We start from the raw sequence: 288,358 nt of genomic DNA, 5'->3' as shown, positions 1-288,358 counted from the left end.
AATTGCAATGAAAGGCTCCGTTTTTACGAGCAGAAATTCTTTTATTAATAGAACAACATAAATCATTCATACAGGTGAGTTCTTCGTAGGGTAATTCAATATATGGATAATTCATTAAATTGATCTTTTGAATTTGTTCTTCATCACCTGGGCGTGGTGGCTAATCATATGGTATAATTTTTATATCATATTTGTGATCTTTTCTCAGGATATCGTATGTATTTTTGAGAATACAGTCTACAATAGCCACTTCATACGCGCCGTCAAATTTTATAGTGGGGGATAGTGTCGTCCAAAAACCACTTTTTTTATTCCAATACTTGTAGAGAGGATCGGAAACATTGGACATGAACGTCAAATAGACATTATTGGAAATTTTCAATGTTTTCAAATGCAACTCAAGAATCAAAATCAGAGTTGTGTCCTAGCCAAAGAACAAGCAACTGTCTCTTGCCCCTGCAAGTACGGCTCTTTAATATCTTTTCAATTTGATAAATTTCACTAGTGTTTCTAACTTTTTGTAGTTCGTATTCATAAAAAACGCCGAGAATCTCATCATCTTTGGTGTCTCGCAGTCGATATGTCGTGGGTCCAGTGTCTAGGATTTTGGACACTTCAAAAAGTTCAGTGCTCCATAAATAGTTCCCCTTTTTCAAAAATATTCGTGGTTCTATTAATTTGAACAGTATCGCCAACATTGAATTTCTTCTACACAATTTTTTTTTCACTGGAATATTGCTTTAGAAAAGCATCAAATGTATTTTCACTGCAATTAACTTCCTGTGGGCTAACATTGTACAGGGATCAATGTGGACGTTGGTTATATATTTGCATGATTTTATTTAAATCATGAATAAAAGCAGTACTATTTTTCAGCGTGCAATATTTTGAAATTAATAGACGAATCGTTCTTATCATTCGTTCAGCCAATGCAGTCTTTATCGGGCTGTGATTATAATAGAGCTTTGTATTATATTTCTATAGAACCTTTTGCACATGAGGATTAGCAAATTCACTACCGCGATCCGATTGAATTTTTCTATAGCAATCCCGTTCAAACTCCTTTCTTGACGCAGCTTGCCCAGCGTACTGTTCGGTGGTACGGCCACCTCCTTCGCATGCCACGCGACGCCCCAGCACGGGTCGAATTTGACTTCGACCCCACCCTACACGGATGGAAACGACCCAGAGGACGCCCACCCACTAGGTGGAAAGACAAAGCCAATGAATTCCTCACCCAAGCCCACATCCCGGTGGAAGAAGCTGCGATCCTGGCAAGCGATAGGTCAACCTGGAGGCACCTAGTCTCATCGTTCTCTACGCCGAACCCTAGGCAGGAGCCTTAAGTCAAGTAAGTTAAGTCAATCCTGTTCAAGAATACTTTCTAAAGCATGAGCAACTTCAAATCCTCTCTTTGATTGTAATGGAATGGCATAGGCATAGAGACTAAAAACACTGATTGCCACTAGAATATAATTGTAGGGTGTATCGTGACGCCGTAGAATCGCGTCTAAAGTTAAAAGATCAGTTTGTATTATATGCAGAGGGAAAAAGGCTTTAATTTGTCGATATTGTTTGCGACGAAACCTGCGATCCCGATGCAGTGTGTAAATCGGTTCATTTTCTAGATACGCTTTTGCATTTTTTTCATGTGCTACCATCTGTGTCAGAGGCAACTTTAGAAAGCGTTGTTGGGGAACTTAGACTTCCCGCTTCGCCAATATTTTCATAGACATGTTTTAAAACTTCATCCATTTTGAACGCAAACACGTAGTGTCATTTCCTCTCCCCTTTTGCACACTGGAGGGTGAATCAATACGTCTTCGCTTTTGTCTAGCAGCCACCGTTGTTGGTGTTATAAAATCATTGCTGCCGCTGCTGCTGCTGCTAGTATTTTCCAAGATTGAATTAAAATCTTCTTCTTTTTTAAATGGTGTTGTTAGAGGACTATATTCTCTTAGTTTCTTTAGAATTTGCTTATTGCCAATAAGACTTTAGGGGAAGTTTGATGCATTTAGAGAGGGGTATAGATTATTGTCAAATGATAAAAGTCCTTTACGATTCGTCACCATATCAAAAATTAAATCAACTAGAATATAACTTTTTCCCTGTATTATAATTCGTTTCCCTGTGCTATCGACTTTAACTTGATGACCACCACTTTCCAACATGAGATATGTTAATACTCTTTTACTCTGTTCTCGATAGGTCACTGGCAATAGGTTTCCAATTGATATCACTATGGAATTCAATTCCTTCTTCTTTGATTGTGCAGAATCTTTAGGAGGTGCTTCCTGTTTAGCGGGATCTGTGACGGCGACGGGTCTCTCACGATAAGGTCTAAGTTTGTCCACATGACGCAATGCATCTTGAAGTAAAACTAGCTTTTTATCATCGGCAATATTTTCGTCATTAACGAATTTGCTTCGATCAAAATGTCTTCAAAATGTTCCACGGGTGAGAGGACAAGTTCGATTAGAGTCAATTTATAGGGTTTAGTCATCTAGAGAAAACTATTTACTATTCCAGCTAGTATCAGCAGTAAGAGTGTGAAAAAGCCACAACCTACCTGAATGAGTCATTTACTTATAAAAAATTTTCCTTTGTTTTGGCAGGCCAAGGCACGTATAGTGGAGCGATGTTGTTTTGTCTGTTTTCTAACACCTTCTAGCAAGTGTATATTGCCCTCAGTAAAATTTAAACAAAGTTCCGATATTAGATTAATGAAATCATTGTCAACACAATGTTTGAGTATGGCCTTCCTGAGTTGGGGTTTTGAAGTGCCTAGAACGGAAAATAAATGCCGTTGTTCGTGTAGTTTCTTCAGTGTCATGATGGCAACTAATAGCTTTTTCTACTTTTCACTGGAAGATATACAGTAATTTCTTTGTCGAAAATATCTGTGACTACAGGTAGATCATCGGGTGTATTCTGATTAAGATCCAGCAAGATATGCCCATAGGGCCTATTTGTCGCCTGACTGCACGCTGACAGCAGAAATTTGGGAGCGCCTGGATATATTTGCTTATTGAGAGTTATTAGCGAGCAAGAATCACGAACATCTCGGTAGATAATATAGATGGTGCAATTCAAAGCAAGGGTTCTCATACATTTGCTCTGATAAAACAGATTTTGTAGAAATAGGGTTATGGAAATGCGTTCATGATGAGAGCGAACAGTAAACAGTTGTAGCATTTCCTGTGAGAACTGTTCAATTGATTCAAATCATCAATAATCAGCCATGAGTTTGGTTCAATACTATTGAGAACATCAAGTCCCCGTATGAATTGTATTGGCATGGACATGGGAATAGCTTTTATTTGATCGAAGGACTCCTGCTAAATACTAAAGTAATAATAAATTTTCTCTGGTTTTTCCAAAAACATTTTATTACAATTTTGAATTATTTTAGCTAAACGTGTCGTTTTCTCTGACATTAACGGTCCACAGAGAAACGACCTCAATGGTGTTTTAAATTGATATATACTGCTGCTGCTGTTGACAACAGTCGGACTACAACTAACTGTAAACAATACTTGTTTAATGAATATATAATAATTTTCTCATAGATCTATCTATTCAAGAACAACAAAAACAATATTTCTTTCATTTATTAACATCAACACTTTTGAAATACAGCACGAATAGCACACAGTATTTGTTCAAGAACAATAGCAACAACAACATTTTTTATTTATTAACAACAACATTTTTGTACAACAACATGAACAACAGCATTTTTCATTTATTTTCAAAACTTAAAATAGCACACACTATCTAGTAAGTTAACATCAACAATATTTTTCATTTATTGACATCAACAACTTAAAATACAACAACAATAGTACACACTATTAGTTCAACAACAATAGCATTTTTCATTTATTAACAACAACACTTTTTGTACAATAGCAACAACAACAATAATATTTTTCATTTATTGTCATAAAAAAAACAACTTAAAATACAACACGAACAATAGCACAGTTGAACAAGTTTTCAGACAGTTGACAACATTTAAAAAAAGAGAATCCCCCCAAAGGACCCCCCCTACCTCCAGGGGCCACGGGCTGAAGGCTGGCCCCGGGCAGGACAGCCCCCCCCCCACGGGGGTCGCTGTGGAAAACCTGTATACAATAGCCACTGCTGCTGCTGCAGTTAAATGATGGTACTATTTAAATTTAAGCTAATTTATCCAGACCGAGTTGGTTGCGATAGTCTACACATTCAAATCGGTCTGAAATTCGATATTGGCCGTGGGGGAGTACGTTTACACCATTCTCGAGCACAAAAATATTGTCAGATATACATGACATGGATTTTTTTCCAACTCTAAGAGTATAGTTTCTATACTGAAGAGAGCGAATTGCAAGCACTTTTGCTCTTGGCACTAGACAACTATCTACACAGTTTCTGTAGACACTCATGTCGAAATTATTTTTTTTAAAGTGTGTAGGCACCCCTGTGCACACTTGCTTTACATCCTTGTCGTGTGTTTCTACACAATAAACTTTAGGACGGGGGAACACCCCATTTGATATTAAATCGCTCCCCGTCTCTGATTTCAACATTAATAGCTGATTGGGGGCTTGACTTTTCACCAACTCGGAGTAGAGGGACGTATTCCAGTAAGTGAAATCCATCCACGAGCTGATGTACACCCCATTTTCCAAATCATTTAATAAATCCTCGGTTTTAACTTTTAACAGCAGAGAATATGTGTCCCCATAATAAACTTGAACCTCCCCCTCCCTTGGCCATTGTACCTTGCACACATTGTAAAATAACGACAACACGAGTTTTTTGGAAATTTCCAGTACAAAACTGCCCCCCGCTATATTCTTGCTTAAAACTACGTTTCTTTTCTTTCTATGTAAAAGAACCATGTTCGGCTCTATGCTCGTGAATATTGCAAAATTGGGAGCGGCAATAATTCGTGCACATTCTTGGGGGTATGTTATGACGTCACAACGAGATCTGTTTCGTACGCTTTCACACATTTCGCCAAAAGCTGAATTTAAAATAAGCTTGTACATTACTTTTTAAACTTTACTTTTTGCCATTGAGCGTTTACTGAAAAAGGTGTCAGTAAACGTTTTCAAGTATGGTTTCTGATTGAATTGCAGGGCCCTGTGTGTTTTTGTGATCTTGAAACAATTGTTCACCCTCCATCGCAAAAGCACACGGCGAACAACAATATTATGTTTCGGATCGAGATCTGTAATCAGTTTCTGCTTGGAGGGGGTCCAGAGCACACCCATATCATCAACCAAAGACCGATTGTATGGGCTCAATCACTCCTTGGTCACTGGTCTATTGACACATGGAAATACAAAATCTTTGACAGAATCGTGAAGTTCCAATGGTATGTGACCGTCAATTTCAAAGAACCATCCTTGTGGTCCATTGCCCTCGACGGTGTGAATGTCGGGGACTCACAAGGATTCTAGAGCCATTTATAATTTCCACACGGCAAAGAGTAGTGAGACATTGCCGAGGGGTACAATGAGTTCATGTCACGAAAAACTGCATTAGACTTTACACCGGTGTCCTGTCCTATTGGATCCATTGTAAGGACGCTATCCCCAGGGAAAAAATACCCACCCCTCATTGCTAGTTATACAAATACGTGTTGATCAACTTCATTGATTAACCCTATTTCCTCCCTACTAATTTTTAGAATCAAGTCCATCACCAAATGAGGTGTGGAAAAATAGTAGCCAATATCAAGTCCAAACTCAGAATAAATTTGATCTGTGTTTTTACAGACAATATCTAATAGAGTGAGGTACGTCACTTGCCAAGTACATTCTGCAATAATCCCATCCATTTTAACAATTACCCTTATCCCAAACCATCTTAGCAAATTGATATTCTTCGGCAGTGCATTCACTATTGGTTAGTGAATTATATAAAGCTTCAATTGGAGGTAGTTTCTCCTCGCTTAACCTTGCGCCAGAGCAGTAATAGTCATTCGCATATATGCCTTTACATATCAGTAGGTCATACATTTCGCTGTCTGGAAAGCGCTGTTTAAGCAGAGGAAAACTGTCAATATTGTCGCTTTTCTGCACTTGAATCAATTGAATCAAAGCCTTGGGGAAGAAACTATATGAATCTAAGAACCGGATTTTATTCCAGCACGTATGCCCATTATTCACTACCTGCCATTTCAACTGTAAAAGCACCATCTTCTCAGCAGATTTGGGGATAATATTGTAGGAAAATGAGTTGTTTACCCATGGACTATCTACTCCCCCTCCCTCCCTGTGCGTACGTGGCAAAGCCGGTAAAATAAATTTTAATTCGTATTTTGAATTGTGAATGAAAACCAGAATAAAAAACTGCTGGCTTACATTCACATTGCACGATTGATGTGCTACACCCCGAAAATTACTACCACCTGACGATATTTCCTGCCACAAGTGATTATGATCCCTGACTTTCCCCTTCCCCCCTCTTTTCCCCCTAGTCCCTTTCCCCTTAGTCCCCTCTTCAAATACCCCTTACAAACCCAGCATATTTTTTGACTTTTAACCACCAGACGATTCTCTGCGGACAATAACATCGGGTAGTGAGTATTTCTCAAACGAGAAATAGCTCCGCTTGCAGTGATAATTAGTTTAATTTATGCCTTGATCATGCACTCATTCTCATCCAATGTTTCGAGTATCTCTAACAATTACATTGTGTTAGAGCTGTCTATTTGTGCGTTGGCATAGGAAACCGCAATAGCTTGATGTTCTTTAATTCGATTCGGAAATTGGGGGCCGTTCACATCCACTAGCTTAGCTTCACAATCCAAACTTATTTTATTGCTTTGCAGGAGCGTATTCTGAAAATTTTTAAATCTTAAAATGGCCCTGTCACCTGAAATAGTTTCCACCGATTGATAGCCGTGACGCCTGCAATGCTTCGTATGATTTTGTAGCTTTAAATCACTACAAAATTGGAACAGGCATATTGGACAATAGAAACATACCCCTAGATCTTTACCCCCTCCCAGAACTCTACTGATATCCGTAATTGGATTGAAATGGCCAATTGAATTGGGTTCACTGTGTGGTGTATACAACAACCAAACCCAGTGTCTTCACCAATTCAATTGACGGGGCTCTTACTGGGAATATTACCCCCTTTTTATTAGAACTTGCTCCATCCTCAAATTCTTTTTCACATTGGAGTACAGTAACGCCGATATTTAAATGGACATTGGCCCATTCGAAAATATCAATCGACCTGAGTGTTACTGGAAATTTTCCCTCTAAATAAGAGAAATCTACAGGGAGAAAATCAGATCCCTCTTTCCCTTGTACAGCCCAGTATTCCAAATTTTTCTTTGAAGCGTCACATGTTAAAGGTTTGAAAGCCGATATGAGGAAAGCGTACATGAAACATTTTTGGCCTGTTTTGAAACAGATTCGTTGAACGCCCTTGCATCCTTCTAAATCGGGATTATATTTTAAAACTATAGGTTCTCTCTCCGCCCCCACCTCTTAAAATAAAATCTTTTTTAAATTTACTTATATTTACACTTAAATTTTCATTAAATAAAACTACGGAACCACTCCCGTTCTCATTATAATTCTTGAGATGAGTGATAATAGTGTCGATACATTGCATAAAAACTGTTTCATAATTCTCCAAATGAGGATAGACAACCAACATCTCGGTGTGTACATAATGGTCGCACATCTAGCTTTTCCCTCATTCAGATAAAATAATTGTACAACAATTGAAGCATTAATAGAGTCCCTACCCCCCCCCCCCAACTGAATCTGTTTTTTTAAAGTGCAAGAATTTTTTCTACATATTCATGAACGATATCTATAGAGTCGATTATAAATCCCCCCCATAAGTGAATTAAACGGATCCCCAAAGGTTGCAGTATAAACGACTATTGTATTCAATATCGAATTTGTTGGTTGAAATTCTGGTAATTTTGTAAATAGTATATCATTACCCTCCCCCTCTTGTATATTATCACCCCCTCCCCCACTTTGTTCAATAATAGGGTTGTGATAATCCATCGAAGTCAGTTCATTTTCAATAAAATGTGATTGAATGGGAACTATATTCATTAAATCAGTGGGGGGAGGGTTCTCAGTTAATTCATTGGTAAAATCATCTTAAAGTTGTAATGGATTCGGACTTAGCCGTGGTAAGTCGCCCTCTGAACTAACTGTAATGCCTTGCTCAACTGTGCTATTATCTACACTGAAATAATTACTTAATAAATTGTCAATATCAGAGGGTATTGCATCAAAGTTAACATTACCTCGCCATTCATTATCATCGATAGCTGATGTTTCAATGTCCTGAATGTCACGAAATTCCATAGGCGCGTCAATGAGTTCATATAGTTCGTGACGTGTTTCTTCAGTTGGTGAGGGGGTCAGAGCATATGGAACCAATGCAATACATAAAGGAAAATACCTTATTTTCTAAGTGTCTAAAACACCCTATTTTTAAAATTGGATTATTATTTACCCATTTGCTTAAAAACACGCTTAGTAGTAGTCGTAATAGTAACAGAAGCAGTATGCACATAGTACCATTTGGTTAATTCACTGTTACCCGCTCTATATATCCTGAAAGTTCCAATTTCCAACTTAATAGTTATATAACATATTTACAATCTAAACAAGACATAGTAGGTTTTGATTTTGTTCAAACAACACCCTCCTCCCCAAAAAAATTCACATTAATACTCTTGATCTGCTTTGGAAAAAAACGGGGTCTAAATCATTCATGTTGTCTCCTAAAAATAGCCTATTTTCAATGTGTAGTCTGTTATTTTCAAGATTTTCCAGAGCAAATGATAAAATGGAAACCGTTAAGTCTCTTATCGAAGCCTTTATTACGCAAATTAGAGTCTGGAATTATGTCTAACGGTACAATTCTCAGTCCTTCAAATTGACTTGAGAAAAAGAATCATTAGCGAGAAATAAAATTTAAACTTACATTTAGATTTGCAGCTTGCATGTTGAGGGCTGAAGGGGCTAAATTCTTGCCTTGTATGGAGGGCGTTGGTCTTAAAAACCCACCATTCTTACCATAAACGATGATTGTTGCTCTTGAAGGGCCGGCGACTTCACCGTCTTGCGTGTGGAACATAGATTGGTCAGCATTTCTCCTTTGGGGTTTTGTGGGCATGGATGAACCAGCCAACTCCAACCACTGCATGGGAGTAGCGTCATTAACCCTAGCCCTCTTTGATGGATGGGAGTATTGCTCATAATTATCCTTAAAAAGAAGAGAAAATTTAGTATAAAATGACGATTCCCCTTTTACAGAAGAAAAATTAGTACCCCCTTCTACAGAGGAAAAACTGAAAATATTTTAAGGCATAATTTTGTTTAGAAAGCATCTGCCATTGCCCAAAGAAGCCCCCCCCCCTTTTTTTCAGCAAAGCAAAAAGTAAAATTTACGAGAAATACACCGCGAGAGTCAGTAGTTCTATTGTAGAAATGCTCCTATTTTTACCATTTAGAAACATTTTTTTAAATACACTCCATGCAGGGAATAAACCCGTCAAATAGTAGTCATATATTAGAAATAACTGTTCCTATTTTTACCATTTAGAAAAATTTAAATACATGCCTAGAGATGCAACACATTTAAAGCAAAATGAGCTCTATTTTAAAGCTTAAAACTATCATTATTCCTCTAGGGTCAAAAGATGTATCAATTTAGATCATTTAAAAGGACCCGTGCTTCAATAAACCTTCTCATGGTAGGTATGTATCTTTTTCGTAGCCCCCCCCCTCATATAAACACTGAGTATTCAAAATGGAAAACAAATACCATATGAAACTATTTATCATAAGTAACATCTACCAACTCGTGCAATTCATAAGATTTACTGTCGCTAATTTGACCGGAAAAAAACATCTTTTTAGTGAAGCCATTACTATCCTAATTCACGAGAATTTAGCAGGCCGGATCTGCATTTGACGGGATGCAATAATTAAGGTTTTAACCTGTTTATCGAACTGATAAAGTCAGGTTGACATATTAGCGGGTTAATGTCATAGGGGATCGGCATATTAATACCTAAGAGTTGACGGATGTTAGTTTACCCTTTTAGCTAGAATATAGAAAATATAAAAATTGCATATATTTGTCGAAAAGGGAATTATTTTCAATGAAAGAATTAAAATCGTTAGCGGTGATGGGTTTACACGGTAAAAAAGAGCGTATTTTGCGCTTTCCAGCGACTATAAACATCGCATAGTGGAGATTTTTTTTTGGGGGGGGGGGGTATACTCTCAATTTGAATATGTTGGAGGGGGACTACAAAAACTGATTTTTTTTGGAAAAACCTAAGAAAATTTACTAGACAGAACTCACATTATTAATCTGTGTAGCTAAAGCTTCCAAGTCAACAATATTTGATGTTTTCTCCATGATGTTTTGAGACGGTATGATACTTTAACCTTAATGTATGTCCATTATAAACAAAATCTCAAGGCTGAATTGCTATGTAAGAGAAACCTTACGTAAGTCCATTGACCTAGGAAGAGACACGTGATCCTGTCCCGTTAGACTCGATTATCCAGCAATTGTTGTTGAACTTATGTCTACATCCAAGAAACAACAAACAAATTAACCAACACTCATAACCTAATTCCCCTCATGTTACATTCCCCGTCGAGTATGCAATCAGTTTCTCGGAAATCTAGTCTGATCTTGTCCCCTTCGTAGATCAATAACATTGACCCGTTAGTATTCAGTGCGCATGTGCATTTTCACCACAGTATTTCCAAGTTCCATGATTGACCTTGAAAAAGGTACTTTTAAAGTACCAAATTGTACCTTTCTTATCTGGCAATGTTGTAAACTTTGTACAGCGTCAACAAACAGAACCATGAATAAATTATGTAAAATCAGCGCTGGTACTGTCCTCCCTACTACTTTCGTTGTGAGAAATGTGAGGTTGTGCTCTGTCTAAAACAAGACAGGAATTTATTCAAGATGTACCATGTTCACTGGGTTTGAAACTTGACTTTGTGCATATGTTTTGTGCCTTTTTTTTATATTTTTCGTATAAACGAAGCTGTCTTGCTGGTATACCCTTCTAGTCCCATTACTGTCATTTTACACGGATCGATATTTCTAAGAATATATGCCCCGACGGTTTTCTAAAACGACCATAAATTTTCTAAGGTCGAAATGAGTCCTATGCTAGAAAAGCAGAATGTTCCTGTGCAGGAAAAACATTCAGGGCTGAAAGGGATAAATTAGTTTGCTGTTGTGAGGCTACGTATTATTATTGACTCCTAAATTAATATTCTTATTGTTTATGCTTGGCTTTTGCGTTTTCAGTTATTCGCTAGTTTTCTGTAATCCTACAAACATAGGGAAATATCCCCAGTTTACTTATTTGCACTAGTTTTATTGATATATATTAGATTAATTAAAAAAGAGTTTTCCAAGGGATGTAAAGAGCGAAGTTGAAACTTAAAACAGACAAAAATTATTACTTCACAGCCTATCTAAAATAAATAAATAAAATTGATACAGATAAACAAAATAATTATGTTTTCCTATGTTTCTAGGAAAATAGAAAACTAGCGCTTTACTGAAAACACAAAAGTCAAGTATAAGAAACAGGAATATTTGTTTTGAAGTCAAAAGTGAGTATGTAGCCTGACAAAAATAAACTAATCCGTTAAGCTTTCCATAGTCTTACACCAATTGTGACATCAGTAACTTTCAGTATACAATTAAAATCGTCTTAAAAACATCATTGTAAAATTAAATATTTTTTTAATAACCGAAAAGTAACTGAACAGCATACAGAAACATTGGATTGATTTATCAGGTTGAATGATGGTCGCGACAGCTATAATACGAACAGTAAGTAATATACAAGTAGAGATGACCCTAAAGGTCGTGACAGTACACCAAATATGGGCATAGAATACTGACAGTACACCAAATATGGGCATAGAGTCATTAGGGAGAACACGTGGTTAATGGGGTCAATGACCTAAATTTCCAAGTGTCAACGCGGCGGAGGGAATATGAGGAAAGGACTTTTGCTATAGTTTTATTAGTCTGTGAATAGAATTCAAAGGAGTGAGAAGAAGAACAGTTTGACTTTACTCATTTGGATATATATTAATGTTGATGACGATAAGTGGAATGTTTACCCTATTAGAAGTTGATAGTGGAGTTGATGATAATAATACAAGAGCACCAAACATTGCAGTGGAAATCACGAAAGGATCACGGCTTTGTCTGGAATGGGATGCAGTATATGCAAGATATGTGATATCCTTGAGCAAATTTAAAATGGTGGATCAATTATGTTTCGCCGCAAAAGTTGATATAGCACATGTGAATAGCCTTCAATGTGCTTTAAGTGCATTAGTGAAACATATCGAAGACAATAAACTCTATCGCTAATTGTATATGCATAGTATTATTGATGTTGTAGTTGTAATTATTCAATAAAATTGTTTCGAAATCGAAAATGTTCCCTTTCTTTTCTGGTTAGGTTAGGTTAACGAATTAGAGTCAGTCTAGAGTGCATCCAAATGATTTACCAACACTAGTGGTTCACGTCAGATGCCTATACACAGAAGAAGAATAAATCTAAAGTGAAGATTAAAGACACTGTTGTATACATTTTTTTTTATTAATAGACAAATTCACAGACATTTTTTAAAGCACTTTACTCATAGGACACTAAAATCATTTTGATTTATTTTCAAAGACAGCACTTATCACAACGGTTCATTATTCATGTCAACTATGATAGGGGTTTTACATCTTCTACACTTAAGACGGAATACATTCGCACATGTGCTTATAGTCAACAATTCGAACATTGTAGACCTGCATTTACGATAAAATGGGCTATTCCAAGCCTGAGGGGTATATTCAATAGGAAATTTCAAAGATTTATCCTGAAAGAAGATAAAACATAATTAAAAACTATAGGTTCACACAAAGGGTGAAATAGTTTGAGACATTTTAGAGGATGATTTGGGGTGAAACTCTGTGGTCGTTATAATTGATTTTGAAATAAGAAATTTTTAAAAACATGAAATTTTTTGCAATTAAAAACGAACAAAAATTAATTAAAAAACTTTCCAAAAAATAAGTTTTTCAAAGAAAAGTAAAGGTCATTTTAAACTTAAGCTCAGAATATAAAAATACCTTTTAAAATTTAAAGTCAAAACGACCAGAAATTACTATTAGAGAATAAATGAAACCAAAACGAACAGAAATTAAATAAGCAATCATAGCAAAAAACAAACAACAAATAATAATATAAATGAATAAATAGATCTCAAAGCGAGTAATACTTAGATTGAATATGAATATCAAGCTTAAAATGAAAAAATATTTTCCTATTGAACTATAAATGAAACTTAAAACGAACAGAAATAAAATAAAAAATAAATGCAAACAAACATACTATGGATATTAATGTAAATTAATAAATAAATCTTAAAACGAGTGAAACTTAAATTGAATATACAAATCAAGCTTAAAATGAACAAAAATCCCCTCAAACAAGTAAACTTGAACATCCCCCTCCCGTGGCCATAGAAGATAGAAAAGTTCAAGTTCTATTCTGAATTTTACCAAGGAACATAATTCAATTCTAATTTCTCCAGAGAAAATAAAAAGCTTCCACTTCAGGTTACAGATATCTATTTACAGATCTGGATATCTCGTAATGTCTAAGGACTGCTAAAAATATTTATTTTTCTAGCAAAAAATATAGTTTATTCTAAACAATTGATACCCACAAATGGATGCGGGATCGGGGGGTATGAGTCCCACATCTCTGATCGATCTAGACTGACGGTGTACGTAGAGAGAGAGAGAGAGAGAGAGAGAGAGACAAGGGAACCGCAATTAAGATAGAGCGATGAAGAGGGGGGGGGATGATTTTTGAAATTACATAAATGTAATTTTAATTCTAACATAATTTTACGAGAAATTGTAAATTTTGGTCGAGTGTTACAAGTGTGTTTAAATTTTAGTTCCATAAAGCTAAATCCATTTAACACTTCCTTGGATTTAAAATCGAAAGCTAGAAACGTAAAGTGGGATTTTTGAAAATGCACAAATGTAATTTTTATTTTCTACGACAAATTAGGAATTCTGATTGAATCTTATGATTATGCTTATACTTTAGTTCCATGAAGATAAAGCAAGTTGGCAATTCCTTAGAGACGACATGTAAACCTAGACATAAAGTAGGATTTTCAAAAAATTACAAAATATAATTTTTATTTTTGACTTAATTTTTTAAGAAAAGTCCTAAATTTTCATCGAAAGCTACGACTGAGTTTATATTTTAGTTTCAAGAAGCTAAGGCAGGTGACACTTCCCTGGATTTGACTTGTAAAGCTCGATACGTAAAGTGGGATTTTTGAAAATGCACAAATGTAATTTTTATTTTCTACGACAAATTAGGAATTCTGATTGAATCTTACGATTATGCTTATACTTTAGTTCCATGAAGGTAAAGCAAGTTGACAATTCATTAGAGACGACATGTAAACCTAGACATAAAGTAGGATCTTCAAAAAATACAAAATATAATTTTTATTTTTGACTTAATTTTTTAAGAAAAGTGCTAAATTTTCATCGAAAGCTATGACTGAGTTTATATTTTAGTTTCAAGAAGCTAAAGTAGTTAACACTTACCTGGAAGATCGAAACGTAAAGTGAGATTTTGGAAAATGCAGAAATTTAATTTTTATTTTATACGACAAATTCAGAATTCTGATCGAATCTTACGATTATGCTTATACTTTAACTCCATGAAGGTAAAGCAAGTTGAAATTTCCTTTAGAGTCGACATGTAAACCTAGACATAAAGCAGGATTTTGAAAAAATCACCAATGTAATTTTTATTTTTGACACAATTTTTTAAGAAAAGTCCTAAATTTTGGTCGAAAGCTCTGACTGAGTTTATATTTTAGTTTCAAGAAGCAAAAGTAGTTAATACTTCCCTGGATTTGACTTATAAAGCTGGAAACGTAAAGTGAGATTTTTGAAAATGCACAAATGTAATTTTTATTTTCTACGACAAATTCGGAATTCTGATCGAACCTTACGATTATGCTTATACTTTAGTTCCATGAAGAAAAAGCAAGTTGACATTTTCTTAGAATCAACATGTAAACCTAGACAAAAAGCAGGATTTTGAAAAAATCACAAATGTAATTTTAATTTTTGACACAATTTTTGAAGAAAAGTCCTAAATTTTGGTCGAAAGCTATGACTGAGTTTATATTTTAGTTTCAAGAAGCAAAATTAGTTAATACTTCCCTCGATTTGACTTATAAAGCTGGAAACGTAAAGTGAGATTTTTGAAAATGCACAAATGTAATTTTTATTTTCTACGACAAATACGGAATTATGCTCGAATCTTACGATTATTCTTATACTTTAGTTCCATGAAGAAAAAGCAAGTTGACATTTTCTTAGACTCGACATGTAAACCTAGACATAAAGCAGGATTTTGAAAAAATCACAAATGTAATTTTAATTTTTGACACAATTTTTGAAGAAAAGTCCTTAAGTTACATTTGCGTTTATATTTTAGTTCCAAGAAACTATAGCCATTTAACACTTGCTTAAAGTGAACAAGTAAACCTAGAAGTTAAGTAAGATGTTTGAAAATGTACAAATATGATCTTTATTTTTGAAGAGACATTCTGAATTCTATTCGAGTCATGCGATTGTGTTCAAAGAGTTCGTGTTAACGAATTGTAAGTAAGGAGTGACCCGGCTCAATGATAACCGAAACTCTAGAAAATGGGTTTTTGATACCAATAGATACATCAAAAGAATCAGATTTCAATGCTGATTTTAAATATATAGTTTAGTCCTACCCATCAAAAGTTACGTGCCTGAGAAAATTTGGCTGATTTTCGGAAAAATGGGGGAAATACCCCCTAAAAGTTATGAAACCTTAATGAAAATCACACCATCATATTCAGCGTATCACAGAACCCTACTATAGAGGTTTCAAGCTCCTATCTACAAAAATGTGGAATTTTGCTTTTTTTACCAGAAGAAAGATCACGGATGCGTGTTTATTTTTATTTATTTATTTTTTGTTCCAGGGGTTTTTGTATCGACCCAGTGGTCCTATAATATCGTTGGAGGACTTATTGAAACGGAAATTAAGAGTTCTAGTTCCCTTTTTAAGTGACCAACAAATTGAGGGCAACTAGGCCCCCTCCCACGCTCATTTTTTTTCCAAAAGTCACCTGATCAAAATTTTGAGATATCCATTTTGTTCAGCAGGGTTGAAACTATGATAACTATGTCCTTTAGGAAGACTTAATTCCCCCACAGCTCTCGGGGGAAGGGCTGCAAGTTATAAACTTTGCCCATTGTTTACATATATGGGCCATTCTGTTGCGAAAAAACACAAAAGTTAGAAAAAAATACAAAATATTCCTTTATTACCTCTGAAAAACGGCTAAAAATGAAGAATTAATACACATTTTCAACTAGCTAAGGGTAATTGTTTTAAATATGAGCCATTCTGTTGCGAAAACACACAAAAGTTAGAAAAAATACAAAATATCCCTTTATTACCTCTGCAATACGGCTAAAAATGAAGAATTCATACACATTTTCAACTAGCTAAGGTTAAGTGTTTTAAATATGAGCCATTCTGTTGCGAAAACACACAAAAGTTAGAAAAAATACAAAATATCCCCTTTATTACCTCTGCAATACGGCTAAAAATGAAGAATTCATACACATTTTCAACTAGCTAAGGTTAAGTGTTTTAAATATGAGCCATTCTGTTGCTAAAACACACAAAAGTTATAAAAAATGCAAATATTCCTTTATTACCTCTGCAATATGGGTAAAAATGAAGAATTCATACACATTTTTAACTAGCTGACGGTTAAATGTTTTAAATATGAGCCATTCTATCGCGAAAACACACAAAAGTTAGAAAAAATGCAAAATGTTCCTATATTACCTCTACAATACGGTTAAAAATGAAGAATTAATACACATTTTCAACTAGCTAAGGTTAAGTGTTTTAAATATGAGACATTCTATTGCGAAAACACACACTATTTATAAAAAATACTAAATGTTCCAATATTACCTCTGCAATACGGCTAAAAATGAAGAATTCATACACATTTTCAACTAGCTAAGAGTAAGTGTTTTAAATATGAGCCATTCTGTTGCGAAAACACACAAAAGTTAGAAAAAATACAACCTGACCCCCTAATTGAAGGATATGAATTAGAACCATGGGAAAGTAATTTCATCGTATTTTGCATTTCCCACAATAGGACAGTTTTCGAGTAAAAGTAAAGAGCTACCAGACTAAACCAAAGATATGATGAAATAATAACGAATAATTGTTCAAACTTAAATTTTCTGTATTACGGGAATAGTTTATTTTCGAACCATTATATCTACCAAAGGTTCAATACCTGAGTTAAACTAAGAGGTTTCAATTTCAGGAAAAAATTATATTTTGACAACATATGACAATTTACCAAATTTAAAGTTTTGTTTAGTTTCAAAATGTTTTCTGTCACTCATCTTCTTTTAACCATTCACAAACAATACTAAAGAAAACCACTTCCCACGGTTTATTGATTTTAAATTATTAAGAAGGCTATTATTTCATTGAAATATACATTTTAAATTTTTAATTTTCATGCTTTAGATAAGTATCTTGTCCTTTTGGTGTAAATTGCAGCTGAAGGCTTATTTCATCATATTTTGCTTATTTTCGTTGGAAAACACACTGAAAAGACATATTATTGAACTCACATCAAACATTGCCGGGCTTGCATTTGAAGAACCTTCCATTATTTTCTATCTTGTCCTCTATTTTCAGCATATACTGACTTTTAAAGCTTTTCAGCACTCTTAAATATACTAACCTAACGGTTATTTATTTACGAAATTGTGCAAACTGTTGATTTAGAACAATAATTACCTTTCTATATATCAATTAACACTCACTAGAATTGGCACTTTTCACTCGCGGAGAATGGTTTCAAAACAATACTTCTTACATCGCATAGACTATTTGTGTCAAACGAGACATCTTCAATGCAGATTAATTAATTGTTACGTTCGATTTTGTTTTGGACACAGGAGAGCATCAATGGGAAGTGAGAATTTCTGTAAAACTATCAAAGATTGATTAGGTGTATGGTGACTAGCTTAGCCTACGTACGAGAAAGAAAAGTTCTTAGGTGTGGAGCTCCCACCACACCTAACATAATAAGTTACCTAACATTTCTAGGTTAACTTACATCAGGTTAAGTGGCGGGCCACTTAACCTGATGTAAGTTAACCTAGAAATGTTAGGTAACTTAACCTAATCTAACCTAACCTGACCTTGGTGGTGAGGGTCCTACCCGTGTCAGGCTTTCGGCCCCGTGGCCCCGGGGTTGGGGGGGGGGGGTGGTCACCTTGAAATGTTAGGTAACCTAACCTTGGTGGTGGGGGTCCCACCCGTGGTAGGCTTTCAGTCCCCGTGGCCCCCGGGGGGCGGGGGAGCTAGTCTAACCTAAATTAACCTAACCTAACATAATATAACCTAACCTAACCATACACCTAACTTTTTGTTGAGGGGGGCGGGAGCCCCCCCCCCCCCAAAAAAAAAAACTTAACAAAAGAGGCGGCCGTTAATTAACCAAACCAAACATAATCTAACCTAACCAAACCATCCACCTAAATTTTTGTCTGTCTCTAACCTAAGTCACGGGATTTCAAGCGCGTTGGTTGTGGCGGTGGGGGTGGGGGGGGGCTACGTAGGCTAAGCTAGTCGAACCTAAATTAACCTAACCTAACATAATCTAACCTAACCTAACCATACACCTAACTTTTTGTCTGTCTCTAACCTAATTCAAGGGATTTCAAGAGCGATGGTTGAGGCAGTGGGGGAGCTCCACACCTAGGAACTTTTCTTTCTCGTACGTAGGCTAAGCTAGTCACCATACACCTAATCAATCTTTGATAGTTTTACAGAAATTCTCACTTCCCATTGATGCTCTCCTGTGTCCAAAACAAAATCGAACGTAACAATTAATTAATCTGCATTGAAGATGTCTCGTTTGACACAAATAGTCTATGCGATGTAAGAAGTATTGTTTTGAAACCATTCTCCGCGAGTGAAAAGTGCCAATTCTAGTGAGTGTTAATTGATATATAGAAAGGTAACTATTGTTCTAAATCAACAGTTTGCACAATTTCGTAAATAAATAACCGTTAGGATAGTATATTTAAGAGTGTTGAAAAGCTTTAAAAGTCAGTATATGCTGAAATAGAGGACAAGATAGAAAATAATGGAAGGTTCTTCAAATGCAAGCCCAGCAATGTTTGATGTGAGTTCAATAATATGTCTTTTCAATGTGTTTTCCAACGAAAATAAGCAAAATATGAGGAAATAAGCCTTCAGCTGCAATTTAAACCAAAAGGACAAGATACTTATCTAAAGCATGAAAATTAAAAATGTAAAATGTATATTTCAATGAAATAATAGCCTTCTTAATAATTTAAAATCAATAAACCGTGGGAAGTGGTTTTCTATAGTATTGTTTGTGAATGATTAAAAGAAGATGAGTGACAGAAAACATTTTGAAACTAAACAAAACTTTAAATTTGGTAAATTGTCATATGTTGTCAAAATGTAATTTTTTCCTGAAATTGAAACCTCTTAGTTTAACTCAGGTATTGAACCTTTGGTAGATATAATGGTTCGAAAATAAACTATTCCCGTAATACAGAAAATTTAAGTTTGAACAATTATTCGTTATTATTTCATCAGATCTGTGGTTTAGTCTGGTAGCTCTTTACTTTTACTCGAAAAGTGTCCTCTTGTGGGAAATGCAAAATACGATGAAATTACTTTCCCATGGTTCTAATTCATATCCTTCAATTAGGGGGTCAGGTTGTATTTTTTCTAACTTTTGTGTGTTTTCGCAACAGAATGGCTCATATTTAAAACACTTACCCTTAGCTAGTTGAAAATGTGTATGAATTCTTCATTTTTAGCCGTATTGCAGACGTAATAAAGGAACATTTTGTATTTTTTCTAACTTTTGTGTGTTTTTGCAATAGAATGGCTCATATTTAAAACACTTAACCTTATCTAGTTTTAAATGGTTATTTATTATTATTTATTATCCGTATTGGAGAGTTTATATTTTTACATTTTGCATTTTTTCTAACTTTTGTGTGTTTACGCAATAGAATGGCTCATATTTAAAACATTTACCCTTTAGCTAGTTGAAAATGTGTATGAATTCTTCATTTGTACCCGTATTGCAGAGGTAATAAAGGAATATTTTGTATTTTTTCTAACTTTTGTGTGTTTTCGCAACAGAATGACTCATATTTAAAACACTTAACCTTAGCTAGTTGAAAATGTGTATGAATTCTTCATTTTTAGCCGTATTGTAGAGGTAATATAGGAACATATTGCATTTTTTCTAACTTTGGCGTGTTTACGAAATATTTTTTCATATAAATAACTCTTTTTCCCTAAGATAGTAGAAATTGTGTAATACATCTTAATTTTTAGCAGTAATTCATCTTTAATAAATGGTCATATATCATTTTTTCGAAATTGTTTGTGTTTACTCAATAGAATGTCTAATATTTAAAACATTTAACCTTTAGCTAGTTTAAATTTTTTATGAATTATACATTTTTATCGGTATTGCAGAGTTAATAAAGGAATATTTTGTATTTTTTTCTAACTTTTGTGTGTTTTCGCAACAGAATGGCCCATATATGTAAACAATGGGCAAAGTTTATAACTTGCAACCCTTCCCCCGAGAGCTGTGAGGGAATTAAGTCTTCCTAATGGACATAGTTATCATAATTTCAACCCTGCTGAACAAAATGGATATCTCAAAATTTTGATCAGGTGACTTTTGGAAAAAAATGAGCGTGGGAGGGGGGCCTAGTTGCCCTCCATTTTTCGGTCACTTAAAAAGGGAACTAGAACTTTTAATTTCCGTTTCAATAAGTCCTCCAACGATATTATAGGACCACTGGGTCGATACGAAAACCCCTGGAACAAAAAAAAATAAATAAATAAAAAAATCCGTGATCTTTCTTCTGGTAAAAAAAGCAAAATTCCACATTTTTGTAGATAGGAGCTTGAAACCTCTATAGTAGGGTTCTGTGATACGCTGAATATGATGGTGTGATTTTCATTAAGGTTTTATAACTTTTAGGGGGTATTTCCCCCATTTTTCTGAAAATCAGCCAAATTTTCTCAGGCACGTAACTTTTGATGGGTAGGACTAAACTATATATTTAAAATCAGCATTGAAATCTGATTCTTTTGATGTATCTATTGGTATCAAAAACCCGTTTTCTAGAGTTTCGGTTATCATTGAGCCGGGTCACTCCTTACTTACAATTCGTTAACACGAACTCTTTGAACACAATCGCATGAATCGAATAGAATTCAGAATGTCTCTTCAAAAATAAAGATCATATTTGTACATTTTCAAACATCTTACTTAAATTCTAGGTTTACCTGTTCACTTTAAGCAAGTGTTAAATGGCTATAGCTTCTTGGAACTAAAATATAAACGCAAATGTAACTTAAGGACTTTTCTTCAAAAATTGTGTCAAAAATTAAAATTATATTTGTGATTTTTTCAAAATCCTGCTTTATGTATAGGTTTACATGTCGACTCTAAGAAAATGTCAACTTGCTTTTTCTTCATGGAACTAAAGTATAAGAGTAATCGTAAGATTCGAGCATAATTCCATATTAGTCGTAGAAAATAAAAATTACATTTGTGCATTTTCAAAAATCTCACTTTACGTTTCCAGCTTTATAAGTCAAATCCAGGGAAGTATTAACTACTTTTGCTTCTTGGAACTAAAATATAAACTCAGTCATAGCTTTCGACCAAAATTTAGGACTTTTCTTCAAAAATTGTGTCAAAAATTAAAATTACATTTGTGATTTTTTCAAAATCCTGCTTTATGTCTAGGTTTACATGTCGATTCTAAGATAATGTCAACTTGCTTTTTCTTCATGGAACTAAAGTATAAGCATAATCGTAAGGTTCGATCAGAATTCCGAATTTGTCGTAGAAAATAAAAATTACATTTGTGCATCTTCAAAAATCTCACTTTACGTTTCCACCTTTATAAGTCAAATCCAGGGAAGTATTAACTACTTTTGCTTCTTGAAACTAAAATATAAACTCAGTCATAGCTTTCGACCAAAATTTAGGACTTTTCTTCAAAAATTGTGTCAAAAATTAAAATTACATTTGTGATTTTTTCAAAATCCTGCTTTATGTCTAGGTTTACATGTCGACTCTAAAGGAAATGTCAACTTGCTTTACCTTCATGGAGCTAAAGTATAAGCATAATCGTAAGGTTCGATCAGAATTCCAAATTTGTCGTATACAATAAAAATTAAATTTCTGCATTTTCCAAAATCTCACTTTACGTTTCGAACTTCCAGGCAAGTGTTAACTGCTTTAGCTTCTTGAAACTAAAATATAAACTCAGTCATAGCTTTCGATGAAAATTTAGCACTTTTCTTAAAAAATTAAGTAAAAAATATAAATTATATTTTGGATTTTTTGAAGATCCTACTTTATGTCTAGGTTTACATGTCGTCTCTAATGAATTGTCAACTTGCTTTACCTTCATGGAACTAAAGTATAAGCATAATCGTAAGATTCAATCAGAATTCCTAATTTGTCGTAGAAAATAAAAATTACATTTGTGCATTTTCAAAAATCCCACTTTACGTTTCGAGCTTTATAAGTCAAATCCAGGGAAGTGTCACCTGCATTAGCTTCTTGAAACTAAAATATAAACTCAGTCGTAGCTTTCGATGAAAATTTAGGAATTTTCTTAAAAAATTAAGTCAAAAATAAAAATTATATTTTGTAATTTTTTGAAAATCCTACTTTATGTCTAGGTTTACATGTCGTCTCTAAGGAATTGCCAACTTGCTTTATCTTCATGGAACTAAAGTATAAGCATAATCATAAGATTCAATCAGAATTCCTAATTTGTCGTAGAAAATAAAAATTACATTTGTGCATTTTCAAAAATCCCACTTTACGTTTCTAGCTTTTTATTTCAAATCCAAGAAAGTGTTAAATGGATTTAGCTTCATGGAACTAAAATTTAAACACACTTGTAACACTCGACCAAAATTTACAATTTCTCGTAAAATTATGTTAGAATTAAAATTACATTTATGTCATTTCAAAAATCATCCCCCCCCCACCCCCCTCTTCATCGCTCTATCTTAATTGTGGTTCCCTTGTCTCTCTCTCTCTCTCTCTCTCTCTCTCTAATTACACCGTAAGTCTAGGTCGATCAGAGATGTGGGACCCATACCCCCCGAGCCCGCATCCATGTGTGGGTATCATTTGTTTAGAATAAACTATATTTTTTGCTATAAAAATAAATATTTTTAGCAGTCCTTAGACATTACGAGATATCCAGATCTGTAAATAGATATCTGTAACCTGAAGCGGAAGCTTTTTATTTTCTCTGGAGAAATTAGAATTGAATTATGTTCTTTGGTAAAATTCAGAATAGAACTTGAACTTTTCTATCTTCTATGGCCACGGGAGGGGGATGTTCAAGTTTACTTATTTGAGGGGGTTTTTGTTCATTTCAAGCTTGATTTGTATATTCAATTTAAGTTTCACTCGTTTTAAGATTTATTTATTAATTTACATTATTATCCATAGTATGTTTGTTTGCATTTATTTTTTATTTTATTTCTGTTCGTTTTAAGTTTCATTTATAGTTCAATAGGAAAATATTTTTTCATTTTAAGCTTGATATTCATATTCAATCTAAGCATTACTCGCTTTGAGATCTATTTATTCATTTATATTATTATTTGTTGTTTGTTTTTGCTATGATTGCTCATTTAATTTCTGTTCGTTTTGGTTTCATTTATTCTTTAATAGTAATTTCTGGTCGTTTCGAGTTTAAATTTTAAAAGGTATTTGTATCTGCTGATCTTAATTTTAAAATGACATTTACTTTTATTTTAAAAAATTTTTTTATTAAATTTTTTTAATTAATTTTTGTTATTTTTTAATTGAAAAAAATTTAATTTTTTTAAAAATTTCTTATTTCAAAATCAATTATAACGACCACAGAGTTTCACCCCAAATCATCCTCTAAAATGTCTCAAACTATTTCACCCTTTGTGTGAACCTATAGTTTTTAATTATGTTTTATCTTCTTTCAGGATAAATCTTTGAAATTTCCTATTGAATATACCCCTCAGGCTTGGAATAGCCCATTTTGTCGTAAATGCAGGTCTACAATGTTCGAATTGTTGACCATAAGCACATGTGCGAATGTATTCCGTCTTAAGTGTAGAAAATGTAAAACCCCTATCATAGTTGACATGAATAATGAACCGTTGTGATAAGTGCTGTCTTTGAAAATAAATCAAAATGATTTTAGTGTCCTATGAGTAAAGTGCTTTAAAAAATGTATGTGAATTTGTCTATTAATAAAAAAAAATGTATACAACAGTGTCTTTATTCTACACTTTAGATTTCTTCTTCTTCGGTGTATAGGCATCTGACGTGAACCACTAGTGCTGGTAAATCATTTGGATTCACTCTAGACTGACCCTGATTCGTTAGCCTAACCAGACCAGAAAAGAAAGGGAACATTTTCGATTTCGAAACAATTTTATTGAATAATTACAACAACAACATCAATAATACTATGCATATACAATTAGCGATAGAGTTTATTGTCTTCGATATGTTTCACTAATGCACTTAAAGCACATTGAAGTCTATTCACATGTGCTATATCAACTTTTGCGGCGACACATAATTGATACTCCATTTTAAATTTGCTCATGGATATCACATATCTTGCATATACTTCATCCCATTCCAGACAAAGCCGTGATCCTTTCGTGATTTCCACTGCAATGTTTGGTGCTCTTGTATTATTATCATCAACTCCACTATCAACTTCTAATAGGGTAAACATTCCACTTATCGTCATCAACATTAATATATATCCAAATGAGTAAAGTCAAACTGTTCTTCTTCTCACTCCTTTGAATTCTATTCACAGACTAATAAAACTATAGCAAAAATCCTTTCCTCATATTCCCTCCGCCGCGTTGACACTTGGAAATTTAGGTCATTGACCCCATTAACCACGTGTTCTCCCTAATGACTCTATGCCCATATTTGGTGTACTGTCAGTATTCTATGCCCATATTTGGTGTACTGTCACGACCTTTAGGGTCATCTCTACTTATACAATCCTAAATTGTAATAAATAGGCTTTTGTATTACTTGAAATGAGGATCAAATAAGCCATAATATGAACTCTGGAAATCCGGTTATTTCTCTCTATTCAACAGTGAATTTCAAGCTATTATACAAATTCTAAAGCTAGTCTAATATTTTTTTTTTGTTTCTACCTTGCGCTTTACTTCCCTCGAAAAAAATTTGTTTTTTTAAATTAGTCTTTGTTCGTTTTTGATTAAAATGGCCTTTACTATAGGCAACGCTATAGCGTTGCCTCTGATTTTATGTAGAAGCAACGCTGCCATGATCTTTTTTTATTTATACGGAGAAATGTATGTTCGTTTTAAGTTTAAATGTCACTCCTTAGTTTCAGTTGAAAACTTATTTTTAATATAATTTCTAATTTACCGATCTAGGGAAGATAAGACACCTCGAGAAAACACTGTAGAGAACTTTGACTGTTACGAAAAACTTTTTATCTATAACATAAAGTTCATTATCCATACTTCACCAAACAATACATTTTTTTTTCAGAAAAGTTTGTTTTTCGATGAACAAAAATCTGCTTTTATTCGGCCGATTTTGCCTGAAAAAGCCATGATGAAGACAGGGCTTTATAAATTGCCTACTCGCTAGCAGAAACTAAAAGGTTGTTGTAACAAAAGAAAGCTGTTTAAGGGTTCATTTAAAAGCTTATATTTATAGCTAATCACTTTTTATAAATTTGACTTAATAGCACATTCCAAAAAGTGCACTTTCGGTTGTTTTCTCCATGTTTTTAAAATGGAAAACATGCCTTTTCAAATGAAATGATCAAAAAAATGTGTTTTTCAAAAATTTGGCAGGAACAAAAAACTACGGGGCAAGGACGTCCTTTCCCCTTCAATTACCGCCATTAGAACTAGCACACAGGCTTCATTGCAGAGTGTAGTTTGAAGGTTCCATTCAAAACTGTTGATCTTTCGAGCTAAATTTTTGGTTGATTTCTAGTTGAAAAGTTTTTAGTTTTAGTTAATTTGTTTTCGAAATTATCTTTTACTTTTAAGATGATTAGGCGATTTATGAAGCTTATAAGAGGGTTTGGATTGGGAGTTCATGTTAGGGTTCTTATAATCCTCCGGTTAAGGGCTTTAGACCAAAATTATTGCAATGGTACCGTTTTTTGCTTCCAAAATCCTCCACTTAAAAATTGGAACCAAAAGTGAAAATTTTTAGTGCTATATGGCACTTATGAATGATAATTTTGACAAAAAGCACGTAGATCTGAGTAATAGGTATAAAATAAGCCTTCCCGGGATATGCTTTAAAAAAATATGCAAAAATAGTGGATTATCTGGAAAGTAATCAAAAGAAGGAACAAACCATGGTTGAAAAAAAAAAAACAAGCTGGAATCGAACGCTTGATAATCTAATTTGAAGTCCAAGGCTGTACTAACAGATCCACGCCTCTAATAATGTAATTTAATATATTAGTGTTTGTAGGACTCTAATCGCGTAGCTTATTAAGGGCGCTTGGAGGAGGAACATGCGGGAGATGTTCTTGCAAACCTCTAGTTAACGGCTTTGGACCATAATTATTACAATGATACCTGACCATGGTCTTTTACAGTTCTTTTCTTAGTTTAATTTAATTGCTAGCGTTTGTTGAGTTCTTTTTTGTTTTTCTTTTTTATTATTATGTTTATACTCCACTTGTACTACTTGTTGCCCTGTAGTTGTGAGTAATAAATGATTGATTGATTGATTTTATACTTCATGATTTTCCACTTAAGAAGTGGCACCAAAAGTGTTGTTGTCAGTGCTCACTTACGAATGATAGAATTGATAAAAAGCACTTAGATATGAGCAAAAGTTTTCAAATGAGCCATTAAACATCACTCTAAAGAGTTCTGGTAGCCCACTAGCCCCAGCTTTTCCACTTGAGACAAGTGCTATTTTAGTGCCAATTGAAACTTGCAGATGGTGGAATTTATAGGAAGAACGTAAATATGAGCAATATTTTTTATATGAGCTATCACAAATCTATCTATGATGTTCTGGTAGCCCGCTAGCCCCACCCCTAAGAAACGGCATAAAAAGTGCCTTTTTTCGTGCCATATGGCACATGCAGATGGCAAAAATTATATAAACCAATTATATATGAGAAATAGCTTTTCAATGAGCTTTTAAGCATCTCTGTATGACGTTCTAGTAACCCGCTAGGCCTAAAAAAAAATGTTTAATGTTTTTTAACTTTTAGTTACAATGGGCCGTGGTTCGCTCTTTCCTAGGTTACAGCTAATACTTCAACTATGACAAAGAGTTCATTGTAAATTCTCCACAGATACTAGTTGACATTGAAATCTGTGAAATCTAATAGATGGTAGAATTTGTGAAAACCTAGTAAATATAAGCAATAGCTTTTAATTGAGCCATTAAATATCTATATACGAATGTGTGGTAGCCTGCTAATGTTTCAGTAGCTTACTGATGAGCAGAAGATTTATAAAATTTATTAGGGGTGCTGGGAGAGGGAGTGTACGGGAGGGGTTCTTGTAAGCCACAGGTTAAGGGTTCTGGAACATTACTATTACAGTAGTGCCTCTTTTGTACTTCAGAGCCTTTCCACTTAAGAAGTGGCACCAAAAGTGCTGTTTTCAGTGCTATATCACAATTACGAATGGTAGAATTGATGGGTTCAAATAAGCCATTAAACATAACTCTTATAAGTTCTGCTAGCCCAATAACCCCAGCTTTTCCACTTGAGACATTACACCAAAAGTGCTATTTTTAGTGCCATTTGGAACTTCCAGATGGTGGATTTCCTGGGAAGAACGTAGATATGAGCAATATCTTTTATATGAACAATAAAAACCTGTCTATGATGTTTTGGTAGCCCGCTAGTTCTGGTCCCTTGAAAAATGGCACAAAAATTGCCATTTTAGTGCCATTTGGTATTTGCAGATGGCGGAATTCATAAAAAGCACGTAGATATTAGAAATAGATTTCGAATGAGACATTAATAATCTCTCTATTATGTTCTAGTAACCCGCTAGGCCTGGAGAACAAAAAGAAAAGAAAGGGAGACAGATTAGTACTACTCATGCAAAAAAAGTGGTTTTCCTTGTTTTTCAAGTAGGGGGACTGTAATTTCTCTACACAAGGTTTTCAACCATGCTGATTCCAATGATGCGCTATTCATTTTGATCTGACGTAATTTTGAGGGGTTCCGGGCATTTTTTGGAAGTCACCGTAAATTTCTTTTCGCAATAAACTTTTACTTTTAAGACGAATCAAAATAACAGTTACCATTACTGAATCAGTATTACATGGAATTTTTTTTCACAAGGCAGTTTTTTTCAAAACGTTTTTTAACTTTTGGTTACCATGGGCTGCTGTTCGCTCTTTACTAGGTCCCAGATGCCGCTGCAACCATGATACCATGACCACCCATGTCTTTAAGTTATAAAATTTGCCCATTGTTAATGCATAGTATATTTTATTAGGGAATGTGGATACATTTTCGGGTGGGGGATGAACTTCCTGCTGGGGGGTTTGCCATGGGGAGAATTTTCCACGGGAAGGGAAGTTGCCAGGGGTTGAACTTTTCGCGGGACATTTTACACTTTTGGAATTTATCAGAATTCCTATACGGAACTCTTCATTTGTCTTGCTTTCTCTTTGCCGACTCAATTTTACGTGTCGAGATGTTAAGGGCAATTGTCCGGGGTAAATTTTCATCAGGATTGAATTGCCTAGAGAATATATCCATGGGGAGGAGGGATTTTTCAACGGAGGTGGAGCCAGATTTCCTGGTATTATTAAGAAAAACAATCGGAAATTAAAAAAAAGTTTTTTCAACTCAAAAGTAAGAAGCGCATTAAAACTTATAACGAACATAAATTATTATGTATATGAGGGGGGTTGCTCCTCCCTAACACCTTACTCTTTACTCTAAAGTTAAACTCTGTCCCAATTCTTTAAGAACGATTCCAGAAACACAAGGTTCGTTTATTTAGAACAATAAGAAAGCTTTTTTCAAATGTATTAAAAAACTTTTGCGTAAAGAGCAAGGTTTTGAGGAGTAGCAATCCCCCTCTTATGCGGAATAATTTCTGTTTGTTTTAAGTTTTAATGTTGCTCGTTTTTTTCGGTTAAAAAAACTTTTTTTATATTTAATTCTGGATTAAGGCTGAATATTCTTTGCAATTAATAATTTAATCAGTTTTTATTTAAGAAGTATTTTCAATCAAATTGCAGTCTACACATATTGGCTGCAGTTTAGCTTTTGAAAATCTTAGCAGACTCATTAGGGTAGTTCGAGATAAGCAGGTAAGCATATCTGGGGTTCATAGCTGGGTTTATTCTGCTAGGACATAGATACATTTTTAACTCTCTTAAATTTTAGATTGCGTGAAGAAAATGTAGACAGCAGTTTAGAGTGTGCTAAAAACGAAAAAAAAATCCTAATATCTAAATAGTGGCGACATGTTTCCTTCTTTCTTTAATTTTTTTTTTAGTTTTTTTCTATCTTTTCTATTTTTTCTTTCCGGCACCAGTGCTAGTTTCCACCTTACAATTTTTCCTGTCCTTCGGTGTAGAATTGAATAGCTATGCTTGGCTAAAAAGTCTCAGGTTATCATTCCAATAAAATGAATGTGTACACAAAGAAACTCAACAAAATACATAAAAAATTTTCAAAACTTTATTTTTTAAGAAGGCAATATTTTAAAGGGACTTTAAAAAAACAAAAAATGCATAGAATCTACACAAGTGTTCACTTGGAATCAACCATGGAAACAAGAACGCAACCTCGCATGTCAACATATGGGTAATACCATAAGTATAATATACATATAAACATATATAGTATAATATACATATAAACATATATATATATATATATATATATATATATATATATATATATATATATATATATATATATATATATATATATATATATATATATATATATATATATATATATATATATATATATATATATATATATATATATATATATATATATATATATATATATATATATATATATATATCATATATATATATATATATATATATATATATATATATATATATATATATATATATATATATATATATATATATATATATATATGTATATATATATACATATATAAATTTTTATATTTATATACCAAATTTAGGACATACATATTCACATGCTATTAGAGTCTGTGATGATATTATTGAAGTGATAAAAAGTGTATGAATATTTCTTAAATAATATTGTTAAAGAAACTCTGTTTGTGCATTTCGCACTTTTCTATCATGACTAGCCATGACTTATGACCAATCATAACGAAAATTTCATATAATTTTAATCTAAAATACTAAAGAGGTGTCATTAAAAATCATTGATGAGACGGGGAGGGGGTACAAAATTCCAGAGGGATGGGGTTAAGACTGCCCCTCTGTGCTTTAGAATATGTGTTTTAATCTTTGACATAGGGAGAAAAATTATTAATTTTACTTTCGCTTTACGTTAATTTAGGTTATCCATGATAAAATTCTAATCAAAATTCGACAAAATTTAATCAAGTTTATTGTTAGAACAAAAAAAAAGAAAAAACAAAGAAAATTCAGTATCTTACATTAATGGGAATTATATAGAAGACAATAGATTATTCAAAATTTAAGTTTAGATAGTTTTAACACTCAATTTAATTTTGAATAATTTGTTGCTGTAATCACTCCAATGATGCAGACACAAAGGTTTTATTTTCTATAAAAAAAAATTGCGTTTATCGGTGTACATGATGGATAACAAAAGAGATATCAACTGCATCTGGAAACTTGAAAGTATACTACTAAGTGGTTTAGATATATCTATTAGCTATGTGTAGTTCCGTAGATTAGGTGGGTTAGGCTTTATTAGCTAGCAAGCCATATGGAGATTCTTTGGTTCCTTTCTGATTGAGTCTTTGTGTCTTAAATATTATTTTTTTTTTTAACAATTGAGGATTCCCAAACACAATTCTAAAAATTCAGATACTTTAAATCGAAGACAAAAAGAGAGACTACTTTCTTACCCTTCCGTGTTAAAAGAATTGTGCTTTAGTATTATTGGTTTATTTTTGGGAAGTATTTATGCAAACTAATCCTTCTTTAGTCCTTGTTTTTGTGAGAGAAAGATCACACTGTGTTTTGAAACGGGGCAACAGCTTCGAGTCGAATAGCATTGAGCCATAAATCCAGACTGTTAATGAATTGTAATTCCTGATATGAAATATATACCAATCTTTCTAAACCTGATCACTTATTTTGTCAGAAATATGAAAACCACTAGAAGGAACGGAAAGAAGGAACAAAGAGTAAACTCTCTTTTTTCTATTTTTAAACTTTTAATCTCAAATTAAACTTCGAGATTAGACTTTTAATCTCCGAAAAAATTAACATCGGCGTAAGCACCATTTCTTAACGATGTTTCCATACAACTACAACAGCAACAAAAAGTCGCAACAATCGAAACATTCACATCACGAGCTAAGAACAATGCTTCATAACTTATTAAAATATAACTTATAAACATAAATAACTTACATAAAATATATTAGATATACAAAACAAACGTGCCTAGAATACTGGGATGAAGAAAAAAAAACAAAGAAAAAACAAATTTAACAACACTTAAGGGGATCTAAGAAGAGGTACCAATAATAGAAAATTCGTTTAACGAACTTCTGAAATCCTAAATCAGATGCTAAAAGGGAGGGAAAAAACAAATTTTTTTTTTAAACCGCAAAACTAGTTGCACATACACAATATTTATTTAGGAGGTAGTCTTACAGAAATCAGAGTGAAAGAAAATCCCCAAAGAGCAATGTCTGCCCATTAAACTTCCTTATTTTTTGGGTACCGTTTTGGTTTTGCAAAGCCGGGTTTAACACTTTTCTCTTTTTCATGCTCTAGTTGTTTCTCTTCTCGTTTTTTTCTTTTTTTCTTCCTAGTCGTTTATTTGGTCTTTATTGAATGATGAATTTTTTTAACTAATGACAGCCTTCATTCCGAATTTTGCTCTCTGTTAGCTCTCCTACACATTTATACCTCTCTGTTTTGTGTGTGATAAATGTTTACAAAGCCATATTTGAAAGTTCAGCCCTCCCCCGACCTTGGTTGATGTTGGTATATGTTTATATTATTACGTTACTCTGGGTAAGGGTCAAGACTTGAGGACGGACATAATTCTCCTAAGGAGAAAGGAGGCAGACTCACCCCCACTCTGCCCTCAGGAATATTCTTTGTAAATTAGAACTGTCGATAGATTTTTTTCCCTTTTATTTTAAGAAATTTGCTCCCACGAATGTTTTGCAAATAATTCAGAAGAGGAAGAACTTTCTACTCCGTGGAAGGTACCTTTCTTTGTATTCCTACCAGGTTTTATTTAAAGAAGTTTCAATCTTATCTTTATTCCCAATAGATAATTAGAATAGTACTAAAAAAGTGTCCTATTAAATTAACAAACTGGAGTAAAAGTTTCGAACAAAGGCAAGTTGTATGAAAAATAAAAGGAAATATGAAGAAAGTCTTTAAGAAAAAATAAGATTTCAAGAGTAAGAATATTCTTTGAAGTTCTACCACTGCACATTCACTTTGGCAAGAATGTAATAACAGTGAAGTTTTACAAAAGTGAGAACAAGAAAAAAACATGAAGGGTTCAGGGGATAGGATAAAAAAAAAATTTATACCTCCGCCCCCCCCCTTCTGGACATATTACAAAAATAACTAAAAAAAAGTAAAAAAAATTAGTCTAGAATTGAAATTTTACATACTTCTGATGCTCCAAAATCAGACAAAAATACGCTAGCAGCAGGTGTATGTCAAGGAATTTTATTATTTTTTTGGGGGGGGGGGGGTAATCGTTAACAAGTTACGTACTTAAAAAGTTCTATCAGAAAGAAAAAAGCGAAAAAAACCTTCCAAATGAAGAATATGGTAAAACATGGAAAATTTTTTAAGTCAACAAAAAAAGAAATCTTAATCTTAGGAAATAAAAAAAAAAAAAAAAAAAAAAAAATCACAGGTCAAGCAGAGGAAAAAAGAACCTTGGAAACCTTGTCACCATGAAATCACTGTCATGATTGTTTCTGATGGCTAATGACCGTTTACTAACATATATTTATATAACACCAGAGCGCAAAATTATGTCTTTTAGGCATGTGTGCTTACTCAGTTTTATATTATATATACTTATTTTGGCGAATAAATCACCCGAATTTGCTTTTTCATATTTACAGGGGATTAAAAAAAAATAACAATGACGCATTTATTTTTGAATATGACATGAGATATCGACGTCTAAACTAAAAATAAAATGGCACCCTTTGAAGAAGGGGGAGGGGAGGAAAGGGGGTTAACCTCGACAAAATTTGGAGAAAAAATTATTATATAGCGCATGCCCCTTGACTCTATGGATTTGGAACCCTCTCCCCCCCCCCAATAAAAATGCTGAACCTACGCTCCAGGTCATAAGACTTTATACTTATTGAGCATACTTGGTTCTCTCCTAAATAACGACCAGCTAAATGAAAGGGGAAAAGCCAGTATATTTTTTTTTTCTCTGGGTGTGTGGTAGAACCAGTTAATTAAGTCTTTCAAAATTTTCACTTCTCAAATGAGTCGTATGTTAAAATTAGACTTTTCTTTATCATAAAATACATGTATCCAAAGCCAGAGATTTTTTTGAGAAATTCATATTGGCAACATCAATGAGAACGGTTCAAGATTTTGTGTCGTGAAACGACATGGTTTGAACAACGTGGTGAACAACGTCTAGTTTCTGAAGCAAGAGTTAAAAATTACCCAAACTCAATTTAAAGAAGAAATAAGAAAATGATTGATTTTATCAATTTCTTCTCTGAGTTTAAGAGTGTTTGTGGCTCGCAAAATAGCAGAGCATTTGAACAGATGTACTCAAACTTCAAAAAAACATTAACTGTGTGACCGTATTAAGGGGGCATGGAACAGGAAAACACGAGGCTATGTCTTCCAATTAAATATTTTTAGTTTGTGAGACAACAAACTTGTAAGGGCATCAAGGCCGTACCCAGAGGGGGGGGGGGGGGGTTGGGGGGTTGGACCCCCCCCCTCTCGCCGAAATGTTTGTTTGAATCGTAAAAACATAACTAAAATGGATACAAACAAATTTTGTATGCTTTTTTTAGGTTTTCTTTGTTACCCCTCCCCCCTCCCCGAAAAAATCTTTGAGCAAAACCCCTTCCGAAAAAATACTGGGTATGGCCTTGAAGGGCATTGACCTCGGTTTTTATTTACTGCGGAGATCAGGTACTCAAACTTGAGCTTACTTCCTTTCTTTCTTTTTTTTTATTTTTTTTACTTGGATTCCTTAGTTAAGCTTTTTCGAGTATGTTTTATTTCAATTTGTATAAGAAAATGGTGCATACAAGTTTAATTATAATACCATGAAATTGCACAATGATTGGAAACGAATAATATGACTTTTAAGTAGCTCGTTAGTATTATTATTTTTTAAAATCAGCTCCAAAACAACCTTGTCATGAATCTTTTTTGTTACTTCAATTCGTTGCCATCAATTGGGCATTGGAAACTCCAGAGCGGTCAAATACGTAGCTCCATTAGGCAGGGCATAAATATGGCTGTAATAGTCCTCGAAGTATTAGAATGCCAGTGTTTCAACTTGATTTAGGTGACACTTCAAGCGAATGTTTCAATATTTTATGCAAATAGGAGCAAAAGGTCAAAGTAGGTTTTGGTCAAAAATTTGAAAAACGTACAAGAAACCCAATAAAAATGGACTGGCTCCAAATAATGCGCAAAACAGTTCGTGAAATATGGCAAAGAGACGCAATTTAAGAGGACTTGGCTTGGTTCTGTGAAGAAGGACAGGGACAAATAAAAAAAACACAAGAAGTATGGCAGGCTAAGGCTTCCAAAATATTTACTCGACGTGAATAAAGTACATTTTCAGGAAGAGACTATGGAAGAACCACCGAGACTGAAAGTATTAATCACTGGTCGCAATACAGCGTCGGATGAAAAAAAATCGCTGGATGATTAATATGCAATTTTTTCTGAAGAAATATGAAGATTTAGTAATTTATAGTTTTCGTGTTAATTTCCTAGTAATAGTTAAGACCCAATTTCTCATACTATTCTATGGATATTGTACAGATGAACTTGACCACAGGAACAGGAGGGAAGGGCACTAACAAAATTTTTATTTTAATTTTAGCGCATAGTTTCCTCTTTCCTTTTCCTCTTTCCTTTTCTTTCAATTAACACTTCGACGCCTTATCTATCATCAATGATTCAGAAGTATTTTAATTTTTATTTATTTTTTACTCTTTCCTTCATTCAATTTACCTGTTAATCTTTGAAACAAACAAGAACAAACATGAACCGAGGATAGATAAAAGTAATAATAATAAAATAACAATAATAATAACGCTAATAACAATCGTGGCTGCAGCTGTAGCTGCAACCTAGTAGCAGACAAACCTGGGCCAACGGTATCCCAAAATTAAATATTTTGCAACCAAACAGGATCGAAATAAAAAGTAAATCATTGGAAATTCCATGGCCGAAAACCCTGTACAGGAAACTTACAGTCCCCTGGTTTGAATAACAAGGAAGATTAATTTTTCTGGGTGGTAAAATAATAAAAAGGGATGTTTTGTGTCATAGAAAACCGACGGGTTAAAAAGTAAAAGCACACTGAAATTGCCTTATATAAAGAGGCTTGCGACTCTCGTCCCATTAATCTTTATTCTAGCCCTTATTAGAAGAGAGCTTGAAAATGTGTAGTAAGGCTAAAAAGTAAAAATCAATTTTATTGCAAGGATTGAGGTAGGGGATGGTAGCCCTTTAGCGAACAATGTAATTTTGTGTATGGAGGTATTTTATTTTGTACCACATATAAAGAAAAATAGAAAAATTTACCCCACGTAATGGTTGTTGCATGTGTTATATTCGGGGTCTGGCATATACCCCCTCAAAAACTCCCCCACTGTGAAAAATTCCCCCGGACAATTCCCCCCTAGAAAGTTCCAGCCATATATAAAAAATTGAGCAACCGAATGGAAAATAGCACAATTCAACAGAAGTGAAGAGAAGAAGGGATCCTTGAATTTAAATTCCAAAGTACAAGCGGAATATATGGAATCAAACAGTTCGTGGTAACGAACTGTAAGTAAGAAGTGCCTTGGGCCTTTTGTAGCCAAAACTCTAGAACAAGGGATTTTCAAAATAATAATTCTTCATAAAATTTGTATTTTATTCTGATTCAAGGTATATAAAGTTCCTTAATTTTTATGTTAGACATCAACGCTACGAGCCTGAGAAAGTTTGCTTGATTTTGAAAAAGCAGGAAAACGCTCTTAAAAACGCTAACCATCTCATTGAAGATCACATCATTAGATTCAGCAAACTAGAGAGCCCTACAGTGGAAGTTTCAAATTCATATATGCAAAAATATGGAATTTTGCATTCCCCCCCACAAACTAAAAGATCACAAATGTGTTTTTTTTCATTTTTTTCCTTTTTTCCCAGAGGTGACCGTATCGATCTGATAGTCCTACAAGATTCAAATATGGCTCACTCAAAAGACAAGAAAATGCTTTAGAATCCTTTTAATGTCATCAAAAAGATTGTGGCGCGGGAATATCGCGTTACCTGAGTTTTTGGGCCCCAAACCACGATTCTACTCCATGGACGACCAAGTTGCTATCGATTAAAAAACTCTGAGCTTCCCAGTTGCAGATTGCCACACGATTGAGCGCTCGTTCCTGAAAAGTCACGTAGTCCGTACAAGGGTTATGGTTGATACGGACATTTATTTTAATGAAGTCTATTGAAATCTTAAATTGAAATCTATTTCCTCTTGATTCCCGGGAATATTACTGATCTGTTTATTTATTGGCGCTGAGGGGATGGGCAACAGTGCCAATCCCATTGCGATAATGTAAAATGAAATATTGTATTCACATGCCTACCGGCAGAAAGGTGGAAATGGGGAGGCCTTGACAAGAGATCTCTTGGGGAGGTGGCAAGTGCTGTGAGGAGCATTGTTTTAGCGATTCAAAAAAAAAACCTTATGGGATATTTCAGACGGGAACAGAATTTGATGACGGCGAACAAAACTTGATGACCTCCCAAAACACAAGAAAATAATTTAAGAAACAAAAATGTAAAAATACAATCAATAGGATATTCTACATGATATATCCTGCATATAATTTTGGAATATTCGGAAATTACTTCTTTTCTTACTTACTTTAATTTGTGATAATTGCCCTATGGCGGTTAAATTTTTTAGATGGAGGGAATTTTACTCGGGAAAATTGTCGGCGGGGGGAATAATCACGGGGTAGATATTCTGGAGAGTGGAGGGGGGTATTCTAGAATTCTTTATGAGAAACGGGAAGAAAGTGGAGAGTATAAAACATTTCTCGATAGTCAGAAAATAAATGAAATTTACAATTTTTCCAGAGAAGCCACGTTTCAATGATCTGATTAGATAGTTTAACACAGCTTCCGGAATTTTTTTTTGCCTGGAGACTACACACAGAGAAAATTTTGTTGACAGGTGTCCGGAAAGATCGTAAGACTGAAAAACTTAAAAAATTCTAGCGATATTTTGATTAGGCAAATATATGTAGCTTTGGACACCCTCATCAGACGGATTCGCTGATCGCAAATAGTACAAGGTACAAGAGAACTGGTACACATTTTATGAGTATCGTGGCTAGGCATTTGGGCGAAAAGAAAAAAACAATGATCAGCAAAAGCGAACGCTATAATGCCCATAATACAGCGGCATCAATGGGTTGTGTAAAGGGGTAATTGGGTGGCCAAGAAAGTTTTGGGAAAAGTATGTTATCTACCCCAACCTGTCAATTAAACAAACTAACACATAAGAGGATTATGGCTACCTTAAGCAAAAAAATGTGCAGCACCAGAAGAAAACAATTTATTAGCTCTTCAAGAAGGATTGCTAGACGAGAGGAATAAAATCTTAGCTACCAACGTAAATGTCTCGTGTCTTGACACAGAAACTTTGGAACACGCAGAAATGACTGTTTTGCAGCGCTTACAGTGCCCTAGATTTGCCAGGATGATGCAAACACAAACCTGCAGGGACTCAACATGGACAATATTTGACGGTTCCAGAGAAGAAATAGAATAGCTCCAGCCTTTTCATCCTAAACGATGCAGAAGGAGCAATGGAAAACAACCATATGCATAAGCAGAGGACGAATTTGTCTTCTGAACAAAGTTGACTGTGAAATTAATCCCGCTAGATTATATGTTCACAAAGATTTTCATCTTTGGCAACTATTCCTCGGGGTATAATACAGTTTCTGTCTTGTGAATCAGCCATATAGGTAAAATGTTGTATATTGACGAATAATATCTATGTGACTGAGTGGATGGAACTCAAAAAGTCAATTTGTTTCAAAAAGCCTGCCAGAATTAAAATAAATTAAAGAGAAATCACAATTAACTCGACTAGATTCAGCTGCAGCTTGAGTGGTTGGACATCAAAACTGTATATTCAATGTATTGCAATTTAGTAAAGGTACAATAAAAATTGAGTGACTAGTCCATGAAAAGGGATTTTAACAGTCCATGAAAAGTCCATGAAAAGGACTTCAGATACAAATGGTTGATGGTAGGGTTCGGAGAAGCATGGACATTCGGGAGCCATTTCTTTCAAGCAATAAGTTATTTTCATTATGGAAAAGTTATTTTCATTGAGTTTCTGAAATTTCAAAAAATGTGGGAAAATTGGCTTATTTCTTGAAAAAGAATTTTTTTATTTAAGGAGATGAATTTTAAAAGAGAATAAAAAAGACCAGAATATTTTTATCAGGATAATAGAAGCTAAGAAGCTAATCGTTAAAGAAGCTAATCTGAAATCATCACTGAGAACTGATGCTCCCGTAACTTCGAAAATTTTGTTAATTTTTTGCCCTGATGAATTTTAACAGATTTTTATTTGGGGACCAACAACTGTATGTTTTTTTGTTTTGTTTTGTTCTTTTTTTGCTTTTTGTCTAGTCAAGCAAATTGATAGCTGAGTCTTCTAAGAGACTATAGTAAGATTAATCTTAAAATTTCATTAGGAAAATGAAGTTTCAAAAATTATCTGAAACCCTGAACGCTTTTGGTGCTGAATCTGTTGAAAAAATTCAGAATAATACTCTTTTTCTCTACGAAAAAACTATGGTTCTTGCATTATTTTTTTGACACGATCCATTATTTACTTGTTTTTTTCCCCAAAACTGGCTATAGGCTATTTCACACGGTCTGAAGTCTTCCTTGACAATTGAGAGCTTGAATTTAGGACAAGCTAAATTATCTAGAAAAAATTAAATAAAAATTAACTAAAAGTGCATGATTTAATTTAACTAATTTAATGAAATATCAAACAGTTAATAATTAAGTAATTCAGCCTTTTGACAACTTAAGGAATTGAAAAAAACTAAGTCAAGATTAAATAAAATAAATAATAATGTAAATAACACAATTTCATTAAATACTAAAAAATTAAAAATTAATTAAATTCGGGACAGATTAAATGTTTGATGCAAGAACTATTGTATTCTACCTTTTCAAAATTCTACTCTCCGACAGAAGAAGAGAGAATTCCGAAGTATTGACAAGTTCCATACTGACAAGTTCAATGTCTAAGAAACATATAATTTCGATATTTCCGGAATAAAGTTGCAATATATGCGATGCTCATTATATCAACATCAGCCATTCGCGAAACAGTACAAAAAAAAGATACACTATCACAATTGGTACATATCGGAACATTATCTCATTAGAAGTTTTTTTGATTTTTACGACTGTCATTCCACTCTTCGTTAATCTTATAAGGTCACTATATGCCTACTCTCGTTGTAAAAAAAATTACCTTTTCAAGAAAAACAAGCGACTTCTATGATGACAAGAAAATCGATACGTGATGAATTTAAAAACAGTTTCCTCGTGTAGAGACTGTTTTTAGAAATACAAAAATGTACGTCTTCTTGCTCAATTTTAATGACATTAAATGTTTAATAACAGAATGACATTAAGTGTCGATAAAAAAGATAAAACTTTAGTTTTGAACTCAGGATTAACTATATTATTTCCAACAAATTAAAAAAAAAATTGAAATTTGGCTTGGATTTTCGAAGAAACGACACGAAGAATAATAGGCATTACAGTTATTTGATTTTAAAAATTTTTAGCTTCGAAGCTAGGACATTTTACTTAGATAAAATGCAGGGGATTTGAAGAATCAAAACTTCAAAATAAAAAAAGTTAAAGAAGGAATTTATTTTTGAAAAACTAATGTAAACTCCCTTTTTTTCAAGCTCTAAATTGTCTATCTGAGCTGAAATAATCTTTTTATTTTGATTGAAAAAAAATCTTACTTCGATGATTTCAAAAAATTGATGCGTCATGACAACTCTGGAAATTATTTCTAAGTTAGCTCAAAAATGCCATTTAAATGAAATTTCATGTCACCTTGCGTTTTCTTCATGGTGCTGCGCGATTAGAATACAAGAGGCATCAAATTAAAATTTCAAAAAAAGAACCATCTGAATTTGGCCTTCGAATCAACTTTTCCAGAATTATTACCGAGGAACATAGAAGATTAGTTATATAAAAGAAATATAAGAAGAAATATAAAATTTTGTTCCCCACTTCACAGAAAGACAATTTAATTTTCAGCAAGAATAAGACAAAAACTGTTCTGAAAAGGTTTGTTTTCCAGCTAAGATAGTTTCGCTTGACACTGTGCACAACATGAGAAAAAAATGGCTTTATCTTTTTTCTTCTGGAATACAACTGGAAATTTAAAAAAATTCATAGAAGCTTTTCTACCCTGAATCATGATCCCCATAACCAAGAAACTGTTACCACTTCGGAGCTCCCGAATGCAGAAAGTGATAAGAAGAAAAACCATCAGCGAAAGCAAGCATTTTGCTCCCCAACGCAACTAGACCTTTCGTACCAAGGCCCTGTGGAGCGTTTCAGCAGCTGCGTCCTGTAGGTCGCAGCTGCGTAGCCATGCATGCAACTATTCCTTGTGTTGAATAAATGTTTATTTATCCGCATTACACTTGTGTTATGATTATTGTAAGTTACTATTTTTAAAATCAACGGGTAATTAAAGAATTTATATAATAACTTCCATGTTTACGAAGCAGTCATCAAACGTTGTATCGTTATTGCATTAGCTTTCACCTGTTTTAAGGAGGACCTACATGGTCAATCATTTTGATCAAAAACTTCCGTCAATCGATTGACTCAAGCATGATTGACCATCTAGGAACCTGTTTGCCGCTTGAGTCAAGCGTTGACGGTGATTGATAGAAAGTTTGAATGACTCAATAATTTTGATCAAAAGCAGTGTCTAGATTAGCTTTGGTCAGGATTGAAGGGTCGATTAAGAGTGATTAAAGCACACGTCAATCGATTGACGGAAACTTTTGTTAAAAATGATTGACCGTCTAGGGCATCCTTTAAGTCATTGTGTTGTTTACTACGGATAATGAACGTTCAACAAACGGTTCATTGTGTACATTTTAGTTATTTAGTATACAGTTAACATTTTGATATTGAAGTGCAAGTCTATTTGCTTTCTAGTCATGACATTAAACGTCTGAAATATAATAGACAATGTCAGGGAAAATATGAACTTCTGTTTCAAGATCAGGATTGCCGTTATTACTCCCCAAAAATTTATGGGAAACACTTAAATTTTACTTAGGTTGTCAAATAGATAATATGACATTCTATTAGTAATGAAAGTTGTATGTTCTCTAAAATTTGAGCTTGAATCCAGGGCATTAAACACAAACAGAATGTAGGAAAGTTGCAGAATTTAAATTTCAAAATAGAAAAAATCGCAGAAGGAATTTTATTTCGGGAAGACCAATGAAAGCTCCAGGTCTTAGAAGATCAAGCCCGAGAAGATCCGAGTTTTGGAAGGAAACCGGATGCATTAACAAGATTTTCACATTTAGATTTATAATTGAGAAGCGCCAAATTCAAAGACCTCTTTAGTCCTCATTTTAATAGAATTTAAACGAGCTTTGGATTCTACTGACAGTACACCTTTATTGAATGTTCTATCATTAAATGAGTGCCCGTCTGGTCTCCCGGCAAGCATTTCCCTCTCACAGACAATTACCTCCCGGATTCCCCCCACATATAAAATTGAGCAATCAAAAGGAAAGTAAGGAAAATAAAAAGCATAAAGAAAAGAAGGGATTGGGAATATTTTACCAGCATTCGAAAATACGGAGGGAATATATGGTGTAGAATATCCCTTAGTATTTATTTTCATTCCTCTTTTTTTTTATTTTAGTGTTTTTGGCGTTGCGTTATCACTGTAGGGTAAGATTAAGTTAAAAGAAAATAATTTGCTTGCTTATTTGAAATAAAGATTTCTGTAAATTTAAAATTTGCTTGGTTCTGACTCGAAGTTTCACTTTATGTTATATAGATTAAATAATAGTAGTAAATTATTATTAAATAATAATAATAAAATTAAATAATAATAATATTAGATTAAACATATAAGATTAAATTATAATATAATATTAATATATAATTAAATTTAAGATTAACATAAGATTTCTTAAGTATTAAATAATAATATAATACTAAATAATAATAATAATAAAAATAAACGTCCCTTAAAGGTACTTCAGAGGGGAAAACCATCTGAGTTACTCTAGTTCTTGTTAAAAAAGCGTGAACTGGTATCACATAATACAGGTGTATTACTTTGCCTGTATTACTTTTCCCAGCCTGTATTACTTTGAAGACCCGCCACAAAGCAATGTTTCCACTTTTGCCACGAATTAAAAATTTCCAAATTAATTCCGTTATCCTTTTTCTTATCCATCTTTGATGATACAACCGCAAAAAAAAAAAAACAGAGAAAGAATCAAAAGAATAAAAAGAATATTATAGCAAGATAAACATTTTGTTTGTATACATTGTTTTGAAAAAAAAATACAATGAACAATAAAGCTGAAAACAAAATAACTTGGACAAAAGTTGTGCGTGAGAGCACGAAGAAAAATGTCGTGGATTTTTGAAGTGCCAACAGAAGACCTTGTGTATGCTAAGAGAAGCCTGATTTTGGTTACAGAAGCAGATTTTAAAAAACAAAGGATTCATCCAAGAGTTTTGTTGAATTATTGTTTGCAAGCAGAGGACGCAGTTTCTGTTCAACTTCGAGTTTGAAGTTAGCCATCGGAAAAATGTTTGAAGTACTTCGCTTCATCGGAAAAAGAGCCATCGGAAAAAGAGTTTGAAGTACTATCGGAAAAAATGTTTGAAGTACTTGGCTTCATCGGAAAAAGAGCCATCGGGAAAAGAGTTTGAAGTACTATCGGAAAAAAATTTTTGTATTCATCTATCGTTTTACTGTTCACAAGTTTTTTTCGCTTTTTTCCAGTTGACAAATTTTCTAATTATCTAGTTATGCACTAGCATTCAATTTTTTTTTATATAAAATTAATATATACATGGAACAAAATTCAGCCAGGAACAAGAGCAGACAGTGAGTGCTACAAAAATTCTTAACATTTGAATCTTAATAACCTGGTACGCAAACGAAAGTTTATTTTAACGTGGGGACTTCAGAAGGATGTAACAGTTCAAAAATATTAGGGGAACTATATGAAAAATTAAAAAAGTTAAAACAAATCGAAGAGGAAAGAGGTCAAAGACTGTTTTTCCATTATAGGCTATTTCTTTGTAGAACAGGAGCATTGCCTGTATTAAACCGTGAAATTTTATTTACATTTGATCAAGTGAAAAAATGACTAACTTATTTGTAATCAGTTATTTTCTGAATGTTGGATGGGACAGTCTCCTGATGAACCCTCCTCAGGGCTTCCCATCCTGGTTTGGTAAATTACAGGCACTATATTAAAGCAGGCTTTACACGAGGACAAGAAAACTTTTTCATTCAATTGGGTAACCACAAAAGGAATTGTCCATTCTTCTTCTTCTTCAATCCAAACTTCTATCCATCCAAAATACAATAGAATTGTTTTTTTTCAATCACAATCTCTATTTTCCAAAAAATATTGAAAGTGAAAAAGGGGGATTCACAGACATGTTTTTTTTTTGCCATTTGTGATATTTGCTTTTTCCAAGATTCTCTTCAAGATTGGCCTAAGTATTATTCCCCTTGCACCAAGGCCGTATCCACGGCCTCGGGGGAGATTTTGAAATTCCCTACCCCAAAAAAAAATTTGCCCGACTCGTAAAAATGTAACAAAATGCTTACAAACAAATTTTTGATGTAGGTTTTTAAGGTTTTATGTAAGGCCCCATCCTGAAAAAAATCCTTTTGTAGACCTCCCTCCCCCCCTCCCCGCCAAAAAAAAAATCCTGAATAAGACCATGCTTTACACTCTTTATAATTTGTCAAATTTTTATAAATCTGCCAAATTCGTCGAAGTATATACTTTTCCCGCTCATATCTCACACTTTATCCATAATTTTAACGATTTCCAAATGTTGTGAATATATCTGCGCCTATTCTCATAATTTATAGAAAATTTATTGTTTTTCGAAAAATGCTCAAAGAGAATTCTCATCACTTTTACACTGTGAGGAGAGCGACCATGCTAAATTTTTTTCTGCGAGAAGGAGATAATACAAATTTTAAAAAAAATGACAATTCAACTGGAAGCTATTCAAACTAATCTATAAAAATCGGAAAATATCAAACATTTCAGGGATTGAACGTTGGACTAATAGGATATTAAAATAAGCAGTGTAAATGAAAACGCAAAGTGATAACAAACTACGTAACAAAGTGAGAAAAAACTCAAAGATAAAACTTACAAAACCCGAAGCCTTTTTGAAGAGCCTTAACTAGAACTACAAAAATAAACATATAAGCAATAACAATCTGAATTATAGACAAAACAAAACAATAATAATATATACATGTTTGAAAACTACATTATTTCTAGCCACTGAAGAAAGTCTGGCGTCAAAAAGGAACGAAAAAACGTCATTTGCAAACTGTCTCTGGCTCATACTGCACTGTCACTCAATTACTCAAAAGGTTCGAGGAATCACAAGAACATTACCTACTGGAAGGGGTTGCGAGGGAAACATTGACTCCTGGAAGGGATAACGAATTATCCTATAATAGCCTTAATCCCTTTTAATAAATCCACTCAAATAGCACTTTTTAAAATATTAAACTCAAACGCAAGAATATATTTTTATCGCAGACTTCAAAACATGACTTTAACAATCAAAACTCTAAAAAGTTAGAAGCAAAACAAATCTAGCTTAAACATACCTTAATAAGAAACTTAATTATTTTAATTGAGGATCATTGCTTTTTTATTTTGTGCGATTCGGTTAAATATCAAGAAAACTGCTTTCAGCCCTCCAGAATCAAAAAGTGATGTTCACAATTTTCCTAGTTAGAACTAGTTAATATGCAATAGCTTTTCCGATGGCCTTTTGAACAAATACAGGGAGAGATCTTTATTTTTCACTTTACTTCCCCTAAAGTAGCATCGGGTCTGGATGCTAAAAATGCAAATTTAGGATACTACATCCACCTTCATACAACATTTGTTTGAAATCCAACCATCCTATCTCGGCGATGTGAATTAAGCCTCCTTCCTCCCCTGACAATGTATCAAGTTACGATTACGAAATTTAGGGACGTAGTTACAGCCATGGCCACAGTCATGGCCACAGCCAGGGCACATTTTTATAAAGGACCGAGAAAGCCACATGTCTGCATTGTTTAAAACTTGGTGAAGGGTTACCAACCGGATACATTTTATGAAGAAAAGACATATTTCCATTGGTGGGGACACGATGGCATACAAAGGCAAAGAAGTGACACATTTTAGAAATTTGGGACATAGAAGGGACATATTTTGTAAATATATCACAAAAAACAAAACGGTTTCGAATTGGATATATATTTTGGTAAAAAAAATGTTACTCTTTACCAAAATAGTGCTTTTTTGAGCACCCAAGGATTTTATCCAAAGTACGGGATTTACATGTTTGCAGGACTTTCGTGCTCTGACACTAAATCATTCTATATGGATGTTTTATATTTTTTCTCCTTTTCATTTTTTTTTCGTTTTCTCGTTTTCATTAAATTATATTTTTCTAGTTTTCATTACATTTGATGTCAAATGGCCGCTTTGAAAGGGGTTTACAAAGCGGCTTTTGGTTAATAATACAAGTGGTAAAAAAAAAACAACGTCAGGATTTTGAGATTTCAAGATGTATACACTTTAGCTAAAGATGACACATTTTTGGATATTTAGGGGACGCATTCATAGGCCAACACCTTGGCAACCCTGTTGGTACGCTAGCATAAATGCTGTTAGAAATATCTTCTATACAAGAAGCTACTGATTTTTTCGAAGTTTACATTTATAATTAATTTTGCGGAATTGCTAAGGGAGTGGGGAAAGGAGTTTATTCTAGAGATTTTCATATCTATGCCACTGCAATCTTCGATACACCCATGTCTGTTGGTTTTAAAACTACAGTCATTTGCATAATATACCCAATATTGCTGAACCAGAAAAAAATGATTTATGTTGACGTAATATATATATATATATATATATATATATATATATATATATATATATATATATATATATATATATATATATATATATATATATATATATATATATATATATATATATATATATATATATATATATATATATATATATATATATATATATATATATATATATATATAGCCTATATGTAGTATTTTTTAAAATTAGTATTTTTTTCGATATTTTTAACTTTATATCCTGTTTTCGTAAAATTTTCTTTTCTATTTGTTACATTTTTAGAAACAAATATTGTGAATCATCAATTATAACTATGGAAGGCCGAGTCCAGCTGATTAGTTTCTCCTTCAAACGTTTAGTCAAAACGTCTCATTTAGTAGTATTTCAAAGACAATATAAATTTAAATTTTAAATGTCAGTAAAACATCAGAAGTCAACATCAAAGAGAAAAAGAGATATTGCTGTCCTATATTTTTGAGTAAACAAGTGATATTTATTTTCATTGGTGAGTTTTTTCGACGTATTTTAGCGAGCCAATCACGATTTTTCTTTTTCCTCGATCAGCCCCACCTCTTAAAAGCATTTTTACAAATAATTTTCTTTAACAAATGTTGAGCATGACAGACAATAAAATTAAATTTCTTAAGAGACAAATTTTAAGCAAGCAAAATAATTTGAAGTTGTGAGTCAATACATTTTTTCAAGCAAACTCTCTGTTTCTCTTTAGTCACAGCGAAATAATTACAATTTGTGCAAACAGGATTCTTTTATGGGCTCCCTATTATTAATAGACTACTATAAGGTAATAATGTGTAACCCAATACATAAGACAAACTTTAGAAAACACTACCCTTAGGGGAAGAATCAAAATCTGGGAAGACTGTAGAATTTCATAGCTAAGTAGAAATTATGAAAGCATAATTAATTGTCATAAATTTTATTAAATTTCAACATGGCATAATTTCAACTGTTCATAAAAATTTATCAAAGAGAATGTAATGTCTATTTTTTGTTGGGAGTTTCAACCAAAAATGCAAATCCAAAGAAAAATGAACACCGCGCAAATGTTTTTACAACAGGAATGAACAAAAGCTTTAGTTTACGAAAAGCACTGCACTTTTGCTAAAAAAAAAAAAAAAAAAAAAAAATTATGAGTAAGGTCTCAAGGAAGAATCCATGATTTTTAATCTCCAGCAGACTGTTTTGAGGAGAAAATGTGTAAGACTTCCCCTAGTTTTGAATCTAAAATTAAGGTAAATATAAATATAGTTTTCATAAAAACAATTTATGAAAATCGTCTCCAAAAGCACTGTATTTACGATTTAAAACTTTTTAAGTTCAGGGGGGAAATGGACAAAACCTTTTTCTAGTTTTAAATATAATAACGCAAACATTTACATCACTTCTATATTTTTTTTTCTGTAGAAAGTCTCAAGAAAGGATTTTTCAGCCAGGATTTTGCTTTATGAGCTTCTACTGGTTGTTTGGATGAAAAAGGGTAAAAACTTCCCCCGTTTTTGAGCAAAAAAAACTTAAAAGAAGTCAATTTGTGGCACTTATTTTTTTTTGAATAAATTGCAAGAAACAACCGTATCTAGAGTTTTCAAATCTCCACTGGGATTTCTTGGGAAAAAAAATATGCAAACCTTCCTCCTGGTTCTAAAGCTTAAGAAAAAATAAAATAGATTAAAAATTTACGCCATTTTTATGATGTTTATTTTTACTGGGGAGGGTCTCAAGAAAGGATTCAGAGTTTTAACTTAACCAGTTCTGGGTTAAACGGGTAAAAAACTTCTTTCTTTTGAAGCCTTATCGGGGAAAGGCTTTAGATTGAGTTTTGTCAGATACATGAAAGCGGCTTCGGTTTCTGTCAGCTACAAAGTAGAAATTACCCTCTAAGAGGTTGTATTAAAATGCGCAAATTGTGGCAACCCTAATTGCACAATCGGAGCTCTGATGGTTCGCTATATTCCATCTAAATTTTATAATTCAATATTTTGCGTTAAGATGCAATTTTTTCAATGGAGATGCCATTTATGACTGTAAGCTGTACGCCATTTATGTAAGGTTTACGCTTGGTCAGGCAGGTACATGATTTTTCGTCGGAGTGGGGGGTGTACCTAATAGATAAAAATTGATAATTTCAATTAGAATTGCTCAGAAATTTGAGATACTGCGTTCTAAGTCCTCAAAATCACCCCACCTCTGGACACGTCTATGTACTAGGGCATTGCTAGTTTATCTACAGACTAGGATAAAGAATAAAAAGGAAGAAATATAGATGAAAATAAAAATAAAATTAGACTTTAGGTTACTTCTCGCTCCTCCAGGTTTTGGTGAAGATTGGCTTAATTCACTTTCCTATTGGTTATTTTAGATTCAAGATAACTATAGATTCAAGATAGCTGGCTATTTTTTTTTTTCAAACATGCGTTATACATTCTTTTTTGTAAATTATAAAATCCCTGAAAAATGCAGAAGAAGTTGGAATTTTAAGGTTATTATATCAAAATTGCGTTCATCATATCTGGTAGACTAGATAAACACCGTCAATGGAAAAAGAAAAACCAGAATATTTTTTTTTGCTTGAAAAACCTTGAATGTGTAACATACAGCCATTTGATTCACTGCTGCCGTGATTCTTATAAAATCTAAAAACTAAATTAAAAAATAAAAGGGCAGCTTAAAATTTGGTTTCCCCAGTTATGGCCAGATATCTATTTTATCTCTGATGTTCTTTAAAGAAGCCTTTGATCTTTCCCAAAAGTTCTAGAAACTTTTGATATATTTTTTAATTTTCAATTATACCTGAAATGCCTTGGGTATTCACTGTATTTTAAGGGTTTGTATCAAGGAGGAATAAAGGAGGGGAAAACAGCTGAATAGACTGGTCTTGACCAACAAAAGACATTTAAAAAAAGAGATATTGCAATTAATTTTACAATCACTTCACACAGTATTTTTCTTTCTAGAAGGAAATTACTTAAAGTGATTATCCCCTCCCAACTATATAGGATATTTTTCCAAAGACTGACCCTAATGAGACCCTTCTTTCAGAAAATGAAAATGTATTGCCTAGAAACTAAATTTTTTCGCGTTTTTAATACCCCTCCTCAATAAATCTTGAAGCCCCCTCCCCTTATCTAACGCTTCAAGCTTTGCGCAACATAGATGACTGTCACATTGCAAAATATTACTTGCTCCTTTAAACAAAATACTCAGTTTAATATTAATAATAAATAAAACAGTTGCGTGGAGGGGAAGAGGTCAAAATAAGAAACAACAGGACTATGAAAATTCTCGTAAAAATACTAATAATGCAAGTATAATTACAGGGCATGTCTCTGTGAAAACTTTTATTGAACTAACTTGAAATTAGGCCATATTTTTACCTCCTAAATCAAAGTGCAAAATACTTAGATATTAAAAATAATATATTTATTCAAGTACTAAACATTTTTAAGTACTTAGGGTTAAAAAAAGGGTGATTTAAAAATATTTAAAATGTATAAAGATTTAAATATCTGAATATTTCAACACACATAATTAATTATTTATTATATTTAAGTACTTAAATATTATTTAAATACGATTAGATGTCACAAATGACAGGAAGATAATATTTTACACTTCAATTTGGAAACTAGAAAAAAGTGCAGAATTGTAGTCGTCTGTTGGCTCTAAGTGTTTCTATTTTTAATTTTTATCTCCATGGGAAGTAGAAAAATCGTATTGGCTGGTAAGACTTTAAAATACCAATAAGGCAACAATCCAAGATATGTAGTCTTATGCTTCCATGAAGTCTTTCCCAGTGTGTCCAAGTTTCTTCCCCAGCTCATGCATTACTTCTTTAAATATAATTGAATCAACGTTTTGTCCCAGCATGTAAAGCAAAAACCAATCACCCATTTTGGACTTTCTCACTATAGTGTTAATAACTTCGCGATTAATTAATCTAAACCGAACGTAGAGAAGGTAAGCCCGCATCCGTGGAGAAATAATGATAATAATGCGGAAAAGTAGTACTAAAAAAGATAGTCCTCCAAGTATGAGAAACCAAAACCACAGAAAAATGTATATCTTTTCATTGACAATGTTTAAAGGAAGAATACATAAGGCGTCGTGTTTTTCGACCTCTCCGGACGTTCCATACTTGTGGAAGGTGCACTTTGTCATACGGGGGAAAATGTAGATCATGGGATCAATTCTTTCTTCCTGGTCCTCTTCGGCAAAGGCAATTACATCCAGACCAAATGTCAAAAAAGATCCATCGAAAAAGCGATCCATCAAAAACATTTGCCCTGAAAAATATGAACTTTTTATATTAATAACTTATTATATTTATATATAATAATTATAAATAGTTATATATAATATTTATAGTATTTAATATTTTATATTGTAATAATATTTATAATATTATTATAAAAATATATTATAAAATATAATATTATTATAATTATAAAAATAAAAATCTCATAAGCTTTTTATATTAATAACTTATTTTTTACTTAATACAAAAAATTAAATAAAATCAAAACTAACAATCGAGTAGCAAACAGGGAAAATTTGTTGAAAAATAGGAGTAAGTCCTTGTTTCAGGCTTTATTTATGCATCCACAGTAATGAAAACTATTTGCAGGTTTATAACTATTCATTCAATTTTTGTTCGTGATATACACTTTCTCTCCTTAGTTCTAACGACTGGTTCAACTCTCTAGTTTCAATCCTTATTTATGATAGCTCAGAAATTTCTTTAACTATGATCAAATCACTTGGTAATGTTACAAGATGCCACGTAGCAAAAAAAAAAGAAAAAAAATAGAAATATCAGAACCTCGTTCGTTTTCTTTACTAATTAACTAATAAGTAAATTTTGCAGTTTTTTTTTAAATTCTTAGTTAATTTTGAACTTTTTTTTACGAACGTATTCTTAGTCAACCACGTGACGACAAAACTACTATTAAAAATTCTTCGGTGTTAAATATTTACAAAGAATTTTCTGTCAGAAAATTCAAACTCGGAAGCTCATACTTGCCTCTATGGTAGAAGTTTTGGCAATTTCAAAATATGATAATTCATTTGGAGTTTCCCAGATTGAATAATGCAGCTATTTATTTAAAGCACTTACTCAGAGGCTGCATTTTTAATTCTGGAGTTTAATTTTTTGTTCTTATAGAAGGAAACAAAAGGTGTAAAATTTTCTCAAAAGGATTGCTCTCGGCCTTCTTCATTGTTTTGACTATTACAGGCCTCACGTTACTGAACCTGATGGTCTGTTCCTAATTTTTTGTATTGCTCAGGCTATATCAACTACGAAATTTCTGCTAAATTTTCCGTTCTATTTGCAGAACCCTGGTAAACTTTTTTAGTTCATTTTCTGGCAAATAAAATGCTAAAAGCAAAATAAAATAATAAAAAGCGAAATAAAAGCGAAAAATAGAAACTGACATAGACATCAAGACATAAGGGCTGAGTTCATTATTTTTTTTTCCTTTTCAAATAAATAATTATAAATTAACACAAAAACAATTAAAAAGAAATTGAAATTAAGAGCATTTATGGTTTGAAATGCGGATTGAAATTTAAGTTATGGTTTCTAAAGAGATAATCGAAGTTTGGCATGTTCACAGGAGTAACCTTTTTTACACTATATTTGGCAGTTTGCGAGCATCATGAGAACACAAAAAAAAGAACTCCTTGTAGTTGTACTGTTTTAATCATTAGAAATTTAATCATAAAAATTCATTAAAAGTCAATTATTATTGCGCTGTAAAAGCTTAGATAAAGTGGACTGATTTATCCCAGGCAATACGGACTTAAGGCTCTGGTCCCAGACACGGGGGGCCAAGACACGAGCAATAGTAGAAAATTTGCCTGGGGGAGGGCAAGTACCACCTTGAGCTTTGTTCTTGTCAGGATTTAGGCAAGAACATGTCTCATTTTTCATATTCTATGAACTTTTTAATGGCTTAATTATTCCCAGGGCGATAAGAAAAATAAATCCCCCCCCTTCGCCTCCATGGCATCCAAGCAAAATGACTAGTTTCTATAATATAAATAGTGGCAGTGAGTAGATGACTGCAAAGTCCATGGGTTTGCATATTCCTCTGATTGTTCCATGCAAATATAGCATAGATGAGATAATGGCTTGGTAGGCCAAGCTGATTTCTTCCGAAATTTCCATTTTTTGCAAATTTTCACCAAGCTTATACGCTCCTTAAGATTGCTAGCCAACATATTTAGTAGCTAAAAGTTTTGTTTTTACGTTCACACAGAAAAAAGTAATTAAGAATTAGCAGTTAATAGAAGATCATTACCCATGGGTGAATCTCTTAAAAAACTTGAAAAACTGCCAGTTCCGAGACTTTAAGTAACTTAAATGCTATAAGCACAAATTTAAGCACGATGATATTGTTGTTTTGTTTTTCCTCTACCTGGAGCTGCCGTCTCGTGGCAGGGTCTGCAGATGTAGGAAATGAGCACATTAAGTGCTATAGAGACAAATTCAAGTAAGCAACTGTGGCAGTATAAACCCACAAAATTTTATTTTTAGTTGTTTTTTTCTAATTTCCTACAACTCAAGCTGAGCCATTTCACCAGACTTTGAAAGCCAGAATTGAGTAGATTAAACGCATTAAGTACTAGTTAAAGATCGGGAATTTTGCAGAATCAATACAAAATGTTTTTCTCGATGTACGATAAGCCAAAGCTGTAGTCATATAGCAGAGTAAGCATCAGCAAAAATTTAGTCTATAGTCTATTAAGCGGTCTAAGCTCAAATTTAAGCAAGAGAATTCTATACTATCAAAACAATTTTTCTTTTTTAGCTACCTCTAACCAAAGCTGAAATCTAACCAAAGCTTAATATATTGCATATTGGAAATTCAAATAAAGAATTGAATATACACTATTAACGAATCACTTTAGCTCCAAACCACCTGAAGCCAACACAGCTCAACGAGCTCCCCTTCCACCCCCAATTTATTAAAGCTTCAGAATTTAATTTATCCCTTGAAGCATCAATCTCTTTTAAATCGCGTACTCTAAACCTAATTAAAAAAATTATTTTTCACATGCTGACCAAAGGTCTGGGTTGCGCAGGCACCGATCTCCTGATTCATTACCTTCGGCCGAGAGTGCAATACGTGGTTGGGACTTCCTTACGGACTCCCTTACGAAATCTTAAAATCAAATTACGGGGAATGCTCGCTTATTTTTGGCCCAAGATCGATGGTCAAAGAGCAAAATCTTTTGTACCCTGTCAACTTTCATCTGTAAAATATGTCCAAGTGGTTTTATATCAAGTGAAAGAAATTCTATTAGAATCGAGAATATAGCACATATAGATCATTTTTTATAATCCATTTGCACATTTATTTTGCACAGTTATCTCAGCCTTTCCTTTGTTGTGAACCTAGAAAGTGGGGTCGAACTACGTTTTGTTTATACTTTGTTGGTTCTTTTTTTACATACAGTCAGTTAAAAGGATACTTGAACTGTCCTTGGTCAATTCCTCAGAAAAATATTTCGTCTTCGGTCTTCCGAAATTCGTCTTCCGAAAAATTTTTTCGGAATTGATTTACATACAATCAGTTAAAAGGATACTTGAACTGTCCTTGGTCAATTCCTCAGAAAAATATTTCGTCTTACGTCTTCCGAAATTCGTCTTCTGAAAAATTCCTTCGTTTTCTGAAGCCCTCATATTTCTATAGTGAATTGAATATATTCAGCAGTTTAAGTTAATATTTATGTACGGGACTATTGCATTAGGTATGAAACACTGAATTTTGGTTTTTGATTTCCTCTAACGGATCTTGCAGTCTCATAGCCAACTATGCAAATACAAGAAATAAGTGCATCTAGTGCTTTAAGTACAAATTTAAGTAAGGAACAGAGGGAGCATCAATGCACAATTTTTTTTTCATCCTCTTTTAGTTTCCCCTAGCCAAATTCACATTTTTTTTCTCCGTTTAGTTTCATTCAATCGAAAGTGGAGTCATGTACCAGATTCTGCACATAAAAGAACTCAACACGTTAATACGCAAGGCCCTTCTCCATCCCAATTTTCTTTTAGTTTTCCCCAACCAAAGATGAAGTTTTATACCAGGCTCTGCACATACACGAATTGAATGTAATTTGTGCTATAAGTGCAGGACTTTAGTAGTATCAACGTAAAATTTCTGCCTGCTTCTTTTAGTTTCCCCTAATCGTAGCTGCAGTGTGGTGCTAGACATTACAGATACAAAGATCGATTGCATTAATCACTTCATGTAAAAATGTAGGAATGTGACTTCTATAGTATTCATACACAAAATTTTACGAACTATTTGGTTGCATCCAACCAAAGCTAAAGTCTTGTGGCAGACTCTACACAAACAATAATAGATTCACTAAGCGCTTTAAATGCAAATTTAAGTAGAAAATTTGTAGCACCAATGCCCTTTTTTGCCGCTTTTACTTTCCTTCAATCAAAGCTGAAGTTTTGCACCATACTCTGCACATAAAAGTATCGAGTTCATTAAGTGTTTTAGGTACGAATTTAACTATGGAACTATAGCAGTAATAATACAAAATTTTTACCTTCCTCTTTCAGTTTTCCTCAATAACATCTAGTCTTTAATCCGATTCTGCAGATACAAGAATTAAGTGCATGAAGTGCTTTAAGCAAAATTTAAAGCAAGAAACTGTAATTGCACCAATATACAATTTTTTGCTTCGTATTTTAGTTTTACCAAAACAAAGCTGCAGTCGTGTCCGAGACTCGGCTTATGTAAAAAACGAATATACGTTTACAGCTACTACTGCAACTAACATATCATTGCGCCTTAAACCATCTAAGGTCAACTCAGCCACAAAGGATCCTTCTCCATCCCAATCTTTTTTCTTATACTTTTTAGTTTCCATCAACCAAGGCTGAAAGTCTTGTATCAAACTGTGTAGACAATGTAATTGAATATGTTTCAAACTTTAAGCAAAAAATTATTAACGGCACTCTCCCAGTGCCAGTACAAAATTTTGTCCTTGCTCTTTTAGTTTCTACCTATTGAAGCGTCAGCCTTGTGCTATATCAGAAGAAAATGGTGTTTTTGAAGCGTTTTAAGAACAAACTCAAGCACGGAACTGCTGTAGCATCAATAAAATTATTTTTCGTTTATCCATCCTGAAGCTGCAATCCCTTGCCAGATTCTGCAGAGAAAAGAACTGAGCAAATTAGCGAATTTTTAAGTACAGAACTATTGTAGTATGAAGACGCTATTTTCCCTACTTGTTTAGTTCACTCCAACCGAATCTGAAACGTTTTACAAGGTTCTCCACATAACAGATACAATTACATCGAACACTTTAAGCGCAGGACTGTAGAGTTACTAGTACACATTCTTTCTCTACCTCTCTCATTTTCCTTTAACTGAAGCTGCATTGTTTAGCCACACCATGCTAATATAATAATTAAGAGCATTAAGTGTTTAAAGTACAAGTTTAAGCACGTGACATCAACGGGGAAAACATTTTTTTTCTTTTAGTAAAATTTTACGCTTCTGAGATGATTGCCAAGAACTTGCCACGCTATTTCTAAGGGAGGGTGTTTAATTCTATGCAGATCAAGATGGTTAAAGTGTGATTAAACATTCGTTGCTCTTCTGATCCTTTAGAAACAGCTCATCAAATGGCTTTCACCTACTGTTTCAGAAGTAGGAAAATGTCAGACACGGCTTCAAGAAGTGAAAAAGACAAAGTTACTGCAGGACCAAACCGCTTGAGCCCAACACAGCTGCGCAAGGTCCCCCTTCATTCAATTTTTTTTTACCTTTCAAATTTTCTTCGACCAAAGCTAAAGTATTGTACTAAACTTGGCAGATAAAAAAATTGAATGCGCTAAGGTCCTTAAGAATAAATTTAAATAATATACAGATGTAGAAACAACACGTATTTTTTGTACCTCTTTTTAGTTTTTTGCAACCGAAAATGGAGTGTCGAACCAGACTTTGCAGCAGGGGGTGGATCCAGGATTTTTTTTAGGGGGGGGGGGACAAAATAGGTTGATCCGATAAACTTGCGTTAGGAGCAAGTTTAATTAACGCAATTTTGCGTTAATTAAGTAAATTACACTACTTTAGACTACCATAGGGGGGGCACCCCCATTGTCCCCTGGATCCACCACTGCTTTGTAGATACATGAATTGAACAGCTTTAGCGCAAATTTAGGCACGATAACGTAGTAGTACCAATGAATTTCTTTTAACTCCCCCTGCCGAGGTCACAGCTTTGTGCCAGACTCTGCAGACACAAAAATAGAGTGCAGTAACCAACTGAGGCAAAAATTTAATATTGAGATAATTCTTGTTTCACTAAACAATTTTTTTCTTACTCTTAAATTCAAATGCATTTCAATTAGAAGAATTGCACTGCTGCATTAAATGCAAAAGTATTTCAGTCGGAAGAATTGCACTGCCGCATAGGGGGCACAATGGCAGAGCCAAGGAAAAGTTCCGGACCTCAGTAGTCCCTAAGTTCTCTAGGGATTGTGAGAGCTTCCATCAGTGTGTATAATTTATATACTACTTATTAGCATCCCAAAACTTTCCGAGTCTGATTGTAAAGGTCTTTGGGGAAACGCTCACATTTGTTACTCGCTGCATGAAGCTTTTAGACTACTAATTGGTTAGATGATATGATAAATACCAATACCATAAGGTAAGATGCATCTTAAAAAAACAAATACTCTAAAAATATAATATGAAACTAATTTCTAAATGATTTTTGAACGCGTCCACTTCGCTGAGCGTATACTCAGTTGAACTTGAATGAACTAAATAAGCTTAAACATATTACGAATAATCAAACACATATAAGAAGAACATAGTATATTTCCAGTGGATTATTTTTAGCTCTTTGGGTCGTATTATGCCCCCGCTTGAAAGAAAATAAAACATACAGAAATCGGATTATTACTGTCTTCAACTTCTGTGTTAAAAATTATGCTCTAAATCATTGATTTATAATTTGGAAGCATATTTTTGCAAAACAATCTCGTTACTCCTCAAACTTATGTCAGATAGAGAGGCCAAATAATCTTAATATTTACCCGCTCTTGCTTTGTCAAATTCTGACCTAGTGTGGTCTAAAAGACCATACTACCTGACTGGTTCTTTTGCATGTCATTTTAAGCATGTATGGTCTAAAAGACTAGTGTGGTCAAAAAAGACGACACTACCGACTGGTTCTTTTGCATGTAATTAAATAAAAAAAATCAAGTTTTTTAAACTGAAAGGAAGGAGCGACATTAAAACTTAAAACGAACAGAAATTATTCTGTATATGAAAGGGGCTGTCCCCTCCTCAACGCCTCGCTCTTTACGCTAAAGTTCTTTAATGTTTAAAAAAATTAAGTTGTGAGACAGAGTCAAACTTTAGTGTAATGAGTGAGGCGTTGAGGAGGGGACAGCCCCTTTCATATACGGAATAATTTCTGTTTGTTTTAAGTTTTAATGTCGCTCCTTCCTTTCAGTTTAAAAAACTTGTTTTTTTTTTATTTAATTTCTGATCGTTTTTTAGTTAATGCAGCTTTTATTTTGGCTCGCCGTCATTGAATAAGTGAACAAAATTTGCATAAAAATTTTACTTTTCTTTTGCTAAATGGCTGTCTCTAAATTTGGTTCTGACGTAATTTACAGATTAAATTACGTAACGAACTTCTATATTCGTATATTTTTCTTCTGGCAAAAAATCAAAGTTTTTGCAGATATGAGCTCGAAACCTATGTTATAGGGTTTTCTGATACGCTGAATCTGACGGTGTGATTTTCATTAAAATTCTTTCACTTGTAGGGGATGTTTCCCCCTCTTTAAAAAATCGGGTAAATTTTCTCAGGCTCGTAGCCTTTGATGAGTAATACTAAACTTAATAAAATTTATATATTTAGAATCAGCATTATAAGCCCATTCTTTTGATACACTTATTGACATCAAAATTTTGTTTTTAAAAGTTTTGATTACTATTGAGTCGTATCGCTTGTTTTTTTTATTGTTTTTTTATTACGTATATGTTATTACGTGTATGAGGGGGTTCTCCCCCTAGTCAATACCACGCTCTTTACGTTAAAAGTTGAAAAAAATTAATTCACAAACCTCTGAATCACAAAGGCCGTTCAATTAGAATAGATAGCTCTTTTGAAAGCACTAAAAAAACCTGTAGCGTAAAGAGCGAGGCATTGACTTGGGGGAGAACCCCCTCATAAACATAATAATTTCTGTTCGTTTTAAGTTCTAATGTTGCTTCTTACTTTCAGTTAAAAAAACTTGTTTTTTTAATTTAATTTCTGATCGTTTTTTAAATAATGTTTGAAAATCCGGCGCCCTCTTTATAGAAATGCCCCTTACCTCAAAGAAACATCCTCCACGGAAAGACTCTCCCGAGTAACCCCCTCCTACAGCCCCCCCCCACCAGAAAAAAATCCTTCGTGAAAATGTTTGTATACTTCCCAATAACCAATACAATATGTAAAGCAATGGGTAAAGTTCATAACCTGCAGCCCTTCTCCTGGGAACTATGGGGGATTAAGTCATCCTAAAAGACACATCTATTAGATTTTCGACTATGCTGAACAAAATGATAAAATTTTAATTGGGTGACTTTGAGAAAAGAATTAGCGTGGGAAGGGGCCTAGTTACCCTCCATTTCTTTTGGTCACTTAAAAAGGGCACTAGAACTTTTAGTTTCCGTTCCGATGAGCCCTCTTACGATATTCTAGGATCACTGGGACAATACGATTACCGCTGGGGAAAAGAAAAAAAAAACAAATAAACACGCACCCGTGACCTTTCTTGTGGCAAAAAATGGAAAATTCCACATTTTTGTAGAAAGGAGCTTGACACCTCTACATAAGGGTTCTCTGATACGTTAAATATGATGGTGTGATTTTCATTAAGGTTGTATGACTTTTAGGGGATGTTTCCCCCTTTTTTCGAAAATCAGGCAAATCTTCTGAGGTGCGTAAAATGTGAAGGATAAGATTAAACTTGAAAAAACATATATTTGAAGTTAGAACTAAAATTTAATTCCTTTTACATAGCTCCTGGTATCAAAATTCTTATTTTTAAAGTTTCAATCACTATTGTCTCGGGTCACTCCTTACTTGCACTTTGTTACTACGAACTGTTTGACTATAAGCCAGTAAAAACAACAAAATCCTTTTTAGTCACATTTTTTGCAGGTAAACTATCCGTGAGTATACTAACTTACGCAGGGACTTATAGGAAAGAAGTAGTGCTGGTCCTTTACAGTTGTCATCATATGATAGATACTTTTGGTAAAAATGTGAACCTTTTATTTACATTAGGTCCATTATTCAGTACAATATATTCCCTGGAAAAGCTTTTACTTGTCGAACACGCTAAGAGAAGCCATACATAGTAGCCAACACAACAGGGAATACAAAAGCTCTATCGTTACAAAGAAAAAACAAAACACGTGCTTGTGGCTCCTAGGGAAAATGGATATAAGATACCTAAATATACACATGTGGGTTGAATATGGCTCATCAAAACTTATAGTATGGTTCTCAATAATTTTTTAATATTGTAACAATGTTACATTTTGATTCTGTAAACAATGTTATACTATTTTGTTTGTGTTATTATAATATGCTGAATAATGACTACTTCACTCTAAAAGATGTGTATTATTAAATATTACTAATTAAACATTTCTCAGGTCATCTTGAGGAGTTTTATAAACAAATTAAACATTATTAGGTGTGTTCAGATTTTCAAAAGGGTGTATGATGTTAAAAATTGCTGAAAGATTTTCTCCAACATACAACCGAACAGTGTACACTTATAGAAAACAAAAAGAGTTAAAATATTCTTTTCTTTTTCCTGAAAAAAAAACAACAGAAATTAATTAAAAAATATTTTTGTACAAAGTAGGTTTCTTGACCTATTAACCACAGCGATGTTATTCTCGTAAATAGCACTAACCACTTTAATGCATTTATCTGGTATGCTGGTATCTGTATACTACTACTGGTATCTGGTATACTACACAACAAAAGGACCTTCGCTAAAGTAAAAGTAAAGAGTTACACGAAATCAAAATGAGCCAAAATAAAGTCAAATAATTTTCAAATCGTAAAATTATCACAAATGACCATCAATAAATAAATGAAACCTAAAACCAATAGATTCATAATTTTTGATTTATTGCGCTTGGAATATTTTTTGAATATATTTCAGCTCATTTTTGTTTTAATGTAGTTCTTTAATTTTCTTCGAAAAACTTATTCTGTGGAATATTTTGTTTTAAACTAATCCATGTCAGCGGCAACACTCTAGCGTTGCCATAAAGCTCCAATGTATTACTATTGTTTTCCCAGTGCCACTTCATATGATAGGGGTGGCTACACAGCCACCAAATATTTTCTTATATTCTCTTACAAATATTCCCTTTTGTACTTATAAGAACATTGAAAATAAAATAAAATTGCAGTGGAATAAAATTTTGAGCTGATGAATCTTCAGCAGTTTATATTATTATATATATATCAAATATTTATTTTAATTTTATTAGTTCTTGCCAAGACTGTTCAAGACACATATAGTTTGTTTTGAAATTTATTCTGGAATAACAAATTATTTTCGAAACTGGCATTTTGAAAAGCTTGAAAGTTTGGCAATTAAAAACAAACAGAAACTAGTTTAAAAGATCTTTCCGAAAAACAGCTTTTCAAAGAAAAGAAAGTCCATATTTTACATAAGATCAGAAGAAGTAAAAACCTAGAATGACTCAAACTCAAAATGATTAGAAATTACTAATAAAGAATAAATGAAATTCAAAACGAACAGAAATTAAATAAGTTTCATGGCAAAAAAACATACAACATATACTAATATAAATGAATAAATAAATCTTAAAACGACTAAAGCTTAAATTGGATATGTAAATCAAGCTTAAAACGAAAAAAACTCTTTTGCTATTGAAGCATAAATGAATACCAAAACCAAAATGAATTAAATCAACAATTATAGCAAAAAAACATACAACAGGTACTCATATAACTTAAAAAAAATAAATCTTAAAACGAGTAATGCTTAAAATGAATATACAAATCAAACTTAAAACGAACAAAAATCACTACGAACAAGAGTTTGGAATCTGCCTCTCTTCATAACTGTAAAAGTCTAAGACGTACTGCGTCATTGGCGGTTTACTGAAAACGAATTATATTACAAATATTTTCCTTTGTACTTATTGCAAAATTGAAAAAACAGAAACATTACAGTAAAATTAAATTTTGAACTGATGAGTTTTCAGCAATTGTTATTATCATATATTAAATATCAATTTAATTTCATTAGTTCTTTCGAAGACTGTTCAAGACAAATATAGTTTCACTACAAAGAAGAGTTTGGATACTACCCCTTTTCTAACTGTGAAAGTCTAAAGCCTAGTGCGTCATTGGTGCTTCACTGAAAACGAATTATATTAAAAATATTTTTTTCCCAATTATTACAACATTGAAAATGAAAATAAAATTACAGCTAATTAGAATCTTAAACTGGTGAACTTTCAACAATTAATATCACTATATATCAAATATCTAGTTTCACTTTATTAGTTATTTCCAGGCCCTTTCAAGACACATATGGTTTTCAGAAAAGCGCCAATGGCGCAGTAGGTTTTAGACTTTTACAGTTAGGGAAGGAAGCAGTACCCAATCTCTTGTTTGTAATTATTTCTGTTTGTTTTAAGCTTGATTTGCATATTCAGTTTAAGCTTTGTTTGTTTTAAGATTTATTTATTTATTTATATTAGTACCTACTGTATGTTTTTTTGCCATAATTATTTATTTAGTTTCTGTTCGTTTTGGGTTTCATTTATTCTTCAATAGCAGTTTCTGGTCGTTTGAGTTTGAGTTATTGTTGTTTTTTTCTGATCTGAAGTTAAATTACAGTTAAAATATAATCTTAAATTGATAAGCTTTCAACTAGTACTTTTCTTTAAAAAAATTCTTTTTCGGAAGGTTTTTTAAATTAATTTTTGAAAAAAGGGAAGTACCTAGCCCTTTTAGAAAAACACTAATCAAATTTCTCCATAAGAAGAATGATAAGCATGAATGCGGTAACCATAGCAATAAACTTGTTTTCGTGGGAAGCAAATTGCTTAGCATGATGATACTTTTTAAACTTAGCGATGCAGTAGATAAAGTTTTAAGAGAAGAGCAGTGTGGTCTGAGAAAGGATAGAGGATGCGTCGATCAAATGTTCACTCTTAGATTAGTAATAGAGGAGTGCCTGAGTCATCAAACTTCTTCAGTCCTCAGTTTTATAGATTATAAGTAACCTTTCGATTCAGGTGATAAAATAGTTTAGCGAAGGTCTTTTTGTTGTGTAGTATACGAGATAAATGCATTAAAGTGGTTAGTGCTATTAACGAGAATAACATTGTTGTGATAAACAAATAAGTAGAACAACAGAGAAATTTTTATACAAGACAGTGGAACGCAACTTTAAATGAATATTTCGACCCTATATCCAAGGGCCGTCCTCCGCAAAATAGACGAAGTGAATAAAAAACACTATAAAAGAAACTTACATTAAAATTCAATCATTAAAACTGTTTAAAGAAGTTTTAAAACAGCCCTAATATCATTACTTCAAGGAAGTTCAACCAGGACTCAAGGAAGTTCCTGGTTGAACTTCCTTGAAGTAATGATATTAGGGCTGTTTTAAAACTTTTTTAAACAGTTTTAATGATTGAATTTTAATGTAAGTATCTTTCATAGTGTTTTTATTCTCTTCGTCTGTTTTGCTAAGAACGGCCCTTGGATATAGAGTCGAAATATTCATTTAAATTTGCGTTCCACTGTCTTGTATTTAAATTTCCCTGTTGTTCTACTTATTTGTTTATGATGGAAAGGCAGTGTGGTCTTCATCGCTATTAACATTGTTGTGGTTAAGGCAGAAAATGAGGTTAGCAGCTGGTTTCATATTAAATCAGGAGTTACGCAGGGTTGCGTTCTATCTTCATTAATGTGATCGTTCTGTTCGACTTTGTCCTAAGGAGCACACCAAAGGCAATGGGAGAACACAGACTGAAATGGAGAAGAAAAGCTCCCCTAGACTTAGAATATGCTGATGATTAATGTATCCTAGATGAATATGTTGGCAAAATGAATGAACTTTTAGAGATTTTGCGAGTCCAGGGTACAAGAATAAGTTTCAAAATTAATGTCAAGAAGACTATGTTGCAAAGACTGGAAATATGTGACGATGAAGAGGTGATGTCGTGTAACGAAAAGAATCGATCAAATACACAGCTAAACTGAACTAGGTAGTATTATTAGTAAAGGCGGTGAGTGCAGCGATGATGTTAAAAGTAGAATAGCCTAGGCCCAGGGTATTTTCAACAATTGAAAATTGTTGGGGAGAATTTTTCAGAATTAAATTTTTTTTGAGGATAATCTTAGTCTGCAAACCAAGATTAGAATAATAATAATAATAATAATAATTTATTTATGCCCGCTCATGAACAAAAAATGACAAGCGGAGTACAAAAGAGAGAAAAAGGAAATAAGCAAAGAAACTACAACAATCCAAATCATACACCCTATAATACCACACTAACTAAACAGCACAGTCATAAAGGGTGTGCACCGGCAATAACTCGCATAATTTTTCAAATGATCTTTTTCTAGCCTGATTTTCCAGATCTGGCAGTACTTCGGTCGGGTCACGCAAATTATACGAGCTCAGGAGACAAGTGTTACGTTCGTATAACGGTAGACGCAGCAAAAATTCAGATACTTGTAATAAACTGATCGAAGTTTCATTTTTTCTGATTCAGTTAATTAATCCCATAACGGTGAGACATATAGAAGATGTGGCAATGCAAGATATATAGAAGATGTGGCTTAGCATAACTAAATCGAATCGCAGTAGATACATTTTCGATAAGCAGGGACCTAGAACTGATGATGCTTAGAGCCATGCGTAACACCAAGGTACTTAAGTTGATGCACCAAAAAGATTTTCGTTCCATTAATGATGAGCATAAGGCTCAATTCTAGATACTAAACTACGCGAGGGCGGCCGCGGATAAATAACCATGAACTTTGTCTTTTGGGCATTTACTTTGAGACCTAAGCCATTGTACCCACCAATCAGCTGGTCGAAGTTACCCTGAAGGCTTGCAAGGCTACTACTTATCATAAGCACATCATCAGCGGAACATAGTTAAACTAAAATCACAAAGTCCTAGGAAGATCCCTCCATACATATGCTTTGTTACTGACAAAGTAAGAACACTGAACATCACCAGACTAAGAATTGATCCCTGTCGAAGCCCTCTAAAAAGCCTTATAGGACTAGATGATTCTTGACTCAGTTTAACCCGGAAGCTACAATGATGACAGTGGTCAAAGTATGGCTCTGAAGCTTGGGTGCTCCGAAAAATGGAGAAGGAGTTCCTAGAAATTTTACAGAGAAATTGCCTACGGATTGTATTGGGTGCCCGACTGACTGACCGTATCAGTGTGGTTCAATCCCGCTTACTAGGGCTATATAAAGAGAAAGGTTCAGATGACTAGGGCACGATCTGTAGATAAAGAATGACAGACTACCAAAGATTGTCCTTGTCAGCCAACCGTCTAAGATTGTCCTTGTCCAAACGAAAAGCGGGTCGTCCCCCGATTGAGATAGGAGGGGCTGTAAGAAAAGATTTGGGTAAAATGGGAGCGTCTTGGGAAGGTGTAAAGAGGAAGACTTTGAGTAAATTGGGATGGAGGAGGAGCGTGCGTACATGTGTTGGCCTCAAGCGGCTTGGTGCTGCAGTTAGTTGTTAGTAATAGCTATGGGATCAAACATGTCCCTCCCTATTCCTAATTACAAAACCTATATGTTGACAATGGGTCACTTTCTCAGCTTTCAGGCATTGCCCATGGGATTCCGTGATGTCATGCGTACCCTAGAGACATAGTCATTGGCCCTTTCGACTTTTTTGACCAAAAGGTTATCTCAAAATTTGTATCGAGGTTGAAGGTTAACAGTAATAAAAATTGTGTGAAGGGCGGGTGGCTGCCATCCAGTCTATTTTGACTCTTAAAAAATAAAACCAAAAGTTTCATTATTCCAATCAAACGTCCTTCTAAAACAATCTAGGACAACTCTTTGCACATTAAGTGGCGTGGTGGGTAAATACTTAATAATACATTAGTGTTATGTCGCTCTTTTGCCAAGGCAGCAACAATGCGCTGGCAATGATTCCATCTTTCACTTTCACGCCCACTTGCTGGCTTATTATATTTTTTGACAACACACAAATAGCTAGGCCTACTGTCAAAGTTAGTATATCTATCAAATTCTATGATTTCATTATATCTGAAGCCTGTGTAAAACCCAAGAACTTGACAAGAAAAGTAAGAAAATGTTTATTTATTTCCAGAAAAAAAATTAGAATTTCAAACTACGTTTTGGTCATATTTGATGAGGCTTATTGTCTAGTTTCTAAATTATATGGCTCAGGGGCTATATTTTGGTTATATTTAGTCCATAATAGATACTTATATTTTAAATTTTTATATAATCATAATACTTTTGAGCTATGTTTGTCATCCTGAACTTAGCTTAGGAGAAAACACCCTGAATTTTTTGAAGCGTAGGAATATGTTTTGTCTTAAATTGAAATTTAAATAAAAGAAATTTGCAAATTATTCACAAATAATATACAAAAGTCAAATTCAGAAAATTGATAATTAAGTATACATTGAAATTTATCAGCTTCCACAGTATGTGAATTTAAATAAAGCCGTTAATAAACTCGTCTTGCTTTATTGATCTAAAGTGACGTGGAGAGTGACGTCTTAGTTTCAGGGATTCCTTTTCGAAAGGGATATATTGATCCATTTTAGCCAAGTTTCTTCAGAGCACCTCGTCTTTTTTGCTGAAATGTTGAATTAGTAATGCTAAATAAAATCAGATCATAAACTATTGATAATGGAAAGTGTACTTGCTATGTTATAACCCTGTATTTTGTGTTCGGTTTTCTTCATTTATTGCTTCTTTGCAATTATTGGGTGTATTTGAGGCTGGCCTGGGAAACTTTATAAATACCCTATCGATATTTTTCATATTTTCTTCACGGCATCGTTTTGACTTGACGAGCCAAAATCCTAGAATGCAGTACTTCTCTCTGGAAATTCATTCCCTGCCCTTAAGTTTCCATCAAGGTCCCTGCCCTTTTTGGGGGAATTTAATTTATATTTTGAAATTATATGAAGAGCTTTGAAATTTATAAAAGAAGGGAGCTATTTAATCCCAATAATATCGTGCTTTCCGAACCCTCTTATCTTGAGTTTAAGTTTCTACTCACGAGGTTCACTCTTCACTTTTGTTAGTACGAACTTCTTGATCCTAAGCTCTTTTAAATGTAAGAAGGGCTACTAAGTCCTCCTCCGGGCTCTTTTTTATATTCAAGTTTAAATTTCGCTTAGCAATGCTTCGAAAGTGATTATCATCCCTGAAAAAGTGCATACTTCCAGTACTAATCAGGACTGAACGGTGTCTGAAATTTTTAGAAATTACCTATAGGGTTGTTATTTCGATTGTTGTCAAGGCAATTCCTTCTTGAATATCTATTTAAATCTGATGTTCCCGGGAACATCGGCAGGAAAGGGGATGCTCATTTACGATTATGGGTCTGAACAGAGGCGTAATTTCGTCTCTATCCGGGGGGGGGGTGGGCACAGTTGGAGCCAATTTTCCCAAATCAAGTGAAAAGGACAGTGGAAATGGAAAAATCAACCATATAGTAAAAAAAAAGGTAAAGATATACCAAAAAAATTGACCCATTTCTGTGGAAACTTAAAATATGCAGGTTTATCTTAGTTTTGAAAATATTTTTGGAGAAAACTAAATTTCAGCTGGGGAGCAAACTGGGGTCTAACGGGGAGCAAACTGAGGTGTGGAAGGGGCAGCTGTACCCTCTGCTCCACAGCAAATTATGTCCCTGGGTCTGAATGTACACTTTGGCACAAGGAACTGTGTTTTAGATGTTTTATTATTAAAGGAACTGTGTTTTAGATGTTTTATTATTAATTAAACCTGACTGAACCTTGAAATATTAAGAATGTATGTAAATAAGACAGGACCTAATTAAATATCGGTGCAAACCTTCTCATTTTTGCTGCTAAGTATACGAACGTGCTTATATTCCTCTTATGAATGTAACCTTTTATGTTGAAATTTATTTTTGCAAAAAGAAGGGAGCTATGATTCCACAAAGCTCATATTACATAGTTAGTCTGAAATTATTCCTGGGAATGGAGGCAGATTAGACCTTGTTGTATAGCCCCTTTCTCCAAAACCATTCTCTATGATTACACGAAGGCTCACGGAGAGTTATAAACTTGGACACAAAAACACATTTTTTGAGGCTCTCAGCCACCTACAAAATCTACTGGCCCTCTCCACATCGAATGACGCACAATTAGGCATTCTTTTACCTATTTTTGTGAACATTTTTATTAAAGAACTAATAAACTTAAATTAAAGGTTCAGAAGCAGCGGTTTTTCAGTTGATGAGGTGACTTACCTTGTGAAGTATTAAAGCTCAACGAGAAATAATTATATATATAGTGTTTAATGTGCAATTTAAATGAAAGTGACATATCAAGGTGAACACTAAGAAATCCGGTTAGTCGTTTATTAAATGAACCTGTCATTAAGAGAAAGTAAAAATGCCGACTTTAAAAACGCTATGAGAAATATAAATTTTCTTTTACTTATGCACAAACTGGAAAAAGCAGACTAACATTTTGGTGTGGAAGGTTCAAATCAGGTACCCTTCCCCCCTCTGGATAATGCCATGCTTATACCTAAAGGAAACTTTCAGTAAGATAAGCACACGATATAACGAAAAAAATTTCTGGAAGCAACTAATGATACATTCAGAAGGTTTGGTGTCACGGAAGAGCTTTAGGGTGGCTTTAGCTGAACAAACATAAGATTATATCTTGTGTTCGCACTGAACCCCAAAATGCGTCCTAAAAACTTATTCGGCTATTTTAGTAGGATCGGAGGCTTTGAGTAGAATGGGATGGAGAAGGAGCGTGCGTTGTTGTGTTAACCTCAGGCGGCTTGGTGCTGCGGTGAGTTGTCAGCAGTAGCAGTAGTGTCTTCACAAAATCTAAGTATATGGAGTGGTGAAGTGTTTTGATACCCTTTTCGTAACGTATATGGATTTTTGAAAAGTTTTGATACCTATTCCTAGCGTAATTCTTGATGACAATAATCAATGTTATTCTGACGTGCAGCTACGTTTTTGCTCACAAGAGGACTTAGAATTAAGCGCGGTATTAAGATTGAATAGTGCCTTTTTCAAGTTTCTAAGCCCTTATAAAAAACACAAACAATAATTCAAGTGCACAGCTTGACCGTGGTCTTAACGTGGTTCAATACCACGGTCTTAACTGCACAAATCATTTGAAGTGCAAATATATGCAGGTGAATATAGTAACAGCCGTGGTTGTTACTTGTCCTGAGCTAAGTATCAAGTGCGAACACTGCTTTAATAGCAATATGAGCTCCAGCCTTCAATGCAAAGAGCTAAAAAAACGAGCATTGGGGGGTCAAAATGATACACCATTACAGGCGAGGCGCTAATAGGTGAAGCTTTTGTTTGGACTAATATTTCTTGCCTGAATATTAATGAAAATATAGCAACGTATAATATTTATGAATGTGTATATATGCATATATTTACATTCATATCTTTATGTATATACATAAATTTTGTTTCTGCCTGGCTTTGTTTCAGTATTTCCAAGCTGGGGTAGGTGCTGTGCTTGTTCAATTTATCTTGATGGCAAGTATTCAGAACTTTTCTAAATCTGGTTCTTGGGATTTCTGCTACATGGACGGGCATCTTCTTGAGCTTCAAAATAATCCTTAGGGTGTTTTTAGTATTGTGAATAATTATGTTTAAGGTCCAAGAAATACTTCAAATTTTTTTCTTCGGTAAATAGCCAATATTTTTCTGATTTAAAGGGGAATGCTGCACGTAATGACAATATATCTCGTCTTCAGTTTAATATTCAAAGTATCGATATATCAGTTAATGCTAATAGTTGGTGATGGACTGCCTAACATTATTGAGCCATGTGAAATCTTTCTGGATAATAGCCGTTGGGGTTCCACCCCTTGTTCTTTTTCCTTTCAGATAAATGACCTGTTTTCTTTGCTGTAATTAGATTTGCCTATAGGATAATTTTCAATCATAAGTTTCACTCTCGTTGCTAAGCTAGATTCTTTTGCAATAAGTAAGATTTGAAGTTAAAATTCTATTTGTGTCTTCCGGGTCTGGGTCATTGAAAGATAATCCGAAAGATAATCGAAAAAAACCGGGGATTTGAACTTTTATTTAGCGAATTGGTTGGGACAAATCTAAGGTCCACCCCCTACGCAAAGTGCTCTTGTATAGAAGTCATGTTCTGTATTGAGAGTCTGCGTTTGAGACCAAGCTTAGGGAGTCTGTATTTAGAAGTGGATATATGTTTTTTGTGCCCTTTTGGAAGAATACAAGTAAGCTATTTTCTATAGCCGTGTAGACTATTTTGTCCAGGAACCCAGACAGGGCAGAAAAAGAGCTTGCGAGACATACCGTCATTTATTATATCGACAGGGGGGTCCATTTACCCTCCACGGGGATAGCTAGAGAGATTAGTAGTGACACAGGGTGGGTGCACCCGTGGCCTAGAGTTTGGCCGTTTGACCGTTCGATCTCGTTATCATACCCTGGAGCAGGATATACTCTAATAGTGTATTAACATACTGTATATTTACGGTACAGTAGTGGGGACCGCGAGCCATTCCAATGCAATATTTGGTGCCGTTGCTGGTGACACTACAAGATTTGGTGGCTGACGGCTTACCACACTAATGTTTGGTGGCAGCAACAAAGGTCCTATAAGTAACACTGATAGTAAAAGGATCCGCGTTTTCCGAAAAGAAGACTTAATTTAGCCTACAAAGTAGCATATTGTGATTACATATAAAAAATCATGGGAAAAAATACGGAATCAATTAACAATATTGCGAAGATCTGAATGGGCATTGCCTAGTTAGACTATAATAAAAAAAAAATTATGAATCAATACATCACGCGACTAATTAGCTTGTGAAATAATCGGTAAATTGAGACGTAACAATTTTTCACGAGAAGACCCGATGTTTGACATTCGAGAAATTATTTTCATGCAGATGGATGAAATATTTTGATTTTGGCTCAATTTAGAAAAAAAAATCGGTCAGAGATAATACAGATATGAAACGAACGGATTCAGAAAATGAATTGGGAGGACATGATGGCACAAGGAATCAAAGTAGACCGAATATAAGGAGCAGTGTGGAACCAAAATTCAGCGAGGGCTCACGAAAATGTAGTAGATATGACAAAATTTATATTTTGTCGTATCCCAGGCTTGTCCTCAATTATCTGAAATTCATATATCCAAAGGCTTTATTAGTAGACCAAAGGATGGCCATGTCCATTTTCTAGGTATCCTCCTAGATGAAAATCTATCTTTTAAACACCATATTGATTTGAGTAAAATGAAGGTATGCAGAAACCTCAGTATTCTAAGAAAACTAAAACATATCTTTCCAAGACCAATTCTAAGAATCCTATTTCATAGCTTAATTCATTCTTATGTTTCCTATTGTTAATTCATATGGAAGTCTACTGTCCCTTCTTTTCTCCAACCGCTTTCAAATACTTATGATAAAGCTATAAATCTTATCCAGAATGTAAATCGTTCGGCAACTAAACCGTTACTTGATACTAAAAAACTTTATATTCTTTCCTGTGCGTCTTTCGCTTTTCTTCAGCTCCATGGTGATATTCCTAGGTCCCTTAGGTTTACGTCTTCTTTTGTATCTGATCGGTCAAATTATCAACTCCGTAGTTCTTTAAATATCCAAATTCCCCATACACCAACAATAAGATCCAATTTTAATCCTCTTGTTGCCTGTCATTTGACATGGAACACCCTTCCCGATTCGGCTCGAGAATGCCACTCGTTTGGCGCCTTCAAAAGACTAGTAAAAAAATATTTGTTTTCATGTGATTAATTTTCTTTACTTTTGCCTGCTGCCAATAGTTTTTTTTTCATTTGATTGTTTTTTTTTTATTTTAGATGTTGTGATTTACTGTAGCTTTATAAAGCTTATTTAGTGAACTCTTTTTTTTTTTTTTTATGAAGCAAAGGCTTCACATGTTAAAAGTTTAAAAGCTTATATTTATATGTTTAAATATTAATGTTATGTTTATATTGTTAAAATCTTAAGCGTTTAAATGTTTAATGTTTATTTGATCTTTTCATAATCCCCCTCCTACAGGCCATGGAGCCTTTGTGGGGATTTGTAGATTGTTATGTAATAATTTTACTGGTATTGGAAAATAAATCTATCTATCTATCTATATTAAATTACATGAAAGAAAGAAGAAAGAGAGAATAGCGAAAGAAACAAAAGAGGAGGAAGATAGAAAAGAAAGAGAAAAAGATAGAATAGCCAGAGAAGAAGTAGACGAAAGAAATCACCGAGAATATATGGAAAAAATACAGGGCGAAATAGATGAAATTAAAAGAGATCGAGAGTAGTTAGAAAGGACTAATGAAACCCTTAGAAAGGCTATTATGGAGGCCTCTGAGAGAGATCGCCAAGAAGAAAAACCAAAAAAGGTCTAAAAGAAGCACGCTGGGGAATTTCGGAGCGTAATATTTTACTACCAGTAACTTATAGGCCGTCGGATTGCCAGCTAAATATCTCTAAGGATCGATTGCGAGAAAATGAGAATTATCAGACATTAAATCCTAAGACAGAAACACATGCTACTTCGTTGACTATGCGGGGAGGCGGACCTGCCCATAAAACAAAATGGGAGAATTTTTTTCTGAAAATTTTTCAGAAAATCAAAAGCTTCAGAACACTTATATCGCAAATGAAACGCTGGCAAGTACGTATCAAGGTAAAACTAGAGAAAAATAAGAAAAAATTGATTGTGCACGCTTTTCCTCGTAAAGCCCGAGAATTTTTAGTACAACATAAAAAACCAAATGTTGGAATTCAATTCCCATTTAATGAAGAATTATTCGTTTCTGCAGTAAAAGTAAAGAAAACAAAAAGAGAGAAAAAAGATGCAAAGCGAAACTATTATTTAAGAATTCAATTTTCATTTAGCGAAGAATTAATTACTGATACTATGACAAAAGTAAAGAAAGCTAAAAGGGAGAAAGAAAAATTAAACGGAAATACAGTGAAGAAATGCAGTCGAAGATGGTGGACACTGGAGTCCAATTCAAATTTAATGATGATTTATTTTGCGCGATTGACAAAGTAGAGAAAAGTAGAAATGAAAAGATAAATATAAATAAGAGACAGGATTTGTGGACTCAGCCTACAATGGCGAAAAATAAAAATTAGATGGGCTAAAATAAATAAAATAAATAATAGGGGGGACAGAGAGGTCCAAGACCCACCGGGAAATTTACAAAACTACAGTGAGAGTACAGTCGGGGCCATTGAAAGATAATTTTATTCAAAAGAAGCCAGGGGTTTGAAACTTTATTTAGCTGATTGGTTGGGAAAAATCAAGGTCCACCCCTACGCAAAGTGCTCTTGTATAGAAGTCAAGTTTTAGTTGCTAGTCTATATTAAGAGTCTGTATTTGAGACCCCGATTAGGGAGTCTGTATTGAGAAGTGGATATATGTGTTTTGTGTCCTTTTGGAAGAATACAAGTAAGCTATTTTCTACAGCCGTGTAGACTGTTTTTCCAGGAACCCAGACAGGGCAGGAAAAGAGCTTGCGAGACATACCGTCATTTATTATATGGACGGGGGTGTCCGTTTACCCTCGAAGGAGACAACTAGAGAGATTAGTAGTGTCCCGGATTGGGTGCACCCGTTGCCTAGAGTTTGGCCGTTTGACCATTCGATCACATTATTATACCCTGGAGTAGGGTATATCATAATAGTGTATTAACATACCCTATATTCACGGTACACTAGTGGGGACCGCGAGCCATTCCAATAAAATCTTTGGAACCATCGTTGGTGCCAATACAATATTTCGGGGCAGACGGCTTAAAACACTAATAATAGCAATGAGAGGTTGCTTGATGCACAGTTGCCACGTTTTCTGCAGAACCCATATCCCAAACCGGCACAAATCACAAACCCAAAAAAGCCAAAACTAGCCCCAAAGTAGCGAACGCTTTTACAGCCCTTTCATAGCGTTGTTATTGGTATTCGAAGCTTTCCTAGTAGACGCTTCATGACCTAGACGAACAATACTTGAAAAATTACGATGATAAGCGGTGATTCATTATTTCACACGACTATTTTTTTTCTTTCATTAGACTGCTATTGTAGGGTAATGGCTTTTATTTATGGCATTTAAGAGTTCACTAAGATAATGCACGGTTCTTACTGAGGGCATGTAGCATGACAGGCCAAAGACAACTAATTTTCTTAACTGTCTCTCTGAAAATACTGAAATCTCCGCCCAGTGTGATTCACCTGGTTTCCTGAAAAGTCTGTACTTATTTCATTTCTTGTCTCACTGTCCAAGAGTACACAGTTATGTCATTTCGCTTTTAATCAATGCTTATGTGTAGATTACCTGATATACCGATTGTATTTCTTTCATGTTTTGCCAATATAAGTCAAGCATTAAATATTTGAATTAACAAGTTTAATTATTTTTCCTAAAAAGGGCTAAATACTGGACGACTATGTCGTTCGCTATTTTTGGGTTAACGATTGCGCCGGTTTTGGGCTATATGTTTCGCCAAAAACTTGGCAACTTTAAGTAAGATTACTTTTGTAATTAAAATTATGAGGAATATAATAAAAACTGTAAAAACTGTACTTTGTATTGAATTAAAGGTATCATCACAAATAAATTAAGAGTTTACTTGTCATTCAAAGCTACTTATTGTTTTTACTGGCTTAAAATATCATACAGAAGCCGATCAGATTTTGAAAGTTGGGCTGTTATTGGCTTTCTTCTTTTAACTATACACATAAAAAAAATTATTTGATTGGTTGAAAAAAATCTATTACAGACATGCTTAAAAGAAATGAAGTACACCAATCTCTCAAATATTTCGCAAATTACTAGATAACAACCTTCTCAATGTTAATACTTCGTGTTTCGGCTTTCATTTTTCTTCTTATCATACTTTCATTTGAAAATTACTTTAGTTTTAAATCATTTTTCAAATCATGACAGAAATTCTCCCTTCCGTGGAAAATTTTCGCGGAACTCTCCCCCTAATGGGAAGTTGAAAATTCCCCCAGTTGGAAATTGCCCCCATGGAGAATTTTTGCCGCAGAAAACTACACCAAGTTAAATTTCTCCTGTGGAAAATCCCCCCCCCCCTATGGAAAAATCCAGCTCCGTTGAAAGTTTCCCACGGATAATTCCTCAGGAACATCTTCACATACGAAATCAATTCGGCAAAGAGACAGTGAGATAAATAAAAAGAATTATCTATAGAAATTTTGTGAAATTTCCCCATTGTAAAATTTCTCCTGGAAAGTTTAAACTCCCACGAAAAATTCTCCCTATGAAAAATCATCTTCAGCAGGAAATTCATCCCTTCCCCCTCAAAAATGTCTATACTATATGTAAATAATTGACAACTTTCATAGCTTCCATTCCTTTCCCCAGGGAATTTCAGGGCCAAATCACCCTCAAAGGCATAGTTATTGAAACTTTCAACTTTGCTGAACGAAATGGCTATCTCAAAGCTTTGATCGGACGACTTCGGGGAAAAAGAGGTGTGGGAGGATGGCTAGTTGTCCTCTAGTTTATTTGGTCACTTAAAAATTCCACTAGGACATTTAGTTTTCGTTCGCATGCACCCTTTTCCGATCTTTTAGGACCTTTGGTTCAATATGATAACTCCTTGAAAAAAAATTAAATAAACACACATCCACAATCTTTCTTCTGGCAAAAGGTACAGAATTCCTCATTTTTACTGATAGGAGATTGAAACCTGTATAGGAAGGTTCTCTGATACGCTGAACCCCAGTGGCCTGGGTGCCTCCCCAAGGCCACTCAGCGCGTCCCAAGGTGGCGATAGGGGGATGCCCTACGGATATGCAGGGTACCTGCATAGGAGGTACGGACCAAGGGGTGACCTTGTCCCTGGGGGTCCATAAAAGAAACTGGGTTACCCCTGCCCGGGGGAGTAAATACAGATGGAGGAGGAAGAAGGCCCCTCAAATGTACGCTCAACGAGGCCCACGCGTCCCTTAAGTTACAAACCTTTTCCCAGTAATGGGTTAAATTGCATGATCCTTCTCCCATACCATCGTGGGAGAATCCTCTATAGGAGGACAACTGCAGAAGGGCGTAAGATCCATATCTATGGGGAAAAGCCTCTGCAAAGGGCTGCCTCGACCCTTACGGGGTACCTGCAAGACTGGAGACCTTGCGTTCAACTTTATTCCCACTTGAGGAGTGGCGCCCGTCGAGGAAACTATAACCTAGTAAACGACACAGCATTCGCGCGGGATTCCGGTTATTGGATAATTCTTCTGGGTTTGGTCTGTTTTGACGGGTGTTTTTGGGCTGAAAAACCTGTTCCTAGTTAATTTATCTACTATGGGTTGCCTCCCCGTAGTAGCATAATATTTGAAGGCATGAATATATAATAAATCAGAAGTAATAGAATTCAGACTGCCTGTGCAGGATTTAAACTCTTGCTGATAGAAGAACACCGCCAAGTGCTGAAAACCATGTTGTGACCAAGATGGGCTCAGAATTGCATAAGCCTTGATTCATGCTGGAGGTCCAAGGTACTTCTAGCTGTCCGGTTCTAAGCCGGCTTAAGCTCTTCGGTGTAGACTTGAAAAAATATGTTGATCCTCGTCCTGCAAGAGCGGATCCAGGATTTTTGTTCGGGGTGGGGTTACTAATTTTCAACTCGATTTTCGACTAATTTTACTAATTTTTACCAAGGTTTTACTAATTTTCGACTAATTTTCGACTCGGTCAAAAATTTCGGGGGGGGGGGGGTTCAAACCGGGTAAACCCCCCCCCTTGGATAAGTCCTTGCCGTCCTGTACTGGTATCCGGGATCATTGCTTTTCTTGAGGCCAAAATAATTCCAATGATTAAAGAACATGAAAATTGGAACTTGGAAGTTGGAATGTTACGACGTTAAAAAATGGCTATCGTATCGAAATTTCGACTGACGAAATCAGACCATTCAAACTAGACTTATTAGGAGTTTCAAAAACTCATATCCCAGGGGAAGTTTGTTTACTCAGGCAGGAAGGATGGGGTACACAGACAGGGAGTAGGGCTCATGATGAATAAGGAGGCTGCTAAGTCTTTTTTAGGCTGGGAAGTTAGTTATAATAGAAAACTAATTGCTCATTTTATGACAAAAAGTTCAGGGCATCAGTTATAGTAGTATATGCCCCTGTAGAACCAACTGACGGAGATACTAGGGACTCAGATGAATTTTAGTTACAGTTACAGGAGCAAATAGACAGGGCTCCAGGTAGAATATGGTGTTTTTACTAGATTCTAACGCCCAGGTCAGTTGAAATAGGGATATATGGTATCCTAGCCTAGGTAAATTTGGTGTAGGAAAAGAAAAAAGCAAAGGCTACAAACCTTTGCAGATTTGTAGGTATAACATTCTATTTATAACCAATACGGTGTTTTGTCATAAAATGACCCATAAGTTAACATGGTATTAACGTAATGGTAAGATAGCAAACCTTATCGATTATTTTATAGTAAACCGATGACTGGCAGGATCTACACAAGATAAGAGTACTGCTATTGATGTTAAAAGTAAAGGTCACCATCTAGAAGCATCTGGAGTTAATTTAGAGCTGAAATTTCGGAGGGTAACTACCTCCCGGGAAGTTATGATGTTGGTAGACTCCAGGATAAAATTTTCAGAGAAACTTTCCAGGAACAGTTGAATACTTAACTTGAGAATTTAAAATTTGATAATGTGGAAGATGGTTGGAATAATTTTAGAAAAATAATTTGTGAAGTTGCTGAAGAGTGTCTTAGGGAAGAAAGCTAGGACTGCAGCTAAGAATATTAGTGAAAAGCTTTATGTTTAATAGAAAGGAGAAAGGACTTGTACAAGAATTATCTGAGTGATGGATCATACGAAAACAAAAGGAAAGTGGAGAAAGCATTAAAATATGAACTAAGGAGGTGTGAAGTGGAGGCCATGGATAAAATTGCCGAGGATCTGGAAGATGCAGCTAGACGGCACAATAGTAAAATATTGTACTGGCATTTTAATAAACTGAGACGGAGTAGTCAATAGGTCGATACGATCACCCCTGGGAAAAAAAACAACAAACAAACAAACAAATAAACACGCATCCGTGATCTTTCTTCTGGCAAAAAATGCAAAATTCCACATTTTGGTAGATAGAAGCTTGAAACCTCCGCAGTAGGGTTCTCTGATACGCTGAATATGATGAAGTGATTTTCATTAAGGTTATATAGCTTTTATGGGGTCTTTCCCCCTTTTGTGAAAACCAGCCAAATTTTTACAGGCGCGTAACTTTTGATGGGTAGGACTAAACTTGATGAAACTTATATATTTCAAATCAGTATTAATCTCTTATTATTTTGATGTATCTATTGGTATCAAAATCCCGTTTGCTAGAGTTTCGGTTACTATTGAGCCGGGTCGCTCCTTACTTACAGTTCGTTAACACGAAGTGTTTGATACCTTTTATTCAATACAAAATATCTTTACTTTATTGATCCCTATTTTACTATAATCCTTATAATATTAATTAGAAATGTAATCTTACTTAGAGTTGCTTAGTTTTTGGCAGAACGCATAGACCAAACCGACGCAATCCCTAGCCCATAAATAGCGAACGCCATTGTGGTGCAAAATTTAGCCCCTTTTTCGGTAAAATTATTAAATTTATTAATTCAAATATTTATTGTTTGGATCTTATTGAATGTCACGGCGAATATATTATCTATTGTTTCAACTATTATGCAAGGTTTCTGAAACACCACAGCCATTTTGTTTCTACCAGATTTCTACTTCTCTTGATGAATGACGAAGAAGACCAGCGTCCAGCCAGCGACTTGCGAAGTTTTTAACTCATGAATAGGCCCGAATCTGTTGTAAATTCAAGCTGGGATTTGAAAAAGACTGATGAAAACATTAATGTTTGCGGTCAACATTGATCGTGCCGGTGGCACAAAAAATCATTGACGACGCGCCGGTAGCGTGCCACCGCAACTATTTTCTGGCCCTGCCGTCACCGGCCTTCTTTTATCGGCGCAGCACCGGTATCTATTTAAAAGACTATAGAAACATCTACAATTTTTTTATTCGAAAGGCTAAACACCTTTATTTTTTTTCCGGAATTTTCAAATTGCGGAAAGAATATTCGAAAAAATTGAAAAGTGATTAATTCTGTCCTCAATCCTTTACATCTGCCTTCTTGTTTTTCTCCAAGCTTGATGGTTGATGGCTTGGTTGTTTGGGTGAACATAATGTTGAATGGGCATTTATCTCCTATTTTGCAAATGTGGGAAAACAGTTGCTTCTTTTGTAAGCTCGTGTCTTTCTAAGCCTGATTTCTTATATTGATCAAACTTGCTTGAAATCGATGGCTCAGGAGTCTGTTTCTTAGGTTCACATAAGTAGACTTGCCAATGGGTTAAAAGGTTATCATCTTCTTTTCCTGACTGTATACCCACTAAGGTGGTTAAATTAATTCTTTCTTCAATAATCTCTCCCTTGACAATAATCTCTCCCTTCTTCAATAATCTCTCCCTTGACAAGACTTGTAAATATAGCTTTTGTGAATAGAATCATGATTGTCACTTAAGTTTTGTAGCAAAACACCTAACTGAGTATGCTTGTGCTTCTTTTTTAAATTTCTTACATTCGGCTCACGATTCACGCCTGGTTCTCACTGCCATCTTTTTTGATGTTCGAAAAGCTTCGGATATACTGACCCATCAAATTCTACTCTTGAAATCCCGTCATTACGGTATAAAAGGAAATGCTAGCGCTTGGTTTTGTATCTTTTTTGCATGGAAGGGTAAATTCTGTGGATCCTCTTTTCACTCACCTTGTGAGGTTGAGTTTAGGGTCCCACGAGGTACAATTCTAGGGAAAATTCTGTCCTTAATTTATGTTAGTGATCTTATGTTTATGGTCATGAACCAAAAACAAGCAGTTTGTTGTCATCTATATCATCCTGAATATTTCCATGCCCACGAACGTACTGTAGATCTCCATCAAGTGGTGAATTACACACCAGTAGCGTTCACTGACAACAATGACCATGGCACTGCAGTCGGCACAGAGTCGGCAATTTGTACTAAAATTTTTACGACATATTATCTTCGTAATTATGATATTACTCGGATTTAATTCAGTCCATAACTCAGACCGGATTTCAACTCCCCTTAGTGCTTTTCAGTCTTCCTGGCCCAACTTAATCCGAGTTGACTATAAAGTGGCATTCGTTTGGGGCCTTTCAAATCGATGAAAACACATTCTTGATCTCTAGTTCATTTATATGAGTAGTAAGCTTGTATAAGATTCTAAAAACACATGTAAAAATACATTGAATTGCGCAAGAAAAACCCATGGTCAAAAGTGTATACAATATGAACGGTACATTGGAATTGCGCAAGAAAAAGCCGTGCTTGAGACACTGTATTTACACGTGAACATTGCAAAAAAAAACGAGATATTTATTATAAACTGGAACAATATCAATCTTTGGAAATGGTTAACGATAACAAACATGTTTTCAACCAGATGGGTTTTTGAAAGCACATTCAGCATGGCGTGTGTTATTATTTTTTTTTTGGCAATTGACGTTTTTTCTGATAACAAGTACCATTCATTGTGATCGTGTAGGTTTTTGTTTTCTGAAATCTGTGATTTGGGATGCTATTTGGACTTTTCAGAGCAAGGATTCTTAGTCTCTCATAGGTGTGTGTTGTCTGAAACCTACAATTTGGGGTGGGTAGTTTGCTATTTCTAGCTTTTATGAGCTAGGTTTCATAGCCTTTTGTAGGTGTGTGTTGTCTGAAACCTATAGTTTGGGATGCTATTTGGGCTTTTCAGAGCTAGGCTTCTTAGTCTCTCATAGGTGTGTGTTGTCTGAAACCTACAATTTGAGGTGGGTAGTTTGCTATTTCTAGCTTTTATGAGCTAGGTTTCATAGCCTTTTGTAGGTGTGTGTTGTCTGAAACCTATAGTTTGGGATGCTATTTGGGCTTTTCAGAGCTAGGTTTCTTAGTCTATCATAGGTGTGTGTTGTCTGAAACCTACAATTTGGGGTGTGTAGTTTGCTATTTCAAGCTTTTATGAGCTAAGATTCATAGCATTGTGTAGGTGTTTGTTGTCTTAAACCTAAAGTTTGGGCTGCTATTTGTGCTTTTCAGAGCTAGGTTTCTTAGTCTCTCATAGGTGTGTGTTGTCTGAAACCTACAATTTGGGGTGGGTAGTTTGCTATTTCCGGCTTTTATGAGCTAGGTTTCATAGCCTTTTGTAGGTGTGTATTGTCTGAAACCTATAGTTTGGGGTGCTATTTGGGATTTTCAGAGCTAGGTTTCTTAGTCTCTCATAGGTGTGTGTTGTCTGAAACCTACAATTTGGGGTGGGTAGTTTGCTATTTCGAGCTTTTCAGAGCTAGGTTTCTTAGTCTCTCATAGGTTTGTGTTGTATAAAAGCTACAATTTGGGGTGGGTAGTTTGCTATTTCAGGCTTTTATGCGCTAGGTTTCATAGCCTTTTATATGTGTGTGTTGTCTGAAACCTACAATTTGGGGTGGGTAGTTTGCTATTTTTAGCTTTTATGATCTAGGTTTCATAGCCTTTTGCAGGTGTGTGTTGTCTGAAACCTATAGTTTGGGATGCTATTTGGGCTTTTCAGAGCTAGGTTTCTTAGTCTCTAATAGGTGTGTGTTGTCTGAAACCTACAATTTGGGGTGGGTAGTTTGCAATTTCTAGCTTTTATGAGCTAGGTTTCATAGCCTTTTGTAGGTGTGTGTTGTCTGAAACCTATAGTTTGGGCTGCTATTTGGGATTTCAGAGCTAGGCTTCTTAGTCTCTCATAGGTGTGTGTTGTCTGAAACCTACAATTTGGAGTGGGTAGTTTGCTATTTCCGGCTTTTATGAGCTAGGTTTCATAGCCTTTTGTAGGTGTGTATTGTCTGAAACCTATAGTTTGGGATGCTATTTGGGCTTTTCAGAGCTAGGTTTCTTAGTCTCTCATAGGTGTGTGTTGTCTGAAACCTACAATTTGGGGTGGGTGGTTTGCTATTTCTGGCTTTTCAGAACTAGGATTCTTAGTCTCTCATAGGTGTTTGTTGTTTGAAACCTATACTTTGGGGTGGATAGTTTGCTATTTCCGGCTTTTATGAGCTAGGTTTCATAGCCCTTTGTATGTGTGTGTTTTCTGAAACCTATAGTTTGGGATGCTATTTGGGCTTTTCAGAGCTAGGATTCTTAGTCTCTATGTGTGTTTGTTGTCTGAAACCTATACTTTGGGGTGGGTAGTTTGCTATTTCCGGCTTTTATGAGCTAGGTTTCATAGCTCTTTGTATGTTTGTGTTGTCTGAAACCTATAGTTTGGGATGCTATTTGGGCTTTTCAGAGCTAGGTTTCTTAGTCTATCCTAGGTGTGGGTTGTTTGAAACCTACAATTTGGGGTGGGTAGTTTGCTATTTCTGGCGTTTCAGAGCTACGATTCTTAGTCTCTCATAGGTGTTGGTTGTATGAAACCTTTAATTTGGGCTGGGCAGTTTGCTATTTCCGGCTTTTCTGAGCTAGGTTTCATAGCCCTTTGTATGCGTGTGTTTTCTGAAACCTATAGTTTGGGATGCTATTTGGGCTTTCCAGAGCTAGGATTCTTAGTCTCTCATATGTGTTTGTTGTCAGAAACCTATACTTTGGGGTGGTCAGTTTTCTATTTCCGGCTTTTATGAGCTAGTTTTCATAGCCCTTTGAATGTGTGTGTTGTCTGAAACCTATAGTTTGGGGTGCTATTTGGGATTTTCAGAGCTAGGATTCTCAGTCTCTCGTAGGTGTTTGTTGTCTGAAACCTACAATTTGGGGTGGGCAGTTTGCTATTTCTGGCTTTTCAGAGCTAGGTTTCTTAGTCTCTTATAGGTGTGTGTTGTCTGAAACCTACAATTTGAGGTGGGTAGTTTGCTATTTCTGGCTTTTATGAGCTAGGTAATAAACTATTTCTGTAAAATCTGAGCTAATGAGGGTTTTTGGCCGTAAACTCTAGTTTTTTGCAAGAAAATTATTGAACATACAATTCTCTGGTTCAAATCTGAAACTTTAGTCTATTTTTGGATTGGAAAATAAAACTATTTCTATAAAATCTGAGCTAATAAAGGTTTTGACCGTAAACTCTAGTTTTTGTAAGAAAATTATGGAAAATACAATTCTCTGGTTCAAATCTGAAACTTAATTCTATTAACTATTTCTGTAAAATCTGAGCTAATAAGGATTTTTGGCTATAAACTCTAGTTTCTTGTAAGAAAATTATGGAAAATACAATTCGTTGGCTCATAGGTGAAAATTAAGTCCAGTTATGGATCGAAAAATAAATTATTTCTATAAAATCTGAGCTAATAAGGGTTTTTTGCCGTAAACTCTAGATTTGTAAGAAAATTATGGAAAATACAATTTTCTGGTTCGAATCTGAAACTTTAGTCAATTTTTAGATCGAAAAATAAAACTATTTCTATAAAATCTGAGCTAAAAAAGGGCTTTTGACCGTAAACTCTAGTTTTTTTGTAAGAAAATTTTGGAAAATATAATTCGTTGGCTCATAGGTCAAAATTAAGTCCAGTTATGGATCGAAAAATAAACTATCTCTATAAAATCTGAGCTAATAAGGTTTTTTTGCAGTAAACTCTAGTTTTTTGAACGAAAATTATGGAAAATACAATTCTCTGGTGCAAATCTGAAATTTAAGTCTATTTTTGGAACGAAAAATAAACTATTTCTGTAAAATCTGAGCTAATAAGGGTTTTTGGCAGTAAACTCTAGTTTTTTGTAAGAAAATTAAGGAAAATACAATTTCCTGGTTCAAATCTGAAACTTTAGTCGTTTTTTGGATCGAAAAATAAAACTATTTCTATAAAATCTGAGCTAAAAAAGGGTTTTTGACCGTAAACTCTAGTTTTTTCTTGTAAGAAAATTATGGAAAATACAATTCGTTGGCTCATAGGTGAAAATTAAGTCCAGTTATGGATCGAAAAATAAACAATCTCTATAAAATCTGAGCTAATAAGGGTTTTTGCCCGTAAACTCTAGTTTTTTGTGAGAAAATTATGGAAAATACAATTCTCTAACTCAAATCTGAAACTTAATTCTATTTTTGGATCGAAAAATAAACTATTTCTGTAAAATCTGAGCTAATAAGGGTTTTTGACCGTAAACTCTAGTTTTTTGTAAAAAAATTAAGGAAAATACAATTGTCTGGTTGAAATCTGAAACTCTAGTCTATTTTTGGATCGAAAAATAAAACTAACTCTATAAAATCCGAGCTAAAAAGGGTTTTTTTTCAATATTTTTTCCATAAAAACAGACTATTTTTTTTTAAACTTCGAAATTATTCAACTTTATTTATTTTTTATCTTTTTTTGTACGTATCTTAAAATGTCAAAATATGCCTATGGCTCTAACAATTGTACTCTATTATTGGTCAGAGATACGATGTGGCTTTCCCATTGGTATTCTATGATCCGGTTATTGACACTACCTAGTCTATTGCATGTATTAAATCAGTATTTTTTACGCAGTGGAACGATAAACACATAAGTCATATCATTAAAAAAAAGTGAAGATGGAGCATTTTAATAAAGTGTGTTCACATAACAAGGTTATTGCAGCATTGAATGCCGACAAGGAGAAGTATTTAAACTATGAAACAAGTACAAGTGGTAGCACTATTGGAAATGTATGCATGCATTATCATGATAGTAAGGAATTAAATTTCTTTGGAACAGCGAAATAATTCAACTCTTATGTTAATGGTTATGCGAGATTGAGATCTCCAGAAATGATTGTACTCAAAAAGAATGCCAATATAAAAATAATCGTTGATGATAGAGGACAACTCCTTGCTACTGTTGCAGGTAACACGTTACCTACTGATACATCCAACCGTCAGCTTTCGGGTATTAGCATTCAACGGAAGGTCAATAAAAGAAAGGCCTATTCTTCTACTAATATCGTAAACCATATCTTGTCTACGTGCCGAAACTGTTACCTATGTAAAAATAATGTGATGATAGACAGCGAAATTGCCAGAAAAATAAAAAGGGCATTGTCAGAAAATATCACTATGGAATATAAAGATGAATCGAGGAAAAACAAAGCACCAGCAAACGTTACTGCCATTGATCAAACAGTCAATGTACCAAATAACACCGAAGACGAAAAGCATATTGAGCCTGTTGATGAAACACCAGTAAAAATTGTGTATGACTCAAAATGGAATAGCGATTATTCTACTGATTACGAACTAAGATAAGACAATAGCTACAATATCAAGAGAGAACATGGTGAACTATTTTATGGATCAGATTCAAAATGTCCAAACTTAATCATTGATATTAATAATGTATCATAATATATTTTTGTGTTAATATTCTACATAGCGTTATTTCATTAAAAATATATTATGCATTACATTATCATGTTTTAATTATTATTAGAGTAAGCTATTATATCAAACGTTTAGAATGTCTATTAAAACATCGGAGATGTAAAAAAAGGAATTTGCATACATCTATTGTCAGACACATGGAGTAACATTGACAAAATCGAGGTATCAGAATGAATAAATTCTTTATCAACACCCGTTGTTGGATATGCTATTATGTCATTATGAAAAATTTTTAAGTAAGTAGGTAAGTAAGTAATTAAGTAGGCAAGTAAGTAACAAACTCTTTCTTGAATTCACCTCATGGATACACAATACAGAAATTTAATTCAAGAAATTATGAAAAAAAAATTGAACAAATTCTTTATTAACATTCTTTATCGATTGAAGTCGCTTCCTAGACAGTCTAGACAGTCGATATATTTTATTAAGACAGTCTTCCTAATAAAATATGCAAAGTCAACATAGCTTTATTTCATTTTTTAAGGTTAATTTAGGCGAGGTTACGTGCGCGCACGTAATCTCGTCTAAATTAACCTTAAAAAAATGAAATAAAGCTATGTCGACTTTGCATATTTTATTCAACATATCCAACAAAGGATGCTGAAAAAGCATGTATTCACTCTGATATTTAGATTTTGTTATTTATAATTGTTGTAACTGATAAAAGACGTTGATAAAAAATAAATTATTCACTCTGACACTTAGATTCTGTCAATTTTATTCGATGTATCTGACAAAAGATGTTGATATATAAAATTTATTTACTCTAACACTTAGATTTTGTCAATTTCATCCCCATGTATCCGACAAATGGATGTTGATATAGAATTTAATCAATCTGATACTTAGATTTTGTGAAATTGTTGCATTGACTGTCTAGGAAGCGACTTCAATCTATAAAGAATCTTAATAAGGAATTTTTTCAATTTTTTTTTTACTAATTTACTGAATTAAATTTTTGTATGGTGCATCAAAGAGGTGACTTCAAGAAAGAGTTTGTTACTTACTTACCTACTTAATTACTTACTTACCGACTTAATTAAAATTTGTTCTTAATGACATAATAAAATATCCAACAACGGATGTTGATAAAGAATTTATTCATTCTGATAGCTAGATTTTGTCAATGTTATCCCATGTGTCTGACAATAGATGTATGCAAATTCCTTTTCTTACATCTCCGATGTTTTAATAGACATTCTAAACGTTTGATATGCTAGCTTACTCCAAAAATAATGAACACATAACAAGGTAATGCATAATGTATTTTTAATGAGATAATGCTATGTAGAATAATAATACAAAAATATATTATGATGCATTATTAATATCAATGATTAACTTTGGACATTTTGAATCTGTTCCATAAAATAGTTCACCATGTTCTCTCTTGATATTGTAGCTATTGTCTTCTCTTAGTTCGTAATCAGTAGAATAATAATTTAGAGTCATACACAATTTTTACTGGTGTCTCATCAACAGGCTCAATATGCTTTTCGTCTTTGGTATTATTTGGTTCATTGACTGTTTGATCAATGGCAGTAACGTTTGCTGGTGCTTTGTTTTTCATCGATTCATCTTTATATTCCATAGTGATATTTTCTGACCATGCCCTTTTTTTCTGGCAATTTCACTGTCTATTATCACATTATTTTTACATAGGTAACAGTTTCAGCACGTAGACAAGATATGGTTTACGATATTAGTAGAAGAGTAGGCCTTTCTTTTATTGACCTTCCGTTGAATGCTAATACCGGAAAGCTGACGATTGGAAGTATCAGTAGGTAGTGTGTTACCTACAACAGTAGCAAGGAGTTGTCCTCTATCATCAACAATTATTTTTATGTTGGCATTCTCTTTGAGTGCAATTATCTCTGGAAATCTCAATCTCGCATAACCACCAACATAAGAGTTGAATTTTTTCGGTATTCCAAAGAAATTTAATTCCTTACTGTCATGACAATGCATGCATACATTTCCAATAGTGCTGCCACTTGTACTTGTTTCATAGTTTAAATACTTCTCCTTGTCGGCATTCAATGCTACAATAACCTTGTTATGTGAACACACTTTATTAAAATGCTCCGTCTTCACTTTTTTTTAAAGATATGACTTATGTGTTTATTGTTCCACTGCGTAAAAAATACTGATTTAATACATGCAATAGACTAGGTAGTGTCAATAACCGGATCATAGAATACCAATGGGAAAGCCACATCGTATCTCTGACCAATCATATAGTACAATTTTTAGAGCCGTAGGTATATTTTGTCTTTTTAAGATACGTAGAAAAAAAAGATAAAAAATTAATAAAGTTGAATAGTTTCGAAGTTTTTAAAAAAAAAGTCTGTTTTTCTGGAAAAAGTTTTGAATTATAATCATCAGTCCTCATCCTTATGAGTATCCAAAACTGGACTTAAGTTTCACATTTGAACTAGAGAATTGTATTTTCCATAATTTTCTTACAGGAAACTAGATTTTACGGTCAAAAACCCTTATTAGCTCAGATTTTACAGAAATAGTTTTATTTTTCAATCCAAAAATAGACTTAAGTTGCATATTTGAACCAGGGAATTGTATTTTCCATAATTTTCTTATAAAAAACTAGAGTTTACGGCCAAAAACCCTTATTAGCTCAGATTTTACAGAAATACTTTATTTTTCGATCCATAACTGGACTTGATTTTCACCTATGAGCCAATGAATTGTATTTTCGATAATTTTCTTACAAAAAACTAGAGTTTATGGTCTAAAACCCTTTTAACTCAGATTTTATAGAAATGGTTTTATTTTTCGATCCAAAAATAGACGTCAGTTTCAGATTAGAACCAGAGAATTGTATTTTCCATAATTTTCTTACAAAAACTGAGTTTACGGTCAAAAACCCTTTTTAGCTCAGATTTTACGGATATGGATAAATTTTTCGACCCAAAAATTGACTTAAGTCTCAGATATGTACCTATTAATTGTACTTTTCATAACTGACTTACACAAATATCGAGTTTAAGGTCAAAAAACAATTTCTGGATTAGGTTTTGTGGAAATAGCTTAATTTTTCGTTACAAAACTGTACTAAAGCTTCAGATTTCGACAAGACAATTGTATTTTCCATAAAATTCTTACAAAAAACTAGAGTTTACGGTCAAAAACCCTTATTAGCTCAGATTTTACAGAAATAGTTTATTTTTCGATCCAAAAATAGAATTAAATTTCAGATTTGAGCCAGAGAATTGTATTTTCCATAATTTGATCACAAAAAAATAGAGTTTACGGGCAAAAACCCTTATTAGCTCAGATTTTACAGAAATAGTTTATTTTTCGATCCATAACTGGACTTAATTTTCACCTATGAGCCAACAAATTGTATTTTCCATAATTTTCTTACAAAAAAAACTAGAGTTTACGGTAAAAAACCCCTATTAGCTCAGATTTTACAGAAATAGTTTATTTTTCGATCCAAAAATAGACTAAAGTTTCAGATTTGCACCAGAGAATTGTATTTTCCATAATTTTCGTACAAAAAACTAGAGTTTACTGCAAAAAACCCTTATTAGCTCAGATTTTATAGAGATTGTTTATTTTTCGATCCATAACTGGACTTAATTTTCACCTATGAGCCAACAAATTGTATTTTCTATAATTTTCTTACAAAAAAACTAGAGTTTACGGCCAAAAACCCTTTTTTAGCTCAGATTTTATAGAAATAGTTTTATTTTTCGATCCAAAAAACGACTAAAGTTTCAGATTTGAACCAGAAAATTGCATTTTCCTTAATTTTCTTACGAAAAACTAGAGTTTACGGCCAAAAAACCCTTATTAGCTCAGATTTTACAGAAATAGTTTTTTTTTCGATCCAAAAATAGTCTTAAATTTCAGATTTGCACCAGTGAATTGTATTTTCCATAATTTTCGTACAAAAAACTAGAGTTTACTGCAAAAAAACCTTATTAGCTCAGATTTTATAGAGATAGTTTATTTTTCGATCCATAACTGGACTTAATTTTCACCTATGAGCCAACGAATTGTATTTTCCAAAATTTTCTTACAAAAAAAACTAGAGTTTACGGTCAAAAACCCTTTTTTAGCTCAGATTTTATAGAAATAGTTTTATTTTTCGATCCAAAAATTGACTAAAGTTTCAGATTCGAACCAGAAAATTGTATTTTCCATAATTTTCTTACAAAAACTAGAGTTTACGGCAAAAAACCCTTATTAGCTCAGATTTTATAGAAATAATTTATTTTTCGATCAATAACTGGACTTAATTTTCACCTATGTGCCAACGAATTGTATTTTACATATTTTTCTTACAAAAAACTAGAGTTTACGGATTTCAGATTTGAACCAGAGAATTGTATTTTCCATAATTTTCTTACAAAAACTAGAGTTTACGGTCAAAACCCTTATTAGCTCAGGTTTTATAGAAATAGTTATATTGTTCGATCCAAAAATAGACTAAAGTTTCAGATTTGAACCAGAGAATTGTATTTTCCATAATTTTCGTACAAAAAACTAGAGTTTACGGCCAAAAACCCTCATTAGCTCAGATTTTACAGAAATAGCTTATTACCTAGCTCATAAAAGCCAGAAATAGCAAACTACCCACCCCAAAATGTAGGTTTCAGACAACACACACCTATGAGAGACTAAGAAACCTAGCTCTAAAAAGCCAGAAATAGCAAACTACCCACCTCAACTTTTATGTTTTAGACTGCACACACCTACGAGAGAATAAGAATCTTAGCTCTGAAAGGCCCAAATAGCATCACAAACTATAGGTTTCCGACAGCACACAAATTCAAAGAGCTATGAAACCTAGCTCATAAAAGCCGGATATAGCAAACTACCCACCCCAAAGTATAGGTTTCAGACAACAAACACATATAAGAGACTAAGAATCCTAGCTCTGAAAAGCCAAAATAGCATCCCAAACTATAGGTTTCAGAAAACACACGCATACAAAGGGCTATGAAACCTAGCTCAGAAAAGCCGGAAATAGCAAACTACCCACCCCAAAGTATAGGTTTCAGACAACAAACACCTATGAGAGACTAAGAATCCTAGCTCTGAAAAGCCAGAAATAGCAAACTACCCACCCCAAATTGTAGGTTTCAGACAACACACACATATAAAAGGCTATGAAACCTAGCTCTGAAAAGCCCAAATAGCATCCCAAACTATAGGTTTCAGACAACACACACATACAAAGAGCTATGAAACCTAGCTCATAAAAGCCGGAAATAGTAAACTACCCACCCCAAAGTATAGGTTTCTGACAACAAACACCCATGAGAGACTAAGAATCCTAGCTCTGAAAAGCCCAAATAGCATCCCAAACTATAGGTTTCAGACAACACACACATACAAAGGGCTATGAAACCTAGCTCATAAAAGCCGGAAATAGAAAACTACCCACCCCAAATTATAGGTTTCAGACAACAAACACCTATGAGAGACTAAGAATCGTAGCTCTGAAACGCCAGAAATAGCAAACTACCCACCCCAAATTGTATGTTTCAAACAACACACACCTATGAGAGACTAAGAAACCTAGCTCTGAAAAGCCCAAATAGCATCTCAAACTATAGGTTTCGGACAACACACACCTACAAAAGGCTATGAAACCTAGCTCATAAAAGCCGAAAATAGAAAAATACCCACCCCAAATTGTAGGTTTCAGACAACCCACACCTATGAGAGACTAAGAAACCTAGCTCTGAAAAGCCCAAATAGCTTCCCAAACTAAAGGTTTCAGACAACACACACCTACAAAAGGCTATGAAACCTAGCTCATAAAAGCTAGAAATAGCAAACTACCCACCCCAAATTGTAGGTTTCAGACAACACACACCTATGAGAGACTAAGAAACCTAGCTCTGAAAAGCCCAAATAGCATCCCAAACTATAGGTTTCAGACAAAACACACCTACAAAAGGCTATGAAACATAGCTCATAAAAGCTTGAAATAGCAAACTACCCAACCCAAATTGTAGGTTTCAGACAACACACACACATATAAAAGGCTATGAAACCTAGCGCATAAAAGCCTGAAATAGCAAACTACCCACCCCAAATTGTAGCTTTTATACAACACACATCTATGAAAGACTAAGAAACCTAGCTCTGAAAAGCCAGAAATAGCAAACAACCCACCCCAAAGTGTAGGTTTCAGACAACACACACCTATGAGAGAATGAGAAACCTAGCTCTGAAAAGCCCAAATAGCACCCAAAAATATAGGTTTCAGACAATACACACATACAAAAGGCTATGAAACCTAGCTCATAAGAGCCGGAAATAGCTAACTGCCCACCCCAAATTGTAGGTTTCAGACAACACACACCTATGAGAGACTAAGAAACCTAGCTCTGAAAAGCCCAAATAGCATCCCAAACTATAGGTTTCAGACAACACACACTTACAAAAGGCTATGAAACCTAGCTCATAAAAGCTAGAAATAGCAAACTACCCATCCCAAATTGTAGGTTTCAGACAACACACACCTATGAGAGACTAAGAAACATAGATCTGAAAAGCCAAAAACTCATCAAAAACTATAGGTTTCAGACAACACACCTACAAAAGGCTATGATACCTAGCTAATAAAAGCTAGAAATAGCAAACTACCCACCCCAAATTGTAGGTTTCAGACAACACACACCTATGAGAGACTAAGAAACCTAGCTCTGAAAAGCCCAAATATCATCCCAAACTATAGGTTTCAGACAACACACCTACAAAAGGCTATGAAACCTAGCTAATAAAAGCTAGAAATAGCAAACTACCCACCCCAAATTGTAGGTTTCAGACAACACACACCTATGAGAGACTAAGAATCCTAGCTCTGAAAAGTCCAAATAGCATCCCAAATCATAGGTTTCAGATAACAAACACCTACACGATCGCAATGAATGGTACTTGTTATCAGACAAAACCTCAATTGCCAAAAAAAAATAATAATAACACACGCCATGCTGAATGTGCTTTCAAAAACCCATCTGGTTGAAATCATGTTTGTTATCGTTAACCATTTCCAAAGATTGATATTGTTCCAATTTATAATAAATATCTCGCTTTTTTTTGCAATGTTTACGTGTAAATACAGTGTCTCAAGCATGGGTTTTTCTTGCGCAATTCCAATGTACCGTTCATATAGTATACACTTTTGACCATGGGTTTTTCTTGCGCAATTCAATGTATTTTTACATGTATTTTTAGAATCTTATACAAGCTTACTACTTATATGATTTTTTTATATATTTTCTTTTTTTATTTAACCAAGCACGCGGTTGATATGTCTGGTCCAAGTTATAATTATGCGTTGTTCTGTTTAATTGCCATGATATTTAGCTCCGGTTTGGTTTTCGGACATAGTCGGTGTTGAGCGGCTAATAGATATTTATATTTAATTAATATTCGTATTTAGTTTTGGTGTGTCCATTTTAATTTATCTCCTTTTTTTACTTTTGTCTTTTTTTGTTCTTCCTCCCTGCGTTCCTGTCCATGGAGCCTTGTGAGGGAGGGGGGTATTTGTTGTCTAGTGTTGTTGTTATTATTTTCATGTATGCATATATGTATATGTGGTTAATGGGCTCCATTATCTGAAGCCTCCCATGTTCCATTTTTTTGTCAACTCCTAATTTATCAATTCCTTTGCAGTTTTTGCCAATTTTTAGTTCTTTTTTGCAATGGGATATACTTTAGGTGGACCCTATTGAGACCAATCGCGGCTCCCCTAACAAGTGTTTCAAGACAGTTGACAGATACGAAAAGCTAGAGTCATCAGTGAACTGAACTTGGTAGGCATGGTCATTGGTGGCTGGTATAAAATAATCTATGCATAAAATAAACAGAAGAAGCTCAAGCACTAAGCTTTGAGAGATTCCACAGTTAAATGGCAGTTTAACCGATTAAGCTAGATCGAGACAGACAGATTGTTGTCTCCCTGCAAGATTCGACTAAAACTATTGATGAGGGTTTCAATAAATTCCATAATAGAGAAATTTACTGAGGAGAATGTTGTGACTGACCATATCGATTCGGTACTGGAGAAACTGGACTGGAGAAAATTATAAAAAGAGGCTGTAGACCATACGATTGAGTACCTTTAAGATGGCTGCGAGGATTGGGACAGGCTGGTAATCATGGTAGAAACAATTTTTGCAACCTAGTAGGCGAATTACGAACCGCGGACAATAGTAACCAATACTTAGAAAAATCGCGTTAAAAAAAAATCCATTTACTGCTGATTTAAAAATGGTAACTATTATCTCTATTAGTCTTAATAGTAAAATGTCTTAGCCTGAAACCTCTGGAAACCTTTGGAGACCGAAACAAAAACCATATCTTCGTCATTGCCGAAAATTCTTTACAAAAAAAATGACAGCCCAATGGCAGGAACAACAAAAAAAAATTATTTGCTTGGGTAACAATAATGTGTCCTCTTTTTGCTACTTCACCACTAGAGGGGCAGTAGAACAGTAGAGAGAGCTGTTTAAGAGTTCATTTGAAAGGAAGTTAAAATATCTACATTTCTCTTATGTAATGAAACATAATATTCAAAATCTGGGAATATGATATTATGTTTGAGTGCTTTCACTGCCTGACTCCATTTGGTTTATTCTTTACTAAAATAATTAAAACTACTTTACTAAAAATATATACTTTACTAAAGTATATATTTGCACATTGGGGGGGGGGGGGTGGGTGGTAAAGCAGAGCATATATTAAATACGTAACCTAGCATAACCTAGGTACCCCCCCCTCTAAACCCCAAACAATAACAGTTTAAATATTGTAAATTAAATGAGAAACCACATTTTGCGATCAATTTAGATAGCAAATACCCGTTTTACGGGTCTCCATATCTGCATTCCTTGGACAGTCTATAACGCTGTGTTAGTTATAATTCACCTGTACCAAAAGTTTAAAACACAACAGGGAACGAGTGTAAGATTGTCTAGATTTTAATGTGGATCAAAGGCCAAGATCCTTTTCGGCTTACTTTCTCGGTTCCCCGAGAGTGGGGTAGTGGGGTAGATATCTTCAAAGATAATGTTTGGTACAAAGGCCTTGAACGGCAGATGTAATTATGCTAGGCTAGATTATACTTTAGTCTATTCCCCTTGTTAAGAAAGTCTATTCATGTAATCTTGGAAGCGAATTAGTGAAGTATACCAAACTTGCTATACATGACGTTTAGCATATCTACCTAAAGGGCAAGGTTTTTCTTGCTATTTTTTATCAGCCCATGGCAAAAAAAAAATTCCAAGTGGATGAAAAAGTACTAGAAGAGAGAGATAAATAGAAATTATGAATTAAAATAGAACATTTTCATTAAAACACGAGCATGTAAAAGCTTGACAGAGAGGACACACTCCATGGGGCATACTTCGGTCTTGCAAAAAGTATACGAAGGAAGACTAACATGTCTAACATAAAACAATACGCTCACAGAAAGAAAAACAACACCAGAAACTGCCCTTTTACAGAATGAACTTCCGAGTGATTTCCTAACAACCTCTTAAACAGTCGATGGTTACAATAATCAAGCATTAGAGCTAGAATGCAGCTCAAGATCTTTTTGTCCAGTAAAAGTATTGCTGGAATACAATGTCAATGTCTGACAAACCTCCCTTGGATAATCTGGTATATGAGTCGTCGGACAATTACCATAATGAGAACTAAATGGGAAAATCGCAGAAAATATCAAGACTATGCAACATCTGAATAATCATGGCAAACAATAGAAATAAAAATTAATTAAAAGTAGGTCTAACTGAAGATCAATAACCAATTTAGAATTATCCTCATTGATTGCTTTTGAGGTATTTGAAGAGATTTTATAAAAAATGAAAAGATAGAAGCTCTAACAAGAATTAAGTGAAGAACGTGGGATAAATGAAGGACAAGAGTTTTTCATAATATTTATAGTTTTTCATCAGCTTTTCAATTTGTGTACGGATTTTTATGCATCAGTTTTTCCATTTTTAATTTGAATTTCATTAAAATACAATTGTTCTTTATTTTAGATTGCTCCCCCCCCCAACCCGTATTTACTCTCAATCTTATAAGTAAAGTATATATCTCACACAAAAAGGACCTTTCATCTTTTCTTAATTGGAATAGAATAGTTCGATTTAAAGAACTGTAAATAAGGCACGGAACGAGCCAGTAGTAACCAAAACTGTAAGAAAAGGAGTTGTGATAACAATGTTTACGGTAAAAAGATTGGCTTTTATGCCCATTCTAAATATATAAAACTTGATGTTGCTCGTCAAAAGCTACGAGTCTGAGAAAAATTTACCTGATTTTCAAAAAAGGAGATAAACATCCGTAAAAAAATCAGATGATCTGAATTATAATCACGCCATCAGATTCAGCCTATCAGAGAACTCTACTGCACAGGTTTCAACCTCCTATCAGCAAAAATGCGAAATTATTTATTTTTGCCCAAGGAAACATCAGAGGTATTTATGGTATTATCAGATGTATTTATTTGTTAATTTTTTCCCTGGAGTAATCATATCGAACCGATAGTCCTAGAAGATCGGAAGAGCACCCATTCCTATGAAAATTTAAAGTTCTGCCCTTTTTAGGTGACCAAAAAGATTGAAGGGAAACCTGTCCCCCCCCCCCCATCTCATGTCCCTTTTCCTCAAGTGATATCAAAATTTGAGATAGCCATTCAATTCGGTATAGTTGAAAAGTCCAAAAACATGGTCCCTGGATTATCTGGACTATGTTTTCCTAAACCTGTAGAATATATGGCAGCCTATAGAATATCGAAAGGATTTATTATTATATCCTTATTTCTTTTAATTCTAATTTTTGTATTTTGGGGGGCTGGGAATTGAGCTATCATTAAAAAGGAAGGTAAATGCTAAAGAAAATAATTTGCTTGCATATTCGAAATAAGGAATCCTGACCTTCTTAAATTTCCTCGGTTCTAACTTGGAGTTTCACTCCGTATTTTTGAAAATAAACAGAAAAAAGAAGAAGAATAAAACCATAAAAGTACTTCAGGCAGGTTAAAACTTTTGAAGTAAATCTAACTGACGCGTCCTCAATCGCAAGGGGTAAACTGGTATCTTGTACTATAGATATCGGTACCAGACCCAATTCAAGGGAAATAATTGCTCGTTTTTATTGGGTTGTGAAGTCGAATATAAGTTATAACCGACTCCAACTCTAGACATTTTCAATGTACCGGCTCCAACTCTGACTTCATTCTTCAAAAATTTACGAAATTTCTCACTCCTACTCCATGACTCTGACACCACTGCCCTGATCTAAAGATTCAATTAACTAGATTTTTTGATATGATAACCGACTCCGACTCCAGAAATTTTCAATATACCGACTCCAATTCCGACTTCATTCAGGAAAAATTTACGAAATTTCTGACTCATACTCCAAGATTCCGATTCCACAGCCCTGTTTTAAAGCTTTATTTAACTAGACTTTATAAGTGATAACTGACTCTGTCTCTGACTCCAGATATTTTCAATGCACCGAATCCAACTCCGATTTCATTCAGCAAAAAACTACGAAATTTCTGATTCCTACTCCACGACTTTGATTCCACAGCTCTGTTTTAAATCTTCATTTAACTACATTTTATGAGTGATAACAGACTCCAACTCTGACCCCATATATTTTCAATGTATCAACTCCAACTCCGACTTCATTCAGGGAAATATTACGAAATGTCTGACTCCTACTCCACGACACTGACTCCACAGCCCTGTTTTAAAGCTTCATTTAACTAGATTTTATAAGTGAAAACCGACTCCGACTCTGACTCAGATATTTTCAATACACCGACTCCAACTCCGACTTTATTCAGCAAATATTTACGAAATTTCTGGCTCCTACTCCACTAATCCGACTCCACAGCCCTGTTTTAAAGCTTCATTTAACTAGATTTTATAAGTGATAACCGACTCCAGACAGTTTCAATATACCGACTTTAATTCCGACTTCATTCAGCAAAAATTTACGAAATTTCCGACTCCTACTCCACTACTCCGACATCACAGCCCTGTTCTAAAGCTTCATTCAACTAGATTTTATAAGTGATAACCGACTCCGACTCTGGCTCTGGCTCCAGATATTTTCAATATACCGACTGCAACTCCGACTTCATTCAGCAAAAATTTACAAAATTTCTTACTCCTACTCAACTACTCCAAAACCACAGACCTGTTTAAAAGCTTCATTTAACTAGATTTTATAAGTGATAACCGATTCCAACTCCAGACATTTTCAATATACCGACTTCAACTCCGACTTCATTCAGCAAGTGTACGAAATTTCTTACTCCTACTCCACGACTCCGACTCCACGGCCCTGTTTAAAGCTTCATTTAACTAGATTTTATAAGTGATAACTGACTCCGACTCTGACTCCAGATATTTTCTCTTTACATTACTGCAACTCCGACTTCATTCAGCAAAAATTTACGAAATTTCTGACTCCTACTCCACAACTCCAACTCCACGGCCCTGTCTTAGGCTTCATTTAACTAGATTCTATAAGTGATAGCCGACTCTGACTCAGTTAAAAGTTTTTTTTAACTGAAAGTAAGGAGCGACATTAAAACTTAAAACGAACAGAAATTATTCTGTATATGAAAGGGGTTGTCCCCTCCTCAACGCCTCACTCTTTACGCTAAAGTTTTGCATTATTTTAAAAAAAATAAAATTGTGAGACAGAGTCAAACTTTAGCGTAAAGAGCGAGGCGTTAAGGAGGGGACACTCTTTTCATATACAGAATAATTTCTGTTCGTTTTAAGTTTTAAGGTCGCTCCTTACTTTCAATTAAAAAAAACTTTTTTTTTAGTTAATTTCTGAACGTTTTTGAATTAATGCAGCTTTGAAATTTGGCTCACCGTAAATGAATAATTAAAACGAAATTCACATATTAATTTTCCTTTTTTGACTAATTGGCTTTCTCGAAATTTTGTTCTGACGTAACTTACGAATTAACTTATGTAATGAATTTCTATATTTCTTTTTTTTTATAACATATACTTGGGAGTTTACCTCTTACTCAACATTTTGTTCTTGACGCTTAATTTTGAATTTTAGTTAAATCACACGCCCCTGACCCACACAGGCTGTGTAAATGGAGTAGATATCTGCTTTTAAAGTGCTAAAAAACCTTTAGCGTGAAGGGAAAGGAATTGACTAGGGGAAGAACCCTCTCATATACGTAATAATTTCTGTTCGTTTTAAGTTTTAGTGCTGCTCCTTATTTTCAGTTGAAAAAAACTTGTTTTTTATTTTATTTCTGATCGTTTTTTTAAATAACACTGGGAAATCTGGCGCCCCCTTCATGGAAATGTTCCTTCCCCCAAGGAAATATCCTCCATGGAAAGATCCTCCCCCGTAACCCCTACTCCGACCCCCACCCCCAACTAGAAAAAATTACTCCTGAAAACACCTGTATACTTCAAAATAACCAATACTATATGTAAACAATGGGCAAAGTTTATAACTTGCAGCCCTTCCCCCGGATACTGTGGGAGATCAAGTCATCCTCAAAGACATATTAATTAGATTTTCGACAATGCTGAACAAAATGGCTATCTCAAAATTTTGATTGGGTGACTTTGGGAAAAAAATGAGCGTCGGAGGGGGCCAAATTGCCCTCCAATTTTCTTGGTTACTTAAAAAGGGCACTATAACTTTTAATTTTCGTTCAAATAAGCCCTTTCACGATGTTCTGGGATTACCGGATCGATACGATCACCCCTGGTAAAATAAAATAAAATAAAAAACAAACAAACAAATAAACACGCATCCGTGATCTTTCTTCTGGCAAAAATACAAAATTCCACATTTTTGCAGATAGGAGCTTGAAACCTGTATAGTAGGGTTCTCTGATACACTGAATCTGATGGTGTGATTTTCATTAAAGTTCTATGACTTTTAGGGGTTGTTTCCCCCTTTTTTCGAAAATAAGGCAAATTTTCTCAGGCGCGTAACTTTTGATGGGCGAGACTAAACTTGATGAAACTTATATATTTGAAATCAGCATAAAAATTTGATTCTTCTGATGCATCTATTGGTATCAAAATTCCGTTTTTTAGAGTTTCGGTTACTATTGAGCCGGGTCGCTCCTTACTTACAGTTCGTTAGCACAAACTGTTTGATATTTTCAATATGCTTACTCCAACTCCGACTTCCTTTAGCAAAAATATACGAAATTTCTTACTCCTACTCCACGACTCTGACTCCACAGTTTTGTTTTAAAGCTTCATTTAATTAGATTTTATAAGTTAATACTGACTCCAACTCCAGATATTTCAATATACCGACTCCATCTTCCGACTTCATTCAACAGAAATTTACGAAGTTTCTGACTCCTTCTCCATGACTCCGACTCCACGGCTGTGTTTTAAAGCTTCATTTAACTAGGTTTTATAAGTTATTAGCGACTCGAAGTCGAGACTCTTTCAATATACCGACTCAAACTCCGACTTCATTCAGCAAAATTTTACGAAATTTCCGATTCTTACTCCACGAGATCGACTCCACAACTTTGTTTTAAAGTTTCATTTAAATATATTTTATAAGTGATAACCGACCCTGACTCCAGACATTTTATAAGTGACTAAGTAGACTTTAAGTAGACTTTATAAGTGATAACTGACTCTGTCTCTGACTCCAGATATTTTCAATGCACCGAATCCAACTCCGACTTCATTCAGCAAAAATTTACGAAATTCTTTACTCCTACTCCACGACTCCGGCTCCACAGCCCTGTTTTAAAGCTCCATTTAACTAGATTTTATAAGTGATAACCGATTCCGAATTCAGAAATTTTTAATATACCGACTCCAACTCCGACTTAATAAAATATTTTAAAATATGATATTTTTCAATACTTAAAATAATGATAAAATATTTTCGTATATTCTGGAATATACATATATAATATTCCAAAATGCCATCTTTTCTTCATTCTTATTTGTTATAGTTACCCTTTTCCAGTTCAATTTTAAATCTGAGGGGAATCAACCTTCAGGGGGGATTGTTCACGGGGGGATGTCTAAGGGAATCACACACGAGGGCAGTTTTGTGGAGGGGGGCGAGAATAGAATCTGTAGAAGATCCTTTTGGGTAGTGTCAAGATACCAACAATTATTTTTTCCGTCTCGAGACCCCCGTTCTCCAGCTTCAGACCGGATTTGACAGGCAACATGGGAGTAGAAAATCACCCGCGCCTTTCCAGGCATGGGGAGTGGCAGTTGATACAAAAACCAGTGTTAACAAGAAAAGTTCTTGTCTCCAGACTCGGATTGCTGCTTAAGGGTATTTTGTTGTGCCCAGTCAGCACTTTAAATTTCAAGGGGAATTGACCCTCAGCCACAATTTTGGCAGCCTTTGGAATTGAGGAGGGACATGCGTACCTGTATTGACCACAGGTGGTTCGGAGTTGCTGTTTGTTGTTAGTAGTAGTAGTATTAACTTCAATATATCCAATCACAGTAGCATATACCACAAAGCCCTCTGCCTCAAGGTCAGACACTAGCCAGGACGGCCAGTGGCTGGGCGGCATCTGAAATTGGCAGTAGTAGGCAAGCCTTCAACTGCCCCCCTACTCTCAAGGACACCACAAGATGGTTGTTACCTCAACCCCTACTCTCACCACGTTCCTTATTTACAATTCGTTATCACCAGGTTTTTTGTCATATAATTACTTTGAACAATTATTAGATACCTAACAAAGCTGCTAAAATAGATACAAATCTCTTTTTGAACGAGTAAATAGGGACATAGATGCGTTAAAGATTTTAATTTGAGAAAAAAATTAGATAAGGATCCACGACAAGGACTGGATCTAGAACTGTCTCTGTTTTATTGAATAGATCTATAAAAAAACAATATTGTGGAATTGCTAAGAGGACGGCAGTTATGTTAAATATTTTTTTTGTTATTTTTTTGCAAGATTTTTGGTTTTTGAACAACAAAAGTTTGATGCGTCATATGTAATTATGCATACTTAATGACAGTAATAATATAAACATAATACTAAAACCCATTATTACTAATAAATATATAGCTAGTAGGCTACTATTACCAATTCTAGAGATTCCCGTTTCTCTCCGATACCACTTGGAATCCCTCAGCAAGTAGCACTCAGGTTATGAAAGGTCCCCTTTGCTAAGCTATCGTGTCTTTATGCTGTTTCAAAATAGATTCCACAGACAAAAGAAGAAAAACATTAAATGTTAATCAATTTTGAAATAAAAAAACGATAAAATTAGTTTACTTACCAACTATATTTCCCGCCGACAGAGCTTCGCAGAAGAAATATCTATAAGCCCACCAGTTATGGTGTTTAAGGTTATCAACGAGGTAATCTAACAACAATTTTTTCTTCTGCTTTTTTTCTACTTCAGAACAAATACCCACATCCAAGTCCATCATAAGAGCATGAATTTTTCCAGCTTCCCAATTTTTCCACAGCCATCGGGGAACATAAAATAATATCGCCTATAAATATCAACAAGCTTAAAGAATAATAAATTTTGCAAGTCTGACTAAGATTATTGAGTATGACATTGAGTATGTCATTCAATATGTATATTTCATTTTAAAAAGTAAAAATATATGAAACAATGTTAAAACAGTAAACTACAACAATAAAAAGGACTAAGAAAATAACCTAAAATCTGGATTTTTTTGGGTGTACTTGTTTTCACAATACCTGAAAAGGAAAACATTATACCTTACAGAATATTTCTTGTAGGTGTGATAAAAGGCGACCAAAACTCTTTGAATAAGTTCCTTTGTTTTGTATCAGCATATACTATTCTTTTGTGAAGATAGTGGAAATATTACTTTGCTCCCCCTCCCACATATGAAAAATCTCAAGTCATTTCTTCCCAATATAAGTATCCCTGGAGGTTTCAACTTTAATAACCTAGTTGCAAGGCAAAATAGAACACATTTGCCAAAACTATAACTTTGGGTATCCTCATTTATAATGGCCAAAGATTTTTCTCCCCTTTAATTCAATTCTTTATCGATATGCATTTGTAAGATAGTGTAATATCAATATCTCCTCCAAAAATGCAAATTTACTCATATTTGAGCAGACTCTAGAGCCTTATGTTGAGTTCAAGCCCACAAACCAAAGATTGTGGGCACAAATTCTGCTCCTAGCCATTTGCAGGGATATTTCGTTAAATACATGTAGTATCCCTTCAATGAATCTGAAAGCACACATAGGCACTACTCTTTTCTTCCTTAGTAATTTAAGATAGCAAAGTACGTTTAACGGTGGATCCCCCAATGCTGAAGTCTACCTAACTAATGTCATAAATGACGATGTTTTTACTATAGTTATTGATGATTACGTGTTTTCTTTTCCAACAACCCATTTTTTGCCTCTAAGCAGTTTTCCCATTGAATTTATGAAATTTTTGTCTGGTGTAGAAATCAAACTTGAGAACGTATATCTTCCATTGAAAAGTAGAAAAGGTAGTTAGTTGCCATCATAGCACTGAAGAAACTACATGAAAACAGACATTTATTCTCCGTCATAAGTAACTCAAAACCGTCGCTTAGGAAGGCCGTACTCAAACGTGGTGTTGACAAGGAATTAGTTAATCTCATATCAGAGATTTGTTTAAATATAACTGAGAGAAACGTTCAAACACCAGAAAAATAAGTAACACACAAAGCAACACCGTTCACTTGAACGTGCCCTAGCAGCAGCAGGCAAAAACAAGGAAAACGATTTCAAAAGAAAACATCTTCTTCAAGCGGGTGGTAGCTTCTTTACAATTTTACTGTCGATAATTGCAGGAATTGTAAACAGTTTTATCTTGAAAAAAGGACCAAACCCTACTGATTGACACTAATAGAACTCACTCTTTCACCAAAGGAGTACTTTGAGGACAATCGTAGTAAATTTATTAAGAAATGAGACAATGGCCGATGATGAAACTTACCTTTGTTTCAAAATGCACTGTTTCAAGTGGACAGGCATAAATCCTACAATGAGACACCACTCAATGTTACTGTAATTAATCACAAAAAGGTAGTGACTAAAAATTATATAACTTCAACACCACCAGCAAAAGAAGAAAATTCATCATTGTCTAAAGTTTTGACCGGTTCTGCAGACCTAATGTCTCACTCTTACCGAGAGCAATATAATAGACTCTTGACTTATCTTGCCGAATGTGAACATGTTCAAATTGATGGTACTAAAAATCAGATTATAATCTACGGCAACACCAACAATCTACTTGATATGATGTCAGATTTGACAACAAATCAAAAGACTTGTATCATATGTTTTGTAAAAAACAGTAAAAGATTTGTATCTTTTGTCAGTCATTTGCATAAATTTTTAATCTCATCAAACTTCCCGAAAAGTCTTTTATTGTCAATAAGGACACTTTAAAACGATTAATATAATATAGTCGAATATCAGAAGATGATTTTAAATCTTCTTTGGAGAATACTAGGACACAAAGTGGCAATGATAATTTAATGACGAGCGTGGAGGAACGCAAGTGAAAGCGTCCTAATATCACTGCATCATTCTCATCTTTTAGTATGAAAAAGGGCAGTGGACACTTCTCTACGTGTTTAAATTCAAAATGGTTGAAGTTTTTAGACATGTTTATGGGAATATTGATATGGGTATGTTTAAGTCCCCCCCCCCCAAACTTGCTCAAGTCACTAGACTTGAAAAAAGCTAGTGACGGAATATCCATAGAATGAATCAAGTTACACTCTAAATCCTAATCATATACTTCGTGCTTGTCAGTATCGAAAAACTAAAGCCTTTTCCTATAGCAAATATTAAAACCAGATCTTTTGAATCCAGACGAGATTCAACAGCGTCACAATGGTCCATACAAATATATTCTATTTGCAATCAGTGTTTTTATTTGCTATGCATATGCCGTTACGTTGTGGTCAAAGAGATGTGATAAAGTTGGTAAAGCTCTTGAATCTAAAGCTTCTTGACTTTTAATTTCCAGATATTCAGGGGTTGTAAGGAGTTGTTACCCTGGGGTTGTAAGGAGTTGTTACTCCAGGGGTTGTTACCCTGGAGCAGCATTGAAAAATGCTGCTCCTTTTATTCACGATTTGGATAAAATCATGTTGATTTATAATCAACGTCCTCGTCGGTCCCTGTCCAACTCTACACCTCTGGAAGTTCGTCTAAGAGATTGCAATACAGTTGACATTTCTCTAAAACAATATTACAATGAAAGGAGGGAAGTGAAAAAGAAAAAAAATTCACTGTTGGGGATACAGTTCAAACCAATCGAACTACTGATGTTTTTGAAAAGGGGAACTTTTCTGGTCCATTGAACTTTTTAAAGCGTACAGAGTCGTAGGCACTAAACCCGTAACGTATCCTCTATGTAACGTGAAAGATTAAGAGATTACTGGTGGTTTTTATGATTATGAATTACAAGACTGAAAAACCAAAAGAATATATCAGATTGTAAAGATATTAAAGAGTCGCACTCATAGGAGCAAGAGGCTAGAATACAACTCTGATTTTGATTATTGGATAGCCGCTGAAAACGTACACAATACCCAATGATTTAAATGTGACGTTTCTGTCCAATGTCTCCCCTCTACGATGATTTGAATAAATTAGGCGATGTTCGAACAAAACTCACTCCGCCATCAAATTCAATGAGGGAAAGTATGAAGTTACTCTTGTTGATTGTATTCTCAAAAATTAATATCCAGGTAAAAGACCGTACACAAAAATTAGACAACTCAATTGGTCACTCCTTGTCGACTATGAATGGATAAAGAAGTTAAAACTAGTGAATACCCCTATGTCACTCTAAAATACAAATAATTTGGTAGTATGACTGATTTGTGTCGTGAAATCAATAGAAGAATGTCTGCTCGCACGAATGGTTCATTCAAGTTAAATTATTCAATGGAACATGAAAAAATTTTTATTAGCTCTCCCAGTGACAACGAAACGATTCACCTCAACGATAACCGGTAGATGTTCTTTGTCTTAAACAGAATATAATCAATGGCAAAAGTGCTAGAACTGTCAGTTGGATAGATCGTGTTATTATTGCAGAGTATCCACTCTCGAACAGTTTCTTCTCGGACAGTTGTATATTTCTTTATGCAGCCTTTGTTGAGACATCGAGAGTTGGCAAAAGCCAACTCTCGCTCCTCCTATGGGCTATTGAACGGAAAACCACCTATGATCATATTCATTACTGCAATACAAAAAATCTTCAGTATGTTCCTGTAAACATTTTGTATTTGGAACTCTGTCAGTTAACATTAAGAAGTGAATTAGATGATCCTTTAGCTACCACGAAAAGTAAGTCATGAAATGGACTATTACTAAAAAGTTCGTTCGTCAATTTTAGGCTATAGTCTTGGCAATTGGTTTGCTAAGTTGTTTTGCCCTGGCTAAAAAATATATTACTCCGGTTGCCGCGGAGTTTTGCGCCCTCTATACTACACGATCGAGGGCTGGCAAAGTATTTAAAGAAAGTGTTACACAACATCTCAGGTCCAGCGCACGATCCTTTGGCGAGCTATTGAAATCAAGATAAGGTGGAAATGGTTTAAAAGTGTCAAGAAACACCCCATCAGTGTCTACTTAGTTCAGAAACAAAACACATCACTCGTGTCAAGAAAGAAAAAACAAAAGAAGCAAAGAAAAAAAAATTTTAGGACTAAAAAGATTTCTTTTCCTACAAAGAAATGACGCATCTAAAGCACAAGAAATCCCATTGCATAGTCACCTCATATCTAAATCATGTTCATGCTGAAAGTGAATGCAATATAAAACATGGCTACTGTGAACAATTATACCCACATTAACCACTCTCTGAAAACATACATTTCAATTTATTTTAATGGAGACTGTTTCATATATTTATCATCCACATTTGTTGATTTAAGAGTTGTGTTGAGGAAAAAGTCTGACTATCAAACCCCCACCACTACTGATGGATTATCTTAAGAAAATTATGTATTACACGATTTGTTTAGACAAATAAGTGTCTATGTAAATGGAACATTGGTGAGCACTAGCAACAATTTATCAAACTAATCAAGCTACATACAATTTATGTTGATGACTCCAATGACATATAAAAACTTGAGAGTTCAGGCGATGGGCTATCAATACAAATGGAATGTTGATACTGAAGGTGAATTCACATGGAGGTGAGCAAGGAGTCATTTAGTTGGTAAATTAAATCGTGAAATAATTCATATACCTCAATGGATCCCTCCCAGTTTTAAGACTGACGTAAATTTACAATTCGCTCCGTTTACTTTCATTTTGAGAAAAACATTTGATGCAGCACCCGATGCAAATTTCAATCTCACCTCGGCAGTCTCAACTCAAAACGGGTAGAAATTAACATAAGTTGGGCCCAAAACCCCTATACCTTCCCAAGGCCAGAACAACATTTCGCACTTTACTGAAAAAATACAAATGAATGTGCATTGTCAGTTTAATCTACATATACTGATATCTAGTAATCAAAATGTTAATATTATTTGATTTATTAAAATTATAAAAGTAAAAACATTTATATTTTTTTCAGTAAAGTGCAAATTTTGTTCTGGTCTTGGGAAGGCATAGGGGTTTTGAGCCCTACTCAGGTTAATTTCTTCTCGTTTTGAGTTTGAATCGGTTATGTACTGTAATTTCTGTTCGTTTTGGGTTTCATTTATTTATTTATGCTGTTTTGTGGTAGTTTTACGCTTGGTAGATTATTTGATTTTATTTTTGCTCATTTTTTGTTTAATGGAGCTCTTTACTTTTCTTTGAAAATCGTATTTTATGGAAAAAGTTTTTTTTAGTTAATCAGAAATAAACATTTGACTTTGAACTTCAAATATCCGCCGTATGCCATAACTTTTCTCAAAGGTGATCTGCTGGGAGTTGGACTTAGCGAAATAATGGCACTATTCAGTTAGAATATGCAGGCAGAGAAGGTAGAAAAAACGGTGAAAAATGGGTTATTCAAATCCCAGATCACCATTAAATTGTGGCAAAAAAAGGCAGTGTTTTCCGATTTGCCTCGTTTCCCTCCCCTAAAAATCCTTCCAATTCGTCACTCCAAAGCGACTTGATCAAATTTCTAACGGAAAATCAAGGACTTCATCAATTCAAGTGTTTCATTGACAATAGACGGGTGTGCCGCAAATAATAAAATATAGAGTTATTTACGGTTGTTTTCCTGTTTAACAACCACTAAAAAAAGTAAAGAAAATATCATTAAACAAAAAACTCATTTTTTCAACTAAAAGTAGTATGAGGGTGGTTATCTCCTCCTCAGCACCTCGCCGTTTACGCTAAAGTTTTTTTTTAATTTAAAAAAACATTTTATACTACTTAAGTGGCCCTTGTGTTTCATGAGTCTTTGGAAAAAAAAGTCAAACACTTGCGTAAAGAGCGAGGTATTAAAGAGGCGACAACCCCCCTAGCATACGTAATAGTTTTTCGTTTTGTTTTAGGTTTCTCCTTACTTTCGTTGCTCCTTACTTTCAGTTTTAAAAATTCTCTTTTTCATTTAACATCTGATCTTTTTTTAGTAAAGCTGGAATACCCGGCTCTCCCTCCACGGGAAAATCCTACATTCAGTTCAATTCAATCATTCAATTCAATCCTACGCAATTCAATCACTATGAAAATTTCCTTCGGATAATTACCATTAACATCTTCATATGTAAAATTGCGTCAACAAAGAGAAAGTAAGACAAATAAAAAAAACCTCGCACAGGATTTCTGGCAAATTCTCCCAATGTAAAATCTCATCTGAAAAGTTTACACCCCAGAAACTTCTCTCCCCAAGGCAAATTCTTCCTGTGGAAAATCCCCCCAAAAGAAATTTAGTTATAACACAGAGTTGCTATAGCAAGCGCAGGTACATAAACGCAGTATATAAATGTAAATACTTAAGTGTTTAATAACAAATAACATTAACACCAAACACAATTTTTATAAGATTCAATTGTTTTTGCACTCAAATAGGAAAACAGTTATAGGTGAATACCTGAAGAAAGAGAAAGTTGATTCAGGGGCTTCACTTAGGCGGGAGGAGGGGCATATCTCTCCTCCCACACAGAATTTGAAAAACACTTTATGAGGGCTGTGTTTATTGAAACTTGAATTTTTTTGATCTTCATAGGGAATAGGAAAAAACACAAAATGATTACCCCCCCCCCCAGATTTTAAACAATATATTTTGGCAAACCCCCCCTCCATTTTTCTGAATTGGCGCCACTGACTTGATTGATATTTTAATTTAGCCGTCTTCTAATTAGTTTTGTATGATTTTCATTCCCGCAAATTTGGGAAAGTAGGGGTCCTTGACTGAAATCTTGATACTTGCTTCTGCGGCCAAGGTTTTTTGGAAAAAAATCTAAATGAAAATCTGCTCAAAATGTGTAAACTAGAAATTTAAAAAAAAAAGAAAATAAGAATTTTTAAGACACATTTGGAATATCAAAGCCGTTTCTGGGCCTACAAAATTGCTTAAAATAGTCTGATCTATCCAAAGGATATGGTATAAATTTAAACTAGTTTTGTCTATGTTTCTACAGCAGCTTTTAATTTTCTTTTTTAATTCGTTGGCAAGTTTAATCTATCAACAATGAGATTATCACTTTCTTACAAAAAACTCTCCGCATCTATCCAAAAGGGATAACTAGCCTATCTTTTGTTTTATTCCAATAGATCTTGTCTTCTCCAAGTTGATTACTTTCCCTTTTATTTGTTGCTTAGTTCCCATCTTAAGGGAAGAAGAGCATCACTTGACCTTTTTTTCCCCTTTATCCTGTCATTTTGCCCAAATTATGGGTGTTCGCATCAAGGCGGGATACAATCGAATAGACATATTCACTCTCTTTTGCAATATCTTGAGTTAGCTAAAAATCACATTCGACCTTCATTGGAATTTTTAGCTTTATGACCTTATCCGCTCCTAAGGTATTGCAGATATGCCCACTTAAAAGCTAAATGCAAATACTGTCGTTTGACTTATTTCAGTATTCTCTTAGTGTCTTAGCTTAATAAAGATAGTATTCCCTGATATATTGGAGATATAGCCTTTTGACAACATGGATGATCGTAGTGTTATTTGTATTAGTTCACCATACCCTGAACATTTCCACTTATAGCCCTTAGCTGATTCTGCGATATTGCAGGTACTTAATTGTGAAAATGTGATCACATATAGTGTCTCATGGTGTAGTTCAATACCCCCACAATATGCACTGAAAGTGCAACTTAGCCTTGGCCATCCTTATATATTGCAGATACAAATGTGTAGTCTTTAGGTTTAATTCTAAGTCCCCGTCAAGTTTCAACCTAAAAGATTCAACCTAACAAGCTCAGCCGTTTCTAAGACATTGCAGATACACTCTTTGACAAGACTGATGAACATATTTGAACACATTTTTTCAGTGTTCAAGATCCTTTTCTAGATTCTCTGAAAGTTTCATTTCAATACTCTTGGCCTTTTAAGAGACCAAGGACCCAACAAGCCCTCCTTTTCCCATAATATAACCTATATGTATCCTAAACAATAAGGAACTTCCATAACCTATATCCGTCCCCATGTTGAACGTTGGATGTCTTTTAATCAAATTGGGGGGGGGGGTGTTGTCCATTAACATCTTTTCACTATTAAAAAGAGAACTAGAACTTTCAATTTTCAGTCTAATAAGCCTCTTCTGGAGTTTCTATGACAACAGTTTCCATACAAAGTGGCCCGGTAAAACAAATACATTAAAGCCATATCGCTCCTTATTTAGGCACCCCTACTGTGTAGGAAAATGGCTCTGTCATGGTGGCAAACTCGGTTTCCTAGCCTATTTTACAAACCTGTTTTCCCTGCATTGCTTTTTTAAGCTGTCTGCCTCAAACTTGAACCAACTCTTCCAAATTTGAGACCATCTGTTTCAAAATTCAACCAACAACAGAATAAACTTGTGATTATACTTGTGAGTGAGTGGTTTTCATAGGCTATCAGTGATGCTTTGGATAAAGGCAGAACTCTTTCACAAAAAAACCATTCATCCCTACTGTTCCTTCCAGTTTGGGACATATTGTATAATTTTTTATACACGCCTTACAACGCATTGACAGCACGCAAGCTATCCAGCCAAAAAAATTTAACTGGTGGATAATATATTTAAAATTATCTTGATGTGTACAGTCCGCGTTCATGAACCTGTCCCTACTCAACCAAGATAGATCAAGAGCTGAAGTTTCAATATTTATTGTCTCGCCATCTCATCGCTTTTGACAGAAGAATGTGTCAAAAGGAACCCACTTATCATAGAATACGAGGTCTTGGCTTAAGATTCTGTTGAGAATGAAAAGCCACACACTAACATATCTCAATAGAGAACCCATTGAAAGGTTATAAGAGTTCAAACATCTGGGGTCATCCGTAGAGTTTAAGGGAATGGCTTCTAGTAAAATTCAGTACAGGAATTGCAATAATTGGTCTGTCTTTGGCCAGTACCATCAACCATGATCAACTAGAAGGGAAATTGACCTTGAGAAAAAATTCAGGGTTCATTGTTCATACGTTTTTCAATTTTGTTAAATGATTGTGAGACCTATCCCCTTAAGAGTGAAAATGAGGGTTAGCTTGACAATAAGAAAAAGAGAGAGGAAACGGGTCTTAAGCAACATAAAAATATCTTAAAAGATCAGCAACCAATGACTGATGAAAATATGCGGAAAAAAATGAACGTTTCCACTGTTATCAAGAAAAGATGCCATAGTAGGCCACGCAATGAGGCAGCCGAAAGAATCACTAACGCACCAAGTACTAATAGCAGCCTTTCAATCTTCTTGGAAGAAAAAAACCGGGTGGTCCAATGAAACATTTGAGCAACCTTATCAAAAAGTCTCTCGAAACACTTGGGGGTTTCTGGAAGTTTGGTCATAAATAGGACAACACATGGAATTTATTTGACCGTGTAGAGAGGACAGAAGCCAATGGAAGTATCCCACACAGCAGTGTTTTGATGCCAAAGTGGGCTGAACAGCGTGTTTGTCTTCTTATAGTTTATCAAAAACATGGTTTGACCTAAATAAAATTGCTCTAGGCCTACAAATGATTCTTTCATTGCCCAGCTTAAAAAAATAGCGCCGAATTCGAATATAAGAAGTTTATTGCTCTGGCCATTTCATTTTTTAAGCTGAGGGTGAAATTCTTAGCACAGGGAATGCCGTCCTGAAAGGACAATTCTAAATTCAGAAAGCGGTTTAAAAGTTTGATGGAACACCCACACATACATCAGAATATTGCACAAGCTTGCGTGAGTTTGGTGAGGTTAAGGTAGTCCCTGAGGCAAATTTAAGGTACGTAAATACCAAGCTTTTTCAAAAATCTTCACCATCCATAATTTTCGAAAGAATTCGTTGTCCAAAAATCTTACGATCTAGCTAATGATAGGAGAGGTTTTGCCAGAAACAAATTTCTGTTTGAGGCGAAAATTTTACCTAAGCCTGTGATTACCTACCTAAGAAATTGTGATTGTTTAGTATGTATTTTTGTTTGTAAGAATAATTTTTTGTTTTGTGAGAAGTATTTTTGGTTTTGTAATAAGGATTTGTAATTTCTTAGGATGTATTTTTGTTCTATAAAAATTATTTTCTTTGCAGGATGTATTTTATAAGAAAAATTTGTGATCTTGTAAGATATGTTTTTGTTTTGTTAGAAACATTTTTTTGATTTGTAAGAAGTATTTTTGTTTTGTAACAAATTTTTTTTGGTTTTGTACTAAGAATTTGTAATTTCTTAGGATGTATTTTTGTTTTTTAAGAATTATTTTTTTTGTAAGATGTATTTTGTAAGAAGAATTTGTGATTTTTTAAGATATTTTTTTGTTTTGATAGAAACATTTTTTTGTTTTTAAGAAGTATTTTTTGTTCTGTAACTAGTATTTTGTTTTTTTTAAGAACAGTTTGTGATTATTTAGGATGTATTTTCGTTTTGTAAGAATTATTTTTTGTTTCCTAAGAAGTACTTTGCATTTTGTAATAAGAATTTGTGATTTCTTAGGATGTTTTTTTTTGCTTTGTAAGAATTATTTTTTGCTTTGTAAGAAGTATTTTGTACTTTTTAAGAAAAATCTGCAATTTTTTAGGATGTATTTTTGTTTTGTAAGAATTAGTTTTTGTTTTGTAAGAAGTATTTTCTTTTGTAACAGGAATTTTTTAAAAACAGTTTTTGATTGTTTAGGATGTATTTTCGTTTTGTAATAATTATTTTTTGTGTCGCAATAAGTATTTTATATTTTTTAACAAGAATTTGTGATTTCTTATGATATAACAAATGATATCCTAAGAAACCATTAGAGATATATGGTAAGAAATCACAAATTATTATTACAAGATACAAAATACTTCTTCCGAAACAAAAATAATTCTTACAAGACGAAAATACATCCTGAACAATCACAAACTGTTTTTACAAAATACAAAATACTTGTTACAAAACAAAACATACTTCTCACAGCAAAAAAATATTTTTACAAAACCGAAATTCATCCTAAAAGATGACAAATTCTTCATACAAAATACTTTTTTTATATGAAGTTTTGTTTTGTATACAAAATACAAAAAAAACTTCTTACAAAACAAAAAATGATTCTTACAAAACAAAAATACATCCTAAAAATTCAGGAATTTTTCTTACAAAATACTTCTTACAAAACAAAAATATTTCTTATAAAACAAAAATACTCATTTTTTGGTTTTGTAAGAATTATTTTTTGATTTGTAAGAAGAAGTTTGTATTTTGTAAGAACAATCTCTGATTTTTTGGGGATTAATTTTTGTTTCGTGAGAATTATTTTTTGTTTTTTAAGAAGTATTTTGTATTTTGTGAGAAGAATTTGTGATTGTTTAGTATGTAATCTGTTTTGTAAAAATTATTTTTTGTTTTGTAAGAACTATTTTATATTTTTTAAGAAGAATTTGTTATTGTTTAGGATGTATTTTTGTTTTGCAAGAATTTTTTTGTAAGAAGTGTTTTGTATTTTGTAAGAATAATTTGTGATTGCTTAGGATGTATTTTCGTTTTGTAAGAATTATTTTTTGTTTCGTAAGAAGCAATTTGTATCTTGTAATAAGAATTTGTGATTTCTAGGATGTATTTTTGATTTGTAAGAATTATTCTTTGCTTTGTAAGAAATATATTTTGTTTTGCAAGAATTATTTTTTGTTTTGTACGCAGTATTTTTTGTTTTGTCTAGGAAGAATATGTAACCTCTTAGGATTGTATTTTTATATTTTAAGAAGTACTTTTTTTGTAAAAAGTATTTTGTACTTTGTAATAAGATATGTCATTTTTTAGAATATATTTTTTTGTAAGAATTATTTTTTGTTTTGTAATAAGAATTTGTGATTTCTTTGGATGTATTTTCGTCTTGTAAAAATTAGTTTTTGTTTTGCAATAGTTCTTTTGTGTTTTGTCGTAAGAATTTGTGGTCTATTAGAATACATTTTTGTTTTGTAAGAAGCGGGTTTTTGCTTTGTTAGAAGTATTTTTTGTTTTGTAAAGAACTATTTTATTTTGTAAGATTAATCTCTGATTTTGTAGGATGTTTTTTTTGTTTTGTAAGAATTATGTTTTGTTTTTTAAAAAGTTTTTTTTGTAAAACTATTTTGTATTTTGAAAGAACATTTTGTGATTGTTAAGGGTGTATATTCGTTTTCTAAAAATAATTATTTGTTTCGTAATAAGAATTTTGTATTTTGTAACCAGAATTTGTGATTTCTTAAGATATATTTTTGTTTTGTAAGAATAATTTTTTGCTTTGTAGGAAGTATTTTTTATTTTATAAGTACAATCTTTTTTGTTTCGTAAGAAGTATTTTGTCTGTTGTAAACAGAATATGTAATATCTTAAGATGTATTTTTGTTTTGCAAGAAATATTTTTTGCTTTATAAGAAGTATTTTTATTTTGTAAGCAATTTCTCATTTCTTAACAATTTCTCATTTCTTAATATGTGTTTTTGTTTTCTAAGAATTATTTTTTTGTTTTGTAAGAAGTATCTGAGGTATGTTCTATTTTGCAAGAAGAATTTTTGTTTCGTAAGAATTTTTGTTTTGCTTTGTAAGAAGTATTTTTTGTTTTGTAAGAAGCATTTTGCATTTTTCAAGAAAAAACTCTGATTTCTTAGGATGTATTTTTGTTTTGTAAGAATAATTTTCAGTTTTATAAGAAGTTTTTTATTTTGTAAGAAGAATTTGTGATTGTTTAGGATGTATTTTTGTTTTTTAAGATTTATTTTTTGTCTTGTAAGAAGTATTTTCTTTTTTCTAAGAAGAATTTGTGATATTTTAGGATATACTTTTGTTTTTTCAGAATTATTTTTTGTTTTGTAAGAAGTATTTCGTAAGAAGAAATTGTGATGTTTTAGGACATATTTTTGTTTTGTATGGATTTTTTTTGTTTTATAAGAACTATTTGTTATTTTCTAAGAAGAATTTTTGATTGTTTAGGATGTATTTTTGTTTTGTATGAATTACTTTATTTTTGGAAGAAATATTTTTTGTTTAATAGGGATTTGTGATTCCTAGGGTGTTTTTGTGAGAACAGTTTGTGATTGCTTAGGATGTATTTTCGTTTTGTATGATTTTTTTTTGTTTCGTAAGAAGTATTTTGTATCTTGTAACAAGAATTTGTGATTTCTTAGGATGTAGTTTTGTATGTAAGAATTATTTTTGCTTTTTAAAAAGTATTTTTTTTCTTTGCAAGGTTTTTTACTGTTTTATAAGAAGTATTTTTGGTTTTGTAATAAGAATTTGTGATTTCTTAGGACGTAATTTTTGTTTTGTAAGAATTATTATTAGTCTGTAACAAGTATTTTGTATTTTGTAAGAAGATATTTGATTGTTAAGAATGTATATCTCTTGTAAGAAATGTTTTTTATTTGTAAGAAGTATTTTTTGTTTTGTAATAAGAGTTTGTGATTTCTTAGGATATATTTTTTTGCAAGAACAATTTTTTGCTTCCTAAGAAGTATTTTGTATTTTGTAAGAAGAATTTATTATTGTTAAGGATGTATTTTTTTTGTAAGAATGATTTTTTGCTTTGTAAGCAGTATTTTCTGTTTTCTAAGAAGTGTTTTTTGTTTTGTAAGAAGTATTTTTTATTTTGTAAGCAGAAGTTATGATTTTTTTAGGATGTATTTTTATAGGACTTATTATTTCTTTTGTAAGAAGTATTTTTTGTTTTGTAATAAGAATTTGTGATTTCTTAGGATGTATTTTTGTTTTGTAAGAATTATGTTATTTTTGTAAGAGTTATTTCTTGTTTTGCAATAAGATTTTGTGATTTATTAGGGTGCATCTTTGTTTAGTAAGAATTTTTTGTTTTTTAAGAAGTACTTTTTGTTTTGTAACAAGTATTTTGTAAGAACAGTTTGTGATTCCTTCGAATGTAGCTTTGTTTTGTAAGAATTATTTTTTGCTTTGTAAGAATTATTTTGTATTTTGTAAGAAAAATCCTTTTTTCTGTTTTGTAAGAGGTATTCTGTATTTTGTACAAAAAATTTAGAATGTAATTTTTTGTAAGAAGTATTTTTTGTTTTGTAAGAAATAATCTTTAATAAGAATTTGTGATTCCTTAAGATGTATTGTTATTTAACAAGAATTATTTTTTGTTTTGTAAAAATTATTTTTTGATTTGTTAGAATTTTTTGTATTTTGTAAGAACAATCTCCGATTTCTTAGGATGAATTTTCGTTTTAAAAATTAGTTTTTGTTTTGTAAAAAGTATTTTCACTTTGTAATAAGAATTTGCGATTTCTTAGTATGTACTTTTTCTTGTAAGAATTATTTTGTGTTTTATAAGAAATATTTTGTATTATGTAAGAAGAATTTGTGATTGTTTGGGATTTATTTTTTGTTTTGTAACAATTAATTTTTGTATGAAGTATTTTTGTATTTGAATGAACAATCTATGATTGTTTAGAATGCATTTTTGTTTTGTTAGAATTATTTTTCGTAGAAGTATTTTTTGTTATGTAGTAAGAGTTTGTAATTTTTTAGGATGTATTTTTGTTTTGTAGGAATTGTTCTTTGTTTTGTAAGAAGTATTTTGAACTTTGTAAGATGAATTTGTGGATCCACCATTACATTTGAATTCATATAAACCTGTTAATTAAAGTGGTGATTCCTCTTATTCAGTGAAGGTTGAATATACGTTAATCATGTCCAGACAGCTATTACTAAAGTGGTCATTCCTCTTATTCAGTGAAGGTTAAATATATGTCAATCGTGTACTGACAGAAATATGTAGGTCATTCACCGGATCTAGTTGCTAGGTCAACCGGTTACGCAAATTTTGTCATAATACTTTTTTGCAAATGAGGTACGCGTAGGAGTACCAATGACGATACTACTTCACTCAACCTAGAGCTACTGAAATCATGTTCATGTAAGGCTCACTAGTAATGCTCTTCATCCGCAAGAAAGCCACAACTTAGTTGATACTCCCAGCTCTATGGCCTTCTGTTCACCCTACTGCCTTTCCTGCTTATTTGACCGAAAGCCTTCGGCGTCTACAAAGAACGAAATACATGGGGTGCAAGACGCCCTCTGCGTCACTTACAGTTCCTGGCAGGGAACTATTGTTTACTCCTAGTAAACAAAACTCTATGAAAATAAATTTTGGTAACAAATACATGGAAAAATTGGCTGATTCTGAATATGTAAAATCTATTAAGTATGATGTTATGTATCAAAAGCTAAGAACCTTCGAATATTTGTCTGATTTTCGAAAAATTAGAAAACATCCCCGAAAAAACAAGTGATGTAAATAAAATCACACCAACAGATTTCTCATATCAGAGGACTGTACTGTAGAGGTCTAAGCTCTATGAAAATATAGAGCTTAGTTAATGAAAGTCATCAAGGTGTTACAAACCTCTTTTTTAATTGTATTCGGTACTCTTATAGATAAAAAAAACAAGTTTTTTTAACTGAAAGTAATGAGCGATATTAGAATTTAAAACGAACAGAAATTATTCCGTATATGAAAGGGACTGTCCGCTCCTCAACGCCTCGCTCTTTACACTAAAGATTTTTATGGTCTAAAAAAATAGAGTTATGAGAAAAAGTCACACTTTAGCGTAAAGAACGAGGCATTGAGGGGGGGAAAGTCCCTTTCATATAAGGAATAATTTCTTTTCGTTTTAAGTTTTAATGTCGCTCCTTACTTTCAGTTTAAAAAACTTGTTTTTTTTATTTAATTTTTGAAATTTTTTGAATAAATGCAGGTTTTGATCTTGGCTCACCGGGCATGAATAATTAAGTCAAAATTGTTATATTAATTTACATTTATTTAGTTAAATGGCTTTCTCGAAACTTGTTTAATTTTATTTGAGAACGTTTTTATTAGTAATAAATATACGTAACTTACGAATTAACTTAGGTAACGAACTTATATATTAATGTATCTTTAATACGTTTATTAGGGGGTTCGGCCCCTAGTCAATACCTTGCTCTGTAAGCGAAATTTCGAATTTTGTTCCAATTCTTTAAAAATGACCGCTTAATCACAAAGGCCGTTAATTAGGATAAATAGCTCTTATGAAAGTACTAAAAAATCTTTGGCTTAAAGAGTGAGGCATTGACTACGGGGCGAACCCAATCACATATGTAATATTTTCTGTTCGTTTAAAGTTTCGATGTTGCTGCTGTTGCAGTTGAAATACTTGTTTTTTTATATTAAATTTCTGATCTTTTTTTAAAATAATGCTGGGAAGTCCGGCGTCCCCTTCATAGGAATGTCCCTTCCCCCATGAAAACTTCCTTCATAGAAAGATCCTCCCACATAGCCCCCGACCCCCCTTCCCCCGACTACGAGGAAAAATCTCCCCTGAAAACGTCTTAATACTTCCAAATAACCAAGACTATATGTTAACATTGGGTAAAGTTCATAACTTTCAGCCCTCCCCCCGAGAACTTTGGGGGATTAAGTCATCCTAAAAGACATACTTATAATATTTTAGAACATGCTGAACAAAATGGCTATCTCAAAATTTTGATCAGGTGACTTTGGGGAAAAATGAGCATGGGAGGGGGCCTAGTTGCCCTCCATTTTTTTGGTCACTTAAAAAGGGTACTAGAACTTTTAATTTCCATTCCAATGAGCCCTCCCACGATATTCTAGGACAACTGGGTCGATACGATCACCCCTGGGAAAAAAAAACAAATAAACACGCATCCTTGATCGTTCTTCTGGCAAAAAAAATGCTAACTCCACATTGTTGCAGATGGGAGCTTGAAACCTCTACAGTAGAGTTCTCTGATACACTATATCTGATGGTGATATTTTCATTGAGATTCTACAACTTTTAGGTTGTCCCCTTTTTTCGAAAATCAGCCAAATTTTTTCAGGCGCGTAACTTTTGATGGTTTAAAGGATTGAACTTGATGAAACTTATATATTTGAAATCACCATTAAAATCTGATTCTTTTGATGTATCTATTTGTATCAAAATACCGTTTTCTAGAGTTTCGGTTACCATTGAGCCGGGTCGCTCCTTACTTACAGTTCGTTACCACTAACTGTTTGATAGATGAAAAATAACATGTAGATGATATGAGGGATGTGCCTGAATACAGCTATTTAAATATGCAAGGCTGTTAGGGTAAAATTTATTAGGTCTAAATGTAGAAAAAAATGACTAACATGATTATGCTCCCAAATAATGGTAAATTTGAATTATTTTTTTTAATTGTTTATTCATTTTTTTAATGGATGTCCGAAATCAGGCGTTGTCCAATTGCTGAGGTATTACCCCGGGCGCAAGATTACCAAAGGGATAAACTAGACATTTAATTGAAATGAAACTCTAGATGAAGGGGTATTACCTTTTTTAAGCCCAGGAAAATCCGAATCATTAAAAAATTTCGTTTAAAGCTGTAAGTGATATTTAAAAAGAAATGCTCAAGTGGTCTTATAGCTACAGGGCAACGCTAAAACACCGATTTTACCCTGTATTTCCTAGGGAGTACTCATTTTACTTTATTTTACCAATTTTACCTTATTTCACCAACTTTACCGTTTTTATTTTATGGTAATTTTACAACACTAAATGAGAATTCATATATAGAAGCCTGCCGCGTGTCAAGTGCCGGGGCCTGTCGGCGAAGCTGCTGAGCTCCCGGTGCTACATGTATGTACAATGTTTCAATATAGTTATAAATACGTATGCAATGTATTCAAAAATCAGAGAACTGTATATTGTAGATATTTGAAGTTCTCATCTACAAAATTATGGAATTTTACTTTTTTTGAGAAGCAGAATTACGTATTCATTTTCATTTGTGTTTGTTCTCTTTTTTTGGCTTTTGATGTTTTCCACGGGGGTGAATGTATAGAATCAAAATCCCAAGAAAATAGGGAGACGGCTCTTTTTATAAGCAACCGAAAAGATAGCACCGCAGCAAAGTGGCATTTTCTGCCACTTTTAAGCGACATACTGCAATTCTGGCCCAAAGATTGCGAAGTTGCGTTCGATTGAAATTTTTGAGAAAGACAATCAATTTAAGATTATTGCCAAACCACGTGCTTAGAACAGTAAACCCATATAAGCAGTGGTGGAATATTTATTCTCAACGAATTACATATTTCACACACAAAAAATGTTTAATATAGCCACTTAAACAGAAATTTTCAAACAATAGCTTTAAACAGCAATTAGATTCAAACTTAAAACAAACGGTTATGGAAATTACAACGAAAGGAATTTATGGTAATCTTCTGTCTAATCGCAAAACAGTAATTGTGAACCCATTTCGTGTTCTGACCAACCAGGATAATGAAAAAGTTACCTCAATTCTCGTTATACTCTCCAGCAAAAAAAAAAAAAAATAAAAAAATCACACTTGCTGTTACAAAGCAAAGCTAAACTCGCTAAATCTGATTGGCTTGTTACTGAAGTGTTGAAAAAGCGCCATAGAGATTGACTAAATAAATCAGGAGCCAAAGTCGGCGTGAAAAATATGTGGATCGCTCCTGGGCCAGTGCTGAAAAAAAAACTGGTTCTAGGCGTTTACCCTTCTCCCCCTCCTGAAAAATACCTCACCCCCTCCCCAGAAAACACCCCCGTGAAAAATAACGCTTTCCCACTTTGAGAATTTTATTTGAGTTTTTTTTTTTATTTCCGTAGGGGGAAGATATTTTGGTAGTTGTGTATTATGCGCCACTCACTCAAGTTTACGCTGTTTAAAACTCGAGATCAAACTGGTTTCTTCGTTAGTTTTTTTTTCAGCTTAGCGCGAGACAAGACAAAGATAAGTGACAGAATATGTGGGAAATAAATAATTTGGGCTATATATTTGCACATAATTGGGGGGGGGGGGGTAAAGTACTTGGAATGTTTGAAGCCTGAAAACAATTCTTTCTTCGTAACATGCAGAATAATTGTACCTAACACATTTTGTAATTAGACCCGCTATACTTGACCCCCTCCCCCTAATGGGCAAATCTATAGCCCATATTTATTTCTAAAGCAACGAAAAAACTAACGAAAAAACCGGCGTGTTCTCGAGTTTTGCACGGCGTAAACTTGAGTGAGTGGCGCATAATACACAAGTACCGTACCAAAATTCCTTCTCCCTACGGAAATAAAAAAAAAAAATCTAAAAAAAAATTTCTCAAATTTGGAAAGCCTTATTTTCCACGCGGGGGGGGATGGTTTTTTCCAGGGGATATTTTTCGGTGGGTATTTTCTGGAGGGAGTAGTTTTCACGGGGAGGAGGTATTTCTTGGGGGTACGGTATTTTCTAGGGGGATAATCGCCAGGGAGGTCAAACACCAGCCACGAAAAAACTGCCCTAGGATCATTTGGTTCAATGAATAGCTCCAACTTGTTTTTAAGTTTTGGTGATAGGCTAAAGATGTTTGAAAATCATATATATATATATATATATATATATATATATATATATATATATATATATATATATATATATATATATATATATATATATATATATATATATATATATATATATATATATATATATATATATATATATATATATATATATATATATATATATATATATATATATACGGTTCAATATTGAACAGATCTCTGAAAAGTGTCATTCTGAAGTGAATAAATCACACCATCAGATTCAGCGCAAGAGAACCCTACTGTAGAGGTTTCAAGCTCCTATATCCAAAAATGTGGAATTTGTATTTTGTCAGAAGAAACATCACAGATAGCTACGTTTTTTTTTCCTCAGGGGTAATCTTATCAAACCAATGGTCCCGGAACATCGGGAGACGACTCATTTGAACGGAAATTAAAAGTTCTAGTGATACGTTTAAGTTACTAAGACTTTTGAGGGCAGTTAGCCCCCCTCCCACGCCCCTTTTCCCCAAAACTCTTCCGATCAAAATTTTTAGAGGGCCCTTTTGTTTAGCATAGTTGAAAAGTTCAAAAAATTACACCTTTGGAGATAACATGATCCCCCCAGCCCCTCGGGATTGGTATTTAAGTTGTCGATTTTTTACGTAGAGTATTTGTTATTGGGAAGTATGCAGACATTTTTCCGGGGAGGAGGGATTTTGTGCTTGGGGTTTGTTTCCATGGGGATAATTTTTCTTGCGGAGAAAGTCGTCGGGGGTGAACTTTCCAGAGGAAATTTTGCATTGGGGAGATTTGACAAAATTCTTAAAAGAAATTCTTTTTATTTGTCTTATTTTGTCTCTGACTATTCACTTTTGCATGTGGAGATGTCCTAAGGAAATTATCCGAGGGAAATTTTCTGTATGTTTGGATTTCCAGGAAATAATTTTCACGGAAGGGGGAGACTTCTGGAGTGATCAGAAAAACGATTAGAGCTTAATGCCTTTTTCAAAGGAAAGTATGCTAAGGAGAATTTCCCAGGCTGAATCTTCTGCAAAAAGTTTTACGGAGGGGGAGGGGAGAGAATTTTCATCGGGGACGGAATTGTTCGGAAGAAATTTTACGGGGAGGGGGTATTTTCTGGGGAAGGAACTTTCCAAGGAGGAGTTTCCCGTGAGGAGAAGGAAATTCTCATTGAGGATCAGCCAGATTTACCGGCATTTCTTAAAAGCGATCAGAAATTAAATAAGAAACAAACAATTTTTTCAACTGAAAGCAAGGAGCAACATTAAAACCCAAAAGGAACATAAATTTTTCCGTATATTGAGGGGTATCCCCCTCCTCAATACCTTGCTCTAATGTTCTTTACGCTAGAGTTGGACTGTTTGTTCCAAAAATTTAAGACCGACTCTTGAAACACAAGGGCCGTTTATTAGAAAAGGGTTCTTTTCTAAAAGTGCTAAGAACTTTACCGTGAAGAGTTATAGGTATTGAGGAGGGGACAACACTTTCCCATACGGAATAATTTCTGATCTTTTTTAGTTCTAATGTCGCTCCTTATTTAATTGTAATGACTATATTTATATATATATATATATATATATATATATATATATATATATATATATATATATATATATATATATATATATATATATATATATATATATATATATATATATATATATATATATATATATATATATATATATATATATATATATATATATATTCAGGAGCAAGAGCTTCGTTCAGGCCCTGGCACTCAGCACATGGCAGGTTTGTATATTTTCTATTCTTAAAATACTCAAGAGCATAGTTATCGGGATATTCTATAGTTTTAAGTCATGAGGTGGTAAATCGGCAGTTTCAATTGACTTGAGGAATTTTTAGCGTGGATTTATTTCCAGCTTTCAATTTATTCTTCGCAGAATCGCATGTTTTATAGGATTTGTATTCTCCTGGGAAATTCATGTCATTATTATTCAATTTTTCAAGAAGCGATCAAGTCATTTATGAATTGATGGAGAGTTTTGAATTGTGGCCTGCTAGTTCTGACAGTCAGCAGACAATTTGTGAAACTTATTAAGGGAGCTAGGACGGGAGTGTACAAGAAGGGGGATTACAAAGGCTTGGGGTTTTGACTGTGAAGACTTCGAAGATGCGTGTTTCACGCTTCCCAGTCGTTCTAATCTAAGAATGACATCTAAAGTACCTTTTTTGGTACCATATGGTACTTTATGATGGAATTATTGAGTCAAGTTTGTTAAACAGGCCATAGATAAATAAATAATATTCCAGACAAATTCCAGAAATTGCTCTCCATGATACTCATGGTCCATGCTAGATGCAAAAAAAGGACACCTTTCAAAGCAGCTTTCCAAGAGCCTTTCCTTGCTGCTTTCCAAGCAGCAAGTGGCTTTCCTTGTTTTCTAAAGTGGTAGGGTTTAATTTTCCTCCGTAAGGTTTACCGCAATGTTGACTCCATTGGTTTAATTTTAATTTCGATCCGAAGTCATTTCAAGGGTTTCCGGGGTCATTTTTGGAATTCCTGAAAATTATTTTTTGCTATAAACTTTTACTATTAAGACTATTACCATAGACTAACAAATGGAAAAATTCTCTCACAAGCCAGTTTTTATAAAAATGAGTTTTTAAACTGTTGGTTACTTTGGGCCGTTGGTCACTCGTTACTAGGCTGCAGGTATTGCTGCAACCAGCATTATTAGTTGTACCAGAATCTTTGCCAACAGGCGTTTTCACAATATACTAATTAAAGTATGGTTGTTGTTGCTAAAATAGTCGTAAAAAGACTTTGTTATGGTATGGTCTCTTTAGTAACTGAGTAATCTCTTTGAGTAATCACTCGATATACAATTTTTACTTCGTTGAGTCTCTTCCAATTTCCTTCGACAACTGACTGATACAATCACCCCTGGGGACAAAACTAACAAATAAAAAGAAAGAAATTAACAAACACACATCCGCACTCACTCTTCTCGGACAGAAATAAAAATTATGATTTTCTTAAGATAAATAGCATATATCTAAGTTATTATACAAAAAGAATTCGGTTATTGAGTTTCCATGTAATGGCACACGTTCTAGGAGATCGTCCTCTTCGCTTTTCTAAAATTTAAAATTTATCCTTTTCTAAAATACTAAAAACTATTTATAGGTAACTGCAAAGTTAGTAAGTTTGACATTCGACAAGTCCAACATAAAAAGTAAGAAAACTTGGTACTTGTTAAGAATCCGGCAAGTACGCGATAATTGTATTGCGAAGATACCCGGTATTTCATATGAGAGAATATAAAAACAAAGGGTTTCTCACTCCGGGAACTATATTTAAACTTTAGTTTTTTGGGGTTTAGGGGGAATAAAAAGTACCTAGGTTGGGTTAGGTTAGGTTGCGCATTTAATATATGCTATGCTTTACCCCCATCCCCCTAATATGCAAATATATAGCCCAATTTTGTTCATAAACTATAATATTTTCATCCTAATTTTTTCATTAGCATTAACCATACTTCACTTTTCGCGTATTTACCGGATCCTTAACAAGTACCAAAAATTTTATGTTGGTTTCTTGTTTCTTAGAAATTGTTTTACTTTGCGTTTCTCAAACATCGTCTCCAATATGTTATCACGGTCTAAACTTTTGGAACTATAATAAGCTAGAGAACAAAATGGGTATAGGTTCAATTTTCAAAGAGGCAAGTGGCTGAAATGAACAGCTTTAGAAAATCTTGCCGAGAAGAATGTTTGATATTCCTTGTTGGAAATATCCTTGAAAGAATAAAAAGACTATCCTTTACATCATTTCTAAAATTTTAAACAAGCTCCAAAGAATAAAGAGTCATACTATTGATCTGTCAACTTTGACTGATGTTTTGGAAATTAAAAAGTGGTTTGATGCCTGGATGGTCAGTTTCAATCCATCACAAAAACAAAAGAGCTGATAATATCCCGATCAAAAGTACCACACATACATCCAGGGGCGTCTCGAGACTCATTTCATTGGGGGGGGGACGATCTTTGTAAATTTTACCGAATTGCTACCTGATTTATACCAAATTTTCTACAGAAATCAAGAATTTTGCTAAATTTTGGGCAATTTTGCAAAATTTTCGCCTTCGGGAAAAATTTTACCGAATGCCAAAACAATTGGAGGGGTGGCACGCCCCTACCCCCCCTCTTGGGATGCCTCTGCATACATCCCCGCTTCATCTTCTTTGAAGAAGTTATAAAGAACGTCGAGGAGCTTCGTGTCTCTCTTGAAACCACCATCTTGATTGGGTGAGAACCTTTTGCGCAAGAAAGCTGGGAATAACCCTTTGCTACAAAAACCTTCTACCGCTCAGCTCGATCATCCCACTTTACAAGTCTTGTATCAGACCCATTCCCGAGTATGCATGCCCACTGTATGCTGGTGCTCCGTAAACGCTGCTGGCACCACCCCAAAAGATTCAAAATCCGACCAGTAGGGTAGATTTAGTCGACTCCATGACTCTCTCCTATCTGTAAGTGAGAGATTAGATGTACCGCCGATGGCTGTTTTTTACAAGTACTTAATTTCTATAGAGCTATCTCGTATTGTGCCTCCAAATGCCTAATCAAAAAAACAGACATGAAGGCACACGGCTCGTTCAATTATCTAGAGGCAGACAAGCCAAGAACAGAGTACTTGAAGAACAGCTTTATCCAACGTTGTACTTTGATCTGGAATAATCTTCCTGAGGAATTTATCCCTAAAAGTTTCCCTTTGAGTCTTTCAAAAGAAGATTCAATAGTCATATAAGAACCTTGATAAACTAGCTGCAATCAGAAACTTAATTATATCTAATGCAAAAAATTTAGAAATTAAAAAAAAACTACCTATATATTTTCGTCAATTTCTTTCTATAAGCTCATTAGATGTCTCTGTTAATAAGCAATTTCTTAGGCAAATATAAACATTTAAACAAATTAGTTGGTACAATTGCGCTTAATGGTACACAGCGCTATAGACTGTCAAAGCAATGCAGTGATGAAGACCCGTAAAGCGGGTAATTGCAATCTAAATTGATCGAAGAGCGTGGTTTCTCATTGAATTTACAATATTTAAACTGTTGTTTTCGGGGGGTTTATGGGGGGGAAAGGTACCCAGGTTAGGTTAGGTGGCGTATTTAATATATGCTATGCTTTACCCACCACCACCACCACCCCCTAATGTGCAAATATATAGCCTAACTTTGTTTCTTGACTATTATATTTTCATCCTATTTTATTTTTCTTTTATTAACATTAACCAAACTTGACTTCTTTCTTGTGTACCATTAAACCCAACAGTACCAATTAGTTTATATAGTAGCTCAAACCTAGAAGAGCAAAAATTTGCGAAGCGCAAACCAAATTTACCCTGTTTTTTACGGGGAAGGGGATTACTTAACACATATTTGTGGTAAAAATGTGTTGACATCAAACGCTTTTTGAAATTAATTTACTTATTTAAAGGCGCTTTTACTTTACTTTATAATTATTTAAATACTCCCCTGTTTTTGCCACTGTCTTCTTTCATCGAAACCTATTCCTTTCAAAAGTATAGGAAAATCAATTCCGAATCCCGTCTTTTAGCACGTTATAACTCTCAATTAAGGAAAACTCGAGAAAATATAAATCACGTTTTAAAACCGCATTAAGAGCAGATGTTTTGAAAATTACATGGCATCACCAGTGTCACTCCACTAAGATATAAAACTGCTACTTCACTCAACCATTTAAATTCAAAAGACTTTTAAAAGCTTTAAAAGCTCCACTTCATTTAATTAGTTATTCTGTGTTAAATAGTCATAAATTGTTTCATACTTAAGCACGAGCAAAGCCAAAATAAAAGAAGAACAAATAATAAAAAAATTCATCCGTCAATAAAAATAAAAAAGAACAGAAAAGTCAAACAAAGCAGCGGAAATAACTTCAGTGCTTTAAAGAATATAAAAATTGGAACTTGGAATGCTACAACGTTAAAAAATAACTATCATATCGAAATTTTGACTAACGAATTCAGACGATTCAAAATGGATTTAATAGGAGTTTCAGAAACTCGTATCCTAGGGGTAGGAAGCATAAAATTAGGTGATATAGAATTTATTTACTCAGGCAGGAAGGACAGGGTACATAGACAGGGAGTAGGGATCATGATGAATAAGGAAGCTGCCAAGTCTTGTTTAGGTTGGGAAGGTATTAATAACAGGATACTAATCGCTCATTTTATGACTAAAAAGTTCAGGGTATCAGTTATAGTAGTAAATGCCCCTGTAGAACCGACTGACAGAGATACCTGTAACTCAGATGAATTTTACTTACAGTTACAGGAGCAACTAGACAGGGTGCCAGGTAGAAATATGGTGTTATTAATAGGATATTTTAACACCCAAGTTGGTAGAAATAGGGATAGATGTTATCCTAGCCTAGGAAAACTTGGTGTAGGAAAAGAAAACAGCAATGGCTACAGACCGTTGTAATTAGGTTTAACAGTCTAGTTATAACCAATACGATATTTGGTCATGAAATGGCTCATACGGATTAACATGGTACTCACGTGATGGTAAGCCAGGAAATCTTATTGATTATGTTATAGTAGACCGAAGATTTGCAGGATCAAACAGTTCGTGGTAACGAACTGTAAGTAAGAAGCGATACCAATAGATACATCAAAAGAATCAGATTTTAATTCTGATTTCAAATATATAAGTTTCATCAAGTTTAATCTTACCTATCAAAAGTTACGCGCCTGAGAAAATTTGGCTGATTTTCGGAAAAAGAGGAAAAGACCCCTTAAAAATTATAGAACCTTAATGAAAATCACGCCATCATATTCAGCGTATCCGAGAACCCTACAGTAGAGGTTTCAAGCTCCTATCGACAAAAATGTGGAATTTTGCATTTTCTGCCAGAAGAACGATCACGGATGCGTGTTTATTTGTTTTTTTTTTTGTTTTTCTTTTCCCCAGGGGTGATCGTATCGACCTAGTGGTCCAAGAATATCGTGGGAGGACTCATTGGAACGAAAATTAAAAGTTCTAATGCCCCTTTTAAGTGACCAAAAAAATGGAGGGCAACTAGGCCCCCTCCCACGCTCATTTTTTCCCAGAGTCAACCGATCAAAATTTTGAGATAACCATTTTGTTCAGCATGGTCGAAAATTTCATAACTATGTCTTTTAGGATGACTTAATACCTCGAAGCCCCCGAGGGGAGGGCTGAAAGTTATGAACTTTACCCAATGTTAACATATAGTATTGGTCATTGGGACCCGGCTCAATGGTAACCGAAACTCTAGAAAACGGTATTTTGATACAAATAGATAATCAAAAGAATTGGATTTTGATGCTGATTTCAAATATATAAGTTTCATCAAGTTTAATCCTACCCATGAAAAGTTAAGCGCCTGAGAAAATTTGGCTGATTTTCGAAAAAAGGGTGAAAGACCCCCTAAAAATGATAGAACCTTAATGAAAATCACAACATCATATTCCGTGTATCAGAGAACCCCACTGTAGAAGTTTCAAGCTCCTATCTACAAAAATGTGGAATTTTGCATTTTTTGCCAGAAGAAAGATTACGGGTGCGTGTTTATTTGTTTTTTTTTTCCAGGGGTGATCGTATCGACCCAGAGGTCCTAGAATATCGTGAGAGGGCTCATTGGAATGGAAATTAAAAGTTCTAGTGCCCTTTTTAAGTGACCAAAAAAATGGAGGGCAACTAGGCCCCCTCCCACGCTCATTTTTTCCCCAAAGTCACCTGATCAAAATTTTGAGATAGCCATTTTGTTCAGCATGTTCGAAAATATTATAAGTATGTCTTTTAGGATGACTTAATCCCCCGAATCTCCTGGGAGGAGGGCTGAAAGTTATGAACTTTACCCAATGTTAACATATAGTATTGGTTATTGGGAAGTATACTGTACAGACGTTTTCGGGGGAGATTCTTTCTGGTAGTGGGGGGGGGTCAGGGGTTATATGGGAGGATCTTTCCATGAAGGAAATTTTCACAGGGGAAGGGACATTGCTATGAAGGGGACGCCGGACTTCCCAGCATTATTTAAAAAAAAGATCAGAAATTAAATATAAAAAAAACAAGTTTTTCAACTGCAACAGCAGCAACATAAAAACTTTAAACGAACAAAAAATATTAAATTTACGATTGGGTTCACCTCCTAGTCAATAACTCAATCTTTCATCCAGAGATTTTTTAGTACTTTCATAAGAGCTATTTATTCTAATTAACGGCCTTTGTGATTAAGCGGTCATTTTTAAAGAACTGGAACAAAATTCGAACTTTCGCTTAAAGAGCAAGGTGTTGACTAGGGGGCGAACCCCCTAATATACATATTAAAAATATATGAATATAGAAGTTCGTTACGTAAGTTAATTCGTAAGTTACGTATATTTATTACTAATAAAAACGTTCGTAAATAAAATGAAACAAGTTTTGAGAAAGTCATTTAACCAAATAAAAGTAAATTAATATGAAAATTTTGTTTTAATTATTCATGTACTGTGAGCCAAGATCAAAACCTGCATTTATTCAAAAACTTTCAAAAATTAAATAATAAAAAAACAAGTTTTTTTTAACTGAAAGTAAGGGGCGACATTAAAACTTAAAACGAACATAAATTATCCCGTGTATGAAAGGGCCTGTCCCCTCCTCCACGCCTTGCTCTTTACGCTAAAATTTGACTTTCTCACAACTCTTTTTTTTAAACAATAAAAAACTTTAGCGTAAAGAGCGAGGCGTTGAGGAGGGGACAGCCCCTTTCATGTACGGAATAAATTCTGTTCGTTTTAAGTTTTAATGTCGCTCCTTACTTTCAGTTAAAAAAACTTGTTTTTTTATTTAATCAATACAAAAAGCTAGGGTATATAGGAGTGTTTTTATTGATGTTAAAGATAAAGATTGCGATCTGGCAGTGTCTAGGGTTAATTTAAAGTTCGTTCGGAAGAGTAAATACCTCCCGGGAAGTTATGATGTTAGCAGACTCCAGGATGAGAATTTGAGAGAAAGTTTCCAGGAACAGTTAAATACTAAAGTGGAGAGCTTAAAATTTTACAATGTGGAGAATAGATGAAATAATTTTAGGGAAAACAATTTGCAAAGTTTCTGATGGTGTCTTAGGGAAGAAAGTTAGGACTGCAGCTAGGAATATTAGTGAAAAATTTTTATGTTTGTTAGAGAGTAGAAGGGACTTATACAAGAAATATCTGAGTGACAGATAATATGGAAACAATAGAAATGTAAAAAAAAAAGTGGAAAAAGCATTAAAATATGAACTAAGGAGGTGTGAAGTGGAGGCCATAGATAAAATTGTCGAGGATCTAGAAGATGCAGCTAAACGACATAATAGTAAAATATTATTCTGGCATGTTAATAAATTGAGAGGGAGCAGTCAATCTGGACTTGTCTTAGTTAAAGATAGGAGCGGGGCCACAATTAGTGATAAGGAAAGAGTTAAAGAAAGGTGGGCAAAACAGTTTCAGAATGTTCTAAACCTTGATAGAGTTGCAGGAAAAGATATAGATGTAAATGAAACAACTTGTGATACCTTTTATGTGAAGGAAGATTTGTAGTGCGAGGAAGAATTACCAACAGTACTAAAAGGATTAAAAAATAATAAGGCTTAGAGTGCTGATAGTGAGGTAAATGCGTTTCTTAAATATGACGGCTCCTAGGTGAGAAATAAGTTACTGAATATTGTGAAAATGATTTTTGAAAAAGGGAAAGTACTTAGCCATTTTAGGAAAACCTTAATTAAACCACTGTATAAGAATGGTGATAAGAGTGAGTGTGGTAATTATTGAGGCGTTAGTCTGGCCTCTGTGTGTAGCAAATTACTTAATAATATGATAATTTTTACATTGAGTGATGTTGTATATGATCTGGCATATGATATGAGTGGAGCTGGCATATGATCGTGACAAAAGGGAATCAACAATAGCCTACAGTCTTCTGGATGCCAGGTGAGGCGTCCGCGTCTGGTCCCGTATCAAGTAAATAAGTACAAGAAAATAATCTGTGCCAGTATCTGTTATATTTAAGTTTGATTTAATCATTTATTTCAATTTATGTTCGTTTTAGGTTTCAATTATTTTTTCACGATAATTTATGTGGTTATAGTCTGAATTATCATAGGACTAAATTTTTACTGGTCTTAAGTTTTAACAAGGCTCCTCCCTTTTCCTTGAAAAAAAACTCTTCTTTGGATAGTGTTTTTCTTTTAAATTAAAATAATGTAAACAAAAGGTAGCTTGAATAATTTTTGTCATATTATGGTTGCAGCGGTAGCTGAGACCTAGTAAAGAGCGAACCACAGCTCATAGTAACCAAACGTTAAAAATCGCGTTAAGAACAAAGCTACCCAGTGAAAAAAAATTGCCCCCTAACATTGACTCAGTGGCTCGATGGCTATTATTTCGGTTTGTCTTAAAAGAAAAAGTTTATTGCGAATAGAAATTGATGGTGATTTAAATAAAAGCCTGAAGCCCCTCGAAAATGGCGTCAGATCAAAATGAAAAGTTTACCATTGGAATCGACATGGTTGAAAACCTTCTACAGGAAAATTAAAGCCCCCCTTCTTGAACAGCAAAGAAAATCGCTTTTTGCATCGGTAGCACTGATCTGTCTCCCTTTTGTTATCCTTTTTTATCTAGCAGGACTAGGGGGTGGCCAGAGCATCATAGAGAGATGTGTAATAGCTCATTCGAAAGGGAATCAAATTTTTCAGCCTATCTAACATATATCAATAAAACTAGTGCAAATAAATTAACTGGCGATATTTCGATATGATTGTAGGATTACAGAAAACTAGCGCTTTACTGAAAACACAAAACAATGTAATAGTTTTGGTACGGTAAAAATAAACATTTAAGGGCACTTTTAACAGTATAAAATTAAAGCATTTTTAGATTGTTGCTTTATTTATTTTTTTTTTTCGTTTAATTTGGCATCGCTTCTGCACAATGAGCTCAGTTCAATGATTGACTGTCATTTTGGATCTGAAAAAGACATTTCATGATTATTTTGTAGACAAGTTCGAAGTGAAGGAATCTTATTAGTATTAAGACTACAGACTCACTTTAAAAGTTGTATCTTAACTTGAAATTCTCCATTTTACAAAGAGAAACAACTGGATCTCCAGAGTCCATATTATGGTTGATATGCTCTTCATTTTGAATAATACTAGGTGAACATTTTAGTTATACAACTAAAATTTAAGATAATTTTAGTTGCATACTGAAAGTTACTGATATCAAAGCTCCGGTAAGACTACGAAAAGCGTTATAGATTAGTTTGTTGCTATGAGGCTACGTTTTTACTTTTGACTCCTAAATCAATATTCTTGTTTTTTATACTTGTCTCTTGTGTTTTCAATAAAGTGCTAATTTTATCCTACAAACATAGGGAAATATCACCAGTTGATTTATTTACACTAGTTTTATTGATATATGTTAGATAGGCTGTGAAGTAATAAGTTTTGTTCGTTTTAAGTTTCAACTTGGCTCTTTACTTCTCTCGGAAAAGAATTATTTTTTTTAAATTAATCGTCCCAGGAGGCACATCTACTTGATCTTTTGACTGTTTTGAACAAAATGAGTTCTCAAAATGTTGATCGATTTCCCATAGGGGTTAAGGGTGGGGAGCAGATAGCTAAAATGGCACGGGATTTACAGGTCTGACTGCCATCCAATCACTTTGGATGCCTAAAAGAGAACAAGAACTTTCTAATAGAATGAGCCCCTTGAAAAGTTTCTACGGCGCTCCTTCCATGCAAAGTAGCATGGTAAAAAAAACTAATAAAATTGAAAAAAAACACGCTGAAGTCTTATCAGTCTTTACCTAAAATTTCGAAACTGAATATCGAATTTATGCTATATTACTACAATACTATGATATCATAATATTTGCTTCCAGACACGAGTATAGCTATAAATTATTCCAAAGTGGGTAGGCCTACTCGTGTAGAATCCGGTAAGTACAAGAGAACAACCACCATAGAATTTCAAACATCCAATGAAAAAAAGATTTCCGCAAGGTTTTCGCTGGCTTGTGAGGTATTGCTTACTCCGCGAACTATGTTTAAACTTTAGTTTATGGTGGTTTTAGGGGGAATGAAGGGCACGTAGGTTAGGTAACGTATTTAATATATGCTATGCTTTACACCCCCCCCCCCTAATGTGCAAATATATAGCCCATTTTGTTCGTAAGCTATTATATTTTCATCCAATTTTGTTTTATTTCATTAGCATTAACGAAACTTCACATCTCTTGTACTTACTGAATTCTACACAAGTGCCCCAAAGAGTAAACGTCTGATTTGTACTAATTTGAGCCAGCCCTGTTAAATGAAGAATAAAAATCCATGAAAATAAAATATGCCTACAGTGTAGTATTTTTTGTTTGAGAAAAGATAATATTGAAATTCTGACACCAGATAAGACGAATAAATTTAAATATTCGGCGGTTGAATTAGGGGACGTAATTCCGAAATTAATTATTAACATTTTACTAATACAGCGCATCCTTTTCCTTAATCGAAAATTTATTGCCAAGAACTTAAAAGCTTTTTAGAATTTTAAAGGCTTATCTAGTCAGTGCTAAAATTGACCTCTTTTCGGATTTTGGCTTCAGTGTACAGAATTAATTTGAATTATGATACAGTCTGGAAAATTAATATTTATAGGATTTTACGCACACGGCCTGTTTTATAGTTTACTGATAAGCCCATGACTTAATTTACGATTACTTCAAGATTTTAAAAAGTGATAATATTGTTATAACAAATGCAGCTTGAATAACAGAGAAACAAGAAGACTGTTGGTAAAAAATTTGTATCAATGTTGGCATTCGTTGTATTGTTATAACAAATGCAGCTTGAATAACAGAGAAACAAGAAGACTGTTGGTAAAAAATCTTTTATCAATGTTGGCATTTGTTATATTGTTATAACAAATGCAGCTTGTATAACAGAGAAACAAGAAGACTGTTGGTAAAAATCTTGTATCAATGTTGGTATGAAAAAAATGCTGGTATGAATCGTAATTTTTCATTCTCTTTACTGGCTTGAATTTTACTCAAGTGAACTGATTTCTCAAGAAAACAAAATACCTTGAAACGCAGATGTCTCTTTCTTCATTCTTTGAATTTCACCAGCACTAGTGTGGCCTGTGTTAATCTTAGAAAGCTATATAAAAGCTCTTTTGAATATTAATACTTTCATATACATGCTTATTTTTTTTCCCAGCACCAGCGCAAGAGGGCATATGGCACCAAAACCGGGACTTTTTGTATAGTATACCATTGAAACTTCGATGCGAAAAATGATTAATCAGATTTTTAAAATCTCCCTTTTGAATGCCGCCCCTCTACAGTACCCTTTACAAGTAAGAATGAAAAGAACTCGTTTCAAAAAAAAATGTTTTTCAGCGAAAAGGAATCTTCACTCAAGTTAAAAACTTATTCAGAGTAACTATATATAATAATATGTTTATCCTAACAGTAACAGTAAAGTACTAAAAAAAACATTTTTGGGTGTACTAAAACCCTTTTAGGTTCTAGTAGCACCGTGTAAGTACTAACACCTTAATAAGTCTTGCGTTTCTTTTCTTTTTCTCGAACACTAGCTCGGCACTCGGACATCGTAGGAGAGCTGAATTTCAAACAAGAAGTAGCACAAAAAAGTGTGGTTCTATCCTATTATCTACGGCTATACTGAGAGAGAAATTGATATGGGTTGGACATGTTCTGTGGATGAAACATGACATATTGCCAAAAACTATTCGTTAGGGTCATCCACCTGAGGTAAAAAACAAAAATCAGGTCGTCCCCTATTGGGTGGAAAGAGGTCATAAGGAAACATTAAAAGGAAATTAGAACTATTTGGAAAGGGTTAATTGGGAGATTTTGAGTTAACTAGGGTGAAAGATAAGCATCCGCAGAGCTGTGTCGAGCTAATGCGGTTTGGTGATGAAGTAAATTTAGTAGCAGTAGGAGTATTATGCAAGAATTGCTATAAATATAGCACGAATTTCCTTAGATTATATAAACTACATAGCCTACCGTAAATGTTTTTAACATCCTTAAGTATTCTAAAATCTGTCTATCAAACAGTTGGTGGTAAGAAACTGTAATTAAGGAGTGACTCAGGCCAATAGTTACTAGAACTCTAAAAAAGAAACTTAGACCACAATTAATACAGCAAAGGAACTGAATCTTTCTGCTATTTCCAAATATATAAAGTTCATTAAGTTTAATGTTACACTTCAAAAGCTATGAGCCTGATAAAACTTACCTAACTAATCCAAAAAAGAGGGGGGGGATAATCTTAATGAAAGTCACAACGTTGATTCAGTATATCAGAAAACCATGTTTTTGAGGTTTCAAGCTCCTATCTACAAAAATGTAGAATTTCGCTTCTTTTTTTTCCAGAAGGAAGATCAAAGGGTAAGTGTTCATTTGTAGTTTTTTTTTTCAAAGGTGATCATATCACACTGATGACGCTAAAAGATCGGAAGAGAGTTTATTTGAGCGGAAATTAAATCTTCTAGTGTTCTTTTTAAGCGACCAAAAAAATAGTACTATGGGTTAAGTGGCGTTTACTGTCATTTTGTGGCACCAAACTACAACAACGACACTTTTTACAGTATAAAAATATAGCAAATTAGGATTGCTACTTTTTTTTGTTTAATTTGATGTCAATCCTGCATAATAAGCTCAGTCTAATGAATAGCTCTCGCCTTGGTTCTGAAAAGGACATTTCATTATTATTTTGTAGACAAGTCCGAAGTGAAGCCATCTGGATAGCATTAGGACAATAGACTAGCCTTAGACTTTGTATCATAACTTGAAATCATCTGTTGTATAGAGAGAAATAATTGAATTTCCAGAGTTCATGCTATAGTTTGTTTCTTCTTCATTTCAAGTAATACTAAAACGCGTTTTTATAATATAAAGTTGTATATTACTCACTATTGGTATTATAGCCGGTGAGACCAATATGTTACCTGATACATCAATCTATTATTTTTGTAAGCTGTTCAATGCCTTTGCGGTTATTAAAATAATATTAATTTTTATGCTTAAATTTTAAGGTAATTTTAATTGTGCACTGAAAGATATTGATATCAAAGCTATTTTAAGACTATTAAGCGTTTTATGTTATTTTGCTATTGTCAGGCTGCGTGCTCACTTTTGACAACTAAATTAATGCACTTTTTTGTTATATTTGGATTTTGTGTTTTCAGTAAAGCACTAGTTTTCTATAATCCTAAAAACATAGTAAAATATCATCATTTGGTTTACTTCTACAAGTTTTATCGATATATGTTAGATAAGCTTTGGTGCAATAATTGTTGTTCGTTTTAAGTTTCAATTTTACTGTTTACTCCCCTCAAAAATAAGATTCTTTTCAATTTATCTTTGCCGGTTTTGAATTTTTATTAAATAAAAAAAAACAGTTTTTTTCAACTGAAAGTAAGGAGCGACAACATAACTTAAAACAAACAGAAATTATTCCGTATATGAAAGGGGCTATCCCATCCTCAACGCCCCGCTCTTTACGCTAAAGTTTTTATTTCTTTAAAAAGTAGAGTTACGACAAAGAGGTATGCCTTGGCGCAAAGAATGATGCATTGAGGATGGGACAGTCCAATTTCATATACGGAATAATTTCTGTTCGTTTTAAGTTTTAACGTCGCTCTTTACTTTCAGTTGAAAACAACTTATTTTTTTTATTTAATTTCTGAATGTTTTTCAGGTAATGGCGGAAACACGCCTAATTAGAGATTTTTTTGCACCCCCTCCCCCTCCCTCCCAAATGGAAAGTTTCTCCCGTGCAAAATTACCCCATGGAGAATGTCTCACGGTGAAATTCCCCCATTGAACACATACCCCGGTGATAATTCCCCTAAGGAGAATTTCTTTCGTGAATAACCCCCCCCCCTTCAAGGAAAAATCTCCCAGAGATTTCCAACCTCGCTGGAAATTTCCCCTTCACAAGTGCACTAGGACATCTCTACGCATAAAAAGGAGTCACCGAAAAGAAAGTAAGGTGATAAAAACAAACTTCTTATATGAATTCTGGTCAACTCCATCCCTGTAAAACTTCCTCTGGAAATTTCACCCCAAAGACCTTCCATTCCGACGATCATTCTCCCAGTAAGAAAATAACTTTCCCCCATGGAAGATCACTCCCCTCGAAAAATGTTTGTATACTCCCCAATAACCAGTACTATATGTAAACAATGGACCAAGTTCGCTGCTTATAGCCCTCCAATAGCTGCCCTTCAATATTTTTGGTCGTTTAATAAGGGCACTAGAACTTTTGATTTCCTATCAAATGAGCCATCTCCTGATTTTCTATGATCCCTCTTAAAAAAAAAAAAAAAAAAAAAAAAAAAAAAAAAAACACAGCCGTGATCATTCTTCTGGCAAAAAAAGCGAACATCCACATTTTTATAGATGTCAGCTTGAAACCTCTACAGTAGGACTCTCGGATTTTCTGAATCTGATGCTGTGATTTTCATTAAGATTCCTCGGCTTTATGGGTTCTTTGTCCCCCTTTTCGAGAATGAGGTAAATGTTCTCAGGCTCGTAGCTTTTGATGGGTTACACTAAACCACACTATATCAAACACTATATCAACATTATACATTACACTATATTAAAAAAATCGGATTATTATGCTGATTTCAAATAAATAAGTTTCATTAGGTTTGGTCTTACCCATCAAAGGCTACGAGCCTGATAAAATTTGGCTAATTTTCGAAAAAGGGAGAAACAACCCCGAAGAGTCGTAGAAACTAAATGGAAATCACACAATCAGATTCAGCGTAACAGAGAACTCTGTTGTAGAGGTTTCAAGCTCCTATCTACAAAAATGCAGAATTTTGTATTTTTTGCCAGAAGAAACCTCACGGATGCGTGTTTATTTGTTTGTTCGTTTTTTTTTTGTTTTTTTTTTCCATGGGTGATTGTACGACTCATTGGTTTTTTAATATCTTGAGAGAGCTCATTCGAACGGATATTAAAAGTTCTAGTTGCCCCTTTTAAGTGACTATAAAGATTGGAGGGCAAGTAGGGCCCCTCCCCCACCCTCATAGTTGAAAGGCCTAATACCTTTGCTTCTGGATATAACGTGACCTCCACAGCCCTAGGGGAAAGGTCTTTAAGTTACAAAATTTTCCCATGGCTTACGCATAGTATTTGTTATTGGGAAGTATTCCAGGGGGTTAACTTGTCAGGGAAAATTATACACTGGGAAATTTGACAAAATTCCTATACAAAATTCTTTTTATATATCTTGCTTTCTGTTTTCCCTCTCGATTTTACGTGTGGAGTTGTTAGGGGTAATTGTCCGGGGTAGATTTTCACCGGGATTAATTTTTCTAGAGGCTACTTCCATTGGGAAGGGGATTTCTCCGTCAAGGTTGGGACAGATTTCCCGGCATTATTTAAAAAAATAATCAGAAATTAAAATAAAAAAAAACAAGTTTTTTTAACTGAAAGTAAGGAGCAACATTAAAAATTAAAACGAAGAAAAATTATTACGTATATGAAGGGGAGGTATTAAAAAATTTGCGTAAAGAGTGGGTTGTTGAGGAGGGGGGCAACCCCCTTCATATACATAATAATTTCTGTTCGTTTTATGCCTTATTTTTGTTCCTTACTTTTAATTGAAAAAACACAATTCTTTTGATATATGAGACTTTAAAAAAACATTTTTTTCAACTGTAAGTAAAGAGAAAAATAAAACTTAAGAATGACATAAATTGTTACGTATATGAAGGGGATTTACCCCTCCTCAACACTTCGCTCTTTATGCTAGAGTTTTTAACTTTAAATTAAACGACCCTTGTGTTTCAGGTTCGTTCTTAAAGAATCGGGATAAACTTCAAACTTTAGCGTAAAGAGCGAGGCGTTGAGGAGGGAGAAATACCCTTCTTATGCGTAATAATTTCTGTTCGTTTTAAATTTTAAAATTACTCATTACTTTCAGTTGAAAAAAACTGTTTTTTATTTAACGTCTTATCGTTTTCTAAATTATGCCAGGAAATCTGGTCTCACCTCTACGGAGAAATCCCCTTTCCCACGGAAATATCCTCTAGAAAATTCAATCCTGGTGAAAATTTACCCCGGTCAATTACCCTTAACAACCTCACGCTTAAAATTGAGACGGAAAAGAGAAAGCAAGACATAAAAAGAATTTTGTATAGGAATTCTAGCAAATTCTCCCAGTGTAGCCTATAATTTCCCCCGACTAGTTCCCCCCCTGGAAACTTCCCTCCCCAAAGAAAATTCAATCGTCTACAAAACCACAGTAGAAAATTCCCCCCTCCCTTTTGAAAATGTATACCTGCTTCCCACTCTTTTTCGTCTCTTAAAAACGGCACAGGAACTTTTAATGAACCCTCTAAAAAAAAAACAAAAAAACTGTAGCCTACTGTAGAGGACCTTTCTTCTAGCAAAAAATCCGTATTTTTGTAGATAAGAGCTTGAACTTCTACAGTAGAGTTTTCTTATACGCTGAATCTGATGATGTGAGTTTCATTAAGATTTTATGACTTTTATGGGGTGTTTATCCCTTTTTTGAAAGAACAGACAATTTTTTTCAGGCTCATAGCCTTTAATGGGTAGACTGAACTTAATAAAACTTATATATTTGAAATCAGCATATTAAGTCGATTCCTTTGTTATAACTATTGGTATCAAAATTCCGTTTTTCAGACTTTCGGCTACTATTGGACTGGATTGCTCCTTACTTAAAGTTCGTAACCACGAACTTTTTGATCTATTGATATCAAAATTCCATTTATTAGAGTTAAGGCCACTATGGAGCAGCATCGCTCCTTACTTACAGTTCGTTACCACAAACTGTTTAAATCTATTGATATCAAAATTCCATTTATTAGAGTTAAGGCCACTATGGAGCAGCATCGCTCCTTACTTACAGTTCGTTACCACAAACTGTTTAAAAAGACGATACGTGATAAAAAGTGTTTGTGTAACTTAAGTGATGATTGGCTCTTCACCATGAGGCTTGCTTATCTGAGAAGATTATTTTGCCAACGGATGAAAACGATGACTTGCAAAGGATAATTATTACGTATACGAAGGGGAAGTATTAAAAAAATTGCGTAAAGAGTGGGGTGTTGAGGAGGGGCACAACCCCCTTCATATACATAATATACATAATATTTTGTAGAACTTTTAAAAGAGCTTATTATTCTAATTAAACGGCGTTTGTGATTCAGGAGTCATTCTTAAATAATTATAACAGAAAGTCAAACTTTAGCGTAAAGAGCGAGGTATTGAGGGGGAGGGGTATTCCCCTCAAATACGTAATAATTTCAGTTCCTTTTAAGTTTTAATGTTGCCCCTTACTTTCAGTTGAAAAAAATTGTTATTTTTTATTTAATCACAGTTAAGTATATTCTCAAGAAGAATATTGTCAGTACGCAGGGCTTTTAAAAAATTTGATTCCTCGAAATCACTCTGAAAATTGAGATCAGCTCAAATTAACAATATGTATTTCGCGTTTAAGTCTGTGCATTTTAAAACGTTAATCTTTGGAAAGATTCTGAAGAAATACGTTTTCATTCAAGAAAATTCGGTCATAGTAATAGCACTGCTTGTGGAATATAATCCAAAGAATATAAACAAAAAAGTCATCATACAAGTAGTAACCGTACAATTCGTTTAAAGTATACATTCAGATATACGCCTGAAGGCATAGATATGTGTGTGTATTTTAAACGAATTGGGGTTACCAGGGTCATTTGCAAATAGGTGCCATTTCTATAGATGGTATAGTAATTTGAAATATCATATGGAATTTGCTTGAAGGTATATACTTTGCGTACGTGCCCATACCAAACATGTTGGTTATAATATATTCTGGTTCAAGTTTTTTCTGACACAATTAACTGAATTTCTATTTCATGATATACTAGTTTGTTTTTTTTTGGTTGTATCCATGTTGGACAAACCGGTGTATCTTTTTAGATGTCAATTATTTTTTTTATATATTCAAGTTTCAAATAGATTCTTCAACAGTTTATTGAACATAACACAACTGACATTTTTTGTAAGCATTTACATAGAAAATGGATAATTCAAAGCAATTTCTGGTGAGTAAAAATTTTCTCATTATTATAATAAAATTTTTTGGCGAAGAGGTATTAGCGTAAAGGTATTGCGATGGTTAAGAATGTCTCAAGGGTAATTAAAGAATGGGGTGCTTACATCAGATACTTAATAGATTTGACGCTTACAAGAGACATTGCTAGACAGCAGGAGCTTAGGACAAAGCTGCGACAATTGAGAGATAGAGATTAATTGCCCCCTAGTTTTTGAAAAACTCCTTTTTTGTGGTATTTTACTTTTTAAAAGTTCAATATTCGAAGCTAGCTTCAGCAGGAGCTTAGGATAGTAGCGGTGACAATTGAGAGATAACGAGCAATTGCCCCCTATTTTTGAAAAACTACATTTTTTTTAATTTTTAAATAGTAAAAATAAAAATTTAAATATTAGAATATAGCTTCAGAAGGAGCTTAGGATTGTAGTGGTGACAATTGAGATATAAGTAGCAATTGCCCCCTATTTTTTAAAAATACATTTTTGTGGCATTTATACTTTTAAAAAATACAAAGTTAAATACTCGAAGCTAGGTTCAGCAGGAGCTTAGGATAGTAGTGGTGACAATTGAGATATAAGGAGCAATTGCCCCCTATATTTGAAAAAATACATTTTTGTGGAATTTATACTTTAAAAAAATACAAAGTTCAATACTCGAAGCTAGCTTCAGCAGGAGCTTAGGATAGTAGTGGTTACAATTGAGATATAAGAAGCAACTGCCCCCTATATTTGAAAAAATACATTTTTGTGGCATTTATACTTTTAAAAAATACAAAGTTCAATATTCGAAGCTAGGTTCAGCAGGAGCTTAGGAGAGTAGTGGTGACACTTGAGATATAAGGAGCAAGTGACCCCTATTTTTGAAAAAATACCTTTTTGTGGAATTTATACTTTAAAAAAATACAAAGTTCAATACTCGAAGCTAGCTTCAGCAGGAGCTTAGGATAGTAGTGGTGACAATTGAGATATAAGGAGCAATTGCCCCCTATATTTGAAAAAATACCTTTTTGTGGCATTTATACTTTTAAAAAATACAAAGTTCAATATTCGAAGCTAGGTTCAGCAGGAGCTTAGGATAGTAGTGGTGACAATTGAGATATAAGGAGCAATTGCCCCCTATTTTTGAAAAAATACCTTTTTGTGGCATTTATACTTTTAAAAAATACAAAGTTCAATACTCGAAGCTAGCTTCAGCAGGAGCTTAGGATAGTAGTGGTGACAATTGAGATATAAGGAGCAATTGCCCACTATTTTTGAAAAAATAACATTTTGTTGGATTTATAATTTTAGAAAATTAAAAATTTCAATATTAGAATCTAGCTTCAGCAGGAGCTTAGGATAGTAGTGGTGACAATTGAGATATAAGGAGCAATTGCCCCCTATTTTTTAAAAATACCATTTTTTGGCCTTTATACTTTTAAAAAATACAAAGTTCACTAATCGAAGCTAGGTTCAGCAGGAGCTTAGGATAGTAGTGGTGACAATTGAGATATAAGGAGCAATTGCCCCCTATTTTTGAAAAAATACCTTTTTGTGGCATTTATACTTTTAAAAAATACAAAGTTCAATACTCGAAGCTAGCTTCAGCAGGAGCTTAGGATAGTAGTGGTGACAATTGAGATATAAGGAGCAATTGCCCCCTATTTTTGAAAAATACCTTTTTGTGTAATTTATACTTTTAAAAAATACAAAGTTCAATAGTCGAAGCTAGGTTCAGCAGGAGCTTAGGATAGTAGTGGTGACAATTGAGATATAAGGAGCAATTGTCCCCTATTTTTGAAAAAATACCTATTTGTGGCATTTATACTTTTAAAAAATACAAAGTTCAATACTCGAATATAGCTTCAGCAGGATCTTAGTATAGTAGTGGGGACAATTGAGATATAAGGAGCAATTGACCACTATTTTTGAAAAAATACCTTTTTGTTGGATTTATACATTTAAAAAAATACAAAGTTCAATATTCGAAGCTAGCTTCAGCAGGAGCTTAGGATAGTAGTGGGGACAATTGAGATATAAGGAGCAATTGTCCCCTATTTTTGAAAAAAAAATACATTTTTGTGACATTTATACTTTTAAAAAAATACAAAGTTCAATATTCGAAGCTAAATTCAGCAGGAGCTTAGGATAGTAGTGGTTACAATTGAGATGTAAGGAGCAATTGCCCCCTATTTTTGAAAAAATACCTTTTTGTGATATTTATACTTTTAAAAAATACAAAGTTCAATATTCGAAGCTATCTTCAGCAGGGGCTTAGGACAAAAGCGGCGATAATTGAGAGATAGAGATTATTTGCACCCTATTTTTTGAAAAACACCTTTTTGTGGTATTTTACTTTTAAAAAGTTCAATATTCGAAGCTAGCTTCAGCAGGAGCTTAGGTTAGTAGTGGTGACAATTGAGATATAAGGAGCAATTGACCCCTATTTTTGAAAAAATACCTTTTCGTTTGATTTATACTTTTAAAAATTCAATATTCGAATATAGCTTCAGCATGTGCTTAGGAGAGTAGTGGTGAAACGTTAGATATAAGGAGAAATTGTACCCTATTTTTTAAAATATACATTTTTTGTGTAAATTATTATGTTAAAGAAATAAAAATATCAATATTCGACTATAGAGTCAGCTGGAGCTTTGGAGAGTAGTGGTGACAATTTAGATATACGTAGCAATTGTCCCCCATTTTTGAAAAAATACCTTTTTGTGGCATTTATACTTTTAAAAAATACAAAGTTCAATATTCGAACCTATTTTCAGCAGGAGCTTAGGATAGTCGTGGGGACAATTGAGATATAAGGAGCAATTGCCCCCTATTTTTGAAAAAAAATACCTTTTTGTGGCATTTATACTTTTAAAAAATACAAAGTTCAATATTCGAAGCTATCCTCAGCAGGAGCTTAGGATAGTAGTGGTGACAATTGAGATATAAGGAGCAATTGTCCCCTATTTTTGAAAAAATACATTTCTTTAGCCTTTTTAATTTTAAAAAATTAAATATTCGAATATATCTCCAGCAGTAGCTTAGGATAGTAGTGGTGAAAATTGAGATATATGGATCAACTGATCCCTATTTTTGAAAAATAACTTCTTTTTGCACTTATACTAATAAAAAATACAAAGTTCATTCTTTGAAGCTATCTTCAGCAGGAGCTTAGGATAGTAGTTGTTACAATTGAGATATAATGAGCAATTGCCCCCTATTTTTGAAAAAATACCTTTTTGTGTCATTTATACTTTTAAAAAATACAAAGTTCAATATTCGAACCTATCTTCAGCAGGAGCTTAGGATAGTAGTGGTGACAATTGAGATATAAGGAGCAATTGCCCCCTATTTTTGAAAAAAATACCTATATGAGGGGGTTCGCCCCTTCGTCAATACCTCACTCTTTAGGCTAAAGTTTGTTTACTGCTTTCAAAAGAGCTATTTATTCTAATTAAGCGACCTTTTTGATTCAGGGGTAATTTTTAAAGAATTGGAACAAAATTTGAACTTAGCGTGAAAGGCGAGGTGTTGAAGAGGAGGGAACCCCCCTAAGATACGTAATAATTTCGGTTCATTTTAAGTTTTAGTGTTTCTCCTTACTTTCAGTTGAAATTTTTTTTTGAATATTTATAATGCACTATAACATATAGCGCTACAAACATCAGAATCAACTTTAGAGGGACAATTTATCTGTAAAAGAGGGTTTAATATTTCATTACTAAATTTTTTTTATTTTTTTTTTTTTTAAGGAGGAATTGGATTAATGCAATTACTCTCCCCTGAAAAACGACCGAGATGGAACGATACCACAACGATGCAAGCTACCAAAATACACGGTGAAAATATCCCTTTACACATTGACAACGATTCCAGTGAAACAAGAAAACAGTTAAGGACACTTGTAAAAACACATATAAAGGACAAACATAGCCTTCTGTATAATGGTAGAGATGTGAGACGCTTTAGTATATTAAATCACGCAATGAAATACCCTGTGATATCGTTATACCACGTTATATCGTTATGCTAATCATTCCAAAACACGAAAATGGTTCAGCGAGCAAAGAGATTTTTTTTTTTTTTTTTTAATGTTTATGTACATTGTGATTTATAAATTAAAGTCTATTAAATTTTTAAAAAGTTAAAAACGTTTAATAGACTAATCTAATTTCACTTTAATAAATTGTAAGAATAGTATATTTTCAACATATGATAAATCTTCCATCAAATGATGAGTAGAAAATACACTTTCAGATCCAGCATGCCAGGAAACAAACTTTCATATTCAGCATGTAGGAGAACCCTAAATGGTCACCCCCTAAAAAGGTAAGTTAACCCTAAATGGTTATTGGTTAGTGAACTGTAATCTGTTTGAGTATGATAAAAACTTGTGGAGTACTACATTACGTTATATAAATAGACTGGGATTCTATGATAGAGTGATTACACCACTTAATAATACTGCTCAGGAACTGAGAAATGTCAAGGAGGAAGTCAGTGGAATTTGCAGCTTTTTCGGAGTTGAAGCACTTTACGTAAAGGGCAATGTACCTACAGATAAAGTTTTAATTCAAAAGTGTGACCCTAGGATTCCACTTTTCAATCTAGAAGAGTTTAAGTGTCCCAAATTTGAGGGGGTTATCACCATCCTGAAGACGAGGTTAGGTTCTTCGCACAGTGGATACCTAAGAACATACCTGATCGTGATAAATCCATAAGACATTTTAAAAACTATTCTATATCATGGGACCATCTTTTGTTGATTTTGAAGAGTTAACTATATTGAATTTTTTTATTTAAACATTTGTTGTTGTTTTTTTTTTCTTTCTCAAAAAAAAAAAAATATTTTTTAACACATAGAAAATTTTAAACTTTATAAATTATATACTTTTTTTTAATTAATGTATATTTCAAAATAAGATTAAATTTATAAAAATTGCAAGATGTCAGAGCGCAATTGTTGTCGTGTCAGAGCCATGATGTGACTTCTCCACCGGTCTTCTATGACCGGTGATTGACACTACCTAATCTATTACATGTATTAAATCAGTATTTTTTATGCAGTGGAACGATAAACAAATAAGTCATATCTTAAAAAAAAAAATTGAAGATGGAGCATTTTAATAAATTGTGTTTACATAACAAGGTTATTGTAGCATTGAATGCTTACAAAGAGATGAATTTAAAGTTTTAAACAAGTAAAGGTGGTAGCACTATTGGAAATGTATGCATGCATTGTCAAGACAGTAAGGAATTAAATTTCTTTGGAATACCGAAAAAATTCAACTCTTATGTTGGTGGTTATGCGAGATTGAGATCTCCAGAGATGATTGCACCCAAAGAGAATGCCAACATAAAAATAATCATTGATGATAGAGGACAACTCCTTGTTACTGTTGCAGGTAACACATTACCTACTGATACATCCAATCGTCACCTTCCGGGTATTAGCATTCAACGGAAGATCAATAAAAGAAAGGCCTACTCTTCTACTAATATCGTAAACCATATCTTGTCTACGTGTCGAAACTGTTTCCTGCGAAAAAATAATGTGATAATAGACAGTGAAATTGCCAGAAAAATAAAAAGGGCATTGTCAGAAAATATCACGATGGAATATAAAGATGAATCGGTGAAAAACAAAGCACCAGCAAACGTTACTGCCATTGATCAAACAGTCATTGATCCAAATAATACCAAAGACGAAACGCATATTGAGCCTGTTGATGAGACACCAGTAAAAATTGTGTATGACTCAAAATGGAATAATGATTGTTCTACTGATTACGAACTAAGTGAAGACAATAGCTATAATATCAAGAGAGAACATGGTGAACTATTTTATGGAACAGATTCAAAATGTCCAAAGTTAATCATTGATATTAATAGTGTATCATAATATATTTTTTGTATTAATATTCTACATTGCATTATTTAATCAAAAATATATTATGCATTACATTGTTATGTGTTCATTATTTTTAGAGTAAGCTATCATATTAAACGTTTAGAATGTCTAATAAAACGTCGGAGATGTAAGAAAAGGAATTTGCATACATCTATTGTCAGACACATGGGAACAAATTCTTTCTTGAATTCGCCTCCTGGATAAATAAAAAGACATTTCATTCAAGAAATTATGACGAAACTCTAAGTAAGCAACAAACTCTTTCTTGAAGTTACATCATGGATACACAATGCAGAAATTTCATTTAAGAAATTATCAAAAATTGTAAGTAAGTAGCAAATTCTTTCAAAAATGTATTAAAACGTTTAAGAGATAAATATCTTTAAGCTTAACCCGTCTTTATTCTTTAGAATAGTTTTATGCATTTCATTAAATTATGAAGAAATTGTAAGTAAGTAACAATAGCTTTCTTGAATTCGCTTCCTGGATACAATACAGATATTTAATTCAAGAAATCATAATAAAATCGCAAGTAAGTAATAAAGTCCTTATTGTTTTCACCTATTGGACGCGCAATACTGAAATTTCATTCATGAAATTATGAAGGAATTGTAAATATTTAACACACTCATTTTATCTCATGGATACACAATGCAGAAATTTCATTTAAGAAATTATCAAAAATTTTAAGTAAGTAGCAAATTCTTTCTTGAATTCGCCTCCTGGGTAAATAAAAAGGACAGTTCATTAAAGAAATTATGAAAAAATTGTAAGTAAGTAGCAAATTCTTTCTTGAATTCACCTGCTGGATAAACAAAAAGACATTTCGTTCGAGAAATTATGACAAAATTCCAAGTAAGTAACAAACTCTTTATTGTTTTCATGACTTAGATACACGGTGTAGAAATTTAATTCAAGAAATTATGAAAAAATTCTCAGTAAGTAACAATTTCTTTCTTGAAATCAACTCTTTTATACACCCTAAGGAAAATTCTTTTAGGGAATTATGAAAAAAAAACAAAATGTATCTTGAAATTAACTCTTGGATACACAATACAGAAATTTCATTCGATAAATTATTAAAACATTTGTAAGTAAGTAACAAACTCTTTTCGTTTTACACTATTGGCTACAAAGTACAGATAATTCATTCAAGAAATTATTAAAAACCCGCAAGTAAGTAACTTTTTTTCTCTTTATCAAAAACAATTTTCACTTAGCTACACGATGTAGATATTTAATACAAGAAATTAGGAAAAAATTCTCAGTAAGTAACAATTTCTTTCTTGAAGTCAACTCATGGATACACAATATGGAAATTTCATTAAAGAATTTTATGAATTAGATACACGATGTAGAAATTTGATTCAAGAAATTATGAAAGAATTCTCAGTAAGTAACAATTTCTTTCTTGAAGTCATCTCTTGGATACACAATACGGAAATTTCATTCAAGAAATTATGAAAATATTTGTAAGTAAGTAACAAACTCTTTATTGATTTCACCTCTTAGATACACGATGTAGAAATTAAATTCAAGAAATTATGAAAAAAAAATCGCAAGTAAGTAGCTTTTTTTTTCTCTTTATCACAAACAATTTTCACTTAGCTACGCGATGTAGAAATTTAATTCAAGAAATTATGAAAAAATTCTCAGTAAGTAACAATTTCTTTCTTGAAGTCAACTCTTGGATACAAACAATACGGAAATTTCATTCAAGAAATTATAAAAAATATTTGTAAGTAAGTAACAAGCTCTTTATTGATTTCACCTCTTGAATATACAGTACAGATACTTCATTCAAGAAACGTGATTAAACACGTTTTGAAACTACATGCTATTTGCAAGCCTTTCCTTGGCACCTTTCCACACGAGCGGGGACTCCCCACTGGGTCCTACATGTCGTAAAAAAGGGAGCAGCACGAAACCTCCACTATTTGAACCAGACGGTTTTTTTAGGGGTCACTCGGTAGATAGATGTCCCGTCGACAGCGCTTTATTTCATTTTTTTACGCGACCTATACCTCCGGTTACGCGCGTGCCCGTACCCTCGTCTAAATAACCCTTAAAAAAATGAAATAAAGCTATCTTGATATTATAGCTATGGTATTCTCTTTGTTCGTAATCAGTAGAATAATCATTATTCCATTTTGAGTCATACATAATTTTTACTGGTGTCTCATCAACAAGCTCAATATGCGTTTCGTCTTTGGTATTATTTGGTTCAATGAATGTTTGATCAATGGCAGTAATGTTTGCTGGTGCTTTGTTTTTCACCGATTCATCTTTATATTCCATCGTGATATTTTCTGACAATGCCCTTTTTATTTTTCTGGCAATTTCACTGTCTATTAACACATTATTCTTACACAGGTAACAGTTTTAGAACGTAGACAAGATATGGTTTACGATATTAGTAGAAGAGTAGGCCTTTCTTTTATTGATCTTCCGTTGAATGCTAATACCCGGAAGGTGACGATTGGATGTATCAGAAGGTAATGTGTTACCTGCAACAGTAACAAGGAGTTGTCCTCTATCATCAATGATTATTTTTATGTTGGCATTCTCTTTGAGTGCAATCATCTCTGGAGATCTCAATCTCGCATAACCACCAACATAAGAGTGGAATTTTTTCGGTATTCCAAAGAAATTTAATTCCTTACTGTCATGACAATGCATGCATACATTTCCAATAGTGCTACCACCTTTACTTGTTTCAAATTTTAAATACTTCTCTTTGTCAGCATTCAATGCTACAATAACCTTGTTATGTAAACACACTTTATTAAAATGCTCCATCTTCACTTTTTTTTTTTAAGATATGACTTATGTGTTTATCATTCAACTGCGTAAAAAATACTGATTTAATGCATGCAATAGATTAGGTAGTGTCAATAACCGGTCATAGAATACCGGTGGGGAAGTCACATCGTGTCTCTGACCAATCACAGAGCGCATTTGTTAGAACTGTAAGCATATTTTGACATTTTAAGTTATGTACAAAAAGAATAAAATAAATAAAGTTGAAAAATTTCGAAGTTTTAAAAAAGATTTTTTTTTTTTAGAAAGAAAAAAAAAACAAAAAAAAATTTTTAAATAAAAATAGTAATTATAGTTAAATCTTAAACATACACAAACGATGGTCCCATGATATAGAATAGTTTTTAACATGTCTTATGGATTTATCACGATCAGGTATGTTCTTAGGTATCCACTGTGCGAAGAACCTAACCTCGTCTTCAGGACGATGATAACTCCCCTCAAATTTGGGGCACTTAAGTTCTTCTAGATTGAAAAGTAGAATCCTAGGGTCACATTTTTGAATTAAAACTTTATCTGTAGGTACATTGCCCTGTACGTAGAGTGCTTCAAGTCCGAAAAAGCTGCAAATTCCACTGACTTCCTCCTGGACATTTCTCAGTTCCCGAGCAGTATGATTAAGTGGTGTAACCACTCTATCATAGAATCCCAGTTTATTTATATAACGTAATGTAGTACTCCACAAGCTTTTATCATACTCAAACAGATTACAGTTCCCTTACCAATAACCATTTAGGGTTAACTTACCTTTTTAGGGGGTGACCATTTAGGGTTCTCCTACATGCTGAATATGAAAGTGTGTTCCCTGGCATGCTGGATCTGAAAGTGTATTTTCTACTCATGATTTGATGGAAGATTTATCATCTTTTTAAAATCTAATATTTTTAAAATTGCTTAAATTGAAATTAGTTTCGTATTTTAACCTTTTTGAAATTTTGAAACATTTAATTTCAATTATTTTCAAAAAAAAAATTTAAAGAAAAATTAAAAAAAAAAAAAAAAAAAAAAATATCTTTGGTCGCTTAACAATTTTTTTTTTTTGTAATGCTTTGAAAAAATAAAAAAGGGGGTATAAAGAAATAAAAGGTTATTACATTGCTTGTTTTAATAGACTAAAGCGTCTCACATCCCTACCATTATACAGAAGGCTATATTTGTCCTTTTTCTGTGTTTTTACAAGTGTCCTTAACTGTTTTCTTGTTTCACTCGAATCGTTGTCAATGTGTAAAGGGATATTTTCACCGTGTATTTTGGTAGCTTGCATCGATGTGGTATCGTTCCATCTCGGTCGTTTTTCAGGGGGAGAGTAATTGCATGAATACAATTCCTCCTCCTTAGACAGAAAGAATAAGAAAAATTTAGTAAGGAAATAATAACCCCTCTTTTACAGATACATTGTACCTCTAAAGTTGATTCTGATGTTTGTATCGCTCTATGTTTTAGTGAATTAGAAATATTCAAAAAAAATTTCAACTGAAATTAAGGTGAAACACTAAAACTTAAAATGAACCAAAATTATTACGTATCTTAGGGGGGTTCCCTCCTCCTCAACACCTCGCCTTTCACGCTCAGTTCAAATTTTGTTCCAATTCTTTAAAAATGACCCCTGAATCAAAAAGCTCGCTTAATTAGAATAAATATCTCTTTTGAAAGCAATAAACACACTTTAGCCTAAAGAGTGAGGTATTGACGAAGGGGCGAACCCCCTCATATAGGTATTTTTTTTCAAAAATAGGGGGCAATTGCTCCTTATATCTCAATTGTCACCACTACTATCCTAAGCTCCTGCTGAAGAAAGCTTTGTATATTGAACTTTGTATTTTTTAAAAGTCTAAATGCCACAAAATGGTATTTTTTTCAAAGATAGGGGGCAATTGCTCCTTATAGCTCAATTGTCACCACTACTATCCTAAGCTCCTGCTGAAGATAGCTTCGAATAATGAACTTTGTATTTTTTAAAAGTATAAATGCCACAAAAAGGTATTTTTCAAAAATAGGGGGCAATTGCTCCTTATATCTCAATTGTCACCACTACTATCCTAAGCTCCTGCTGGAGCTAGCTTCGAATATTGAATTTTTTAAAAGTATAAATGCCACAGAAAGGTATTTTTTCAAAAATAGGGGGCAATTGCTCCTTATATCTAAATTGTCACCACTACTATCCTACGCTACGGCTTTAGAGTTAAAATAAGATTTAATTTATTAATATATATAAGCCCGAAGATTGGTATTTTTCAAACATAGGGGACTCGTGCTAATTCTATAGTATTTTTCCAAAAAAAAATCATAAGCTACTGCTGGCTCTCGCTTTACCGCATGACGTTTTTTAATGTATAAATGCCACAAAAAGGTTTTTTTTCAAAAATAGGGGGCAATTGCTCCTCATATCTCAATTGTCACCACTACTATCCTAATTTCCTGCTGGAGCTATCTTCGAATATTGAACTTTGTATTTTTTAAAATTATAAATGCAACAAAAAGGTATTTTTTCAAAGATAGTGGGCAATAGCTGATTATATCCCAATTTTCCACACAACTATCATAAGTTCCTGCTGGAGCTAGCTTCGAATATTGAACTTTTTAAAAGTAAAATACCACAAACAGGTGTTTTTCAAAATCTAGTGTGCAAATAATCTCTATCTCTCAATTGTCGCTGCTTTTGTCCTAAGCTCCTGCTGAAGATAGCTTCGAATATTGAACTTTGTATTTTTTAAAAGTATAAATATCACAAAAAGGAATTTTTTCAAAAATAGGGGACAATTGCTCCTTATATCTCAATTGTCACCACTACTATCCTAAGCTCCTGCTGAAGCTAGCTTCGAATATTGAACTTTGTATTTTTTTAAATTTATAAATGCCAAAAAAAGATATTTTTTCAAAAATGGGGGACAATTGCTCCTTATATCTCAATTGTCACCACTACTATCCTAAGCTCCTGCTGAACCTAGCTTCGAGTATTGAACTTTGTATTTTTTAAAAGTATAAATGCCACAAAAAGGTATTTTTTCAAATATAGGGGACAATTGCTCCTTATATCTCAATTGTCACCACTACTATCCTAAGCTCCTGCTGAACCTAGCTTCGAGTATTGAACTTTGTATTTTTTAAAAGTATAAATGCCACAAAAAGGTATTTTTCAAAAATAGGGGGCAATTGCTCCTTATATCTCAATTGTCACCACTACTATCCTAAGCTCCTGCTGAAGCTAGCTTCGAGTATTGAACTTTGTATTTTTTAAAAGTATAAATGCCACAAAAAGGTATTTTTTCAAAAATAGGGGACAATTGCTCCTTATATCTCAATTGTCACCACTACTATCCTACGCTCCTGCTGAACCTAGCTTCGAGTATTGAACTTTGTATTTTTTAATAGTATAAATTCCAAAAAAATGTATTTTTTCAAAAATAGGGGGCAATTGCTCCTTATATCTCAATTGTCACCACTACTATCCTAAGCTCCTGCTGAAGATAGCTTCAAATAATGAACTTTGTATTTTTTAAAAGTATAAGTGCCACAAAAAGGTATTTTTCAAAAATAGGGGGCAATTGCTCCTTATATCTCAATTGTCACCACTACTATCCTAAGCTCCTTCTGAAGATAGCTTCGAATATTGAAATTTGTATTTTTTTAAATTATAAATGCAACAAAAAGGTAATTTTTCAAAAATAGGGGGGCAATTGCTCCTTATATCTAATTTGTCACCACTACTATCCTAAGCTCCTGCTGAAGATAGGTTCGAATATTGAAGTTTTTAATTTTTAAAAGTATAATTGCCAAAAGAAGCTGTTTTTCAAAAATAGGGGGCAATTGCTCCTCATCTATCAATTGTCACCGCTACTATCCTAAGCTCCTGCTGAAGCTAGCTTCAAATATTGAAATTTTAAAAATTAAAATACCGCAAAAAGGTGTTTTTCAAAAACTAGGGTGCAAATAATCTCTATCTCTCAATTGTCGCAGCTTTTGTCCTAAGCTCCTGCTGTCTAGCAATGTCTCTTGTAAGCGTCAAATCTATTAAGTATCTGATGTAAGCACCCCATTCTTTAATTACCCGTGAGACATTCTTAACCATCGCAATACCTTTACGCTAATACCTCTTCGCAAAAAATTTTTATTATAATAATGAGAAAATTTTTACTCACCAGAAATTGCTTTGAATTATCCATTTTCTATGTAAATGCTTACAAAAAATGTCAGTTGTGTTATGTTCAATAAACTGTTGAAGAATCTAATTGAAACTTGAATATATACAAAAAATAATTGGCATCTGAAAAAGATACACCGGTTTTTCCAACACGGATATAACCTAAAAAAAACTAGTATATCATGAAATAGAAATTCAGTTAATTGTGTCAGAAAAAACTTGAACCAGAACAAATTATAACCAACCTGTTTGGTACGGGCACGTACGCAAAATATATACCTTCAAGCAAATTCCATATGATATTTCAAATTACTATACCATCTATAGAAATGGCACCTCTTTGCAAATGACCCTGGTAACCCCAATTCGTTTAAAATACACACACATATCTATGCCTTCAGGCGTATATCTGAATGTATACTTTAAACGAATTGTACGGTTACTACTAATACATACTAAATTTTTATTGTAAAATTGAATAAACAAAACAAAAGAAAACGACACACGATAAATTAAAAGACTAGAAGACTAGATTTCCTCTCAAAATGGATATCTCAAATTTCGATCGGGCGACTTTGGGGAAAAATGAGCGTGAAAAGGGGGCTAGCTTCCCCTCAATATTTTCGGTCACATAAAAAGGGCAATAGAACTTTTGATTTCCGATCAAATAAGCCCTCTCCCGATCTTCTAGGATCACTGGTTCAATACGATCATCCCTGGAAAAAAGTAAATAAACACGCATCCGTGATCTATCTTCTTGCAAAAAAATACAAAATTCCGCATTTTTGCACATAGGAGCTTGAAACCTCTACAGTAGGGTTCTCTGGTATGCTTTTCTTTGGAAAACTTGTTTTGTGGAAAATGTTTTTTTTAAATCAATTGTTGTTCGTTTTTTTACTATTGATTTTCGTGAAAAAAAGTAATATTTTTCATCTTTTCTGGGTTTTTTTATAAGAATCCATAGTTTGGCTTGCTATTTGTGTGTTGGGAGAAACTTTTTCGACAATTTTTAATCCTGATACAAATAGTATTTTTCAATTTTATTTTATACCTCCTCAAGTTGACCTGAAAAAAAAATTGATACCATTCCCTAAAGTTTTTACCTATGCTCTATGACATCTTCGATAAACTTTAACGCTATTGGTATGTTCAAATTGTAAGAGAAGAAGTGGTAACAATAGAGCCCCCAAAGGCTTGAACTTAATACCCCCAGTCCTTCTCAATATATTTCTAAGTTGTGTTATTGGCAACCCCAAACACAATGCCTTTTGATTTAGTTTTAAAGTAGCATTTAGTCATATAGCAAAATGGGGGTTGACATGCCCAACATCCCTAAAGACATAGTTGCTGGACCATTCTACTATGCTGAACAAAATAGTTGTCTCAAAATTTTTACTTGATTTGTTTGGGAAATAAATCGGCTTGAGACACGGGTTGATTGCCCTCCAATCTCTTTTTTCTCTTAGAAAGGACACTAGAACTTTTAATTTTGAATCGAATTAGCTTCTTTAAATATTTCAATGATAATAGCTATTATACAGTGGTGCTTCCATGATATTGCTTATATACCTTTTTGAAAACCTGCATGTATACAGTTTTTTCGCTCAATTGGAACTCCCCCTTCCTAAATGTTTCACCTTAATATTCTTAGTGTCATTAGTTACAGCAACTGTACCGGTAGAATTAAAAGTATACACATAGTGCCTTCTGGCTAGCTTCAAACCCCCCACGACTTACTCTTAAAGGTCTAACTTAATAATAGAAGATTTTCTTGAGATATTGCTTTGTCACCTATTTGAAAATCCACATGCTCATAGTTTGTTTTGATTTAGTTCAATGTCCGCCTAAATATTTCTTATACTTGATTACTGAAGACATTTTTATATTCTCTTCGGACTATTGGTTACAAAATGGCTATCTCACAATTTCAATCGAGTGTTTGGGGAAAAGAGGATATCCGGAAGGGGGGGGGCTATTTTCTCTCCATCACGCTTGACTTTTAAAATGGAACTAGCACTACATTTCCAATCAAATGAGCCTCCTCTTAAGTTCACAAGACCACCCCTTTACAAAAACCTTACATGCTCCCGAGGCATAACTTACAAGCCTTATCCCCATACTCTGGGGGATTTTGTCAAACCCAAAGGCCGTGTTATGAGAAATTTGAAATATTTTTGAACAAATGGCTATCTCAAAATTTTTATCGGGTGCATTTAAGGAAAATATGACGTGGGGAGGGGGCTATAGCTGCCCTCCCATAAATTTGACTCTTAAAAATGGCATTTAAACTTCCGATTTTTAATCCCACGAGCCCTGTCCGAAGTTTATGTGACCACTGTTTCCATAAGACCTTATATACCCTCGGGGCATAACTTAAAACCCTTGCCGTGAGGACTGGGTGGGGGGGGTCTCATCCTCAAAAACATAATTTCTGGATTTTTAAACTACGTCAAACAAAATAAATACCTCAAAATTTTGAGTGGATGTGTTTGGCTAAATGTTGGGCATGAGAGGGGGGGTGTGGGTGCCCTCCAATCACTTTTGACTATTAAAGAGGGCACCTTTCAATTTTCAACCGAATGAGCCCTTTTCGAATTTTCTACAACAACAAATGGCCATCTTAAAATTTCTATGTGAAGCGTTTTGGGAAAATACGACGTGGGTCTGTGTTTGCGTGTGTGTGTGTGTGGGGGGGGGTATCTGCCCTCTGATCACTTTGACTCTTAAAAAGAGCACTATAACTTCTTATTACCAATTCAAAAAGGCCTCTCCGATGTTTATACGACCACCATTTCTATAAAAACCTTAGGCGTAACTTAAAAACCTTTCTATAAAAACCTTTAAAAGGATGTAACTTAAACCCTGGCCCTGAGGACTACGGGGGGGGGGTTATCCTCAAAGACAGAATTTCTGGACCTTTCGACTACGCTGAACAGAATGACTATCTCAAAAATTCTGATTGAATGTATTTGGGGAAATGATTGGTGTAGGGGGGGGGCTGGTTGACCTCTAGTCACTTTTGACTGCTAAAAAGGCCAGTAGAGCTTCTGATCACCAATAAAATGATCCCCCTCGGAGGTTTATATGACCACCCTTTCTTTAATAAAAAAAAAACTTATATCCCCCAAGGGCATAATTACAAACTTTGCCCTAAGGGTTGTCGAGGATGGTGTCATCCTCAAAGTCATAATTTTCGGACCTTTAAACTACGAAAAACAAGATGGCTATCTCAAAATTTTGATTGGATGGGTTTGGGAAAAAATTTTAAAGTGGGGGGGGGGCTGCTTACCCTCCATGAGCTCTTATTGAAGTTTCTATGACATTTCTTTCTATAAGAAGTGCCCTGGCAAAAAAAAATTTAAAAATGAATAAATAATATATTGTGCCCACATTACTCTTTACTTAGGCAACACTATCTAGGATGCGTATGACATTTTCTTTTGGGATTTATGTCATACAGCATTAGAAGTGTCGATTAGCCCAGGTACGCCCCCCCCCCCCGCCAAAAAAAATAAAAATAAATTAGCCTATGGACGCCCATGAATAGGATACAAGGCATTCCGCAATATAACCATTACTTAAGAGTAGGAATTTCTCATGCAAAATATGACCCGCATCAGATTTTATATATAGGAAAATGCAGCACTTGATACAGGATTGAATTCAGTGCTTTCTTTTTGTAAATCCAAGAGACACTCATATAAAGGAAAAATCAATAAGTCTATCTAAGGGGAATATCTCTCTCCAAGATGAGTCTAAAGTCTATGGGATTCAGGCAAGGAGAAATGTAGGGGACTCGTCCACTGCGCTTTTCTGTCCAATATTTCTCAATAAAGAATTCTGATATAATTCTGACTTCTGAAACTTTAATAATTCTGAGGAAACCATTTTTTAAGTTTTTTTTCAAAACCTGCCACCCTTAATTTATAGTTTATATAATACAGGTTATAATTTGACGTATTTATTTCTCGAAATGCTATATTTCTCATTAATGTTTGTGATTTCAAGAGTAACGTAAGCAAATCATCATTGTTTTTACTAGTTCCTGCGGGGGGATCCTTGGGAGACAAAATCCCTAAACTTTCGTCACCTGCCACATTCCAAAAAAGATGTTGAATTGCTAAATTAGATTGGGCCTAAGAGTTCCATCTAGCTATGCCTTTCTGGTACCAAAATTCTAGTCAGCAAAAAATGTAACAAAATAGGTTGTTAGAAATGAGCAAAATTTGATTGAGACTAAGGAGAAGGTTAATTGTGAATCTTTTAGGATCATATCTGACTCAACCTTTTCTGTGGGAGGAGAGGCTAATGTTTCTTGACGTTTTTAGATTATTGAAGAAATATCTTCAACTCAATCTCTTAAAATAAAAACACAAAACTTACAACAGGCTAATTATCCTACACGAATAAATGGTATTTAGATGCAAATTGTATTAACACCAAAATGATAAGATAAACCTTACTTGGTATTACTATAAAATTACTATGTATTTGGACCATCTAAGAACGGATACCGTATCAGGTTTGAAATTACTTTTTGACGTCAGTTTCGTTCCAAAAAAAACATTGAGTCAAAGTTTTATGGGAAAAAGGCCGAAGATAAACTTTTCTTTAAAATTTCTGGTATTTCAATTTGTATTTTATCTTGCCCGCTGAACAGAAAAAAAAATAGAAAAAAAGGCTTTATGGCCTCCGAGTCACGCAGCTAAAACCTCTTAGATGGCCTAAAATTTAGCCAGACATCAAAAATAGATTTTCTATTTTAAAGTTTGAATGTACGATAAGAAAACCTATGCATTATATTTGTGCAATAGAAATTATTGCATGTAAGAAAATATAGGAGGCCTACTTGCTAAGAATCCAGTAAAAACGCGGGGAAGACCGCATCGAAAGATCAAAGATGCTTTGTGAAAAACAGGTTTTCGCTACATAGCAAGGTAATGCTCACTCCTTTTTGAGGTTGAAGGGGCAAAATCAGGTACCTAGGTTAGGTTACGTTTTTATATTTAATAAATGCTATGTTTTACCCCCCCCCCCATAATGTGCAAATATATGGCTCAAATTTGTTTCTGAACATTTACATTTTCATCCTATTTTGTTTTATTTCATTAGCATTAACGAAACTTCACTTATCGCGTGTTTACTGGATTCTTAACAAGTACCAAAACATATTTTCTAGCACCGCTGGAAGTTGTGAGATGTTCCGACAAGGTATATTTTTACAAACTCCATCAATGCTCTACTCTTCGCCCAGTGTCCCCCAGCCCTTCTCACACTAAGTTTTTAATGGGCTATCGCAGAGAATCACATTACAAGTAAAACGATTTTATGAGGTTTAGAACTCCCTAACTCCTGCTTTATCAGATCAAAGTGTTGAGATAGCAACATTGTCGAGAATCGTCAAAAAGTGTAAAAGTATGCCTTCAGGGCCAACATCACGTGGAAAGTCCCGGAGCCATTGACCCTGAGTCATGGAATTTGCTCTTTCTCACTAATCGGTCTTTAAAACAAAAAACGGCCATGTTTGTTCTTGGTTGACCGATCAGGTAGGACTTCTTAGGGACCACTCGATCAGCCAAGATTCTCAGAGTTTTCCGAGGATTTACTCTGGAAAATGCACGTGTTCCTGAGTATATCGTAAGACGCTTAGTGCACCTGAGTCTTTAAATGGTATGGGATATCTATGAGGATTAGGTTGACTTTGAAGGAGTGTTAGGAAGGCTGGGGGGGGTTAAGTAAATTTCAAGTTTACAATTTAGAGAGGAAGCAGAGCAAATCGAAATACACTACGCGTATCCAAGTCATCAAAATAGCAAATCTATTAGATCTTCAAAATGGAACGGTGGATGGAGTTGAAACTATCTGTAACATTTCAAGGAAAAACGAGATGGGAAGGACTCCAAATTTTGTGCATAGGCAAGAGAAGTGTTTTTACCAGAATTTAGCAAGACTAAGATCCCCGAAAACTCCCAAAGGTTTGGGTTTCAATTCCGCTTCACTAGAAATAGAATAAACGAGCATTTCCCTTTTATAATTATAACATTGAGGAGTCAAAAATTGTTGAGACTTCCACAAATTAATAAAAAGTAGTCAGTATCGTTAGTTTTTTCCAGTAATCGTATTCATTATGGCAATTTTCTTCTTTAGTTTATCTGACAGGTAAAAACAGCTGTTCAAAATCCATATACTTTTTGTATGAATCGCAAATGAGTCTCAAGCTGTTTGGGCGGTTTCAGTGGGAGGGGGAGCAGTACTCTAACTTTAAACCTTGATCAGGATTATAGTTCTTTTTTGTGTGTTCTCCTTGATGTTTTGACAAATAATAAACACGCTGCTCGAAATACAAATCGTTTTCATATGGGTACAACTAAAATGCATGCTTTTAGAAGGTTTACGGGGCGATAGCCCTAATCCTGTTAGCGGTAAGCTCTGCACGTCTCAAGCCTCAACTAATTATTCATTTCCATTCAGTTTCTAATTAACTTCTTCATCTATAGGTGAGGCTGTGTCAAGGTTTTTTTCGGGGAGGGAGACAAATAAATTAAAAACTCACCGAAGATTTGGTTATATGCATGTTCCTTACTTTTTAGCGAGTTGGACAAAACTTTCGGGGAGAGGGGTCTCAAATCCCCAAGCATCCCCCCTCCAAGATATGTCCTCATCTATAGCATTTTCTGGTACTTGATGTAACAATTCATTTAAAATTTGCTCGTTTTGGGTTTCATTTGTTCATTGATTTTAAGTTCCTCTTGGGTTAGGTTTGAATTAAATAAAGAAAAAGAATCAACTGAAATTAAGAAGCACCATTCAAGCCTAAAACGAACAGAAACTATTGAGGGTGGTTACCCCTTCTTTGGTCCTTGCCCTTCAAACAAAAATCTGTAAGTTCTGTAACTAATACTTCTCATTCAGGTTGAAAGACCCATGTGCTTTAACAGTCCTGCTCAAAGAACTGTGGCGAAACATCAAACTTCTGCGATAACTCACTGAGTAACAGAAAATGCCCCTTTTCTGTAGTTTTTCAAGATCGGGGGCTCAAAACCTTTTCTGTAGAGCTGTAAACCATAAAAATTCATCAGCAAGCCTAGAACAGAAACTATTCCGCCTATGAGGGTGGATACCCCTTCTTTGATCCTGGCTCTTCAAACTAAAATCTGCAAGTTCTTTAAATAATACTTCTCATTCATGTTGAAAGACCCATGTGTTTTAACAGTCCTGCTTAAAGAATTGAGGCGAATCGTCAAACTTCTGCGATAACTCACTGAGTAACAGAACACACCCCTTTTCTGTAGTTTTTCAAGTTTTTCAAGGGGGGGGGTCAAAACCTTCTCTTTAGGGCAGTAAACCATAAAAATTCATCAGCTTACTGAAAATACCATTAACAGGCATTTTGGAACCCTTCAAACAAAAAATCATATTTAGTGGCACAAAAGGGTAGAAAATGACACTATGTTGTTATTTGTCAAGATGCGAACTTCAAAACCTCCTCATTAGTTCTCAGAAAATAAAATAATCGGCTGTTCCAGAAAAATAAACCCTTTTTTTTCTTAAAACTGAGAATTTCTATTCTATATAAATTGACATGGTGGCGCAAAATAGAACGAACCATTTTGCTATGGCGCGATCTCTTTTGTTAAAGTGGCAAAAAGTGGCTTTTTTAACGGGTGGCGGGCTGTAGTTTCCCTGTGCATGGTTTCTGCCATGGCTTGAGACTTTCAGACTTTATTTTAATTCCCAAAACTTTGTTTTGCAATTTTTCTAAATGGCAGTTTTTTGTGCTTTTTTTTTCAAAGCACGTTTTTCAATTTTTTTTTCTACTTTGAGCCTTGATTCGTTCTTTGTTACGTTGCAACTATCATCGAAACTGAAGTGGAGTCTTTTATAATCAAATAAAATGAAGCAGGGCCAAAGTCTTCTGTGTATTTTTACTTCACAAAAGCTGCAAGATATATATAGGAAAATGTAGGTAGGCCTACATACCTTTCAGTATTTGTAAAATAGTCACGCAGGGGCGCTTTTGTAATAAGCCTGTAAAACTCTTAAAATACTTTAGAACAAGTCTAAATATTTACTTACTTACAAATACTAAAGTCGTATTATTTCCCTTTCCCCCCATCCCTCTGAGGTAAAAAATATACAGTCTTGTTATATATTTCGATTGTACCACATAACGCTTGATCTTGATGCTGGAGAACCACTTTTCTAGATGAGGGGTTGCGTCAAACTTCCTATTGAGTCAAATTGCATAAAGATAGGCTATATGAGGATCTACATTTCATGCTATATTTATCTTCTTTTGGAGAAAATGGATGTTTTGTGGCGCAAAGTGGCAGAAAATGCCGCTTTGCCATGCCATTTTTTTTTTATTGAAAAGGTTACCGCCTGCTGATGATTTATTAAAACCTTAGTAATCTCTGCAGCATTCATGTCGTTAAAATTATTTCCCACAATTGGCTGATTTTCTTACGGGGCTTAAACGTTATCATTACTATCATGAATTGTTTCTGTATGTCTGAACTTCAAACAATTTACTGAATTAAGGTTTAAAACGGATTGATAAGTAATTTCCCGAGTACAAAATTATACGTAAGAGCATAGAAAATCCTAAATTTTTCTTGATGAGATACTTGTTTTTTTATGTTTTGTTTCATTCCATCAAAATTTGAAGTTGCGTGTGCTTTCTTGCAAGTTGCAATACTGTTTGATGGCATTGTTTGCTAGTAAAATCGTCAGTCCTTCCCTTGCCCCCCCCCTCTCCTCCAGTCTGGTACTTTTCATGACTTAAAGTATAATCACCATGAAAATGGCTTACTTTAATACATTTTACACCAAATGTTCTCCCCCGCCCCCACTCATATCCCGTAACTAAATTCATGGTATTCTCATGATTCGGCTGTAGAATTGTCAGTAACAATTAAATTGTTGCAAACAATTCATCAATGAAAATGGAAATCCTACAACCTGACCGTCAGTTTTAAAATTAATCATATCTAATAGTTTTTTATAGCAAGCAATGTATAGTATTTCGTGCTAATAGTACTCAAACCTCTAAAAATGGAATTTTCGAGTCTGCCATATATAAAGGAAGAATTTTTTTTCTTATATCCGTCCACCACCCCTTATACACAAGATACTTTTTAGTTCGTTTCAAGTTTTGATGTAGCTCTTTACTTTTGGATAATAGATTTTCGTTAAATAAAAAGTTGAACGGTATTTCCTGTGTAATATATATTAATTTTGTTCTCAGAGAGGAGCTGCTTATCTTTCATATCCATTTCACATATTATCTAAATATCCAAACTGTTCACCTTGTGACAGCAAAATAGTTGAAGCCACGCCCGGGGGCAACTATTGTCGAGGTTCAATACTTTCAGTCGCAAGGAGATTTATTCATATTAGTTGTTATGATTAATTTTTGTTAATTTACGAATACTTTTTTTCAAAATAATGAAATTGTAGTAAATTAAAAAAAAAAAAAATTCAAATGAAAGTAAGGAGCAACGTTAAAAATTAAATCTAAGTTTTCAGTTCTTAAAGAATTGGGACAGAGGTCAAAATTTAAAATAAACAGCCGGGCATTGAGGAGGGAGCAGGGACAGCCCCTTCCATATAAAGAATAGTTTTCTCTTCGTTTAAAGTTTTACGTTGCTCCTTACGTTCAGCTGAAAAAAACATTGTTGCCTTTTAGTTACCGTTCATGAATCAGCTACTAATGAAGATTTTGAATCACTAGACATTTCTTAACGCGTTTTCAAACTTATAGTTACTATGGGTCCGGGTTTGCTGTTTACTAGGTTGCAGCAACTGATGGAAGAACGATAATGTATTTTGTGTTAATTCTTGTTTCCTTCTTTGTTCTCTTTAAAAACTAAAATATATTTTATTCTAGGTTGTATTCGTTTATCGTTATATTCAAAGTTATCAGAAGAATGAAGAGAAGTTCCTCACTCCCTTCAGTCCTTTCCTTCATACCAATATCTCACTGCGGCATGCTCGTGAGTAAAGACTAACGTAAGTATGTTTAGTGTGCTCACCACAGTTTATATAATATACCAGTAAGTTTACCGCAGATGATTTCTGGCTCTTCATTCTTGGTGCGAACAAAAAGCTCCTCCCACTTATTTCTGCACTTATTGTCCACTTATTGGTTGAGCCGGCCAAGTGGTTTTGTCAGTACTTGTTCCGTAGGTGATTATTCTTTGTCTACCCGTGAAAAGATCTAATACCGATTATGTTTATATCTGCAAAAACGTTCTCTGGAGCACTCGCACCTCGGTCCGGGTTTTTATAATGGGTGAGATAGGGAAAGATCATACTGGATAATTATATAAACTGTGGTGCTCACTAAATCAGAATTTCTTCAAAGGAATCCTTGAAATTTGCGCTCAAGAAAATCTTGAGCCTGACAAGCACATTTGATGACCCCCAAAAGACATCCGCTGACGTCACCAATAATAGTTCGTGAGCATCTTTTCAGTCTTGTAAAACAGCTAGTATTATAGCCTTGACAGACCATAACAGCCATCAGACAACACCATGGTTTGTGTAACTTGGAATTCATAAAACTAGGTACCGATTGGTTTTATCAAAATTAACATGTTGACTTTACTGTAAAAAATTTACAAAATTGAGTGCAACTACTAGCAACATACAAGGTGACATGCCTTTCATATGCATTCTTTTGGAAAGAATTTTGACTTAAGACATCACTTGAGACTTTTTATGAACTTTTTATGCAGAGGCGTTCCTAGGGCTAATGGTACCTGCAAAAAATTAATTACAGCAACCACTACCGACTCAAATATGTGCAAAACAGCCGAATTAAAAAGGGCAACCCCCCAGTCACGGAACCCCTACACCTCAAAGAAGCAGCTCGACACAGCTGACCCGGTCCCTCCCTCCTTTAACGGCTCTGACTGGTTTAATATAATATTAGCCAATAATTGTATATTAGTTCAATAATTTTATTGATAACAGTTTAATAACTAATACAATCTAGTTATTTCACAATAATAATTGCATGGGGAATAATTTTAGAATAAAGTATTATTTACACCTGCAGTATGACGAGGATATCATCAGCAATGTAATATAGCAAGTCTGGCACTAAATTTCAGCTCCTTGAACTCGGGGCTTAGGGAAATATGGCCCTCGTTTTCATTTTTCTTTATTGATCACTTTAATGATCCGAGGGGTTCTGTATTTTCAAAAAACCCTATACACCAAGATATGCTTGCCATTCGTAGTACGATTTGAACCAAACATGGCACAAAGAGGTTGAGCATGGTAAAGTGCCCTAACCTACCCAAACAAAAGATGGCAGTTGAGAGATAAATCCTGTTTAGAAAAGGGATGTTTTCTGATTTAAATGGCCATATTCATTGGAAATGCCGTCCTGGCTAATTGGACGTGCGCTGGGTTGAGAATTCTTTATCCCAAGGGGCACGGGTTCGTTCCCTGGCGTGGCCAGTTATTTGGGTTTGGGACGCGGGTTAGTGGCGTGACTTTGTAAGCTTAGCCAGAGTCGAACCAGCTCTAAATGGGTACCTGGAGAAATCTGGGGAAGGTAAGCAGGTAGGGTGTGCAAAAGCACAGGATGGCTGGCCCCCAGCCCCCCATTGCATTTCCTGGCTGAGGGCCACGAAACGGAGATCAGCACCGCCAGTTTGTACCTTAAGGGTCTAGTGCAGTCATACTATACTACATTCATTGGAAAGGGGTGATTATATCCCCTCTAAATAGTTCCCTCTGGAGCTATTGTTTTATCCTTATATCCTTTCACTCTATTCCATCAACTCTGCCTCTACTTAGCCTTTTGTGTCATTACTATCTAGTATTCGTTAGTATAAAAAACAAGACACTTTGAATCGATAAATACTTAATTTTAAATAAGAGATTATTTTATAAAATACACGGTTTTTTCTTCTTCCACTGTCAAACTAAGTATATTGTTTTCTTATCTCCAATATTTCCACCAGGAGGGGAATAATAGGCAGCCGCTCTCACCTCTCTTTCGATAGAACAGTGTTGGCTAAAAACCCAATTATCTATTCACATTATTTAATGACATTGTATTTTAACTTTTATTATGCCACGTGACGCTTGCATCATAAAGCGGCGCAATATTAAATATTTGTTTTTGACTTGAATACCACCATTGTCTTTTCTTTTCTCTTGAAGTAACTTTGATGAATGGAGAGCTATATAGGTGGGTCACCTGTCTTCGGGTGTTGGCAAAAAAATTTCCAAGTCGTCATTGTTTAAAGTACTTCTCATGAAAGTAAAGAACTAAATTGAAACTTGAAATGAATAAAAATTACTGCTTCGCAGTTTTTGCAACATATATAGGAAAAACAGTTACAAATTAACTGTAATTTTGATAAACTAGCGCTTTACTGAAAACTAGGCTTGCTCGGCTTTCTTGGAGATTTACAATTAGATAGTAAATTTTATTTTTTGTTTTTTTGGCCAGTAAAAGACTATTACGAGATTAAAAGTTAGTCTTTTTTTTAGGTTACCTAAGGATTTTTCCATAGATCCTTAAATAAAAAAGAACAACGTTCTAAAAAGGTTTTATTTTTCTAATAAACAAGAGAACAAGGTCAAAAGTACGCGGACTGAAACTTAAGTTTGAATAAGTATCTTAGAAAGAAATAACTAAAGACAAGGTTGGATATACAGTAGATATCAGGAAGAAAATAAGTTTAAAAATTAGAAATTTTATTCAGAAAATAAGTGAATTGGCTGCAAGAAATGTATAATTCTAGAATGGATACGAGTAATTTTAATATGCAAAGTAGTTATTTTATTTTAAAAATCCGTAGATCAAATCTAGAGTTTCCCTACCTTTATTTGAATGCTTTTAGTAAACTTAAGTTAAAATCGGAAGACTTTAGTCATTTTGCTAAACTTACAGTGAACTTTTTTTTCTGTTTTATTAATTTTTTAGCAGGGCAGACCCATGTGGTCTAGGTTGAAAACAATGGGTCATTGCCTTCACGGGAAAAAATAAAAACGAATTAAAACAAAAATAACAGATGGCTGGCAAGGGTAAAAGTACCTTTTGACTTTAACACGCAATTAATTCAACACGCCATAAGACATTATTTTTCATAGTTTTTCTGCATTCTTTTTATCTTAATTTTAAATTGATTGAATTTATTATTTATTTTTTATTTAATCATTTTGATTTGATTTTTTATTTAATTTTAATTGGATTTAATTTTTATTTAAATTTAATTTAAATTTGACTAATTTTAATTTAATTCGAATTTTTCAACATAAGAAGATAGTTTTCTATCACTTGATAGCTGAGATTTGGTTTTACCCATCTACCAAATTGCATTTTTGGAACTTGCTTTGCATATTTTGAGTTGAAAAATACACTAAAAACTGGTCCTAAATCATAGAAAAATTTTCTTTTCTTATTTATAAATCAAGTAGAGATCACTCTATAAGCCAAAGTCCAAGTAATGTCACAATTCTGGCTAGGTGAATGAATAGGTCTAAAACTAAACTATTGATATGAGCATTTTACTCCTTCTGTGAAAATTACAGCTGTATGCTTGTCATAAAACGGACGATTTCAGATTGAATTCAAAACCTTGAAGGTTAGAAGTCAAAACTATAGCCTAAATATGCTTTTAATATGGTTAAAGACCTGAAACTATATACCGAACATGTTTCAAGATGGGGCTCTTTTTAACATCTGATCAAATTTTTGGAAGCTACTTTGATAAAAACGGTCTACATATCCAATAACTGAAAACCTGCTTGGCTAGGTCCTCAACCCTTGGCTTATCCTTCATTGGTGGCACCCAAATGCTTATTGTACTAGTATTTTTACTTATTTATTTCTACTGAATCACGCTACACCTAATGTTGGGCTAGTTATTGTTCTGCTTAGCCGAATGGTGACATCCACAAAATTATGGATGATTTCCACAAGATATGGAAATGCCATGACCCATGCAGCTTCCACAAAAGGGCTCTAAATTATGCAAATAGTCCATTCAAAGCAGAGGCTATATAAATATATAAGGTGGATTAGTTTCTTCTTGGCTAAATCATTCTTACGGAATGATTTTCAATCTTTACGACTGGATCTGGAAGTGGGGCTCTGCTACAAAAAGTAGACCCTTTAATATCATGGCCAGATTAAGCCTCAAATATTGCAATCTTCTTTGACTTTTGAATTTAAATTAGCATTTTATTTAATTTAATTCTAAAATATTCCATTCACAAAAATAGTTTTCCCTTAGTTTACATTTAATAGGATGTTTATGTGTATTGTCTTCTTAAATAGAACAACCAACTTTACGTAACCATGCCATAAAATTAAATTGAACTTGAAGATCAACTTTTAAATTTTCTTTTAAAGCTAAAATTTAGTAACTCTTGGAAAAGGCCAAATCCCTCATTCTTTTCTCATTTAGAAATTTTGAATTTTCTTTGCGTAATCTCCACAATCAGCAAAGAAAAAGAAAAGACAAGCATCATTTGTTTATGACTGAGAAAACGATAAAAAAAAATTCAGAGAATTTAGAAGAAAATTAGAGAGCATTACATTTTTTATTTTATTTTTTTATTTTTTTTATTTTATTATTATATTTTTAAAGGCATATTTTGTTTCAACTAGAACTATCAAAATGTGCATTGAACAATTGTCATACATTTAAGTAGCTTAAGAAGGTCATAAACCTCTTCAGCGCACAATACAGTATAGATTCCGAGCAAAATATAACTGGGCAAAAAAAGATCCCAAAGGTCGGTTTACTGTTGTTATATGTGTATTTACTATTATCGATTTACCATTTGATTTGCTATTATTCTGTAGCTGAGATTCAGTTCTGCCCAACTCTCGAATTATATTTCATCTTGTGCATATGTTTTTTATATTCAAAGTACGCTGAATACTAATTAGAATTCTTTGAAAGAACTTTAATTTGTCTATTTTATAAGCAAGTTTAGATCCTTCTCCAAGAAAAAGTCCAAGTAAGAGCCCAATTCTAGCTTGGTCAATGGATAGGCCCAACACTAATGAATCCGATGTTTTGGTCCAAGTCATGGCTACGGAACTGCCACAAATTTGCTTCTTTCAGAGGGAACATATAACTTAAAGTAAAAAAAAAACCTTTTGAAGTAGACTGAGTGGAACAGAGAAGACCTGAGACTAATCTAAGAGTATTGACGAAAACTTAATCAAGATCTTAACGGTAAGAGATACCAGCGGCAAAGATCTCAAGGTGCGAGGAACATGGAGTATCTTACGTGTACGAATAATCTTTTTTTAACCATAATTTCTTTTATTCTGTGGTTTTTCACCATAGTTGAAAAACCAGGGAGATCTCATTTAATTACCATCCAACCGTTCTAAATTAGGCCTAGTCAACAGTCAAGGGGATGGTGACTGAAAATCAACTTCGTCAGCGTTTCAATTGAAGCTTTTCGTTCACAATTGTGCTCATAATTTTCTTTGGGAGGGGGGAGGGGGGTCAAGCGTTCAAAAATAGGCTAGGTATACTGTATTCTAAGAAATTAGAATACAGTATATGCACATAATCTGATAATAATGCATATAATCTGATAATTCTTGAGACTTCAATAGGGTACGGGTCCAAATGAGAGTGCGAGTCCCTCCACATATGCCTGCTTGCCTGCTTCTTCAGCAACTTAATTGTTGTTTCAGGTTACCGTCAAAGATATTTAGGAAACAAGTGTATCAGTAGTAGGCTCCAACAGCTAGGTTTATCATGAAAATAACAGTTATCCCTTTCTTGCAATTTTCACCATTTGGAATGAATTTTACGTTTATAAACAAATTTTACATTTACAATCAGGGAAGAATGAAGGGATAGGGTCTTGGGGCCAAAACAACTCCAAATTTTGTGCTGAAGGAGGGGGCTCATTTGTGCTGAAGGAGGAGAGAACTCATTCTCTCTCTTATTTAAAGAAAACGTAAAGGCTACGGTTTTCCAAGTTATTATACTATTCGTCACCCATCATGCTTTGCTATTAGAATGTTTAAGTCTTTGTATTTGCAACATTAGACATTTTGTAGTTTCTTATTTAGTTTCTTCTTATTATTTTCTAATTTCACCAGAGAGAGAAAGCCAAGAGTCGTCTAAGTTGACATTAAGCTTTTTTCAGAAAATAATACAATCTCTGTGCGTTATACCTATCATAGATTAGCATTTTTGTGGATAAAAACTTAGAAGATGCAAAATAAAAGTTTAAAACTTTCTTTTTTGAAACATAAAAATATCTTTTACATTATATTTGTTATTTTATGCATATTTTATTAGCTCTTTTTTTCTTATGTTATGTTCATTCTTTAATTTAAATTTGCTATTTGAAGTAAACATATTGTATATTGTGCATATATTTTGTTCTTTCTCTATTCTCTTTTTGGTATCCTGTTTAGTTCTCGATGGAAACAAGTTTTCTTCTGAAAGTGATATATTTTTTTTAATGCAGAAGCAATTGCAGTTTTGACTTTGAAGGCATAAAAAAAATCCCTATCTAAACAATTTTCGTCCATAATAACCGAGAAACCGAAAATATTATTTTTGGTTTCTTAAATTCCTAAAAAAAATTATTGCGTAACAAACCACCATTTGAACCACCACCAACGAGTTGCTGGGTAAAAAGGATGATCAGATCCTGCCTAAAAAAGACAGGTTAAGGGCACCCCTCGGTAAAACCATCTAATTTGATGCAACATACTGTTTAATACCATCAAGATACCATCTAATTTGATGCAAGATACCGTCTAATACCATCAAGATACCATCTAATTTGATGCAAGATACCGTCTAATACCATAAAGATACCATCTAATTTGATGCAAGATACCGTCTATGACCGTAAAAGCCAATACAATAATAAAGTTTGAAAAAAAATAGAGGCCAGCCTCTGCGAAAGTTCAGCGTTAACCCGGAGTCACGCTGAATTCTTAAATTTTTGAAGTGCCATTCGTGTTGCAAGAGTTAAAAAAAATAACAGCGAAATTGTCACGCTGAATTCTTAAATTTTTGAAGTGCCATTCGTGTTGCAAGAGTTAAAAAAAATAACAGCGAAATTTGCGTTGTTATTCTAGACTATGCTAAAGCAGAGAAGACAGTGGGCTAAACTTATAATTTCTAAATTTTTTGTTCCCGTATACCAAAGTCTAATGACGAAATCCACAATATGTCTTCATTTCTTGTCCCTGTTTCTTTCAGTGTTACCAGGTTCGCAGTGAAGCTATCATGACGCCATTCAGACAAATTTTGCCAGAAAAGGGCGAACGCGTTAAGAAAAAGCTAGACATGATCATTGAATGAGATTCGAAAAGCGATCAATGAAAAAAGAAAGTAAATAGCGCTATCTATCTAGCTACGATTTTGACGTCAAACTGTCGACTTATTTGATGTTGTACATTAGAAAACTAATGGACATGGCGCAGGCGTCTTCTCTGTTTGGGAATAAGCGGCTAAAGAGAATTACTGAGTTTGCGATCCTCCGCATTCTACTCTTATATCTGGATTACAAAACGTCCTAAACTTTCTTAGACAAGAACAGCATAATAATTACCTTGTACTGGGCTGTACCACTATTTAATTTGGTTAAATTGACTTTCGTTATTAATTAGGATTTCGTCTAGTGATAAATAACATTTTTGAAGTACCTAATATACAAATATTTAAAATTTGTTTGATATTTCAAACAAGTTAATTTCAGCCACTATTATGGCGGTATTTTCCCAAAGCTTGGCTATTTTTAAAAATGGCATACAAGATACTTTCAAACAAGATATATCAAAACATAATTTAGGCAAGAAGCTAGATTATGAAGATTTACTCATTTTAATTAGTGATGTTAGTGATCTAAGATGTTGGTGCAACCCCTCCGAGTGGGGTTGCATCCCTAATATGTTGCAACCCTACAGACACCGCCAAAAAAGAAAAGAAAATACCATAATTTGATTCAGACGAATATATTTCAGAGCTTCTCGGTGATAGTAATTAAAAAGGCTTTATTAGTGCTTCTTGTCAAAATATATTTTTGAAGGCCCTGCCTATAAATAAAAGATAATGCAAAATACATAAATAATGCCTATAAATAATAAATAGCTAAATTCGCCTATAAATAACGCTAAAGTTTTTTTTAGAACTTTTAAAAGTTTTTGCAGTTTAATTAAACTGCCCTTGCATTTCAGGAGTCATTTTTAAATAATTGGAACAAAAAGTCAAACTTTAGCGTAAAGAGCAAGGTATTGAGAAGGGGGAACCCCCCCTCATATAAATTATAATTTCTCTTCGTTTTAAGATTTAATGTTGTTTCGTACTTTCTGTTGGAAACACTTGTTTTTTTTTAGCATAAGCTATAATGGAGCTACTCAATGACCTAAGCGTAGTTAAATGCATAGAATTTTTGATTTTTCAACTTCTTGAAAAATAATGAACATGTGACAAGTATAAAAACATTATAGTTTTACTTTTGGTTACAAGAAAAAGATTTAAAACGAAGTCGTGCGTGAACCAAAGATGCGACAACCAAACTGTCACTCTTATATTAATAATTGAGAATTAACTGAGCCACCAAACCCCTTTAATCTTCAATTTTATAGTTTTGTAGTCTAATTAAACTGTCCTTGTATTTAAGGAGTCATTTTTAAATCATTGGAACAAAAAGTCAAACTTCAGCGTAAAGAGCAAGGTATTGAGCTAATTTACAAACGAATGATCCTCCTACGAAGCTTATACGACCATCCCTTTTATAAAAACCTTTTACGCCCTCATGGCACATTTTACAACACTTGTCCCGGATTCTGGGGGGGGGGCTGTTTTATCCCTGGAGTTTTTGTTATACTATCTTTGGTATATTTTGAACAAAATGGCTATATAAAATTCGATTGGACGCAATTGGGGAAAATAAGGTTGGGAAGGGGGCCTAGTCGCCATCGAACCACTTTTGACTCTTAAAAGGGGAATTAGAACTTTCAATTTTTAGTCATTTGAGTCTCCTCCAAAGTTTATACGACCACCTCTTCCATAAGAACCTTATATACCCCCGGGAAAGAGGGGGAAAGAGGACTGTGTGGTCGGGGGGGGGCAGGTAGATCCCTTCAGTTCACTTTTGACTCACAAAAAGGTAATTATAACTTTCAATTTCCAATCAAATGAGCCACCTTCGAAGTTAATACGACCACCCATTACGTACAAACCTTATACGCCCACGGGGCATAGCTTAAAACACTTGCCCCTGGGCTTTAGGGGGTTTTGTCAACCCTGGAGTTTTTGTTATCTGAAGTTTGAACTATTTTTTTTAAATGGCTATCTCAAAATTTGTATCGGATGGGCTCGGGAAAAAGTGCGTGTGGGGGGGCTAGTTGCCAGATCTCTTTTGACTCTTAAACAGTGAGCTAGAACTCAATTTTCAACCAAATGAGCCTTCTCTTAGGTTTATACGAGAATCCTTTCCATAAGAACCATATATGCCCCAAGGGCATAACTTACAACGCCTGCCCCTGGGGCCTGAGGGGGGGGGGGTTCGACACCGGATTTTTTTTTATCTGACCTTTAAACTATTTTTTACAAATAGTTATCTAAAATTTTTATCTGATGCATTTTGGGAAAAAAGGGCAAGGGGGCTATTTACCAACCGATCTCTTTTGACTGTTAAAAAGTGAACTAGAACTTTTAATTTCCAATCAAATTATCCCTCTCTGAATTTTATACGAGCATCCTTCTATAAGAACCATATTTGTCCCCAAGGTATAACTCAACACGCCTGTCCCTGGGCCCTGGGGGCTTGTAACGACACTAGAGTTTTTGTTATCTGGCCTTTGAACTATTGCTAGCAAAATTAATAACTATCTCAAAATTTTTGTCCTATAAATTTGGGGGAAAAGGGTCTGAGAGTTGGAGGGGGGGGTCTAGCTGCCCTCCTATCACTTTTGAATATTAAAAAGGGCACTAGAACTTCCGATTTCCCATCGAATGATCTATCTCTGAAGTTTATACAACGACCCCTTCCATATGATGTGCCTCTAGGAGAAAAAATAATAATAAAATATTCTAGCCGAATGGCCTTTACTATAGGCAACGCTCTAGGGTTGCCTCTGATACCAGACAAATACATTAAAGTGATTAGTGCTATGTATGAGAATAACACTGCTGCGGTTAAAATAGGAAATGAGGTTAGCAGCTGGTTTTGAATTAAATCAGGAGTTAAATCAGGAGTTGATCAACTTTTTCTTAAGGAGCACAGCAAATGCGATGGAAGAGCATTGAATCAAACGGAAAAGTAGAACCCCTCCCCCTAGAATACTGATGATTTGAGCGTCCTAGATGAACACTTTAGCAAAATAAACGATTTTTTGACGGTTTTCAGACCTTGGGGTTTGAAAATTGGCTTGAAATTTAATGTTAAGAAGACTAAGTCGCTATGACTGAAAATAAGTGAAGGTGGAGAGGTAATGTTCGGTATCGAGAAGAACAATCAAGTAGATAGCTTCACTTGTTTAGGCAGTATTTTAGTAAAGATTGTGGATGCAGTGAAGATGTTAAAAATGGGATAGCCAAATCCCAGGGTGTTTTTCACAGTTGATTTTTTTTTTTAAGCATAGGAAGACAAGTCTACAAACTAAGATTAGAATATTGAAAGCTATAGTGATGACGGGGGTCAAGTTTGATTTGAAACGTGGGCACTCGGAAAGACGGGGGAAGATTTATTAGAGGTTTTCCAGAGAAATTGTCCACGGCTTCCTTGGAATATCCATCTGATTGACCTTATTTTAAACAGTAAGTAGTGTTTTTGTGGTTTTATCTCACTTTCTGGTGCTATAATGAGAGAAAATTTGAGATAACTAGGACACGTTCCGCAAGTGAAGGATGACAGATAACCAAAGATCGTCATTTTTTGTCGACCATTTAGGACAAAAAAAAAGCAGGTCGTCCCAGAATTTTGCGGAAGAGGGTCGTAAGTAAAGATATATAAAGGAATTCTATCTCCTTGGGTGGGTGTACAGTGGCAGGACTTGAATATATTTAGATGGAGGAGCTGTGTTTGTAGCTGTTTTAGCATCAAGCGGCTTGCTGTTGGAGTAAGTTGTTAGTTTTAGCACTAGTAGTAGCATGAGCCGAACTTAATTAAGAATGGAAATTACCTTAAGAATGAAATTACCTCAAGCCAGGCTAAAATTTGGAACTCCACTGAATAAGAGATTTATTTTGAACAGGGGTTTTTCATGCCAACATTTAGAAGAATCAGAATGCTAATCAAGTCAGAAGGAAAAAGGAAACAGTTTTTTTTAAACAGATAAGGTCACTTCAATTTTACTATCAACTGCCCCAGGTCAGGGGGTACATATTAAACAACAATGTGGCCTCTATCGAGTTTTTTTTTTGTTTTTCTCAAAAAATAACTTTATCCCCTCCTCCCTACCTCAATCTTACAAAATCTTGGAGTTTCTGTTACGCTTTACTGAAAATTATACACCTTTTGCATCATATTTTGTTACTATAGTATTATAATATATATACTAACGGATTTCCCAGGAAACATAAATATTGTCGAAAAACATATAAATTCGTGCAAATTATTTTTGTCACAGTACTTCAAAAATACACTTAATTTTCCACTACTGTTATGTTGTTATATATATAGTTTTTCTTTATTGCAACATATTTAACAGTCAAGAACATTGAATTATGGATGAAACTTTTCCTATGTCAGTTTCGATTTTTTTTTTTTTTTTTTTTTTTTTTTTTTTTTTTTTTTTTAACAGTCTATTTGGTCTACAGTAACGCAAAATTAGTAATCATTCTTAGTCTTTAGCAGTTATAGAGTGAAAATATATATTAAAATGATACCCATTGCTAGTCTTTAGCAATTATAGAGTGAAAATATATATTAAAATGATACCCATTGCTAGTCTTTAGCAGTTATAGAGTGAAAATATATATTAAAGTGATACCCATTGCTAGTCTTTAGCAGTTATAGAGTGAAAATATATATTAAAATGATACCCATTGCTAGTCTTTAGCAGTTATAGAGTGAAAACCACATCTATTTCGAAATCTAACATTAAAATTCTACAAAATAATCTTCATTCTTAATCTTTGGCAGTTATAGAGTGAAAACACTATATTTGTTTGAAATTATATTGCTAACACTATACAAAAAGATGCCAATGCTCAGTTTTAGTGGTTATACAGTGAAAACTCTATATTATTTAAAAATCTATTATTAAAACTCTACAAAATGATACTCATTCTCAGCATTTAGCAGTTATAGAGTGAAAACTATATCTATTTAAAATTATACTATTAAAACACATTAAAATGATACTTATTCTTAGTCTTTAGCAGTTACAGAGCGAAACCTAGAACTAGATGATTGTTGATACAGCTTTTTCGGGAAAATATCTTAGTAACAAGGAAATGCTCATCTTAGCTAATAGCCCTGCATAGTTTCTGGTATAAACATGATTAATGATGGTAGATAATCACGACAGGGCAATGTGATCATGTATGATAGCACAATATTATATAATCATCATAGTGCAAGCAATTTATTATTCACCCGTAGATTTTTATCTATCAAAAATGTAGTAGCAGAGGTACCGTTGGTCTAATATTTCGCATTTTTATATCATAGAAACAGGTATAGTGTATTCTTTACGCTTTGGAATATGTCTCATTCTAATGATCTCTCTATTATAGGCATTCTTTATCTATATAGGTATACAGGTAAAGGTACAGAATTTGGCTCACCACACATGAAAAATTAATCTGCCAACGAAAATTTTGGCAGATTTATTGCGTATATGAATATTCAGCCTGAAAAGTTCTCCTTAGCATTCTTTTATTTAAATAAGATTTTGGTCTCTAATCAGTTTCTCGATCAGTCTAGAAAACCCCCCTTCCGGGGAAATCATTTCCCAGATGTCATAACACGCGGAAAAAAAGCTTCCGGATGATTCCGTCGAAATATCTCCACGTATGGGCGCCCATAAGGAGGGCATCCCCCCCCCCTAGCTGAAAGAAACTCCCTTGTATTTTTAAATTTTTGTTTTAAGATGTCTATTATACAGCATTGTAAGTGCCGATTAGACCAGGTAAGCCTCCCTCCTAAGATTCACATTATGGGCACCAATATATTCAAAAGAAACAAATTGGCAAAGAGAATGTAAAACAATTAAAAATAATTTCGTATAGTAATTTTGTCAATTATTTCACTGTAACATTTTCCCTGGAAAATTCACCCACTGGAAATTTCTCTCCCAAAGAAAGACTCTCTCTATAGAAATCCACCCCAAAAACCAAACCCCATCCTAAAAATGTCTGTATATTTCCCAATAACAAATATTGTACGTAAATAATGGGCAAATTTCATAGCTTACACGCCTCTCCCCACGGGCGAGGGTTATTTTACACCTAAAGACATAATTATTTGATCTATTAACTACACAAAACAAAATGGCTATCTCAAAATTTTGATCAGATAATTTTTGGAGAAAAATGGGCGTGGGAGGGGGCCCAGTTGCCCTCCAGTCTTTCTGGTCAGTTAAAAAGGGCACTAGAGCTTTTAAATTCCTTTCGAATGCACCCTCTCCCGATCTTCTTGGACTATTTTTTCAATATGATCACCCCTGGGGAAAAAAAAAATAATTAATAATAATAAACACGCATCCGTGATCTGTCTTCTGGCAAAAATAGCAGAATTCCACATATTTATCAATAGAACCTTGGAACTTCTACTGTATGGTTTTTTGGAACACTGAATATGATGGCGTGATTTCCATTAAGATTCCTTGAATTTTATTTCAAAAATCGGGCAAATTTTCTCAGGCTCGTAACTTTTGATGTGTTACACTAAACTTGATGAATCTTATATAGTTGGAATCAGCACAATAAGCTGATTCTTTTGATGCATTTACTGATATTAAAATTCCGTTTTTTATAGTTTCGATTACTATTGAGCCGAGTTGCTCCTTATTTACCTGTACACTTTGTTTCTACAAATTGTTTGATAAACATGGTGCTATGCAATATCTTTTTGATGGTTTTTTTTTTTTTTTTTTTTTTTTGGTTTTAATGGTAAGAGTATATAAAGATTTCATACTGGGGTGAACCACAAGTCTACAAATGCTCTTTTTTGAGGTGGAAACAGTCACTATTTGGTGGGAACGGGAATCTAAACAACACCAAAAATAGCCAAGTTATCCAAAGAAGTTTTACCAATATTACGTTCATGTATAAATTACGTTTTATCCGAAAATTCTTAGCTATTTTCGAATGGTTTCAAGTTCTTTTTCGAAAGTCACAGAAATTTATTTTCGCTTTGAACTTTTACTGTTAAGAAAAATCGAAATAATAGTTACCGAATACCAATTTTTTCGAACTAAGCAGTTTATAAAAACAACACATTTTTATGCTATAAAGAGCGGAATATATACTTGGAAGAATTTTGAAGAGTTGTTTATATTACACTCTATAGAAAACTATTGAAGTTTACAGATTATCCAGCTGACTTTTTTTTCATTATACAAATTATTAGTCTCATCAAAGGATAGTTCTAACAGTGTTACTTAGCAATAGTCCTCACTTACAGCTTTTTTCATAGGTTTTAAACGGACGGAGCAAGAGCCTGCGTAGCTGTGTTGGCCTCAGGTGGCTTGATGCTGCGGTGAGTTATTAGTATTAGTAGCTTTCAATGGACAAAATAATAGAGGTGTCATATCGAATTTACACACGGCTGTTGTGATAAACAATAGAGATGAACACAACTCTGGTCGATAGTGAATTAGATATACAGTGTCGGTAAAATGAACAGACAGAAATGAATGGATAGAGGCAAATAAGTATTGTCTCTCAACATTACCGAGATGTAAGAGACATATCCACGAGTGATCCTTCAAATTACAGACGATTCTATCTTCTGTCAGTAGTCATCCAGATTTTTGAAAAGGCCAGGGTTTCTAGGCTCAAAAGCTTCCTTGTTGCAAAACAGTTCCCTCATGAATTTCAGTCTGCATTTCGTGTTGGTCATTCGACTGAGCATGTATGTGCTTCGCTCCTTAGTTTCATTCATTCAGCATTAGATTCTGTTTTAATTCCAGTTGCTCTTTTTTTTGGACATAAAGAAGGCGGACGTATGGACGTATGTTGGTTGGTATGGAGGTATGGACGTATGGAAGTATGTTGATATTGGTTGGTTGGACTTATGTAAGTAAAGTTGCTCTCTTTTTATTTATATTAATGATCTTCTCTATGAATAAAAATGTTTATTCCAAATTTGTGTTGCCTTTTGTGTCACCACATTCGTGTTGGTGAGCCCAGGTTTCAGTCAGACTCCGATGACAGCCTAATAGCTTTCGCTAATGACAGTACGTTATCTACGGTTGCAGTCGATGCTTCACTAGATAAAAATCCACTTTTCCATTTGAGAGTGCTCTTTGACGGTTTAATATGATCTATTTGGCTCTTAACAATTCCAAGTCTAGTTTGGGGTTTTTCCTAGACTTTCTCAACCTTTTCCGAGTATTCGTATGACACATATGTCACATGATACTCTCCTTAGATCTGAAAGTGGTTATATTTGATTTCCCAATAATGCATTAAAACTTAAGATTGACTGGAATATTGGCATCTTACGTTAGTTGAAGCATTCCCTGGATCTATCATACAACTTCTGTTTTTCAACTTGATTCAGTTATATATTTCTTACCATTTGATAAGCTGTACCATTTGGATGTGAAATTTCCAGTCAAATTTGCAAAGCGTAGTATGTCTTCATGAGAAGTCCACACTAGTAGTAAAATTTGCAAATCCATCTACTGTTGAACCCCCCTTAAATCTCCGTTCACTTTGTGCTCTTGGATGTGCTTCGTTTACTTCTGCATGGACACTACACTTCCTTCCTTTTGCACGGACACGGACACTACACTTCCAGTTTACTTTTGCACGGAGATAGGACATTATATTCGAAACTCTTCATATTACCAACGTTGTTTTGATAATACACTAGTCCTTGCCACACCTTACACTTGGTCTGCTTTTAGCTCTTTAGTTCCAGCACTAGTTCTAGCTCTCTAGTCCTGGTTAGCTCTCTAGTTTGGTCTGCTTTTAGCTTTCTAATCTTCAACAGTATGGGGTACACTTTCAGCTGTTGCTTCGGGCAATCATTTCTTTGTTACATTCAAAAGTCTAGTGGTTGATTTATTAAAAGTTATTTTCAGTTTATAAATTGTTAGATATCATTTTTGATCTATCATATTATTTTTCCATTTCTTTACTTCGGTAGAATATTTAATTTAGTGTCTTTTTTTATAAGTGTATTAATGATTATTTTTCTAGTTTGTCATACAGAAAAAAAAGAATGGTCTAAATGATCTGGTGGCTGATTTCCTATAGGTAAATTTCAACCTATAATTCGTTAAATGCGGATCTTTTTTCTTTATTTATGTTCTTTTTTCTTTTTCGCCAAGTCTGTGGAGTTTGCATCGCCTTATTTCAGCTTTGTATTTTGTCATATTTGAATGAAATCTCGTTCCTTCTGTCTCCTTTTCTCTTTTTTTCCTTTCTTCCTTTCTTTTCTCTTTTTCTCTCTACTTTTGTGAGTAGGTATTTTTGCATTTTATGTCGTATATTTGATAAATATCTTTTTTTTTCTCTATTTTGGGACTTGATATTTTTATATCTTATGTTGTGTATTTGATTAATATATATATATATTTTTTACTGTTGGAATATATCTATCTATCGAGTCTATACATGTATTCTTTTTTCTTCTTTTCTGTTCTCTCAGTTAGTATATGGTTTTTTCTCTCAGCTTGGGATCCGTATATGTTACCCCTAATTTTACACGCCACCCTTGAGTGGATTAGTATAGTTTGTTATTGTATGTTTGTCGATTATGAATAAATTTGATCTTAATTGAATCATTATAATACGAAAAGTTATAAAAATGCCGTGTATTTTTATTTTTATTGCGACAGCTTAACAAACCAGTGCTGTGAGGGCACTCAACCTGGTATATATTGCGGTTCCAGTAATTCTACTGTCTCCCCAATTTATATTGAAAAAATGTGGAAGTAAGTTCAGAAGAGAATGACCTTCATATTTTGGTTAATATGTCAATACGAAAAAATCGTGACCAACCATCACACCATCGAGGCACAACAGATTTTACAATTTAGGCTACTAAAAAGAAATATTCAACGTCAAACAGTGGTAAGTTGTGGCTTCACTGTGACAAAGACTGTTATAAAAATCAGTTCATCTAGAGAATAACACCATTTATACTACTGTTATACACGACCTACCCATAAATTTTTTCAGCTACTTTAATTAGGATCTTAGGGGGAGACATCCCTTCTTTTTTAAATTAACAAGATCTTAAAAGGCCCAGTATTTCTCAGAAATCAAACTATCTAGCCCCATTATTTAGCAACCCATCAATTTATACGTTTCTAGTTATATTGGCTATCTGGCTGTACTACAATGTTTTTTTTTAATATACTGTGATGTAATATTAAATGCTGAGCTGTTACAGATTGTAATCTCAATGTGGTAAAGAGTTTTTTTTTCAGAATTGAGTCCAGCCATAAAAACAATGGCGTTACTATTACACTTGACATGTCTACTAGCTTGGATACGCTGAGTTTCAGCTACTTAGGCTCATATCTTAGAGAAAGACGAACCCTTCTTTTCATGTTTCACTATGGTGAGTTGCAGTCCTGGGGCGTAATTTGCTATGGAACAGAAGGGGGGGGGGCGCAAGTCCTCTCTCTAGACCTTAGTATCCTTTCAGACCCCAGTTTGTCCCCTCCCCAGCAAGCAAGCATAATTCAAGCATCCAGAGAAACAGGTCAGTTTTCTTTAGTGTACCTTTGCCTTTGTGGTACTATATGGCTCATTTCATTGAAATTTTCACTTGATTAGGAAAAATTGGCTCCAGCTTTGCTCTCCCTGCCCCCCCCCGGATTTTGATGAAATTGTTCCTTTGTTGCAGTCCCACATTGGAAATAACTTTCGTTTTTTTTTCCCGAAACAAATAGAGTTACAAAATCAAATACTTTACTATAAGAAGACTCGAAACTTCTATAAGGTCTTGTGCTGATTTTCAGCTACTTGGACTTGTTACATAGGAGAATACATGCCCTCTTGTTCTAAAATTGCCACTTGTTAAGAGGGTCAGTGAAAGTTAAAGATTAAATATACCAATCTTGTCATTTAACCCCTTTTCCACTAGCAATTAACCATACATTTAAAATTGACAAGAATACAGTCACTATCTTGTATTTCCTTAGATGTTACTGTGACTAATTAAAAACTTTACAGCTCAAAATCCATTGATAAGAGGAGGTGACTAATTATTTTTTTTCGCAAACAGACAAGTTAGCTTGTTTTGATAGATGTCATAAGGAATCACAAATGGGGAAACCTTGGGTCATGTTCCAAGTATGAACAATATCCTACTGCCAAATAAAGGGCTGAAATAGCAGCAAACGGGTCACACCGCAGAGACACATAGGCCTCATTTGAAAACGGGAAGAGGAGAGCAATTCCTTCCCGATAACTTTGCTCTTTACTTACAGTAGATAATTTGTTTTAAATCAATCTATACTCATTTTTAGTATGAAAGAAAACACAAAAAAGGGGTCCATTACAGTTCGTAATGTGTTCCACATTAATGTTTATGCAAATATATCGGCTTTGAAACTTCTGATTCCACACCGTAAACCCCAGAACCTTATCATCAAGAAAATGCGTGAGCCTAGTTAACGGAAAATTGCAAAAATGTTTTACACTTCCTGTTTCGAAGCGTTTGCTAAGGTTATTTTTTTTTATATTTAGTTCAAGGTTATGTTCTCTTGTTCTTAAATTTTAAAAAGTGGGTATGAATACACCCTCAACATCTGCAAATAGAACAGAAATGGAATCATAGAAAAATGAGAAGGTAGATACATACAGTGAATAGAATTTCCTAAATGAAAAATTAAAAAAAAGTCCTTGAAAAAAATAAGACTTAGTGCTTTTCATAATAAAATTTGTACCATAAATGGATGAGGCAAATCGCTTGTAGTTTAAACAGGGAGTCAGTAGGGATTAGCGGGGGGTCTGCTCCAGGAAATGTTTTTTTTTATTTTTATTTTTAATATTTAATCGAAACTCCAATATTACTCCAAATTCTATTATTTGCAATTAAACCGCTTAAAAACGCTAATAATGTTCTGTTCTTTACGTTCTAAACTTAAAAGGAACGGAAACTATTGCTTATACGAGGGGGTCATCCCCTCCTCAATACCTCACTCTTTACGCTAGTTTTGATTTTTTGTCCCAATTATTTAAGAATGACCCCTGAATCACAAAGGCCATTGAATTAGAGTAATAAGCTCTTTTAAAAGTTATACAAAAAAGAGCGTAAAGAGTAAGGTATTGAGGAAGGGGCGACCACCTCATATGCTTAATAATTTCTGTTCTTTTTAAGTTTTAAGGCTGCTCCTTAATTCAAGCTGAATTTTTTTTTTTCATTTAAGTAATGCTAGGAAATCCGGCTCCCCATCCTTGGAAAATTCTCTTCTCCCACGAAACATTCTTCCATGGAAAGATCCCCATTTGATAGCCTCTCCCCCTTTCCACGAGAAAAATCCCGCTTGAAAACGTCTGAATACTTCCCAATAATAATAATTTTTTTGATGATTTTCTGATATAACCTGATTCTGATTTTGATAAACGATATGACCGACAGCGACACGAGGGGCCAAGTAACTCTTTTCGTATCACTAGATTTTCATCTCATTTCATTTCTGCTCTTGATTTTACTGCTCTCGGGAATAAATGTAATGGTTAAGAACTTAAGATGACACCGTTGAGTAACCGAGCAAACAAATTCGCTATCTTTCTTCGGGCAAAAACTACAAAATTCCACATTTTTGTACACAGGAAATTGAAACCTCGACAGTGGAGTTCTGTGGTATGTTAAATTTGATGGTGGAACTTTCATGAGGATACTTGATATTTTGGGGGTGTTTTTTTCCTTTTTCAAATATTGTGCAAATTTTTTTAAGACTTGTAAGTTTTGATAGGTAACATTAGATTTGATAAATTTTACATATTTTGAATAAGCATCAAAGTTTAATTCTTTTGATGTATCTATTAGTATCAAGACTCTGTTTATTAGAGTTTCGATTACTATTGAGCCGCATCGCTCCTTATCTACAGTTCATTACCACCAACTGTTTGATGCCATGCTGATTCTTGTTATTTTCGTTTTTCTAAATATTTGTTTTGCCCAGCTGCAAAAAATTGACATAAATGTACTAAGGATTATTACTGAGATTAATCGCATTTCACGCAACGCCAATACTATTTTGGATATTTATGTCTGTATCAGGATACTGCACAAAATATCTGCTGGAAGTATATAAAGCGAATTCGCACAATATGCTCGCATGTATATTTATATTACATTTAGAGATTTTGTGTGCACATATGCTAGGAGTACTTTGAATGTAGTATTAGGAGACCGAGCCTCGCTTGGCAGAGGGAAATTTTGACAAAAAAACGATATTCAGTTCCTCCCATTTTCTTCAGTTGAAAGACCCTTTTATTAATTTTCACTTAAAAAATATGAAAAAACAACCCAAAGTGCACCTTTTGGGTGTCATATTTCACTTTATGATTTCCTTATTAAGTCGAATTTAAAAAAAAAGGCTTTTATATTCCAAAAAATCATAATGGAGCCTATAATTATCTCTATGATATCAAGGTGTCATGTCTGGCCTTTATATTCCAGAAATGTCACCCCAATTGAGTTTAGGGTACCATATGGCACTCGAGTGGAATACTCGATTTTATCGAGTCGATTCTAACAACAATTGATAAGATAAAAATACTAGCTTTTAAATGAGTCCTTAGTAGTTCCCTATGATATTCCAGTTTCCCAATCGTCAAAGAAAAAAAATACAAGAAAGAAAAAGAGAGAACATCAATGCTGCCCTTCCTTCATGGGGCAGCATTTATTTGGGGCAATATGATTTTCCTTCTTCTTCAAAAAGGGATCCTGTACAAGTCTTTGATAATTGCGATTCAAAGATTGAACTTTTTTGTTTGTTACGACGCCTTTTTTAAACTGCATGCCACTGAATGGCGTGATGCATAGGGCTATTGGAACAGCGCATAGTTCAATGACGAGACTTGTCTCCTATGCTGGTTGTTGGAGTTGAGGGAAGTGGAAGGGGGATAGGTACTTTAACATAAGGGGAGAAGCTGATAAAAAAGCCGAGCTTAAATGCAATTCACCAACATCTTCCCAAAAACTTGTTTATTCTACACTACTGTCGTTTGCAGCAACTCACTACTAACAATTTTAGTAAAAACCTATCACCATTACTTAAGTTTATGTTCGATGTATGTTATTATATGTATGTATGTTATTTTATATAACTTATTTATTTTATATGTTATTTTATATGGTATTTTATGCTATTTTATATATGTTATATGTTATTTATATATGTTGTTTATATGTTTTATACGTTATTTATATATCATTTTTGTTATTTTATGTTATTTTATGTAACTTGATATTTTATATGTTATGTTATTATATATGCTATTATATGTATGTTATTCGATGTGTGTTATTATATGTATGTTAAGATTATGTTCGATGTGTATATTGTTTATTTAGTATTGTGTAATGTTTTGAAATTAACCGAGTAGCGTCTCTGCTAAATAGTAACTTTTCTTCACTACCACTTGAAGAAAAGTGTGCCTTTGGAGATTTAGGGCAGGGAAATATCACTTTTTTTCCATTGTATTTCCCAAAATAATTTTTCATATATCTTGAAAACACACTAAGGCTTATATTTTTCACACGTGTTCCAACATTCCTTCCCCTGAAGGGAATCTTGTGCCCCTGACTCCTCGCACATGGACCACCTTCCCCCGGTAAAATACAGGAGCTACGCCCCTGCTGGGGTGGACCCATTAGCACCCTTCGACGACCGTTTCAGACAGATCTACCTAAACGTCAATCAAACCTCTATGGGATGACTTTCTAGTAGCAGGATAACCACGGGAAGATTTGTGGCTCTTTCTTGATGCCTTGGTCTCTCTTGGGGCAAAGATGGATGTAAGGTCTAAGGATACCTTTAAATCGAAAATAAGACCTAAAAATATTATCGGTCTAAATATCTTCACTCTATAGCCAACCCACCCACTCAAGAGACACCTCCTCTCCCCTCCTCCTCTGTTCAAACAAAATTTTGGGTACGAGACTGATTTGTCCTTGCAAACTAATCCTGGACCAACTATCCACTTTTATTTTATCTCTTTCAGTCTTTAAAGCTTACTATTTAAATTGCTTTATTTGACCACTTCATATTTTACTTTAATCAATTAATTATCATTTACTTGCTGTGTAGTTTCAACTATAAAATTTTATATTTTCATATTCATAATGTGTTTATAGTTGAATTTTGACATGCCATATCATGATTCTGACAAAGGTATATCCTTAGAAAGTTATTTCGATTATATTTGCATTTTAGAGGGGGTGGGGGGCTCAAATTAAAAAAAATGGCCATTGGCAAACGAAAAGCATTTTTTAAACAAAATATTGGTGGACAAAACAGTCCTCTAATTCTCCACTCCTAAGTTCTTGATTCATTCATATCTACGACCTTTCATTAGAAATTTTTATTCAAGCAATATCCATTGATTATTTATTAATGGGGTTACCATTTGATAATTCCACAAAGAAGTAAATCTTTTTAGTTTGGTATTTTTGGTGAAAAAAGCATTTTTAGCATTTTCAATCGGTCTATTTCTAAAACTGATTAAGTGTAGATGACACTGCTTTCATTTCAAAATATTTCTAACAAAGAATTAAGAGATCATGTACCTTGAAGCTATGGCAGCTAATTGTTAGTGTAAAATAGAAAATAAGAGCAATTGCATTCAATGTGGGTATTACAGTCTTTAACAATGTCATTCGTCGTGGCAGAGACCAACTTGACAAAAGAACTATTGCTTCAAGATGGTGATGAAAATTCAATCTGACAATTTAGTTCATTGTCCCCAGTGCTGGATTGGGGCGTATAGTAATCCCACTTTTCGTAGATACTACTCCTAAATATCCCACAATCAGAAAGCCTTTGTAAATGATCCAAATTTTATACATTTTATTTAAAAACTTTTCTGTGCAATGAACTGTCGAGAAATTATGGCTTTGTAAGTGTTTTGCTCGATTCAACACAAAAGGGACTACAAATCCGATTTTTTTTTTTTTTGCAGTATGAGGTAGAACAAGAAGACGAAGGTTAAAAAGAAGAATATGTCGTGTCAACGGAGGGCACCTGGTAACCCTGTCTATCAATAGCTAGACTGTTTGGCAGTTTACTTACACTATCATTTACAGAAAAAGAAGGGCATCGAACTATACTGCAATAAAATAAATTAATACAATAAAGACTAATTATTACGGTCTTTGAAAGATGAAAAAACTCAGTTTACTTAAAAGAAGCTTTAAAGTAAATTTTAAAAACATTTTCTGCAATAAGAAGGGTATCATCCCCAAAGCGGGTAGGTACAATTTACACGTGTGAGGATTCCGCCGAAGCAGTTAGTGCTACGATTTTATTACCACAGGTCTAGCTACTATGGGTAATTAGTAGTGCTAGTGATAAAGCCGGCATTTTGTGAGGATGTACCGTCAAAGGCAAAACCTTTCAACCATTATAAGCTCATTAGGTAAGATAGGCAGCTATTGAAGACAACTCAAGAACCTCGAGGCTGACACCCCTCTCCATCTAAAACCCTAAATTTTACTGAATGGGCACTTCTTATTCAAATTATCAATAGACACCCCCTGGAAAATACAACCCTGCCTACGCACCTATTTTAAATGATGTGCAGCAATGTAGCGAGAGTGAGCAATGCAGCGAAAGGATGGTAGCGAGAACGCTATTATCAGAATTACTTGTAGAGTTTATCGCGGGGTCTAACAACTCAACTTCAATTTGATTACGTTTACCTCTACCTTTCATTCACATAATAACGTAGTAAAAACAATACTATTCACCTACCTTTATTTGAGCTTATTTTTTACCCATGCTAGTTCACAGCGTGCAGTTTACATGCCGTTAAAAGGGCACGGCTAACACCCAAATCAGGAATTTTCTTAAAATAGAAATCGCTGACCAAAAATTACAGGGTGGAGGAAACTCCTTCTTACCCAATCATCAATTAAAGTTATTCCATGCTCTCACGAGTACAGCGTCACAAACATTACATTGCATCCGCTGCGTTAGGTTAAATGTTGTCAAAAAGTTCACTCATTGACTGCTACTGAATATCTAATACTTAATAAACGGAAAAACAAAACGTTAAAAAGCTGATAAGTGGTAAAATATAAGCAAAAAGTCGTAAATTAAAGAAATTCCAATTAAGAAAATATTTAAATTAAAGAAAATTAAAGTAAATTAAAGAAGTATGATACTAAATTTTGCTAAATTTTAACTAAATTTTAAATTTTAACTAAATTTTAGGGCTTTAAAAATCGTCAAAATTCAAATCCACGAAGCTCACAAGCCAAAAAAAACGCAAAGCTATGACCCCCCCCCCCCCACGGGTCAGAAGTTTTACATTTATGATCCATCTAAAATCCATTTTATATGAGAGAATGTACTAGCGATTGATTTCTAATTTATAAAAATATACGGCGCAAACAAAATAAAGCCTGTTGAACTAGAAAAAGGTCACTCGTCATCTAGAGGAAGAAAGGAAAACATGCCATATATATAGATAAAAACAGTAAAATTTTATATGGTATTTAAAGCAAAGGTCAGCTGCTGTTGCAGAGTAATTAAAGAAATTAGGGTATACAGAAATTGTCTTATAGGAGAGGGGAGCAACTGGTCCTTCAGTATTCCACTTTTTACTCTGAAGTTTGACTAATACTTCCCTGAAAGTGCTTGGGTATCAAATGTGATACATTTCTATGATCAGATAACTTATGGGACGTGATTTTCATTCGTTGACAGCTCGATTGCTGACAGTTTGGTGACAGGCACCCTAACTCGATTCATTTTTTTATTGATTTTTTTCATTTCATTTATTTTTCTCTTTCTCTTTTCTCTTTTCTTGGTTATTCAGATGTCCAATTAAAAAAAAAAAAAAAAAAAATGAAAGACCTTTTCGCTGCAAACTCGATTATCAATTCATAATATAGGTTACGCCATTTCTTCGACGATTCTTATAAACACTCTTATATAAAATGGATTTTAGATGGATCATAAATGTAAAAGTTCTGACCCGTGGGGGGGGGGGGCGGCTCATAGCATTGCTTTTTGTTAGCTTTTATTTCATTTTATTTCAGTATAGTTGCTGTATAGGTATCTTTCCCAGTTATTTTCAAACTTTAGTAGTAAAATTTAGTATCATATTTGTTTATACTTAATAATTAGTCTTTACTGTATTAATTTACTTTATTTTATTGCAGTATAGTTCGATGTCCTTCTTTTTCTGTAAACAATAGTGTAAGTATACTGTCAGACAGTCTAGCTATGATAGACAGGGTTACCAGGTGCCCTCCGTTTGCACGATACGTTCTACTTTATAATCTTCGTCTTCTTGTCCTGCCTCCTATTGTAAAAAAAAAATCGGATTTGTCCTCTCTTTTGTGTTGTACCTGTGCAAAACATTTACAAAGCCGTGATTTCTCAACAGTTCTCAAATTTCTCAGATTTCTCAAATTTCTCGACAGTTCATTGCACAGAAGAGTTTTTAAATAGCATGTGTAACATGTGGCTCATTTACAAAGGCTTTCTGATTGTGGGATATTTAGGAGTAGTATCTACGAAAAGTGGGATTACTATACGCCTCAATCCAGCACTGGGGACAATGAACTAAATTGTCAGGTTGCATTTTCAGCACCATATTGAAGCAATAGTTATTTTGTCATGTTTGTTTCTGCCACGACGAATGACATTGTTAAAGACAGTAATACCAACATTGAATGCAATTGCTCTTATTTTTTATTTTACATTAACAATATAAATTAGCTGCCATATGTTCAAGGGACAGGATCTGTATTCTTTGTTAGAAATATTTTGAAATGAAAGCAGTGCCATCTACACTTAATCAATTTCAGAAATAGACCGATTGAAAATGCTAAAAATGCTTTTTTCGCCAAAAATAACAAACTAAAAAGATTTCTCTCTTTGTGGAATTATCAAATGGTAACCCTGTTAATAAATAATCAATGGATATTGCTTGAATAAATTTCTAATGGTAGATACGAATGAATCTAGAACTCAGGAGTGGAGAACTAGAGGACTGTTTTGTCCACCAAAGAAAATACTGTCAATAATTTTTTGGGAGGGAAGGGGGTCAGACCATGGAGGGCCAAGGGTTCAAACTAAAATCGCAGGGGTTAGTTGCCCTCCGATCACTTTTAACTATTAAAAAGGGAACTAGAACGTACAATTTCCAATGTAATGACCCCTCTCCAAGGATTATATGACCACCCCTTCTATATGAAGTGCCTCTGGTGAAAAAAATTAATAAATAAAAAAACATTGGAGCCTCATTGCCTTTACTTTAAACAACGCTATAGTGTTGCCTCGGATACAGATGAATGCCTTTGACAGGACCTCCAAAAATCCTATTGGTACCATTCCAGAGGATATCAAATAAGGCATCAAAGTGTAGTTGTGTACCCATTGGGTATTTTGTAATCTCTAAGTAACAGATATAGTATGGCATCAATGATTGCATTATGCAAGCATATCTAGAACCTTCCCTTTAGCGTGTTATCTCCACTATTCCTTAAACACAATGATTGTTGAACTTGAATGAGATGTATTTTTAAAGAACTTCAAGTTTTTTGCGTAAAAAACAAAGATTGAGGAAAGGGCAGCCCCCTAGTATTCGAAATACTTTCTGTTTGTTTTAAGTTTTAGTTTTGCTCCTTACTTTTAGCTGAAAAAAATGTAGCTTTTTATTTAATTCTTTCTGAATATGGTTAAAAACATGCCATTCCTTAGCAGCAAATTGATGAAAGGCGGCCGACTCATTAATTGGGCTGGTAGTATTACTCTTGAGGATTTGACAGGGTATACAGTTGCACCTTTTTTCTCAAAGGGATGGCCACATATGTCACAGTACTGAGATCATCTTAGCCGAAAACTTTATACTTCGTTGCTATTTATAGCGAAGAAATTAAAGCGTCTAGAAAACAAAGCAAAAACTAAAGCTATTTAAAGCATCTAATTTAGATGCTTTAGCGAAACCCCAAAGTTCCGAACCATAATATACACTAAAAGCTACTTATATGTGCACTCTTTTCTTACTTCACATATCAACTAGCTGACCTAAATTACTTCTCAATAGTGGTGTGCGTGTAAACCAGCCCTCGTGTAACTGAGCCCCGTGCAGCTCAAACCATGTAACTGAACCCTCATGCAACTGAGCCCCAGTTTAACTGAGTTCCCATTTAACTTGTCTTTCGTGCAACTCCCGTGCTACATGAATTGTAACCTTATTTAACCGAACTCAAGGCCAACTGAACCCCGTACAATGCAATTCCATTCAACTGAACCCCCTTTTAACTCAATCTCTGTGCAACTCAACCCTCGTGCAATTCAACCCCCGTTAACTGAAACTTCGTTTCACTGAACCCCCGTGTAACTCAACTCTATTTAACTGAACCCTTGTTTTGGGATTATCGATTCGGCACAATCACCCATGAGGGAAAAAACAACAAATAAACACGCAACCGTGATTTTTATTCTGGCAAAAAATAGAAAATTCCATATTTTCTTAGGAACATGGAACCTCTACAGATTTAGCTTCTCTGATATACTATTTCTGATAGTGTGATTTTCATTTGTGCTTGACTAGTTGTGATTTTCATTTGTGCATTTTCATAGTGTGCTTGACTTTTTAGGGAGGTTTCCCTTCTTTTTCAAAAATCAGACCAATTTTCAAAGTAAATTGATTTCCAAAATTATTGACTGAATGAAATCAATTTCTCGTGGTATTTTTGTATTTTTGTAGTCTCTCTTTATATTCTAACATTTCTACTTCTGGAGAGCCACTATACTTTTACCATCTTACTTTTACCGCTTAACTTTTACCATCTTGGTAGCTTTTAAATTAAAAAAAATATTTTTCAGCTTAAAGTAGGAGGAACATTAAAACAACTCCCCAATACCCCACTCTTGACACTAAAATATTTTAGTTTTTTTAAATGCTTATGATTCTAATTAAATAGCGCTTGTGTTTTGGGATTTGTTCTTTTAGAATTTGGACAACACGTGGAACTTTATTGTAAAGAGTGAGGTATTGAAAAGGAGGAAGCCCCCTTCCCTCGAGTATGGAATTTGTCTGTTCTTTTTTAGTTTTGATGTTGTTCCTTGGAAAAATATACTTTTATTTAATTTCTTTTTTTTCGATTATTGCCAGATAATTCACCTAAAAAGTTCTTCCCGTTTAAAATCATCCTCCTCCGAATTTTTTCAGGTACATAACTTTTGATGGGTAACATTAAGCTTTGTGAATTTTATATATTTAGAATACATATAAAAATTCAACTCATTTGATGTATTGTTTTTTCATTAAAATTTCTTTTTCCATATCTCTCGTTACTATTGGGCCGAGTAACTCCTTACTTAGAGTTAGCTACCACGATTCGTTTGAAAGGACAAATATTTGGAGCCTAAGAACACACGCATAGTTAATTCACTGATAGTGTTGCCAATCCTTAGAAATAAAATGTACTAGTTTTCCGTCTAAAATTGTGTCAAAAGAGACTAATTTGTACCATATGCACTACAGGTTAAAAATTTGCCGCAACAAGAAGCAGATTTCGGATAGAATAAAACTTAAACATACATCCGAGTCAGAAAGGAGCAAGTAACACCAAAATGTAACGGAAAATTCAATTGTACCAAAAAATTCAAAATGTACCGCATTATACTTGGACCTTTAAATTGTACAAAAAATGGTAAAATTTTACCGCTTTGGCAACGCAGTTGACGGATACAAAATCTTACCTGAAAGAAAAGGCAGAAGCAAACCCACTGGTAATATTTGACATACTTCCTTTCTCCTTCTAATGTGTTGCTCCTATCCACTCCAGGGTGGGGAACTTCTATCCCTACCTTCTTCAAGTGAGCACTGGGTATAGTGTAAGTAGAGTGAATCCAACAATAAGTATTTAAAACATCTTCTGGTATATCTTTCGTATGAATACAATCTATTGGATTGCCAACATACTGTCTGGTACTTACTATTAAACTGAATGCTAAGAGTATCATCACGGTAATACTATAGTGGAGCCGAAATATGCTCGAGTCGATGTGGACATGGCTCACTTTTATTAAATTTTTCAAACCCCGAAATATATCTAACATGTTGTTGTTATACTGAAGTCTTAGTGGTTTAATCCGTCTTCGCGGTGGAACATCCGGCGGATTCGGAGAAATGCCTGGCAACGCTGTTATCTCATATGAGTATTTTAAACTTGTTGACGGTTCGGAATGAATGACTAAATCTGGGTGGTCCGGGGGGTCTAAGAGCCTAAAGCGTGCTTGGCTAGGGGAGAGTATGGTTGATATTTTGGAAGTATATTTGGTAAACGACACTAATCACTTTGAAATTCTTGATCACCGCTGAATCTTCACACCAAGTACACCTAAAAAAAAATATATATATATATATATATAATCGATTGGAGCCTTACAGCGTGTTATTCCATAAGGATATTTAAAGCTTGGTTGTGTTCTCATGCTCAAAACAGCGAGTTATCATGCTCAATCCTAGGATACTTATACTCATCCAACTAAACATGGATCATAGAAAAGATACTGAAATGTGTGTAGACTGAAAACAAGCGCTTAAACTAATTTGCTAGAAGCGTAAAGATTATGTAGAATAATTTGAAGAGCCACAAAAATAGTTAAATAAAGTAGAACCCCACTGAATTTTAATAAAGAAAAACAGAAAATCCGATATTATGCTTTCATCATACGAAGGCTAAAACCCCAAATTGCCAAACATAGCTACCAGGGAGGGCTTGTTTTCAGCCCCACCTGTCTCTTGGTTTCTCATTGCGACCATGAAGAAAGCATGTCAACAGCCAAAGTAAAACGTGATCCTCCACAATCAAATCTGGCTTGGAGACACATGACGAGTGAAGATTCTATCCTTGTGAAATTGGTTACCTCCTTCTTATCCAATAGATCACCAATAGTTGAATATCTTGATTATTGTTCCAATCCTCTTCCTGTTCACAATGGAGTGCCTCAAGGTACTCTTCTAAATCCCTTCCTTTTCTCTGTTATGAGTAACATCCTTGCTAGTGAATTTCCTTACCAATGGAAATCTACCAATGACCTAACGGTCATTGATACCTTTTATAGAAGTTTAGCACCCCTTGCCTAAAAAGTACTATAACTGAAGGTAAATATTTAATGTTCCGTACATACAGATTTTAAGTTTCATATAAGAATGAGTAAAATACCCTCTGACTCAAAACTATAGAACCACTAAAATCCCTCTTGTAATTATAGACCCACCAACATTGCACCGGTAATAATAGTTGCGCTGATATTCCACTAATAACTTATTAAAGATGGACTCACATTCCTGATGTCATTTTTATTAAAACAGAGGTAGCGTGAAATCTCAGATACAGTCAATATTTTTTTTTCTTAAGTCCAAACAAATTATTTTGTCATCCAATAGGTGATTGTTATCATACCCCGGTAATTCCTTAATCTTAAGTAAAGCAAAACATGATATGGGTACAATCAAATTTCAATGGCTTTCAATAATAATTCAAATTCTAACAAAATTTGAATACAAGTCCAAACTTGAGTTCTAAGTTTGAGTTTGTAAATTTGAAGTTAGAAAAAATAAGCAAAATAAACCTAATCTGTTGTTTTTGTGTAAGTGACCTTAAATATTAAAGGCCTCTTATTTATTATTTTATATAGATAATATCAATTATTTATTATTAATATAGAGACTACTATTTCAGCAATTTAGTTTAGAATATCATATTCTAGAGCATAATAGAAAGAAAACTCAATTTTGAATCGAGCTAACAATGGAGACAGAAAAAAGTTGTGCATTTCACTACTACAAACTGCTATGTGTATATCAAATAGTTTGTGGTAACGAACTGTAAGTAAGGAGTGACCTGGCTCAATTGTAACCGAAGCTCTAAAAAATGGAATTTTTATACAAATAGGTACATCAAAAGAATCACATTTTTGTGCGATTTATAAATATATAAGTTTCATCAAGTTTAGTCCTACCCATCAAAAGTCCGAGCCTGAGAAAATTTGTAAATAATTTCTGAGACAACACTGGCTAATCATGAGAAAATTTGCCCTATTTTCGAAAAGGGGGGGGGGGCCCATAGAACTCATAGAATCTAGGAAAATCACACCATCACATTCAGCGTATCAAAGAACCCTACTGTAGAGGTTACAAACTCTTATTTCCACAAATCTAGAATTGTGTATTGTTTTGCCAGTATATGAAAGGGGCTGTTCCCTCCTCAACGCCCCGCTCTTTACGTTAAAGTGTTTTTATTGTTATATAAAGCAGAGTTGTGAGAAAGAGTCAAACTTTAAAATAAAGAGCGGGGCATTGAGGAAGGGACAGCCCTTTTCATATACAGAATACTTTCTGTTCGTTTTAAGTTTTAATGTCGCTCCTTATATTCAGTTAAAAAAAACTTGTGTCTTATATTTAATTTGTGTATAAGCATCGACGACTATGCCCAAAAGATCGTATTTACACAATATATACCCCAGTATTCGCTAATAAGAAGAAACAGAAAAGATAAAATTTTAAGCATAAACAAAAATTTCGAAACTTTAATTCTAGTTGCTTTGAATATGTTATTACCAATCCAAGCATACTGAGCTGATTTCCAGTGGTGACGGATATATGACAGTGAAGTTGGCAAGGCTATAAAGATTGCAATCTTGGAAGGAGTAAGAAAGCATGAAACAGGTCATCGTAGCAAGGAAAATAGTGACCAGATAAAAAGCATCCTCTTGGGGTAGGAGATTTACTCAGGGTCGCCACCTGGCGAGAAAAAAAATCACTAGATTTCAGCGATTTTAAATTAGTCATTTTTTAATGTCGTAACATTCCAAGTTCCAATTTTCATGTTCTTTAAATCATTGAAATTATTTTCGCCTCAGGAAAAGCAATGATCCCGGATACCAGTGCAGGACGGGGATCACATATCTTCTCAATTCTACACCGAAGTGCTTAAGCCGGCTGAGAACCGGACAGCAAGAAGTCCCTGGGACCTCTATGAATGGAAGCTTTGTGCAATCCTAGGCCCATATTGGTTTTCAGCACTTGGCGATGCTCTTCTATCAACAAGAGTCGAAATCCTGCACAGACAGTCTCAAGTCTATTACCTCCGACTCATTATATATTCATGCCTACAAATATTATGCTACTACGGGGAGGCAACCCATAATAGATAAATTCGCTAGGAAGAGGTTTTTCAGCCCAAAGACGCACATCAAAACATAACAAGCCCAGAAAAATTGTCCATTAGTCAGAATCCCGTGCTGTTTACCCTCTAATATCATTTGACGCTTAAAAAGTGAACTAGAAATTTCAATTTCCAATCAAATAAGCCCTCTCTGAAGTTATACGAGCATTCCTTCCATAAGAACCATATATGAAATTTCTAGTTCACTTTTTAAGCGTCAAATGATATTGGAGGGTAACCAGCTTCCCCTCCCCCGCGCACCCCCCCCCTCCAAATGCATCCAATAAAAATTTTAAGATAGCTATTTTGTTAAAAATAGTTCAAAGATCATATAAAAAAATCCGGTGCCGACACAGCCCACAAGGGTCCGGGGGCAGGCGTTGTAATTTATGCCCTGGGGGCATATATGGGTCTTCTGGAAGGGATGCTCGTATTAACTTCAAAGAGGGATCATTTGTTTGGAAATTGAAAGTTCTAGTTCACTTTTTAAGAGTCAAAAGAGATTGGAGGGCACCTAGGCACCTTACAACACCTACCCCCGGGCCCCCCCGGGCCCGGGGGTAGGCGTTGTAAGTTATGCCCTGGGGGGCATATATGGTTGTTATGGAAGGGATGATCGTATAAATGGATGATTGTATAAATGGATGAAAAAGGGATGATCGTATTCCTAGAGGGTTCTTTTGGTTGTAAATTGATAGTTTTAATTCACTTTTTAAGAGTAAAAAAAGATTGGAGGGCAGCTAGCCTCCCCCCAAACTCTATTTATTTTTTTCCCAGAGGCACTTCATATAGAAGGGGTTATTATAATTTCTTTATTTATTTGTGAATATTATGATTCAGTATAATGTAGACTGCTTGAGTGAAATCTAACTTGAATTTTGCACAAATTTTGAACCATGGACCTTCCCATGGTCATTAAAACCAATGGTCAGTCAAACTTACAAAAAGGTTTTGCTTCTGTTAGACAATTTGTCGCTTCTTTTTAGCCAAAAATTGGCAGCTGTCCAATTGTCTAGTGAGAGGTTTTTGGTTACTTCCTTTATTCCCAGATATTACCCCAAACGATCTGAAATGTTTTTCTAAATATTAAATCTATCTACTTGACAGGGGGAGGGGGGGGGCTAAGAAAATTCGAGGAATCTGGTTGCAATCTGGTGCGATCATAGTCTTCTAAGCTATATAAACAGACTTTCAAAAGTCCCTGGTGTATTTGATTCGATGGTTTCCAAGTAGCCTCCCCCAGGCCATTCAGCGTGTCCCCAGGTGGCGATAGGGGAACGTTCTACACATATGTAGGGTACCTCCATAGGAGGCACGGACCAAGGGGGGGACCTTGTCCCTGGGGGTCCATAATAGAATCTGGGGCACCCTCGCCCGGGGTCACAAATACAGGCGGAGGAGGAAGAAGGCCCCTCCAATGTACAGTCAAAAGGGCCTACAAAATTCCCATGAGTTGCAAACCTTCTCCCAGTAATGGGTTAAATTGTGGCCTACAAAATTCCCATGAGTTGCAAACCTTCTCCCAGCAATGGGTTAACTGTGGCAGGGCGTAAGATCCAGATCTATGGAGAACTGCCTCTGCAAAGGGTTGCCTCGACCTTTTCGGGGTACCTGCAAGACTGGGGACCTTGCGGTCAACTCTATTCCCACTTGAGGAGTGACGCCCCTCAAGGAAATTATAGCGTAGTAAACGACACAGCATTCGCACTGGATTCTGTCTAATGGACAATTCTTCTGGGCTTCGTATGTTTTGACGCGCGTCTTCGCGCTGAAAAACCTCTTCCTAGCGGATTTATCTATTATGGGTTGCCTTCCCATAGTAGCATAATATTTGTAGGCATGAATATATAATGAGATGGAGGTAATAGGCTTGAGACTGTCTGTGCAGGATTTCGACTCTTGCTGATAGAAGAGCATCGCCAAGTGCTGAAAACCATGTTGTGACCAAGATGGGCCTAGGATTGTACAAAGCCTCCATTCATGGAGGTCCCAGGGACTTCTTGCTGTCCGGTTCTAGGCCGGCGTAAGCACTTCGGTGTAGACTTGAGAAGATATGTGATCCCCGTCCTGCACTGGTATCCGGGATCATTGCTTTTCCTGAGGAGAAAATCATTTCAATGATTTAAAGAACATGAAAATTGGAACTTGGAATGTTACGACATTAAAAAATGACTATCGTATCGAAATTTTGACTGACGAATTCAGACGATTCGAACTGGATTTATTAGGAATTTCAGAAACTCATATCCCATGGGTAGGAAGCATGAAATTAGGTGATATAGAATTTGTTTACTCAGGCAGGAAGGATTGGGTGCATAGGCCTGAAGTAGGGCTCATGATGAATAAAGATGCTACGAAGTCTTGTTTATGCTGGGAGGGTATTAATAATAGAATACTAATTGCTCATTTTATGACTAGAAAGTTCATGGTATCAGTTAAAGTAGTATACGCTCCTGTAGAACTGACTGGCGGAGATACTGGTGACTCAGATGAATTTTACTTACAGTTACAGGAGCAAATAGACAGGGTCCCAGGTAGAAATATGATGTTATTACTGGGAGATTTTAACGCCCAGGTTGGTATAAATAGGGATATATGGTATCCTAGCCTAGGTAAATTTGGAGTAGGAAAAGAAAACAGTAATGGATACAGACTTTTGCAATTTTGTAGGTACCAAACACCAATACGGTGTTTGGTCATAAAATGGCTCATAAGTTAACATGGTATTCACGTGATGGTAAGACAGCAAACCTTATTGATTATGTTATAGTAAGCCGAAGACTGGCAGGATCAATACAAGATACTAGGGTATATAGAAGTGCTGTTATTGATGTTAAAAGTAAAGATCACCATCTAGTGGTGTCAAGGGTTAATTTAAAGCTGAAATATCGGAAGGGTAACTACCTCCTGGGAAGTTATGATGCTGGTAGACTCCAGAATAAGAATTTGATAGAAACTTCCCAGGAACAGTTGAATACTAAACTTGAGAGTTTAAAATTTGATAATGTGGAAGATGGTTGGAATAACTTTAGAAAAATAATTTGTGAAGTTGCTGAAGGTGTCTTAGGGAAAAAAGCTAGGAGTGTAGTTAGGAATATAACTGAAAAGGCTTTATGTTTCGTAGAGGGGAAAAGAAAAGGGTGCTAGAATAACCTTAATGGCATATCGTATGCAGACAGAGGGAATGCAAGAGAAATGGAAACTACATTAAAATGCGAGCTATAATAGCACAATGTTAGGATCATGGGTGAAGCGACTAAGGGCCTAGAATATACCGCTAGGCAGCGTAATAGTAAAATATTGCACTGGCATTTTAACAGATCTAGAGGTAACAGTCGATATAGAATTGTCCTAGTTAAAAATAGGACTAGGGTCACAATTAGTAATATTGAAAACACTAAAGAGATATGGGCCAAACATTTTGAGAATTTGCTTAACCAAGATAGAGTTGCATGAAAAAATATTAAGGAAAATGAGTAAGTTTGTGATACCTTGGATGTGAGGGAAGATTTGTTTTGTGAGGAGGAATTAGCAACAGTACTACAAGGATTAAAAAATGATAAGGCTCCAGGTGCTGATAGCGTGGTAGATAAGTTTCTTAAATATGATGGCTCTGAGGTTAGAAATAAATTACTGAAGATTATGAATAGGATTTTTGAAAAAGGGGAAGTACCTAACGATTTTAGGAAAACCTTAATTAAGCCACTTCATAAGAAAGGTGATAAAAGTGAGTATGGTAATTATCGAGGCATTAGTCTGGTCTCTGTAGGTAGCAAATTACTTAGTAATCTGATACTTTTTAGACTGAGAGATGCTGTAGACAAAGTTTTAAGAGAAGAGGGGTGCGGTTTTAGAAAAGGTAGAGGATTTGTCGACCAAATTTTCACTCTTTGGCTAATAATTGAGAAGTGCCTGAGTTTTCAAACACCTTTGGTCCTCAGTTTTATAGATTATGAGCAAGCGTTCGATTCTGTTGAAAGAAGACCTATATTAAAGGTTTTATCCTTGTATGGTATAACAAACAAATACATGAAAGTGATTAGTGCTATGTACGAGAATAACACTGCTGCGTTTAAGGTAGGAAATGAGTTTAGCAGCTGTTTTTGTATCAAATTAGGGGTTAAGCAGGGTTTTGTTCTATCCCCCTTTATATAGATTATTTTGATGGACTTTGTTTTAAGGAGCACAGGAAAGGCAATGGAAGACCACGGAATCAAATGGGGAGGTAAAAGTCTCCTGGACTTAGATTATGCTGATGATTTAAGCATCCTAGATGAAAGTGTTATCAAAATGAATGAAGTTTTAGAGGTTTTGCGAGTTCAGGGTTCTAGAATAGGGTTAAAAATTAATGTTAAGAAGACTAAGTCGCTAAGGCTAGGAACAAGTGAAGATAAAGAGGTGAAGCTGGGTAATGAAAAGATTGATCAGGTGGGCAGCTTCACTTACCTTGGTAGTATTATTAGCAAAGATGGTGGGAGCAGTGAACATGTTAAAAATAGAATAACCAAGGCTCAGGGTGTTTTTTCACAGTTAAAAAAAGTCTGGAAGAATAGGAAGATATGTATGGAAACCAAGATTAGAATATTAGAAGCGACAGTAATGACAGTGGCCAAATATGGCTTTGAAGCATTGACGCTCCGAAAAACGGATGAAGATTTGCTAGATGTTTTCAAGAGAAATTGCTTAAGGATTGTTCTGGGTACCCGGTTGATTGACCGTATTTCAAACAATAGGCTATACGAAAAATGTGGTTCAATACCGCTCTCCAGGGCTATAATGAAAGAAAGGTTGAGGTGGTTAGGGCACTTTGTGCGGATAAAGGATTGCAGATTGCCGAAGATTGTTCTTTTCGGCCAACCATCTAGGGCTAAACCGAAACCAGGTCGTCCCCGTCTGGGGTGGGAGGACGTCATAAAGAAAGATTTAAAGGAAATGGGAACTTCATGGGAGGGTGTAAAAAGGAAGGCTTTGAATAGATTGGGGTGGAGGAGGAGCGTGCGTAGCTGTGTTGGCCTCAACGGCTTGGTGCTGCGGTGAGTTGTTAGTAGTAGTAGTGGTATGTCGAAAATACATCTGATAAAAAATTTGAGGTAGCCATTTTGATAAAAATAGTTCAAAGATCATATAACAAAAACTCCTTTACGTATGGTCATTTCGTTAAAAATAGTTCAAAGGTCAGATGAGAAAAACTCCTGTGTCGATACCCCCCCCCCTTCAGGGCCGGGGCAGGTGTTGTAAGTATTACTCTGGGGGAATATATGGTTGCTATGGAAGCTATGCTCATACAAATTTCAGAGAGGGTTGATTATAATAGAAATTAAAAGTTTTAGTTCATTTTATTAGGTCGCCAAAGGATTGGAACGTAACTATCCTCTCCAACCCTTTACGGCTTTGTGCGTATCGGAGGGGCAAACCCATCGGATAAATATTTCAAGTGAATATTTTGTTAAAAATAGTTCAACCATCAGATATTCAAAATCCAGGGTTGACACAATCCCCCATGGCCCAGGGACAGGCGTTGTAACTTATACTCTGGGGATATATATGGTTCTTATAGAAGAGATACACGTATAAACTTCAGAGAGGGCTCATTTGATGGAAAATAGAAAGTTCTAGTTCACTTTTAAAGATTCGAAAGAGACCGAAGCTTAACCAAGTCCCCTCACGCCCTTTTTCCCCAAACCCATCCGATAAAAATTTTGACATAGCAATTTTGTTAAAAATAGTTCAAACATCAGATAATAAAAACTCCGAGGCTGACACAAACCCATTTCTCACTTTGATATTGTTACTTTGATATCAGTGTTGTTACTTTGATGAATACTTGATTTTTTTTTATAGTTTGATTTTGAAATAAGGAATTTTTTAAAACTTGGAATTTTTTGCAATCAAAAACGAACAAAAATTGATTTAAAAAAAAACTTTCCTAAAAATAAGTTTTTAAAAGAAAAGTAAAGGCCATTTTAAATTTAAGATCAGAATATACAAATACCTTTTAAAGTTAAAACTCAAAACGACCAGAAATTACTATTAAAGAATAAATGAAACTCAAAGCGAACAGAAATTAAATAGACAATCATCAATAAAATCAATAAATCAATAAAAGCTGTAGAACCTTAATGAAAATCACACCATCATATTCAGCGTATCAGAGAGCCCTGCTGTAGAGGTTTCAAACTCCTATCTGCAAAAATGTGGAATTTTGCATTTTTTGTCAAAAGAAAGATCACGGATGCGTGTTTATTTGTTTTTTTTTTTTTTCCAAGGGTGATCGTATCGACCCAGTGGTCCTTGAATATCGGGGGAGGACTCATTCAAACGAAAATTAAAAGTTCTAGTGCCCTTTTTAAGTGACAAAAAAATGGAGGGCAACTAGGCCTCCTCCCACGCTCATTCTTTTCCCAAAGTCACCTGATCAAAATTTTGAGATAGCCATTTTGCTCAGCATGCTTGAAAATATTATAACTATGTCCTTTAGGATGACTTAATCCCCCGAAGTACCCGGGGGAGGGCTGAAAGTTATGAACCTTACCCAATGTTAACATATAGTATTGGTTATTAGGAAGTATACAGAGATTTTCAGGGGGAGTATTTTCTGGCAGTAGGGTTGGGTTATGTGGGAAGATCTTTCCATGAAGGAAGTTTTTATGGGGAAAGGGATATTGCTATGAAGGGGGCGCCGGATTTCCCAGCATTATTTAAAAAAAGATCAGAAATTAAATATTAAAAAAAAAAGTTTTCCAACTGAAAATAAGGAGAAACATCAAAACTTAAAATGAACATAGAATATTACGTGCATGATTGGGTTCATAGTACCTCGCTCTTTAAGCCAAAGATTTTTTAGTACTTTCATAAGAGCTATTTATTCTAAATAACGGCCTTTGTGATTAAGGGGTCGTTTTTAAAGAATTGGAACAAAATTCGAACTTTAGCTTAAAGAGCGAGGTATTGACGAGGAGACGAGCCCCTAATATACCTATTAAAAATATATGAATATAGAAGGTCGTACCGCAAGTTAGTTCGTAAGTTACGTATATTTATTACTAATAAAAGTGTTCATAAATAAAATTAAAACAAGTTTCGAGAAAGCCATTTGACCAAATAAAAGTAAAATTAATATGCAAACTTTGTTTCAGTTATTCATGTACGGTGAGCCAAAATCAAAACCTGCATTAAACCAAAAATGTTCAAAAAAAAAAAAAAAAAAAAAGTTTTTTTAAATGAAAGTAAGGAACGACGTTAAAACTTAAAACGAACATAAATTATTCCGTTTATGATAGGGGCTGCCTCTCCTCAGCGCCCCGTTCTTTACGCTAAAATTTGACTTTCTCGCAACTCTTATTTTTTTTAAAACAATAAAAAAACTTTAGCGTAAAGAGCGAGGCGTTGAGGAGGGGACAGCCCCTTTCATATACGGAATAATTTATGTTCGTTTTAAGTTTTAACTGCGTTCCTTACTTTCAGTTTAAAAAAACTTGTTTTTTTTTTATTTAATTGCCAGAAGAAAAGATCACGGATGCGTGTTTATTTGTTCTTTTTTCTATTCCCCAGGGTGATCGTATCGACCCAGTGGTCCTAGAATATCGCGTGAGGGCTAATTCGAACGGAAATTAAAAGTTCTAGTGCCGTTTTTAAGTGACCAAAAAATTGAAGGGCAACTAAACCCCCTCCCTCGTTCTTTTTTTCCCGATGTCACCCGTTCAAAATTTTGAGGTAGCCATTTTGTTCGGAATGGTCGAAAAATATAAAAACTATGTCTTTGTGGATGATTTATCCCCCACAGTCCCCAGGGGTGGGGCTGCAAGTAATGAACTTTGCCCAATGTTTACATGTAGTATTGGTTATTGGGAAGTATACAGACATTTTCAGGGGTATGTTTTCTGGTAGGAGGGGGGGGTCGGGGGTACTTAGGAGGATCTTTCCATGAAGGAAGTTTTCAAGGGGGAAGGGACATTGCTAAGAAGGGGACACCGGATTTCCCAGCACTATTTAAAAAAAAACGATCAGAAATTAAATAAAAAACAAGCTTTTCAACTGAAAGTAAGGAGCACATGAAAACTTAATGCGAACAGAAATTTTGACGTATATGATTGGGTTTGCCCCCTAGTCAATACTTCGCTCTTTACGCTAAAGTTTTTTTTGGCACTTTCATCAGAGCTATTTATTCTAATTAACGGCCTTTGTGATTAAGGGGTCATTCTTAAATAATTGGAACAAAATTTGAACTTTAACGCAAAGAGCAAGGTATTGACTAGGGCGAGAACCCCCTAATATACGTAATAAAAATATACGAATATAGAAGTTCGTTACGTAAGTTAATTCGTAAGTTACGCATACTTATTACTAATAAAAACGTTCGTAAATAAAATTAAACAATTTTTGAGAAATCCATTTAACCAAACAAAAGTAAAATTAATATGCAAATTTCGTTTTAATTGTTCATGTACGGTGAGCCAAAATCAAAACCTGTATTAATTGAAAAACTTTTAGAAAAAAAATAAAAAAAAAGAAGTTTTTTTAGCTGAAAGTAAGGAGCGACATTGAAGCTTAAAACGAACAGAAATTATTCCGTATAGGAAAGGGGCTGTCCCCTCCTCAACGCCTCGCTCTTTACGCTAAAGTTTGACTCTGTCTCACAACTTAATTTTTGAAAAGAATAAAAAACTTTAGCGTAAAGAGCGAGGTGTTGAGGAGGGGACAGCCCCTTTCATATATGGAATAATTTCTGTTCGTTTTAAGTTAGTAGTAAGGCCATATAAGATTGAAAATATACATGCACTTTCACAAGCCTGAGGCATGGATATGCGTGTATATTTTCAAGTAATTGGGTTACCAGAGTCATTTGCAAGGAGGTATCGTTTCTATAGAAGCTATAGTAATTTGAAATATCATATGTTATTTGCTTTAAGCTATATACTTTGCGTAAGCCCCCGTACTAAACTGGTTTGGTATAATCTGTTTTGATTCGAGTTTTTCTGACAAAATAAACTGAATTTCTATTACATGATATACAAGTTTTTTTTTAGGTTAAATCCGTGTTGGAAAAACCGGTGTGTCTTTTTAGTTTTCAATTATTTTTTGTATATATTAAGGTTTCAAATTAGATTATTCAACAGTTTTGAATAGTTTATTGAACATAGCACTAGTGACATTTTTTGTAAGCATTTACATAGAAAATGGATAATTCAAAGCAATTTCTGGTGAATAAAAATTTTCTCATTATTATAATAAAAAAGAAATTGTCTTGTCATTAAGTTAAGGAAGAGATTCTTTCCTTACACTAGAACTAAGGGTACTTACATACTTAGAAGCCTATTGTTTTTAGGAGCTGAAACCTCTAAATAATTCTGTTATAGGCTGAAACTTACGGCGGCTTTTTTTATCAAGTTCTTAGCTCTCGATCGGTAATTTGGGGTTAGAATAAAATTATAATTCTTTTAATGTATTAATTGTTACAAAAGCTTCCATTTTTTAAATATCAGCGGCTTTTTTTTTTTTTTTTTTTTAGGGATGTTTTTTAAAATACTTCCAGGCCACTCTGCATTTAAGGTTTGATTTTTATCAAGATCAGTTAACCTTTTTATGGATTTTTTTTAAAAAGTTCTTAGCTCTCGATCGGTAATTTGGGGTTAGAATAAAATGTTAATTCTTTTAATATATTAATTGTTACAAAAGCTTCTCTTTTAGAGTTTCTTAGTTTAAGAGCTGAAAATCATTCTAAAAAATCTAAATTTGTAACAATGAGTATTTTATTTTGATAATAACGGAAAATATAAATATTTATTTAATTGAAAAAAAAATGTTTTACACTACTTTAAATGCTTAACATAAACTGAATTATTTTCCAAACCCAAAATGCATTTTTTTTTCATGCTAAATTTTACCCTTTTTTTCAAGGAAGTGGATAAGTGCAGTAACCCCCCTTCTGAAAAGAGAGCAAGATATAGCGAAGGTATATTAATGCAATCTGCAAGACCATCAATTATCAAAATCGCTGCTAGAACTACACAAGACCTGGACCAACCACTGGCCGCGAATCTTTTAATAACAGGGTCCTCTGACCCCCCTGTTAGCTCCATGCCAACTGGAAGGAACTTGAAAAGGGAATGGATTGCTTTATATGTCTTAGCTCAGCATACTGACGATTGTGAGCTTGACCCCCTTCAAGTTTTGCCAAGGAGTTCAAATATAGAAGCCCGTCCAGAATTTATAAGTATATACAAAATTTTTTTTTTCTATCCCTATTTTCAAAAATAAGAGAAATTTTCTCAGGCGCATAGCTTTTGATGAGTAAAACTTCAAATTTGTTTCTAAAAACTATTTAATTTTCTTTCATTAACCAAATTAGCAGTATATATAAAGGAATGCTTATCATGAATTTATATAACAAAAAAAAAACAAACTTACCTCTAAACTTATAAACAAGATGAATTATAATTAAATAATTCAAAAATTCCTTTTATAAAAAAAATAAATATTTGAAAAAAAAAAACGATTTTCTATTTCACAGTCGAAAACCACTTTTAAACTGTTATTTTTGCGCTAAGCCATTTGCATTCATCCATTACCTATCAGATCTAACATCGCTTTTTAATCTGCTTTGAATTTTAATTGGGTCTCTTGCAAAGTGAAGTTTGAATAACAAGATGTCTATCTTCGATAAGCAATTAACACAGGTAAAAAGGTTTTTTAATAATTTCCAAATATGTCTTCACAGCAATGTTAAGAAACATTATTTGGGCGAACCCGTTTTTGGTCATTTCATTGAAACACTTAGGTGTTTTCGAGAAAGAATTTGAGACTGCTCTATTTGAACAGTGTTGTGAAGTCCGATACCCCCACCTCGAAAGGTTATCGATCCTCATCCAGCGAAGGAAGCTCCGGGGTCCCAAGGGTCCTTCCCGGGAGGGGAGGGGGAGGGGGGGCTCTAAAAAATGACAATCCAACATTTTAATGGCGATTTAATTGTTGATATTGGTGGAGAAAAAAGTTTTTCTCTCTTACAATCATTTATTTAGCCCAGGTCAACTTCAAACAAATCTGTTGGCATAAGACACAGGAAAATACGGATTATTGAGAAGGTATCACCATCAGTCCCCAACGTCTGGGGGTCGGTTCCATTAACTGCTGCTAAGTACCAGGTGGTTCGACTGCCTACCACGTCAGACGAACGATGATAAAGTTCCACAGAGAATTATCTTGATGAGGCTCTATCACTTAACTCGGATTCGGCTTTTACATTTCGATTTAAAAAAATTTTCGGAATTAGTGCATTAGTTTTTTTATAAGTCCCTTGCTATAAATTACCCTTCTAAGAATAAGACCACATTTTCCTGACTAAAAAAAAACATATTTTTTAACATGTTCAGTTGACATTATGAAAGACATAAGGCAATGTAACTTTTTTTTCTTCTTCTTTTAATTGTTCAGGTGGTGGTGGTGGTGGTAGTGGGACAATGACTATGAGAAATGGACAAAGTTTGTTAACTATAAGAAATTTACATAAAAAATAAAACTTTTTTTTCCCTACAGATTAGAAATGTACCGCCACCAGCGACACCATTGAGTGATGAAGCAACTATATTTACAGGACCAATTTTGTCACCACCAGCAGAGTTCAGGGATGAAGCTACACTGGTTCTAGAGAATTTGGAGTGGGAAAGAGGGTTCCTTAACGATGTTTTTGGGGAAATGGCCAGCCTGGATGACTTAAGCTGTGATATTGACATGCTTGAGGATCCGGGGTGGACAGATAGTTTCATGCGTGAATATTTAGGTGATGTTACAAGTAAATCTGAATCGGGTCCTCATAACGAAATTCCATCAGAGGACAATATCGGCTGGCTCAACCAAGTGTCCCCAAATACCTTGAAATATGTACTGGGGGATCTGATGGCACGTCCCCTCAATATGATTGAATAGATTGGGACTGGTGGTATTGACACTTGTCTCTCACCCGACACCATTCCACTTAATGCTATAGATAGAAGTAGTAATACAACAGCAACAGCACCCCCTCTTCCGGATTTTTTTCTCTCCAACTCTGCCTTGCATCACACATTGGTCTACAGCACCAAATTCGGTGACCCTTTTAACTCTCTAGTGTCTGAGGATATAATAACTGATCCCCTGGCCATTACATATTCATATACTGATAAGATTTGAGCCATTCTTGAACAACAAATGGGGATGTGGGGAGTGGGGGTCAGTTTAAAAGCATCAATAGCACTAAGAATATTTTTTTCAATAAAAATGCGGGTGAGATGTATTCAAAATACTTGCACACAGAGATGTTGGCAATTCACCCGCATTTATCAAATTATGGGGAGTTTTTTCAAAATTGGTTTAATAGTATTCAAAGTTAGTGGAAAAATTATAACAAGGGAGGTGGTGGATCACTGGTTTTATTTATTGACAGTTTAATTGTTAAAATATGTAGGTTTAAAAAGGAGTTTATTGTAAGATGTGGGCATGGGAAGATGGCAATTCAATTAAAATATCATCCTGATTTAGAGCGATGTAAGGGGATACAACGAATCTGTTTCGATACGAAGCTGCAGTGTTTCAAGTATGCGTTTTTAATTGCAGCCTACAGACTTCTGCGCGATGATGCCACTAGGAAGAAGTTGAACAAAATGGCAGTTAAGGGTTGGGAGGGTTCAAAGTTCCCCAAAGTAAATTTTAATTGTTTAAATGGTCAATTTTCCGTGACACTAAAAGAAATAGATATTTTTGAGCGGACTAATTCACATTTAAAGATTGGTGTCATGGTGTTACAGTATGAAACAGTATTTGAAGAGGGTCAGCCTTCCGATAAGAAGGGTGTATTATTTCCAGTGCGAGCTCCTTCAATTGAATCAGTAGAACATTGGGTTTGGCTTTTATACACACCACCTACGAACTCTAATTCAATTGGTCATTTTAATCCAATTACAGATATTAGTACGATTTTTGAGGAGGGTAAAAAGGAGAGTATGTGTTATTGCTGTCCAACATGCCTCTCAAGATTTTGCTCTGATTTAAAGTTAACGAATCACATGAAGCACTTTACACGTCATGGATACCAGGCTCTGGAGACGGTAAGCGGAGATGGAGCGATCTTACGTTTTAAAATTTTCAAAAAGCGCTCCTGCAGAGCAATAAGATCGCTTTGCACTGTGAGACTAATCTGACAAACGTGTGCGATCCGTCAAATTCAAATCATGTTAAAATACATGAAGCCATAGGGGTCTCTTACGCTCACGCGCAACGAGATTCCAATAATACCATGCAAGTGTTGGAGGAAGTTGAGATGTTGAGTAACGGTGAAGACTGCATGCGCTCGGCATTGGTCAGTCTAATCAAAACAGCGAACGGTGCAATTTCGCGCCCTCGTTATACAAACTATCCTATGCTCCTATCACCAGATGACATAGTGGCCATTAAAAATCGTAAATTATGTTGGTTTTGCAAGGGGGAATTTGATGATGGTGTTGGGAATGGGGGGAGGAGGAAGGTGATCGACCACGAACATTTGTGGCCGCAAATTACACCTAAATGGAGTAACTTTAGAGGGTTAGCACACCAGTCGTGCAATTTAAAAATTAGACAGCAAGATTTCGTGCCTGATTTTGTACACAATTCCAATTACGACTTAAAGTTTGTTCTTCTGGCGTTGGCCCGCATTGCCAAGGGTGGAGTTGTAGATGACGCATGGATAGATGGTTCTCTTCCATATAATATCATACCCAAATCATCGGAGAAGTTACTGCTGCTAGAATTCATGTGGAAAACAGTTGACAAGGGTAACACGTGCCTGAATAAAATCCGTTTTTTAGACTCTTTCAGCTTCTTCCCCAAATCTTTAAGTCAATTGATTCAGGTACAGAAAAGTGACAATTTTGATAGCTTTCCCCTCCTTAAAAAGCGTTTTTCCGATGATGATTCGTATATTTTATTGATGACTAAGGTTATATATCCCAATGCCTATTTCAACTCTAGGTTAAATTTGGAAGATGTTTTATTACCACCCATGGAAACCTACGACACTTCTCGTACTGGGAGTGAGCTCGTAACTAACTACACTAAATTTGCTAATAAGGTTTGGGCGCAGGGCAAGTCAACAGAAGGGTGAGATTACTGCAGACTATACTAGGCTAGTGACGTACTCACTCTTCTAGATATTGTGTGCAAAAATACGGATAATATCTATGTGTACTTTGGTTTGTATTTTTTTTATTATTTTTCCAATCCCCTGTTGTTTATGTAATTGATAATCTAAATCATAAATTATTAAAGCGTTCGTATTGCGTTTGGTTTTAATAAGATTTTTTTATATATAAAAAGTAGGGGGTGGTATGTTTTTTACGGGGATCGTATCATGAAAAATGATCCGAGTGGGCAGCACACCGATGAAAAGACGGATGCAGTTTTTTTGGATATGAAGGTCCTTTACCCATTGGCAATATCTCACTACTCTTTTCCGTGTGACAATTATAAATGGCCTAACAATTCCTGTGCTTCAAATTTCCCTGACATTGCCAGTGTTGACAAGAATGGGGCACAGGGATGGTTTTTTGAAATTGACGGGGAAATACCCATGGAAATCCAAGACTCGGTAAAAGACTTTGTATTTCCGTGCATAAATAGACCGGTGGGTAGGGACTCTCTGAGCCCCTACAATTTATCTTTAGTAGAGGACGGGAGTATGCACTGGGTACCTTCAAAACAAAAACTCATTGCCGATCTCAACCCGAAACAGAATATCGTTGTTCATCACGTGCTATTGAAATGGATGGTGTCCAATGGTTTCAAGGTCACAAAGATTCATAGAGCCCTCAAATTTGATCAAACGCCTTACATGAAAACGTTTATTGACACCTTTGTCAGTAAGTGTTCACAAGCGAAAACGAAAGTTGAAAAAGAAGTCTATAAACTCATTTTGAACTCAGCTCTCGGTAAAATGTGCGAGAGCCTACGACACAGAAGTCGATGTGACATTGTAACCAACCCCAAAGATTGTGCTCGAATCATTGCAGATCCAAACTTCACATCGTTCACAATCATAGACTCCAATATGGTTCTCCTACATCGCAAGAAAAGAAACATTGTATTAAATAAAGATATTGCAGGCAGAAGTGCAATAACTGAAATATCCAAGAAACTCATGTTGTCATTTTATTATAATGTATGTAGGGTACAGTGGCTGATGGAGGGACAAGTTCAAGTGTATTACGGGGACACTGATTTACTCCTGTTAAAAGTCAAAACTAAAAATCTATTGAATGATTTGGAAAATGGCGAGTACATTAGCTCACGACTGGACTACACTAACTGGGACGAATCCCACTACCCAGAGCTAGTGAAACGCCAGGCCCCAAATCAATTTTTAATGTTAAAATCTGAAACGGGTAACGATCTGATATCCAGTGGTGTTTTTCCTGGTCCGAAGGTATACTGTGTGGAAACGCACAGCAAGGATATAAAACAAGTTTGCAAGGGGGTACCTAAACACTTTGTACAAAATAATTTCGATATGATTGTGTATGGAAACTGTGTGGAATGTAGTCTAATGCCAAGGCTAAAAGTCATGGCGATTCGCTATTTACAATTTAAAAACTACACAGTTAGAGTTGAGAAAAACGCCATGTCTGCCATATCGGACAATGTCTTTCTACTTGAGGATGGTTTTATGTTACTACAAAAGGGTATTTTTTTATTTTCACCCCTTTTTTAATTTATATTTTAAAGAAAACAACTCGGTCTAGAAAAACTAACTTAAATTCACAAAAAAAAAAATATAAATTGGGTGGGAGGGATTTTTTTTGGGTAATTAGGTTTTTTTAATTCTTTTTTCTCTATCACAAGAAATTTTCAATGTGTGTGTGTGTGCAAGGCAGATCAATTTCAAGTATTTAATGCCGGCCCCGGCCCGAGCCCGCCGCAGCGGACCCCCGGCGCCCGGCGCTTCCCGGCCCAAGCCGCCGCAGCGACCCCCCCCCGGGGGAAGGGGAGGGGGACCCCAAAATTTAAAATGTTGTAAGTAAAAGTGTATGATATTATTTCACAAGTGTGTGCACATTAGTCCAATAAATGTTGTATTTTTTATAAATAAATAAAAAAGAAAAAAAGTGTATTTATTTAAGTGTTTGTTTTTTTTCTAGTGGTTATGTAAATGTTGTATTTTTTTATTATAAATAAATTTAAAAAAAAGTGTATTTTTTTTATTCATGTTTAATGTGCCTTTTTCAATGTAGTATTTTTTTTTAAGTATTGTCACCTTTTTTATGGATATAATAAAAGAAAATATTATTCTTTATTCTTCTTATTCTCGTTATTATTCTTGAACGGAGTAGTAGTAATAGAGAAATTATTTAGTCATTAGATAGCCATAGTCTACAGTTAGTTGTCCAGGTGAACTGTTGACGGGACCATGTATCAATTTAAAACACCATTCAGATCGTTTCTGTGTGGACCGTCAATGTCGGGCAAAACAACACTCTTAACTAAAATAATTAAAAATTGTGATAAAATGTTTGTGGAAAAGCCGAAAAAAATCTAATATTGCTATAGTATATGGCAGGAGTCATATGATAAAATAAAAGCAATTGCTGCCACGACAGGGTTGGTGCAGATACAATTCATACAGTGACTTGATGTTTTCAACATTATTGAACAAAACTCTTGTTTGATCATTGACGATCTGGCTGAATCTATTGAACAATGGTCCCAGGAAATGCTACAACTCTTCACTGTTCGCTCTCATCATGAACAGGTTTCCGTTACTCTGGTTCTACACAATCTCTTTCATCAGAGCAAGTGTATGCGAACACTTGCATTGAACTGTACCTACTATATCATCTACAGAGTTGTTCGTGATTCTAGCTCGCTAATAACTCTCAATAAGCAAATCTATCCGGGAGCCCCCAAATTTCTGCTCTCAGCATACAATCAGGCAACTAATAAACCCTACGGCTACATCCTATTGGATCTTAATCAAAATACACCCGAGGATATTCGTGTAGTCACAGATATTTTTGACAATTAAATTACATTATATCTACACTTTAAAAATAAAAAGAAATATTAGTTTCTATAATGACACTTAAGAAAATAAATGAAAATAGACATTTGTTTTCAGTTCTAAGCACTTCAAAACCTCCGCTTAGGTAAGCAATACTCAAACACGGTATTGACAACAAGTTCATTAGTCTAACATCCGAACTTTGTTTAAATTTTATCGAGGTTAATATTCAAGTGCCAGAAGTAGTTAAGGAACTGGCGAAGCAACATAGTTCCATTTTACGTACATTGACCTCTAAAAAGAAAGGAAAGAATTTTAAAAGGAAACGACTTCTTCAGGCGGGCGGTAGCTTTTTCACACTTTTACTGCCAATAATTGCAGGACTTGTAAACAGTTTTCTCTAAAGGAGAATGGCAAAACCCTATAAATTGGCTCCAATAGAACTCGCTCTCTAACCCGTCGAACACTTTGAGAATAATCTGAGTAAATTCCTTGACAATGAGAATATTGAGGATGATAAAAAAACTGGCTTTACTGCTTCGCCGAGTTAACAAACACAAGTCCTATCAGTCGAAGACCGCTGCTGGTGCTGCTGCTTATCCCAAAAAAGAATCATCTCCTTAGGATTCTGCTGCTGCTGAAACGCACTTGAAGAAGGGATAAATGTATTAGTTTGCCATGAAATTGTGAAATATAAGGCCCCACACATATCTTGAAAAATTATCACGACTCCTAGCCTATCTCTTGGAACGTGATCATATTCAAGTTGAGAGCAATGGGGCAGGGATTATAATTCAGGGCATGAGCTATAATCTACTTGATTTAATCTATGATATGGTAACAAATCGTAAAGGACTATTATCATTTGACACTCCTCTATACAACTATATAAATAAATTAAACTTCCTCAAAAGTAGTATTGGTATTAGACAAATTCTAAAAAAATTTAATGAACATGCATCATCGTCATCATTAACAACAACAAGAACATTGACACCATTAAAAATGAACTAGAAGAAGAATATTTTTAAGCAATTTTGGAAAATACTAGCACACCGCTGATAGCTAGACAAAAGCGAAGACGTATCAAGTCAACCTCACCATCCCCACCACCAACAGCCAGTATACAAAAGGGTAGCGGACGTTACACAACGTGTTTACGTTCAAAATGGTTGAAGTTCTGAAAGTTGTTTATGAAAATATTGGTGAGGCGGGGAGTTTAAGTACCCCCACAGCTCTTTCCAAAGTCACTGGTGTTCGCAATAAAAATGTACAAGACTATCTGCAGAATGAATCAAGTTAAACTCTGCATAGAAATCATAGACTTCGTGCCAATCAATATCGAAAAACTAAAGCCTTTTACCCATTGCATATAATGCAAGCAGATCTCCTGACTCTAGATGAGACTTACATAAGTCATAATACACTGTACAAGTGCATCCTACTTGCACTCAGGGCTTATAGTCGCTCTGCATATGCAATTCCATTAGGATCAAAGAGAGGTGTTGAAGTTGCTCAGGTCATTGAAAGTGTTCTCGAACAGGAATCATATAAAAAAATTCAAACGGATCGTGGTAGTGAATTTGTTAATCTTCATTTTGCAAAACTAGAGAAATTTAGTTCACTGCTCTATCATAGTCACAGTCCTATAAGAACCGCAATGGCCGAACTATTGATCAGAACTATTAGACTTTTAATTTCAAGATATTATACTCTGGAAAATACACCGACTTTTATTCACGATATAGATAAAATCATGTTGATTTATAATCAATGACCTCATCAATCATTGTCCAACTCTGCGCCAACAGAAGTTCATCATTATGATCATTATACAATTGACACCTTTCTTAAACAGTATTCCAATGAATTTTCGGCTGTCAAGAAGATGGAAAATAAATTCAGTGTTGGTGATATTGTTCGAATTAATAGAACAAGTAATGTATTTGAAAAGGGGAATTATTTATGGTCCATAGAACTTTTTAAAGTGGCAAAAATCCTTGAAACTAAACCCATAACTTATCGCCTTCGTGATACCAAAGATGAGGAGATTCTCGGCGGCTTTTATGACTATGAATTACAAAAAGTTAAAAATGCTAGTGAAATCTATCAAATTGAAAAGATATAAAAGACACATACTCGCAGGGGTAAGAAACAGTTACTTGTTCGGTGGCTAGGATACAACTCTGATTTTGATTCTTGGATCGGTGTTGAAGATATTGACAATGCCCCATGATTTCTATGTAACTTTCATGTCCAACGTTTCCGATCCTCTCTACAATGACTTGAATACGACAAGTGATTTTTGCACAAAACTCTCCCCACCATTAAATTTGACGGTGGATATGAAGTTTCTCTTGTCGACTGTATTCTCAAAAATACCTAAGACATCCTGAGAAGGGATTGTGTGTATGATAAAAGAGTTTTACCATTAGATTGGGCTATGAACGGGTTGGGCTATGCCGACTATGAATGGGTTGAAGCACTTAAATCTCGTGACTATCCACATGTCGGATTGAAATATATTGAATATGATAACATGGGGGATTTGTGTCGTACAATCAATAGAAAAATCTCATATCGTCGGAATGGTACATTCCATTTTAATTATTCATTGGAACATGATAGGATTTACATTAGCTCACCTGTTGACCCTTAAACAATTATTCTCAATGACAACTTGAGAGATGTTCTTGGCTTTAAACAGAATATGATCCATGGGAAAAATGCTGGCACCGTTTACGGGATGGATCAAGTTTTTTTTGCTGATTATCTACCCGGTTTTGCCTCGGACTCTTGCATATGTCTGTAAGCATTTTTTGTGGAAACATCAAGAGTTGGTAATTCAAATGTCCCCCTCCTACGTGTTCTCGAACGAAAAACAAGCCATGAACTTGTTCATCACTATAATATAAAGCATCTTCAGTATGTTCCTGTAAACACTTCATATTTGGAACTCTGTCAGTTAACACTAAGAATTGATTTGGGCGAACTTGTAGCGATAACAAAAGACTTAGCATTGATTATAAGTCATTTTCGACCCATTTTAAACAACGACGGCAAAATCGACTAAAAAATGAACAATAAAAGAATTCAATTTATCTGTCCCAAGAACGATCGTTCTCTTAGCGCTTTGAGTTTACGTCGAACAGGCGATGAATTGGACTACTACAAGGGGCGTACTACAATATCTGGCTATGGTCTTGGTAACTGGTTTTCTAGGCTATTTCTTTCTGCACTACCCCTTGCCAGAAAATATCTCGTACTTGCTGCATCAAATTTTGCTGCCTCCACACTACAGGACTGGGGGTCGGGCAAGAATTTCAAGGAGAGTGTTAATGAATATATTAGATCTTCAGCAAGAGCCGTTGGTGAGCAATTAAAATCTAGACAAAATGGGGAGGGATTGAAAAGGATGCGTTCGCATCATTCACTCATCAGTCTCCACCCAGGCAGGAAGCAAAGGACATCAACAAGGACTTTGAGAAATAAAACAACGAGGGGCAATAAGCAGCAGAAGAAGAACAAGAAAAAGATTGTTAGATCAAAGAAGGATTTCTTCTCTTAAGATGACTTATCTCCCCCACAAGTAATCACATCCGTCACTCGCCTCTTCATTGAATCACTTCAATGCTGAAAATGTTGGTGTCAGTGTCAAGTATGGCTACTATGAGCAATTTCATCCCCCACAGCCCGTCTTGTAAAACATACACTGTCAGATATTTTCCAATGAAGACTATTTCACCGACTTGTCGTCAAAATTTATGGATTTCAATGTCATGATGACAAACAATACGGACAATACACCTTTAAATAATATTGTTGATCTCTCCCGCGAAAACTGCTTTTGACACAGCTTATGAATGCAACATGCTGTTTTTGTTAACGAAACTTTGGGAAGCACTAACATCAATTCATCCAACTTTGCAATTTGCATGCAATTCCAGAGGATGAAATCACAGGTTTAAAATGAGCTGAGAGGAACAGTATTATACTATAAATATCGGTCAGGTGTTGATACTGACGGTGAGTTGACTACTGCAGTGACCCAGGAGTATCATCTAGTTGGAAAATTAAATCATGAGATATTCAATATATCCCAATGGCTACCCCCCAATGTCAAGATTGACATAAAGTTACAGATGGCCCCATCGAATTTAATTTTGAGAAAAACACTTCCTGCAGCACCCGATGCAAATGTCATTATCACATCGGCAATTCTCCACGTCCGAAAACAACAGGTTATGAGCTCTGTTGCATTGGCAGTGGAGAAGCTAAGAGCCAATGGTAACAACATTAAACTTCTTGTCCCCCATACAATCACCAATCAACGTCACATTGCCACCGGCTCTCGTAGCTTTACCGATTCATCATTTATCAATGGAGAAACCCCATCAAAATTGGCATTGGCCTTTGTGAAGAGTGGCAGTGCTGTTGGATCCTGGACTGAATCCCCCCACGATTTTAATTTTTTCGGTGTATCTAGCCTCGTGTGCAAAGTGAATGGTATTCCACTGTCCCCTCTATCATTTGACAAAAAATCCTATAGAACTCTGTACGAGTTGAGCATGCAATCCCTAGATCATGACTCTCAACTATTTGAAATTGGAATAAACGATTCAATTTTTTCAAAAAATCATGGGGTTATTGTTTTGGACTTGTCAGGCACACAGGATATGAGCATAGTACGAACTGGGAATGTACCTTTAGAGTGTACATTTGCCAATGCTCTGACTGAGAGTATTACGCTAATATCACTGAGTCAATTTGAAACCTATTGGGAAATCACGCCCGACGGTAGTGCTCTACTAGACCTAGCACCATGAACACAAACCAAATAATCAACGTATTTAGTATGGATCCATACATGTCCCAGTACAAGTCCTATTGCATACCCTCGGACTTCATTGAAAAAATTCCAAGTGTTAACAACACCCTAATCATTGTTAATAGCAGTCCATCGACATTGAAGACCAGTCATTGGTTATGCATCTTTCAAACAGCGAAGAATATTGAATTTTTTGATCCTCTTGGTCTATCATATAAATTCTACGTTCCATACATCAGCAACTTTATTGAAATCAGGGGGAAAACCATTATTCAAAATCAAAGAAGAGTACAGTATCTAGCATCTAAGGCATGTGGCTTTCCTGGACTACTCTTTTTCATGTTCAGATGTCGTGGCTACACCTACAAGCAGTTTCTCGACATCTACGTTGACTTACCTCGATTGAACGACTTTCTAGTGGAGAATATACTTACAAGTGTATTTAATATTGATTTTAGTGCCCTAAGAATAAAATGTTCCCTAAGAATAAAAATAAATGTGAAATTGTTTATTAATAAAAAAAAAATTATATACATGATAAAAACGACTTTTCTACTCTTTAGATTTCATCCACTACTAGGTATTTGTCGACAACAACTAGTGCAGGTAGATTATCTGAATTCACAGTGTACTGATCCTGATGGACTGCAATGTCAGGGTCACATTTTCTACAGTAGAGTGTGACTTCACTCTTGTCATATCTCTTTGTATAGTCAATGATACTATTCTAATTCATTCTATAGAATTCACATGTTTCAATTTGCTTATTTGAAGCAATTTCACAAACAGTGTCCTCAAGTGTCGAATCACATTCCGTCACTGCCAAATAAAAAACAGTGGGCTTATAATCATAACACGCAGTGTCTTCACAACGATGACATAGAAACCATATTCTTTTGTTGTTCCAACAGTTGAATCGATGACCCGGTTCCTCCTCCCAGAACAATCTAAAACCGCGACGATAACAATCTCGTAGCAACAGACTAAAATCACGGGTAGGATTCTTTCCAATCATACCGGGATATGTATTCTCCCACTGATTACATTTATCATAATGCCAATTGGAGCATAGGTGACCTCTAGGATGAGAGTTACACACCTCTTCAAGACAGGAAATACAACCTTTAATTTGTACAGTATATCCTCTATGCAATTTACAGGGGTTGCATAATCTACACTTTTCATCATACTCCTCAATCATTTTGCAATTCTCACATGATGATGACCAGCTGCCCATTGAGTACATACATAACGGACATGTATGGAACATTTTGTCATGTGTTGACACTCTCACTACCACAATGAAACTGAGCTAGCAACAACAAAAATTGTCTGAGATAGAGAGAGAGAGAGAGGAGTAAATCATCCTTGAGCACCATCTTTCTCATGAAAAAAGTCCTAAATTTCAAAACTAATGTTTAAAAGCATATCCACAATATTATTTTGCTGTTTCGTGATCAATACATCAATAAATTGGGTTAATGCATTTGGACCACGACGTAGAAGCTTCATACAATAGTCTAATGATGGAGAATCAGTTTTCATTATATTGACAAGCATTCTTCGAGAAAATATCTTCCTTTGAATAGACAACTCTAGAAAATCATCATCTAGAATCAAACGTTTTTCCATAAGAACTAGATTCCTCATGATTCGCTCTTTCTCGAATCTATCCATTTTTAGAGTCCTAACTCTCTCACAACCAACTTCAGACTAATCAGAATTTCTTTTTTCTACTCTAGAAAATATAAGCTTGTCTACTATAGAAATAAAACAAAATACCATTGATTTAGAAACATTTTTATTGAACATAATTACAATAATAATATTCACTGATGCATTTTGTTCTCATCAATATATTTCGATAGGACATCTAATGCTGACCGAAGTTTATTTATATGGAGAATATTCACTTTTCAAGCAAAGCATAGCTGCTGCTCCTGCTTAAACTTGCTTAATGATATCACGTTTCTGGCATATATAATGTCCCATTCAAGATATAGTCGACAGCCAGAGGTTATTTCAACAGCTACATTGGGTACTCGTATATCGTGGCTGCTGCTGCTGTCGGTTCCATCATTAATCTCCTATAGTGTAAATGCACCACTCATTTTTTCTCCACTAATATCCTCTCAAATAAACTACTCTCTCTCTCTGAATTCATTTCTCTTACTAATATGAACTACAATGAAAATTACACCTTATATCCGAATCCAACTACTAATCAAGTAGTTAGTGTGACCGTCGCTCTCTCTCTGTTTGACCTCCAAAAAATGGGTGTTATAATAGAAAACCCGTCTGGTAAGGTAAGTATCGTTCATTGTAATAGGTACATGGCCATGGTAACCCAATTACTTGAAAATATACACGCATACCCATGCCACAGGCTTGTGAAAGTGCGTATAAGTTTTCAATCTTATATGGCCTTACTACTTAAGTTTTAATGTCACTCCTGACTTTCAGTTAAAAAAACTTTTTTTTAAATTTAATTCAGTAAAGGGAAAATTAAGCTCTGGTCTTTAAAAAGTACGGGGGGTGTTATTACTTTTATTTTTATTTTTTATTATTATTATTATTTTTATTGTATATTATATTATTCCTGCTCCTTTTTGTGGTAGCTTTTGGTCGTTTTGACTTTGACTTGTTTATTTTATGTAATTTCTATTCCTTTTGGGTTTCAATTATTTATTGATAGTGATTTATGATGGTTTTATGATTAAAAAAATATTTGATTCTATTTCTGCTCCTCTTTGGTTCGATTTAATTCTTTACTTTTCCTCGAAAAGCTTCTTTTGTGAGAAAAGTCCTATTTTCAAATTAATATATTTTAATAATTTTAATTAAATTAAAATGTTTGTTTTTAATTTGAATAGTCTTTTTTGTTTATAAAGAAACTAATATTTTAGATATTTTTTGTTTTCATCTATAAGAGTCCAGACTTAGGCTTACTTTTTACATGCTGGACATAATATTTCCAAAAATTGTAATAACAATTGAAGCATAAGGCTTTGGAAGGATGGGTACAAAGAAAATTATTGAAATATATGGGTAGAAAATCTACAAAATCTTTAGGATTCTATAGTGCTGACGTAATTCTAACCCCAATTATGTTACAACCTTGACTATTCACAGATATATTAATCAACCATACCCCTCCACAAGCCTCAAAAATTTCTCCTTAATTCCCTTAATGTTTCCAAAGATGCTGCAGATACGCTATTTTGAAAACCTTGGATAGACAGAGTCCATTTTAATTTAGTTCATTTTCCCACTCGACGTGCCGAGACAATTTTAAATTGATACCCCCAGTCGTTCCTGAGTATCAAATATATTTCTGTTTGACAAAATTGGTTCAATTCTGGTGAAAATTTATCCTGGGCAACTACCATTAACATCTCCACATGTAAAATTGAGTCGGCCTAGAGAAAGTAAGACAATTAAAAAGAATTTCGTATAGGAATTCTGGCAAATTCCCTCATTGTAAAATTCAACTAAAAAGTTTACCAAGCAACTTCCTTCCCTATGGAAAATTCTCTCAGTAGAATATCCCCAAGGAGAAAATTCACCCTCCCTCCAACCGAAAAATGTCTGCATACCTCCCAATAACAAATATTATAACCTAAGTAAACAATGGGTAAGTTTTATAACTTAAAAATCTTTCTCCGGGGGCTGTTGGGGGTTTTGTTATCTCCAAAGACATAGATATTAGATCTTTTGAGTATGTTGAACAATATGGTTATCTCTAAAGTTTGATCGAAATACTTTGATGAAAAAGGGCTCTGTAGGGGGGCTAGATGGACTTGGTCACTTAAAAACCTCACTAGAACTTTAATTTCCATTTGAATGAGCCTTCTCAAGATATTCTACGACCATTAGCTCGATACGATCACCCCTGAGAATAAAACAACAACAAATATACACGCATCCGTTGTCATGTTTTTGGCAAAATTCCATGCTTTTGAAAATGGGAGCTTGAAATCCTTTATTGTAGGGTTCTCTTATACGCTGAATCTGATGGTGGGGTGTTTCCCCACTTCTTAAAAAATCAGGCAAATTACAGTTTGTTACCACGAACCGTTTGACAGGCAAATATTCCTGTAAATGTTCTCCTTCTTCCCCAAAATCGGAATAGATCCAATCTTGTTTTCAAGATTTTCTTTACCCTTAAGATGGGAGTAGAAATGACAGATTTTAGGGCGCTGGGTAGGGAAGGAAAATCTTTTTCTTAGAATCTATCTCAGGTAGAATGCTTGGAATTAGTGCTTCACAATGCCGTAAATACTAGGCTACAAGTAACAAATGGATTTGAGCTAAAAAAACAATAATAATAATAACAAAGAGAGAGAGAGAGAGAGAGAGAGAGAGAGAGAGAGAGAGAGAGAGAGAGAGAGAGAGAGAGAGAGAGAGAAACTTATTTTAATGAAATAAGAAAAGTTTTTGTCTACTCAAAGTGAGGAGCAACATTAAAAATTTAAACGAAAAAAAATCTTTCATATATTAGGGAGGCTGCACCCCACTCTCAACACTCCTCTTTTCACGCTAAATTTTGTTTGCACTTTTAAAAAAGAGGTTCTGATTCTAATTAAACGGGCCCTTGTGTTTCAGGAATCGTTCTTAACTAATTGAGGCCAAAAACCTTAACGTAAAAAGTGGGGCATTGAGGAGGGGGAAGCCCCCCTAATATATGGAATAGTTTCTGTTCGTTTTGTGTTTTAATGCTGTTTCTTACTTTCAGTAAGAAACAACTTAATATTTACGGCGGGAAGTAGAAAAAGCTTAATATTTTTAATTTAATTTCTCGTTTTTTTTTCAAATAATCTCAGGAAATCTACCTCCCTCTGTATGAAAAATCCACTCCACACAAATAATTCTCCATGGAAAGTTCGGTCTCGGTAAAATCCTTCCCCAGGGAAATTACCCTAATAAATTCCATCCTCAATACAGATCCCCCCCCCAGAAGTTTTCTTGCGGACGATTCCACCTGAAAATACTCCTTAGCACATTTTCAATTGAGAAAATACTTGTTTTTATTTGATTTCTGATTGTTTTTCTGGCCATGGCCGAGTCTCCTCTGTGGGGAAAAAGTTCCCTGAAAATCTCCCCCTTCCCCCTATGGAGACTTTCTCTAGCAAAAAAATTTCTCCATGGGTAATTTCTCCTGACGATAACTCCCCTATGAAGAATTTATCCTAGCGATGATTTCTCAATGGAGAATTTCTACCGTGGGAAATCCCCTCCCCATAAAAATCCCCAAGACAATTCCAACTTTGCCGAAGATTTCCCCCGAAGAATTTCACCAGAGTATCTCCACATGTAAAATGGGGTCGCCAACGATAAAATAAGACAAATAAATCGAATTCCGTTTATGAATTTTGGCAAGTTCCCTCGAGTAGAATTTTCCCTGGAAATTTCACCTCAGGAAACTTTCATCCAAATGGAAAATTCTTTCCGTAGAAAATACATCCCCGGAATACCCCCCTCCTAAACATGGCTGCATGCTTCCCAATAGCCGTAACTTGTGGCTCTTCCTCCGGGGACTAAATCTAACCCACTCTGAATTTTCAAGGAACATTGGTTCGATACGATCACCCCTAGGAAGAACAAAAAAAAAAAAAAATTAAATAAAAACACATCCGGATCTTTCTTCTGGCAAAATTTTTTTACAAAATTCCACATCTTTAAAAATGGGAGCTGGAAAACTCTGTAGTAGGATTTTCTCATTCGCTAAATGAGAACCACTGTATATTATCTCTACTTTGGTGAGAACCTCCTTTTTAGAGAATCAACTTAATTTTCTCAGGTTCTTAGATATTGATGACTAACAGTAAACTTGATGGATCCTGTATATTTGAAATCAGCATAAAAAAAAAACCACCTTTTGATGCATCAATTGTTTCGAAATTGTGTTTTTTAGACTTTCAGTTACTAGTGGGCCGAGTCGCTCCTTGCTTACAGTTTGTTGCATCGAACTGTTGATAATATCAACAGCAGAAACAAATCCGAAATTTGACAGCAGATGCCATTTGTTGTAATCATGCTGATAATATAAATTTAAACCCCGCCCTATATCCTATTTTCTATCTTTGACTGAGGTTTGATAAAAAATACCCCAACAGTATAGCCAAGACACTAGCTCATACTTAATAACAACCAAGACGCTATACAACAATATAGTAACAACCTTAATAACAAACTTAATACACATGGTATTAATTGTTTCTGGACACACAACAGATGCACCCAAGACGACATCTCATGCTTACAATTAATTTGGGTTGAGATCCAACACCCGTTTCTGGCAGATATGTTCAAGTCCAGATTTACCAATAGGCCCACTAACACCGGGTCTAAGGGCGCAATAAATTATCACCGAGTGACTTTTTTCTTAAAAGATAAACTGACTATTGCGATTTTTCGTCAAAGTCGAAGGTGCTCTTCGCCACCGCGCTGCCTGCTCACAGAACAGTGATTTTAAAGCAAAATAGGACTTCCGTGGCCACTTATGAAGTGCCAGCTGCCTCCCAAGAATGGCAACTGAAACTCCGGTATCACCTCCCTCTTTCACAGTGCTTCTACTACCTCCGGATTTTCAGAGATTCCCCCAAAATCTCAGTGTTTCCCCGGGAAAAATTCCCCTAAAAGGAGCAGGCAAAAACGCTTTGGCCTAGAAGCGTAAAATATTTAAATCCGGCCCTGGATGTGTTAATTACGAACTAAAGGGATACTGTCTTACCTCTCTTCCAATGCTGAGCGGAATTCCAATGCTGAGCAGCTTGATTTGTTTTCTGTATATGTTTGGGACAAGCTTTTCGCGCTTAACAAGTTTTATAGATTTTATTCAAAATAAAACTGTTTTAAAATATAAAAAGTTACCATCTAGGATTCCAAGAGTGACTTTTCAGGAATTATTTCCAGAAAATCCGGCAGGGATACAGACTCTAGTATTCATTTGCTCAAAGATGCTATTGCTACAAAGGGATAAAAAGATCCTTTTTAATTTTACTTTCAGAACTAGGACAATTTGGTTTTGTTTTTTATTTGGTTAGTTGGCTAGGAAAGCCAAACTGAGGAAAATTATCGAAACATAATTTGCTCTTTACTGAAAAAATATAAATGTTTTTACTTTTATAACTTTAATAAATCAACTAATATTAACATTTTGATTGCTAAATATCAGTATATGTATATTAAACTGACAATGCACATTCATTTGTATTTTTTTTCAGTAAAGTGCAAATTATGTTCTGGCCTTGGGAAAGCATAGGGGTTTTGAGCCCAACTTATGTTAATTTCTGCTCGTTTTGAGTTTGACTCGGTTATTTATTGTAATTTCTGTTCGCTTTGGATTTCATTTATTTATCGTTGCTGATTTGTGGTAGTTTGACGCTTGGTAGATTATTTGGTTTTATTTTTGCTCGTTTTTTGTTTAATGAAGTTCTTTACTTTTCTTTGAAAAACTTGTGAAAAATTTTGTGGAAAAAGTTTTTTTAATTACTTTCTGTTTGTTTTATATTGACACAGTCTTTTCAGAGAAAAAGAAAATAATACTTTAAATCTTTTTGTTTTTTAAGAATTTATAGTTTGGCCTGCTATTTGTATGCTGGGGAAAATTTTTCAGCAATTTTTAACAACATACACCCTCTTAAAAACTTGGACAAAAATAGTAGTGTTTAATTTAGTTTCATACCTCCTCTAGTTGACCGGAAATGGAAAACTTGATACCATTCGCAAGAAAAACTGTTTACTTTCTTCTATAGCTTAGATACACTTACGCTATTTTGATTTGGTTAAATTTTAAGAGCAGAAGCGGCCCCGAAAGTCTGAACATAATACCCTCAGTCGTACTTGGGATACTGCTGAGATGCCTTATTGGGAATTAGCATTAACAGGGTGCATTTTGTTTTAATCTCATGGCAACATTTAGTTTTTTAAACATAAATTAAATTGGGAGGGTGGGCGTGGGAAGGGGATTAGTTTCCCTCCAATCATTTTAGACTATTAAAAAGGGCATCAGCCCTTTCTATTTTCAATCGAATGAGCCTTTTTCGAAGTGTCTACGACAACTCCTTTGATACAAAGTGCCTTGGTCTAAACAACAACAACAACAAAAAAATAATACATTATACCCACATCGATCTTTACTATAAAAATGTCAAGCCTTCCAATCACTTTCGACTATTAAAAAGGGCACTAGGCCTTTCGATTTCCAATCGAATGAGCCCTTTTTGAGTTTCTACGACAACACTTCCTATAAACACCTTATATCTCCCCCAGGGCATAAATTACAACCCTTACCCTAAGGGCTGTGAGGGTGGTTGTCATCCTCTAGAACCTAATTTCCAGAACGTTCAACTACGCTAAACAAAATGGCTATCTCCAATTTTGATTGGATGTGTCTGGGAAAATGGTTGGCGTGAGAGGGCCTTAGTCTTTCTCCAGTCACTTTCAACTATTAAAAAAGGCACTAGCCCTTTCAATTTCCAATTAAATGAGCCCTTTTGAAGTTTCTACGACAACGCTCTCAATAAAAACCTTATATGCCCCCAGGGGATAACTTACAACCCTCGCTCTGAGGGCTGGGGGTTATCCTCAAAGACCTAATTTCCAGAACTTTATGCTACGTTGAACAAAATTGCTATCTGAAAATTTTGATTGGATGTGTTTGGGGGAGTGGTGGGCGTGGGAGGGGGGTTAGTTACCCTCCAATCATTTTTGACTATTAAAAAGGGCATCAGCCCTTTCTATTTTCAATCGAATGAGCCCTTTTCGAAGTGTCTACGACAACTCCTTCGTTACAAAGTGCCCTGGTCTAAACAACAACAACAAAAAAATAATACATTATACGCAAACTAATCTTTACCATAAAAATGTCACGCGTTCAACTTACTTTCGACTAATAAAAACGGTACTAAGCCTTTCGGTTTCCAATCGAATGAGCCGTTTTTGAGTTTCTACGACAACAATTTCTATAAACACCTTATATGTCCCCCAGGGCATAAATTACAACCCTGACCCTAAAGGCTGTGAGGGTGGTTGTCATCCTCTAAGACCTAATTTCCAGAACTTTCAACTACGTTAAACAAAATGGCTATATCAAAATTTGATTGGATGTGTCTGGGAAAATGGTGGGCGTGAGAGGGCCTTAGTCTTTCTCCAATCATTTTCAACTATTAAAAAAGCCACTAGCCCTTTCAATTTCCAATCAAATAAGCTCTTTTGAAGTTTCTACGACAACGCTCTCAATAAAAACCTTATATGCCCCCAGGGGATAACTTACAACCCTCGCTCTGAGGGCTGGGGGTTATCCTCAAAGACCTAATTTCCAGAACTTTATGCTACGTTGAACAAAATTGCTATCTGAAAATTTTGATTGGATGTGTTTGGGCGAATGGTGGGTGTGAAGGGGGGTTAGTTACCCTCCAATCACTTTCAAGTATTAAAAAGAGCACTAGCCCTCTCAATTTCCAATTGAATGAACCCTTTTTGAAGATTCTATGACAACTCTATCCTTAAAAACCTTATATGCCCCCAGGGTATTACTTACAACCTTTGCCCTGGGGACTCTGGGGGGTTTGTCATCCTTAAATATATAATTTCCAGAACTTTTAACTACGTTGAACAAAATGGCTATCTCTAAACTTTGATTGAATGTGTTTGGAGAAATGGTGGGCGTGAGAGGGGGTTAATTACTCTCCACTCACTTTCGACTATTAAAAAGGGCAATTTCAATTTCCAATCAAATGAGCCCCTTTTGAAATTTCTAAAACAACTTTCTATATAAACTTTATTAGCCCCTAGGGTATAACTTACACCCTTGCACTGAGGGCTCTGATGGGGTTATCATACTAAAAGACCTAATTTCAAGAACTTTCGACTACGTTGAACAAAATGGATATATCAAAATTTTGAATGGATGTGTTTGGGGAAATGGTGGGTGTAAGAGGGGGGTTAGTTGCTCTTAAATTACTTTCGACTATTAAAAAGGCACTATCCCTTTTAATTTTCAATTGAATTAGCTCTTCTTGATGTTTTTACAACATCGCTTTCTATAAAAACCTTACATGCTCCCAGGGTATAACTTACAGCCCTTGCCCTGAGGGTTGTGGGAGGGATGGATTGTCATCCTTAAACACCTAATTTCCAAAACCTTCAACTACGTCGAATAAAACAGCTATCTAAAAACTTTTATTGTATGTGTTTGGGGAGATGGTGGGCGTGAGAGGGGGGGGGGTTAGTTGCCCTCCAATCACTTTCGACTATTAAAAAGGGCAATAACTCTTTGAATTTACAATCGAATGAGCCCTTTTTCAAGTTTCTACGACAAAGATTTCAATAAAAACCTTATATGCCCGCAGGGCATAACTTATAACCCTTGCCCTGAAGACTGTGGGGGGAGTGTCCTGCTCAAAGAACTGAAGTTTAAACTGTGTGAAACAAAATGGATATCTCAAAATTTTGATTGGATGTGTTTGGGGAAACGGTAGGCGTGTAAGGGGTGTTAGTTGCCTTCCAAGTACTTTCGACTATTAAAAGGGGCACTAACCATTTCAATTTCTAATCGAATGAGCCCTTTTTGAAGTTTTTACGACAACGCGTCCTATGAAAACCTTATATTGCCCAAGGGTATAACTTACAACCCTTGCCCTGAGGGCTGTGAGGGGGTTGTCATCCTCAAAGATCTAATTTACAGAACTTAAAACTAGTTTGAATAAAATGGCTATCTCAAAATTTTGATTGGATGAGTTTGAGGAAAAGGTGGGCGTGAGAGGGGGGTTAGTTGCTCTAGGAGTGTCCTCCTCAAAAAGATATTTTCGATCTGGAAATCAACTACGCTGAACAAAATGGCTATCTCAAAATCTTGATTGGATCTTTTTGGGGGAATGATGGGCATGGGGGGCTAGTTGCCCTCCAATCACTTTCGACTATTAAAAATGCCACTAGCCATTTGAATTTCCATTCGAATGAGCCTTTTTTGAAGTTTCTATGACAACGCCTTCAATAAAAACCTTATATGCCCCCAGGGCATAACTTAAAACCTCTGCCCCGAGGGTTGTAGGGAAGTGTCCTCCTCAAAAAGATATTTTCTATCTGTAAATCAACTACGCTGAACAAAATGGCTATCGCAAAATTTTGTTTGGATGTGTTTGGGGGAATGATGGACGCGGGGGGGATAGTTGCCCTCCAATCACTTTTGACTATTAAAAAGGGCACTAGCTACTCCAATTTCCAAACGAATAAGCCCTTTTCGAAGTGTCTACGACTACTCTTTCGATACAAATGGAGAAAAAAGAAGAAGAAAAAAGAAAACTAAATAATACATTGTGCCTATATCGTTTTTTACTTAGGCAGCGCTATCGTGCTGCCTATGAAAGGTAGGCAAGGCATATTTTACATTTTTGGAAATTAGAATCATACCGGAGTTTAAATTATTCGACAGAATGATTTGACAGAATGGTGATTTTAAATATATAAGCTCCATCAAGTTTAGTCCTACCCATCAAAATTTAAGAACCTTAGAAAATGTGCTTTATTTTCGAAAAAAGGGGGACCCCCCCCCAGACACACACGCACAAGTCATAGAATCTTAATGAAAATCACAGATTTACCTCATCATAGAACCCATCTGTAGAGGTTTGAAGCTCTTATCTGCACAAATATGGAATTTTGTATTTTTTACCAGAAGAAAGATCACGGATCCGTGTTATTTTTTTCCCAGGGGTGATTGTGTCAACCCAGTGGTCCTAGATATTTTGCGAGAGGGCTCATTCGGACGAAAACTTAAAGTTCTAGTGCCCTTTTTAAGTGACCAAAACATTGGAGGGCAACTAGGCCCCCTCCCGCACTCATTTTCTTTCCAAAGTCACCGAATCAAAATTTTGAGATAGCCATAATGTCTTTGATGACAACCTAATCACCCACAGTCCCCGGGGGAAGGGCTGAAAGTTATGAACTTGGCCCATTGTTTACTTATAGTATTGTTTATTGGTAAGTATACAGGCATTTTCTGTGGGATTTTTTCTGGTGGGGGGTCGGGGGAATGAGTTGCACGGGAGGATATTTTATTAGAGGAGTTTATCATGGGGAAGAGAATTACCATGAAGGGGCGCTGGATTTCCCAGCATTATTTAAAAAACGATCAGAAATTTAATAAAAAACAGTTTTTTTCAACTGAAAGTAAGGAGTAACATTACAACTTAAAACGAAGAGAAATTATTACGCATATGAGGGTGTTCATCTCCTCGTCAATACCTCGTTTTTTACGCTAAAGCATTTTTAGTTATTTCAAAAGATCTATCTTTTCTTATTAAACGGCTTTTGTGATTCAGGGGTAATTCTTAACAATTGAAACAAAATTCAAACTTTAGCGTAACAAGCGAGGTATTGACGAAGTGTCACACCCCCTCTTATTATACCCTCTCACTCTTATATGAGGAAGATCACTCCCATCATCAATACCTCGTTCTTTACGCTAAAGATCGAATTTTGTTAAATTATGGCCGATCTAAGCCATAAATTGTTTGTGTTATTTTCTGGCCTTTATTTTCTTAGCATTTAATTTTACCTTAAGCAGCTTCATAACTATGATTTTATGTGATAATAAGCCAGAGATAGTGTATGTCCTTGGCTTGTGCTTGTTATTGCCTGTTATTGGCCTGGGGGCATATATGGGTCTTATGGAAGGGATACTCGTATTAACTTCAAAGAGGGATCATTTGATTGGAAATTGAAAGTTCTAGTTCATTTTTTAATAGTCAAAAGAGATTGGAGTGCACCTAGGCACCTTATAAGCCAAAGATAGTGTATGTCCTCGGCTTGTGTTTGTTATTAAATACAAAAACAATTTATTCCAACTGAAAGTAAAGAATAACATTTTAAACTTAAAAAGAACATAAATTATTGCGTTTATCTTTTAAAGATCTTTTCTTTCACTCATCTGAGAATTGCTCAACTTGTGACTTCCATATTCATAAAAATATTTTTGACCCCTTTGGCCGTTTTGTTACTATGCCTTACAAAATTAGTTCCGCAAATACCGCGAATTTAATTTACGTGGGAGAATCTTTCCATGAAGAAATTCCTCATGGGGAAAGGGAATTTTCTATGAAGGGGGAGCTGAACTTCCTGACATTATTTAAAAATTATTAGCAATTAAACAAAAAACAAGTTTTTTCAACTGAAAGTAAGAAGCAGCATTAAAACTTAAAACAAACAGAAAATATTAGGTATATGAAATGGGTTGCCTCTCTTCTTTTTTTTAACAATTAAAATAGGTTATTATTCTAATTAAACATCCTTTATGATTCAGGAGTCATCCTTATGCAACTGGAACAAAAATCAAACTTAGGTTATAATCAGGTTATTATTAGTTTAAAAAAAGTAAAATTAACATGTAAATTTTGTTTTAATTATTCACGTACGGTCAGCCAAATTAAAAACCTGCATTAATTCAAAAACGTTCAGAAATTAGACAAAACAGTAAGTTCTTTAACTGAAAATAAGGAGCGACATTAAAACTTACAACGAACAGAAATTATTCCGTATATGAAAGGGGCTATCCCCTCCTCAACGTCCAGCTCTTTACGCTAAAGTCTTTTATTTGTTTCATAAAGTAGAGTTGTGAGAAAGAGTCAAACTTAGTCAAAATCAATGAGCTGCTGCCCCAGATGTAGACCCAAAGAAGCACTGACCAAAGGCCTTATTTTAGACCCCAATTTTTCTTATGACCCTCTAAATATTTTACAATATGCTCATCTTCATCATCCCCATCTCCCTAGTTACTCAATCATAAATTTCCTAATGAGCAAAGCAAACTCCCTTTATAGCTGTATTGTAAGCTATTGCTTTTTTTTCTTAGCCTCTGGAAAACTTACTTATTTACATTTAGGTCTTTCCACACAGGCTGGCACATAAGGTGATGACGGTGTCTCTCCACGTTGACCTCTCGAGTGCTGTGACCAAAGATCTTCCATTGACGATCCGAACAGTGTAGCATCCATCTCCAGACATCATCCTACTGCAGTTTTTTTGCAGTCCACGCCTGCTGATCCTGAGAGGAACCCAGCTCTACACATTGCGAAGGTGGCAACCCTTCCCTATTAACACCATGTGACCTCAGCATCGCCATCAAACACTTTTCTCACGAGCGGATTTTTCGTTTTCTCACTCACGAGCGGATTTCTCACTCACGAGCGGATTTTTCGTTTTTTCACGGATGAAACTTTTTGTAGTCTTGACAGTCCAGGAAATTCTAAATATGGATCTGGGACAATTGTTCTCAAACCTCTTGGTTCATTCTCCCTGCTGCTTAGTTAACGCCCAAAATTTACATTTGTTTATTAGTATGGAGAGAACATTACTACTAAGAAACTACTACTACTACTAGTACCACTAGCCAAAAAGTGACTAGGATAGAAGCCTTATTTCAAAGCAGGACGATATATTATATGTCTATTAATGAATGTATACATGTGAATAAATACATAATAAATGTATATATAAAACTATGTATACAATAAAATGAGGGTTTTTTTCACCACAACATTTGAAATAATCAAACATTAGTTCCATTTTCCGCCATAATAGCTGCTGTAATCGACGGTACATAATAATAACAATAATAACATTCTGTATTTAAGAGCCTTTTAAATCCATATACAAAAAAAAGACTAATACTGAAGAAAAATTACACTCCATTTGACATCCTTCCCTTCAATACAAATTTTCTGCTGCCACAATATAACAGAGAAACCTAAACCTCAAAAACCCACGAAGCAGCCTATATTCCCCTTCTTGGATAATTGATTCCCTTAAATGAGAAAGCTGCTTACACCGGAGGAGGAAATGGCCCAACCCATAATCATTCTCCCGACAACTCAAGCAATCACACCCGGCCTCCGGACCTTCCCTCATTTTCCTTACAACCTTACCATAAAATTGGAAGAGAATTAGCTCGAATCTCAATTCACATCCTCAGATATTTAATGGGCAATCCCAGCTTAAAATAAAAATCCTGTCCAAAGTTCTCTTTTACTTCTCTATACAAGATATGACATGAAGATTTATCCACAGCTGATTGCCATTGTTGCACTTCTCGGTCTTCAAGGCTTGCACTAAATTCCTTGAAGAGCTTTTCATGATCTTCTGGCCCTTTTCTTTTCTCCCACGAACTTGAAAATCCATTCTCATCTAATATCCATATTAGTAATTTTAATCATGCGCTCGATGACCTACAAATACCGGGGGATTTGATTCTTGGCATCCTCTTCCCTCCTAATTAGCCAAATGTTTCCCTAGACTGGCATAATGAACAACTGTTATTAAAATATCGGCCAAAAAAAATGCAGAAAATATACAAAATTAAGAGCAAGAGCATATTTAGGGGGGGGGGAGTGGTTAAACCTTCTGAAATATACAATAAGTATAAAACATATTTATATAATTTATGGTATTGTCATTAAATTAACACCATCGCGGGAGGATCCTCTATAGCAGAACAACTGCAACAGGGCGTAAAATCCAGATCTTTTAACAACAGCCTCTGCAAAGGGCTGCCTCGTCCCTTTGGGGTACCTGCAAAACTGGGGACCTTGCAGTCAACTCTATTCCCACTTGAGGAGTGGCGCCCCTTGAGGAAATTATAGTCTAGTAAACGACACGGCATTCGCACGGGATTCTGATTAATGGATTGTTCTTTAGGGCTTCGTCTGTTTTGACGGGCTTTTTCGGGCTGAAAAACCCTTCCTAGCTAATTTATCTACTATGGACTGCCTCTCCGTAGTAGTATAATATCTGTAGGCATGAATATACAATGAGTCGGAGATAATAGGCTTGAAATTATCTGTTCAGGATTTTGACTCTTATTGATAGAAGAGCATCGTCAAGTGCTGACAACCATGCTGTGACCAAAATGGGCCCAGGATTGCACAAAGCCTCAATTGATACTGGAGGTCCCAGGGACTTCTTGCTGTGTCGTTCTAAGCCGGCTTAAGCACTTCGGTGTAGACTTGAGAAGATATGTGATCCCAGTCCTGCCCTGGTATCCGGAATCATTGCTTTTCCTGTGGCCAAAATAGTTTCAATGATTTAAAGAACATCAAAATTGGAACTTGGAATGTTACGACGTTAAAAAATGACCATCGTATCGACATTTTGAAAGACAATTTCAGAGGATTCGCAATGGACTTATTAAGGGTTTCAGAAACTCATGTCCCAGGGGTAGGAAGCATGAAATCAGGTGATATAGAATTTGTTTACTCAGGTAGAAAGGGTGGGGTACATAGACAGGGAGTAGGGTTCATGATGGAAAAGGAAGCTGCAAACTCTTGTTTAGGCTGGGAAGGTATTATTAATAGAACACTAATTGCTCATTTTATGACTAAAAAGTTCAGGGCATCAGTTATAGGAGTATACGCCCCTGTAGAACCGACTGACGGAGATACTAGTGACTCAGATGAATTTTACTAACAGTTACAGGAGCAAATAGAGAGGGTCCCAGGGAGAAATATGATGATTATACTAGGAGATTTTAACGCCCAGATGGGTAGAAATAGGGATAGACCGTAGCCAAGTCTAGGTAAATCTGATGTAGGAAAAGAAAACAGTAACGGATACAGACTTTTGCAATTTTGTTAACAATCTAGTTATAACCAATACGGTGTTTGGTCATAAAATGAACCATAAGTTAACATGGTATTCACGTGATGTGACAGCAAACCTTATTGATTATGTTATAGTAAACCGAAGACTGGCAGGATCAATACAAGATGCTAGGGTATTTAGGAGTGCTGTTATTGATGTTAAAAGTAAAGACCACCATCTAGTAGCGTCTTGGGTTAACTAAAACTGAAATTTCGGAAGGGTAACTACCTTCCGGGAAGTTTTGGTGTTTGTAGACTCCAGGATGAGAATTTGAGAGAAAATTTCCAGGAACAGTTGAATGCCAAGCTTAGGAGTTTAAAAAAGATAATTTCTTAAACCACATTGGCCTGACATCACATAAAGAAAGAAAAACGAGCAAAAATGGGGTTTTTATAGGCCAAATGAAGATACTGAAAAAAACAAAGCGAATTTAGGTCTCAAAGGGTGTCTGCAAGAAATGGATTAATTAAAATCCGAAATCAAATGACATAATTCTCCAACTTATTTAATTGCTGGTTCTTTTTTTTTCGAGTGAATGAATTGTTTCCTTGTCTTTGTCAGTTGTTCGCTAGTATCCGTCGATGGCAGTTAATTTTTTTGGATTTTGTGCAAATAGCAGATATTGGCGAATAACTCGCTTTTATGGTTCTTGGGTAGTTGGTTTTAATTCTTTTAATTTTTGGCTTTTATTGATACATCGTTTCGTTTCGCGCTGAAGAAGAGAGGCGTTTGTCCTCTCGAAATATTCGCTTTGCTTTTTTAAGTATCTTCATTTGGCCTATAGAAACCTCATTTTTTCTCGTTTTTATTTCTTTATGTAAGAGTTTAAAATTTTACAATTTTGAAGATGGTTGGAATAATTTTAGAAAATGATTTGTGAACTTGCTGAAGGTGTCTTAGGGAAGAAAGCTAGGACTGCAGCTAAGAATATTAGTGAAAAAGCTTTATGTTTAATAGAAATGAGAAGGGACTTGCACAAGACTTATCCGATTGATGGATCATATGGAAACAAAAGGAATTTAAAGAACATGGGGAAAACATTAAAATATGAACTAAGGAGGTGCGAAGTTGAGGCCATGGATAAAATTGCCGAGGACCTGGAAGATGCATCTAGACGGTATAATAGTAAAATATTGTACTGGCATGTTAATTAATTGAGAGGGAGTAGTCAATCCGGACATGTCCCAGTTAAAAATAGGAACGAGGTCATAATTAGTGATAAGAAAAGGGTTGAAGAGAGATGGGCAGAACATTTTGAGAATTCGCTAAACCGAGATAGATTTGCAGGAAAAGATATAGAGGAAAATGAAAAAGTTCATGATATCTTGGATGCGAAGGAAGATTTGTTTTCCGAGGAAGAATTAGTGACAGTACTAAAAGGATTGAAAACTAATAAGGCTCCAGGTGCTGATAGTGTGGTAAATGAGTTTTTTAAATATGGCAGCTCTGAGATTAGAAATAGGTTACTGAAGACTATGAATATGATTTTTGAAAAAGGGGAAGTACCTAACGATTTTAGGAAAACCTTAATTAACCCACTTTATAGGATAGGTGATAAGAGTGAGTTTGGGAATTATCCAGGCATTATTCTGGTCTCTGTAGTAAGCAAATTACTTAGTAATATGATACTTTTACTTAGTAAGACTGAGAGATGCTGTAGACAAAGTTTTAAGAGAAGAACAGTGCGGTGTTTAGAAAAGGTAGAGGATGTGTCGACCAAAATTTTACCCTTAGGTTAATAATTGAAAAGTACCTGGCTTGTCAAACTCCTTTTGTCCTCAGTTTTATAGATTATGAGCAAGCATTCGATTCTATTGATAGAAGAGCTTTAGCAAAGGTTTTATCCTTGTATGGAATACTAGACAAATACATTAAAGTGACTATGTACGACTATGTCATATAATACATTATATGACTATGCTATGTACGAGGATAACACTGCTGCGGTTAAGGTAGGAAATGAGGTTATCAACTGGTTTTGTATTAAATCAGGAGTTAAGCAGGGTTGTGTTGTATCCCCCTCTATATGGATTATTTTGATGGATTTTGTCTTAAGAGATAATATAAGATAAGATTTATTCATAATCAATTAATCATACAAGAAAATACATTGTGCTAATCCCCCAAAGGCTCCTAGGCCTGTAATAGAGGGGGAATACATACCGTTTAAATCAAACACTAAATCAATAGAAAAACATTAAAATAGGCCTACATTGAATAATCCAATCAATACATACAATCCAATCAAAACACTCCTAATCCCCCTCGAAAGGTTCCATGGCCAGGGATACAAGGAGGAAAAGCACAGGAAAGGCAATGGGAGACCACGGAATCGAATGGGGAGGAAAAACTCTCCTGGACCTAGATTATGCTGATGATTTAAGCATCCTAGATGATAGTATGAGCAAAATGAATGAAGTTTTAGAAGTTTTGCGAGTTCAGGGTGCTCAGGGTGTTTTTTCACAGTTAAAAAAAGTTTGGAAGAATAGGTAGATAAGTGTGCAAACCAACATTAGAATATTAGAAGCTACAGTGATGACAGTGGTCAAATATGGCTCTGAAGCATGAGTGCTCCGAAAAGCGGATGAATATTTGCTAGATACTTTCCAGAGAAATTGCTTACGGATTGTTATGGGCACTGTTTACGGATTGTTCTGGGTACGGATTGTTCTGGGTACTTGGAAACTGGGGGTCAAATATAGCTCGGAAGCAGATGAAGCTCCGAAAAGCCGATGAAGATTTTCTAGATGTTTTCCCGAGAAATTGCCTGCGGATTGTTTCGGGCACCCGGCTGACTGACCGTATTTCAAACAGTAGGCTGTATAACATATGTGGTTCAATACCGCTTTCTAGGGCTTTAATGAAAGAAAGGTTAAGGTGGCTAAGGCACGTTATGCGGATGAAGGATGAAAGATTGCCGAAGATTGTCCTTTTTGGCCAACCGTCTAGGGCTAAACAAAAAGCAGTTTGCCCTCGTCTGGGGTGGGAGGACGTCATAAAGCAAGATTTAAATGAAATGGAAACTTCGTGGGAGGGTGTAAAAAGGGAGGCTTTGAATAGATTGGGATGGAGGAGGAGCGTGGGTAGCTTTGTTGGCCTCAGGTTGCTTGGTGCTGCAGTGAGTTGTTAGTAGTAGTATATAATTTATTGTGTTGATCGTTGTATGGATTAATATATCCATAGATCAAAATTTATAACTGAAGACATAGGAATTATTCCTTATTTCTGTCTAAGAACACAATTTATCACTTCATCTGGCAATAAATTGTTGAGTGATATTCACACTTTTTATGAAAAATAAATTATCTTAAAAATTTTTCAAATGGGAATTATTTTTCCGCATTATTAAAGTTCATGGGCTTCATCAAGTGGGGGGGGTAGGGGGGCATGACGGGGCCATGGCCATCCTGGAAATTTGGGACTATAAAGTAATTATAAGGAAACCAGTATGATTTGGTTGGAGTAAAAAAAAATCATAGTAATAAATGGTAAGCAAATAACGACCGTTGTCAAAAACGAAAGTATAAGAACCTAACTATTGATAACATCATAGGCAGCACGCTAGCGCTGCCTAAGTAAAGAACGATGTGGGCACAATGTGTTTTTTTTCTTCTCCATACCCGGGCACTTCGTATCCAAGGAGTTGTCGTAGAAACTTCAAAAAGGGCTCATTCGATTGGAAATTAGAGTGACTAGTGCCCATTTTAATACTCGAAAGTGAATGGAGGGCAACAAGCCCCCCCCCCACGCCAATCATTCCCCCAAACACATCCACTCAACATTTTGAGATAGCCATTTTGTTCAGCGTAGTTGATTTCCACATAGAAAATATCTTTTTGAGGAGGACACTCCCCCACAACCCTCAGGGCAAGAGTTTAAAGTTATGCCCTGAGGGCATATAAGAGCAATGTTGGCACAATGTACCCTTTATTATTTTTTTCCTTTAGAGCAGGGCACTTTATATGGAAGGGGTCCTCGTAGAAACTCCGAAAAGGGACTCATTCGATTGGAAATCGAGAGTTCTAGGGCCCTTTTTAATAGTCGAAAGTGACTGGAGGGCAACTAAACCCCCCCCCACCCACACACCAACATTCCCCCAAACACATCCAATCAAAATTTCGAGATAGCCATTTTTTTCAACGTAGTTGATTTCCAGATAGAAAATGTGTTTTTGAAGAGGACACTCCCCCAGAACCCTCAAAGCAAGAGTTTTAAGTTATGTCCTGGGGGAATATAAGGTTTTTATAGAAGGCGTTGTCGTAGAAACTTTAAAACAGGCTCATTCGATTGGATATTCGAAGGGCTAGTGCCCTTTTGAATGGTCGAAAATGATTGGAGGGCAACTAGCCCCCCCACGCCCATCATTCCCCCAAATACATCCAATAAAAAGTTTGAGACAGCTATTTTGTTCAGCGTTGTTGATTCCTATATAGAAAATATGTTTTGAGGAGGACACTCCCCCGCAACCCTCAGGGCAAGGGTTTTAAGTTATGCCCTGGGGGCATATAAGGTTTTTTTTAGAACGAGTTGTCGTAGAAACTTAAAAAAAAGCTCCTTCGATTGGAAACTCAAAGTGCTAGTGCTCTTTTCAATAGTCGAAAGGGATTGGAGCGCGACTAGCCCCCCCAAGCCCATCATTCCCCTAAACACATCCAATTAAAATTTGAGATAGCCATTTTGCTCAGCGTAGTTGATTTCCAGATAGTAAGTATGTTTTTGAGGAGGACACTCCCCTACAACCCTCGGGGCAAGGGTTTTAAGTTATGCCCTGAGGGCGTATAAGAACGATGTTAGTACAATGTACAATGTATCATTTTTTTTTCCTTTACAGAAGGGCACTTCATGCGAAAGGGGTCGTCGTAGAAATGGCAAAAAGGGCTCATCCGATTGGAAATTGAGAGTTCTAGTGCCCTTTTTAATAATCAAAAGTGATTGGAGGGCAACTAGCCGCCCCACGCCCATCCTTCCCCCAAACACATCCAATCAAAATTTGAGATAGCCATTTTGTTCAGCGTAGTTGATTTCCAGATAGAAAATATGTTTTTGAGAAGGAAACACCCCCCCCCCAATCCTAAGGGCAAGGGTTTTAAGTGATTGGATAGCAACTATCACCCCTCTCACGCCCACCATTTTCCTAAACACCTCCAATGAAAATTTTGCAGGCGAAACTATAAAGTCTTAAAAAACGAAAAGATTTAAAGTATTATTTTCTTTTTCCCTGAAAAGACTATGCCAATGTAAAATGAACATAAATTAATTTAAAAAAAAATTTCCACAAAATAAGTTTTTCAAGGAAAAGTAAAGAACTCCATTAAACAAAAAATTAGCAAAAATAAAATCAAATAATCTACCAAGCGGGAAACTACCACAAATCAACATCGATAAATAAATGAAAACCAAAACGAACTGAAATTAACATAAGTTGGGCACAAAACTCCTATGCCTTCCCAAGGCCAGAAAAAAATTTGTACTTTACTAAAAAAATACAAGTGAATGTGCATTGTCAGTTTAATACACATATACTGATATTTAGTAATCAAAATGTTTATATTATTTGATTTATTAAAGTTATAAAAGTAAAAACATTTATATTTTTTCAGTAAAGTGAAAATTTTGTTCTGGATTTGGGAAGGCATAGGGGTTTTGGGCAAACATTCCACATTTTTGCAGATATGAGCTTGAAACCTCTATAGCATTGTCCTTTGATGCGCTGGATCTGACGGTGTGACTTTCATTAAAATTTTATGGACTTTATGGGGGTCTTTACCCCTTTTTTACAAAATCAGACAAGTTTTCTCAGGCTCTTAGCTCTTGATGGATAAGACTAAACTTAATGATACTTATATATTTAGAATTAGCATAGTAAGCCAATTATTTTGATATATGTTTTGCTATTGAAATTCCGTTATTTAAAGTTTTGGTTACTATTGCGCCGGGTCGCTTCTTACTTACAGTTCAGTACCACGAATTGTTTGAATACACACACACACACATATATATATATATATATATATATATATATATATATATATATATATATATATATATATATATATATATATATATATATATATATTTTTATATATATATATATATATATATATATATATATATATATATACTGCTGATGCCATTAAGGCTCACCTTAGGAAAAGGTTGTTGCTGTAGTAGCTGATAATGGAGCAAATGTAGTTCGGGCCGTAAAGGATGCTGCATCCCTAGTAGGTACAGAATGGACAGATGATTCGTGCTTCGCACATATTCTAAACTTGATGTGGGGGGAGGGGGCGCTATTAATGATACTGCTGAATTGTTGCCTCTCGTCCAAAACACTAGAAATATTTTCAGCTTTTTCAGACGTAGTGTTGTAGCCACCGACAAGTTGCCCTAGGTTCAAATCTCTCTTGACTGTGTTTGCACCAAAAAACAAAACCTGATGTGACCACTAGATGGAATTCACTGCTCCACTATGTTGTGTAGTCTACAAGATTTGAAAGAGTAGGTAACAACCTCGCTTGTGCTTCTCGGTAAAGTTGACCTCATACTCACTGATAGTGAGTGGGGTGTTATTTCAAACTTGATTGCCGTGCTTACAGCCTTTGAAGAGGCAACTATTGAGCTCTCTTCTAAAATCTATCCCCGTCTCGAAAGTCCTGCCTTTGTCTAAGATTTTGAGACGCCACATTGTTCAGGTAGATTTTTGAGGATTTTGAGATTTGGCTGATGAGCTTTGAAAGGCTTTGCTGAATAAAATGCATTGTCAGGTAAGCCTTGGTCAAATCATACCCGTCAAAATTGCCCAATATCTTGACCCACGTTTCAAGAAAATCTATATTTAAGCTGACGATCCTCTACAAGTTGAGAGTAAAATTACAAAAACGAGATAGATTTGGCCTTGCTGGCTGCTGAATCTCGATCAGAAGATGTAAGTACCATCGCAGCCCCTGCGATGCAGTCATAACAGAATCAAGCCAGTTTGTAGGGTTCACACGATGAAGTCCTTATAGTCAATGCAGGACATGCTTCGACAGCAGCCGAAATTATCATGGCTCTGCAAACTTTCAATAGTTAACAGTTTCCAGAGAAACTTGTCCACTCAAGTGGTGGAAGTCTCGTGTTATGGGGTCCCAAAAACATCAGTTCAAAATTGCTATGAAATTCTTGTCTGTGCCCGTTACCAGTGTCCCTTCTGAAAGAGTATTTTCTAAGGCTGGTCAGATAATCACTGAACGGCGGAACCAACTCTCAAGGAAAAATATTGATATGCTGATATTTTTAAATAGCCAGTAGTTTCTGTTACTTTTTTCTTGAGCCCGAATAATTCCAAATCTAGGTTTTTATTACATTTATTTACATAATTGAAGTCTATTTTTATTATTTGATTTTATAGTATTTGAATTTTGAAAAAAAGCTGTACAAAATACCTTTTCTTTACCATTTGTGTTACTGAACTTCAGAAAATGCATAAAATAGGCAAAAACTGATCGAAATATCGACATGGATATATCGAATAACGAAATTGAAAATATCGATATATAGATATATCGATTGATAAAGTATCGTTCAACACTACTATTGACTATCAATTTCAAATCCAACTGAAGCTGTATAATAGTGAATGCGTTTTATTCAACTTAAAAATAAAATGATTGACTAAAAATGATGTAAGAAATAGCAATTGGGAAACTACATTCGAAATGATTTAATCTCATTTCATAAAGACGATACCTTTTTTGTCAACATATGAAGAATTGTGTACATTGCAATTGCATCTGTCTGGTTTTTATGCAAAGTAACAAAAGAGACGAAAATTAACGAACAAGAGAGTAGCGAAGAACTATGGTATGCAAAGTAATATTTGGCAGAGAAAGTCACTGGTGATAAATCCCTAAGGGTGGCACCGTGAATGATGATTTTCAGGGATTCGGGGAACCACATTTTTTTCGGGGTGATGCATAGATTTTCGGGGAAATACTCGAAAGTTTCGGGATAGTGCAAGTCCTGCTTGATTTATAATTGGGAAAATCTAAATACTAAACCACACGAGAAAGAAAAGCTCCGACTTTGCAGTTGACGCAATAAATAATTGCCGCAAAATTAATTCAAAGTAAGCCGAACGCCACCACCTCTGCCGGCTGCAGCGCGCCTGCGGCACGCCGGTGGCGTAGCGAAACTTTGGCAGCGGTCAACCGGGCCTCTCGTTGGTGGCGTTCGGTCGATCCGCCGGCGTGGCACCGGGGTCTAGACATGATGCCTTATTCTGATTCCTCTTGCGAATCTTTTTCTCGACTTCTAGGGGAGTGATTATCGGGATTTCGTTCAGTGTTTCGTCGAATTGCTGAAGAGATCGATGTTTAGAGCAGATTTCGGCAAAGTAGGAGTTTATTTCGTCTACTGAAAAGGGTCTCCCCTCTTGATCAAGACCTTTGGAATTCCGAGATTGAGAACCGATTAGTTTCTTGACTGTATTGCGGAATTTCTTAGGGTCTGTCTTCGAAAGTTGTTCAACTACTTTGGCTCCATACTGTTGGCGGGCGGGCCGACAGTTGTTCACACAACTGTCCATTCCGTAGCTTCCTTGCCTCATTCTGGTACCCTTTGTCAAACAGTTGGCCAGGTTCGTTTAAAGCGCCAATGTTTGGGCCGACGAAGTTCCTTTTGTGGTTGACAGTGTAATGTGCAAATCCTTCTTTGTAAAAAAAAAAAAAAAAAAAAAAAAAAAAAAAAAAAAAACGATAATAAATAAATAATGAAAAAATCAATAAGAAATAGGTCAGGTATATAACATACAAGTACCAATCTTTCCTTAAATTCTTACGATAGGTCATAATGCTTTAGCATGATCTCAAAGAGGTCCATATCGTTCTTTCCTTAAGAATTTTCAAACTGACGAAATTCTTCCCTGGTGCTTGGTCTTTTTCTTTATTCCAGACCATCAAAATATAAATTTTTCATTTTTTTAACTTTTGATTTTTAGTGGGTTATGCTTGATAAATAGATAAATGCTTTTGCCTGGCTATTGGAAGCTGGAAGTGACTGTAGCGTGAAAGCAAGGAAAAATGAAATCACTTATAGATGAACAAATAATAAAAGCACGAAGAACAATAGGGAAATCTTTTTGCAAGACAGTGGAGATAATTTGAATGAATATTTCGGCCCTATGTCTAAGGGCCGTCCTCAGCAAGACAAAAATATATAAAAGAAAAGTAACTCACAACAACATGCGACCAACAAAACCAATTTTTTTTTTTTTTTTCAAAACAGTCCTAGCATCCTTACTTCAGAGAAGTTCAACCAGGGCTGATAAAAAGTAAGGTAAAACAAGGCGATTCAATGAGATGAAAGAAAAAATAATTTGAAAACACGTTCTTATTGCTAATCCAGCCTTTTTGGCAGCTAACCTCAAAGATTATAGATACCCTTTACAACAATCAAAAAAAGGTTAATTCTCCCGCCAATAAAAAACCAGATAATTTGTATGACCTAAAAATACTATCTAATATCCGCGAAGATTCATCCATTATTATAACTAAAGAAGATAAAAGCAATTCTCTGGTTGGCATGGATTCGACAGATTACGACACAAAAATTTATTCTCATCTAAATGACGAGACAACATAAACAACTATAACCCACGATCATACTGATCAATTTGCAAACAAAATTACAAATGAATTAAAAAGTTTAAAACAAAATGGTAAAATCACCCCACAGCTATATAATAATTTTTTCCCCGCGGTAGCTTTTGCCCAAAGTTTTATGGTCTACCAAAATTACACAAGCAAGGCATTCCTTTGAGGCCCATAGTAGCTTGTACGAAAGCACCCACATCCAATATTGGGAAATGGTTATGTACAGCCCTTAAACCTTTGCTTTACTCTCAAAAATCATATAAATTCGGTAGATTTAGTTGAAAAACTCAAAAACGTAAATATCTCAGAAAATACAATTATAAGTAGCTTTGACATTGTTTCAATGTATACAAATATTGATGTCACAGTATCTGAACAATTACTAGAAAATAAAACCAAAGAAAATTATCACTTAATAGAAGCTTCAACAGCAGGAATAGATTGTGATGTCTTAATGACTTTGGTTAAACTATGTGACAAGTATTCAATGTATTTCCCATTCTGTAATTCTTTTTACCAGCAAATTAATGGCCTAGCGATGGGCGTGCCTCTCTCCGGGTCACTGGCGAATATTTATGTGGAACATGTTGAAAATTGTGCAGTAGATTCTCTGGAACTATGGGGGAAATGAGCTTAAGGGTTTTTTAGATCACCTTAATACATACGATGGAAATTTACAGTTTACTTTAGAAATCGAAATCGCAAATAAAATCCCATTCCTAGATGTGTAAGTTACTCGTAGCTTCGATAAACTCAATTTTACAATTTATAGAAAAACAACACAAAAACAATAGATATTTGCATTTTAAATCAAACCACCATCCTTATACTAAAGTTTTTTTTATTGTTTTTAAAAAAATAGAGTTGTGAGAAAGTCAAACTTTAGCGTAAAGAGCGAGGCATTGAGGAGAGGACAGCCCCTTTCATATACATAATAATTTCTGTTCGTTTTAAGTTTTAACGTCGTTCCTTACTTTCAGTTAAAAAAAACTTGTGTTTTTTATTTAATTTTTGAATGTTTTTGAATTAATGCAGATTTTGATTTTGGCTCACCGTACATGAATAATTACAACAAAATTTTCATATTAATTTTACTTTTATTTGGTTAAATGGCTTTCTCGAAACTTGTTTAATTTTATTTACGAACTTTTTATTAGTAATAAATATACGTAACTTACAGATTAACTTATGTAACGAACTTCTATATTCATAGATTTTTAATACGTATATTGGGGGGTTCGCCCCCTAGTCAATATCTCGCTCCTTACGCTAAAGTTTAAATTTTGTTTCAATTCTTTAAAAATTACTCCTTAATAACAAAGGCCGTTAATTAGAATAAATAGCTCTTATGAAAGTAATAAAAAATCTTTGGCTTAAAGAGCGAGGTATTGAATAGGGGGCGAACCCAACCATATACGTAATAATTTCTGTTCATTTTAATCTTTGATGTTGCTCCTTACTTTCAGTTGAAAAGCTTTTTTTTTTAATTTAATTTCTGATCCTTTTTTTAAATAATGCTGGGAAATCCGGAACCCCCTTCATAGCAATGTCCCTTCCCCCATGAAAACTTCCTTTATGGGAAAGATCCTCCCATATAACCCCCGACACCCCCCCTCCCCCACCACCAGAAAAAAATCCCCCCTGAAAACGTCTTTTTACTTCCCAATAACCAATTCTATATGTTAACATTGGGTGAAGTTCATAACTTTCAGCCCCCCCCCGGAGACTTCGGAGGATTAAGTCTTCCTAAAAGACATAGGTATCATATATTAGACCATGCTGAACAAATTGGCTATCTCAAAATTTTGATCGGGTGACTTTGGGAAAAAATGTGCGTTGGAGGGAGCCTAGTTGCCCTCCATTTTTTCTGTCACTTAAAAAGGGCACTAGAACTTTTAATTTCTGTTCCAATGAGCCCACCACGATATTCTAGGACCACTGGGTCGATACGATCACCCCTGGAAAAAAATCAAATAAACACACATCCGTGATCTTTCTTCTGGCATAAAATACAAAATTCCACATTTTTGCAGATAGGAGCTTGAAACTTCTATAGTAGGGTTCTCTGATGCACTGAATATGATGGTGTGATTTTCATTAAGGTTCTATAACTTTCAGGGGGTCTTTCCAGGGACGTACGCAGGGGGAGGGGTCTCCGGGCCCGGCCTCCCCCCCCCGAAATCTCACGATTTTTTTCATTTCCCCATAATTTTCTGATTTTTCTCACAGAATAATGGGTTTGAAGGATTTGGCCCCCCCCCCGAAACAAATTGCCCCCCCCGAAAGAAATTCCTGCGTACGTGCCTGGGTCTTTCCCCCTTTTTCGAAGATCAGCCAAATTTTCTCAGGCGCGTAATTTTTGATTGGTAGAACTAAACTTGATTAAACTTATATATTTTAAATCAAAATTAAGAGATGATTCTTTTGATGTATCTGTTGGTATCAAACTCCCGTTTTCAAGAGTTTCGGTTACCATTGAGCCGGGTCGCTCCTTACTTACAGGTCGTTACCACGAACTGTTTGATTAATCAAAAAACAAGTTTTTTTTAAGTTAAAGTAAGGAGCGACATTAAAACTTAAAAGGAACAGAAATTATTCCGTATATGAAAGAAGCTGTCCCCTCCTCAACGCCTCGCTCTTTACGCTAAAGTTTTTATTATTGTTCTAAAAAGTAAAATTTTGTGACAGAGTCAAACTTTAGCGTAAAGAGCGAAGAGGGAATTTGAAATCCCTCTTACGATATTCTAGGACTACTGGATCGATACGATCATCCCTGGGGAAACAAAAAAAAACAAACAACAAACAAACAAATAAACACGCATCTGTGATCTTTCTTCTGGGAAAAACACACAAAATTGCACATTTCTGCAGATAGTAACTTGAAACTTCTATAGTAGGGTTCTCTAATACACTGAATCAGATGCTGTGATTTTATTAAAGTTCTATGACTTTTAGGGTTTGTTTCTCTCTTTTTTCGAAAATAAGACAAATATTCTCAGGCGCGTAATTTTTGATTGGTAAAAGTAAAGTTAATGAGACTTACATATTTGAAATCAGCATAAAAATTTGATTCTATTGATGTATCTATTGGTATCAAAATTGAGATTTTAGAGTTTTGGTTACTATTGAACCGGGTTGCTCCTTACTTACAGTTCGTTACCACGAACTGTTTCATATAGATATGATTTTACAATAATTCGTGGTAATGAGCTGTAAGTAAGGAGCAACGGAGTATAGTAACAGAAACTTTAAAAGCAAAATTTTGATACCAATAAAAACATTTAAAGCATTGGCTTATTATGCTGATTCCAAATATAAGTTTCATTAAGTTTAGTACTGGGTTTTCAAAAAAGGGGGAAATCCCCTATAACTAAATCAGAGAATCTTAATCACAATCACACCATCAGATTCAGTGTATCCAAGAACCCTCCAGTAGAGGTATCAAGCTCCACTGCAAAATACGGAATTTCACATTTTTGCCAGAAGAAAGATCAAAGATGTAAGTTTTTTTCCAGGGTTGATCGTATGGAACAAATGGTCCTAGAATATCGAGAAAAGGCTCATTCAAATATAAATTAAAAGTTCTTGCACCTTTTTAAGTGACCAAAACGACTAGGGGCAGGTATCCCCTCCCCTCAAAATTTTGAGACAACTATTTTGTTCAGCTTAGTTCAAAGGTCCAATAACTGGGGTTTTTGTGATGATATGAACCCTTCATAGTCCCTTAGGACAGGGTTATTAGCGGTATCGAGCATAATCGGACGTTATTTTCAATCATGGTGTTGTGCCTTTATTATGATTAGTAGTAACCCAACCACTGTAACTCGATTTAGTGTGTTTATAGATAAATTTTAAGAAAGAAAAAAAAAGTTTAAATGATTGAGTTATTTGGTTTGCAGATTAGGTATTTTTCATTTTGTAAGGAATCTCCTTGCTTTGTATGAATCTTTTGTTGTGTATATGGTCCTTAGGCTTTTGAAATACACTGGTCCGTCTATCTGTGATAATTTGAAGATCCTATCCTTGTTAAGGCTGGTTATGGTAATTCTAAACCGATGCTGCTTCTCTTATTAGGCCACAAAATCACGATTAACCGCCAAAATTTGAGTGATTTTGAGGTGAGATTTTAAATATTTTTAGGGTAGGATTTTGTTGTTTCTCTTATTAGGCCACAAAATCACGATTAACTGCCAAAATTTGAGCAATTTTGAGGTGAGATTTTTAAGTATTTTTAGGGTGGGATTTCGCTGGGAAGGAGGTTTTCTACGGGAAAAGTTTGTGGGAGAAATTTCCCGAAGCAATTTTACGCCAGGGGGAGGGAATTTCCTGGTATTATTTGAAAAACCGTCAGAAATTAATTTTTTTTTTAATCAACTGGAAGTAAGGAACATAAATTACGAACAAAAATTATTCTATACGTGAAGGGAGCTGCCCAGCCCCCTCCCCAGAAAAAAAAAATATCATGATACTGACGCTACCACGTGGTGTGTCGTGGTGTGCAAGTTTTTTTTCGAGTGAAAATAAGCAGCAACATTGAAATCGAAAAAGAATAAAAACCCTTCCCTTCCTGTAAGGGGCTGCCTCTTCCTTAATACCTCACTTTTTAGGCTAAAGTTTTTTTTATTACTTTAAAAACCAGAGTTGTAACAAAGAGTCAAACTTTAGCATAAAGAGCAAGGTATTCAGGAGGGGGCAGCCCCTTTCAGATACGGAATAATTTCTGTTCTTTTTAAGTTTCAATGCTGCTCCTTACTTTCAGCTTAAAAATACTTGTTTTTTTTATACAATCACGAACAGGAATCACTCTGTGTATATTGATTCCGTTCAACATCCCCTCAATATTACCTGAGATTTACAACTAATAAGCTTAGCCATTCCTAAGATATTGCAGACAAGCACTTTGACAACATGGATGCTTTTATATTCTTTTGATTTGGTTGAATAGTAGTAGTCGTAGGAATAGCAACAGCAGCAATTATAGTAGCTGTGGCAGTGAAAATCGAAGCAGTAGTACTAGTAGTCACAATCAGAAGTGGTAGCACTTGCAAAAGTAGAGTAGTACCTTCCATTTTGCGTAGACATATAGGAATCTCCATGCTATTTGCGTAGACATATAGGAAAAACATTTCCAGAGCATGTACTTATGGATTTGCTTGCCTTATGTTTCTTGGCGTCTTTCCAGAGCATGTACTTATGGATTCTAGCCGACTATGTTCCCTCCCATGCTATTCTAAGGGTTTATGTTCCCTCCCATGCTATTTGGAGCCTTTATGTTCCCTCCCATGCTATTCTAAGGGTATATTCTAAATATACATGAAAATATACATTGGAATTGTTGCTGATTCTAAATATACATGAAAATATACATTGGAATTGTTGTTGATTCGAAATACACATGAAAATATACATTGGAATTGCGCAAGGAAAACCCACGCGTGAGTCATTACACTTAAACGTGCATTTTAAAAAGCTAATCTGCCTTGGAAACAGTTTGTCGTGTTCGGTGAGATTACGTTCCTTGGCGTTTGATTGACATTTACAAAAAAGGGGTAGTTAGTGATAGGATAATTTTTTAACATGAAATCTCTGAATAAAATATTTTTGGAGCATGTACTTGACGATGAATAAAAGGGTTGAGGTGATTAGCAATTACGAGCGAGGATTCTTCCATTGGTTCCTGGCAGTAGGCTACGCATATCAAGTTGAAAATTTGATCGAATGAGGTATTTGAGGTGGAACTTGAACGAAATCAAAATACACTATGTACACGCAGATTTTCAAAATGGCATATCTCAAAAAGCGATTTGTGTATTAAGTTGGAACTTTCAGAGAGTGCTTAAAGGTAAAGTCAATTCACCAAAAGGAAGTATGTGCACGCTCAGGCCTGGATAAAAGGGTTAAGGTGATTAGCAATTACGAGCGAGGATTCCTCCATTGGTTCCTGCCAGTAGACTACGCATATCAAGTTGAAAATTTGACAGAATGAGGTATTTGAGGTGGAACTTGAACTAAATCAAAATACAATATGTGCACGCAGATTTTCAAAATTGGCATATCTCAAAAAGTGATTTGTGTATTAAGTTGGAACTTTCAGAGAGTGCTTAAAGGGAAAGTCAATTCACCAAAAGGAAACATGTTCCCAAAAGTGTTTGATCCAAACTTTTACCCTGAGCATCGATGTTTTTAGCAGAATTTCAAAAGGATCGTTCATAAGCGCTTTACCTTGTCACAGTTACATTCTCTTGATTTTTCAAAGTTCTGATTTCTTTCGTTGAAAGGCAAGAGTTGGAATATTTCAGTAGTGTTTTGTTGTGCTTTACCTTGTCAAAGTTGCATTCTCTTGATTTTTCAAAGTTAATTTTGAATTTCTTTCATGAAATGCAAGAGTTGGAATATTTCACTAGTGTTTTGTCGTGGTTTACTATGTCACAGTTACATTCTCTTGATTTATTAAAGTTCATTTTGAATGTCTTTCATGAAATACAACAGTTGGAATATTTCAGTAGTGTTTTATCGTGGTTTACCTTTTCACAATTACATTCTCTTGATTTTTCAAAGTTCATTTTGAATTTCTTTGATTGAAATGCAAGAGTTGGAATATTTCGGTAGTGTTTTGTAGTGGTTTACCTTGTCACAATTACATTCGCATGATTTTTCAAAGTTCATTTTGGATTTTTTAGTTGAAATGCAAGAGTTGGAATATTTCAGTAGTGTGTTGTCGTGGTTTACCTTGTCACAGTTACATTCTCTTGATTTTTGAAATTCTATTTTGAATTTCTGTCGTGAAATGTAAGAGTTGGAATATTTCAGTAGTGTCTTGTTGTGCTTTACCTTGTCACAGTTACATTATCTTTATGTTTCAAAGTTCATTTTGGATTTCTTTCGTTGAAATGCAATATTTGGAATATTTCAGTAGTGTTTTGTCGTGGTTTACTATGTCACAGTTACATTCTCTTGATTTTTCAAAGTTCATTTTGAATTTCTTTCATGAAATACAAGAGTTGGAATATTTCAGTAGTGTTTTGTCGTGGTTTACCTTGTCACAGTTACATTCTCTTGATTTTTCAAAGTTCAATTTGGATTTCTTTCCTTGAAATGCAAGAGTTGGAATATGTTTTGTAGTGGTTTACCTTGTCACAGTTACATTCTCTTGATTTTTCAAAGTTCATTTTGGATTTCTTTCGTTGAAATGCAAGAGTTGGAATATTTCAGTACTGTTTTGTCGTGTTTTACCTTGTCACAGTTACATTCTCTTGATTTTTCAAATTTAATTTTGAATTTCTTTCGTGAAATGTAAGAGTTGGAATATTTTATTAGTGTCTTGTTGTGCTTTACCTTGTCACAGTTACATTCTCTTTATGTTTCAAAGTTCATTATGGATTTCTTTCGTTGAAATACAAGAGTTGGAATATTTCAGTAGTGTTTTATCGTGGTTTACCTTGTCACAGTTACATTTTATTGATTGTTCAAAGTTAATTTTGGATCTCTTTCTTTGAAATGCAAGGGTTGGAATATTTCAGCAGTGTTTTGTAGTTGTTTAACTTGTCACAGTTACTTTCTCTTGATTTTACAAAGTTCATTTTGGATTTCTTTCCTTGAAATGCAAGAGTTGGAATATTTCAGTAGTGTTTTGACGTGGTTTACCTTATCACAGATACATTCTCTTGATTTTTCGAAGTTCATTTTTGGATTTCTTTCGTTGAAATGCAAGAGTTGGAATATTTCAGTAGTGTTTTGTTGTGCTTTACCTTGTCAAAGTTACATTCTCTTGATTTTTCAAAGTTCATTTTGAATTTCTTTCGTGAAATGCAAGAGTTGGAATATTTCACTAGTGTTTTGTCATGGTTTACTATGATTTTATATTTATTCTCTTGAAAAATCAAGAGAATGTAACTTTGACAAGGTAAAGCACAACAAAACACTACTGAAATATTCCAACTCTTGCATTTCAACGAAAGAAATCCCGAAATGAACTTTGAAAAATCAAGATAATTTAACTGTGACCCTGTATCACACGAAAAAACTATACTTATACATTAAATATCTTTTATATAATTATATATATTCGAAATGAACTTTAAAAAGTAATGAGAATTTAAATGTGAAATAGTAAGCCACGCGAAGACACAACTGAAATTTTAAAACTCTTACATTTCAACGAAAGAAATTCAAAATGAACTTTGAAAAATAAAGAGAATGTAACTGTGATAAGGTAAAGCACAACAAGACACTACTAAAATATTCCAACTCTTATATTTCACGAAAGAAATTCAAAATGAAATTTGAAAAATCAGGAGAATGTAACTGTGACAAGGTAAACCACGACAACACACTACTGAAATATTCCAAATCTTGCATTTCAAGGAAAAAAATCCAAAATGAACTTTGAAAAATCAAGAGAATGTAACTCTGAAAAGGTAAACCATGATAAAACACTACCGAAATATTCCAACTCTTGTATTTCATGAAATAAATTCAAAATGAACTTTAAAAAATCAAGAGAATGTAACTGTGACATAGTAAACCACGACAAAACACTAGTGAAATATTCCAACTCTTGCATTTCACGAAAGAAATTCAAAATGAACTTTGAAAAATCAAGAGAATGTAACTTTGACAAAGTAAAGCACAACAAAACACTACTGAAATATTCCAACTCTTGCATTTCAACGAAAGAAATATGAACTTTGAAAAATCAAGAAAATGTAACTGTGAGAAGGTAAAGAACTTATGAACGATCTTTTTGAAATTCTGCTAAAAACATCGATGCTCAAGGTAAAAGTTTGGATCAAACACTTTTCGGAGCATATTTCCTTTTGTTGAATTGACTTTCCCTTTAAGCACTCTCTTAAAGTTCCAACTTAATACAAAAATCCCTTTTTGAGATGTGCCAATTTTGAAAATCTGCGTGCACATAGTTTATTTTGATTTAGTTCAAGTTTCACCTCAAATACCTCATTCTGTCAAATTTTCAACTTGATATGCGTAGCCTAGTGCCAGGAACCAATGGGGGAATCCTCGCTCGTAATTGCTAATCATCTTAACCCTTTTATCCAGGCCTGAGTGTGCACATATTTCCTTTTGGTGAATTGACTTTCCCTTTAAGCACTCTCTGAAAGTTCCAACTTAATACACAAATCACTTTTTGAGATATGCCATTTTGAAAATCTGCTTGCACATATTGTATTTTGATTTATTTCAAGTTCAACCTCAAATACCTCATTATGTCAAATTTTCAACTTGATATGCGTAGCCTACTGCCAGGAATCAATGGTGGAATCCCCACTCGTAATTGCTAATCACCTTAACCCTTTTATCCAGGCCTGAGAGTGCACATATTTCCTTTTGGTGAATTGACTTTCCCTTTAAGCACTCTCTGAAAGTTCCAACTTAATACACAAATCTCTTTTTGAGATATGCCAATTTTGAAAATCTGTGTGCACATAGTGTATTTTGATTTAGTTCAAGTTCCACCTCAAATACCTCATTCTGTCAAATTTTCAACTTGATATGCGTAGCCTACTGCCACGAACCAATGGAGGAACCCTCGGTCGTAACTGCTATTCACCTTAACCCCTTTATCCAGGCCTGAGCGTGCACATATTTCCTTTTGGTGAATTGACTTTCCCTTTAAGCACTCTCTGAAAGTTCCAACTTAATACACAAATTACTTTTTGAGATATGCCAATTTTGAAAATCTGCGTGCACATATTGTATTTTGATTTAGTTCAAGTTCCACCTCAAATACCTCATTCTATCAAATTTTCAACTTGATATGCGTAGCCTACTGGCAGGAAACATTGGGGGAATGCTCGCTCGTAATTGCTAATCACCTTAACCCTTTTATTCATCGTCAAGTACATGCTCCAAAAATTTTATTCAGAGATTTCATGTTAAAAAATTATCCTATTACGAATTACCCCTTTTTCGTAAATGTCAATCAAACTCCAAGGAACGTAATCTCACCGAACACGTCAAACTGTTTCCAAGGCAGATTAGTTTTTTAAAATGCACGTGTAAGTGTAATGACACAAGCGTGGGTTTTCCTTGCGCAATTCCAATTTATATTTTCATGTTTATTTTGAATCAACAACAATTCCAATGTATATTTTCATGTATATTTAGAATCAGCAACAATTCCAATGTATACTTTCATGTATATTTAGAATATACCCTTAGAATAGCATGGGGGGGGGAACACAAAGGCCCCAAATAGCATGAGAGGGAACATAAACCCTTAGAATAGCATGGGAGGGAACATAGTCGGCTAGAATCCATAAGTACATGCTCTGGAAAGACGCCAAGAAACATAAGGCAAGCAAATCCATAAGTACATGCTCTGGAAATGTTTTTCCTATATGTCTACGCAAATAGCATGGAGATTCCTATATGTCTACGCAAAATGGAAGATACTACTCTACTTGCAAATAGTTAGGTTCGAAGGCACAAGTAGACGCAGCCACAGTCATACACTCGTGCAGTCTCAAAAGTATTCACAGTTACAAGTAGTTACAATTGAAATTAATCGCAATCTCTGTTGCAAGGGGTCACAATCACAACTCACAAGTCACCCCAATTACAATCACAGTCAAAATTAGTCGCCGTCAAAGTTCCTAAGAACTCTTTCTAATATATTGCAGATACATTCTTTTGATGTCCAGGTTGCAAATAGTGCCTCTTGATTTAGTTCCTCCTTCTTTGAAGTTTTCAATAACACCCTTAGTCTTTTCAGATCCACCTAGAATCAAACATTCCCCCCATTTCCCAATATTAAATCCTTTATGTAAAAAAAAATTAGCAAATTTCATATTAACCTTTGCCCCTGTGGCTGTGGGAGGTCATGTCATTCCTGGAGATATAGTTATTGGACCTTTTAAACATTCTGAACAAAATGGCTATAACAAAATTACCGACATACTTGTGACACTTAGCTGGAAAAGTAGGCTACGATCACGGGCAAAATGCCCCAATCCCTGACAATTATGACATTGCTTTGGTTTCTCAATAGGCATGGTGAAACAGGATAAGCAGTACTCTATTTTAACTCCGAACTTGATAACCTGACCCAAATCATCTTCTGATCTGGACTTGAGTACCAATAAGTTGTGTGAATTTGGAATTACCAAAGCACATTTTACACTTCACCTTTTCAAAAAGGACGGGAATCTACGGAACGCCGTACAGGGTATCCACTTTTAAAATCTCAGCAAAATCGGATTTCAGAACTTTTCCACGAATATTTAGGGAACTGGGTATAGTAGCTGTCACCAGCAGAACAGACTATTTGTCCACCATATGAACTACAAGCTTATCCTTACGGGCCACATTATATTTAACTTTATCAGCGCAACCCAATCTGCTGAAAATTTCTGGCCGATTAACTATGTTCGCAAGTACATACTAGATTTTGTTAAAGGTTGATAGGAAAATCTAAAATGGCGAGGAGGAGGAAGGCCATCTGAACTTCTCATCTTAATACCTTAGCCTTTTCGGACAAATCCAAGATCATACATTCCCCCTTCCCAATAACAATTCTAGTATGTAATCAGTAGTAAAATTACATAATTTACAAACCTTACCGCAGGGGTTAGTGAGGTATGGTATCCACAGAGGATTAGGTATTTGGCATTTCATTATTTTCAACAAAATGGCTATTTCAAAGTTTGAATCAGTGGTTAAGGGAGGGAGATCTACAAATAGCAGGGTGCTGCCTAGTTGCTTTTGATCACTTTCCGGCATCCCCGGAAAGTGATTTGTATTGAAAGTTTCAACTTAATACACTCAGCTGTTCCTGAGACATTGCATATACGCCTTTGGACTACTGGCATGTAAATAGCCTGTTTTGAATTTGTTGTACATCCCCCTCGATATCTCCTGGAAGTTTCACTTTAATATCCCAAGACTTTTTAGAGACCCCGGATCAAGCATGCCTCCATTTCCCAAAAACGAATCATATTTCTAAACAACGGACAACTTGCATAACTTTTAGCCCGGCGTGGTATTCGAATGAGATATTTCCAAAGTTTATACAACCACCCTTTCCATGTGAAGTGGCTCAGAGAGGAAAAAATTATGAATTGTATATTGAAGCCTTATAGACACCTGAAACAACTAAATTGTTGGGATGCAATTGAGGTTTTTCAATATCCGGTGAAGATATCTGATCTGTTCTAGTTTTGAGACATAGAATTATGGATGTACATCGACTTAAGATTGTCAGTTTCAAGCCATTAAAAACCAACAAAATAGAAAAAAAAAATGTTGGTGTTTCGGGCCTTATTAACTGGCGAACCAGCATCTACAAAGTGTCGGGATGACAATTCTTACTTTTTCGTTTGTTGCCTAGGAATAAAATAAATTGCCATTTTTTAATCGATCGTTAATTTTGCTGTGCTTATAGCTGATCAGCATTTCATTATACAATCTCTTAAATGAGAATTATGGTTCTATGCTAGGAATGACAGCAAACGTTTCTCTTCTGTGGGAACGTTTTTTTAACGTCTTAAAAAAGGCAGAACTTTTAATTTCATTCGAACGAGCCATTTCTTGATCTTCAAGGGCAATTGGCGCAATACGATTGCCCTCTGGGGAAGGAACACACATAGAAAAACCAATAAACAATCATCATTTAAAAAAAAAAATGCAGTATTCCATTTTTTGTAGATAAGAGCGGGAAACCTCAACATCAGGATTTTTCCATACGCAGACTTTGACTGTGTAATTGTTATCAAGAGGGTGTGTTAAACACACCCTCTTTGGGGTACTTTCCCCTTTTTCAAAAACAAGACAAATTTTCGCCCTAACAATGAAAAGGTTAAAATATTAAAACGTTAGAATAAAATTTTGACAATTTCTTTTAATTCTTCAAATATTTCGAATTATAGAGAAAACAGTAGAAATGACAGAAGTAGCAAAGTTAAAGTGTGCATCCCTATTCAAGTTGCTCCACCTAGTGTTGCATATCCACTTCTACCGTGTGGCTGGGTAGAATTGGCAGCTGGAGGGGGGGGGGTAGGATATTCCCCATTGCTGTTGCTGACCACCCCATTGCTGTTGCTGACCACCCCATTCCTGTTGTGAAGCGGCACCGTAACCTCCCTGTGGAGCAGGTGCTACTCCGCCATATCCACCACCTCCAGCACAACCTTGATTCGACTGCTCATTTACCCTTGGGCCGTCCCAGGCACCACGACCACCTATACCATGTGGCTGAGTAGAATTGGCAGCTGGAGAGGGGTAGGATACTCCCCATTGCTGCTGCTGACCACCCCATTGCTGTTGTGAAGCGGCACCAAAACCTCCCTGTGGAGCAAGTACTACTCCGCCGTATCCACCACCTCCAGCATAACCTTGATGCTCTTTTTCCTCAGCTACCCTTCTGAGCTCTTCTTTGAGCCTCTTATTCTCATCTTGGAGGAGACTTTGTTTCTTTACAGCGTCTTTTTTTTCTTTCAGCAGTTGAATAGCTGACTGTTCTTTTTCCTCAGCTACCTTTCTGAGCTCTTCTTTATCCCACTCATTTTCCTCTTGGAAGCGATTCGCTTTCTGCTCAGCGTCTTTTTTTTCTTTCAGCAGTTGCATAGCAAACTGCTATTTTTCCTCAACTACCCTTCTGAGCTCTTCGATGAGCCCCTCATTCTCCTCTTGCAAGCTACTCTCTTTCTGTGTAGCGTCTTTTTTTTCTTTCAGCAGTTGCGTAGCCGACTGCTCTTTTTCCTCAGCTACCCTTCTGAGCTCTTCTTTGAGCCTCTTATTCTCATCTTGGAGGATGCTTTGTTTCTTTACAGCGTCATTTTTTTGTATCAGCAGTTGAATAGCTGACTGTTCTTTTTCCTCAGCTACCTGTCTGAGCTCTTCTTTCTCCCACTCATTATCCTCTTGGAAGCGATTCGCTTTCTGCTCAGCGTCTTTTTTTTCTTTCAGCAGTTGCATAGCAAACTGCTCTTTTTCCTCAACTACCCTTCTGAGCTCTTCGATGACCCTCTCATTCTCCTCTTGCAAGCTACTCTCTTTCTGTGTAGCGTCTTTTTTTTCTTTCAGCAGTTGCGTAGCCGACTGCTCTTTTTCCTCAGCTACCCTTCTGAGCTCTTCTTTGAGCCTCTTATTCTCATCTTGGAGGATGCTTTGTTTCTTTACAGCGTCATTTTTTTGTATCAGCAGTTGAATAGCTGACTGTTCTTTTTCCTCAGCTACCTTTCTGAGCTCTTCTTTATCCCACTCATTATCCTCTTGGAAGCGATTCGAGTTCTGCTCAGCGTCTTTTTTTTCTTTCAGCAGTTGCATAACAAACTGCTCTTTTTCCTCAACTACCCTTCTGAGCTCTTCGATGACCCTCTCATTCTCCTCTTGCAAGCTACTCTCTTTCTGTGTAGCGTCTTTTTTTTCTTTCAGCAGTTGCGTAGCCGACTGCTCTTTTTCCTCAGCTACCCTTCTGAGCTCTTCTTTGAGCCTCTTATTCTCATCTTGGAGGAGACTTTGTTTCTTTACAGCGTCTTTTTTTTCTTTCAGCAGTTGAATAGCTGACTGTTCTTTTTCCTCAGCTACCTTTCTGAGCTCTTCTTTATCCCACTCATTATCCTCTTGGAAGCGAGTCGCTTTCTGCTCAGCGTCTTTTTTTTCTTTCAGCAGTTGCATAGCAAACTGCTCTTTTTCCTCAACTACCCTTCTGAGCTCTTCGATGACCCTCTCATTCTCCTCTTGCAAGCTACTCTCTTTCTGTGTAGCGTCTTTTTTTCTTTCAGCAGTTGCGTAGCCGACTGCTCTTTTTCCTCAGCTACCCTTCTGAGCTCTTCTTTGAGCCTCTTATTCTCATCTTGGAGGATGCTTTGTTTCTTTACAGCGTCATTTTTTTGTATCAGCAGTTGAATAGCTGACTGTTCTTTTTCCTCAGCTACCTTTCTGAGCTCTTCTTTATCCCACTCATTTTCCTCTTGGAAGCGATTCGCTTTCTGCTCAGCGTCTTTTTTTTCTTTCAGCAGTTGCATAGCAAACTGCTCTTTTTCCTCAACTACCCTTCTGAGCTCTTCGATGACCCCCTCATTCTCCTCTTGCAAGCTACTCTCTTTCTGTGTAGCGTCTTTTTTTTCTTTCAGCAGTTGCGTAGCCGACTGCTCTTTTTCCTCAGCTACCCTTCTGAGCTCTTCTTTGAGCCTCTTATTCTCATCTTGGAGGATGCTTTGTTTCTTTACAGCGTCATTTTTTTGTATCAGCAGTTGAATAGCTGACTGTTCTTTTTCCTCAGCTACCTTTCTGAGCTCTTCTTTATCCCACTCATTTTCCTCTTGGAAGCGATTCGCTTTCTGCTCAGCGTCTTTTTTTTCTTTCAGCAGTTGCATAACAAACTGCTCTTTTTCCTCAACTACCCTTCTGAGCTCTTCGATGACCCTCTCATTCTCCTCTTGCAAGCTACTCTCTTTCTGTGTAGCGTCTTTTTTTTCTTTCAGCAGTTGCGTAGCCGACTGCTCTTTTTCCTCAGCTACCCTTCTGAGCTCATCTTTGAGCCTCTTATTCTCATCTTGGAGGCTATTTTCTTTCTGTATAGCGTCTTTCTTTTCTCTCAGCAGTTTAATAGCTGACTGTTCTTTTTCCTCAGCTACCTTTCTGAGCTCTTCTTTAAGCCTCTCATTCTCCTCTTGGAAGTGATTCTCTTTCTGCTCAGCGTCTTTTTTCTCTTTCAGCAGATGAGTAGCCGACTGCTTTTTTTCCTCAGCTACCTTTCTGAGCTCTTCTTTAAGCCTCTCATTCTCCTCTTGGAAGTGATTCTCTTTCTGCTCAGCGTCTTTTTTTTCCTTCAGCAGTTGAGTGGCAAACTGCTCTTTTTCCTCAACTGCCCTTCTGATCTCTTCGATGAGTCTTTCTTCGGAGCTTTTCTCTTTTTGTTTACTCATTTTGGATAAACTATACTTTCCAATGGCTAATAAAATTGCTATACTACCACATGAGACCGGAATGGCAATTGTAATACTATTTAGAACTGTCATTTTAAAATTTTCTACTTTACTAATTACTATTGCATGCGATGTTCCGTATATATGATAAGTATGACGTCATTTTTTTTCCAACTACCGTTATATTTATACGAGTAGTGACGTCATACACTTTACACGTGTGTGATGTTTGTATAAATTGAAATGACGTCATTGCCTTAGCTAAAAAACCGTAAAAGTATCGAGCGCATCAATATTATAAACCTTTTATCCCTTCGGACTCATCTTATGTCTATTAACATCCAGAAACAGTAACTTTCTAATATTGTTATTTTGTTATTTCAGAATTGTGAAGTTTTTAGTGTAGTATAACATCTTTCTAATTGTTTCGACAGTGAAAATTAATAATCAAACTAATTTGTTAAATTTCACAACGTTTTTTGTCTGTAAAAATTCAAACCTTAGACGGCTCTCAAAGACGATTTTATCATCAAGGAAACCTTACACCTTCTTCATCTGTTTGGTGCCATATGTTTTTAAATTCACTTCCCTGATTGTTCACTACCCCTTTTTTTATTAATCTAAATAAAAAAAAACATGCTTTATCAACCGAAATTAAGGAATTACATTAAAACTTAATCCAAACATATTCAATTCCGTACACAAGGCGGCTACACCTTCCTCAGCTCTCTCTCCTTACGTTTAAGTCTTAAGGTTTTCTCAAAATAAATCTCATTGAAATTCAAAAGCCCTTGCATTTGAGCAGTCTTTCTTAAAGAATTGGGGTCATATTCCCCCGATTCCCCCTAAAAAATTTCTTTCCAAATGAAGATTCTACCCAATATCAGCTGTCCATTAAGTTGCGTTCACATGCAATTCTAGCAAGAATCCTATGTTTAGACATGTGTCTGGCCCGATATCAAGGTCTAGACAACTGCCGTTCACAAGTAAGATTTGGTGCTTCGCTAGACAAGTTATAGCTAAGCATCCAGTTCTAGACTCTAGAACTCAAAATCTAGAGTTTTCGATTACAGACAATCAGAATGTGACAAGTTCCACTATTTTCATCATCCATGTTTACTCTTTCAAATTGAAATTAAATTTTTGTTTTTTCATGAATTTTTTTTTCATATTAGGTAAATATGCAACACCAGACATAATAGTCAAGCAACCTAAGGCAACATGGGTGCCATCAAGGGGGGGGGCAGGGGGGACAATTACTATGAAGTGATTATAAGGAAACCAAAGGAAAAAGAGCAGAATTGGGAAAAACAATGGAAAAATGTGTGTTGCCCCATTGTTGGCTGCCTGCCAATAGATTTTGACCTTTAATCAGGAAAATATAAGTTCTAATTTGTATCTGAGAGACCCCTTTCCAGTTTTACACAAACATTTTTTCTATGTGATTTGGTTAGAGTAAAAAACAAAACAAAAAAAATCAAATTCATCATAGTAATGAATGGTAAGTAAATAACGATCCTTGTCATTAACGAAAGTGTAAGAGCTTAACAATTGATAACATTCAATATAAGGATCATGGTAATTTTAGGATCACCATATATGGTGATCCCGTGGGCGTAGGCAGCATTAGGCAGCATATTGTCAAGGGAGGGGGCAGTCGGTAGTGTGATGGAGTTTTATCAACCGCTTTTTCCAAACCATCTGCTTTTTCAGCCATATCTAATTTAAATTTGAAGGTCTCGGGGGGGGGCAACTGCCCGCCCTGCCCTCCCTCCCTACGCCCATGGATGATCCTAAATATGTATTTCTTTTTTTGTAATTAGTGCAGTTATTAGCACACAAGAAAGTTCGTATAATTATAGAAAACACAAGGGAAACAACTTAATATGGGGCAATCTCGGTAAAAATATGCCCTCAACTTTTGATCGCATTGCAAGAGTACCCATGAGCTGATATATGAAGCCGCTATAATCAGAAATGTTTCCCCTGAACGGAATGCTTGGAATTTTTGTATTTTCCCTCTGAACAGATACGTTTTTTGTGTTTTATTGTCGTTTTTGTTTTTTCAGGAGTGATTGTATTTATCTAGTTGTCTCTTTGAAAAACACTTAATTTTTTACAATTATGAAGTGTAAAGGTGTCAAATATATTGGTTTTTGGTATTCAAAATGAAATTAAAAACATTAAAAGTTTTAAGCATAAAAGTTTAACATAAAAGTTTTAATATTGCTCCTTACTTTCAGTTGAAATAACTTTTTTTTTATTTAATTTCTGATCGTTTCTTAAATAGCACCAGGATACCTGGCTACACCTCCACGGAAAATCCCACTCCCCAAAGAAATATCCTTCGGGCAATTCAATCCTGGCAAAAATTTACCCCGGACAAATGCCCTTAACATCTCCACAGCTAAAATTGGATCGGTAAAGAGAAAGTAAGGCATAAAAAGAAATTTCGTATAGGAATTCTGGCAAATTCACCCAGCGTAAAATTTACCCTGAAAAATTCACCCCCCAGAAACTTTCCTCCCAATGAAAAATTCATCCTGTGGAAAATCCCCCTAGCAGAAAATTAGCACCCTCCCCAACTGAAAAATGTATGCATACTAGCCAATAACAAAACTATACGTAAACAATGGGCAAATTTTATAACTTAAAGACCTTTCCCCAGGTGCCTTGGGGGCCATGTTATATCCAGACATATTTATTCGGCCTTTGAACTATACTGAACAAAATGGCTATCTGAAAATTTTTATTGAATGATTCTGAGAAAAAAGGGGTGCGGGAGGAAGCCTAGTTGCCCTCCAATCTTTTTGGTCACTTAAAAAGGACACCAGAGCTTTCAATTTAAGTTCGAATGAGTCCTATTCCGACATTTTAGGACAACTGGGCCAATACGATCACTCCTGGGAAAAAAAAAGAAAACAACTAAACACGCATCCGTAATCTTTCTTCTAACTAAAATACAAAATTTCACATTTTTGCATAGAGGAGCCTGAAACCTCTTCAGTAGGGTTCTCTGATACGCTGAATCTGATGGTGTAATTTTCATTAAGATTCTTTGGGTTTTAGAGGGTATGTCCCGCTATTTTCAAAAATCAGGCAAATTATTTCAGACTCAAAGCCTTTGATGGGGAAGACTAAACTTAATTAAACTTATATATTTGGAATCAGCATAAAAAGCCAATTCTTTTTATATGTCTATTGGTATCAAAAATCTCTTTTTTTAGAGTTACATTACCACGAACTGTTGGATTCCAAAATCCAAGCAGAGATCATTGAAATATTGATCGTTCTTTCTGCAATACCAAAAGTACTGTATTCATAAAACTTCACAGTGTCATGAAATGTTATAAAACAAATAAAAAAGATTTTCAACTAAAATAAGGAGCAAATTTAAAACTTAAAACAAATATAAATTACTCTTTATATGACGGGAATTGCCCTCTTCTCAACACCTTGCTCATTAAACAAAAGTTTTTTAGTGCTTCGAATTTTTTTTCCAATTGCAAATTTTCTTTTAAGAATTTGAAAAAAGTCAAACTTCACAGTGAAAAGTAAGGACCTAAGGAGGAGACAGGCTCTTTCATACAAAGAGTAATCTGGTCAAATAGGTTTTACATCTTTTCCTTGCTCTCAGTTGAAAAGCTCTTTTTTTATTTAATTTCTGATTGTTTTCAAAATCATACCCAGGCCTAATCAAGATTAAATAAAAAAAACAAGTTTTTTTAACTGAAAGTAAGAAGTGACATTAAAACTTAAGACAAACAGAAATTATTCCGTATATGAAAGGGGCTGTCCCCTCCTCAACGCCTCGCGCTTTACGCTAAAGTTTTTTTTTATTTAAAAAAAAATGAAGTTGTGAGAAAGAGTCAAACTTTAGTGTAAAGAGCGAGTCGTTGAGGAGGAGACAGCCCCTTTCATATATGGAATAATTTCTGTTCGTTTTAAGTTTTAGTGTCGCTCCTTACTTTGAGTTAAAAAATTATCTTGTTTTTTAATTTAATTTCAGAACGTTTTTGAATTAATGCAGCTTTGATTTTGGCTCACCGTACAGAAATAATTAAAACGAACTTTTGCAAATTAATTTTTTTTTTGGCTAAATGGCTTTCTCAAAATTTTGATGTGACGTAACTTACGAATTAACTTACGTAACCAACTTCTATATTCGTATATTTTTATTACGTATATTTGAGGGTTCATCCCTCTAGTCAATACCTCACTCTTTACGCCAAAGTTCAAATTTTGTTCTAATTTCTTTAAGAATGACCTCTTAATCACAAAGGCCATTAATTAGAATAAACAGCTCTGATGAAAGTACAAAAAAAACTTTCAATTTTCATGAGAATTCCATTTTTTCTTTTGGTGAATATTGGTCCAAGTCACTTTTTACTTCCAGTTTTTTATCACAAACTATTTGATAACATTCTCTTGTGATGGAAAATTTTTTCGAACCCGTTCATTTTATTTAGTTGAATAGGACAATAAAAAATTAGAGGGTCAATTTGTCAGCTGGATTGTAAGTCTAAATTTTATTTTTCTTTCGTTATTCTATTTTTTAATGCCTAAATATATAAGGGATTTAAGTTCGAGGGGGAGAACTGTCCTGTTATGAAAGAGGCACATTTTACATGGCCGTTATAAAATCAAAACGTGCTATTTATGCAAGCAGGATGATTTTTGAGTATCTCTACTCCTTCTTTAAACTATTCTAAGGAATAGGAAATTGCATAAAGATAAGTCTACATCTGTTATAATCTACGGAAGCAATAAATATTTCTGTAACTTTGGTTAGATTTGATTTCTTTTCAAAGATTAAATTCATAGTAATTAAATATATTATTGATTAAGTAAATTGATCCCTTTGCTAGGAATCCTTGTCGTTTAAAATTTACTTTATTTTTTTTCATTTTGCATGCAATTTAATTACTCTTTTTATTTTAGAGTTTTTTACTAAAATTATTTAAAAATGAACTTGTTCCTACGAAATAAATATTCTGAAATATATTCCCTGTCACCCAACCACCATTGCTATTTTGGCGTTTGCCCCCCCCCCCTGGAAAACTTTCTGCCTGCGCCCTTGGTTCGAGTGAAGGATGGCGCAAAAACTGAAGGAACCCCTCCGAACCATTTAATGATTTACCAGCAAAACAGGGAGTTTTCCTGTTTTGTTTTCAAGTGAAAACTTTGTTTCGAAGCTTTTAATTACCTCTCTCTTGGCTATGTGGCTATGCAACGGTCGAAATACCCGGCCATGTTATTTTTTCCCCAACGACACTTGGGTACTCATACCTGGTTTCAAACAGTTCGTGATAACGACCTGTAAGTAAGGAGCGACCCGCCTCAATAGTAACCAAAACTCTAAAAAACGAAATTTTGATACCAATAGATACATCAAAAGAATCAAATTTTAATACTGATTTCAAATATATAAGTTTCATCAAGTTTAGTTCTACCCATCAAAAGTTACGTCCCTGAGAAAATTTGGCTGATTTCCGAAAAAAGGGAGAAAGACCACCTTTAAGCTATATAGCCTAAATGAAAATCACAACATCAGATTCAGCGTATCAGAGAACCCTTCTGTAGAGGTTTCAAGCTCCTATCTGTAAATATGTAGAATTTTGTATTTTTTCCAGAAGAAAGGTCAAAGATGCGTGTTTATTTGTTTTTTTTTTCCAAGAATGATTGTATCAAACCAATGATCCTAGAATATCGTGGGAGGGCTAATTCAAACGGAAATTAAAAGTTCTAGTGCCGTTTTTTTAAGTGACAAAAAATGGAGGGCAACTAGGCCCTCTCCCACGCTCATTTTTTTCCCAAAGTCACCCAATAAAAATTTTGAGATATCCATTTTGTTCAGCATGGTCGAAAATATAATAAATATGTCTCTTAGGATGACTTAATCCCCAAAAGTCCCTGGGGGGAGGGCTGAAAGTTATGAACTTTACCCAATGTTTACATATAGGCTAGTATTGGTTATTGGGAAGTATGAATACGTTTTCAAGGGGGATTTTTTTCGGGTAGTGGGGGGTCGGGGGTTATGTGGGAGGATCTTTCCATGGAGGAAGTTTTCATGGGGGAAGGGACATTGTTATGAAGGGGGCGCTGCATTTCTCAGTGATATTTAAAAAACGATCAGAAATTAAATAAACAAGTTTTTCAACTGAAAGTAAGGAGTAACATCAAAACTTAAAACGAACCGAAATTATTAAGTATAAGATTGGGTTCGACCCCTAGTCAATACCTCACTCTTTAAGCCAAAGATTTTTTAGTACTTTATTTTTAGTACTTTATTAGAGCTGTTTATTCTAATTAATGGCCTGTGTGATTAAGGGGTCATTTTTAAAGAATTGGAAGAAAATTCAAACTTTAGCGTAAAGAGCGAGGTATTAACTAGGGGGAGAACCCCCTAATATAGGTGTTAAAATATATGGATATAGAAGTTCGTTACGTAAGTTAATTCGTAAGTTACGTATATTTATTACTAATAAAAAAACGTTCGTAAATAAAATTAAACAACTTTTGAGAAAGCCATTTAACCAAATAAAAGTAAAATTAATGTGCAATTTTTTTTTAATTATTCATGTACGGTGAGCCAAAATCAAAACCTCCATTAGTTCAAAAACGTTCAAAATTAAATAAAAAAAAGACAAGTTCTTTTTAACTGAAAGTAAGGAGCAACATTAAAACTTAAAACGATCAGAAATTATTCCATATATGAAAGGGGCTGTCCCCGCCTCAATGCCTCGCTCTTTACGCTATAGTTAGACTCTTTCTCACAACTCTATTTTTTAAAACAGTAAAAAACTTTAGCGTAAAGAGTGAGGCGTTGAGGGGGGTACAGCCCCTTTCATATACGGAATAGTTTTTGTTCTTATTAAGTTTTAATGTTGCTCCTTACTTTTAGTTAAAAAAAACTTGTTGTTTTATTTAATACACGGGTAAAACCAGGTATAAGCTCCCTGTCTTTTCAGCCTTGGCATACTTATTATCACATCCATTCCTTTTTATTATTTCGGATATTGCTTGTTAAGATAGTTAGGTCACCTTTAAGGAAACAAATATTTTTCAGAAGGGAATGAAGAGTTAAATTTTGACATACTTTAGGGGAGGAGGAGGGTTCGATGCAGATGGTAATGGGAGATGTCAGTACTAAATTTTGTAGATATAATTATTCCTCACAGTGTCAAAATAGTCTTGAAAAAGATTCATGGATTTATAATTTAGTAGTCTACTCTAGACAAACAAAAAAACAACCTTAATATTAAATATACAGATTAGACAACAGAACCAGTTAATTCCGTCTCTGCTTATGTCATAAAAAGGGTCAAACTCTATTTCCCTTTTTCCTATTTCCGTATAGAATACTTTTCCAACACATTATTTCCAACTGTGTAGTTCGTTTTCCCATCCTGTGAGATGACTCCTAGGCTATTAGAATTGAAATGTTTATTTATTTCCGTGTTCAAATATCTCAAGAAAATTTCTGGTTTAAATTACAAAGCTCCGCCCTACGGCACGTCACTGTCATACTCGAAACAATTCTTGGCAGTTGAACCATATCTGTCGTTCTAAAAGTATTCTTTGAAATGAGATTCAACCGTATTGATACAAGCCAATGTATTCATAAATATTGCTTGTAGTATATAGTAATTATTTTGAAGACACAAAAGAAAAAAATATTGATTTTCACGATAATAAATTAGAAACAAAACCTGAAAATGCTAATAGATTTCACAGTTCATCGGTGTATGATCATCATAAAAGTGGAATTTCATTATTGTTGCTGAAATTTGGCCCATGCCATATAGCTACCAGACAAAATTACTGGAAGTTGATGTATATCTATCATTATTTAAAAGTTCATCAGCTATTTAATTTCTTGAAACAAGACATTAATTGGCGATCTTTCACTAGGCTGAGCAATATGAAAAATATCTAAATAGTAATTATAAATAGTGTGTAGATTACAATATTAGAATTAGCGAACTCTGTGTTGAGAAGATTTGTCCTGTGAGGTGTGTGTACATTTGACAAAACAAGATTTTTTTTTGTAATTTGTCTGTTTTAGAGTCCCCGTTTCGCTTGCTACTGTTTACAAAATTTTTTAGCAGTGAAAAAAAGCTACATTTTTTTTTTTTTTTACAAAGGTCCTCTCTTTAACAATTTTTGCGTTTTGTTTTCAATATTCCACCATTTGTTAGTGTTTCATTAACTCAAGGTTTTCTTTTTGATGTCACAAAACTCGTGGCACATTATTTCAAAACCAGCCAATCACAGGGTTCGGCGGCCAATTTTTGTTCGGTGGGGAGTTCTTTTTGGAGGGCGGGGTGGGAGGAAGCTTTAAAAACACATCAAAAATGCTTTTTTATTCAGTTTTATTACGTTTTTACAGTTCGGACAAACATTTCTGGAGGGAGGTTTAAACCTCTGAACGCTTTCCCTCAATATGGCCTTGGCCTATCAGTTTCCAAGAGTCAGTCTCAATTTGGTAAGTTAAAGCTGTGCTAGCTTGAATTCAAGCTGTTTTTTGTTTTTGATTACCTGATAAAAGCCTGTACATTGGTGAAGGCATCTAGTTCTCCCATTAAAATGCAAAAAAATAGGGTCGTAATTATAAAGTTTTCTAGGAAGATCCTTGGAGAAAATTGTGCTCTTTTCGAGCCCCCCCCCCCCCCCCGACACCCTCCTTCTCCTGTTCTGGTAGTTTGTTATTTCTATTAAGTGTACAATGTCGGATTGATTGAGGAGAGTAAACTGGGAAACCAGTAAAGCTCAAAACGTGGAATTTTTAGAGCAGATAAGAGAATTAAACATGGACGCCCATAAGGAGGTGGGGCAAGGGGGCGCTAGACCGCCTGGTTGAATGAACGTGTCATATATTTGTATTAATTTAAAAAAACTTTCCACAGAATAAGTTTTCAAAGACAAGTAAAGAACTCTATTAAGCCAAAAAATGGGTAGAAATAAAGTCAAATAATCTTCCAAGCGTAAAACTACCACAAATCCCTATCAACAATTAAATGAAACTCAAAACGAATAGAAATTATGATAAATAGCCGAGTCAAACTCAAAACGAGCAAAAATTAACATTACTAGGGCTGACAACCCCCATGTCTTCTCAAGACCAGAACATAACTTAGGCTTTACTGAAAAAAAATGACCGCGAATTGTCAGTTTAATATACCTATATTGATATTTATTCCTTAAAATAAAAAATGGGTAAAAAAAAAGTGAGTAGAAAAGTTTTTTACTCATAAAGTAAAAAATTCAAAACATTTAAACATATTTTGTTTTCAGTAAAGCGCAAATAATGTTCTGGTCTTGAGAAGGCATGGGGGTTATCAGCCCTAGTAATGTTAATTTTTGCTCGTTTCGAGTTTGACTCGGCTATTTATTCTAATTTCTGCTCGTTTTGAGTTTCATTTATTTATTGATAGTGACCTGTGGTAGTTTTACGCTTGGATGATTACTTGACTTCATTTCTGCCCATTATTTGCTTAATGGAGCCCTTTACTTTTCTTTGAAAAGCTTGTTTTGCGGAAAAAGTTTTTTTAGATGAATTTCTGTTCGTTTTTTTATTGACAAAGTCATTTTGACAAAAAAAAATAATATTTTATATCTTTTCGTTTTTTTTTTGCCTATAAGAATCCATAGTTTGGCATAATTGTGGGGTTTTGACATGCCCAATATCCCTAAAGACATAGTTCCTAGACCGTTCTACTATGCTGAACAAAATAGTTGTCTCAAAATTTTTACTAGATGTGTTTGGGAAATAAATCGGCTTGAGAGACGGGATGATTGCCCACCAATCTCTTTTAACTCTTAGAAAGGACCCTAGAGCTTTTAATTTTGAATCGAATTAGCTTCTTTAAATGTTTCAATGATATTTCTAGCTATAAGAGTGGTGCTGCCTATGATATTATATGCCTTTTGAACTAATCAAACAAAATAACTATCACGAAATGTTGACTGGAAGTGTTATGGGAAATGATGGGCGTGGGGGACGGTTGCCCTCCAATCACTTTTGACTATTAAAGAAGGCACCAGCCCTTTCAGTTACCAACCGACTAAGCCCTTTTTGAAGTTTCTACGACAACAAATGGCCATCTTAAAATTTCAATCAGATGTGTTTTGGGAAAATACGACGGGTGTGGGGGGGGGCTATTTGGCTTCTGATCACTTTGACTCTCAAAAAGAGCACTAATAACTTCTGATTACCAATCCAATGCGCCCTCTTTGAAGTTTATACGATCACCATTTCTATAAGAACCCTATATGCCCCCAGGGGTTAACTTACAACCCTTGACCTGAGGGCTATATGGGGGGGGGGGGTTATCCTCAAAGATATAATTTCGGGACCTTTCAACTACACTGAATAAAATGGCTATCTAAAAAATTATGATTGAATCTGTTTGGGGAAACGATTGGTATGTGGGGGGGGGGGCTAGAAAGCCCAGTATAAGTTCTGATTACCAATCAAATGAATCACCTCTGAGGTTAATACGACCACCCTTTCTATAAAAACTTTATATCCCCACAGGGCATAACTTACAACGCTTGCTCTGATGGTTGGGGGGGGGGGGCTGTCATTCTCAAAGTCAGAATTTCTGGACCTTTAAACTACACTGAACAAAAAGGCTATCTAAAAATTTTTATTGGATGTGTCTGGGGAAGTGATTGATGTGGGGGAGGGGGAGCTGGTTGCCCTTCATGAGCTCTTTTGAAGTTCCTATGACATTTCTTTCTTTAAAAAGTGCCCTGGCCTAAAATATATATATATATATATATATATATATATATATATATATATATATATATATATATATATATATATATATATATATATATATATATATATATATATATATATATATATATATATATATATATATATATATATATATATATATATATATATATATATATATATATATATATATATATATATATATATATATATATATATATATATATATATATATATATATATATATATATATATATATTGTGCCCACGTCACTCTTTACTTAGGCAGCGCTATAGCGCCGCCTATCATATTTTGTCTTGAGATTTCAATTATACAGCACCGGAAGTGCCGATTAGACCAGGTAAGCCTCCCCCCCCCTAAAATTCAGCCTATGGGCACCCATGGAATTAAATAAGTTGTGGGCACACATCTAGTGACCGTACAGTTTAGCATAGACAACCCGAGTATTTACAATGAGTATTTACAATGGGTTATGCAAAGTAGTGAGCGATCAACTTTGGACTTTTATCAAAAATATGTTGAACTCTTGCAAAAAAAAAATGCTGTTTTAGTTTATAAAGGATATTAGAAACTATAGTAGAGGTTCAGGTAGGCTTTTTATCGTCTAGGGGCAATATAGTGCCCTAAGAGATACTAAACATGTGCACAAGCGTATTCTTTTGCCTTCTAACTACGTTAAAGGTAAGTTGAATAAGACGAAGCTTTTATTATGTACTTTTGCAAAATATTAAAGAGCTACGCACCACAATTTTTCATTCAGTCATCCAGGTTTCAATGTGACATACTCTACAATCCATTCCATTTGCAAATCTCTACTCAACCTTATAATATTCCCGCTCTCAACACCCCTAGAAAGACTCGCACTGACTAGGAAAGTTTCCAAAGATCTGCAATCCAATAAAGTCCCATTTTTCCCCCGGAACCAAGGGCGCAGGTTCTTTAAGAGAAAATCGGCTTTTCCCTTAGAACTTTTTAATCTTGATAGGATAAATAAAAGAATTATTTGTTGACAAACGGATGTTAAGCATCTTTTTCCCTTTTTTTGCCCATAGTATCTGAATTGCTTTGCTTGAGCGTGAAAGGTTCTCATGTCACTAGACTATTTTTTCATTAATAAGTGTCTTTTCTTATAGAAAAAAGACTATTTTCATTGGGATGGTAAGGAAATCACAACTTTCTGCAATCTTGATCAACCTCTGTGATCTGAATCTGGAAATTTTTTTTTTTGGGGGGGGGGTCTTGGAGGAGGGGGACATAGCCTTGGATTATATAAGCTGATGTCCGCAAGAGTAGAGTAATATGGTCTCAACCGTTACAAAAGTTTGTGTTTTTTGTTCATTCTTAGTCTCTGTGAGAAGCAGCTTACCCCACTGTCAATAAAAAAAATAAATAAATAAAAAAACGTCATGGAAAGGCTAAGGACCCAAGCGGCCGACTGCTGAATTGAAATTAGAGTAATATTCTGTGCATTAGAGCTAAAAATAGGAAAATTTCCTTTCACTAAATTTTACTTTCCCAAAGGGAGTGGGTGGGAGAAGGTAATTCTGACTTCCTGGTTGCAGTTACACTTTTCCGTATTTCATGTGTGTGCATTAAAGTATCCCCAGAAAACAATTTTTTTTTTCGGATTCTTTGTCATTAAACTAACTTACAATGGGTTGTTGTGAGTTTAAAACTGTGATAACCGTTTAGGCAGTGCTATTGCGCTGCCTTAACGGTTAAGTAAACGGTTAACTAAACGGTTAAGTAAAGAACAATGTTGGCAATGTATTACCAATATAGCAATGTATGATTTTTTTTTTTCTAGACCAGGGCAATTGGTATCGAAGGAGTTGTCGCAGAAACTTCGAGAAAGGCTCATTCGATTGGAAATTGGAATGGCTAGTGCTCTTTTTAATTGTCGAAAGTGATTGGAAGGCAACTAACACCCCCTCCACGCCCACCAATTCCCCAAACACATCCAATCAAAAGTTTGAGATAGCAGTTTTGTTGGATGCAGTTAAGAGTTATGGAAATTATGTCTTTAACCAGAACAACCCCCCCACAGTCTTCAAGGCAAGAATTATAAGTTATACCTTGGGGCCATATAAGGTTTTTATTGAAAGCTTTTTCGTAGAAACTTAAAAAGGGCTCACTCGATTGGAAATTCAAACGGCTAGTGCCTTTTTTAGTAGTCGAAAGAGATTGGAGGGCAACTAAATCCCCTCTCGCGCCAAACTTTTCCCCAAACACATCCAATCAAAATTTTTAGGTAGCCATTTTGTCCAACATAGTTGACAGTTTTAGAAATTAGTTCTTTAAGGATGACGACCCCCCCCCTCCAGTCCTATAAGGGGCATATAAGGGTTTTATAGAAAACTTTGTAATAAAAACTTCAAAAAGGGCTCATTCGATTGGAAATTGAAATGGCTAGTGCCCTTTTTAATAGTAAAAAGTAATTAAAGGGCAACTAACCCCCCTCTCACGACCACCATTTCCCCAAACACATACAATCAAAATTTTGAGATAGCCATTTTTTTCAACGTAGTTGAAAGTTCTAGAAATTGGGCCTTTGAGGATGACAACCCCCCAACTCCTCAGGGCGTGGGTTTTGAGTTATGCCCTGAGGGCATATAAGGTTTTTATAGAAAGTGTTTTCGTAGAAACTTCAAAAAGGGCTCATTCGATGGGAAATTCAAAGGGCTAGTCGCCTTTTTAATTGTCGAAAGTGATTTGAGGGCAACTAACCCCCCTCTCGCGCCAACCTTTTCCCCAAACACATCAAGTCAAAATTTTTAGATAGCCATTTTGTTCAACATAGTTGACAGTTTTGGAAATTAGATTTTTAAGGATGACACCCCCCCCCCCCAGTCCTATAAGGGGCATATAAGGTTTTTATGGAAAGCGTTGTAATAGAAACTTCAAAAAGGGATCATTCGATTGGAAGTTGAAATGGCCAGTGCCCCTTTTAATTGTCAAAAGTAATTAAAGGGCAACGAACCCCCCTATCACGACCACCATTTCTCCGAACACACTCAATCAAAATTCTAAGATAACCATTTTGTTCAACGTGTTTGAAAACTTTGAAAATTATGTCTATAAGGATGACAGACCTTTAAAACCCTTAATGCAAGGGTTGTAAGTTATGCCGTGGGGACATATAAGGAGCTTAAACAATGTGTTGTCGTAGAAACTTGAAAAAGGGCTCATTCGATTGGAAATTGAAAGGGATAGTGGCCTTTTTAATAGTTGAAAGTGATTGGAGGACAACTAACCCCCCTGTCACGCCCAGCATTTCCCAAAACACATCGAATCAAAATTTTGAAATAGACATTTTTTTCAACGTAGTTGGAAGGTCCGTAAATTTTGTCTTTCAGGATGAACCCCCCCCCCCCTACAGCCCTCAGGGAAAGGGTTGTAAGCTATTCCCTGGGGGCATATAAGGATTTTTTTATAGAAGGTGTTGTCGTAAAACTTCAAAAAGTGTTCACTCGATTGGAAATTGAAAGGGCTATTGCCCTTTTTAATAGTTGGAAGTGATTGGAGAGCAACTAGCCCCCCTCTCACACCCACCATTTCCCCAAACACATCCAATTAAAATTTTGAGATAGGCATTTTCTTCGACGTAGTCGAAAGTTCCGGAAATTATGATTTTGAGGATGACAAACCCCCCAAACCCCTAATTGGAGGGCAACTAAACCCCCTCTCAAGCCCACCGTTTCCCCAAACACATACAACCAAAATATTGAGATATTCATTTTGTTCAACGTAGTTAAATGTTCAGGAAATTAGGTGTTTGAGGATGATAACCCCATAAGAGCCCTCAGGGCAAGGGTTGTAAGTTATGCCCTGGGGGCATATAAGGTTTTTTTTATAGAATGTGTTTTCGTAAAACTTCAAAAAGTGCTCTTTCGATTGGAAATTGAAAGGGCTGGTGCCCTTTTTAATAGTTGAAAGTGATTGAAGGGCAATTAGCCCCCCTTTCACACCCACCATTTCCCCAAACCCAATTAAAATGATGAGATAGGCATTTTTTTCAACGTAGTTGAAAGTTCAGGAAATTATTATTTTGAGAATGACAAACCCCCCAAACTCCTCAGGGCAAGGGTTGTAAGCTATGCCCTGGGGGCATATAAGGTCTTTATAGAAAGCGTTTTCGTAGAGACTTCAAAAAGGGCTCATTCGAATAGAAATTGAAAGGGCAAGTGAACTTTTTAATAGTCGAAAGTGATTCGAGGGCAACTAACCCCCGTCTCACGCCCACCATTTCCCTAAACACTTCCAATCAAAATTATGAGAAATCCATTTTGTTCAACGTAAATGAAAGTTCAGGAAATTAGGTTTTTGAGGATGACAACCCTCCCCCCCCCCTCCTCCTGACAGTCTTCAAGGCAATGGTTGTAAGTTTTTCCCTGGGGGAATATAAGGTATTTTATAGAAAATGTTGTTGTAGAAACTTCAAAAGGGCTCTATCCATTGGAAATTGAGAGGGCTATTACTCTTTATAATAGTCGAAAGTAATCGGAGGGAGATTTCCCCCCCCCCCCGTGCCCATCATTTTCTCAAACATTTCTGATCAACATTTTGACATGGGCATTTTGTTCAACGTAGTTGAATTGTCCGGAAATTATGTCTTTGAGGATGACAACCCTCCCCCCCCCCCATAACCCTCAGGACAAGGGTCCTAAGTTGTGCCCTTGGGGCATATAACGTTTTTATAGAAAGTTTTGTCGTAGAAACTTTGAAAAGGGCTCATTCGATTGGAAATTGAGAGGATTAGTGCCTTTTCTATTAGTCGAAAGTGATCAGAGGGAGAAATGTCCCCCTCCACGCCTATTCTTTCCGCGAACACTTCCAATCAAAAATTTACTTATCAACTACGCTTAACAAAATGGCCATTTCAAAATTTCGATTGAATGGTGTTGAGGAAAGTGATTGGCGTAGAAGGGGTGTTAGTTGCCTTCTAATCACTTTCAACTATTAAAAAGGGCACTAGCCATTCCCATTTCCAATCAAATGAGCCCTTTTCGATATTTCTACGACAACTCCTTCGATACGACGTGCCCTGGTATGGAAGAACATAGATAATTCATAGTGCCAACATCGTTCTTTACTTAGGCAGCGCTATTGCGCTGTCTATGAAAAGGCTCATTCTTTGTCCCCGAGAAAGACTATGTCAATATTAAACGAACAGAAATTAATCGAAAAAACTTTTTGCATAAAATTAGTTTTTTCCAAAAAAAGCAAAGAACTCCATTAAACCAAAAATGAACAAAAATAGAATCAAATAATTTACCAAGCATACAACTACCACAAATCAGTATCAATAAATAAATGAAACCCAAAACAAACATAAATTAAAATAGGTCAAACTCAGAACGAGGAAAAATTAATCTGAGTAGGGTTCTAAACCCTATGCTTTCTAAATTCCAGAATATAATTTGTACTTCACTGAAAAAAAATCTTTTAAATGTTTTCATTTTATAGCTTTAGGAAATAAAAAATTAATCGGTACTTTAAGGAATAAATATTAGCATATGTATATTAAACTGAAGATGCAATTTTTTTTCAGTAAATTCATTAGAATTTTGTTTCATTTCATTTACCTGGATTCATTTATCCAGGTATTCTTAGTATGCTGCCTTTAACAACCTGTTGCTATTACTATATTACTACCTATTACTACATTAACAACCTACATCTCATAGAGATTCTTGTTTCTCCTAATACATAGCCATGCCAGCTAGTCTGTTAACTCTTGCTCTAATCAGCCCTAAATTACCCCTTAACACTATCTCGGTTAAACTTGTTATTTAGAGCAAACAATTTCTTTAAAAAATTTAACTCAATCTTCTCTCAGTTGTTCCTTTTTTTAAATCCCAAAATTTCATAACACTAACTAAACACTTAGCTTACTATTGAAAATCTTCTTCATTAACTTAATGTCGCTTTGGCCTATATTTCTTAAACTACTTCTTAATGCACTCCACATCGCCCTTAGCCCTCTATTTACCATGAGATTGCAAGAGTTTTCTATTTAAAAAAAATAGAGTTGTGAGAACGAGTCCAACTTTAGCGTAAAGAGCGAGGCGTTGAAGAGGGGACAGACCCTTTCATATATGGAATAATTTTTGTTCGTTTTAAGTTTTAATGTCGCTCCTTACTTTCAGTTAAAAGAAACTTGTTTTTTTATTTAATAACACACTTAAAACGAAGACCTTATCAGCAGCCCTATAATCTTCCCTAAAACTTCCCTAATCTTCCCTATAATCTTATCTAAAATGTCTATTCTCTTTTGCTGCGACCCTAACCATATATAAAACCTCGAACTTAATCAAACAGTCCTTGGTAAACAAACGGTAAATAAGGAGCAATGTGGCTTAATGGTAACCAAAACTCTAAGAAACAGAGTCTTGATAACAATAGATACATCAAAAAAATCGAATTTTGATGCTTATTCAAAATATGTACAATTCATCAAATTTAATGGTACCCATCAAAAGCTAAAAGCCTTAGAAAAGTTGACCAATTTTTCGAAAAAGGGGGAACACACCCCAAAAAATCAAATTATTTTGATGAAAACCACTCTATCAGATGCAGCATGCCAGAGAACCCTATTACAGAGGTTTCAAGCTCCTATGTACTAAAATGTGATATTTTTGCGTTTTTTGCCAGAAGAAAAAACGTATACGTGTTTTTTTCCCAGGGGTGATCATATTGAACCAGTAATTGTAGAAGATTGGGAGAGGGCTCATTTGATCGGAAATAAAATGTTCTAGTGCCCTGTTTAGGTGACCAAAATGTTGGAGGTCAGCTATCCTCCTCTCACGCTCCTTTATTCCTAAAAGTCATCCTAACAAAATTCTGAGATTGCCATTTTGTTCAGTATAGTCGAAAAATCCAATAACTATGTTTTTGAAGATGACTTAACCCCTCCACAGTACCCGGGGGAAGGAGTGCAAGTTACGAACTTTTAAGTTTACAGTCACTCAGAAAAAATAACCATTTTTTTCCTAATTTTCAAGTGCACCTGTGTTTTTTTTTCCTTTTATGGTGCGTAAGCCCCCATTTGCCCAAAACCTTGACGGTAGAAATTCCATGATATTCATTAAAAAAAACCTGAAATTCAACGAACTTTTTTTGTCAAACCAATATTTTTCTACTTCATTGCGGTCTCCATAGTCCACAGGGTTAAGAATACAATTGTCAAGCCTATCGTAAATAAAACTTGGGTACACAGTTCAAGTAAGCATACCTATTATCGTCACCTTGTATTACTCCGTGGGGGATAAAACTTACGGATGTCAGATTCAATCCATTTGGGGAAAAAAGCTTTGTTGGCCTTTTTTAAGGCCGTTTTTCAGATAACTAATATTTCTCTGTCTATTCTTCTTTTGTGCATTGGGATTCTCATGGACTACGAATTTAAGAGGATTGGGATGCCAATTTTATTTAGGCCTAACTCATTTTCTCACTGTTCATCACGGTTCCCCTGGCGTAGAAACTTACGGATGTAACTTTCAAGACCATTGGAAAAAGTAAACTTTTTCCCCTGTTAAGCTCTGCTTTTGGGTAACCAATTTTTGTATTATCTATTTCACCCTTTAATATTTGGCCAATTAGCTCAAGCAATTAGAGGCACAAGTTTTAATTCAAGAGTTAAAATTTTTTTGACCCTTTTTGGGTCCTATTTTCAAAGGGTCAGTGCCACTCAACACTGTTTTCGTTCATTAGCTTTCTAATGGCCCGAGAAATGTAAGTTTTGAACTATCAAGGAAACACAGTTTTTGGCCCATTTCCAGGTCTTCTATAAGGCCCTTCAAACAAAATGCGTTCTTTTTGGTCTAGGGAACAATCTTAGAATGTTTTGAGCCAACATCAAACAGTTCGTGGTAACGAATTGTAAGTAAGGAGTGACCTGGCTTAATAGTAACCGAAACTCTAAAGAACGGAATTTTGATACTAATAGATACATCAAAAGAATTGGATTTTTATGTTGATTTCAAATATAGAAGTTTCATTAGGTTTAGCATTACCCATCAAAAGTTAAGGGCCTGAGAATATTTGCCTTATTTTCAAAAAAAGGAGAGAACGCCCCCTAAAAGTCATAGAATCTTAGAAGGAATTTTTCACGGGGGAAGGGAATTTTCTATGAAGGGGCTCCGGATTTCTCAGTATTATTTGAAAAACGATCAGAAATTAAATAAAAAAGAAGTTTTTTCAACTGAAAGTAAAGAGCAATATTAATACTTAAAACAAACAGAAAATACTACGTATGTGAGGAGGATTGCCTCTCCTCAATAGCTCGCTCTTAGTCTATTTTTTTTTTTTTTACTTTTAAAAGAGGAGACAGCAATCACATCATTGTGTGATACTCAAGAGATTCTACTCAAAAAAAGTGCTATACGTCTATTTTCTGCTAAAAAACTTCAGTTTAAGGGAAGGGTCCACTATGGCTTTTGCCTTGGAAATATTAAGATCCTTGCATAATTAAAACAAAGATCCCAAATAATTAGTACAAAGATCTCTGTTATTTGAAGCTGACGTTAGCCTATGTGGCTGGCGTTATATGTCTTAATACGTATTTTCAATATGAATCACGAATTATTATTTTAAAGATATGCAAGAGTTTCTAGGCTAAAAATAGTAGAGCTAAGACTGAATTGTAATGCCACATTAAAATCTTTAAATCATTAAAATTATTAAATCTTTAATAATTTCAACTAGTAAAACATGTTTTTTCAACTGAAAGTAAAGAGCAATACTTAAAACAAACAGACAATATTACGTATGTGAGGAGGGTTGCCTCTCCTTGCTCACTCTTACTCTAATTTTTTTTTTACTTTTAAGAGAGGAGACACCAGTCACAACATTGTGTAATACTCAAGAGATTCTACTTTAAAAAAAAAGTGCCATACGTCTGTTTGCTACTAAAAAACTTCAGTTGAAGGAAGGGTCCACTATGGCTTTTTCAAGCTGACATTATGTGGCCTGCCGCACTCTTCGGCAGCTGCTGAAAGACAATTTATGCCACTTGATAATACCAAATTACACAAACCAAATTACACAATCGTCTTCTGATGCAAACGACTAGTTGTTTGATGAACATGAAGCAACTAATTTGGTGTTCTGGAGCGTCGCTGGGATCTTGGATTATACCTTTTGAAATGCGTATGAAAATAGTCCAATTGGTAAATAGGTAACAAAGATGACTCTTATGCTGAGCACAATTTTCAAGAGGAATTCTCGTTAGAAGATTAACCTTAACATCCCGCAAGTTATTTTTTAGTGTTTATTTGTTTTTACGAGTTTTGCGCTTGTATTAAATGATTGTTTTTTTGTTTTCATTATATTTGATGTTAACTGGCCACTTTGAAAAAAGTTTTGCTAAGTATTTTTTGGTCAATATCCCTAGTGATAAGAAAAATAACCTCTAGTTTTTGAGATTTTAAGATGGACATATTTTAGACAAACATGGACATATTCTGGCAGTATTGTATATATATATATATATATATATTTATATATATATAACTGTTTGAGATGCTTTTTATAGATGAATTAGAGGAGAAATGTAGCTTTCCGCCATACCAGTTTTGTTTTCAGAATAAAGTAGGGTGCTTTAATGCTCTTAGTGCTGTTGCTAATGTCCTAATAGAGGCTGACCTGACTCAAGAGGTTCTTGTTCTAGCAGCTCACGTTGTTAGGCATGCATTTGACTCATTGGTACACGGAACCATGCTCTTTAATGTGGCAGGAGGAGGTGTTCATCCCAATGTTATTCGTGCTATGAGAAATCTATGTTCGCGCCTTGAAATACGCATCGAAATTATAAATCTATTTAACTTGCTGGTGTCTGATTCATCTGATATTTTACATACTCCACGGAATAGACTTTATCGTCCCAGTAACCCAACGAATGATCTGAATGGTTTTTTTTTCTGTTTATAAAGGCACACGTCAAGGTGCTATTATTTCGCTTAACTTTTTAACAATGGTTTCCTAGATGCTCAATCCAAATGCATATCCTCATGCACCGAGGCAGCAACAAATGTGACACTTTGGCCCATCCCTAAATCAAACCCGTTGGCTGCTGATTTCCCACCTTGAAAAAAATGTGATGCGTCTTTTGCTTCAGTTGCCCAAAATAAAAAATGTTTCAACCGAATAATCCTCACTAAACAATATAATTCAACAGCGCTATTCACTTTAACTGAGCTCTTACATAACTCAACCCTGTGCTAGTTAAACTTCCTGCATCTGACCCAAGGTGCAACTGAACCCCCGTGTTACCAAATTTCCTTGTAACTGAGCCCTTATCCAACTGAACCCTCTTGTAACTGAATCTCCATACAACTGAACTCCTTTGCAACTCAACCCTCACGCAACTCAACCACCGTTTAACTGAACCCTCGAGCAACTAAACCCTGTAAAACTGAACCCTCGTACAACTTTACCTGCATTTAACTCAATCCTCACTCAACTTAGTATCCGTGCAACTCAAGCATATTCAGATCAACAAACATTCAACTCAGTCTCTGTGTGATTCAATATTTGTGCAACTCAACCCCCATTCTATTCACCTCCTGAGCCATTAAACCCTCACTTAACTCATTTCTCATTCAACTCAACCGCCGTTTACAAAGCTGCCTGACTCGATCCCCATTCAAATCAACTACATTCAGCTCAACCCTCCTCAAACCAAACCCCAAATTCGTCATATCCTCCTCAAACAGGCTGAATATAACTACAAAATCTAATTCAGCCTGTTTTTTTTTGGATATGACGGATGCTGATTCGAATGAAATGGCCTCTATTTGTTGGCTATGTTTTATTTCTATTCTTTAGTACCACTTCGATGTAATACTGGTCCCCTCCCCCTCCCCCATCTAAAAAACAAAAGTTTATCATTCTGTTCTATATATTTGGAAATTAGCAGAGCTTTTCAGGCCCAGGGCTAACCAAAACTTGAAGGTCATAGTAGTAGCAATAACTGTACCCCAATCCAGTGAAATTCCATAGTAGCTAATATTTTAGACACATTAAAAAAAAGAAACACTATCTCATAAGAAAAATCTGCCGTTAATACTGATTCAGGAATGTTAGCTGTTGTTTAAATTAATAGTAAAAGTTTATTTCAGAAAAAAAAAATTCTGGGAACTTCTGGAAAGAGCTGGAAACGCTGACAAATTCCCTTTTTCTAAGTCTATTAGACTTAGAAACAAGAATAAAAATGAGAATAATCAAGTATGTGCAGAAGATTTGGGTTAAAGAAAATAACCACCCAGTTAAATCGAAAATTATTAAACCTAGACGACAAGTAACTGCCAACAATTGCAAAGCCAGAGATCACTTTAATGGAAGTAGTTTTAGAAATATGTAGAAGATATGGAGTAGAAATCAAATTATCAGAAATGCTGAGAGTGAGTAAAATAGAAGTTCCTCCACCATGGGAGGAAAACAGGATTTTATCAAATTTAGAATTCAAAGTGGAACCAAATATACCTGAAGAAAAGGCATTTCATATGCTGATGAGTAATTAATATGAAGGATTATCACAGTATTTACTGATGGATCTAAAGTTGATGAAACTAAGCATGTTGGAATAGCAATTTGGTGCCCTCAGAAAAACATATCAAGAAAATTCAAACTGTCCCCCGAAGGCAGTGTATTTCAGGCAGAAGTATGCGCTATTACAAAAGCCTTAGAATTTACTGAAGAATGTAAAGAAGAAAAATTTGTAATATGTTCCGATTCAAAGAGCGCCATTCAAGCTATTACAAATACTAACATCATGCCAAAAAGCAAGTAGAGAAGTCATAAAGTGCTGCATTAAGCTACATGCAGCAACGGAGAAGAAGAAGATTTTCATTCAGTGGATTCCTGCTTATACTGGAATCATAGGGAATAAAATTGCAAATATGGCTCTGAAGCATGGACGCTCCGAAAAGCGGATGAAGATTTGCTAGATGTTTTCCAGAGAAATTGCTTAAGGATTGTTCTGGGTACCCGGCTGACTGACCGTATTTCAAACAATAGGCTATACGAAAAATGTGGTTCAATACCGCTTTCTAGGTCTATAATGAAAGAAAGGTTGAGGTGGTTAGGGCACGTTGTCCGGATGAAGGATGACAGATTGCCGAAGATTGTTCTTTTCGGCCAACCATCTAGGGCTAAACGGAAAGCAGGTCGTACCCGGCGGGGGTGGGAGGACGTCATAAAGAAAGATTTAAAGGAAATGGGAACTTCGTGGGCGGGTGTAAAATGGGAGGCTTTGAATAGATTGGGGTGGAGGAGGAGCGTGCGTAGCTGTGTTGGCCTCAGGCGGCTTGGTGCTGCGATGAGTTGTTAGTAGTAGTAGTAGTAATTGGACACCCCTCAAGAATATATGATGCTCGGGAAAGTAATTCAAGAATTGAACTAAGAAGGCTTTCTATCAAACAGAGATTTGACTGGATATTTTTTCGTTACTAAGAAAAATCAAAGGAAAATAAATTGTATAAAGAATTAAATAGATTTGAAGCAAAGAAAATATTCTGCCTTCGATCAAACCATGCAGGAGTCGGATAATACAAAGCAAGATTTTGGGGAGAAAGTGACAATTGTCCCAAATGTGGGAGCCTAGAGACCATTGAACAATTTCTAAAAGAGTGCCGTGAGAGTGAAGAAGAAAGACGAGAAATAGTGGAATTTTTTAGACTTAAGAGAAGGTAGCCAAGCCTAAATCTATTATTCGGTGGATTAGAAAGTGAAGAGGAAAATTGTGTGATTACACGTCTTGTAATAGAGTTTTTTAAGAAAAGTGTAAGACTTATGGACATTTGAAAGCAGTTCATAAAGAAGAGACTTTATACGCGCTTGAAGAATAAGAAGTGAAGATTAGATAGCCACTGACGTCCCCTGGGCTGTACAGCGAGAGGGGAATCATCCCGTTCCCGAATCCTATACAGTTCCCTAAAGTATCTTGAATAACATCATTTTTAGAAGAAGAAGACCTAACTAAGAAATAAAAGGAAGAAAACGGATGTTCTGACTCTGGTAGCCCTGTCCTATTCCACATAGTTGAGACTAATAACTCTTGATAAGGTCTGTTTTTGAGTTAATAGTATACTTTGAATAATTATTTTTAATTGTGTTTCAAGACTCCTTCCGTGAATGGAACTCGCCTTTATGGAAGGAATGCCTAGGCCTAATCAGTAGATAGGAATTCCTGCTGTGATATTCATGAAGCCAGGTTCTGAACTTAAACAGCAACCTGAGAATATAACTATAAAGCAGGCTATAATTACATTGTTACAACAGATAAGCATTATTAGGGCTAAATAGGCTATGGGATAGGGTTGTAGACTAGCCTAGGCCTATTTTCAAGTGAATTGATTAGGGTAAGAAACATTATCCAATTGAGCCAAATTGTTTAAATACCAATTATTCTATTTTGTTGTATATATCCTAACAGGGTTTCAGTTTTATTTTTTAAATTTCTAAGTGGTGCTAGGCTATAATTTGGTTGGGCCTAGGATGAAAGTGAAAACATCATTTGATGCCTTTTTTTTGCTCTTTCATAATTCAATATTGCTTCTGGGGCTAATTGTATCTTGAGCCCTTAACTCTTTGATGGCTGATTTATGAAACTGTGATTAGAAAAGTTTGGTTTTGCTTTTTACTAGTTTCCTAGGGGTCCATGACATAGGGGCAGCTGAGGAAAGTTGTTTATTTCAAATATTCATTTCATATGGAATATGGATCTTATAAGGCACATCAGCTAAATAGTGAAACAGTCTAGCCTACTTAAACACTTGAGTGGTATGCTTTGAAAAAATTCTTGTCTTTGGTTAAACAAAGGTGCACATTACACTTCAGGTACTTGACAAACTTGTGGATGTGTTTTGCACAGGACTTGCATCTTTGTCTTTCATCAACCATTTCAGGCCAGTGGGCTGTGTTGTCAAAGCAAACACTAGAACTGGAGATGCTGTCACTCCTAGTTTTCTTTTGTGGTCTGGTAGTAACTAGAGACTTGCTTGGTGGTCTACCTTTCCTTGTTGCAGGGATGAATGCACCTCTGAGCTGACGGTCAGCAATATCCATACAAAAGCAAACAATGGATAGGGGCTTCTCAGCATCAGAGTGATGATTGCACCTGTACAGTAACCAAGCATTGGCTATGCTGATGTCAAGGAAGTAATAGATTAGATGCATGTACTACTTCTTCCCCTTGATGTCAGTATATTATAACTTGATCAACCTGTTGCTCAAGTCCACCCCACCCATGAACTTGTTATACTCTTTGACATGAGGTCTGGCTACATTGATTTGAGCCTACCCCTTTTTGTCACACCGTTTGCATTGATCAAGTGGGTCAGGCCCAACATATGAAGATGGACCAGCTTATTGTTGTACCAATTCATCACAACTATTCCAGGATGTTGCTCAACCTGCCAATCAAACAATCCTCTTCTGGAGCTTTTCAGCTCCAGAAGTTTCACTTCCTATATTCTGTCTATTTGGACTGTGCCTACTGACTGGATTCCCATTTCCTGCAGCTTTTCTACTAAATGAAAACTGCTTCAAAAATTGGCAAAGAACACTTTGAAGTTCTTTTTTTGGGGAGATATTTGACTAGGTGGAGCACCACATCAGCACCAACACCAAGGTCTGAACCAACAGTGGTTCCTTTACCACTGTAAATTTTAAAGTCATAAATTATTCCACAAGCTCCAGCTCTTGTAAATACTTTTATCCCCCACTTGTGTGGCTTGTCTTTTATGTACTACTTGAACCCAAGCTAGCCCTAGAATGGGACCACTTGTTCATGGGACAGTAGGACCACAGATTGTTGTTCTTTATTTGGGACTTCTTGCATATTCTTCTGAAACTTATTGTACAAGGGTCAAACCTTGAAGAGAGGGTCATATCCCAGATTCCCCTTTTTGATTGCTTTGAAACTATCATTTGCATGGAAGAACTGCCTTATTCTTTTGAAGCAGTTGCATGACATAGCATTAGCCACTGGAGGATAATGTGTAGCCATGTCCCAGTACATAGACATGTGGGGAAGTTTCACAATTCCCATTAGCAAAATGATTCCAAGGAATTGTTCCATTTCTTTAATAGTACATTTCAGCTCCTAGCCTTTTCCCCAGGATTGTTGCTTATAATTTCAGAATCAAAGAACTTTTGGAAGAATGTGATTGGAGTAACCAGAGACAAGTCAGGATTTGGCATTTGTCCTTTCCAGTCCACATCATTCTCTGGCACAGGTTTTTTTTTCCAGATTTGTCTCTTTTCAGCAAAAGATTTAGGAACCACATCTGCTTTGGCTTCATCACAGAGGGATTTTGCAGACTTTAGGTGAGACTTTGCTCTTTGACTGAGTGGTAGATTGTATTTATTGTCACTGTCATCCCAACTACTATTGTGCTCATCTTCAGCTGATTTGCAAAAGAGAGGGTCATTGTTGTCTTCAGAATCCTCCAAATTCAGGTCAGAGAGATCACTGTTCAGCTCTAAGACAGGGAACAGCAGTGCTGAGGTCAACTCTTCTTAGTCATCCTTCATGTTGCCTCCTCAGTGCTTCCTGCAGCATTTCTTCACTACTTACTATTGCTTCATTGACTAATGAAGAGGTTGAGGGCTCAATAATCTCAATGGCTCTTCAGCTACTGATAGTAGACAGTAAACTTGCGAACTGGGTGGATAATACATGGGCTATATGTGGATGACCTTACGGTTTTAAACAAATCCATTCATTTAAACTGATGTTTATATCTGCAAATTAGCTGTTTATAGGTCAACCAGGATCAATTATTATAAATTAGCTGATTATAGGTCAACCTGGATCAATTATTATAAATTAACTGTTTATAGGTAAATCAAGATCAGGTACAGTATTTCATAATTCCCAGGATTTCCTTGTGTAAACTATACTGAACTTTTTGGTGGGTCAATATTATACTCCCTCCCTTAGGGCAGATGGGCCTTATCAGATACATTTTTAAAAACTGTCCTTGCTTGTGGATGAATAAAAGTAATACAGATAAAACTGTCAGACAGTAACAAACACCACGAGATTTTTTTCCTTCACCAAGCAACCTAAACTTCAATACTACCTGATTCAGATTTATTTCATTCAACAAAATCTGAAAAATTTCACTATGTCAAATTCAGTACTCAGCAAACATTGATAGATGACTCATAAAGAGGCAAAGTAATATACCATTCGATAGCTCTCGTTCTCTTGTTTCTGGCTATGTAGATAATTTCTCGGTTAAACCAATCAAAAAGGAGCTATAGGCAAAAATCTTGGTGTGCCTTATAAGAGCCACCAGCCATCAAAGGGTTAAAGGGGCCCAAACATATTTTATATGAACTATGAAAGAGCATAAAAAAGCATCAAATGATGTTTTCACTTTCATCCTAGCTAGCTAAATTATATGGCCCACTGCAAATTTACCGTGAACTTTACCCCAAACCCCCCCACCTCCATAATTTACAAATATATACCCTGAATTGGAATAGCCTATACCCTGAATTGTTGACAGAAAAGTTTTGAATTGCAAATTTCAGTTCTA

At 34.8% G+C, this 288,358-nt stretch overlaps 1 protein-coding gene across 2 annotated transcripts; it reads right to left on the bottom strand.

Moving 5' to 3' along the window:
* Positions 1–47,078: 47,078 nt before the first annotated feature.
* shakB (Innexin family member shaking B) lies at positions 47,079–272,659 on the bottom strand. Of its 2 annotated transcripts, none has more exons than XM_089097065.1 (4): positions 272,552–272,659; positions 193,581–194,221; positions 101,903–102,122; positions 47,079–51,192 (listed from the first exon to the last, which is right to left on the bottom strand). In XM_089097065.1, exons 2-4 carry the CDS (start codon positions 193,938–193,940, stop codon positions 50,678–50,680), a joined length of 1,095 nt encoding a protein of 364 aa, XP_088953191.1. In that variant the 5' UTR covers positions 193,941–194,221; positions 272,552–272,659; the 3' UTR covers positions 47,079–50,677. The 2 variants fall into 2 exon arrangements, with proteins under 2 accessions (XP_088953191.1, XP_088953196.1); XM_089097070.1 differs by lacking the exon at positions 272,552–272,659 and adding an exon at positions 268,295–268,370.
* Positions 272,660–288,358: the final 15,699 nt, after the last annotated feature.

This window comes from Artemia sp. Qi Xiang Cuo, chromosome 1 (genome assembly GCF_049724085.1).
Source record: "Artemia sp. Qi Xiang Cuo chromosome 1, ASM4972408v1, whole genome shotgun sequence".
Classification (NCBI taxonomy): domain Eukaryota; kingdom Metazoa; phylum Arthropoda; class Branchiopoda; order Anostraca; family Artemiidae; genus Artemia; species Artemia sp. Qi Xiang Cuo.
The sequence above is the reverse complement of the archived record's forward strand: the minus strand, read 5'-3'. Positions and strand labels throughout refer to the sequence as shown.

Bases quoted from the DNA above. Each gene is read 5' to 3' on its own strand.
- shakB (XM_089097065.1), bottom strand. From the start codon at position 193,940: ATGTTAGATATATTTCGGGGTTTGAAAAATTTAATAAAAGTGAGCCAT. The intron at 102,123-193,580 runs GTAAGATTTTGT...TGATATTTATAG, and splicing joins GCTTCTGCCTTTTCTTTCAG to GCGATATTATTTTATGTTCC. The intron at 51,193-101,902 runs GTAAGTAAACTA...CATATTTTTCAG, and splicing joins GTCGGCGGGAAATATAGTTG to GGCAAATGTTTTTGATGGAT.